The sequence below is a fragment of the Thunnus maccoyii genome, chromosome 5 (assembly GCF_910596095.1).
Source record: "Thunnus maccoyii chromosome 5, fThuMac1.1, whole genome shotgun sequence".
Lineage (NCBI taxonomy): Eukaryota > Metazoa > Chordata > Actinopteri > Scombriformes > Scombridae > Thunnus > Thunnus maccoyii.
In genome coordinates, this window is record NC_056537.1 from 15,831,918 (window position 1) to 16,106,602 (window position 274,685).

The 274,685-nt window shown below is 40.3% G+C and overlaps 13 protein-coding genes, 2 long non-coding RNA genes and 7 other non-coding genes across 26 annotated transcripts; 15 read left to right on the plus strand and 7 right to left on the minus strand.

Annotated features, from left to right (window-relative positions):
• Positions 1–10,336: 10,336 nt before the first annotated feature.
• Positions 10,337–31,000, minus strand: smad6b (SMAD family member 6b). The gene is made up of 4 exons (XM_042412499.1): positions 29,483–31,000; positions 26,426–26,482; positions 25,603–25,680; positions 10,337–11,385 (listed from the first exon to the last, which is right to left on the minus strand). The coding sequence occupies exons 1-4, from the start codon at positions 30,279–30,281 to the stop codon at positions 10,844–10,846; spliced, it is 1,476 nt and encodes a 491-aa protein (XP_042268433.1). The 5' UTR covers positions 30,282–31,000; the 3' UTR covers positions 10,337–10,843.
• Positions 31,001–33,562: 2,562 nt separating this feature from the next.
• Positions 33,563–37,671, minus strand: LOC121897780. Its single transcript, XR_006096284.1, has 3 exons — positions 37,496–37,671; positions 35,619–35,668; positions 33,563–34,580 (listed from the first exon to the last, which is right to left on the minus strand). It is a non-coding gene; the product is annotated as an uncharacterized LOC121897780 (long non-coding RNA).
• A 25,290-nt stretch (positions 37,672–62,961) lies between these two features.
• Positions 62,962–87,648, minus strand: LOC121897779. Its single transcript, XR_006096283.1, has 2 exons — positions 87,575–87,648; positions 62,962–63,296 (listed from the first exon to the last, which is right to left on the minus strand). It is a non-coding gene; the product is annotated as an uncharacterized LOC121897779 (long non-coding RNA).
• Positions 87,649–89,647: 1,999 nt separating this feature from the next.
• Positions 89,648–92,483, plus strand: snapc5 (small nuclear RNA activating complex, polypeptide 5). Its single transcript, XM_042412501.1, has 4 exons — positions 89,648–89,795; positions 90,362–90,489; positions 90,591–90,671; positions 91,811–92,483. Exons 2-4 carry the CDS (start codon positions 90,400–90,402, stop codon positions 91,997–91,999), a joined length of 360 nt encoding a protein of 119 aa, XP_042268435.1. The 5' UTR covers positions 89,648–89,795; positions 90,362–90,399; the 3' UTR covers positions 92,000–92,483.
• A 1,265-nt stretch (positions 92,484–93,748) lies between these two features.
• Positions 93,749–98,004, plus strand: lctlb (lactase-like b). Its single transcript, XM_042412497.1, has 14 exons — positions 93,749–93,974; positions 94,091–94,251; positions 94,347–94,434; positions 94,530–94,639; positions 94,742–94,870; positions 95,000–95,095; positions 95,187–95,241; positions 95,344–95,505; positions 95,601–95,881; positions 96,029–96,155; positions 96,276–96,475; positions 96,679–96,742; positions 97,648–97,692; positions 97,876–98,004. Exons 1-14 carry the CDS (start codon positions 93,848–93,850, stop codon positions 97,989–97,991), a joined length of 1,761 nt encoding a protein of 586 aa, XP_042268431.1. The 5' UTR covers positions 93,749–93,847; the 3' UTR covers positions 97,992–98,004.
• A 49-nt stretch (positions 98,005–98,053) lies between these two features.
• zwilch (zwilch kinetochore protein) lies at positions 98,054–103,485 on the minus strand. Its single transcript, XM_042412496.1, has 18 exons — positions 103,169–103,485; positions 102,917–102,959; positions 102,744–102,836; positions 102,129–102,271; positions 101,835–102,025; positions 101,630–101,709; positions 101,403–101,558; positions 101,232–101,303; positions 101,051–101,144; positions 100,913–100,965; positions 100,717–100,819; positions 100,539–100,618; positions 100,272–100,428; positions 100,093–100,121; positions 99,875–100,011; positions 99,682–99,777; positions 98,797–98,912; positions 98,054–98,691 (listed from the first exon to the last, which is right to left on the minus strand). Exons 1-18 carry the CDS (start codon positions 103,216–103,218, stop codon positions 98,603–98,605), a joined length of 1,782 nt encoding a protein of 593 aa, XP_042268430.1. The 5' UTR covers positions 103,219–103,485; the 3' UTR covers positions 98,054–98,602.
• A 286-nt stretch (positions 103,486–103,771) lies between these two features.
• LOC121897777 (60S ribosomal protein L4-B) lies at positions 103,772–108,310 on the plus strand. The gene is made up of 10 exons (XM_042412500.1): positions 103,772–103,877; positions 104,850–105,021; positions 105,492–105,598; positions 105,846–105,984; positions 106,301–106,425; positions 106,849–106,978; positions 107,345–107,501; positions 107,698–107,781; positions 107,973–108,093; positions 108,186–108,310. The coding sequence occupies exons 1-10, from the start codon at positions 103,875–103,877 to the stop codon at positions 108,255–108,257; spliced, it is 1,110 nt and encodes a 369-aa protein (XP_042268434.1). The 5' UTR covers positions 103,772–103,874; the 3' UTR covers positions 108,258–108,310.
• LOC121898139 lies at positions 105,689–105,787 on the plus strand. The gene has a single exon (XR_006096360.1). It is a non-coding gene; the product is annotated as a small nucleolar RNA SNORD16 (small nucleolar RNA).
• LOC121898140 lies at positions 106,113–106,212 on the plus strand. The gene has a single exon (XR_006096361.1). It is a non-coding gene; the product is annotated as a small nucleolar RNA SNORD16 (small nucleolar RNA).
• Positions 107,555–107,625, plus strand: LOC121898135. The gene has a single exon (XR_006096356.1). It is a non-coding gene; the product is annotated as a small nucleolar RNA SNORD18 (small nucleolar RNA).
• Positions 107,828–107,894, plus strand: LOC121898138. Its single transcript, XR_006096359.1, has one exon. It is a non-coding gene; the product is annotated as a small nucleolar RNA SNORD18 (small nucleolar RNA).
• Positions 108,311–108,835: 525 nt separating the features above from the next.
• Positions 108,836–109,800, plus strand: LOC121897986 (60S ribosomal protein L4-like). The gene is made up of 4 exons (XM_042412833.1): positions 108,836–108,990; positions 109,197–109,280; positions 109,473–109,557; positions 109,680–109,800. The coding sequence occupies exons 1-4, from the start codon at positions 108,869–108,871 to the stop codon at positions 109,749–109,751; spliced, it is 363 nt and encodes a 120-aa protein (XP_042268767.1). The 5' UTR covers positions 108,836–108,868; the 3' UTR covers positions 109,752–109,800.
• On the plus strand, positions 109,044–109,112 carry LOC121898136. Its single transcript, XR_006096357.1, has one exon. It is a non-coding gene; the product is annotated as a small nucleolar RNA SNORD18 (small nucleolar RNA).
• On the plus strand, positions 109,327–109,393 carry LOC121898137. Its single transcript, XR_006096358.1, has one exon. It is a non-coding gene; the product is annotated as a small nucleolar RNA SNORD18 (small nucleolar RNA).
• Positions 109,801–109,815: 15 nt separating the features above from the next.
• Positions 109,816–121,702, minus strand: map2k1 (mitogen-activated protein kinase kinase 1). The gene is made up of 11 exons (XM_042412832.1): positions 121,394–121,702; positions 113,884–114,094; positions 113,298–113,444; positions 113,076–113,153; positions 112,240–112,291; positions 111,769–111,893; positions 111,316–111,523; positions 111,067–111,131; positions 110,850–110,908; positions 110,656–110,701; positions 109,816–110,568 (listed from the first exon to the last, which is right to left on the minus strand). The coding sequence occupies exons 1-11, from the start codon at positions 121,474–121,476 to the stop codon at positions 110,455–110,457; spliced, it is 1,188 nt and encodes a 395-aa protein (XP_042268766.1). The 5' UTR covers positions 121,477–121,702; the 3' UTR covers positions 109,816–110,454.
• Positions 121,703–129,631: 7,929 nt separating this feature from the next.
• On the plus strand, positions 129,632–210,664 carry megf11 (multiple EGF-like-domains 11). The gene is made up of 26 exons (XM_042412941.1): positions 129,632–129,841; positions 143,157–143,298; positions 146,675–146,789; positions 147,552–147,653; positions 148,091–148,191; positions 152,563–152,655; positions 175,721–175,967; positions 176,119–176,239; positions 177,398–177,534; positions 179,952–180,164; positions 180,652–180,826; positions 192,235–192,355; positions 193,325–193,488; positions 193,628–193,730; positions 196,568–196,714; positions 198,063–198,197; positions 203,539–203,667; positions 204,280–204,408; positions 205,034–205,162; positions 205,314–205,442; positions 205,546–205,782; positions 206,312–206,481; positions 206,570–206,633; positions 207,609–207,653; positions 208,359–208,565; positions 208,817–210,664. The coding sequence occupies exons 3-26, from the start codon at positions 146,683–146,685 to the stop codon at positions 208,990–208,992; spliced, it is 3,381 nt and encodes a 1,126-aa protein (XP_042268875.1). The 5' UTR covers positions 129,632–129,841; positions 143,157–143,298; positions 146,675–146,682; the 3' UTR covers positions 208,993–210,664.
• A 4,255-nt stretch (positions 210,665–214,919) lies between these two features.
• Positions 214,920–214,991, plus strand: trnaq-cug. Its single transcript has one exon. It is a non-coding gene; the product is annotated as a tRNA-Gln (tRNA).
• Positions 214,992–219,117: 4,126 nt separating this feature from the next.
• On the plus strand, positions 219,118–242,222 carry dennd4a (DENN/MADD domain containing 4A). 2 transcript variants are annotated; one of them, XM_042412942.1, is made up of 31 exons: positions 219,118–219,320; positions 223,923–224,254; positions 224,462–224,708; positions 224,806–224,875; positions 225,045–225,214; positions 226,089–226,327; positions 226,450–226,516; positions 226,681–226,739; positions 226,850–226,994; positions 227,213–227,388; positions 227,759–227,859; positions 228,713–228,931; positions 229,393–229,538; positions 230,002–230,022; positions 231,815–231,948; positions 232,289–232,421; positions 232,705–232,911; positions 233,034–233,162; positions 233,286–233,430; positions 234,776–234,898; positions 235,612–235,722; positions 236,484–236,558; positions 236,659–237,455; positions 237,576–237,792; positions 238,414–238,505; positions 238,610–238,785; positions 239,078–239,471; positions 239,739–239,850; positions 240,146–240,308; positions 240,400–240,464; positions 241,083–242,222. In XM_042412942.1, exons 2-31 carry the CDS (start codon positions 223,944–223,946, stop codon positions 241,217–241,219), a joined length of 5,181 nt encoding a protein of 1,726 aa, XP_042268876.1. In that variant the 5' UTR covers positions 219,118–219,320; positions 223,923–223,943; the 3' UTR covers positions 241,220–242,222. The 2 variants fall into 2 exon arrangements, with proteins under 2 accessions (XP_042268876.1, XP_042268877.1); XM_042412943.1 differs by lacking the exon at positions 230,002–230,022.
• Positions 242,223–242,233: 11 nt separating this feature from the next.
• slc24a1 (solute carrier family 24 member 1) lies at positions 242,234–254,126 on the minus strand. 2 transcript variants are annotated; one of them, XM_042412945.1, is made up of 10 exons: positions 251,620–254,126; positions 248,161–249,361; positions 247,079–247,138; positions 246,654–246,762; positions 245,369–245,449; positions 244,683–244,771; positions 244,255–244,518; positions 244,089–244,178; positions 243,711–243,877; positions 242,234–243,577 (listed from the first exon to the last, which is right to left on the minus strand). In XM_042412945.1, the coding sequence occupies exons 2-10, from the start codon at positions 249,193–249,195 to the stop codon at positions 243,328–243,330; spliced, it is 2,145 nt and encodes a 714-aa protein (XP_042268879.1). In that variant the 5' UTR covers positions 249,196–249,361; positions 251,620–254,126; the 3' UTR covers positions 242,234–243,327. The 2 variants fall into 2 exon arrangements, with proteins under 2 accessions (XP_042268879.1, XP_042268878.1); XM_042412944.1 differs by lacking the exon at positions 251,620–254,126 and adding an exon at positions 249,682–250,433.
• Positions 254,127–254,291: 165 nt separating this feature from the next.
• ints14 (integrator complex subunit 14) lies at positions 254,292–260,613 on the plus strand. Of its 2 annotated transcripts, XM_042412946.1 has the most exons (12): positions 254,292–254,371; positions 255,263–255,551; positions 256,096–256,203; positions 256,364–256,519; positions 257,359–257,477; positions 257,583–257,725; positions 257,807–257,899; positions 258,101–258,245; positions 258,377–258,510; positions 258,885–259,003; positions 259,701–259,766; positions 259,855–260,613. In XM_042412946.1, exons 2-12 carry the CDS (start codon positions 255,330–255,332, stop codon positions 260,086–260,088), a joined length of 1,539 nt encoding a protein of 512 aa, XP_042268880.1. In that variant the 5' UTR covers positions 254,292–254,371; positions 255,263–255,329; the 3' UTR covers positions 260,089–260,613. The 2 variants fall into 2 exon arrangements, with proteins under 2 accessions (XP_042268880.1, XP_042268881.1); XM_042412947.1 differs by lacking the exon at positions 255,263–255,551 and having other exon boundaries at positions 254,310–254,371.
• Positions 260,453–265,112, minus strand: hacd3 (3-hydroxyacyl-CoA dehydratase 3). Its single transcript, XM_042412948.1, has 11 exons — positions 264,927–265,112; positions 263,581–263,623; positions 263,407–263,480; positions 263,149–263,313; positions 262,924–262,969; positions 262,585–262,695; positions 262,340–262,467; positions 262,084–262,196; positions 261,476–261,582; positions 261,262–261,393; positions 260,453–261,151 (listed from the first exon to the last, which is right to left on the minus strand). Exons 1-11 carry the CDS (start codon positions 265,002–265,004, stop codon positions 261,075–261,077), a joined length of 1,074 nt encoding a protein of 357 aa, XP_042268882.1. The 5' UTR covers positions 265,005–265,112; the 3' UTR covers positions 260,453–261,074.
• On the plus strand, positions 264,741–270,753 carry ppcdc (phosphopantothenoylcysteine decarboxylase). 2 transcript variants are annotated; one of them, XM_042412949.1, is made up of 5 exons: positions 264,741–264,953; positions 266,948–267,043; positions 267,491–267,619; positions 267,738–267,906; positions 270,619–270,753. In XM_042412949.1, exons 1-5 carry the CDS (start codon positions 264,792–264,794, stop codon positions 270,705–270,707), a joined length of 645 nt encoding a protein of 214 aa, XP_042268883.1. In that variant the 5' UTR covers positions 264,741–264,791; the 3' UTR covers positions 270,708–270,753. The 2 variants fall into 2 exon arrangements, with proteins under 2 accessions (XP_042268883.1, XP_042268884.1); XM_042412950.1 differs by lacking the exon at positions 264,741–264,953 and adding an exon at positions 265,212–265,444.
• The last annotated feature ends 3,932 nt before the right edge of the window (positions 270,754–274,685 follow it).

The following is a 274,685-nucleotide window of genomic DNA, read 5'->3' on the forward strand; positions in this document are numbered from 1 at the left end:
CTCACCTCTACAGAGTTTCAGCATCTTTTAGCTTTGTTTAGTTTTAGAAAATTTACTGTTCTGGTTCACTCTCTCCACTTTCATCAACCCCATTTCCAGATGCAGCGGGTGGCAAAAAAGCCAAAAGGCTAGCTGGTGAACATAGTGGAGTATTTAGCAGCTAAAGAAGCATATATTTCCTTCAGGAGATGGTAGAGAACAAAATGCTAATGTTGAATGCTAATGTTGCTCCAAATCTTTCGGATGTGTAAAAAGGCAACTTTTTGCTAACTTGCTGTTCACCATATCAACATAGCATGATAGTGTTATAGCATGTAGTGACAACTTATAGCATGTCAGGGTTGTGTTTACAGCTTGTTTCCGTTTGCTTCAAGTGCCCAACAAATCGATTAATGCAGGTTTGATACATCTCAGGTGGCACTAACGCATAACATTACCAACTCCTGTACACCATATCATTAAAGGAGAAATTAGGGTGAAAATAGTCTTGGTATGATGACATTCCTGTATGCTAGAGTTAACTATCTAATCTGATCATCTTATTTTACTGAAGGGAACAAAAATGTTTAACATGAACTCAGAAAATGTCTCACGATTTTGGATTTCATCCAATGAATTAGTTAAAGATAGAAATGTTTAAGTGGACATAAATGTTGATAATATCAAATTCGCAGCAGCTCATTTGTCCATTTTATCATTTAACTCTTTTGTCCTCTCTGACTAACCGAGGATTTCTTGTTCTTAACGTTTTCATATTGTAAATCCTTAAAAGCCTACAGTTTATCTTACACTCTGGGAACAGCGAGCCGTCATCTGCTGCCCAGATTCCTCAGTGTGTGTCCAGTAGCCGGCTCCTCACTACACACTTACAACACAGGACAAGGCCCAAACAACGCTGCACATCTGGGGCCTCAGCTGGCCACCCGCCACAAGCACTCCCTTCTCCTTCTCCCCTGGTGTACATTACAGCTCGCTGTAAACGTACATTTTCATACCTACAGCCTGAACCACAACTCATAGGGACGTTCTTTGTGGACAGAGGTCAAATAAAGTTTACACATAGCATGGGAAGAACATCTTGCCTCAGTGCAAATCCTGGTTTGTTTGAAGGTGTGTTTCGGGCAAGAATAGTACTGATATCCAGCACATCTCGATTGTCACAGGCACCATGTCGCTAACATGAACAAATGCTTCACATGAGGTTAATCTCAGTGCTTTCTGGTGTGGCGACACGCCAGCAGTGACCTCTGGTAGGTCAGCGATCAGATAGAGAGTGCACAATAACTTGCATAGATGCAACCAAGATTGTTGATCCTGAAGATCAAATGATTGCCCTCTCAGCCGTTGCCTCATCGTTGGCCTTTATAACTGTGGGAACAAACTAAATATCAGTTCTTAAATCAGCATGACGATCTTTGTCTTTGCGGCACATCAAAGCCGCTACGTAAGCAAACAGAAGCATAAAAGCACTGTGGTATGTCACAAGTGCTGAGGGCATTTCTTTTTTTTTCCCATAGGAGCAGCACGTAGTTCTTTGGAAGAAACGAATTCATAATGTTTACAATAATACTGACTATCTTTCTCAACCTTAACTTTACACCTGAATCAACAGGATGCAGGTTACGTTCCATAATATACTGGATGCAGCAGATGACAAGATACTAGTGTAAATACCAGGGAAACTTCTAGAGTATTATATGTTTCCCTGGCTGAGGTTCTGTTTTCTGGCAGAGTAACAACAGTCTTCCCCCTCTCCCACAGACGCAGACAGAGAGATTGTGTCCCTAAATATATGGGGAATCTGAAAAATGAATAGTGTTTTCATATCTCCAGTACGTCTGCGCCTTAATAAGCTGAAATTAAGTTATTTAGTTTCATACCCGTTGCCAGACACCTAAATAATCTCTTTTGTACGTTGTAGAAGAGCCAATTCTATCCCGACCCTTTTTCCCCCTCTCTTCATCTTCCTCTCTAACTGAACAAGGGTTGACAAGTTCTTGTCGTTCCTGGCCGGTTGGAGGGAGACCCAACAAAAGAGCCCTTGTTTGAGACTTACCCCTGTCAGACAGCGCACTTTGATATTAAAAACTCTGCTGAGGGGAGAGTTAGAGTAGGGAGGGAAGAGAGGGGGAGTAGCGAGGGAAAGATGAAAAGGATGAAAACAAACTCCTACTGTCTCCTAAGCCCATGTCTGTAGGTGTAACCTCATAATGGACACACAAATATTTGTCCAGTCAAAACAAAATAAAACAGCTCTTTGACTCCTCGTGTAGTAAGTTTGATCAGTGTGTCTCCAGCTTGTCCTGCTGCAACAACCACCTGCCTATTCTCTTGTATTCTCACACAGTGATCACATTGACACAGGGGGCCTCTCTTTAGACGTGAACAGGCCTCTTGGGCTGGACCGGAGCCATCGCCAGAAGGAAGAAATCCCCTGATACTGTACCTCACGGACTGAGGCTGTGCCAGAGACCTGAAATACTAGCAGATGCCTGGTTGTGCCCAAAAACCTGTGTGTGCCAACAAAAATAAACCAACACCGAGGACCAAATTTACCTTGCCCTCAGTTTAAACCTACACCCGAGAGTGAGAGCTGGCATGAGAGTCCTAGACTGCAGCTCGGGGTCCTGGAGGAGAACTGAACTTTCACACCGGAGCGCCATGGGACATAAAACACATTACAAAAAAATACGAATTTCATTACATCCCTCACAAACACATAATTCAACCTGATTCAGGCCCCAGTTTCAATTTGCAGCTTGTTCTGGGGGTTGTGGGAGGAATGAACGGCTGCAACAGAGATAAGTATGTACACTCTCCGAGCAGAAGCGACAAGCTGTGGCATGTCAGCCATTCAGGAAGAATGCAGAAGCAAGTGTAATGAGGATTTTCTTTTTCTTTCTGCTTGCAAGGCGCCTGCTATTATACTGATTTTGAGTAGCCCTGAGGGCAGTTATTACAGCATTTATATTAATTCCCCTGAATTGCTTCATTTTGTTCATACAGGCCACAGAAAAAAAAGACTCAGGCAATTAGAGGAATACCAGTGGAGAGAGAAGATGTAGTAAGTTATGGCACAGAGACTTCTTTATGTTGTGCATTGTTGTCCTCCCGTATGGAGCCTGACGGGGATGAGATCCCTCCCTGGATGCCTGATACACGAGAGTCCAATGTGCTGAGTCTGACCTGGCTTCTCTAGCTGGAGGCTCATTCCTATTAGCGATTGTTTGCCATGTTAATGGCTGTAAGAACATCACCGGGCGCGTCAGCTCTGACAGGCTGCCGCCACTCGTACCTGCTGCCACAGGCGAGGGGATGGGCGTTCACATAAATCTGCTGAGGAATCTGTGAGAACCACGCCATCGTGCATAGCAACAAGCTGACAAGAGCAGCAGAGGCAACAAAGCAGGCATACCTGGCTCACCTACCCCTCTAACAGGTATGAGCCGGAGAGGTGGCGGTGTAGAGGAAAGAGTTATCAGAAAATGAACGTGTCGTACATTCAGGTATTTGATCTATATGATGAATGACAGCGGGAGGAACATAAATATCCATGTAGTGGAGGTGGAGGGGCCAAATGCAGCTCTGATTCAAGAGAAAGATTATGATGTTTATATAGATATAAGATCACAGTGAAGCCAAACTAGCAGACTTTAATTTGAAGAATCCTTTGAAATACTTCCTTTCTCTCCTGCTTAACTTTCTCCCACCTGCGTTTTCTGCTTTTCATCAACAGAAAATGTGTTCAACAAATGTGCATCTTCTCCACTCTTGTCTGCTTTTCTAAATCCTCCATTCCCTGTCTCTCTCCTGTCTGCTCCTCTCCTCTCTCCACCTCTCCCTTGCTCTCTTACAGCGAGGTGCTGACAGAAGTTAGCATTCACAATCTTTCTGTTAAGGCTTTAACAGGAGCCAGATGAAAGACGGCAGCAGATTAAGATGTTAAACAGCCGCATATGGGATGGCACGGGACGAGTGAAGCAGTTGGGGCTGGAGTGCAGTGGAAACGGAGACAAACAAAAGCCCAGGAATGTCAGATGGAGATCATGTTGCACGGCCCTCGAGGAATAAGACATGTTATTAACACTGGCTGTGCTCGTTGGCTGGGAAGCCCTCAGGGGACACTTATGTTCTCAAGGGACCCCACGGCCCCCACAGAAGCAACGAGCCTGGGGACTAAACACCCCAGCACAGACAGTCGTAGGCCAAGTTTCTGTCATTCAGTGAAGTTTGACGTTGCTTGATAACCTTCACTCTTAACCTAGACGAGTTCACCGCATCACAAAATTTTCAGTTTATTGTTACCATGAAACAACTGATAAATTACTGCTGGGAGGTATTGTGTTGCTGATCCATAGTATTGAGCAGATGAGCCAACAATTCCTGGCCAGAAGCCGCCTCGTCTACTGCAGCTATATTGGCAAAGAGGTAGTACTGGAATGTAAAGTTACACTGCAGCGGCGGTTGCCAAGCCTGACACAAATTTAAAGCACGGTATTGAGATAGCATCATGAATACTGCTTTTAAAGTCCAAGAAGATGTCATAGCCCATAAAACTTTTACACAAGGTTGGACTAGTGTAAGTTTTAGTGCATTTTTAGTAGTTGAAAAAAGTGTCCTCCTCGCAGTTAAAAGCCTGAGGATACAGAAACATTCCTGGAAGTTCTGAACTCAAGTTTTATACTACTAGGTTTGTCTTGTAACTATATGCGCAACAAAGAAAGCATCACTTAAATCTAATTAGTGATTTACTTTCCCCTCATGTTACTCATACAGGCCCGGTTCAAAAACAGTGAAATAAACACTATTGTTAAAATAATGAAAATCATTGTGTGTGGCTGGAGTGGAATTCATATCCCTTTTTCCCATTAAAAATCACAACAGACTGACTGAACAATTACAAAAGACAAGTCCATTTTGTTTAGCGAGGCTTTCACATTGAAATAAAATGCTCCAGCACAGCAGCCCAGTAGGCACCAAGAGTAGTTAAAAGCTGCGGCGGTTTCCCTCGCTGGATTCCTCAGCGTTTCAAGGGCACCAGCTCTCCTCAAATGAGACTAGAAGGAGCCCTGCTTTTTTTTTTTTTTTTTTTTTGCTCTTCTGGACTCCCACCCACCCTCTGAGCTGATTGTGAATGGCGTGCGTGGAGTAATGAGTGCTTGGTTTGATTTGTTGAGCCAACTCCTTTCTACATCTTGAGAGACAGAAAGAGTAAAAAAAAACAAAACACGCTCACTCATTTTGTTTACTTTGATAAGTTTCTTTACGTATGTTTCACGATTGTGTAACGGAATGTAATATGTTCATTTTGACGCATTATGTTTTAAGCGGCTTAGTGTGAATGAAAAACACACACATACTGAACCATGTGCATGTGTACACACACACACACACATACACACACACACATTCCAGGCCCCTTGCTGGCACTCATACACTCAGCAGGTATGTCAGTGTGGAGACAGGCTGTGGTGTGTGCCCCTGGAATGCGAAACCTGACCTCTGGGCTGGAATTCGAGCCTCCTCACTCATCTTCACTCGTCTCAGAGACACGCTCTCATAGCTGGGCCTCGCGGTGCCCAGCAGAGTACTTAAACAGCTACATAAAGTCATCTTCAACAACTGATGGCTTGGTTTAGCTCTGGCTTTGGGTAAATGAAGATCTCACAACCCACAAGAAACAGAATGAGCATAAAGAGAGCTGCATTAGTGACTCCTGTTTGAAGGATAACGGGAAATTTAAAGGAATAGTTCAACATTTTGGGAAATGTTGACTCTCTTGCTGAGAATAAGATAAGAACATCAAAACCACTCTCATCTGTTCAGTAAATATGAGGCTACAGCCAGCTGGTAGTTAGCTTAGCTTAGCATAAAGAGTGGAAACGATGGGAAACAGCTAGCCTGGCTCTGTCAAACGGTAACAATACTTGCCTATCAGCACCTCTAAAGCTCACTATCAAGCATATCTCATTTGTTTAATCTGTACTAAACCCAAAGTGAGAAAATGTCAAGTTGAAGCATTGCTGGGGTTATGTGGCGAGAGTTGTATCGATAAGCATATTTCTCAAAATGTGTAATTATTGCCTGATTCGAGGGAGTTACAGAACACATAGTGTGAGTGGATAAGACTTTCATTAATGTGCAGTCTACATGAGCTGGAGCTCCAGTGCAGGCAGAGAAGCATAACAAAACAGAACCAGCGACGTGGACATCTCGGCTCCTGAGGAGAGGAGGAAGAAAGCCCACATGGCTGAGCCTAACCGCCTCGGCAGCTCCAGCCGCCCAATCAGCCCCAGTCCACAGAACCACCAGCATTGCAGGCCAAACCTCAGACTGGAAGCTTGGAAGGCAAAGCAGTGTGACTGCATTTCCTGAGTCCACCCCATTTAAACTCACAATATGGAACATATTAGGAGCCCTGCAGAAGAAAAGGGGGCCGCGTTCCTAGATCTTCTCTTTTACAGCCCCTTGGAAAAAAAGAAAAAACAACTCAGACTTCTAAGAGGACAAACTAGGCCTGTGGAGTTCTTGGCAACATCAATGAGCATGACATACTTTAATATATAGGATTACTTCTCAAAACATGTGAGTCTCAGTGTTAAGCGAATGTATTTTGTATTACTTAGCATAGAGTGCAAAACTGGTTCATGATTGGCTCTCTCAAAGAGTCACATTTCGAAAAACCCACAGGCAGGCACAACCACAACCATGCAGGCATATAAATATGTATCTCAGCACTGCTGCAGCAAACTGCATTCATGTGCTATTGCCTCACAATTTAGATAGAAGGGTCTGGAGGGATTTGATTATAGCCCATAAAGCAACTCTATTAAAGGCTGGTATAAATTATAGGGATTTTTGAGACAATATCACACAGAACTCAGCGAACACATCTTTTCTTCTCATCAGTGAAACTCCTCATGCAGACAGAAAAAAAAGAGAATACTCTGCCTAACCAATAAAAATGGAGCATTAAAGAATGTAATTCTAGTGGTTTCTGCAGTGAATGGAGCCTTGTTCTTTGGTAGGGGTTAATTGAAAGAGGAATTCTGATTTAAAAGGAAACAAAACATCCCACTTTAGGTGAGAGAAACGGAGCAGTGTCATGCCTGTGTGCACTCAAAAAAAGAAAAGAAAGAAAAAGGCCCCCTGTTCAGTCACGTTGAGTGTGTCACTGTGAAGTAGTGAAGAGTGAGACTTCTGTCTGCTTTATAAACACATGACAATCGACAAGGTGAACAGGATTTACAGAAACTAACAGAAACCAACTATAAAAAGCCTTTGAAATACCTGGATGACCAAAATAGGGACCAATGTGTTCCTATGATATGAATCGGACAAGGATAGGCAGGGATGATAAATGCTGTCAGAATTGAGCCTGAGGGTGTGTGTGTATGTGTGTGTGTGTATTCGCGTGCATGTGCTCATACTGTGGCATTCTTTTAACCTCTGTGGAAACTCACTAAAATAAATCCTTTTCGTACGTCAGAGAGGCCCCTGTGCACCCTGTAATTACCAAAAGGGAGGGGGTGGTGGGGGGGGATCTGCAGAGGAGCATCAGAACCGGACTGCTTTTGGCTTCTGAGAAACCACCTAAATGCTTACTCAATGGTCTGTTCCAGGCTCAGTTGGCGGCCCGCAGCACAGTAGCAGAATCATGGCTTGTCATCAGAGGGATACAAAACAGAAATGCCACTTTGGGAGTAAACTTTAGCAGCACAACAGTTAAAAAAAAAAACTGCTTGTGATTGCTGTAGACACAACACCCACCTGTGCAGGCAAAGACACACACAACCCACACCAAAGCGCAGACACATCAGTCACACCACTTCTGATTCGCTGTCTTAAATTCAGCCTGTTAAGGTGGAAAAACACCCAAAAGAAAAAGCCTCCCTTCCCGGCTTGCCCTGCGTGCCGGCCCATAATCCCCTCTGAGAGCGTGGATCCCCTGTGCGCTGGCATGTGTCAGCACGCCCAGTAAGTGGCGAGCATGGCAGCTGCGAGGAGCCATAATTAACACCCTCAGCCAAGGTGAGAAGACTTCCGTGGGACGGCGTTCATGAGAGAGAGAGAGAGAGAGAGAGAGAAAGAGAGAGAGAGAGAGAGCAGGAAGTGTTTCAGGCGCTCTGTGTAATCTTTCTCTTCGTCTCAAAAGGTGCTATTACCTCACTATGTTTTTACTGGGGCCAGATGTGCGAGACGGGGTCATCAAATGGAGTGAGTAGTAGCGAGCGGCGGTAGTTCCACATCTGCCCGACTCAGCTAACCTACTGACTCTGAAGTACTGATTTCTTTTCTGAACATCTCTTTCCTCTTCCTCATCTCTTATCAGAACAAACAGAGAGGTTTCATAAGTTGTTACTCTCCACTCTTTCCATTTACTCATTTGTGCAGGTGTGCTCACCTTTAAAAGGAACAGATTAATTTAATGACTTGATTGTAATTATCAGAGAGACCTCAATCCTTTGTTGCCAGCTGTGAATTGTGAAGGCCTTAGGAGAGGCTTACAGACAAGAATCTACAGTCTAAGGAATGCATTGAGGCTTTGGCAGGACAGAAGCCATAATAACAGGGTTTCCAAACTCAGAGAGCTTTAAAAAGCAGTTGTCCGCACACTCATATGTGCACAGAAACATAAATGAAGATATACTGTATCGTGTATGATACACACACAGAGAGCGCTTCACATGTGTGTTGTTGTTGTGCAAAGTAGCTTCTATGTTGTTTTCTCTCTAACACCCGTTTCTAATCAATGCAGCTCTGCAGCGACAGCTCAGTGTATCATAAACAGTGGAACAAAATGGCGGCTTGGGTTTTTGGGGCCGAGAGCGACACAGACTCCTCCAGAAAATGATTGAGGGCTGCAGCCCGCTAATCAATACCATTCCTGAGCTCATGGAGCACACAAAGCTGCTTACATGGCTTTTCCCTTCTCTCCTCCATCTTTGCCGAGAGTTACAGAGTCCTCCTGCCACAACTATTCCAGCTCTGGAGCGCAGCGGAGCAGGCGCCTTCCCAGAGATGCAGCTACAGTAGATGTGTATTGTCGCTTGGCCGCTACCCAGCCCTGTCTAATTAGGCCCCCTCTCATACCCTCTGTGGTGGCTTGTGTAATCTGCCCACTATGTGTCTTAGCTCCTCGCCACCCCATATAATTGTCTGCCAGTTCCTCTCCAGTGGTGATGTGGGCCCTTTTCCCATAACACAGACACAAAGGAGCAGGATAATGGCCCCCAGTTGTCGAGAAGAGAGCGGAGGCAGAGACAGAGGCGGAGTGGAGCCACTCCTCTCTGCTGTTTGAACTCTACACAGTCTTGGCTCCAGACAGACAGCAGGCCTGGAGGAGGCTGTCTGAGCCTCTATGGAGGAGGGGAAGGAAAAGACGCCGCACTCAGCAGCACACTCAGGTTAGAAAATTGTATTTTCAACAAAAAGATATGACAACCTGTCATAAAAAAAACAAAACAATTCTCTCTTCGTTGTGCGTCTCTGCTCGAAACACCTCGTTCACACACTTCAAAAAAAACTCATCCAACAGTTTTGATGTCTCAGAGTCCCACTTTTAAAAATGTGTATCCTCATAACTGCACAGTTCAGCTCTCATTAAACCAGAATCAGAGTGTTACTGAATGCCTCTATTGCTGAATGTTGGCAGAGACTTATACCCCCCTCCCCTCCTCACTACCACCACCACCGCCAATCTGACAACCCAACACCAGCAATTATGAAGGAAGCCAGCTAAACCACATCCACCTTGGCTGTAGTTTTTAAGATTCCAGTAGGCTTGTAAAACTTCTTGGTTTCTCTGCATACATTCCAGGATCACTGTGGCGGTTTCAGGGTGCCGCATCCCTGGTCAGTTATAACAACGTCCATTGTGAGACCAGCTGGCTGTGTGAGGCGAGACCGGTGACCACTGGCCAACCATGATGTGCTGAAGTAGGGACACCTTTGGAGGGACCTCCTAACTGCTGAGCCTGAGTAGTTTCATTATTTCCTCCTACACTATCCCCCCACGACACCATCTCCTCTTAGCCCTCATCACCGGGGCTCCTTAGGACCTCAAGGACATGTGGATCAGTTGAGCTAGCTTCTTTCATGATAGCTTTTATTAAAATCTACTTATAACCTGTGTTTGACACTGTAGATGTTACTGAAATATAAACATCATCGCTTAAGTGCTGAGTCTTTTAAGAAACTCCTCTATGTTCCCATAACTAGTGAATGACCACTATTAATAAACAACAGTGACATGGCAGCTCTTATTTTCTGCATGAAAACATTTAGTTGGACCAGTTTATCTCAGATTTTTATATCCGCTCCCAGGGCGTTGACTGGGAAAATACCTGGCATAAACATCAAATGCCAGTTTCTTCAGAAAATCACATCAGGTATAGTGTCTAAAGAAACCATAAAAATAATGTAGATAGACACTAAATGTGTTGTAAACAAAGAGCTAATGATACAGACCAAACAAAGAGAATTATTATGCGAATACTTTATTATCAATGTGTGAATGGTGTTAGCTTTTTGTCTGGATATTAATAGTATATGAAAACTATACACCAAATCCAGGCTCATCCTAATTTTGCTGTATAATTTCTCAAGTTGGTATTGAAAGATTCTTTATCTTTATATATATTTATATATATAATATATATAAGCCAAAGTGCATTTTCCGTTTTTTCCTCTTGTCCATATACACATTGCACCATACATAAATAATTACATTGTAAAAATGACTCCGTATTTACAAGTATAATATATATTTCATATAATATATAAAACTTTATATTAAATCTAGGTAGATGATATTTGGGATAGTTTGTGGGGTCCGTCTGTGTTATCTATGGTTGTTGAGGAGGATCTCCAGCCAGCAGGGGCAGGAGGTGATGAACTGTCTTGAGTAGCAGGGGCCCCAGCCCTTAGCGAAGCTGATGCGCACACTGTTGGGGTCATAGGGTCCGTCCAGGAGGTCAGCCTCTGTAGTGTGCCTCAGGAGGCACGAACGCTCATAGTCAAACACCTTGATGGAGTAGCCTGGCATCACCTTTCGCACCACCAGAGTTCTGCTGTTAGGCACATCCAGAGTAGGGGAGTTGACAAATATGGGGTGTTCACTGCGGTTATACGCCCAAACGCCGTCCGGCTCTTTGCTGAGGAGGATGCCGTAGCCGATTTTGCCTCGTGTGCGCTGAACGGTGCTGCTGCGGTGTTCCAGGTTGAGCTGGCCCAGGCAGAAGCCCGTGCCCTGAGGTAGATCATAGAAGATGCTGACGGAGTGCTCGTACACTGTGTAGAGGCGACCCACACGTGTGCGGTGCTCCCAGTACGCCACGTTACACCAGTGGCTTTGCTTAGGGGCATCAGGAGACATACTGGCATCTAGAAGAGACAGAAACGGAGAGACACTCATGAAACAAAATATAAACAAAAGCAAACAGGGCTAGTAAAAAGGAAGGCTTAAGTTTTAAGGGATTAACTATCTCTTTTTATTGTTCAGAGCAGATGGTCGCACTATAAATACTGAAGGAGGCATTGTATTGAAATCTAAGCCTTGTATAAATACCACTGCATGCACATCCGTCCAGCACACACACACAAACACACAACCACACAGACACACATGGGCTACTATACATATCCTGGGGGTGGAGGGTGTAGTGAGGTCAGTCCAACTGAAGACCCGCAGTTCCCCTCTCTGCCTCAAGAGGGCACTGTAATGATTAAACACTGACCAGCCAGCACGGAGCCACTCACTGCTGCTCACACATGCACTTTCAAAACAGCTCCTGTTTACTAAAATGAATTCAGGATTATACTCAGTGTTTCCACTGAAAATTGGCAAATAAGCACTTCCAGTGTGTTCGGGGAAGATTGAAAATCTACTAACAACTTTATGAAAATCAGTGTTAAGCCTTTGCACATTTTTACTCAAGTGACAATAAACACAGCTGACGACAAAAACTCTTTTTTTCTTTTCGCAGTGGAACAAAGTTGGCATCTCGTTCCCAAACATCTCTGTCCAGTAAATCAGCTTGTTAATCCAGTTTTCATGGCTGCAGTCTGTGAACTCTTTTCAGTGACAGCCCTCAGCACTCCGAAGTGAGTTACTGCTCCCTAGGTAGAGTTCTATCTTCACCGTACTGAGGAGAGACACAAGCACTGCCGACTACTTTCAGAGGCTGCTCCAGTCCACACTGCTCATAGCTGTCATACATTTATATTGCTCATAAAATCTGTGGTAGGACGAGTGAAGAGTTGGTTGGTGGATGAGGAATAAAAGGAAGAAAAAGCACAGAGAGTTCCATGAGCTCACATCCGTCTCTTCACCCTTTACTCCTGAAGAATGAGGGTGCCTCTTTCTCCTCTTCCCTCATCTTCCTCACATTCCAGTAGAGTGGGGTTAACGGGAGAGGGCCAGGCAGGGGGTCCCCCTCCCCCTCCACCCAGCTCTTCCCCCTGCTGTGGGCCCAGGGACGGCATTCAGCTCCCTGACAACTTAGCACAAGCCCGTGACCCGCTGACCCCCCAGCCTTCATGCTATCAGCTCCCATTAACTCACACACAGAGTGATGCCATTATTTTGCTTCAGAGAGTCTATTGGCACAGAGGATTTAAAGCCTGGGCTTGTGGCCCCATTCCTTTCAGTCTCTCTGCTCTCAGGGCTTAATGACCGCCCGCCCCATTAACAAACGCCTTTAAGGTGGAGCATCGCAGATCCACACAGCAACAAAATGCCTCGCTCACCTCCCATCCAACTAAACCTTTCTGCTGAGTGACCCACATTAGTAAAGTTTATACAAAGATTAGCAAAAACGTTGACCAGACTTGCACAGACAAAACGCCTGCTGGTTCAAGGCTCTCTGTGTTGTGGAGGGGGAGGAAAAGAGTGAGTGAATGAATGGGGATGTGTGGGGCTGGGGGGTTGGGGGTGGGGGGGTGGGGGGGGGGGAGCTGCAGACAGGCTCTCTGTGTGTTTGCGCACACACTGATGGCTGAAATGACCCCCTCTCTTCAGGGGCCCCAACATGCATGTGCCATTAGTGAATTCCACACTCCAGCTCCTCCACTCTGAGCTCAGCTTTTACTGCAGCGCGGCTCGGCCACACAAAGAACGCAGCCCCAACTTGTTTATGGCCCTCTATTGTCTCAAATCAAATGGAGCCCACACATCAAGGTAAACTCACTTTGAAACTGTGCACACAAACACAAAAGGCCAAATGGCTACCGTCTCCTCCTTTTTAGATGGGGAGCATAAAGCAAAAACAATTTGGTCAACGGTATCTACTTTTCACATGTAGCCTGGAACGAAGGTAGCCAGTAAGACTGCAAAGACCAGGAAGAGGAATGAGCAGGACAAAGGTTAGAAATGTATCTAATGTTAAGCCTGAGCCTCAGGGAAGACAATGAGCACACCATGAGCCAGGCCTTTTCCTGTTGCCCTGTTGTGTTAAGCGTCTACGTGTGCCTGTGCGCACATGTGTATGTTTGGAGTGGGAAGAAAATCAGCCGGTCTGTTTGTGTTTTTGTCCTGAACTTGTGTGTTTTGGCTACGGGGGGCGCTGAGGTGAGAGCTTTGAGAGAAGAACTCATTAGGATCTCTTTAACAGAGCAGAGCTATCACCGATTGGCAGACTGTTTGGATAATATCTCCACAGCAACTACAGCTTTTTTACACTCCAGAGCTTGAGTCGCATGCCCTTCTTCAACTGCTCAGTCTCTGAGTCTTTCAAGGAAAGCCTCGTTTCCTCAGCCATGTTTGGATGTTCTGTAAATGTTTACCTTTTCCAAGAATGATATAAGAGAGTATGGAGTCAAGTTTAATGAGTAAGTCAGGTTTAATTAATAGTATATGACCAGAAACTGATACAGATACAGGCCAGACCAAGATTCAGACCAAACCTTAACGTCAGACATGAAGCGGTGAAGGGAGGGCGTATGACTCCCTCCCTTCTGACCACAGCAGAGACACCCAACTCTCTTCGACACCATGTTGGGCTTTCAGAGGGTCTGCTCAGGGCGGAGCCACGATGGGATGGGAGCAATTACTGGTGCTCTGCATCCATTTAACCCTGCCACCTTTTAACAGCTCCGTTTACCCATTAGAATAGTAGCGCATGTTATTATTGTTATTTTATTCTCAAAAGCCTCTCCTCTTAGTGTCAGTCTCACAGTCGATGGACGCAGCCAGAGTACGGCCGCTACACTTCCTGTTCCTACAGCCAGAGGCAATGATCTGAACATGTGAAGGAGTTAATCAACTCTAATGGCTTATATAGCCAGTCTCAAACTAGTAGTAGCAAAAAAGTGGACATACTTGTGGAAGCTATTTGGTCTACAAAAGGAAATATGTGGAATAAACAGCTACCAGTGTTCTACCAGTATGATAAGGACGGTCTGTATTTGGCTTCCCTTAAGCGTCAAGAAATAAGAAAACAGATTACAACACTCAAAATATAAAAAGCCCACAAATACATTTTATCAAACAGAAAGTAGCCTTGAATGTCCGTATTTGCACGCACTACATGTTGACATACAATCACACAGTAAACACGGATATTTAATAAACACTACTCCAACAGGCAGCATTTGGTGTGCAGAGTTTGATTTCCATAACAAGGCGGGAGCTCCATGGAAACCATGTGAAAATGTTGATTTTTTTCTGTTTCCTTGTGGCCTGTCTGATTGGAGGAATTCAGAGTATCAAACCCAGGACATCAGATCTGACAACAATTACAGACTTATATATCAGTTCGCTGGAACCCAGAGAGCAAACAGTGACACATGCTTAAGTGCCTCAGAAAGGAAATGTCAGCTATAAGTGGTACTGCTTACTGGTAGCATAATTATTCTGCATGAAAAACGTAGGTGTTGGTATGGAGATACTGCTACTACTACTACTACTACTACCACTACTACTACTACTAATAATAATAATAATAATAATATACTATGATTGTCGTAGGCAAAACAAACCAAATATTTGTTGTAATTATAGCTGTTATTTATAGCATTTTCCTCTATTATGAGTGAAGTACATGCCATTAACACAGCCCTTGAATATGCCTATGTAGCTTGCCCGAGCCTTTTCCACAGGTTTACATATGGAAAAAAAAAAAAAGCAGAACGCTCTGCAATGAGTTCCCTGCACTTGAGGGCGAGTCTGGATAATTACTACTAAGTACACAGAAATGGGGGCTTGAAAGTTTCAATGGCAATCCTTGATGATCATCCAGTAATGCTTTTAAAGACAGCATGAAAAGGAGTGGGGGAAAAGGGCAGCGGGAGAAGCAGAAAAGAGCTGCCCCGGGGTAAACACAGCTCCGCAGCCTTGGAGTGAGATGAATGGGAGGCCGAGTGTCAGGGACAGGCAGACAAACAACAGCTTCCCCTCCGTGCTAACATCTCCCCACCAAGCTCCGGGGCCACCTCCATTATACTTCATCTCTCCTAATCCGGAGCGGGGAGCAGAGATGAACTCATTCCTCCAAAACTTTGCAGAGGAGGAAGAAAAAAAAAAAACAAAACACTGTTGCCAGTCCCTTTAAGCAGCCCAGTCGAGGGGAGGAGAGCAGCAAGGAGAGGAGGGGGAGCAGCAGTCTCTCATCCTGTGCCAAGGATTAGATTCCCCTCCAGCTATTAGACTCTACCAATGAACTGATAGGCTGGGGGGCTGGGGGGTGAGGAGGGGGATAGGAGGACTCTGTGTGTCCTGTGTGTGTGTGTGTGTGTGTGTGTGTGTGTGTGTGTGTGCATTGTGGTTGTGTGTGTGAATATTTAGGACAAACTAATTTTTTTACCCAAACTGACCTGTACATTCCTGTGCATCCCTCCCTCCCATCATTTGTTAGATTTAGACTTTCTTTTACAACTGTAACAACAAAGTGGAACTAAAGCAAAAGCCTCCCCCCTTCTGTTCAGAGTATGGTATGGCTTTAATTCTGTAGACAATGGTTCCTACAGGCCGACTATAACCCCTGTGCAGGCCACATTTAGGCTGGCGTCTGGGCTATCTCTGCCATCAAAGTCGGCTTTATCAGTCAGACACGCTAACTGGAGCTGCTCTTATATGTGTATGGATTTTTCTCCCTGAGGTCTGCCCTTTCTATGCTGATAGAGAGAGAGAGCAAGGGATAGAGAGAGACAGATAGAAAGAGAGAGAGAGAGAGAGAGAGAGAGAGAGAGAGATACATGCTGGGAGAAAACACTGTGGGAGCAAAAGGCCTGAGAAACTGAATCCAGTCACCAAGCGTGGCTGGTCACAATGGGAATGCTTTACATTGTCATCTACTTCCTCTCCACTTTCCCTCCGTTTCTGTTTCGGGATGACCCCTTGAGGGAGGAAAAGTGCTGTACCCCTGATAGCAGATAACTAACAGAATCCATAAATTAAATCAATAAATAACAGAGGGTGTAAAAAGCACAGGAAGCTAAGGAGGCTTATATGTGCGCGCGAGTAAGAGGCCGCTGGTTTGAGAGAGAAAGCTTTCTTTTTTCTTTTTATTTTCAAGGGAAGAGAATGTGCTGTTCATTTCCTTCAAGTTTCCTCCAAAGCTTTGCAATGTGTCAGAGACACAGAGCACACAAGTGATGGTGGTGATGCGAGGAGTCCTTCAGGGCATGTAAAAAGCACTGTCAAAACTGTGGGGGATGTTTGTGGATGTCGTATGTACAGGCCGTGTTAAAGGCCGGCGATGTCTGAGAAGAGCACCGAAAGCAAAACACTCAGTGAACATCCTGCTGGGTGGCTGTGCCCTTTCACCTCCCCATACAACCTATCTGTTGGTGTGTGTCTGTGTGTGTCTGTGTGTGTGTGAGTGTAATCGTGTTTGTTTGCGAGTGTGCGAGGGAGGTTCGAGCCAAGTAGGCTGGAGCGTTTGAGTAGAGGAGACCCTGCACATTCCTGAACTCCCCCTCCTCCTCACTGTGCCTCCTAACTTCCTACTCTGCTTAGGACTGTGGGGGGCGGGGGTGCAGCAAGAAGGTTAGTTCTTTCTTGTCTTTTAAAAGTCTTGCTTGTTTAAAATGTATCATCAAATCAAACATTGTTGGTGCAAAACATTTCTTTTATTTTATTCATACTTTTCTGCCCTATAGTATAAATGATCAGAGTCAACGCACTTCCCTTATGGGAAAGGCAAGACCCTATACTGAGAGAGGAAACCAACGTTAGCGGGCCTATATACTCAAGCTATGTCGAAGGCTTGGTTTCAAATGAACAATAACAAGGAACTCTATTATTACGAGTTATATTAGTCTGACTAATTTAAGGCGAAAGGTAGGTATTGGGTTTCCACCGGGCTGGAAGGTGGAGCAGCTATGATGGACATAGTTGCCGTTCAAACAATGGTTTCCTATTGATCGGCCCAGTGGATCAGAGTCTGTGAGGAGAATGTGTTCTGTCAGGATAATGTGGCACCAGAGTTTCTGTTTCAATCACAACACTTGCTGGGCTGTAACCCACACTGCTCCACCGCGGGCATCCAGACACCAGCTCCCCAAACAAAGACAACTGTTTCCCCCATCTCCGACAAGTCAACCCGTTCACAACAAGCAAGACATTCATTAAAAATGCAGGAGTGAACATTTCCAATAATTCACAAAGTCCTTCCCTGTCAACATCTGCAAAAAATCTTGAAGCTAAAGGGAATGGCAGGATTTCATTAAGTAAATTATGTGCTGGCAGTCACAGAGAGGGGAAGAGGGGGAAGCTACAGCCAGACCTCTAATCTAAACCGTACCCTGAAATGCGACAGCCTGACTGCACGTACTGAGCCACACAGCCAAGACTTCAGAATGCACACAAATAAAAGATAAGTAAAACACACATTACAAAAGTAAATATAATTTTCCCTGGGGAATATAGTCAATGAGAATTTTCACATAAGCGTGTTTACAACTTGTAAAAACTACAACTTGCAACAGTACAATTTGCTTTGTCGGGGGCACACATACTTGTACATGCTTAGGAAATAAAATACCTGTGTGTGCAGTGCCTGGTCAGTACGGTAAGCTAAGCCGTTGTAAACAATATATTATCAGCCGTGTTTTCCTAGACTATCACTCAAAAAAAAAAGGTTTTCTGGGTAGATTTAAAAGGCATCAGCTTTCAGGAACAAGATCAAAGGCTCCAAATTATGTCTATCATACTTGGCCCCATGTTAGGACATGGGAGTGGAATGAAGATATATCTCCAGTAGATCAAGTTCAAGATAAGGAAAGAGAGAAAATCAAGTCCCTGTCTCTCAGTTTACATGTGTACAGTAGAGAGAAAATTAACCAGGCCTGGGTACTCTGGGGTGAGTTTACTGTTCACTCGTCCACAATGAGCTCCTATCATTTCCCTCTAGCTGTAAAAGGCTTGTGTAGAGATGTCGAATGACATGGGCCCCTACAGTTAATCCACACACAGCATTCTGGAGGCTCAAAGAATGCGCTGGCTATTCTGAGTTTTAAAAATACTGACAGCCATAGGTTCAGGCACAACTGTCAATGCTCCTCTGGGGAGGAAGGGAAAAAAATCTTAAATCTATTTTAGCCAGCAATCAGACCACAGGCCTAAATCATAGCTGGCCAAGGCCAGTGTCTGGATTTATAATTGTGGGTAAAATGGTCAGAAAATAAAAACAGCATCTACAACTGGCACCTCCTTCACTACGCTTTGCCAGGCAATGCAAGGCTAGCACATTCACAGTGGCCAGCTCGAATGGAAGTATTGTTCCCCCTCTCAGCCTTGAGAGGAGGCACCATAAAACACTAAACTAACAGTTGGACATTCCATACATTTTTAATGGCATTGCACGCTCTTTATTTGTTGCTGTAACCCTGTGCCCTGAGCTGAATGAATGGCGCTATTGGTAGAGGCGCTATTGGTAGAGGCGGGTGCTGCGCTGCGGTGTGAAGGGAGTGAAGATGGCAACAGCAGCCTTCCGTGAGCACACGACTAGATTAGCTCACTCACTTTGTTTGCTAAGGTAGAATATGGGGCAAAAATTATAGCCTAAGCACACCTGTTATTTCTACTGACTGTACTTTCTATCTGTGTGGTGAGACTTAAAATGAAACACAGTCCACCTTATCCTCGTTGAGCACAGTACGCTCTGTAAATTCTAATGACAAGCACAGCACTGTGAGCTTAGACTCATAGTTATGTATTAGGCTGTAGATTAATCTTTATCTGTGAGCCCTTCAGAAGTTAGTCAAACACCCAGCAGCACTGGCACCACACTGGCTTGCCAAGTGGAGACAGATAAATACTAAGCTCAGCAGGCTAGTTTCTGTTGACATGTAAGGGGTTTCAGGCCTCTCCAAGGACTGCTTTAGATTAGCATGGCTTTCACTCTGCACGTAGAGGTCACATTACCTCACCACGTCTAGGACCTGTGTTGCCAGTGCTGACTGAAAATCATCTCTCAGAGAAAATTCAGTGCAAAAAATTTAAACACAATGACAACATGACTCCCTCCTTTGCATCTATGTGACAAATTAAAAAGTGCTTACTTCTGACTTGCATTTCCGCTGATACAGACAGCCCACACTAAGGAGATTGCTCTACTATAAACCTATAATAAGGGTTGCTGTAATGTTGACTTGGCTCACATCTTCAAGTCCTCAAACTCAAAGAAACTAGAACAAAAAGAAAAGATCCCAATCTAATGGTCAGACAACCTATTTGCAATTTGAGGGGAAACAACCTAGACGGCAATCAAATTACTAACAATCAAATGCATACAAACACATACACACCCTCCTATACACAACAACAAACACCTCATATTAATGAACTAATAGGTCATGTAAGCTGTGGGGGACACTACTGAGAATCTTCAAAGTCATAACCCCTGAGAGAAAAAGTTGAAAGTGGATTTCTGACACACCACAGTCTAACAATGCTGAGAAAGGGAAAATGAAAAATGGCCTTATCGCTCTTATCAATGGCTCTTTTTCTATGTGTATGTGTGTTACGTAAGGGGAAACGGAAGCCAGCCTCCCAGGACAGGAACGGATACTTGAGACGAGGACTGTGGGTACAGGCTTCACACTGCTACAGAGAGAATAGAGCACAGGACCCTTCAGGATGTATAGCTACAACCCTCCACCCCCCACCCTGCTTAAAACGGACTCTGCAAACTGGACATGACAAACGGGTGAGGAGAGCCCCCTTATGTCCCCTGAGATGCTGGCCTTCTCTTCAACATTCCTCAGTCTCCCCCCACTGTCAAAGGGGCAATTCACCGCCTTGCACTGCTACAAAACCCAGGCAGCTTTTTAAAACAGGATGTTTGTCTGAGGCCTCCTTCCCCTCAAATAAACAATCCGCAAAACCTGATTTCGGGAGGCAGGGTGGAAGCACTCGAGTCACATTATTTCCACATCCCGTATCCTGGAGCACTGGGGCTCCTGAGGGAGTGTGGGCGGCGAGGCGCTGGGAAGGCTCAGGGCTGCGGTGGAAACCTGAGGCCATGTGCCAGGCTGCAGGGGGAGATGAGCCCTGGCTGCATCACTCTCTGTGGGATGGAGGAGGGGGGGGGATCATGCCTAGGGGTAGGGAGGGGGACAGAGCCCACATGCTGATGCAGTTGTCACCCCATCAGACCATACCTCTCACTGAGCACTTCAAAGTCAGAGTACTGCTGCAACATCAAGATGGGAAATAGATATGCTGTAAATACTAAACACACTACCCTACAAATAAATTATTAGTGGCTCACTGAACATAACGGTTCCTGAGTTGTACAGGGCAACTATAAATTAATTATTTGGCTCTGAATTTGGGTGTGCTGTAAATGATGTCAGCTATATTATGTCACTCAGCGTCACACTTAAGCTCAGCAGAGAAAAAAATAAAGCACAACTTAAAAGAGCCATCCATAAAATACCAAAGCCACCGCAATGAACTAAATAGATGATCTAATACGGAAAAACATAATGAGACACTTCTGCGCAAATTAGAGGTGCAATCTATCCCAAATATTTTCACATGTGTACAGTAGATATGCTATTTAATTTGTTCCTTTAGCAGAAGCGGAATCACATGCCTTCAAAGTCAGATCAACAAGTACGGGCCCAGTCTAATCTGCTTTAATCAAGAGACGCATCACATGCCTTGATTAGACTGTCTAATTATTCCATGCATTTCCACTGTCTCTGACACAGACAGAGGGAATGGTTTAATGCTTAGTGCTGGCCTCTTCCTGACACAGACAGGCAGGCTGTGATTAGTATTGACTGCACAATTCAATTTGCTTTGCTTTTCTGTGTGAAAGTATGCAGGCATGCATCTGGACTCATACGAGGACCCAAAGGAAGAAACAGAGACTTAAAAATGTATAAACAAAACCTTTACAGATGCCTGTTTGCCGTCCTAGCACCTGCGCACAGTACACCGCAATTTCCCTGAGCAATCTGTTTTGTGACTCACATGAAGCCCTTCCCATCTATCTACTAACTGCCTTGTTCTGCCTGGAAGAATCAGTCAATAACAGAGTGGACCTGACACAGTGCCTGTCTGCAGACAAGACAGGCGGAGAGACTGCGCTGGCCTTTCCTCCGGAGACAGGCAGGCAGACGTAGGAGAATCTGGTATGATTACTGTGTGGGAACCCTGACTACCTGCTGATGTCCTCTTCCCTTCAGTAAGAGCAACAGCACTCTGTGCAATCCATGTCCAGCAACTTTCAAACTTTCCGCTCCTCCTGTCCAACTTTCCTACATTCTCAGGAAGGGGAAGAAAAGAGGAACATAAAAAAAAAAAGGGACAGTGACTCAGGTCACTTTGCATGTCCTCTGGTCGCTTGACCCAGTGAATCCGAGGGAGCCCCTCTATTCACACCGGTGATGTCAACTCGCACCAACATGAGCGTGTACACACAGTGTTATGCTGACAAATTCCAATGGGTAGATTGAGGACACAACCTCTGATGAGTCAAGAATGTAGGCAGACTGGAGCCATGATCTTACAGTGCACACAGGGCAGGACGGCGTCATTCATTGTGCACATCAAACAATGACACATCACTCTAACAAAGACCATATCCACAATGATTTACATTCTGAAGTTGCATCTCGGTACACTTCCTCACATTCAGAGTAAGACCTGGCCAAAGCAGCATTATGAAGAAGAAGTGTCAAACATGAAGAGCCCCCTATCAGTGTGTTTACATGGACTCCAGTAACCGGGTTACTCAGAGAAACCAGGTTCTGCAGGTAATCGGAGAACGCGTTTACATGCCCTGTAGTAATCTGGTTGCAGCAGATCAGTCAATCAGATTTCTGTGTGTGTGTCGGAGCAGACTGACAGTACAGTGAGAGAAGAGGCAGACAGACAGAGCGGAGTGTGAATGTGTATTAATTGAACATATAGTCAAATGTTAAGCGGTGGAAACTACCATATATAGGCTTCTGCAAGCTGCTTTGTGTCAGTTTCTATTTCAGTAGGACTTTGCCTGTATACATGGCCAAGAGATCAGCTTTCTCCAGGAGAAATCTAGCTGAAATCAGGTTTCCTTAATCCCCTGCCCCGATTATGATAACCAGGTTTCTCGTTTACATGACATTTAAAGAACTAGCTTGCAGGAGAAAGCCTGCTGTAACCCTGTTACTCAGGTGCATGTCAACGCACTGAATGTTAGAGACAATGTGACTGACATAATAAAGTCAATGTGTAGGGGGGGAAAAGGCTCTCAGACAGTCATACAGGAAGCAATGAGACCTGCTTCAAAGGGTTTAACTCTGATGTCCACACGACGAGGCCCAGGCAGTGAGGAAACAGGTGTGCAGGCAGACTGGGAGGGCAGCACAGGCAAAGGCACATTCCCTCGCACACATAGTACTAAGGTATATTATGTATGTACAGGCTTTAAAGCTGGGTCCACTCATGACGTAAACAGACATCACAGGGTGCCTACTGGGGCTGTCTTTCTCCCACACTGCGACACAGCCATGTGTAAATAAATCTCTGAATGGTCCAAATGTCTATGACCAGATAATACAATAATGCATGGCTAAGAGCATTTCAGCAAGTTAAACAACTTCAAGAATCAACCCGAGGGAATCAGAGAAATGCATCTGCACTTAAATGTAACTGTAATATTAACTTCACAACATTCAGTGTATTGATTCAAATATACTTCTTGTATCAAGAAAGGTACCAAATAATCTAAAACCAGTGGAGAAGTATTTTTCCAGTTCCCTTGAATATATTCTGTATATTGGTTGAAGTTGTTGAACGAGCTTGACCAAACCAACCAGTTCTGATCAGTTTTTCTGCCATTGTGTGATGCAGAAGAATGCACAGCGAGTATTTCTGTAGCCCTGGGCTGCAAACTGTAGTTGATTATTTGACTACACCCCACCTACCCACCCATTGCCCCCCAGACTTGCTTTTAAGAGGTTTACTTGTTCCTGTATCAGGGGTGGAGTCTGGATCCCATACAACTCCGGTTACACACAGTCACTTGCTACCCAAGCTGCAGGGGGATTCACAGAGAATGTCATCTCCAGGTCAGCAGCATGTTCAACACAGTATAACTTGACAATATGCATTACAAGCCTGTATCTTAAAGCTGAACTAAGCAGGCTATATAAGGAGGCTCTCTGGCTCTCTGTCCTATGATGACCAAAAATGCTCTGACAAATAAGTGCAAATACTTGGTGGAGAAACTGTATCGTTGACAAGATGCCGACGGTTTGTTTCACTCAACATGTATCTAATACCAACCACATATCAACATACTGTCCAAACTGCGCAAAAATGATCAGAATCAAACTGGCTTCACAAATTAGCTCACAGCACAGAAAAACTACCACCCTGTGGTGCACTGGTCATTCTCTTTCCAAAGTCCAAGTTGCTGAGTGTGTCACGGCCAAAAGAGAATGATCCGGCCCAGCCTGTACAAGCAGCAACACAGTTGGAAGAAACCAAAGCCTAGCATGTCTAGATCCTCCCTCCTCACCACAGTCTCTGAGGAATTGTGGTGCGCGCTCTGACAAGCCCCTCATTTGTTGACTCAGGGAGTGTCGCCGGGCCATGCTGAGGTGGTGACAGCATGTGTACTAGGGAGGAGGGGGCCCTTGCTGACTGAATACTTCACTGCCAGGTAGCCATGTCAACTGCTCAATGTCCAGGCCTCTGAGCCATGGCAGACCCTTGAACAGGAAATGCTGTTCTCTGCAAGCCCCAAAATGAGGGCTCTGACTCCATGTCCACATAATACTATGCACGCTGGCTGCAGCCCTAATGTGAAGGGGGAGGCATGCTCACTCTGTGCCATGAGAAAGGAGTGTTTCATTTCAAATCAGAGGACAGGACTGTTTCTACTCGCTTCCTTTGGTGTGGCCCCATTCACAGGAGCAACTCCATTTCCCTGAACCCACCCCTCCCCGCAGCCCACTTACAGCCAAGCTAGATAGAGTTGTACGTGTGAGTGTGTGTGCACATGCATGTGCACAAGTATGTGTGCTTGTGTGTGTTTCTGAGCGAGCTTGGATCTTATTACAGTTTGATCCCACTCAAATATTTCTGAAAGAAAAACAGAGGAGGGGAGGCCGGCTCTGTGGCCAACACACACGCCCCGCTGAACCTCTGCACCGCTCACAATGAAACCTTTATCTATAAAGCTTGGACTGTTCATAATGGCCTTTAATGAGAAGGAATAAAGCACAACATCAAAATGAAATTACCTTTGTAAGTTTGCCTATTCATCCAGATACACTCCACAGCTATGCAGAATACAGTGCTGAACTGTTATTAAAGTACACTCTTAAAGAAATATACTTCCCTTTAGTTTTTTTTCCAGCTAGACTATGTCAAAGCCTGAAAACAGGACAATGCAACACTCAACAAAGTGCTCTGTGAAGTCATGTATTCTACTATTCTGACTTTATTAAAAGACGCAGGGGAACAAACGCATCAGGATGAGACACTAATCTCTTATTTACATATTAACATAGTCCCATGCCACTATATCTTGTAGGTAAAATAGGTTCTTCACTGCTCAAACATTATGAATTAATCATAGAGCCAAACCCCTAATTTGTGTAAAAATGATCTTCCCCAAGTGGATAACTTTGTCATTGAGTTATTTTTATCCTGCAGAATACTAAATCTGATACTTGGGCAAATGGTGCCTTAAGTGGAAGCTGAAAAATGTTTCCTTAGTCCCTCTTGATTCAAGCTAGTATGTGTCCAATACCAGAACTTCAGCTGCTCAGACATGTATTGAAAGCCAAGTAAAAAAAAGGATTACAGTTCAAACTTAGTACCTAAAAAATGTCATTAAAAGGAAAGAAACCATATTCATTCCTACGTACTGCATGTCAAACCAACATTTGACCATCCAAACCTATACAGTCTGTCTACTGTGCCAACAAAAAGCAAATACCATCTACTGTTACAAAACGTACAGCATAACATTAAAGACAAACAAACCTTAAAGTTCTGTGAGAAAATGAAGTCCTTATTTGACAAATTACCTCAATATTTACCGACCCAGATCCTCTGGGATGATAAACTTCTGGTAATCATTAATTTCTAAAATCAGTGTTTCGGAAATAAGCTCCTTATTTGGAGACTGACGGCAGTTAGATAAACACACCCACCTGAGAATTCCCCTGGTGTGATGTTTGGTGAGCTGGCTGCCTCAGTTTCAGTGTAAGACAATGTGGAGTCTGACAGATCTGTAGGGAATAAAACAGAAATCAGCGTTTCATCTCTTGACGTTGACAACCGCCACTCTGAACTCTCACTATTCCTCAGGTCTATCAGTCTCAGTGGACACTTCTTTGTAATGTTGGCATTTCTCCACAAATCTTTTCCTTATTTTTTTCATTAAAACATGAAAATCATTGTTATTTAGTGTCAATATCATGTTCCCAATCCACCAAAGACTATCATCCCACTGTGGGTAACATGGCAGCTTCATTAAGAGGCTTTACCTGATGACATCCCCTCCAAATGCCGCCAGAAACCTCAGCTGTACTCAGGCTTGCAGCCCCAGCTAGCAGCCAGGCTCCAGAGTCCCAGCAGCCCACAGTACATACTACCTACACTGGCTCTGGCTGGCATTCTGACATTATGCCACATGCTGGCCTAGGTCTCATCTCAAAGCTACCACGCGAATTGCCAGTCACTGTGCCCAATTATGGCCATTAAAATTCCCCACATTGTTTTATTCCTGCTTCTTCTTTCAGATAATCCTGTAAAGCCAAGGTCTAAAAACAAGAGACTGACCCTGCAGTTTGCAAGTTCCATTACAGATGTTATAATAAATATTAAAGAACGGATGATAAATTAAGTGATTACAGTTGTACGTCTAACTGGTTACAAGTGACAGCACAGAGGCTATAATTTTAACAGCAGAATTCAGATGAACATCAATAACTGGGGATGAAATAGAAGGAATGATTCAGGTTTGTCACTTACCCAGTGGCTTGTGTTCTTCATTAGGGGAAAGCCTCGAATAAGGAGGTGGGGGTGACTCTGTAACACAAAACAGTCATGTCAATAACCTAATAAAGTGAAGAAATGCTATTCAAAAGATATCAATGTCATTTAAACTTGAATTAATTTATATGGGTTCTAAAAACATCTATCTAATAATTCTTAGGTGATGTTTGCATACATTGGACTAGTATAGTGTAAGAAAAAAATGCATGTTAAGAAGTTAAAAGGCTCCAACGCTGGCGTAAGTGTCTTGCGGGCTGATAAAGCTGGTCAGTGAAGGAACAGTGACTACTTTGTAGCTCAAATCTTGTACTTCCTATGCTCCTCTTTGCACGTACTATGTAAAGACTCCTGTCTGATAATGTTTGATATTACAGCAATAAAAAGTTAAGCAAACATTGTTTACTACATTATGTTCTGTGTGAAGTCACAGTCATCAATCTGTAATAGATACAAAAAGAAACATGTCTACACAACAAAACTCAAGCCAGAATAAAGCTTCAAGTTTACAGTTTCATTTCAGATTGGTTATCAGACTACATCTTAACTTTTAGGCTTTGTGCCCGTCCAACAGAATTAAATCATTTTGTTTAATTAAAGCTAATTAAAAACCTAATGAAACTAACAGAAATCTACACATTAGTTGCTGTTATTTAAGGAGATAATATTTAACTAAAGCAGCCATTACTACAACCACAGAGACTAACCATAACTTTTAGTTAGTAGTTTATTGAATCAAGAGTAAATCTCTGCTTTTTAACTTCACTGTGTTCAGAGACCTTGATTTTATCTAATAAGAAGAGGAGGAATGAAGAGAATAACTTGCACAAGAGGGAAAGCAGAGGAAAGAAAACTTTGTGAGCACACTGTGACCTCGCCTACAGGGAAAAGGGGAAGGAGAAAAGCATAATAGCAGCGGGTCCTTTAAGAGTGGCGGCAGTAATTGCCAGGATCTGAACTCAGTCACTCAGATACACAGCTAGTCAGTCTGGCGCCAGTAGTATGCAAACTGTATATTATCACCACTCCTTCACCTAAATAGCATGAGGGGACCTCCTTAGGACAAAAGGGCTTTTAAGGCGCAACTTGAAACTGATCTCATTCGAAAAGTATAATGCCTGGCAATATAAAAGGAAAAAGTTTTGGTCCACTTAAATGCAAGCTCTCTGCCACACATTACATGCTGGTTTATTCTTTAGAAATCTCTCACACAAAACATAAACCAGCAGTTTATTTTCAAATCATTTTAGAATCAAACAGAAGCAGACTGAACTGCAGTTAAAAAAAACTTGTTTTTAGGCATGTTTCAAGTTTTACAAGAGATTAAAATGTTTTCCAGTTAAGATCTATTTTATGTATTGAATGCTGTTCTTATATAATTCTATGTATCTTACTTCCCCATTTACAAACAATGTCAAAACCAGTAATTAAGGTCTTGATTCAAAGCCCCCCCTCTTGAATAGCATGAAAGAAATACCAGCTCTATCGGCCACGCATGAGCGCATGTGAGCTATGTCTACTACGAGCCTTAGTCCCAATATGGGGTATGTGCCCCTCTCCCTCTTCTTACAATTCATCTTGCTAGTTTTAGTGGAGAGAAACTCACACATCACAGTCTCACATCCACTTCAGCAGGGGGAACAAACTTCTTACACCTTCTACCTAACACAATCTCTTCAAACTAACAAACACCATGATTTACTGACAACCCTGGAGCTCTATATAAACAGTTCTGATCAGGTCAGACAGCATGGTGGGACAGGAGGGCCAAAGCTGCATCAGTTTACTACATTTGCGCGCTATGAATTATGATATTGTTGGACTTATGACTTTGAAGTGCCTGTCACAGCCAGCTGGCTCTAGTAAACATGGATGTTATGGAAAATCCACCTCCTGTGCCAGTGAGAAGACAGAAATACTGACGCTTGCATCTTTACACGATACCACGCGTTGTCATCGGGTCAACAGGGTCGAGTGGCCCAGCGTTTAAGGTTTGCCAAATCACAGGCCTGCCCCCTGCCAAAATTTAATCTGTTTAATATAGGTCAGGGAGGTTCTGCCATAGATAGCTCATTGATTGTGAAGATAAAGCTCTATTCTCTACCACAACACCAACTACACTGACCTATGGCACCAGATCTAAATCTCTAAGTGAGTCTATACGATCATATACATGTTTACATTCTTGATGGTTTGACCTACCTGGCAATAAACCTGAAACCACCAGAGGTAAGAACTCAAACACAGCCATAATAACAATCTAACTGGACGCAATGAAATGTTCAGACATGCTAAAGATGCCATGTGCTAAAAGTTATTAGGTACTGAATTAAAGACTTTAACTTAGAAGACCTGGAAGAACTGCTGCAGTCCAAACAAACACACTCCTTCATTGTGAGGCCCAGATGTTGAAGGCCAGTGTGAGCGATGTTCTGGTGTAGCACTGACAAAAACTGTCTATCAAGGGGAATCTTTAAATGGGACATCAGACTGATTGAATATTTTCAAAGCATTGTGGTAAAATGTTCCCGCATGGGACAATATTTACACATTTATGTGGCATCAAATCTACCTCAGCTCATATCCTTTGCTCAATGTGAGATTATTGTTCACCTTGCTATATGGATGACTTCTGCAATCATTAACTACTTAATCAAATGGCCACCCTTTCTTTCTATATGAATGAATGTAAGCCAAGCAAATAAAACAAGGTTGAAGAGTTCATTTCTGCCATGTAACTGTCAATATGACCTTTTCAGTTGTCTTAATAATCATGTGACTATTTAAATGCACATTGATTGGCATAATTATTGAGCTGTATCTGCAGGGTTTACTTGCATGTTTGTTTCGATAGACGTCAAGATATCTTTAAAAAAAAAAAAACCTGAAAAGAGATAGACAAGAGAGTAAAAGAACACCTGTGCCTTATGGTCATCTGTTAATGGACTACTTGGTGACACCAAGCAGCAACATCTAGAAGGGTCTGTATGGTGCTACAAACAAATACAGTTTGCATGTCCCGGTAGATAACCTTACCTGGCCCACAGAGCCGGCTGTAGTGATAGGGATTGCAGCATACTGACGGACTGTCCAGGGCCCCAAAGCTCTTACACTCACAGAGCGGTTTGAGCTGGGCCGAGTGCTGGAGGTCGGACCAGCGGTACAGTTTACATACAAGGAGCTGTGGAGATGCCACATGGCCGCCCAACCTCAGCTCTGTCCGAGAAACCATAACACAGTCGCTCGGCATCCCTCCTCTGGACTCCACTGCCTCTAGTAAGGTATCCAGCGCCTTTTCCTTTAGCCTTTTTAAAAGAGAGTATGTGGCTGATTTCAGCTCTTGCTCTAACACCGCACGTGGCATCGCCTCCTGCGCCTCAGGAAAGCCGCTGTCCCGTGGTCCAAGGTTCCTCAACACGAAGTGACACGAGCCCGGATCCCTGGTACCCTGAGCCGTCTCTGGACCCCTGAGCTCGGAGTGGTCCCGGTCTTTAAATAAGCAGCACGTCACAGTCCTGCATTCGCTGTCCTGTATGGAGCGGGGGCTCCCCTGCTCCTGGACGCACACCGCACCCCCATCTTGGTCCGACGTGACCCCCAAGCCGCTGTTCTCCACGGGGCTCCGGGTGCACACACCCCCTATGTCCCCCACAAAAGACCCGCTAGGGGTCATCGGTCTGAGCTCCGTTTTGGGAATTTTCTCTGGGTTGTTGCCGAACAGATCGTCCCTACAGCCCTCACTAGTTTTGCCATTTCCATCTTCCCCTTCTTTATCTGGGATCAAACGGCTTCTCCAGAGTCGCCGCACAAGACCTGAGCGTTTCGTCCTGAACATACGACAACTTGAAAATCTATATGGGGGTTTTATTCTTGTACGGATATCCGAATATTACAGATACTTCTACGGTCGTTGCAAAACATTAATGTCTGTGAAATGCCGTGCAACGCATGCACAGCCAACTGACGAGCATTGGTGGCAAAACCGCAACATTAGAGTGAAGGCTATTTTGTCGCATCTACAACAACAAAACCGCGCAATAAATGCACTGCAGCATTCCGATCAAAATGCATGAATTAACCGACTATACTGTAAATAATCAAGCGGCTCAAATTGTGACTTATTATCCCGGATCGCTGCGGAATGGACTGTTTATATATTTGCTACGAACGAATAAAAAAGGTAGAATACATAATAACATAACATAATATACTTTGTAACATAATCCAAAGCCAGCAACCTTCAGCCCAAGACGGCAACTCGCAGCCTGAAACAGTTTCGGACTTTTAACGACCTCAAATCTACTTTCTATACCGATACGTTCAGCATAGGGTACTTCGAGGCGATTTAATCCCAATAAATGCACTAGAAGTCAGGATCCTTGTCTTCTTCTTCAGATGTCAGTGCACTTCTGTTTTTTGTTTTTTTTTACAATCCCAACAAAATATCCATGCGAGCTGAAACTACATGAAGAGGATCAATCCCGGTGCTGAATCGCACTCCTGCTTCTCTACTCAGACCTAAACCAAACTGCAACCCAGATCCCTTTCTTTCTCTGTTTCTCTGTCTTTTTCTTTTTTCCCCCCCTCTTCCTCACTCACACACACACACACACACCACACACACATACATACACACACACACACACACACACACACACACACACACACACACACACACACACGGGGCCCCCGAGGAGAGCGGTGGAGCCATTGGCTGACTACCATCATGTGCTAGTCTAGACACTTTGGCGGCTGTGAGCTGCACTGATTGTTGCGCAAACAAGGTTTCTATGGAGGACGAAAAATGACTCAAGTATACATAAATAAATGCATAAATAAATAATTAAATACATAAATAAATAAAATACATAGATTTTAGTAATGAAAAAAGGACATAAATTAACATCTTGAAGGTATTTAAATACATTTTCATACATCAACTTTTATTTAGGCTATTTCTGTTTCTACATTTCTTTATTTCTTTATTTCTGTATTTCTTCATTTATTTATTTCTGTATTTCTACATTTCAATATTTCTTTATTTTCACATTTCTTCATTTCTTTATGTCTTTGTCTATATGTTAATAAGGTAGGAGGTCCTAACCACTCAATGCAGGATTGGTTATAGAGGTGCGATCATTTTGGCTGTACTACTACTGCCTTGGCTTGACAGCTGTGATTGACAGCCACCCTCAAACCTCTGTCAGATGTACCAGATGAGCTGAGTGACCACAGCAGTTTCTGAAGGAAGACGCTAATGTACGTCTTCATTTGTGATTCACTATCAGGATTTTTAAACTGACATAGAGCTGTTATTGACTGTTCTTACAAATACTGAGGGGCCTTCTTCGCATTTTGTTCAGCAAGTTAGTCATTTTTGTCTTGTGTTAGCTAGCTAGCTAACCTTAGCCAACTGTAAAACTCATAGCCTAGTAGGGCAACAGTTATTTGCTTATAAATTACATTTTGAGTTGGCAAGACCATACTTAGTAAGTATTCAACCTACAAAACCGTATTTTAATATAAATATTAAACGTATCAGCCAGCCATACTGTTCTTGAAAAAGCTTTGTAATTAACATATAAACTAGACAGTCAAAGGACAGACAGCAACTGCACAGGCTGCTGTGTGACATCTTAACTTAGATAACCCGATATTTATCACATAGGTGATCAGAAGCTGATATGTGAGTTCAGATGGTTTTATCACCCGCATGGTGGGATCATTTTAATGAGAACCAGAAAGCTGACACACACTTCCTTTTAGCATTATTTGCTCTCAGTCACCACCATCAACTGTAAAAAATATGGATGTAGTCACCGTGACGTCACCCATTAGTTTGTGAACTGCTGTTTTGAAGCCTTGAGTTTAGCAATTTGACCATCACCATCTTGGATTTGACTGTTGCCATGTGTAATTTTTATGGCCAGAAGAGACCATATTTAGACGAGAGGGTGGATCTGACCATAGCGCTAGCTGCTAGCTCGGTTAGCACTTACAATCTATGGTTAAGAGTGATAATGCTAATGCTAATTTCTGCTAGTGAAAAACAGGCCTAAAACCATTAAAACAAAATGTAATCACTAGAAAAACTGAACATCCTACTCCTTAGAGGGTCTTTTATCACAACCAAACACTGAACAAGAATTCTTTAGGCAACCAAAATGTTACAATTAACTTTAATGAATTGAAAACGCACAGTGAAATAGCAGCAGCTACACCTATACTCTGTGAATCTGGGGTTACGCCATTGCTACATTATGTAATCAATGTTGGTGGAAGCGTAGCCACACCCTAAAGCAGATTTATCATCTATTTACTCTAAACGGGGCCACAATTAACAAAATGAACATCGCGATACATTGAAGAGGACTTGATACCAGCGATTGAGACCATAAACTCATTAGGAAAGCGTTTATAATAATAAATATAATAAATCAAGAAGTAGGGTCATGTTCTCATAGACTTCCACACAATCTGACCTCTTTTTGCAGCCAGGGGAGTCACCCCCTGCTGGCCATTAGAAAGAATGTAGGTTTATGGCACTGTCGCATTGGCTTCACTTTCCAGACCGGGAGCTACCCGCTTGGTCACCACATAGTAGATATTAAGGCCAGTGCTTTCTGCATTCCACATCCGCGGACAGCTGTGGACTTGCATCCGGACCATGGACATGTACGCGGTTCCATACATACTTTTTTCGGAGGTCTGTGGACACATATGCATTTCACTTGTGTATACTAGTAAACAGGGTTGCAATGTGATATCTTTCCAGAGTTGTAAAATCCAGTCTGTGAGTATTACAAACTGCTGTCCATTGTTTTTCTGAACAGCCTTTAAATGCAATAATATGTTACTTCAACTGGACTTGCTGGATCATATTTCATTGTCTCAACAGAACTTAAACAACACGCCCACACCAACACAGCCCCTTGTATTGTTTTACACAGGGCTGATTTCAGTCTAAATGCAGCTAAGGAGTTCCTGTATGTTGCTGAACAACAAGAAAAAGTGGAAAAAAGAAAAACGACGGCTTAATGACAATAGGAATACAGTACATACATACAGCAGACAAGACCGGCTTTCCTGTTTGCTTTTTGAGCACATACACAGTTAGCACACTTGCAACGCGTACAGTTCATGTGGTCACTAATTTTGGGCTGCTGTGTGAACCCTCATGGACAAGGGCTGATGACGACATTTACCTGACCTGGAAAGCATGGATTGGCCTTTATTGTACTGTTTACTGTGATCTCAGGACACTCACAGACAGTAGCTACAGAGATTTAGAGACAAGAATCGGCTGATCAGAGCTGAGCCTCAGACACCAGCATCATGTTTGACTTTCCTCCAGACATGTGGTATGGATTAACTAAATACAAGTGGGAAGAAATCAACTTCTTATAGTTTCTATCTGGTGAAATTAAGTACCGCCACTAGTGTTATTTATTTGTTAATTTATTTATTTAAAAGGGAGAGTGCACATTAATCAGCATTTCAGTTTCCACGTTAATGTAAATGTGCCAGTGTTGAGATAATGAGCTAATTTTCATCTGTTGTCTCTGGGCAGGTTATTACAAATTAGTACAATGCTTAACAAGTACTACAATACAATACAATTCAAGATAATACATAACTACATTACAGAAGAAACATAGATATATAACAACAATGAGAGTACATAAAGGCCGGGCCAGAGATGAGGTAGTATGATTACTCATGATTGAAAGTTTGGTTTGCTTTAGCCATATCCTAAGTTTATGTTATGTTTATGTTGTATATTTGACCTCTTTGTAACTAATAGTTAATTTAAACTTAAATTTATCTAGAGGACAAACTGTTTAGTCTAGTGATACATTGTATGTGAAGAACAATAATTTTCTGAACTTTATTTAATTGTGAAGTGACATTCATAGTCATACAGAACAAAGGAGGAAAGTTAGTTATCTTTTGTATTTCACTGGTCACATACTTATGTTGTGCTCAAACTGATCTATATACATTTAATTGACTCATGTGATTGTACTGTATTTACAAAAGCAGCCTGTCCCACAGCCATAGTACAGTACAGAAGATGAAGACACCTCCAGCTTGACAGTGGACCCTCTACTGTTCATGTCCACTCTGTCACAGTCTTTGAAAGACATTAAAAATAAACATTTATATTTTATTCATGTACTTGTTACCAGAGCAGAGCTGGCTGTGATTCCCTTCTTCTTTTTCTCAGCAATAATGTGAAAAGTTAAGCCCATATTACACATTTAATGGTTTGAATGTAATGTGCAGTAACAACATTAAAGCCAATGTAATACAAGGCCAGTAGACTTGTGATTATGGATTATTATGACATTTTTGGTTGATGTGGACACTTCGTAACACAAATAGTATTAGTTAATTTTCAGTAAACTGTTACAAATAATTTAATTATGTTCAGGTTATCTGCAACCATGTTTACCCTAAACTATACTTATAAGTTCTATATGCCACTCGCTCCAGGATGTGGGCCTGTTGATGGACAGAAGTATAACACAAGATGTTTCAAAGTTTAAATATTACATATTTCATGTAGACAGGGTAGTAACTGTTCATGAGTAAATATATTCTAAAATATAATTCAATAAAGCTGTTGAGTGGGTCTTAAGTATTGTTCAGTTATATCACTGGTTACCATCAAGTGTCAAATCACAGTCAAACATTTAAGAACTTAATATTTTTTTAGGAAGCTATATCAATCTTGTGGATGTGAACTGAGAGTAAAGTGCTGGATATAAAAAAGTCATCGAAATGTTTCTAACAGGTTCAGTCATTAATTTAATTTGTAGCTTGAGTATAAATGTGGGCTTAATCATTTCATCAAGCTGTAATGCCACATGATCAGATCAGTTCTTTGACTTTGCAAAGAACAAACTCTTGTAACATTATTGTGAGACAAAAGGCAGACGTGTATGAGTTATTCACAGCAGACTAATAGCTGATTGCTAAATAAAGCAACAGGGATTAGCTAACGCTAAGTCTTAGCCAAAGTTATCTTGAGTGTCATTTCTTTAAATTCATGAAACTTTCCCAGGCTGCTGCATTACTGACCAGCATTCCTCTGAATGTATTATTACTTTAATGTAGCCATAGTAATTGCTGTAGCTAGCCAGTTACTGACTGATTTTGGCTGGTTTACCTCTCCATCGTGGCTCCTGGGTTCATTCGCCTATTGGCGGCCGTCACCCCCTATATAAATAAATGAAGAAATACAGAAATAAAAAAATGTAGAAATACAGAAATAAATAAATGAAAAAACACAGAAATAGCCTAAATAAAAGCTGATGTATGGAAATGTTGAAATAAATTCAAGACATTAATTTAATTATGTCCTCTTTCATTACCAAAATGTATTTATTTTTATTTATGTATTTAATTATTTATTTCTGCTTTTATTTATACTTAAGTCATTTTTTGTCCTCCATAGATTCAAGTTTCTGAACTCTTAATGGCGAAACACCCACCTCTTGTTACTAAATCTTATTTACATCCACACTGTGAGGTTGTAATTGTTCTGAGCAGGAAAAAAAGAGCAACTGAGGAACTTTCATGCATGACTGTTTCTTTTTTATGTCCCCACTGAAAAGTCAGTTAATTTTTTCTTTTTCAATATGGACACTGGAACATGAGCATCAATTGAAAATGAATGAATGATATGGATACTTGCTAATAAACCTTTGCCCAGGTGATTCAATTTTAATTTTATCTCGTGGTAGTTGTTTTTTATGAGGACTATGAAGACTAAAGATAAAGTAAGAACAAAACATAAAGACAGAAAGAGTAATGACATCCTGCCAGTCATCAGCTCCACCTACTTTCAAGAAAAAGTAAAGTCAATGTGTCAAAGCATTGACGGCAATTACATTAGATGTGGTGAGTTTTAAATAATGAAAACATCAACAACAAGTGTTTAGAACACTGCTTGCAGTAACTTTGACCCCCGGATTTCATGGTGAACAGGGACCTCAAAATACAAATATAAACTATGTTCAATTAGAATTATTAGTATTTTAATGACAGCTCTATTACAATATAATTAGATAGGCAGTATAAAAGGTTACTTTAATCACAATTAATTCCCAGTTGATGAATCACAATAATAGTGATTTAAGCTTGAGTTTAGCCAAAATTTAAGTTGGACAAAGGGGAATAAACCATACAAAAGAAAAGCTGTTAAATAATCAAAACAAAACAAAATATGATAAGAATGACTCTTGATGAATAAATAATAAAGTTACACTGAAAAACTGGGCTGAAACCTCCAGTGTGTCACATCTAGTGCTGAAACAATTAGCGTTAATTAAATGATCAGGTGATCAACAGACAATATTTTGATAATGAAGTAATTGTTTATTTTTCAAGCAAAATAGGCAAAAGAAATGCTGGTTCCAGCTGACATGGGAATTTTCTGCTTTCTTCTGGTTTACATCTTTATATATGAAACATCTTTGGGTATTAGACTGTTGGTTACACAAAACAAGGACATCACATTAAGCTCTGGGAAATTTTGTTGGGCATTTTTCACTATATTGTAACAGTTTACAGGCTTAATGATGAATCAGTTAATCAAAGAAATAATCAACAGATTAATCGATGATGAAAATAATCGTTAGTTGCAGCCCTAGTTGTACCCTCTCACTGCTGGCAGGTGAAGAGAAGCAGCTGTCAACACAATGTATGAATGAGATAGCACGACTATCTACATCCTCCCCACATAAAGAGTTAGCAGTGACACAGACTGCAGTGTGCAGGGAGCTGGGTGTTTCAAATTGTGAGTGAATGGGGATTAAATATTTTATTATCACTTATATTATTTATATAGAGGCCTGTGTGTGGTCTATGGTATCCTGCAACACAGTGGCATAATGGAAACAACACAACATTACTATACAAGCAAAACCGAAACAACACATCAACCAATATTTTCATTGTTGATCAGAAAATAATCTACGCTTTGTTATCTCCTAGCACTCAGGGAAGCTTTAGGTGACAAAATAAAGAGATGACAATTGTGACCTTTCAGTTTCAGAGACAGTGATCTTCATGTAGACCGGAGACACAACAGGTGAATTCTTGCTCATTGACGTCTCTGCGAGTCTGTCTCCATCGTATCTTGTGTTTCCTGTCTTGTCAGGGATAACAGTAAATAACAAGGAACTGCTGTTTCTTTTCTGATTTGTACCAGATACTGACTATTCTACACACTCAAGATGAAGACAGTCAAAAATGTTATATTAGTATCATTTATAAGTATCTGCTGTCATTATGTGCACATGGCTTTTTGAACACTATTTGATAAATAATAAATACACTACATCAGTTAAATTGAATCTGGTCTTGTAAGAGTTAAAATTGGCAAGACAAAGCCACACCCCAAGATATTTTAACCTGATCCAAGAAGCTAAAGTTCAGGAGTAAGCACTGCTGATTGGCTGAAAACCCAGATCCCGTGCCCCCTGGTGAAAAAAGTCACACCCATTATTGAATTTGTAAGTAGTCATGAATGAAATACAATTATTTAACTGTTGCTGGTTTGCCAAAAATGTTGTTCCACCTAAACAAGACTCTACAGTAATTTTATTCACATGACATTTATTTCATATTGAAAATTCTTTAAATTCAAATAAAGGTTTACACATTTAAACCAACTTGAACTGAAATATAAACTTTAAAATGTTGTTACATGGGTTAGGGTTAGTTTTTATTTGCATTTGCTCCTAATTGTATTTTGTATGTTTTGTACTATTTCAGGATTAAAACGATAGATAGTATGTACACACATACACACGCTTACTGCCTTCACTAGGACATCTCTGAAGCTCTCAGGGTTGCACCAGTGCTGTGCCAGTGTCTGAGCTGGAATCAGGTTTCCCTGGCAGGCTTAGGGCTTTGGGGCAGAGGGAGGTTACTGAGGGTGGACATGGAGGCCCTCATGCCTGCACTGTGTTAGAGGCACCTGTTGCAAATGCATTCCCCTTTGTAACTCAATCACATGTCAGACAAGGAAAAGAAAACTGTTATTACAGAGTACCGCTTCATTTAAATCAGTGTCATGCAATTTTCAATTAAGTCAGAGGAAAACCCAGCTGGCCCATAAGTCATTGAGGCTGTCTGCTCTGCTATCCCTACTGCTGGAACTGATTCCTGTGAGACAAATGTCTGAAAGCATCAGGGGCACGCAGACATATTAGATGCTTTGAATCTGGCACAGCATAGGTTACATACAGATGATACAGTGACCCTCAATGAGGGTCTTGACTCGGTCACTGTTACAGTGAGTTAACTGTAAACCCTGCACATGAATACCTAAGATAAGTTATTCTCAGCAGCAAAACTGTTCTAATAGAGCACAAATCAATCTTTTTCTAGGGCTGTAAGGGTACAAGGTCTCATATTTTGTACAAATGGCTGGTTATAATTTTGGTGATCTGGTTATTTTATTGACACACTCACTATAAATGACAGTGGATGGCAAATGTGAATGTAGTAAGTTTTAGTTTGGTCATCACTTGAAAACCATTTTAATTTCTCAAGTGTATGAATCATATATATCTATGTATTTTATAACATTCTATTATACAATGAGGATGTTTTACTCCTCTTATAAAGAGCAAAATATATTTATGTACAGTCATATACATTTACTCCTGCAGTCACTGAGATCCATCATGCATGTTCATCAAGAATAACTCTGGACCAAAGACTGCAGCGTTTCTGAAGTTTTTCAGTGACTGATTCAAATAAGCAGCTTGATTCCTCAACAACAACATGCAAAAAAAATAGTGTCGAGATTCTAGTTCGAGTCTGTATGATGATGTATTATGATATCTGATAATGGTCACTTGTTTTGCCCTGCACCTACAACTGATCACTTCACATTGGCTCTCTGAACAGACAGCACTCTCCATACTTGGCTCCCTCTTCTTCTAATGTCTCTAATGCAACATTCAGCACATCCATCACTTGGACTGACAGTTATTTGAAATAGCAATTGTAAAAGCTGTGGTGGATAACTGTTTCACATTAATTATTGATACAAGAGTGGCAATACACACAAATAATTACTTAATTTCTGATACTACTTCTGAGCTTTTAAACTACAGATGAAACTAATGCGGCGCCAGAGGAGACTGTCAGTAGTTCCTACATGGGAACATTTCGTGGTTATCAGACAGAGCTGATGATTTTTTTGTGATTTCTGCAATGCATTTGAATTCCGCTGTCGTGTAGTTAACACAGAACTGTCAAGCCAGCCATTGCTTAAAATAGGGTTGAGGCTATCTCTCTGAAATGTTGCTGTGGCAGCTCAGTGCAAATGTACAATCTTTTGTACCACATGATGACCATGTGCTCCAGTGTTACAGTGCAATGAAAACCACTATGGCTTATACATAGCACAATTTGTGGTTTTACAAAGAACTTTATGGTTTTAAATTGGACGATTACTAGCTGTATGGATTCACAATTGATTCCTGTAACAGCGAAGAGCCAAATTTTCAAGAAGTTATTCAGATACTAATGATTCTATAAAGCTCCATCTGAAGAAGCTTTGAAGATACATCACTTTTAAAAGTGTAATTTTAAAAGCCACCGCAACCATCTGGCTCTTTTTTTAAATTGAGAAATCAAAGTTTAGGCATTTGAACTTTTCATCCAACAGTGTTTGCTGCATGTGTGAAAAGTGTGTAAGGAAAGACTTCTTCAAAGAGTAAGAGGTAACTGAGTACGAGGATCTAAAACAGGGCACAGCTGTTCACACAGGCCTGTCCCCTGGCCTGCCCCTCTCCATGTGAAGGTCCAGGCCCATGCACCCCTGGAGACCCCTGGGTAATAATGCAGTGGTCACGCCAGCCAAGCTCCTGACTGACACTTCAGAGAAAGTGGGCGAGTTAAACACATTAAACATGGCAAAGAGATAGAAAACACAAACTGTTGCGTTTACAGATAAATCCAGTAGAAAAAACATAAACAATCCAGTTTTTTTTCTGTTATGTCTTATTCCAGTGTAAACCTCTTCAGGTCCGACTCCAAAAACCACACACAGACAACATCAACAACTTTGACAAACCAGCTCTTTATGCTCCATTACCATACTGACTTCATGTCTGTAACTAATTGTATCCAACCTACACTTCTAACCCAAGATAAACATAAATTACTGAAATATAACATACCATCTTAATGATAACACATGTCACTAGGAACTGAGGTGATGCTGCAGTTACAACAGAGACAGCAATAGTGTCAAATAGTCAAAAATATCATTAAAAACATTAACCTGTGATGGAAGCCGTGTATAAAGCCACACAAGGCAGCTGCTCGGTTAGGGGAACTGGTTTGGAAGCAAACACACTCAGTCCCAGAGCAAATTTGTGGTGATGAAATATGGGCCTAATTAATTTGTAGTTTATTTGAAGGTGATCTCAGCTCAATGGCTCCCTAATTGATCAACTGTGTTAATGTCCTCTTTGGAGAATACAGTAATGTTAGGCTGCATGGCTATTTCAGGTTAACAACTGAATCTTATTCAAATGGACAAAAGAAAAATCTAATTACATTGACAAATAACACTAAAACAACATAATTTATGATAAAATTATTAAGATAAATGTTAGAGCTGTTATCCTATGATAACAATAATAACAACTGACACAGCTTCATGTGAAATTTGATTTATCAAATACTTTTAAATGACCACCAATGCCAAACGCTGGTTTACTGTTAGCAGTTATTAACTAACTAAAAGGTAAGATATTTTATTTTTACATTATTATTTCAAATGACTTTGTGAATGTCAGATCTGGAATCTTTGGTGTCTTAATTTTGATAAATTACTAACTAAAAACCTAAATGTGCGGTTATAGTTAATCCAGTTTATCTAACGTTTATCAACTCATCATGGACATAATTGATAAATGATGTTATAGTACAATCTAATCTTGATTTATGAACACTGGTGACACAAGTGACTCAGATAGAAAGGAAAATAAACTAAATTAAATGGTTCAACGGAATCAAAGGAAACTAATGAAATATGCAGAATCAAAAATTTATGGATACAAAATATATTACAACACATTGGGCAGAGTACAGAGCAGTGAAGCAACAATGAACTCTGACTGACACGGCTCTTGAGGAACAAAACATTGCGGAGATTGTGATGTAGTTAAAAAAGCACTCAAACTGAATAACTGTCAGTTATAGGAGTTCAGGACACTTAAGAGAGGTGTAGTTTGGGGAAAACTGCTTACTAAATACATTATATGTAGAAATCTAACATCTTTTAGCCCAAAACTGAACTATTTTCATATTATATATATATACACATCCATAATCTTATATTTAACTCATTACATCACCTATCTACTGCAGAACAAGGCTGCATTTCTCCATCATACATAAAAGAATTTATACTCTATAGCTCAGGCTATACAGAGTATAAGTTATATAACCACCTTTTTGCACAAAAATCAGGTATAAAACAGCTGTATAGCAATTGTGCAATCCAATAAATCTTATAAAAATGGAAAACCTTACCTATTGTCTGTTTTTCCACCACAATACTGCAGTGAAAAGTATTTTTGTATTATGAAACTGGAGGGAGAGAAAATGGAACAGCCGAGGGGAAAGAAGTATAGTTAAATCTTTAATTGGAGGCAATTTGATTCATTTAGCTGTGTTGGAGACAAGGAGTCCAGGGAGACAGTGCCTGAGGCAGTGTTTTTGTCATCTTCTTTTTGTATCAGTCAGAGTAATTCATGTCCCCAGGGGCCGGCTGTCAGTAGCAAGGCTCCATGAACACATTCCTTCTGATCCAGGCCATTATCGGCCCATTCAGCAGCACTGGAGCCTGCTTACGTGGGCCTCTCTCTGGGCTGACCTCCTGGGCCCTCGCCTGGGCCTGACTCAACACTCCCACTAATCCACACCTCAAAGACTACAAACACAAACTTAGATTAAAGTCTAGGGACGGAGTCACAACCAGCCACATGAGCATAACATGATCAGCACACAATCCTGTCTATAGTCCACAATCCACACACGCACACACACTACAATAAATAACAAATACAGTATCATGTGCTGTTGACATTAAGGGGTTAGAAACTGCAATGACTATGTAGACTTCAGTACGTGCCATAAATAAGGATCCTAACAGTTTTCTTGCCTTCATGAATCAGACCTGACTCAATATACACTGTGGGGTTTTTTTTACGTGACTTTCTAAAAGGGAAAGTCAGCAGAGTTTTGGAAACATGATGAAGAAAAAAACTAAGAATATTTTTGACAATTATTTTGACAATATTATATAATATATAATACAATAGTAATATTTTCTCTCTCTATCAGTGTTAGAGAAAGTTTTAACCTTGGTATGCAACTGTGTTCTCTTTTGTTACTTCTGTGATCATGAGCTGTCATCATCACCCTTTAACTACAACATCCTCCCTGTGTTTATTAGTAATGGCTGAGGCACAGACCCTCCTGCTCTGTCTCCAGGCGCTTGTCTCAATAATTTTAATATCACACTCTTGTTAATTTCTCCAACAATCTGGCATCATGAACAGGATCCCAATGAGACTAGTATTCTGGAGTGAAACTTGCAGAGCGCTTGACTGTTGGGTGTGTCTGATGGGACTCATTTCAAATTCTTTTATTATGGATTAATAAACTGACAGTTATGAGTATTTTGTAATTCCCTCTGGAAATCACTGGATCACTGGAAATTAAATAGTAGCGACGGGGTCAGAACAGACAATTTGGCTGAACATTTTGTAGCAGATATGGGTTTCGATTGTATGACTTGACTAATCCACACAAAGGTGGTGCCAGAAATTGCTGATACTAGAGGATTCCAGGAGTTGCTGGAAGTCACAAATACAATTGAAGTGTTTCAGAGAGTGTCTGTTACCCAGGAGTCAATAGACATAAGCTGCAGTACACAGCAGCTGTGGTGTCTGGTGTTGGTGTATAAATCCAGTGTAATTTCAGTATAATTCCACCAGTGAATGCATATTTCAAACAAGAGCCCAATAACAAATACACATTGTGCGGTTGTATCAGTTTCAGTTGATTCCAACCATTTGAGGTCTGCTCTCTTCTAAGTAAGGTTATTATCAAATTGTTAACAACCAAAAACCAGACCCGTCAAGTTTTCTCTTCAAGCGATTGTCTTAAAATCTTACTTTGATGACTGAACAGACCAGACCTCTATTTGTCCAATATCAAAGTATTAATAATTTCTTCAACAATCAGCCTTTGTTCAGACTATGATGTAGACAGACTGCTTTCTATGCACTTATAACACATCTAATTGCATTGTCTCTGTCAGTGCAAGTTAATCTCAATCACAGTTGCATTCTTTTTGGTTGAAAATTAGAGGCGTATCTATAATATGTTGCTCTATTTTGCCTACAGTAAAGGGGAGCTGACCGCAATTAGAAAATTATGTCTACCACAGAATTATAATTGGCTGCATATTTGCACTCAGTTCATTTGAAATGCCTAAATGTGCCTAATGCTTTCATAAATTTTGTGTTGGACTGCCCGTGGCCCTCCATACAAACATTGTAAAAATGAAAATACTGTTCCAAAAAAGGAGCACTCAAGCCAAAACCAACTGGCAGTAAGCAGATTTTCACACCTCAGGAAGATATAATACACCCACACTGGCATAGCATTCACATGCAAATACTCTGCAAAGTTTATATTATCTCCATCCAGATTAGTCATAACTCATTATTTCCATGTTTGAGCTTCACAAAAAGAAAATCAATCCCTTCTGGAAAATTAATTCAAGAGCAGGGACCATGGTGTTTTAATAACAACAAACTTCAATCCAGTTTGAATACAATGTTCAATGCTTACAGTTTATATTCTGTGAGTTTCTCTTGTATATCTGTTTTTACTGCTCTGCACCAACAGTGGCAGTATATTGCATGAAGGTGGGAGGGGGCTGGGGGAACACTACAGAGAGCACAGGCACTCAGTGTGAACCACTGTACTTTTTAATGTTTCCCGAATGCTAGTAAATCTAACCCTCCTAAAATCCACAGTGAAACATTATGCCAAGTATGACATCACCCCTGCACAGACACGTTTTATGATTTTTGACTTCATTTACAAAGACCAGGGCCGGGCAGGCCACAGAGTCCAGTTTGGAACTCAGTCGCCACACTGAATGGCAGAGACTACTTTGGCGAGTTGAGTCATTAACTCCATATCCAAACCCTCATTTTACAAAGCCTGAGAAGAGATGGCAAAGATCTGTTGTTGTATACTCATCATACTTTGTAGTGCACATGGAAAACATGTGAGTTTTAGTTAAGATAGATCAGAGTTTTACTATTTTTCTTACTCACCCTTAGTCACACTAATTCACGGGTGATTATTTAAATCTGTGTGCAGTTTAAAAGTTATTCTGAATGTTGACGTTGACTTTGCTTTTATCCCTTAACAGATAGAATCAAGTAATGGCTCCTCTCAAAAGTAGGAAAAAACAGCTACTCTTATGTATGTTGAGATTTTACTACTCTGCAACCTTTAGCCTATTATTAAAAGTACTGTGGTAAATGTTTTTTGAAGTAGATGAAACCTTGTTAGAGTTGAAATGTGATTTGAGTTGATTTTTCTAGACTATACATATCTGTGGTTATAAACTGTGGCCATGAAAGCATGTAAATAGGGCTGCAACAAAATTATTTTTTTTAAAGCTGTTGATTATTTTAACTATTCAATTAATTATTTGGGCTACAGAGATATCACAAAATATTGAAAAATGTCCATCACAAGCTCCCAGAACCCAAGTTCATATCTTCAAATTGCTTATTTTGTTCAACCAACAGTTCAAAACACAAATATATTTAATTTACAATGATATAATACAGAGAAAAGTGGCATTTGAAAGGCTGTAACCAGGGAATGTTTGATATTTTTTTATTGATAAATGACAAACATTTTTTTAATGATCAAAAAAAAGGTGATTCATTTTCCATCAATTTAGTAATTGATTAGTTAATTAATTATTTTATGCAAATATGAAGTGGCCTGGGGGTTTGATTTGCTTTAAAAACATATTATAATTACATACATTTAAAATGCACTAAAGTGGGACCAGCCATCCATCTTTAGAGACCTCTAAAGGTTTATTCCCCAAATTTAAAAGGACTTGCTACAAGATGTCATAACTATCCAGTAACTGAGCAAAGTTACTCTGTGCACATTGTGCAACAATCCCTCAGACTTAATGCAAAGCCATAAAAAATGCATCCATGAGTTCGCCTGACTCCAGGTAAAAACAAATAATCCCTTTAATGGTTGAGCTATTGCAACGTGCCAACTGGATTGTAGGAACCTACATGGCTTGTATTGACTTGCTCTAATTTGTCAAAAAATACCCCATATGAAATGACAGCCCATCAAAAGTCATAGTTCATCTGTAAAGAGAATGAAACAGCGTCATTCAACTAGCTTTTCTGAGTCTTTAAAGTCACTGGTATATCTTTGAACTTGGGAAATGAACAACATTTCTCATTTCTCTTGATGATGCATTTTGTTGAGTATTTCCTGTTCTAACAGGACCACTGATAATAGTGTCGTGCTCTGAGTCTCCCCCTCCATTTCCCTGTTCAAGGATGCTCATTAGAAGACCAACCAGCTAATCTGGTGTTGGGGTCCTGATAACTGCCTTGCTTGGCGTCACTCAAGTAAATTGCCGTGGCTCCCTGTTAAAAGCAGTTGATAGCAGTATCAGGAGACAGGCTGCATTGGGGAGACAGAGTGTCCGGCTCCAAATGACCTCCCAAAATAGACAAGTGCCTCAAGACCAGGGGCCACAGGCACCTCCAGCCGAAGCAAAGGAGCTCAGACAAGGGCAGTTCAGGAAGAGCATGTCATCAGACCCATTGCTGTTAATGGCATGCAGATATTCAAGGGAGGCGGCAGACACTGAATGACCCCAACCCTTAGTATTTAGTTCTCCCACTGAGCAGAGTCTTGCCACACCACAGACAGGTCAGACATGAAGCCGCCTGTATAGAGTGGGAGCCACTCACCACCACAGAGCTGATAATGATTATGGCCAATTCACTATCACTAACAGTGTTAGGCCTGCTCTGTCTCTCTGGCTGTGGTTACAGGACAACCACACCATACTGCTCTCAGACTTGACTGCTGACCTAAGATACAGAGAACCTCTGCAGCCTTATGGGGAAAACATCTTCAGGAAGATCCATATATACACTTCATTATCCACATTTTACTCAAATATTTGAACTATTTAAGCAGACTATGCAAAGTTGAGACAGTAGTCATATCCAATGGAACATGCTGTTTTAATTATGTAGCCTGTGCTGTCTCTCTTCACCCAGGGATGGTGTGATTTAAGCCCTGCTGGTGCAGCAGGGTCAGCTCCGTGACCCTGTCTTTCCCCAGTGATGATTTACTCATGCACATAGGACACACTTTCCACTCTGCCCAGGCACTGTCCTGGCTTAGGTCCCCCCTGAAGAGTCACTTGCAAGAGCCACTTGTTTGGTCCTAAACAAGAAGGCTAATTACCGTCCTCGATGCTACACTTCCACTGACAGGCCCCATGAAGTAAATCAATAGCAGAGAGGAGAACAGGAGGCACTGAATCATGGACTGAAAACAAGGCAGCTCCAGCGTATCCTAGCTGGACCTATGCAAGCCTTAGACTGTGGCAGACTGAGAGGAAGTGAGCGAATGATCCCTGTGAGTCCCTAAAGCTCGAGGGGGAACACATTACTGAAAGGTCTGAAAATTCCTGACGTACCTGTAGCTAAGTTACACATTACAGATAAGTGAAATTTAATGTTCCATGGCATGGTTCCATGACTAAGTCAGCAGATCCACTAAGATTATACTATGGACTGAATCCAACAAACATAGCAAATGCTGTAACAAAACATATGGAATTCATTCCTCTAAATTAAGTCCTCTGCTGAGAGAGAAAACACTTATAACCAAACTCTCATTTGGAGCATTGCACACAACAACAGGCTTTAGCCTGGATTTCAGACAAGTTCTCAAGCTTCTAAGAAAACATCTTGTCTTTACAGCGTGTTAAGAGCATGCACCCTTCACTGACACTTATTTAATATGATATGGTCACAGGTCCAGCGTTAAACAAGACTAAAACTCTTGGGAGAAGTTTGATTGGATTGATTTGATCACATCTTTTATAGTAGTGTATATTATGTGATGACTAAAGGCTGCATAATTATGACTCAGTGGAATCTGGATTTAATCGGTTTAGTGACTAAGAACTGAACCCCAACGTGTTTGATTCAAGCCCCCAGCAACAACTTGGTGAAGTGGCTCCACTTGGTATTGCAACTTCTGGCAGCATTTCTCCCATACGCAATAAAAAGATCAGGAGCAGCTTAAACTGACTGTAAATTACTTTTCCTGAACGTCACAAACACCCCAAAATGACTCTTTTAATAATCAGAATTTGATCCATTCAGCCCAGTAACATTTGGAAAGTCTTGAAGAGCCGTATGATTAAATTACTGTATTTTATCCCAATTCATTCATGTGTGGGGAGCCAACAGGAAGTCAGCCGGCTCGGCCAGAGGAAGTATCGAATGTGCATGCTCTCAACTGGCTCTCAACTGGCTCGGCTGAAGGACTCTAGTGTGCATGCTCTATGGGCCCAAGAACACGGAAGCGTGAAAAAGCCCGCAAAGACCTTTTCGTTGTATGGTTGGACAACAAGTTACGAAATATGCGACACTCTCTAGTGCTAGGACTAATTTGAGAAAACACCACAAATATAAAGACAGAGCCTGCACTAGGCAAACAGAGCAGTCACCACACATTTTCTTGTAGCATGCAAGGATATAGGATTAATATCTCTTGCCTGCCAACATACTAATCAGAGCTGTTGATCATATCAAACATGTTTGATTTTCTATGTCTAAAATCTGGATAATCTGAGCATGATCCAGTCATTTGAGCTGGTCACTGACGCAAAGCTCTACACAGATGATTGTAATCTGCAAATGTCAGACGTTAAATGTGTGATGCCATCTTTTCATCGTCAAGGAAGCTTTTGAAGGTCTTCTAGGTTTTTAACAGTGTTATGTGGGCACAGCTTTATGTGCATAGATATGGATGGTGATATACCTGATGGTGCATATGGTCTGAAACAAACAGATACCTAGTGTCCCAGCAGCAGCAGCAGCAGCAGCAGCTCTGACCTGATTTTCTCGCTTGTCATTACAATCTTGTCATCACTAGTGTGTTGGGGGATGAATCTCCATGTGTCTGTTCCAACAAGCTCCCCTGACACTGCCAACGAATTAAAATCAATTGGTTTGTCTCTTGTCTTTATAGCCCTCAGCAGCCTGTGAAAAATGGATCCTCTTAAGAGGTAACACAGTATCCATGTGGGGCAGAAGTCCAGAGCATGACTAATGGAGCTCCAGTCTATATGCTAATGCTACATATACTAACAGTACTAACACTAATACTGGCTGCATTAAGTTAGCCATGATACCAGGATGATATCATGTTTGCTGAAAGGAGAGCCAGTCGATGAAAAACGGATGATAGCACAAAATACCATCTTCATAATGCTCCACATCTCAGACATAGCTGTGTGCTAGGGGAAAAGAGCAGTGGTCATTAGGACTCTTAAAGGGTAACGACTCCTAACTCTGATTTACTTGATCTCCTATCTTGGAGGAAACCATGGATCGCCTGCCAGTCTGGCGCTCACAGGCTCCCTGTGTGACCTCAGCTAGAAAGCCTGCTCAGAACTCACAATAGGTGGCCCACTGTGGCCCATGTCTCTGGTGCTTCAGTAGATGTAGGCCTGGAGAAGGGAAGGAAATCCTGGTAAAGAGCATAGCCGGAAAGAGTGTGGCCATTTCAGTTTGCAGGTCTATCCTTAGAGGTCAAACAGAGCTTATTCCCCCTGGGGCCTCCATACTCCCTCTTTTCCCTCCCCCTCCTCCTCAAAGACATTCCTTTCTCTAAACCTTGCCTCCAAAACAGTTCAGATCCATCAATGTCTCAATACTTTTCCCGTGTATGGCCTTTTACTTAGTTATTCAGAGTTATCATATAACTAGGGTAAGCATGATAGCCTTTATTATTGCCAAAAGTGAGAAAACATAAGGAAAGAAAACTTTTTATTATGAGTTCTCCTAAGATGGATTTTCCCCGAGAGGATGTCCTGAGAGAAGCATGAAAATAAATTTGCTATGCTGAAAATATATGATACCAATTACAGTCAGACACACTGTCATGTTTGGTGGAAGCCATACATGAACAGCCAAGCTGTGCCTGATATAACCAGAGCAGGGACAGTAGAGATCTTAAGAGAGCCAGCATAAAATCTGGGCACAGAAAAGTGATTGATCAGCAGTATATACAAGAGAGACACACAGTATGACACATACTTCTCAATACGACACTGCAACAAACTCCTCATTGCGATGTTCTCCTTGAGGCCAACACTGGAGCCACAAACCAAGGGTTTTCCCAATGTGTCACCCACTCGAGGGTATTAGTGTTTGTGTTACAGTGTCTCTCTGTCCTATAAACAATGTGTCTCTTGTGACAGTGAATCAGACATGGCCTGTCGGCTAGCCTCTCCGGCATCAGGCCTGCCTGCCAGAGATTGGTTGGGGGACTGCTGCAGAGCAATGCCATTTGTCATGCTGTATATTTACAGGCTGTGTCAGCACAGGGCGGGTGGAGCGAGACGTCTCCGCTCTGCGCCTGACTCCATGGACGCCAGGCCCTGAACCTCCCCTCATTCATCTGTTTACTTTCTAAATAGGCCTCTGTTTGGACTTACATCAGTGGGGAGAGAATATCTAAGAAAACGAGGAAGGAAATCTGTGGAAAACAAAGGAAAAGGAAAGAAACTCTCTGTGATAGAGACTGCCCCTCGCTGTTCCTGATTACGGCAGAGTTGCAGAGTGCTTGGCGCCATCAAAATCGGCCATCCAGGCAGCCGGGCAGGCCAGACAGGGGAGAGGAAGGCTGGTAGTGACGCTTGCAAATACCAAGTAGGGGAGCTCTTTCAGTGTTTATGTATTTTAGATGGCTGTTTTTGATTTTGTAAAGAAGGAGAAGAAAGATAGACAACTCCCACAGTTACTAAACTTGTTTTGTACTCAAATTATGCAATATAATCTGTTTTCATGTATTACCTACTGAACGTCTTTCAACACATGTTTTTTAGTGTAATTAGTTTTTGGAAGCTGTGTTCTCAGAATCATATCACACATGATAGCTTTAAACATTAGGAGTGCATAGAGTAATCCAAACACAAAACAGAAATGCAGAGTATACTTACAGCACTTACAGTAAGTACTTGGATCTCAATAACAGTTTCAGTTATTCAAGTTATTTGGCTAATAACACATGGAGCATGTTAATCTTCTCCATAAGCAATACACACAGTCACTCTAGGCATTCAGTAGCTCAGAGGGATATGAGCCAAAATCATTCAGAAATAAGCCACATACTGTATACTTAGATCCATTCCTAGAGGATGCAGTTTTACATGACAGCTGATGGAAAACAAATTACCACGCTGAAGCAGCAGCTATTGAGTTTTTTTATGCACACCTTTTAGTTTATGTAAAATCAATAACTTCAGAGACCATTCACCATTTTCCCAGGCCTAGAGTCAATTGCAGGTTATTGACAATCATATAACTTGCACATATCCACAGAGTAAGCACAACACCTAATGCTTAACCACTGCTGACATTTTCCCTGTATACTGTGAAGTTATCATCTGTAAAAATGATGCAGTGAGCAAAAATGGTCTGAAATACATTATATCCAACCTCACATAAAAATTACTTCATTCCATTCATGTGTTTGTGTGCGTGTTTGTTTGTGTTCAGGGACAATGCTGGTCCCCTACACTAACCTGTCTTGTCTATTGTCTGCCTTATAACCCTGGGGGTATCTAAACAGTCAGTTATACAAATTGTCCCTCTGTCTTTTATTAAGATGGTTTTTAAAGAAGCACTGAAAAATAAAGTATACTATATAGTATATATAGTATAGTATATAGTTATTAACTGTGCATCGGTTGTGTTTTGTTTCCCATCATGCTAGCTGCCCTTTTGGGTTTTATGGCTGCCATACAGGGACTGCAAAGACAAACTAGTTGGGGAAAGGAGCATAAGAAGACTGATGGAGATCTTCTATGTACTTTATACTCTAATAGCATTTGGCACAAAACAACCATACACATCTCTGGTGGTTCATAATTGTCTATAGTGCATCCCCGAGGGTAAGAGCTCAAAGTATGAGTGCAAAGGGTGGGAAGGATCGCTTTTGTTTAAATGTGAATGTTACAATTATTAACCAAACTATCCAGTGTAACTGCCTATTGTTGTAAATGTTGTAAAGCTACTTCCTTGTTGAACTTTGATCTACTACAGTATGCATACTGTAGTTGTGTGTACAGTTTTACAATGTAATGGACAATTATAACGGACGTTTCAGGTTCAATCACCTTCAATTAAACCTCCAAAGATAAGTGAGTCAAACTGGACTGGAGTGGAGGCCGCGCCACTCCATAGATCAGCAATTAATCTGGCATGGAACACAATAAGAATTAAAACTATAAAATAAGATCCAAGATCAATCCAAAGTTGAATTTTCCTTTTATTTAAAATTAATTGTCTTATCTATTATTTTTTGTGAACCTGTTTGTATGTATATCGAGCATCTTTAGTAAGTTTTTTTGGTCTTAATAAACTGTAATAAGAACTTCAACTATTGTTTAGTAACTGGTTTTGTAACAGACTTATCTTTTTCCACTGTTAAGTCTAAATATCAACAGATAAACAGAGTGGACATCCTCTCAAATAAAGTGTGTTCCTTTCATGGAATTTCACATCATAACGAATGGGGATTAATTAATTAAGAACTTTTTTAAAAGCCATAAACTAGACTAATTTTGTTGGTTATCACATCTATGTACTGTACATTCAAACCAGCAATGCCTCTGTCTCTTGTGTCGCCACAGCAACTCTATCTAATCTCCATTGAAAAGAACAAGAACACCAAAAAACAACAAGACTGGCTGGGGCTGAGGCAAGAGTGAAGAGAAAATCAGCAGTAAAGATTTGAAACAGGAAGAGTGTGGCGTCAGTACAGGCGGGAGATAAGAGCACTGCGCTCCATACACAAACACAGGGTTTCTGTGGCTGAGTGACTCCCAGCTCTCTGGGCGCCCTCACAGTAGCTGTCCTCTCCCCCTGGCTGGCTCCGGACCACAGCCCGTCACCCAGCCCTGCACACAGCAGATCCAGGGGCCTGATACACCCTCAGTGACTCCAGGGGTTTTAAGGGGATTTGTGCGAGTCCAGAGGACTGACGGGCCCCCTCAAACAGGAAACCCTGGGAAAAAATGACTTCTATCCCATGCTGTATTTCAACTAGCCCTCTCGGTTAAATGTCAGCACAGCTAAACACCAAGGTAACTAATTAACAAATAGCCATTCTATTTCTTTTATTATGCTTCCTAGTGTGTCCAACTGAGAGAGGTATCTTAATTAATACTACAAGTCAAATTTGAAACAAAGTCTGTCCTTCTTATTAAATGCAACCCCAAAGACTTGACCACCGCTCCTCCCAAAAGTCTCAACTTAAAGAAGTTGTTCCCGGACATGTTATATTGTTCCAACCATAAAAGAAGCACCAGAATCATCTTGGTAGCTGCAGCAGGGATACATTAACACTGCTGTCACAAACTGCTGCTGTATTTACATACAGAAGCAGGATCGCATATTCCTTTCCTTCACCACAAAACCACTATCTGTTGCAAGCATGCTTCAAATCCTATTATCGGAAAATCCTGAGTCAAATATCCTCCCCAGTGAATCTCACAGGGCCATCATTCAGCGAGGCTGTGTGTGTGTTATGACAGAGAGGTAGAGAGAGAAAAGACAAACAGCGGAGCAATCAGAGGAGCTTCTGCATGAGACAGAAACAGCCAAAAGTGTAATAGCACTAAACCCTATCTTATGCAACAGTCTCATTCTCTATTAACCTCGCCTGTGAAAAGAGCTTTGCTAATCTTCTCACAGCCGGGAGAAAGAGAAGAGATTCCAACACCATCAGAGGCACAACCAAACCGCTACAGGTTTCAGGCTCAATGTGACAAAGTTTTTACCAGACAGAGTGTGTGTGGATGAGAAGTGAGGAAGCCTTTTGGCACAGGATTGAAGGCTGGGAATCCTAGCTGGGTTAATAAAAGTAGCCCGTGGGGCACTGTTTTTCCAGGCGCTCTCTGTGATGTTTGAATGTGAACTCAAACAAGCCTTCATTATGTGGCCACAGCCCTGGAGCCCCTGGTGCTGGGAGAGAGGCCCTGCCACTGACAGCCATGGCCTGCTGGCGGGTGCAGACGCCTTCCCCTCTGCTATGTCTTTTTCTCCCTTTTCACTCCCCCCGGCTCCTGATCCCTTTCTCCACACTCCTCTTAGCCCCTAATCCTGCATTCCCCCTCTCTTTCCTCTCTAGTGCAATCCTTCCACCTCAATCCCTTTACCTCTCTCTCCCCTACTCTTATTCCTCCTTCACCCCTGCCTTTCTGATTTCTCCCCTTCCACGCGTTTTTCCAATCATCCTCCGTGAAGGATAGCTTTAAAACTGGCCCTTGTGAGACCTGGAAGCCTCTAATCCACCATCTTTGTCTGTGGGTTTAGTTTGGTATGAATGTAACTTTTCACCATACAGTGACAGCTGGCAGACATGCGTAGGTATATGCCTCTGGAAGTACTTCTTCATGTTTGGCGGTCCGCATAATGTCGAACATGCATGAAATAACAGCGACTGATTTTTCACAACATACACTCGTCCATCATAGTTAGCAGCAGTACATCATAATCTCAAATTGACACTTGTGAAAACAGCCATTATCGCTTAAACACAACATTATCATTGGCCTGATGTGCCGCTGCAGATGTTGTTTCATAAGTAGCTTGGAGCCGAGTGCTGCACAGAAACCACTGCACTTCTTTCCATGAGTTCATTTCTCTAAGATCTAGTGTACAACATCACAGGACTCTTTTTTTTTTTTTAACTGTAATGTTCTGTGTCTAAAATTAAAATAAAGATAGATATCCAAAGAGAAAGCTAAAGAGATAAAGTAAGAGGAGCAGAAAGAGAGAGACACCCAGAGAGAAAGAGAAGGGAGAGATCTGTAATTAGAACCATCTTTTCTCCCAGTGATTGCAGCTCAGTGTTTCCCAAACCAGTGATAAAAATAAGCCCTCCTCCTCTCTCCAGCGTGATCCAGAGACACCCGCTGTGTCACTCAGGCCACATTCAGACAGAAATGATTAAGAGCACTGGCGATATTAAACTTCTGGGAGGTCAAAAAGGCCAAAGATACAAATGGGCAAGATTTGAAGAGCACAGCGCAGCAAGAAGTGAGACTGATAAAGTGTGGAATTCACTTTGAACATAAGACACTACAACATGTATACTTCTACTGTAACATCTGTTTATGTCTATCAATTATGTATAACTGATACTGAACAGGCATCAACAACAATTTTGAGAATTGATTAATCGTTTATGTTTTAAATAACAAAAATCACAGGTTTCGGCTTCTGAAACATGAATCTTTGCTGGTATTGAATATCTTTGAGTTTTCAACTATTTGTGGGGGGGGGGGGAAGAAAAAAGCAATATGAAGACATCACCATGGGCTCTGAAAGAAATGTGATGGACATTTTTCACTATTTTCTGACAAACAAACTCACAATTTCTTCACCTGAACCACCAACCCACTAATTACCCTAATAATTTCATGACTTGCATGCTTTTAGGAATGCTCTTTAGGAATTAAGTTGGAGAGTTTTTAGAGACCAAACAAACATTGTTCCAAACATAAATTCTTAAATATTAAATATCACCAACTCCCTGCAGCTAATGCATGTTGGTTTATCATTAAACCATGGAATTAATTATTCATTTCTGGAAGCAGGTAATGTAGTCCAGCATACTTCACCACAGTGTTATTTTCCCATCATAGTCAGTAGCCATCCACAAACAAACAATATAAACATGACGATCTACGAAGGACAGATGATTGAAGTATATTGACCGACAGACCATTTTCCCAGTAGTATTATACAGGCTACATAATAGAGAGCATCTTGTCCAGACAGTGCGGCCATCCTGTCACCAGCCTTGAAACTTTGGTCCATGACTTCCTGGCTCCTACACTGGAGTCTGATTGAAGTCTGCGTGAGCATCTCTGTGTAAGGCCTCTGTAACTTCTAAGTAGCCAGAGGCAGGAAACAGGCCCGGGCCTACTAATAGTCTGCATAGCACAACGACAAAATGATTCATTACCATAGAAACCACTAATGTGAGTCATCTTTTGAATAATCATCAATTATTCATGGCGCAAGGCTCTCAGACTGTTTTGTCTGCTTTGTAAACATCAACTAACTAACTTCTCTTTCATGGTTCCCAAAAGTGAAACAAGTGGCTAGATCTCATCCTGCCCTATGTTTACTGTTGTTTGACTAAGCGTTTACTTAAAATGTATTATGTTGTGCTTTTAAACATATGCACTTTACAAAGAACCTAAACAAACATTAGCTCCACAATTACTAACTCCTCTGATAAATACTGAAGTTTGATTTTTCTGCTAGTCATAAAAATCCTCAACTGCGAAACAGGATGTCTCTTTCCCTTCATTTTGGCCACAAAGGTGAGATACAGCAGAGAGCGTTTCATTCGTAGCTATGCTGGAGCTGTGAGAGCTGTGACACCTCCCTGCAGTGATGAGGCTAACTGACATGGAAACGCCAAACACTCTCCAGGAATCCCAAACACGTGTTTCATCAAGTGGTGTTGATAAGTCAGCATATTCTGCCACTGAGGATCCTGGGAGTATCAGTGTCGAAGAACTCCCACTATGTTGAGTCTCGCGTCGAGTTATTACGAGGAATCTTGCTGACCTCTCCTGTAGTGAACAACTTGGGACAGGTCAGCTAAAACTGAATTTCCAAATATGCAAAAACAGTACAACTTCTTCCTACTAAAAACTCAATAACACAATACACAGGTAACAGAAAACAAGGAGGTGAGCAAATATTAATAATAATAATAATAATATCAATAAATAATAATAATAATTACAAAAAGAGAAGAAAGAGAGAACAAAAATACAATTCTCGTGTCATGATATACTTATCATTGACCTCCCTCAACCATTGTACCTGGACGTTAGTATTGGCCCACATTGGAGCCAGTTCAAAGGTCACTGCAAGCCCACTGTTGATAGAAGTAATGTTTCCGTGTATTCAATAAAAGGCTGCCAGATCCTTAAAAATACATCACATCTGTTTTTCAGGACATACATGATTTTCTCTAAGGGCATACAATTTTGTCATTTCTGATATCCATTTTGATAAAGAGAGGAGGGAATCTGACTTCCAAGTTAATGCAATACATTTTCTGGAGACAGCAAGAGCTATATCAATGAATTATCTGGAACTCTGACTTAGTTTCAAGTTTGTTACGTTTCCTAGGAGACAAGGCTCTGGATCTAATGGGACTGGTGTATCCATAATTTTACTCAGCGTGTCACATAAATCACACCAAAATGTTGTGACTCTAGCACATTGCCATGTGCTGTGTAACACTGTACACTCAGTAATACCACACCTGAAACACATATTCAAGATTGTAGGTTTGTGCCGGTGTAATTTCTGAGGGTTAAGGTAAAAGCCGATGAAGAAAATTGTGGTTGACCAACTTAAATCTGGGATTTACAGCAGTGAACATGTTCTGACATAGATCAAACCATAGGTCCTAATCTATAGTAATACCCAAGTCAGATTCCCACCTCTCTCTTGATCGATGTATGTTTTGTTTTGGACATTGATCCGTCATTGTTGGATATTCCCTGCCAATAAATTGCCTTGAACCTTTGTTACTGAGTAACACCTCCTCCACCTCTGTCAGGTCAGGTGATACAGTATCATTTGTTCACCCAAACCTTTCTTTTCAGAAAGGCTCTCAGTCACAATTAACAAAAGATGTGTTTGTTGAATAAATCATATTTCTCTATTAGCTGTTAAAAGGACATGAAGATGCCATTACTATAACAGTGTTCAAGGTATCTTATCCCTATCTATCATGCCAAAGCTTAAAAAGAGATCATTGGTATGAATTTGTTTTTCCATAGAGGTGTTTTAGGTGACAAAACATCATTCATTCCAAGAATTTTATGGGCCTGATAACATAATCTAACCAAGTGGACAGTAAGTGGGTTTAATTCCTTATAAAATTCAGGGAGGTAAACTTCTTCATCTGGTGATTTATTAGATTGCAATGCAGAGATTTCAATTTGTTTTTGAGTAAAAGGACAATTTATCTCCTCCTGGTCCTCCTGTGTAAATCTTGGTAGTCCAACAGTTGATAAGGATGTATCTATCATGGTAAGATCGCCTGGGGATGCTGATGTATATGATGAAGAGTAGTAGTGTTTAAAACAATCATTAATTTCTTTTGGGTTTCTCGTTACACTCTCTTTCAGTTTCGGAATCGATAGCTCTCGATTTCTCCTCCGCCTTCAACTGCAAAGCCAGAAGTTTGTGTGCCCTTTCCCCCAATTCATAGCATTTCTGTTTGTTTCTACGGATTTCTTTTTCTATTCTGTAAATGTTCAGCAGGTTATATTTAAGCTTTTTGTTTACTAATGTTCAGTATGTCTCTGTGGAGCGTGACATTTAATGTTCTTTTTCTAAATGCAGGATTTCCCTCTCCAACTCAATAATTTCAGCCATGTGTTTTTTTTCTTTAAGTCACTGGTATAGAAAATTATCTGCCCTCTTAAATAGGCTTTCATTGTTTCCCACAGTACAAAGGTATTGGGGGAAGAGGCGCAGTTTGCTTCACAAAAGATCTTAATTTGGTCTCTCATGAACCGACAAAAATAGTTTATTGAACAGAGTTGGGTTCAGCCGCCATCTCTTTAGTCATTGCACTTCCTCAGGTATTAACACTGAAAGTGTCAGTGGGGAGGACCTGTGACTTGTTGCCTCCAGCACTGTGCTGTTGTGCTGCTCTGCCCCACCTATCTGTCAGTCTGCCTGTCTCAAACAGCACCACAACTCAACACTGACTGTGACCTGCATTTTACTGTGAGTAGATGCTTGCTACCATGAACAAGAATAGAGCTGAACCAGCTCATCCAGTGGAAAGTCTGAATGAAATGCAACTGCTTGTGTCATGCTTCACAGATAAATGGCCTGGGACAGAGGCCAAGGCGACATAGGCCACAACAAAGACATTGTTCCTAACGTACTCAGAGGAATAAGAGGGATTTGTTCTAATACTTAAAGCCAAAAGTGTTTTATATTTTTTTCAACAAGGGCTTGTGTGTGACTAGTCTCAAGCTGAATTAGCCTTTCAAAATATGTTTTTTTTCTCTTTTTTTCCAGCTCAGGGCCAGGATGTCTGAAGCAGATTTCATTTCTTCATGAGGAGTGGGTGATTTCCTTGTGTATATAGAGACATGGCCCAGTTAGATAGCACTGTCTGCACAGGCTGGAGTCAGGGCTCCTCGGCCCACAGATAAGAGAGGGATGGTTTTGTTTGTGCATGTGTGTGTGTATGTGTTTGTGTGTGAGAAGAGTGAGAGAGTGCTTACAGATCCAGCGTATCTGAGCAGCCCTCTGGGCAGGTCTGAGAGTTCTGTGAGACTAATGGTTGCTGAAAATAAAAACTGCTAGCCAGTGCAATACATTTGCAACAAGAATTGCATGCATTCAATATTGTTCTAGTTAACAGGTAAGGAATGTAAAAAAAAAAATCTCATTATCTTAGGCCATGTTACACATTTTTCAAAGAAAACTACCTTGCTACACTATTAACACGACAACCATTAAGTTTGACTTCAATAAATATTGATTAAAGGTTGTAACATAATCTGCTCAGCTCTAGATCAATGGTCTAATGGCCATGTCAACTAAGCATTTTGCTGAATGAATCAGCCACATTAATTTTAATTGAGGGTAAACCCAACTCATTCTTAAGTAATGCACCACCAGAAAAAAGTGCCACAAAATTTCTAATTCACAGAGACAAGTACCATGTTGAAAAGTGGATAAGAGAAGGCTTGGGGGAGGCTTTGGTGGAGAGGTGGGGTTGTTGGGTCTGCGGTGTCGGACAGAGCTGGGACACTGTCGCCTATTGATCTGCACCCCTGGCACCTCCATGCAGACTGTTGTTGAGAGCAGGTCTGCAGACCCTTTCTTTGCAGAGCCAGGCAGATTTGAGTGGTGCCGCAGCCCAGCGGCTGGGATGTGCAGTGAATACAGTCTGCACAGATAAACAGTGCCTTGTTTAGCCGTTTTTTTGCCGCTGCTGAGCCAGCTGATAACAGTGGCGGGAGGGCAGGCGGCCCTTGGCGGCAGTGGACAAGGCCTGGGGAGGCAGACACTCTGGCAGCAGCAAGCTCCCTTCCCACATCCCTCACTCCCCCCTCCTCCTCCCCCCCGCCTGGCTAATCTCACCTCTTTTCTTTTCTGTCTTTTTTCACAGAGGAGGACTGTGCCAGTTAATTGCCAAGTGAGAGTGAAAACTATCAGTCAGCATGGTGAGGCAAAAATACTGAGAGAGATGGACATCCAGGAGACAATCAGTGGCTGAGCAGTTATTACGTACTTACATATTCACATGCACACAAAACACAGACAGTAAAAGGACCAATACAGTAATGTAAAAATACTCTATTATAAGTAGAAGTCCTGCATGAAAAACCCTACTTAAGTAAAAGTATTAGCAGCAAAATGTACTTAAAACTATTAAAGTAAAAGTAGTGATTTGGTTCCTCTGACTGATATATTATCATATATGACATCATTAGATTAATTCTGAAGCATCAGTGTGTAAGCAGCATGTTACTGTTGTAGTTGCTGGAGTTGGAGCTAGTTTGAACTACTTTATATACAGTTAGCTGGTTTAGTCCAGTGGTTCCCAAACTAGGGGTCGGGCCCCAAAGGGTCACAGGATAAATCTGAGGGGTCGTGAGATGATTAATGGGAGAGGAAAGAAGAAAAAACAAAGTTCTGATACACAAATCTGTTTTCAGTTTTTGGACTTTTTTCTCTAATCTTTGATTTTGGGTGAAATATTGGATCATTTGAAAAATGAAACCATGTGAGAAGTTTAGAGGGAAAAATCACTATTTGGTGGAGCTGTTAACAACTCATAGACATCTGAAATGTGATCTCGACTACACACTGCTTTTTGTAAGATGTCAAAAGCCAAAAAGGTTGGAAACTACTGGTTTTGTGTTGTATTTTAAAAGCTTGTTATATTATCCATTGTGTATTTTTGGGGGGGAATTTTAATTTTTGTTAGTTTTTGAAAGGCTTGCTACATGGCATACATATATTATTGTTTCCAGTCTACAGGACAACATGGCACATTTTTTATATTATATTATGGAGGCTGACTCCAGTATATAAATCCAATATAAATAAACAACTAAATAAATCCAGAAGAGACAGAAAAAAACAGAACAATAACAGAGGGAAAACATATGTTATACATACTATATCTTGAGTCATACTACAGGATCACATAGTCACAGAGGAGACTGATATCTATTAAGACCTATCTTCCATTTTACTGTAAGCCCAGAACCGGTCCCAAGGAGACACCCCTTCCTCCTGATTGCCACTTATTCTACTAAGCATACATTCATAAGTTGCTGTTTCCACCACTGCACTAACCCATTCTTTCAGTTCCGGAGCCAGTTTGTTTTCTTCAAATGTCTTAGCATAACTCAACAGACTGTTATTATACCCACAATAATAACAGAAAATGCACACTTGGATAATTTTGGTATTTGGGATCGGTCCCCCAGTAAACATAACTTTGGTCTTAAAGGGATTTCTGAACGAAACCAACTGCTTAAAATTTCTAGTTTTATAGTTTTACATTCCCAACACAAATTATTGTTCAACAACTTCATTCTGTGAGGTCTCAATGGTGTGTGATGGTATCTATGCAGTATCTTATATTGTGTGAGCTTTCCCCTCGCTTCTTTCACATATTTGCCACAACTTTGGACCATTTGTCGCCTTCAATTTCTTCTCCAAGGTCCCTTTGTCATATCATATTCACATTAACAGACTCATTACTCAAGAAGGGGTTAGTTGTTTTTATAAAATTGTAAGGCTTTGCAGTTTTCCCGTGGTAATAGATTATTGTATGACAGGAACACACCGTCCTCATATAAATCACCAATAGTGCTTAAACCACGGGAATGCCACCGCTCCCAGTACACAGTATTTTCTCCAATACAGACGTGGTTGTGCCATAGCGAAGAGTATCTTTGTACATTATGTGTAAGTTTGAACATTTTATAAATTCAGGTCCAGACATCTCCTGAGTGTAAAAGAACTGGGTTTGTAATATTACGAGCGTTTTGAGATAGTACTTTGATAGGACTGAATGGTGAACACAGCTAATGTTCAATATCCATCCAGTCTGCTTTATTCTCTGCCACATTCCAATATTTTGCTATTTTAGCCATTTCAAAAGATAAATGGTACAATCTAGGGTCAGGAATGCCAAACCCTCCTTACTCCTTATGGGCACATAACTTACTCAATTTAATCTTTGGCCTTTTCCCACTCCAACAGAAAATGTTTTATATCATCAAATTGCTTAAAAATAGTAGATGGCATCTTGATTGGGAGCATCATAGTAATGTAGTTAACTTGGGGAGCCACTGTCATTTTTATAATGTTAATTTTTCATTTATTTATTTTTATTTTAATCTTTTGTAGTAGCGGGTTAAATTTTAGCATTGCCATTTCCCCTGCATCCTGAGAAAGTATTTAATTCCCTTGTGGAACCACTTAAAGTTGAACTTCTCAACCATGAATGGGAGACAAAATTTGGAGAGGGGCATTGCTTCGGATTTATTCCAATTAATAGTATAACATGATAGTTTTGAAATGTCCATCACATGTGGTACAGACGCCAAGGGGTCAGATATCACTGCTAGAATGTTGTCTGCGTAAAGTAATAGCTTATGTTCTTTATCCCCTCCCCTGACCCCTGTAATGCCAGAGTGTACCCTAATAGCAGCTGCCAGTATCTCTAAGAAAATTATGAACAGTAACAGATTTAATGAACACTTCTGGTGTCTTATTATGTCAAATCTTAATCTGTAACTAGTAACTAGTAATTAAAGCTGTCAAATAAATGTGGTGGAGAAGAAAGTACAATATTTCCCTCTGAAATGTAGTGGAGTGGAAGTATAGAGTAGCATAAAATGTAAATACTCAAATAAGATACAAGTACCTCAAAATTTTACTTAAGTACAGTACATGAGTAAATGTACTTACTTTCCACCACTGAATATTTTTCTCCGCCTCTTGGAAAAAAAAACTTTGCTCATTCTGCAAAAACTAAACCAAAGAAAAAAAATATTGCAATGCAAGACAAAATTTTATTGGGTTATGATGTTTTGAAACCAACGGATCTGAATACCAGATGGAATTACATTCATTTTGGACACAGCGGGCCTCCATGTAGAGGTCTGAGAAACAAAGTTACTGTGTAGATAGTTCTACTGCAGACACACAGTACGCAGAAGAGAGACAGGAGTTGAACTGCTCTCCTCTTCAACACCACAAGCTGTCGTCTCATTGTCTTGGCCCGGCACCAGGCGCTGGAGTAATTGCAGCAGTGTGGCATTGTGGGGAATACTTTGCATTCCGACTTTCACAAGGAAGTTTTTCTTCTTTCCCTCCCTCACTGCAACCTGCCACAGATAAAACATGTCTCAAACAGTGTTGTTTCTACAGTCACACTGAGACAATGCGGGTATGTGTGTGTGTTTGTGTGTGTGTATGTGTCTGGCAGAGGTGGTAGTGGGATTATCAGGAGTCACTAGCGACTGAAAGAAAAAAGCCATAAAGTGGTGGGGTGTGGCATGTAAAATCTGTCATTGTTAGGAGAGCCTGTTGGCTGGCCAACAGTTTAAATGGAGTTCAATATCAAATGCTATTAAAAGGAGGAAGTTAAGAACAAGCTGAATGAACTTAACTTGACATATTTTGTTATAAATCGAACACAATGGCATATCTTCTACAACCATCCCCCCTTTTCATTTATCATCTTAACTCTTAGAACCCTGCTGATAGCCCAAACATACAGAACCAGAGGATCAGCAATCAATAATGGGAGAATGTTTTGCCCAGAACCCACACCCCTCCCTCAAGACCACCCCCCATATTCTTGACTTAAGAGGCCACATCTGTTTTTAATATCCTTGCCTCCGTGCTGCAGAGTTACACAATCATGATCAAGTGTGCTTTCTGAAAGGCAGAAACACTCACAAATACGGACGAGGACTCATGCCAATACCAACACAAACATACACCCTTTTATGGCACACCAAAGCACTGAAGAACAAGATGTCACTGTGATCACTGGCCTTGGTGGATGTGTTTAATAACATGTAGTTGAGATGCATGTAGTTGAGAGTATGTTGTATTATAAAAAGGTACAGATACTTTTAACTTCACCTGGCATGCTTTAAATCAGTTTTTATGAAACTTTGGGTGATGATATTTCACTGCTCTGTTCTGCTCTGTCATTGTCAAAGTTATGTTTAAAATTGCAAAACATAAGGGAATGACAGCACATTTAGCAAGGAAAGAGTTAAACTGCAAACTGTTCTTTTAGCACCATGTATTATTGTCAGCACTTTATCTTTATTGTGTGCCACAGTGACCACATTTTGAGAGAAATGAATCTCCTACTGAGAATTCCCCGATATGTTACGAAACTGGAAAGATGCCACAGGCTGGTTGGTCTCAGCTTAAAGCTCCTCATGCAGAGTATGACAGCCGTTATGACTCCAGATCACCTTACATTGAACTTCCCAAGTGGCTCCGGGATTCCTGCAGTTAGACTTAGATGTCATGTTATGAGCACCGTGGAGTGACGGTGGAATTTTTCAAGAACTTGTGTACCGGGGGGGTTATGGTATGTTTTTGATTACCACAACTGTAAAATTGTAAAATGTAGAAGTATAAAGCCGCATCTTTTGAAAATGAACATCTGCTGTGAGTATTGCATTGAGAATTGAGATCCCTATTTCATTGTAAGCTAACTAAAAGTATACATTAAGAGCATGCATGCAAAGTAGCCGAACACTAAGTAGTAGCTGTATGTAATGTCTATACAGACAATCACCACAGGTACTACCCCGAAACAAAACAAGAAATGATTCAAAACACTTTTCCTTACAAAGCACTGTGATGACCACATTTTTGTGAGTTTTCCTTTCTTCCATTGTGATCCCATGCTGGCATTCCTTTGGCTCTTTTTTACGACTATGCCAGCTCAGACTGGCTCAGCTCTGCCAAGCACCAACACAGCACTGTTACTTTATGGCATTCTGTGATTCTATACAGAGTCCTCCATTATAATTATCAGTGCAATTAGCTGATTCACAGCATTTTAACACTGTGCCTGAACATATTCAGACATCTCATCAGTCATGGTTTAAAGCCCTCTGTCTCAGTGGGAAGCTATTCAGTTTCTTCCTGTGCTCGGCGGCTGCTGCTACAAAACAGTGTTACAGTCTAGAGATGTAGATTCATAAATTACACTGGTTGATGGAATTTATCATACCTTTCCACATTTTACTTGTCTCATTTGAGTGTGTATGCTGGGACAGGCAAATGAAGACATCTCTTAAATTAGTTGCCTGTGGTTGGAGACTAATGTAGGAGGAGAATGAGACACTTCTAAACTTTTTGTCATTGGGGTACTTCTGCAAAATGCCAGCTGTCCATGCCACTGCACCTTCCCCCTCACCTTGCCTCGCCCTTTTAAACATTAAACATTTATCCTGTTATTAGTTTTTTCTAATGAGAAATTTCTGACAGTTAGTATGAATGGCTTATCTAGTAAACACTAAAACTGGTTCTCGGCATCAAATGATCTGTACATAGACTGTATAGTAACACACCTCCTAAATACCTAACTCAAAAATAGATACCTTTTCTTTCAGTCTAAAGCTGATAGAAGCAATGAGCTTCATACTCCACCCAAACCTGCCTGACCACTACCAACAAATAGGGCGCTGGCTATGATTCAGCCCAGACAAAGCAAACAATGACCTGACCTTAATGATGGAGATAGAGTTAGCATGTCACCAGAGGCTGGGCGATAACATTTGTGACCTATACCTCTGGCCAGCTTAGTGCCTGGCTGGCGCACTGCTGGTGCCATTCTGTCTTCTGCATACCAGCTGATTGAATGTTTCTTGTCTGTTTCCCACAGCAGATTGCAAACTGTCTAGCCATCCTTGAATACCCCCCGCACCCTCAACTCCACCCATATCGCCATGCTTGACTGCACACTGTGAAGCAGTGAGCGCTTCCACTGCTATCTGCTTCATCAGACCCTGATGATAGTGTGGAGACTGGCGTCTGAGCTGGCCGATAGCCGTCGGGCACTCTCTGTTCAGAAATAGAGATGTGCAGGAATGGAAAAATATCACAAACCCAGCCACTCTTTCTTCCCCGTCTTTAATTCTGTTGTTGCATCATCACTGCTTGTGTTAGTACATACACCTTAATCCAACTCTGACTCATGGATTATCTTGATTTTTGTAAGAGGAAACAGTCACAATATGTATGTAGGAACTTAACCGCTCTCTAATGCTGAGTTCTATAAAAAAACATAATGTGCACAGGAGAACGTGCCTAACTACATGTCTCCCTCTTCCTGACTTTTCTCTTCAGTTGAAAGGTGAGGTGACTTCCATTCAGAGGTTGAGTACTGGTCTGCTGTGCATTTATGCTCCTGCTTCCTGTCGACTGTAAGTCTACTGGTAGTCTGGCAAAGGGGTCACTGTACAGGACTTTGTATTCAAAGAGGAGAACAAACAACGGAGACCTTGACCCTACAGACCCTCCCCCTCCCCAACTCTCCACTCTCCAAAATATCAGTGTCAAAGGACTTAAAAAAAATTAAGCTCATGTTCACATCAGCGTTGTGTGTGGGCATGGTGAGCTTAAAAATCAAAAGTTTGACAGAATTACTCCTCATTTCAATTTTTTCATCAGTTCATGAAAAGAGAGCACAACATAACAGGTTTGTTTTGAAATAAATCTGGAGCAACACTGCAAGGCAGTGAATCCTTCGCTTTTCCAGCTGACTGGCTGCTCTGATTGTAGCAATGCTAAGCGAGGTCAGTGGAGACTCCCAGTAAATGGCCATGTCGCCAGTGCTCTCTGCTGCTGAGTCGACTGACGAAATAATGAACCGCACAGGCTTGTTTGATTTCCTCTGGAGACAGCTGAGCGGGAGTCTGATCCACATACAGCCCTGGCTCCCACTAACCCAATCTGCTTCACCCCGCTCTTTCTCTAGAGACAGCGTCTACACAGGCCTTTTTAGGGTACATCTATTCGCTGTGATTTATCATAAATTAAAAAGCTGGGAGCTCAGTTGCACAGCTAAAATGCCCTCTCCGACTGCCTGGCCATGTTCCACACTGTCTGAGCTAGATTCCATTTCCTCTCATGTCCATTTTGTTGCTATTGTAGCAGACCAATAATTCACATGAAATTGTGTGTTTCCAAGGGAAAAGTTCATTGAGCCCTGCAGTTTGTGGTGCATACTGATCATGCTAAAATTAGACAGCTGGCACATATGAATATTTTATATACCACAATATTATGTAGCTGTACATATTGACTCTGCTGTGAGGTACAAAATAGTGAAAATAGTGATTTTGGCTAGATTGTACTGCACTATGGTGGTAACATAATTACGGGTGCAAAACACAGAAAAACTGGTAAAGGCACAATCTTGTAGGATCACACCAAATCCAGTATCCTTCTGGGAAACAAGGAGGTTGGCTAGCATGCAGGCAGCCAGTGGTGATGTGTCTTGGCAGGCACAGATAGGGGCAGTGTAGTCATGGACCCAGTCATCATCATCTGGCCACACATTCCTACCCTATCTGTGCAGTAAACTGGATCTCCTTCTCCCTCTTATCAGCTGTAAGGAATTTTCTATCAGAGGCCCTCTTTCTCTCTCTCTCCCTCACTATCTCTTTTGCTCTCTTATTCTGACTCCCTTACTCTTTTTTCTCTCTTCCTGTCCCTTCCTTCAAACTACAGAGTTGACACACAGCAGAAACGGTTAATGGTCATTAAGATAAGGAAGCAAGGAGACGTCAGGCGGCTCCTAGGACAGACTGGAACCCAAACAGCTCCGGTGCCTACTGCGTCACCAAGGTGGGAGGCCGTTGGCCCCCAGGAAGTATCATTCATATACTGTGGGCACATGCACTTTACTGGCACATTTAGTCAACATCAATGACATCATAACAAGGCACTTTGTCTCATTTCCTCAGATTTGACCACTTATACCGAGAGCTGGTATGTGAATGAACAAAGTAAAGCCTTGTTTTTGTCCTCAATGTTACCTCTTTAAAATAGGGTTTAGTTAACAGTCAGTTGTTGCTGTGCTCATTTCTGTGTATTCCTAGATCAAGGTATATTCAATTTTGCTTATGTTATTGAAATAAAACCAGTCTCTCTGGTTTTATTGACTGTTACTGAAACTGTAACAGTTTTTCTTTCTCTTTTCAGAATTGCCTCTGTGTTGCAAATGCAAATAACCACATCTTGCCTTGTGTAAAGTGCTTCTAGCTTCTAGGCTCTACTCTTACAGCATATTATATATAAATATATAGTTTCACTTTGGAGAAGATTTGACTTTTTAGAATTACCATGTTTAAGCTTTAATGTTAATCCAAGTTCTTTGTCAGATGTAAGAACTATGATGGAACTACTTTAGAGTAAAATAATTTATGCTTGACTGATTTGTTCGTCCACTGATAGTCATGTAAAATGGTAATCATAGAGTTGATGAACATAATTCACTTAACCAACGTGGCCTTTTGTTTCAGGTTCTGGTACCCTTGATATGTTCCTCCACAGCAAATTACATGGATGTTTAATTTTCACTGTCTGAGAAAGTGACAGTTATTTTCTCCATTCAGCTGAAAATAGTAACTACTTCCACAGTACAGTGTTACATGAAACTATACCAATGCCCGAGGCTGTAAATCTGAAACTGCTTCATACAACTCTGTTTTCCATTGGTGCTCCTCCAGTTGTAGTACCACAACTGTGTAACTGTAAGACCAGAGGGGTAAGCTCCTCTTCCTCTTCTTCTAACATAAAAGTATTTGAAAAGAAATTATGTAAGCTTCAATTCTAATCTCACACTCTTAGTTCAACCTCCAAAGATACCAAACTCCACTGAACAGTTAAAGCAATAAGTAGATGACAAGAAATAGACCTGATGTGGATAGAACTCCCAAATGGGCAATGTAAAATAAATAAATAAAGTATAATGAAATGAACATATGAATAAAACAAATATATAATTGACTCTGAAATATATAATTATTGGTCTCTTGGTCAGTCGGTCAATTACTTTAGTCCAGACTGAAACATCTATTAAAAACTATTGGATAGGTGGCCATGAAAATTTGCAGACATTCATGATCTTCAGAGGATAAATACTCCTGACTTTGGCAATCTTTTCCTTTTCCTCTAGCACCACCAGCAGCCTTATGTTTTTGTTTTTTAGTGAAATAGCTTGACAACTATTCGATGGACTGCCATGTAATTAGATACATATATCCGTGGTGCCCTGAGGATAAATCTAATGACTTTGGTGATCCCCTGACTTTTTCTCTAAGTTCCATTTTTTCAAGAGGTCTCAACATTTTCAGGGGATTTATGAAGACAAACGTCTGCTGTGAAATAGTAGTAGTAACAGTATTTCCCTCTAGGAAGTTTATGGCTTAGTCTGGGCTCTCTGCTGAGATAAGGATTATGACTCAAAAATCCTGCGTGCAGAGAACCACTTCACCACTGTCCCGTCCTTTGGTCATCTTAAGATTTGGTCTCCACAAACTGCAAGCTGAAATATGGCTACAATTCATGCCACTGTGCCCATAATCCTGTAGTATCAAAGCACAGGCAGAGGGGTCTCTCTTTCCTCTCTCTCCCTCCCTTTCACCCCTGTGTGATGACAGACCCCTGAGAGGAGCCCTTTGTTGGTAATTGAGCTTACCTCATTTTCAAAATACCAGGAGCCCTGCTGGATAATAAAAATGTGCCTATACTGGGGTACATATTTCTGGCAGAAGCCAAACAGCGCTATGCACAGAAAACAGAGCTGTACTTGTTGAATTAGACCAGAGAGAAGGAAAAGGTTTGTTTTTTTCATTCCCTGACTTTTCTTTGGTCAAGATTTTTTTCCCTGCTGCCTTAACTACAGTGGAAGAGTGGCCTTGCGTGGAGTCTGGATCGCTGGGACCTTAGTAATATCCACAAGGGAGCCTGTAATTACTCAGACAGCAGTGCTGCCATCAGGCCACGCCTCCAGCACTCAGCAGGCCTGGCGGCCTGTAAACGTGTCAGTGGCAAGATGTCTCCTCCTCTCTCTTATACACTTTCTTACACACAAGAGGGAGGTTGAATATACTCTCTCAAAGAATACTAAGTACATAAGTGACCTTCAGTGTCTACCCATTTGGACAGGATGATGGTAATGACTTGATGCTCTTGGCTCTTGAACTACAGAAGCAGTTATCGATAACTAACTTTATAAAAAAGAGTGCTGAGTTTGTAGCTTACAGTATCTGAGAATCAGGGTTGCCCCAAGGTGTATTGAGTAATTGAGAGTCTTGTAAGTCTTTTTACACACAGGACATAATTTTAATTCAAGAACCTCCACTAGCCCTCTCTAACAATACTAACAATAATGAAAGTCACTGGAAGTGCTCTAGATAATTTATGTCCTATTACACCAAAAGAAATAAGGCAGGAATGTTCAAGATGAACTTCAGATAACTGTGCAATGCGCACATTATCTTCCATACTATTGGTGGAGCAAACTCCACAGAGCTGCACGTGGTCATACATAGGCACACAGGAATGCTTTTTCTCCTCACTTACACACAATCTTGAGCACTAACTATTGGCTATCTTACCATCAGTGTGGAGGCTGGCAGACACGAGTCTTTGAAATGTGATCCTTGTCCCAGCCAAGTCCTGCCTCCCTCACCCTAATTGGATGATTATATCCAGAACAACATTATTTTAACTTGGAGTGAGACATGGGAGTCCTTTAATGCTAAGTAAATTCCTCTTGACTTGCTATTTGTACCCGTGGCAAAGAGTTACCAACTTCATGCTGTCAAACGACTGCCAGATTGTTTGACTGTGTTAGCGTTAAGTGTAAAGTTTCTCTAGATCCAAGGTGAATACAGCTACTTGATTCAACAATGTGATTTTACATTAATATCAGCAAAATCAAAACATGACAGATCTGCACTGCTAACTTGGGGAAAACTATTCCCGTACACACATGACATTCAGAAAAAGTCAATTGGCCAGATAAATTGCATGAGATTATTACTGTCCAGTTGGATACAATATAGATATTGCTACCCTGTTTCTTTGCAAAACTCAGCAGAATTCATTTTTGAGTCAGACTAAATCATCAAGTTCCTCCTGCATCCCTCAAAATCAATCAAAAGCAACTGATCTATGAACAGCAACAAAAACACTGGTCCAACTGACACATTTTGAAATACAGAAGGATGATTACTGTACAATTATTCCCATTTCAGTCTAAAGGGTTGAAATATTATCAATGTCGGTCAAAGTGCACCCTTTCTCCTCAACATGAGAAGGCTCTTTAGTGGTCTAAGGGGATGTCAGATTGCAGGCCCTCTTGGTTACTTAAACATCCATTTGAAGGCTAGGACAGGACTGGGAACAAAGCAGGGCTTGGCTTGGCCTTGTCAGCACTTTAGCTATTTCAGTGGTCATCCGTGTATCAAAAAATTCTAAAAACAGACAAAGCCTCCAGAATATTTGCTTAAACTCTCAGTGCCCCATAATCATGCAAGTAATGATAGTGTGTTTGCTTTGTCCAAACACCAGGGGCTCTGTTCTAAACACATAGAAACACACACATAGACATAAGCATATACACACACACAGCACTGGGACAATGATGGATGTGAAGAAATTACAGGCCAAGGGCATTGAGTCTCCTTCTAGTCATTTAAATACACAAAGTACATAAACATAGGAAGACTATACCAAAATCATATTCCATTTATACTGAAACAAACTATTAGTGAAATCATAATGTTCACAACATGGGCAGCCAATTGTTGGCAGAGATGATCCTCAGTTTGACTCACTCAAAGTCAACCAGACGCCAAGGCTAAAGAGGAACAACACATTGATTTTATCCTTATTAGTGCTGGATATTACTTAGGTTATGCTTTCCTACAAGTCATCAAATGACTCTATGCAAGCGTTTAGTATTCTTCGTAATGAGAAACACCCGTGTGTTATACGGTCCAGGGACGCAAATACATTTGAGTCAGTGGCAATGTATTCCTGAGCGATTTTGTTGAGAGACATTAAAAGCTTGAATAAAAATAAGTTTAAATATCAAAGGCTTTGGTTAAAAAACAACATCTACCCGGAGGGGAAAATTGTGCAATTACCTACAATGTGCCAGGCTGCTTGCCAGTTGAAAACCAGGTCATGGAAAATGTACACATCCAGCACAGAGAAGAGGCAAAACCACAGTTACATAAGTATTCTAATAGCATTGTCATTCTTCATTTAAAAAAAAAAATCTTTCACTTGTTTACAATAACAAGAAATTCTGCAGGCAGTCAGTGTGTGTGTGTGTGTGTGTGTGTGTGTGTGTGTGTGTGTGTGTTGCATTTGTGTGTGCAGGCACATAAAAGTGAGCTTCAATTCATACACGGTCATTTCCTCTCTTTTGAGTAAAGTGAGTCAGAATAAATTACAGTAAAACAAACACATACACTAAATCAAATCCTGGTGTACGCATCACCCCCGTCACCTCTGGCTTGTACACCACATTAACAGTCAAACGTATGCCAAGGCATTACTATACCAGCAGTCAAAACTATGCCTATTACATGATTTTCTAATTAGAGAGCATCCTGTCACGACACTGAGTGAGTGCGAGTGAGAAAAGAGGGACTTGGTTTCCTAAATGCTCCTAAGAGCGAATTAGCATTAGCCTTGTCACAAGGTCAGGGTTCACATCAGGGGTATGGTGGCAGGAGACAAGTCACATGACCACCTCACTGATGTTTAAGGTTATTGGCTGCCAAGCCCAGCAGGTGAACAAACACTCGACTCTACGCTCTAAGCAACATGCAGCAGCTTCTGGGGAGTTGATTCTGTCATCACCTGGCACAGAGCTGGAGGTAATGCTGCTCTCAGAATAGTGTTTTCTCTCACATCCAAACCTGTCTTAATGGGTCTGTGTCTAATTTAGATTTCTATCCCTAAGCCTGACAGCATCCTGAAAAGAAAAATCTAGAAAACTATGTATGTATTTTAGCAAGAGCGCATTAAATTGCTATTCTATTATTAGCTCATGTTTGTGCATCCCAACTATTTACATTACATCTGAGTTACAGAGCTCAGCATCCGTTTTTCCGAAAAACAAATAAGAGTTGATCTTTGCAAAACCCAGAAACAAACGCAAACAAATTCACAGCTGCATGACTTCAATGCCCTGCTGATGCTATTTTCATTGCAGCATAACATGAACACAATCTCTGCCTGTAGGTTGAGTAAGAACACATATGTATGATTAAAAATGACTTGCGACATGTGTTTGCCTAGACCAGCGTGGCATTTCCTCTGAATGCAGCAGACAAAAGCCAACACAAGAAACATATGATTCAGAACAAAAAATAAATCATAAGCGAGGGCGTATATAGGTTAAAGTAAGTGTCTGTCATCCAGGCTCTTATTTGTTTGTACTCATTCCCAGGCTGTCTGGTTTCATTAACACTTAGCCCTTGGCAGCACTCACTTTGGCACAGCATTGAGCTGGAGGATGACCACTGCCATGCAGCCTCTGCAAACCAGGAGATGAGGACATGTCTTCTCCACCCATTCATACTCAACCTTACCCCACCCTGCACAGCACCCTCCTCTGGCACATATCAGTTCCCTCCACCCTTGCTCATGTGTCCTCGGGCCCAGTCCTGAGGTTAGATGCATTTGATATTTTTATGCTTTGGTTCAATAAATGCAATTAAGATGGAGTAAATCTTGAAAAAAGTCAGCCGATTTTAGATCATAGGCACAATGGGCATGGTGGATGCTGGGTGGAGTGAATGGTGGGAGTAGACAGCCACTCAGAGACCAAGGAGGCAGTCCTAGGATGTTGTGTTTCCAGTCATTATTGCCTTGCTTTGTCTAAACCCCCCTCTGGCCAGGTACTCCCCCTCCACTCCTCCTAACCCTCACTCTCACCCACAATGCACCTGGAGCAAGGCCAGGGCTGCTGTTAATTTGGCCTCATTATTAAGTTAAATGCAGCGCGGGCGGCAGTGCTAGAGCTAATGAGCAGTGCAAAGCTGGCTGTGCTGCTCCCAGCCTCCTGTCCCAGCCATTAGAAAAATTAGAGAGTGGAAAATGAGTCAAGGGTTGTGCAGGCCTTAATTGAAGTCTTGAATGAAACTGTCTCTGATATGAGTAAACCCTGCTCTGACTAGGAAGGTCTCAACCTTCACTAAGAGATAGAATAGCTGTTGCGGGCAGAATGTGCATTTGTGTCAATGATACCAACATGGTGTAGGACGAGGTGTTTTAGGCAAGAACCAATCCATGGTAAACAAAATAATTAAGTTACCTTAACAGTATCTTCCAGCTATTGTATGGACATGTGTTTGTATGTATATGTGTAAGAGAGAGACTTCTTTTGGTCCATGTATGCATGAGATAGTATCAGGGCTGTGTGGGTGGCAGGGTTTCTGCTCAGGGGGAGCAGTGGACGGGAAGGAGGAGCTCAGAGCAGGGGCACTACAAAAATACACATATGAGAGACAAACAGGGCACTCAGCTTATCAAAAGACAAAGTTACACTTAAAGCTTTCAAAGAGCGGAAAAGATACTGATTTGTACGGCGTAAACTGCTCAAAGCTGTCCACTACTCTGGAATAGTATACCTCTTAAGTCATCTCAGAGACTGTCTATCATCTAGCCACTCAGTCAAGACCGTGAGAGACTGGGAGGTTTAGGAGTCCCTATGTTTAGATGACTTTGAGGGTTTTTCCTCTGCAGCCTTGCTAAATTGTCCAAACACGACCACACTGGCATTCATTTGCACTTCATCCCTACACAGCTTATCCTGACCACACAGTGACAATGTTTTTCTGGGAGATACTGGGGAGATAGCTGGCCAAATCTTTGAAACCAAATCAGCAGCTTACAGAGATCAGCAAGAGGCTCCATTTCGATATTAAAAGAGAGAGAAAGATCAGCTCACTGTTTAGGTTTGGCTGAACCCGTGTAGGAGGGGAGAATGGCCTGAGGTTGGAAGACCATGGGCAGCAGATGACGACGACGATGGTGTGTGTGCGAATGTGTGTTTTGTGGCTTTCTTATAATCAAACAGATATATCTTTGCTTAGATTTTGTCTCACGGGTCAGAGGTTGTAGTAAGTGAGCTGTATTCAAGTGCCTCATTGAGGCTCTCATCTCCCTCTACCTTTTGCTGCATAGTTTTAGCCAAGTGTCTGGCTGGGGACAGTGTACAGCAAATTCATGTCACAGTATTGTCCTCCTGCAAGCCTGCTTCTGATGTAGAGCACTTAGCCATGTTTATAGCCTTACAGGTTCAAAGAGAGGCCAGCAGCACAATGGAGCAGGGCAAGTTGGCTGCAGCACCACTGTGTGGAAAACACCATCACGCACCAAGGAATCAAAACAAAGACAGAAGGGAAAAAACTCTGCAAGGATTAAGGAAATTACCGTTTTTCCCCATTCTATTTTGCCACGTTTAATTCTGCAAAAAAACATTTCCTCAACACAACAGCGGTATTAGCCAAAAATCCTGTCGCACAATAACGGACAACAGACATAAAGTTCATTGCTGCATCGGTCGAAAACATTCTGTATTCAGTCAAAATATTTTCCAGCCTGTGAAATGCTTTACTTTTACAAAGGTAGCCTCTGATTGGAGAATATGCTTTTCTCTGTAAGTCATTGGCCAGGTGAATGGGTGGGGCCATAAGGCCATCTACAGGGCAGTGTTGTCAAAATGATTACATCAATATACATGACACTGCTGACTGGTTGTAACAGCTCTTACTTCATGTTGACTTCCCGTCACAAGAACAGAAATCTATGCATACTTGGCGTCAGTGTAGGTGAAGGGCAGACACGAAGGCCACATTAAAGGGATAAAACTGGAGTTTGGGTTTTGAGTAAATGTTTGGCTAACTCAGCTTCATCACATGTCCGGCATTTAACTAAATAGTGTGCTGACATTGACCATCACATACAATAAAGGCAGCCAGTCTTCTCGTGGTGGCCTTCTCACCCCAACCAGCCCCTGTGACCTGTCCTTCAGCCCCCCCTCCAATGCTTTAATCCAGCTAACCTTGTCAAAACCACCAGACCTCATTCAGAACAAGCAGATGACTCTCTGCACGCCAGTGGCCTCTATAAATAGAAATTTCATTGAGGAGCAGCAGGCTGAATGGGAGGTATTGTAAACAGCAGGCCAGCCTAAAGCCTTACACAGGGCTAACCTGGGAAAGTGATGGAAAGTGACATGCTGCAGCCATGAGGCATGCAGTACAATAACAAACTGACACCACTGTACCACTGTCCACTGTCCTTCACTTTACATGTAAAGGTTTTACCTCACATTGTTAATGGCCCAAAACCTACTTGCAAACAGCATACTAAGAGCATTCTTTGGGTTAAGCAACAAAACAATGTGGTTCATGTTTATTCTCAAAGTAAGAACACTGTTTCTGACAGATTTCAACTTTCCAAACTTTCATGTGACCACCTTTAACAATACAAAAAATAAGAGGTTTGTAGGAAGAAAAACTGCTGCTCACTCTGCATTTTATGTATTAACAGTTGCAACATGCCATCCTTAACTGACCGTGAAGCAGATAACTTCCCTTATAGTTGTACAGTACATACAGTATGTCCAGTTCTTCTCCACAGATAATAAGTAAACAGTTGTTTTTAGCCACATCTCTTCATCAGCCTGTGTTGGGCACAGACCCAGTCTGTCTGTGAGCTGCCTGATTCACTGATCATTAATTCAGTTTACTTACCCCGATTTATACACAAGGCAGTGTAACAAGCCCATTCTGGCACGGGTTAAAAGGTTTGGCATGGGAATTATGTCTTCCTCTGGAGGGAAAAAACATGTTGGACAAATCAAAGGATTATTTTGTGAACGAAACTGTGCCATTCAGTGATCTCAAAATCTGGCTGACATCTCATTCAGTCAGTTCAGCTATTTGCAGAGTGATGGATGTTTTTGATGTAGCCTCATAGGCGAGACAATTTGATCAGTGAGACTAAACACACACACATCTAGTCTGTCGGTATGGGCCTTGCTGTTGGTGCAGCAGAACAGCAGGGGTCTGACTCTGACGTTGACTCTTGTCTGGGGAAAGAACAGAGTTTCAAAAAACTGAGGAGGCACTTTTGTAGATTATATGTGCTTCTATTCACCCCTGATACTTTTGGTTCTCAAAATCTTTAACACATGGTGACAGGCTACAAAGAAACTCCAGCCTAGACAGGCACCTACCAAACCACACAAAGAGAGAGAGGAAGAGTGAGTGAGGGTGAGAGCGAGAGAGAGGCTAAACCATGTTTAAGCCACTCATTTGATTCACAATTCACACGCAGATCCCAGCCAGGGGGCAGGGATTTTGAGGAGGAGAGATCAGTAGCCAGGCTTAACTTAAAATGTCAAATGCTTTACTTTGACTTCATGGAAAAAAGACAGTTCAGAGGACCCGACAGACCACATGCTACCAAGCATTTTTCCCCGTTTCTTGAAAAAACGTTTAGACACAGACTGGCTCTTTCACTGAGTTGTAGCAAAACAACGAGGTGCTTCAGCCCTGAAGGCCAGTGATACCTGATCATCAAACTGCCACCAATTAGAGCATTAGGAGAAGTCATTTATTTTGCCTATGTTAAAGAAGGTGCTAAACTCCATGAATCATTCCCTCATACCCCTGCTGAAATTTCATCCAGAGCAGCCGTGGCCCCACAGAGAGAAAGAGGGATATTGAGGGGCTAAGTGAGACAAGGGCCCTGGAGACCATGCTCACCAGAGTAGACCTTGCCAGGGGCAGCCTGAGAAACGACAGTCCCCCATCATTCCTCCTCTCTCTCCCTTCCTTTCCTCACAGCCCGATTGGAGAATGTGGTACTACAAATTTATTGTTCACGACTGAAAAAATCTGCACGTGCAGGACGATCAGTCATAGAGCGCAGGGGGTTGGAGGTGGTGACTGACACCCTCCCCTTTTTCAGCCTATGACCTCATGCAGGTAAAGAGTGAGGCTTGGTGCTAGACTGCGCCCCTCTCTTTCAGCCCCACACCCAAATCTCCCCATTTAGGTATTTGTTGAACCTCCTGCATTGAAACCACTGCCTGTACAGGAACAGATTGGGTGTTGGGCAGCACACAAGTTTCCATGCCTGGTAGGCAATGAAAGAAGAGCTAAATAAGCCAAGTCAGCCTACCCCAACTCCACAACTATTATTGGAATCAGAAACACTAATCAGCCATTCAGATGATCTTATTCACTAGATTCAAGTCACATCTGTCAACAACAGACCAACATCACAGCTGAAACAAATGTAAGAAATTAACATAACACAGAAATGAACATTTAGTTGCCCTCAGCAACAGCAAAAGAAAAACGACAAACACTGAAGTGCGCACAGGCTGCCTGGTTGTGTGCTCCAGTGGAACAGGAAATTGTATGTTTGCATTGTGTCTCATCTGAGTGGTGTTTCCAGGTACCGCTCAAGTGGCTTCCTCTGATTTCGCCCCCTGAAGCTTGCCTGCTGACACCTAAGCTGTCATGGCTGTACACAGCTCTCAACACCCATCACAGTGGACACCTTAAATCAAATGTGTGACACTCCATGATGATGACAAATGTATCCTGATTGCTGAATTACATACAGTATGTATTGAACAGCAATAAAAGCACAGGTTGTGCTAGTTGTAAAATACGGTACCATACAAAAGTACCCATAATTTATTTTGGAGGTGAAAAATTCTTGGAGGGGGTGAAATCTTATCCACAGAAAACATCAAGACATGCTCGATATTTGTATATACTGCAGTTATCCTTTACAAACATGCTGCAAGGGATTCACCCCATTTGATAAACAGCACCCTCTGCTGCTTTGCCTCTGAACCATCCATCCATTTCCTACATAGCTTCAACTGTTGAGGATCAGGGGGGTTGAAGCCTATCCCAGCATGCATTGGGCGAGACAAGTCACCAGTCAATCACAGGTAAACACATCTCGACAGAAAAAGAAATTCATGCTCACATTTACATCCACAGAAACTAGTTTTGGAGTAAGTCAACACATGAGAAAGAGAAAAAAAACATGCTTTTTAAACTGTGAAAATATATTTCAGCAAACCAATAAAATAAGCCTATCATATCATAAAATAATTATTGAGAAGGTTCCCTATAAGCTCTAACTAAATGAACACATACAGTGTTTATAAGTTGGTCATCACAAACCAAACAAACAAACAAAACAATGTTCATTTTTAGCCACATCTCTTCATCAGATCACCCTCCATAGTGGACACAATCAATCATGTGGAAACAGAAAAACACTAAGAAAGTAAAATGTGAAATGTTGCTTACAACATTCTTATAAATACCCCCCAGGAGTGATATAGAGTGCACTACTCTATCATTATGAACAAATCTCATGAATTGCAACATAGGTTCAAGAGCATGGAAAAATGGAAACACTTATAACAGCCAACTTTTCTCTTTCAGTAAACCAGACCAGACACTTAACAGACATCATATGATGTTTGGATGAAAAATAAAGACAATGACACATATGTTCAGTAATAATTCAGATACCTCTTCACTTACATTTGTCATTTCAATTTAAATCTGTCGGTATCATTTTTGCCTGAAATGCTCAAGACAGATGATTAGGCATAATTCCCTACAATCAAATGTGGCTGTCCTGTATCAGGAGTCAAACCAAATCTGGGGAAGAGGATATTTCATCTTGCGGCTCTACACAGGGCTCCAACAATAACACCACCCCACTGAAAGGAAATTCCTCCGCCTTCTCTGCTCTCGGCTGAAACACACAGCTCTCTTAATCCTGCTCTGGTAATGAGGTCATTTCACAATGTAATTTTCTCCCTTCTTTTTTTCATATCAACAAATTAAAATCTGGTGTTACAGAAACACAACTTTATGATTGATCTCTATTTTTAATAAGACACTTTGTTTACAAAACTACAAATGATTAAATCCTTTCAAATGAATACTGTATGTTCATATGAGAATCTTTGATTCTTTAGATATTCAGTTTCTCTTATACATTACATATTTCTGCAGCTAAGATCAGAGGCCTTCAGTGAGGTGGGAGTGGAAGGAGAGGAGGTGGTAAGGCAGTAATGGAACAGACAGAGATGTTGTTGAGAGCTATGCCCTGCCAAAACCAACTCTGATCATTGCTCTGAAACCATCTGATTGCAGGATCAGCCAGTCTGGCCGTAAGTGGAGGTGACAGTGTGTCTGCGAGACACGTTACAAGTCAGAGGAAATTGGAGATAAACAGATAAAAGAATGCAATCTCTGCTGGAAGTAGCAAGGCACAGGGGGCAGGAAATAAACCTGTATTTAAGCTGATTACCCGAGCAGAGTCCCAGCCCCTTTCAGCAGCTCTGTACAACCCAGCCTCACCACTACCAACGCTGTTAATTAGAGATTTGCTAAGGGGAAAAAAGGCAGCCTTGTCAGACTTGCAGGAGTGTTAGTGATGGCTGGCTGGAGGGGGACATGCAGAGCTCTTAATTGGGTCTGTATGCTGTATCGGTGGCTGGCTGCAGCGCTGGTGATGATTGCTGTGAGCAGGTGGCCGTGGTGGCAGCTCCATGCAGGCCGTCCCAGGCCAGCCTGTCTGTTCTTGTCAGGACCTGGAACACTGAGCAGACAGCTCCTGAGCCCCGCGCTCATTACGCCAAGTTGCCCACCCTGTTGCCTAGCAACGCCCCCACAGCCCCTCCACAACACTTCCTCCCTGGTCCCACAATGTAACCCACAGTCGTGGAAGACCACTTCACACAGTCCAGCTATGGGAAAAAAGGTGAATACACCGCTTCCTCTCACTGTCCTCTTTAAATACAACATGTAATACATTAAACCAACCATAATGCATCATCTTTTATTTGTGTAATCAACAATGTGCATCAAATAGTATTGTGTCAGTGCCAGACTGAAAGCTGTGTTTTATAGAGCTGAAACAATTAGTCAATTTAATGATTAGTTGATGAACAGAAGAATAATGAGCGACTTGATATTCAATTTATCTTCAAGTAATTTTTAAGCAAAAATGCCAAAATGTCACTGGCTTTAGCCTCTCAAATTTAAATAACTACTATTTTATTTTTCTAGTCTTTTATGATAAATCTTTTGTCAGACAAAAGGAGGCATTTGAAAATGTCACTTTGGGTTCTGGGAAACTGTGATGGACATTGTTTTTGCTCTTTTCTGAAATGACACTAGACAAATTTAACAGAGCAACATTTCAGTGTAACAGGGATCTTCCTCATGCATTGTCAAGTAAACACCACAAAGAAGAACAAACAATATATGCAGACACAAACACATTTATCACTTTATCAGCCTTCTGTTTGTTTTTTGAACCAGCTTTGGATGTACATGCTGTCTACTTTCTTGGTTTTATATGAAACCATCATTACTTTCATTACAGTGGTTGCTCCAACTGAAAAATGACATTGATGTCTTAATCAGAGATCAGCTGAATCAGAATCCAATTTTCGCCTCCAAAGGGGTGTGTGATGTTTTTTTAATCAGGAAGTGTCTCAGACATGCTACAGCTGGTCATACATGACATTTGCGATTACAATCTGTCTACTAACAGCACTTCAAACAGGTGGACATGTGCAAGTTTCCACACATACAAGCAGAGGAGTAGTTAAGATCTTGTAAGCATTCTTGTTAAATCTGCTGCCGTCTTTTTCTGTCAGTAATCTTCATTTGCATCAGAGTGTATCAAAAGTAGACGCAGGGAGGGGGCAACTTCATGCAAACACTGACTTCAACTTCAATCCAGCAATCTAATCCAAAACTGTGGAGAGACAAATGCACCAGCTTCCTGGCACAAGTGTTCCCAGGCCTATATTCTTCTTCCAAACAGTCCTGGTGCCAATGTGAGTCCCATTGGCACAAGAAGAATCTTATAAAATTTATGAGTGATACAACTGCCTGAGGCAAGTTTTACAAGAAAAACTCTGAATTTGGGATTGCAAGGGGGCAGTACTTTTTCAATGCAGCATTTTTTTTCTCTCTTGTATTGCCAAATGTCATCAGTTCATTGGGGAAATCTAAGTCCCAGGAGGACCTAGCATTTCTTTTGCTGCGGTTAGATTACTTTGGACAGTAGTCAGCCAAAGTTTCATGATTCAATGGAATTTTGACGAATGCTACAAATGAAGTGTAAAAGAATCAATCATGTCAGGGTTTGACTGGAAGGACTTTGGAGAAGGGCATGCGGAACAGTGCCTGAGCTGGAAAATGACAGGAAACAGTAGAATGACATCAGTTGTGGCACAGTGCGAGACCTGTTTAATGAAATGGAGAAATCAATGGGCTTCTATAACGCCTTTTAAAATATGGAGCACACCTCAAGACTCCAGTTGTGAATTTAAAAAGACACACATAAGAAATTGGAGCAGAGTTGGAAACCAATCAAAACCAACATCACCCACTAATATGCAGTGACTAATCTGGCAGTAATACATGTTATTTTCACTTTTCGCTTCTCAAAGGGTTATGGCTTGAAACTAAAAGGAAAACCATCTTTGTTTTGCGCTGTGCCTTGAATCTGCATTATTCAAGTTGATTTAATCTAGTCAACAGTCCACTAAATGACACAGAGGCCCCACAGGCCTGTCAGTGTTCTGAGTGCAGGCTGTCCGGTCTTGAAAAAGGTCAATATGAAATCATAGCCCCACCCTGGAGGCTTTCTCTAACACCAGGACTTGTCCACATTCTGTGGTGCCGCTCTAGTTACTGAAGCTGGAGAGAGGGAAAAACTCTCGGCCCTAGACCCACCTCATCGTGCCAAGAAGCCCACGGCATTTGAAAGTTGAAAACCCAAAGGGTAATCATTTGTCACGGGCAGTTCGCACGTCTGGAATGTCTCAGTTTGTGCACTCAGAATATCAGACAAGATGGGTGGTGCTCCTGGAGATCAGGGCTGCTCTCATGTCGGACGATCAAAGTGAGCGGGGCAGGCACTACAACGTTCACACGCAGCTGTGTCTTCCCTGGGGTTGCACTTGGGCTGCGGGTGCTAGACCTCACTGTGGAAGTGCCTGTAAATAAATGGTTTTGTCACTGTGTTCACACATTCCTCCAACCAATGGGACTGCTCAGCCTTGTACTTCCATTAGCATAGGTTGCCATCCTCACAGCTGACTGCTGACATCACCTCATTACATACACACGGACTTCACAGAGGAAACATAAGACCATCATTTGGGTGAAATGACTATATGGCCCAAGATTAACTCTATTTAAGTAAAAGTTTCACAATCTTTTAAACAATTTTTAAAGGAATAGTTTGGGAATTGGCTTTCTTAGTTAGAAGAGTTAGATTGAAATGAAAATCAACACCTCTCACATGTGTCCTTTAAAAATTAAGCAACAGCTAGGAAGTCATTGAGCCCAGTCAAGAAATAGTACCGCACATATCCCTTGTGAAATTTAAAGTTTTTTCCTTTGTTTTTTGTACAAATTAAACAAACAAGATATAATATGGTAATTAGTGAGATTTAGAGGTGCTGGTAGGCAAGAGAGACAGGCTAGCTGCTTGCCCCCATTTCCAGTCTTTATGCTAAGCTAAACTAACTGTCTCCTGACTGTAGTTTTTTATTTAACAGAGACACAAGAGTGGTATTGATCTTCTCATCTAATTCTCTTAAAGAAAGCAAGTGTATTTCCCAAAATATTGAACTATGCCTTGAAACATCACAATAGCCATAGGCACTGTGATAAGCCACTGTATGTCTTTGGTTGAGGTGGTAGAAACAGGAGCAGGGGGTTTGATTAGAATGAGATAATCAGAAGGAAATGCACGAGTGCAGTACCTGTCCTATATGGTTTTTCCAAGAGGAATGTGAGGAATGCCCAAACCACAGTAGCCAATATTTGCTTTAGATGAAATGATAACAGCCCCTCAGTCCCTCACCAACTATGACTGGGATGCCAGCCAGAAACTTAAGCCCAAAGGAACACATTCTAACCAGCCAAACATTTGACTTGCATTGTGTTTACAATATGAAGTATAGTCCCACACAAACAAATACTGCTTACACCGTGTTACTTTGCCAGTGCTATGTCATGATCACACAGTCAGTCTTATGGGTGTAATCTGACCTTGTGTTGTCATTTAACCTTTGTCCTTGGCATCAGTGCCTCACACTTCCCTTTGCCCAGTGATGAAGTGAGCATTATTTTACAACCCTGTCATTTTTCACTCTTTTAGGTAGTGATGAATTGGGTCAAAAGGATTTGTTTATTTTTACCTTAGTCCAAAAAATCTTTCATCACATTTTGCAGCCAGGCAATTGGATATTTGAGATTTTAAAGGCTCAGAAAAAGAGAAAAATGAGCCTGCAGACTTACTAATAATGAATCATTATGTAAAGACAACATCAGAAAAGGAAAACACAGTGGATTTCCTTCGGGCTGGTGTGACATTACAAGGATGTTTAACTTAGGGTACCAAGGGAGGTGAACTACACAGACCAAAACACCATGCACAGGAGAGCAAGAGAGTGAGCAAGAAAGAAAGAGAGAGAGGAAAAGGGAAAGTGTAATTAATCACTCTACAGTCAGTGGGGCCTGGTCTGGTGGAGGTGTTCTTGAGTTCTGGGTCTGTTTGTTGCGCTCAAGAGAAAGGCCAGTCGAACAGGAATGCTGTGTATGGGTGGTCAATTAGTTTACAAATTTCAGCTGTGACAGAGGAATTCATCTCAGCCCTGGCCCCAAACTCCCTCCCGCCATCCCTGACCAAACCACATCATATTAGGGCCCAAACCTCATGCCGTGATCTGAGGCATTCCCCGGGCTGCAACATAAAGAAGCTCACTCCATTTAGCCCAACCTAAATCAACAGCCTTTTACTGTGGTTACATTGGATTGCCTTATATCCAGGATCAGCCAGCGCTTTTCGCCCCTTTTCAGTTTTCCAGGCGTCCGTCGTATTTCTAAAAAACAGACCTCCACCAATTTTGTCACTCTGCTTTTTCATTTCCATGGGATCACAACATTCTGCACATCCTTTCCAATTTGACTAAACACACTTATACCTCTGGACGGATCAGTTCTACTAGGAAAGCCAAACAAAAGCCACATAAGCAGACTGAAATCAAATTTGAATGTGGGATAAATATGTTTTCCTGAGCTTGTCATGAATAGTGCACTGAACCAAGAGTGTCTCTTGGAACATAAGTGTTTCAGATAATAAAATGTTGACGGCAACAATGATCAGGTTTTCCAGTTGGACATGCGAGTAATGCTTGGCTTGTACTACGCTCACTTGACGAATGAGGACAGCATCATAGCTGCAGTGGGCACCTAGCTATACACTTACACACACACACATCCAAGTGTTGAAAGACTAAAACCACACTCTGGATCATACCACAGTGCTGTGGTTAATCTGATGATTAATACTATTATCAATCATTCTCTCTGATCCAGTGACAGCGTGCCCACTGGGATTAAGCAGCTGACTGATTTAGTGTGAAAGGTTTCAATGTGCAGTCTCTAAAGAACTAAGGTAATGGCCATTATCCTACATCTTCACTTGCATGTTGCTGATTTCTACTCAATAGAATGATTACATAACATGAAATATTAACTCTCTTTTTTCTTCTAACACTGTATACTGCATGAAAGGGTTTGAGTGTCTATAGGCATATTTTTTTACCACATAATGTGCATTTATAGACACATGGACCTTTATCAGCACCCTTTCACATCCACTTATTCACCGCCGAAGTATGCATCCATATCTTTCTGGCTCTGCGTACGTGCAGAAGATCTCGCTGATTACAATGACTGCACTCTAATACATTTGTCGTAGTATGTGTATGTGCCAATTTGCATGAATATGTGTGTGTGGGAGTTCAGAACAGGAAATGTAAAGGTTGAGGTAGTTCCTTGGAAACAAAGGCTCCGGCATCTCCACATGAGTCCTTTCCTTTCATAGGCGCCTGAGGCTCCTGTCCACATCACTGTAATGCTCAAGAGGGAACATCCTGGAGCTGCCACCCCCACCTTTCCCTTCACCTTCTATAGATGGCCTGACCTATAGTACATCTCAGCCATGTAAAACAATAGTTAGAAGATGTTGAACTTTGTGAAACAAAAGCAACCTCTTACAGCAAAACTCTGTCAGACTGGTTGCCTTATTCCTGAGACTGAAACAAATGACATGCAATGCTGGCCATGATCTGGTTTTCCTCAACTTTGATTGCATGAGAACTTATGATTTCCCAGTGACTCACCAACCCCATCGACTTCACAAACCCTTAAATGCTCTCTTACAATCTTATCTCTCTAGGCCTCACCTTACAAGTTATCTTTCCCTCTTTCCCTCTCCATCTTTCATCCCTGCACTATTTCCATGCTCTTGCTCTCGTTTTTACTGCCCCGATTGAAAATTGAGTCATAACTTCCTGACGGCACTGTTCAAAGGTCACCCCCCTCCTCCCTCTCTTTGCTCCCCGCCCCCTTTCCTCCTCTCCCTTTTGGGAGGCCCCTCTTCCAACACGCCCAGCACTGCATTCCACAGACGGTGGGAGCACCTTCAAACGCTGCACAAGCATAGCAGACCGCCATTCGCAGCGGCACGCAGGGTGACTGAGCCCCGGTCTCAGCTGCCACCAGACCTCAGCTCTAGGCTCAATCCCTGCCAAGGAGAGCTTTGATTGGGAAAAAATTGCAATGTAGCAGCAACAGAGTCTGCGTGATGACAAGGAGAAAGCAACTGTGGCTCTAAAGGAGCAAAGTGATAACTGTGCAGTATTAGCAACCTCCAAGCTGCTGAGACCAGCTCCAAGTAAAACCCTCGTGCCACAGTGGGGCCTCTAATGTCTGTGCTGGGGGGCTGGCAGCTGCGATAGTGGGGCGCAGGCCTCAGAGCACCTTTTCGTCTGACCCCCAAATCCTTAAGGTCTCTACTACACTGACACACAGCTCCAGTTTCAGCCTCCCAAGGCTCACTCTGTGCTTAGCTCTCAAAACAATAATGTTCTTGTACATGGTCACATACCACAGCACAGCAAATGTACAGTGCTGTAATGAACACTCAATTAATCCATTAGTTGACCAACAAAAATGTAACAGATTCCAATCTTGACCGTTTCCCTTGCATGTTTCCCTCAGTAGCAGCGAAATAGTAAACAAAGAGACATGAGAAACATCACTGCTTGACTTTTTTCATTGCAAAAAACATGAGCCATTTTGGATTTTGGAAAAACCTGGTGGATAATGTGATGCAAAATATTAGCATTTATTTTAAAGCATAGAAAAATATCTTGATTTAACTCTAAATAGGTGCACAATATGTTGCTGAAAAAGGAGGGGCCCAAACGCATTTCAGCATGTTTTACAATGCTGTTTCAAAAATCTTTAAGAATACATGATTTATGATACAAATGAGTCTTGTAAGACACTGATTTACAAGATGTTTTCATTACTTTTAAAACATAATTATGCAGAGCATACTGCAATAATTTTGGCAAGAATAATTGTATAAATTATATATAAAATGTATATTTTGGCACACGACTGGTTGCAGCATAGATCAGAAAAACAATACAAACCTGTATCAGAGACACTGGGCACCGACTTGTCAGCTTTCATAACCTGTGCTGCTGTGTGTTATCTGGGTCTGGGATGGCAGGTCTGCGTTGCACCGGAAAGCTGCTGCATCTCACCTTAAGCACACACACAACATATGATATTTTCACAGGAGGAAATTATAAGCACAACAATCAAGATACCAGCCACAATTCACAGAAACATGAACACTGTCTAAATAATACAAAATAATATAATGCATAGTGACATATGTGTGCATACACAGTAGCATGTAGATTTACAGACAGGATAGTCATTAAGGATATTCACACAAACGCCATTAGGTTAAGTGAGCTACATCCCATCCTGCTAAAATATTAAATAGCATATGAGTATACTGTGAGGCAGGTATGAACTAGCCTATATATATATATATGCAGATTTTTAAAAACCTGCAGTTTGTAAGATAAGATGCATCATCACATTGTCAATGCTTGACATATTAATGATCTGTGTTGTTGACATTATTGTCTAGCACAGCAATAGAAGGCATCTGTTTTAGGAAATGTGAGGAACCTAGATCTTACAGCAGCAGTCCTGTTTTCATGTGTGTGAACAGAGACAGGTATGTCTCTCCTTTTGGCTGGGCTCCATTGTTAGCCTCCAGTCTTGCCTGCGTGCTGTGATTATCAATGCACACATCTGGATGGACTTAGTCAAGGAATCCTATAAAGAACCTAATGGGCTCTTCTAACATTTTTTGAAGACTGATTAAGAGCCGTTTCAGATCTTGTTCACATCAATGAGTTCCATCTGTGATTTATTTAAGTTTTCACTGAATTCTTTATCTACGTTACTTGCTCCCCTTCAGTGTAATGGGGGTTTGGGCGATTTAGGGGGGGATGGGGGACTTATATGCTTTGTAGGTAATGTGCCAGACTGCTGAATATTGCTTATGGGGCAGGTCAGATACTTGGATAAACAAAGAGGGCTGCTCCATCACTGACTAACTGATCATGCATTGAAATCCTATGTGTTCTGTACCCTTTTTCCACAATTAGGCTATAGCTATTTTCAAAACATATTTGCAATGCAAAACCTTGGTGTTTAAGTGTCATTCACTTTTAGTCTTTCTAATCATAAAATAAAACCACCGTTTGGAGCCACGCCAGCATGAGAGGCAAATTTACACCTTGCATATTAGCTCAGTTAAATTTATACCCAGCATATAGTCTGCTGAACTAACGTTAGCAAGCAGACCTCGTTTTTAGGGCCTATTTGGCTTCCAATAGTGTGACCCTTGTGTTTTATGAGGGAGGCTAACACCATGAACTACATTTGTTACAAATTAGGCTTCCTAGTGCCGTAAAGTTGACACCTGCCACTTCAAACCTTCCTTTGGAAACGAGAACGGGCATTGATAACCGAGTAGAAAAAAATAACTGTTTCAATACGCAACGTTTATTTTCTAACGTTAATGTCCACCCCCGCCATAGTTAGCGTTAACAATAGTTTTTTGTAACGACAAAGGACACATTTTCTTTTAGCTTTTAGACTAACTTGCATTATAACACGCTGGTGAGTTTTCTTACCGTCTGAAACTCACATTCCCTTCAAAGTTTCAGCCCGAAGGGTAAATCGTCGTTAACCACAAGATGTCGCCAAATCAATGGTCGTCCACTACTAATGCTGCCTTCAGGTGCCTCTCGTAAGATTGTATTTCTGATTTTGAAGGGATCAAAATGTGAGTTGTGCTGTCTTTCAATAAAGGGAATGATTTATTAACTAACTGATCCATGTAACAAAATCGTGATAAAGGGTGAATTTATTCTGCAACCTCTAATAGCATATACAGTTGAGACATTTTATTTCTTCTGTTTTTTCTGGCAACATGTTGTTAAGAATTTCTTCCTTTAAAAGCAGTTTACATCCATTCTCAGTTATTGGCTCTCAGTGTTGTTCCTGCACCACAGGCTTCAAGTGGATGGCTGTAGAAGGCACACATCTGCCAGTCCTGTTTCGCACGTCAATTTCTGACAATAAAAATTCCTATAGCTTTGAAGGCAGAATAAGACCGGATATGACCGCAATAACTACAGGAAGTAAACTTTAGCCGCTAGCCATGTACAACAGCTAACGTTAAGCTATCAGTAGTCAAAACAAAAGCTGTCGGACGCACGTTATCTCGTGTATCTATCACCAGTTTCGCTGTTGATATGCAACTGTAGACACAATTTTAAAGAGGTAATATTCTCAAACTCAGTTTCACCCTTGCATGTGTGTTAATAAACTGTTATTTTGGGGTAGTTTGCCGCTATTCAGCCAAACTGTTTTTCCGTAGCTGCTAGCAGTCATAACACAATGTATGCACATTATATATAATTGATACAATTTGCGCTGCTGTCAAGATTAAACGCCGACCTGTTCGTAACTACATGTGATGCATGCACTACTGTAGTGTACTACTACAATAACTGTATTGTAGCTACAGTGGCTGGGAACCTTAGCTTTAAACAGAACTGATGACTTATCATATTGTTAAATTAAGTCTAAACAAATGGATGACCATGACATATCAGTATTTCCCCTTTCCTTATTTCATACACTTAGGACTAGCGTGTATGCAAGACCTCTCAGTGAGATTATTGACGATACTTAATGTTCAACGTAAGTTATAAGGCAGAAATATTTTGACAGGTTGAAAGCGTTGCCACCCTAGTGTCCCTTGTAATTAACATATTTTGTAAGGGAGACAGAATCTAAAAGGTCAACAACATTTCACATGGCATTGTATATTTTGTCCATTTTAGTGTTGAGGAATGGTCTGACTGCAGCGCTGCCAGTGAAGATGCACAGCCGTCTGCAGGAGTTGAAGAAGGAAGAGGAGACCCTCCTCAAAATCAAAGTCATGCTACAAGACCAGCTGAACAGGCTGAAGGTGAGTGTGAGGCTTAAGAGTATCAATGTGTTGGGGCTTATGTCAATGTTTGTGGTCCCAGTGGTTTAAACTGTATATTCTGTGTTCATTCTGTGTTTCAGTTTGAAGAAGGGGCGTTGAAATCAATTATTAATGCTCAAACAGATGAAGGAGCCTCTCAACATTCATCCCCAGAAACTGAGGTACATCAAGGCACAACCTTGTTCAGAGATCACAATGTGGCATATGAAGATATTCTCAATAATAGCTATCTCTTGTGTTTCCTGGTTAATTTTTAAATACTTAAAATTTTGAATCCCCATTTTGCCCCTCAAGAGAATTAAAATAAACATGCTGGGGATGTTAGATTTTGAAGGTTACTAAGTGTGTTTACATAGACATTTCTGTCCCAATTATGATCTGGTTTTTGGAGTATCCTGGTTATATGCTTGCTCATGTAAGCATCATATCGTGAACTCAGAAACCTGCAAGCCCTTATAAAGGTTTCGAGAAACCAGAATATAAAACCCAAGTATCAAAAACATGTATTATGGCATGTAAACAACTTATGCAGTGTTCTGATCATTGTCTGGTGGAAGGTGCTTTTTCAGCTTGCGTTTGGTTATCAGTTAATCATTTCAAAGTCTGACACGAGCAAACAATACATTTTGTCACTTCTGTCTTCCGTTACTGCAAATCATGCAGTTTATACTTCAAATGCCTCACCTTTTGCCACTAATACACTGCATAGTAGTATTTCTTGAACCCAAACTCAGACATGAGATCATGATAACTCTGAAACATGTCTGTGCCTGTTGGCTAACTTCTTTCAGATTTAAATTGCTTCTAATTCATTTTAAGGAAAAAGGTTTCACATTACATGTAATAACTTAAATTCTCTTAAGGCCTCTTTTCCCCTCATGGGTCAGAATAACACTGGAGGATTATTTGATACTTATTTTCCCCAATGGACAAATTCTAGATGTGCATAGTCAAAAGCTACAAGTACAACATAATAATAAGCATTTATTATTTTTAATAAAGACCATCAAAACAGCTTGCCTAGACTTCTACTACTGCATATACAAACAAAATCCATAATCTTAAATTACTTACTAAAATAATTAAAATCAATCATTCAACTAGACTTTGACTTGTACACGCTGCCTTAAGCTTTGTTATGCATCTTCTTCATTGTCACAAAAATGTGCATAATGTTAAATAGCTTCATAATATTTTATGAATTTTGTGTCTGTATTTGAAGTTCCAAGTTTCATACTTAGTTTGCACTTTTTAAGATTTGATTTTAAAAAGGTCCATATGCATGTGTTATTTATTTCAGGTTCATATCAACCTTGATGATGAGAGCGAGATCAATCGCACCAAACTGCTACTGAATGCTGCTGTAGATTATGACATGGAGGAGGAGGAGGAAGATGATGAGGACGAAGATGAAGAGGACGAAGATGAAGAGGATGACAATGAACTCGAGTTTGTGCCTGAGGGGGATGAAGAAGAAGATGATTACTGAGATTCCTAGCTTCCTCAGTGTTGAATGGAGCTTCAATATTTGCACCATCAAAGAACAACCGTGTATAGATGGACAGCTGTTTATTTGTTCACCTGTTTTGTACTATCACTTATGAAGTTAAGACGTTTAATTTATTTGAATGGAGTGAGTAACAGTTAGTGTGATGATGTGTGGTGCTAACAGTATCCTCTCCTTTGCCTAGTTAAAGGCATGTCATCCGGATTTCAGAACATGTTAGGATTCATGTGTTGAATTTTGTGAGAAATGTCTCACTGAAGTAAGACAGTGTTATTACAGTAGGTGCTTATAGCTTACTAGACATATAATAATAAGCTGAGCAGCAATTCAGTTGAGAATCAAAAATCAGATGTTGAGATGTGTCTGTTAGCATGAAAATATATGGCTGGGCCATATAAGAGGATCGTGTGTCTGCATATGTACAAAATGATTATTGTAAGCACAAAATAAAAATTTTTGCATAGGGTTCTCCTGTTTTTTTGTTGGTTTTTTATCATTTACACCTGTTTGCAATATACATGAATTCTTGGTTACATTAATAACCAGTGGACAGATACACAGCACATGTTTTCCAGATGTAATAAATGTTTACTTCACAGGGTATGGACGGTAAGAAGTCTTTGTTCTGTTTCTTCTCATATATTCAATCCAGGTAATACTGATGTTAAATTCATGTCCTAACCTGACCTGGGCGAATGGGTAATGCAGTGCAAACACTTTCCACCAGCAAACCATTCAGCATTTTCTAAACAGCTAAAACAATACACTGAGCCTCACAATAAGGCCAGCTTTCACACTGACAGCAGGGACAGCTCTGGAGAAGGGTGGTGCTACAACAGGCACCGTACAATAGAAATTGCATCAATAGAAATATACAGCTTCCTACATGGTCCAACATTCCAGGGGAGCTCCCATTTCACCCGGGTACTTGGGCTCAGCACACACCTGCTACAAATGAACTCTTAATAAAATACACAGGTAAGTGCACATCTTATGCAGAGCAATTGCTGCCGTAAATCCATTTTTATGGTGTGATCAGTAGGGATTTTGGAATAGCAATTTTTGGAGATTGCTGTTAAATAATTTCAGTGAGTTCTGATGTGAGAAACGTATAAATCTGAAAAAAGAAAGGTAAATATGGCCAGGAATATGTATTAATGTGCATCATGATTATCATGGTGCAATGTCTTATGTAGTAGGTTTATGTAGAACATCCTATGTGTCAGACCAATTGCAAGCTTTTCAGAGTATAACACTGAAGTGCAATATGATGCTCCTGAACACCAGGAATTTAAACTTCACAATACAAAGTGAATTATGTTTATTTTCTGAGACTCGAAACCAGAACATTTATCTTGGCAATGCAACAAACACCACTAATTTGCTTAGATTGGTCAAATGATGAGGTTATGAAGTACTCAAATTCATATTTGGTCTAGGTGTGTGGAGCAGTTCATCCTTTGTCATGTGATTGTGCACTATAAATATATCAACCTCTCTGACATTAACTTTGCTTACAGAGGTGAAATCATAGTTTGTATGGGATCTGTCTGCCTCAGCAAGATGAGCTCACACTCTATTGAGTTTGAATAGGGGCATTTGGCTCTGCATTAGGGACGTGGGACCCCCTGTTGTCCATCACATTTGATGCTTCTAGACTGTTTGATGACAATTTTCCATAAAGATATTTATAAGCATGTTTAGATATCAAAATAGTTGCTCCAGACCAAGAGTGTGTCAGTGATCAAGTGGTGATGTTGAATGGTTCTTGTCTATGTGCAGAACTGGAGCAAAACCAGACAGTGACTGTGCTGCAGGCTCAGGAATACCATGCTGCCCCGCTGTGCATTCAGTGTGTGCCATGTGTTTATGTTGGTGCTGTGTCTGTCTGCGGCTGAGGACTTCGACTGGACAAAGAACAACCACGGCTCCTTCTATTATGGCACTTTTCCAGCTGGTATGAGTCCTATACACACAACTTGGTCTTCTCTTCAGTGGGATAGATACTGTATATTAGTGAGATTATGATCTTAGGCTGGGTTGAATGGTTGTTGCCAATGTTGTATTCATTAGGATTTTCGTGGGGTGCCGGCAGTTCAGCCTATCAAACAGAAGGAGCCTGGGACAAGGATGGAAAAGGACTGAGCATCTGGGACGTTTTCAGTCACAAGAAAGGCAAAATCCAACAAAATGATACCGGGGATTCCTCCTGTGAAGGCTACTACAAAGTCAAGGTATGACGATCAGATGAGGTGTGCTTGAGATATGGAGACAACAAAGTGGGCAAAAGCAAAACTAAATGTTTTACTCCGCTGTGTGTGTGGTACAGGATGACATTTCTTTGATGAAGGAGCTGAAGCTTAACCACTACCGTTTCTCCATCTCCTGGCCTAGACTCATCCCCACTGGCATTAAGTGTGAGTAACTGATGTTAAGTCAGGCCACATACACATGATTCACTTTGTTAATTTATGGAGCTGAGGAGTTATCTCCACTTTAACACCATTTGCAGCTGATCATATAAACGAAAAAGGAATTCAGTACTATGATGAACTGATTGACCAACTGCTGGAGAACAAGATCACTCCTGTTGTCACTCTGTATCATTGGGACCTTCCGCAGGTTGGTATACAAAATATTTATAATCTTTGACTTTATCCTCAACATTTTTGCATTACAGCACTATTATTCTTTACTGAGTTGCTTAAATCTTTGCTTTTCTAGGTCTTGCAAGAGAAATACGGTGGATGGCAGAATATAAGCATGGTCAATCATTTCAATGAATATGCTAACCTGTGCTTTGAAAGATTTGGCAACCGAATAAAGTATTGGATCACCTTCAACAATCCTTGGGTACGTTCAGCATAAATGGCTTGCAGTTTTCACAAGAACATCTGTCTTGTAGTTTTTTGATCATAGAACTTGAACATGTTACTGTTACTGAAAGTACCACAATTGCACTAATACTCTACTCAACCACAGTCCGTTGCAGTTGAAGGATATGAGACAGGCGAGCATGCTCCTGGACTGAAGCTGAGAGGAACTGGAGCATATAGAGCTGCCCATCACATTATTAAGGTAAGAGAGTGTAAAAGTATCAAAAACACTTAGCAATTAATGACCACTTTGAACTGAAATGTAAATCATATCCACAACATTTTTTTCACAGGCACATGCTAAAGTTTGGCACACTTATGATACACAGTGGAGGGCAAAACAAAAAGGTAAACATGGTCATATTCTAGGAACATGTTGACTTAATTCAATACATGTCTCTCAACAGTACTGTCTGTTTGAGTGTTGAAGGCTGCTGTGCACATCTGCAGGTCTCGTTGGCATCTCTCTGTCTGGGGATTGGGGTGAGCCAGTGGATCTCACCAACCAGAAAGACATTGAAGCAGCAGAGAGATATGTTCAGTTCTACATGGGCTGGTTTGCCACACCGATCTTTCACGGAGACTACCCTCAAGTGATGAAAGACTTCATTGGCAAGTTAAACAGTTAATCTGAGGATTGTGTAAATGAAAAAGCGGAGTCAGCTATTAACAAATGTACTAATGACTACCTGTGATCATGTGTGCAGGAAGGAAGAGCGTCCAGCAGGGCCTTGGGACGTCTCGACTGCCTACATTTTCCCCCCAAGAAAAGAGCTACATCAAGGGTACTTGTGACTTCCTTGGTATTGGCCACTTCACCACCCGCTACATCACCCAGAAGAACAACCCATTAGGTCGTAGCAGCAGCAGCAACTACTTCACTGACCGTGACCTGGCTGAACTGGTCGACCCACGGTGGCCTGACCCCGGGTCTGAGTGGCTCTACTCTGTGCCTTGGGGTTTTAGACGTCTGCTCAATTTTGTTAAGGTGACTAAAGGTGCACAGTAGTGAATGGCTTGTAATAAATCCATGCTGTAGTGATTTTATAAACCTGAAAGGATCTTAGCACATTGCAACCCTTGTTAAATTAGATAAAAACAACTTATTGTATCATATTGATTCCTTCCCATGTAGACTCAGTATGGAAACCCAATGATTTATGTGACTGAGAATGGAGTCTCTGAGAAGATGTTATGCACAGAGCTGTGTGATGACTGGAGGATACAATATTATAAAGACTACATCGATGAGATGCTAAAAGGTGAATGATCTCACACATGCACAAGCACCTGTGCATTTCTTTTGTTTGGATCACATTAGTATCAAGTCGAACCCAAGTTTTGTAGTCAGCCCACTCTCTGATCTCTGTGCTGTCACTCAGCTATCAAAGATGGAGTCAATGTGAAGGGCTACACTGCATGGTCCCTGCTGGACAAGTTTGAGTGGGATGAAGGCTACTCCGAGAGGTTTGGCTTGTATTATGTCGACTTCAGGAACAAAAACAAGCCTCGCTATCCCAAAGCTTCTGTTCAGTTCTACAAACGCATCATCAGCTCCAATGGATTTCCCAATCAGAGAGAGGTAAGAGTTAGGGTGCTCACTGTAATAAACTGCTTCTAATCCTTCTCCATCTGGAGGATTTTTAATTATAAATTTCCAGAGATGTATACAGATATTCTCACTTCTTCAGAAATCAAGACATTTTTGCATTAATTGGTTAATGCTCTACTGTGCCACACAAAAAGATCAGTGATGATATGTGCCTGCATTGTTCATCCGCACAGGTTGAAAACTGGAGGAGGAAGGCTGTTGAGAGCTGCTCTTCTAGCAACCAGCTCCTAGCTGCAGGTAAGTTCGTCTATAACGTCCCTGACATCCCTTGTTAACAGTATTAGAGATCAGAGGTGAACAACTAGCTGGGGTAAACAAATAAAGATTCTGAGCTAAATACTAAAAAATAGTTTTCAAGCAAAAATGAGATCAAAAATTATAATTTGATTTGAAAATGTGTTGCGGTTCTTTAAGTACCTCAGAAAACACATGAACAAATTATTAGATAATAATAATGGTAGAAATACAAGACCTGGCAGACAAAATCTGTATCTGAATATCTGAGATATCTTCTTTGTTTGCCCCTCCAGCTAGAAGAAAATCCCAGGAACATGCAGAAATGCCAAAGGTTTGGCCAGTGCATGATGAAGTTTAGAACTTGAGGGTACAATGTCTTCCATTTATGTAATGGGGTGTTTTTTGTTGCTTTGTGATTGTGTGGTTTTAAGTCTGACTAACAAAGTTAGGCTTCTGCAGTTTAACACCGAGACATGCCTCTAAAACCAGCTTGTACTCTTTTGTATGCAGTGTGCAACTACTTATTTAATGAAAGTTTTACCAGTGTGCTTACATCTAATTTTTGGCCTTTTGATTTCACAGCAGCTTTGACAAAAACTCAATAAGCATAAAGCCTATCTGTGGACTTCTGCTCATGGGGATTTCACAAAGCAGGATAATAAATTTGACCAGATCTCATAATACCAGTGAAACTGTAAAAGAAAACTTCAACCTGAGGTTTAGGAACATGATTTACCTGTTGATGACTGCTAATAATAAAAACAGTTTCAGAAGATTGTAATTTTGCAGTTGCCTGGTTACGTTGCAAATGCTGCTTTCTGAAATATTCCCCAGTAGCTGCATGCAGTTCTCAAAGGGTTAAAGTGTTGTTAATCAACTCTGAGTAATTTCTCTTTTTTTATTAGAGGAACAGCGGAGTACTGCTGCCAATATTCTAAGACTTATACATGGTAAGGAATCACTCATGCTCACCATAAATCCGATAAACAATGATTTGATTCAAGAAAAAAAAAAAAACATATTAACCCTTTGAGTGCTGTGCTTGAGCATCGTAACTCGCTTTCTAAGCAGTGTCTAAACTACTATATAATGCTGGTGAGTTGATAATGTGTGTATGTGTGTGTGCTTTGCAGACCCTTTGACCAGCCACATGGAGATGGTAACTGAGATCGTTGTTCCCACTGTGTGCACACTCTCTATTTTACTCAGTGCCATCTTCCTCATGTTCCTGCTGCGGAGGCGGAACTAGGAAGGAGGTCTCGCAGTGTGCATGTTTACGCACATGTGCACGCACACACAAACACACTCATATTGTAAGTCATCAAATCTTTAATGAATAATGAGTGAACATAAAGACATTATTTAAACTGAGTTTCAAGAGAATTAGTGACTTCATTAATTTGATGTGCATACAGTGTTTGCTGTAAAAAAAAAATAACAACAACGGTTTAGCCAATAATCCAATAATTTAGTAGCAGACACTCCAACAGTGTGAATAGCCCTGCAACATGTTGAATTTTCTTATTAAAATATTGCTGTGAAATATTACCATTGCAAGGTGGTCTCTGTATTTGTGTTTTCACTTGGTTAAAACTGGGAGTTTTTTGGCCTAATTAACCAAAATCTCTTTCAACTATTATCTTGAACAGAAAAGAAAAATCAGCATGTCATCAGAAAACCACTAAAGAGGCTCACAAACTATACAGTAAGACTGAAAATTATTAGTCCAAAACATCTGACAGAAAGACAGTATGTTAACAGAAATCCCTATAGTGGTTCCTGTAAGATTTGTGATGCTGTTTAAGTATCAAAAATGAAAATATACATCTCATATATGGTTGAGTTGTGCTCTGTGTAAATTCACGCAAAGTTGACAAGGCTGCAGCACACCATGGTGGAGAAGAAGGCAGGATCCTCGCTGTCCCCATTCACTGTTTCATTTGGGTAATCTGAAAATTAAACAGTTAGAGAAGTTATCTGTACTTAACTGGGGTAGTTACTATTTGCAGCTGTGTGGGATGCATACTGTATGTGATGTGATACGTAAAGATCACCTGTTTCAAAGATGACATGATCAACCAGTGGTCTGTCACTGAGCTGTAAGGCTGTCCTGACCTCACGAGGACCATGGCCACTGGACACTTCGACCCCCCACACAACCGGATGCTCTCTATAGAATACATGCACACAAACACAATGATGTATTTGATATTTGATCACAAGGGGGCAGTTAGAAAACAATGTGGAAGCAGACATGTTTCTGACCACCCTGAGCACAACAATACTCATAAACACATCTGAATACAGTTGATTCACTTCTTTTCAAACAGCTTAGGGAAGTTTTTTAAATTTCATACCAGAGGCAAAGTAACACAAATGTGTATTTTTCTTTATAACAGTGGCTGTGATTTCTCAGGTAAAATCTAATTTTAGTGGGATGGTAAAATCCAACCACAAAAATAGTCTTATCATCTGTCTCACCCTTTTTTTAAAATATATTTTTATTCAAATTTTACAGTAGTTAAAGGGCATTACAAACAACAACAGCAACAATAGCCCCATCCAACCCCCTCCCACAACCTGTAACAACTGGAGAGAGAAGGATAAAAGTAATAATAACAAGAGTGAGAACAAATAAGTAAATAAAAATAAATGAATAGGTATAAAATAAAAAAAACATAGAAGTCACATGTGTCAGAAGCACCATTTGCTGGCACAGGTAATGGGAAAGTGAGCCCTGAGTTTGGCCATATGCATCAAATTCCACATATTACAAATTGAAAATCGTGACTTCCATCAAAGAAGAATTCTATGACGGGTTAACAAAGTCCTGAAAGCGACAATGTCTGCTTGTTTAGAGTTTAATGAGGACGAATCTGAGGGGACACTGAGTATGGACATAATGAAGCAGTGTGTGCTCAGACAGTTGTATTCCTTACTTCTGGTAAAAATGGCTGATCAGCGCAGGTTTGATTTGCAGTTTGAACTCGTGGTCCTCATCATATGGGTATGTTTTATAGTGCTGCAAACATGATCTTAGAGAAAGGAGAAGAGATATGAAATTGTTATCTAAAGACAAATACAATTTGCACACCCATACATCACTGGAACACACCGACTCAACTGACTTACTGTGTGAGAAGGAACAGCCGGTCGTAGGGCAAACCCAGGAATGTACTGCAGGTCACAATTATCTCCAGCAGATGGTGCAGTTTCCTGAGTCGGATTACTTGCTCCTGCAGATCAACCTCTGTGCTCAGGTAATAACACTGTGGAATGAAATACTTGCATTCAATATTTTGTGAACAGTGATTTCTAAATAGCTGACACTAAAATAGTTTTGAGCTTACCAAGTGGTTTAGAGTTGTCAGTTCTTCACCTGAGGAAAACCAATGATTGTATGAAATGCAGGTAGTCCAACTTCAAGGCAAAGCTTGTGCGCAATGATTCAAGTGAGGTCAAACATTACAGTAAAACACAAACACAATCATGTGTAAATCGGGGATAAGAGCAATAATTAAGAGGTTACCAATGAGGTAGTTAATGTAATCCTTTCTCATCTTGTCCAGACCCATTTCTAACAGCATGTGGACAGGGGTGACACCTGTGAGAGACACATGATCGATCTGCTGGTGGTAGGATTGCAGGATGAGCTTGCTGAGGGAGCTGCTGCTGTCTCTGTGAATCTGGTGGAAGTGAAACAAACAAATAAACGAGAAAAAAAACACATTAAACTCAACAACCTCCAATCATTTCTCTGTAATGATCAGTTTTCAGATGCGGCACCATTCCACACCCAGGGTTTGATGTCACCGTATCTCAGAGCTTCGATGACCAACTTCAGACAGTCTCCAATGTCTTGATATGATGTCACACCTGTAATTTAAAACAAAATCAGGAAAACTATTCTTACTGCCTGGTTATAATGTTAAATCAAATTAATCCTGGTTTCCTTAATAGAGAAATCGACTCACTCTTTCTCATCCGAACCCACAGCTGCTCTATGAAATCCAAATCGCCTCGTTCCAAGAAAGAGTTGAAAATGGGAGTGTCTGTCTCAGGCTTCAGCTTTGTGGTCTTCAAGAAACGATGGAGGAGTAAGAAAGCTACAACATATATTCTCAAATGAATGCATTTGTGAAAAGTCCCTTGCTTTTAAAAGTATTGTACCTCAGCTGTTTTTGCAGCCTGATCCTGTAGTGTCTTTGCAGTGCTCTGAAGCTCTGAAAGAAGAAAAAAAGAGGATAATCTTAACTGTTGGTTAGCATTAAATCGTAGCAAAGCTGCACTCATTAAACAAATAAATACCTTCTAGGTATGCCTTGGTCAGATTTACAGCTGACGTGCTTTCCAAAGGTTCCATCCATTCAGTCTCACCAGTTCTCACACCATCAGCAAGAGTCTGAAATAACAGCGATATGAAACATTTGGTTGTTTAGTTGTGTACTAAAACATAATTGTCAATTTCGAATTACCGTGGGACACAAACCTGAAGAAACTCCAACTCCCTGTACATCTCAAACATCGGGCTCCTCATGTCCCCGCTGGCAACTTTGATATTCTGCATGTGCATAAAGATGAAGACTATAAAAACCATAGATACTCATTTTGTATTTTGCTCATTTTGTATTTTGAACATTTAACATTGACTGCTGCTTACAAGTGTAGCTGTAGAGGACAGGGGTGGGGTCTCAGGGATACTCTCCACATGGCTCCACTTGAAATCCACTGTCACACTACTCTGTGACTCAATTGTGGTGTTTTCAACAATCGTGGAGCCAAATAAGTTGAACCTGGCATTGCCTTTAATCACCATCTGGAGGCATTGACAGATTATTTGAGTAAACATTCTTCCACAGTGGAAAAAGTGGGTGGACATTCACTTACCGAGGATGCGTGATGCCTTTTCTTGTGCTCTTGTTTAAGCTCGTCTAAGGTTATGAAAGATTTTTTGTCCACAGTTGAGCCTAACAACATTTAAGTTGGAATAAAACAAATGCCAGAAACATCAAAATCACACAGACAAAAAAAAAAAAAAATCACACCACTGATAATGTTTCATTTAAAGAGGAATGAAGCATCTGAGCTATACCTTTGCAGGTGATGGAGTATAATTTGACACCAGTTACTTTATTGCCCACGCAGACAGTTTCAGCCCCGAACCAGGATGTTCCAGCTGGATCAGACATGTCACATCGCACCCACAGAGGGTGCAAGGCAGGGATGTTGTCCACAGCGGAAACATTAGCATTTTGAGATAATGTATACCACGACAGCAACTGCCTGTAAAATGAAAAAGAAAATACTTAATTTTAATTCTCTCTACATAATCATATTAGCACTTGCTTCACTTGGATGAAATGTTTAACTTCTTGGCATTTGTGACCTTGCTTTCATGATTGTGAGTGGCTGTGGTGCCACTTCTGTCTGGAGTAAATCAGCATCGGCATCAACAGCATCAGTATCATCATCAGCGCAGTTTGAAGTCTCAGTCACTTGTTGATCATCAGGTTCACTTACTTTTGGAACCTTGTGAATTTAAGAAATAAAAATATGGTCAACAATGATGAGCAGTAATGAGAGAATCAATTAACAAAGTCTAATTTTATGAAGAAAAAAAGCACTGATATTAGCATCTGCATGTATATTGAATTCTGATCTTTATTTTGATCTTTTAATACAATAAAATCAAATAATAATAAAAACTGGAGTGAAGAAGTGTACACAAAGTGCCCTTAAATGATGAATTAATGTCAAAACAGATCTGGAGTGATGTCACTTGCTTTTATTACGGTGCATTGTTGCAAAACACAGTAATGGAAATTGAAATTAAACTCAGAGCTGGTGAATTAAGTTATAACGATTCCTACTAAGTGTGCACCAAGTGTTCAAAATATTGGATTTGGGGCCTTCAGTTTATTTCAGACAATGTAATACTTGTTTAGGACTTGCAGGCAACATGGATATCTTCATAATAAGTCACAGAATTAGCATTACTCACATATTTTTCGCAGATGAAGACTGGCTGATTGCCATAGTACATATTCAGCACGTCAATTCTGTCTCCATTCATCTTTAATATTTGGATATCCTCCTGAAACCCAATACATTCATATCATAACTATAGTATAAATGGGAAATGTCAAAACGTTATCGACATTTAAATGTAATTACCTCATACGTGCATGAGTCTTTGCTTTCCTCATCTTGAAGAGATCTACAAACGGCGCATCACAAACAACACAACAGAAATTATCATTACATCAGCTAGATGAGTAGTTAGTGGGGACTGAAGCAATGAGAGACTGAATCAAGCTAAAGGCTAAATAATCACATCCTTTCCTTTTAACTTTGTGGCGTTACCTTGACGTTAGCTAAAAAAAAAAGCTAAGTTAGTAACATTTTGCACCAAAAAAGGAAACTCACCGAAGTATATTTAAAAAATCCTTAGCGCTGGATATCACCTTTGAGCCCATCGCAAAATTATAGTACAGGCGTCCTGTTACGGAGCAAATGTTGTGGACAAAACATTCAAAGTAAATTCACAGAGTTTAAAGTTAGCAGACTGATCGAACTTTAGGCTGCTACTATTGATGTTTTGACAGTCGCGCGCTCACTGAAGCGATGTCGTCACGAGGTCACAGGTCACCACACTATTGTTATCGTTTACATATCAGAAAAATAATTAATGAAGTCAGAAAAGTGTATAAATAATCTCACAAATATAAATGAGAAAATCAAACTATTTTTAATAATATCGTACAGAAAAAAATGCTACTGAGAAAGTAGTTCGGTCCTTGCGTTTCTCATTCGCCAACATGGAATAAAGAAATAGTCCCAGCTACTGCAACCAAACTTTGAAGCGGTTTTGTTTAGCCCGGGAAAAAAGCAATAAAACTAGTAACTTTAATAATTTTAATAAAGTAATTGTTTTTTCATTCATATAATATTAATCTTGCGTATTTCTCTACAATTAACCAACATAATTATCGAAACAAGGCTCTAAACGGAAGTAGTATGTCCTCGAGCGGATGCATAAACCGCTTGAGACAATTCACTAACTTCCTTTTTACTGTGGCCGCCATAGCGTGAGGAGCGTGGTTCCCGGCGAGCCGAAAACTAAATAACGAAAATGGTGAGAAATGTCATCAATATCGTTGTTAACATGCTATATAATGTTTAGGTTTACACCATTCGTTGTACTTGAGAAATACGGCCGTGTTTTATGCCCTGCGAAAGCCTAAGTTCATATATTATAAAGCAGTGAGTTGGAAAGCTACCGGCTAGCAAAGCTAACACGAGGAGCCATTTTGGACGAGCAGCGTTAGTTCAACTCGGTTACACGTGTGATTGTCTCGTCATTATAGCAGGAGGAAGATGTCGCGAAGTAAATTCTATTAATCTTTTCCTTCGCCGTAGATAATACTCCGGTCAATTGAGTGCACTTATGTTCTTAATGTACTTGTGCTATGAGGGGTCGAGATAATGTGACAGATTTGTTAGCTAAGTCATGCTAGCGGAATCGAGCTTAAATAAGACCGATACCCGAAGAATAGCGATTAATTTGTTTCAATCATAGTGACTGAGAAGCATTATTTCTCTGATTATGCCAACCAACGCGAGATGCAGTTAATTTGTCAAGCAGTGTAGAGTTATTTTAAGTCAGCCTGGCTTTAAAGTTAGTACAGTTTGCTATGCATGCACATGTTAGGGGGAAACTAAAAGGGCGATCTGTCTGGTTTTTTTCCCTCATCCAGATCAAAATCACTATACTTTTGACTTGTCAAATCTGGACAAGATGAACAAGACTCCCGAGACTCATTAAGACATAGATTTGTGAAACCTATATTGTATTTGTCAAAACTGAAAAAAAAACTGGTATAATATGGTCTGGATGGAGAAATATTATTGAAATTGCCCTTCTGTTTTCATAAGTGAAAATGGTGGTGAAAAAATGTCATTTGTTTCCCTTAACTTTTCCTTAAACCCAGAATTTGAAGCTAACTTCAGCATCTTAAGGAAATACTGCATTGTATTGAGTATACATTACCGTCTCAAATCCAACATATCTGCCTAATGATTAATAATGTTCATTTTTCTTCTGCAGGCCTGTGCCCGACCCCTGATCTCGGTTTACTCCGAGAAAGGAGAATCCTCAGGCAAGAATGTTGTCATGCCTGCTGTGTTCAAGGCTCCAATTCGCCCTGATGTTGTGAATTTTGTTCACACCAACATGCGCAAGAACAGCCGCCAGCCCTATGCAGTCAGCGAACTGGCAGGTCAGTATATCAGAATCAGAACCAGGTTAATTGCTAAGTGGGTTTGCACATATAAGGAATCTGATTTGGTGTCGTGGTGCATAATAGTCAAAAATACACACAAAATTCAGCAATTCTAAATGAGATTTACAGTTAATATACATGGAGAGCTGCTACAGGTTTAAATTGAATGAAAAATTAAACTTGAATATGCAAATATTTAGAGTGTAAATAGTATGCAGTGTGCTAATAATAATAATAACAATAATAATAATAATAACACGTTGCATTAATGTAACGAACCATGTTAGATCAAAAAATCACAAGGGGCAAATAAAGGAGATTTTACATATAAAGTGTAATGTGTATGAAAGTCAGCAGCTGGCACGCTAAGTTTAACATAGTTTTACAGTTGCTGAGCTGGCTTAATTAATTGATTTACTAAGTTTATGTGCTTTGTGTGTAATTTTAATTGTCTGTTTATATTCTAGGCCACCAGACCAGTGCGGAGTCCTGGGGTACAGGAAGAGCTGTGGCCCGTATCCCTCGTGTGAGGGGTGGTGGTACTCACCGCTCTGGCCAGGGTGCTTTTGGAAATGTATCCTTTTTACCAGAAATTACACCATTACAAATTATTCTCCCCTTTTTACACACATTATATGCGAAGGCAAACTTAAATCTTCAGACTTGCTGTGATGGTGTAATTTGCGTCCGACTCTGTGTCCAGTGACAGAATGCCTGCTGTCATATGCTGGCGCAGTTGATTGACGAACTTTGAGTCTGAGCAGGTAGTTTGTACTCAATATTACTTCAGTATTGGTGAAAACTCCTTGACTTTGCTCTAGATGTGTCGCGGAGGTCGTATGTTTGCCCCCACTAAGACCTGGCGCCGTTGGCACCGCAGAATCAACACAACCCAGAAGCGCTATGCCATCTGCTCTGCCCTGGCTGCCTCTGCCATTCCTGCACTTGTGATGTCCAAGGGTAAGTTCCTATAAAGAAGCATATCCATCCATGTAGGACTAAACATATGTGGATACTTTTAAGGAATATAAAGCAATTCCAACAGTCCTGTAGTATCAACATTTTTAAGTACTGCATAACATTTGACTTGCCATGATGGTGTAATTTGCGTCTGACCCTGTGAACAGTGACAGTTGCCTGCTGTCGTTAAGCTGTCATCGGGCATTGATGTGTAATAAATTCTGAGCAAGCTCCGGTAACACTTTGTAGTCTTTGATAGTCACAAGAGTTTGTGTGTGTATGTGTGTATCTTGGTTAACATGATATTGTCTACTAGGACACCGCATTGAGGAAATCCCAGAGGTCCCACTGGTGGTTGAAGACAAAGTTGAGGGCTACAAGAAGACCAAGGAGGCAGTGCTCCTGCTGAAGAAGCTTAAAGCCTGGAATGACATCAAGAAGGTAATCTAAACTTGTAGAGTTTCAGCTTCTTTGGTCTGTAGATTGGGCATTGGGATTGTGTTATATCCCTGTTGTAGGAACAGTGTAGGAATCATGGTCTACATTTTAGTCTCTTCAGGTTTAGAGGTAATCCCTCAAACAAGTTTCACTCATTTAAATAAGAGACTGAAGACTGAAAAATCCCCAAAACATGGCACAAGAGCCAAAGATTGTTGCAGTACATGTTGAGTGAAGTATGACTGAGGAACATGCCATTGCCAAGCATCTGTTATCTGATTCATATATATGTTGTGTAGTGTGGTATTAAAACCTCAGACTCTGTTTCCCTGCCAAACACTCAACTGAGCCATATATTTAATACACTCGCAGGTTCCTTCATTCAAATACTGAATTGAACTAACATTGTAAATATTCTTTTCTCAGGTGTACTCCTCTCAGCGCATGCGTGCCGGTAAGGGTAAGATGAGGAATCGCAGACGCATTCAACGCAGAGGGCCGTGCATCATCTACAACCAAGACGCCGGTGTCACAAAAGCCTTCAGAAATATCCCAGGTTTGTTCAAAAGAAAAATTCATTACTGTTAAAAAGGATACATAACATACAGAACATTATCCAAATGAGTACTGCAGTAGGTTTTACAAATTTTAATGAAGATGTGAAAAAAAAAGGACAAAGTAGTGACATAAGCAGTAAGACTATTATCTTTTAGGCTCCAGTCACAGCACAACTCTGTATTTATGTAGGTGTTACATCTAATGTATAATGAATCCTATCTTGCTTGATGTAGTCTTCTGAATTGTGTGGCTTCATTGGTAATAAGCTAATATTTTTTTAATAAATGCAAATATTTTTATAAGAACCAATAAGGCTCTGTATAACCCTGAGTTTTTTTTAAAATTATTATTCTGTATTATGCAGGCATCACTCTGCAGAACGTGAACAAACTGAACCTCCTGAGGCTCGCCCCTGGTGGTCATGTTGGACGCTTCTGCATCTGGACCGAGAGTGCTTTCCGCAAGCTTGATGAGCTGTACGGCACCTGGCGTAAACCTGCCTCCCTGAAGGTTGGATACAAGTGAGTATTTAATGAGCATGCGCACTGTAGCGCAAATAAAAGTGATGATCAAGTGACAGTGATGAGCTTCCACTTCAGGTCCGTGTTTTTGAAATCATGTGATATTTACCGAAGTTCTGAGTTTGAGTAACGCAATACTGATCAATTTACCGTTTGCATATTACATGAAGTTAAATCTTGATGCCTCCTATTTCAGCCTGCCAATGCACAAGATGACCAACACAGATCTGAGCAGGATTCTGAAGAGCGAGGAGATCCAGAAAGCACTTCGCACACCTAAGTACGTATTGCTCACATTAAGATTTATAACTTTGTTTTGACTTGTAAAACTATGATGATGTTCCACTTCAGGTCCGTGTTTCTGAATCCTGATTATATGGAAGTCCTGAGCGATGCAGGAAGTTTAGTACAAAAACTGCAGTTTAGGTGAACTTCACATGAATAAGGCTGTTTTTCATATTTTCATTACAGCAAGAAGATCAACCGCAGAGTCCTGAAGAAGAATCCTCTGAAGAACTTGAGGATAATGCTCAAACTCAACCCTTATGCCAAGACAGCAAGACGTCATGCCATCCTGAAGCATGATCCTGCCGTAAGAACCTTAACATCTTAAGGTCATATTTTAAAAATTGTAGAGTTAACATGTGATTTTTGAATTTGAAATCCTGTTTGGTCTCTCTATAGATCAAGGCCAAGATGCTGAAACCCAAGAAGAAGCCCGGCAAGAAGGGAGCACCTGCAAAACCCAAGGCATAAATCTATAAATAGACTGGATTTCAATGATGAATAAATCAGTGGTTTCAAATTCATGAGTCAGACCTGTCATTCAAAAATTTTAATTCACAAGACTTACTATTTCACGTAAGCTAACAAAGATTTGAGTCTGGAGCTGTAAGGACAAGGGGGTAAAGAGAAATATCAGCACACAGGTTGAGCAGCATTTATCATGTAAGTAATTTGATCATTAGAAAAGATGGCTTTTCAGGCAGACCTCCAGTATAGACCAAATAATTGTTCTATACACAGTTAATTTCACTTGGCTAGTAGTTTGTACACTAAATATACAACTATTGATTGCACAACTTTTTTTTAATCCAATAAATAATTCGTATAAACAGATACTTTTTACTCATAATGCAAATCCAGCTGTTAGAGTAGAGGTTCCCAAAGTGGGGTCTGGGTCCCTTGAGGTGGTTCCAGGGGGTCCCCAGCAAAAACGGGAATAATTTATTTTCACTTTAATTCCATCCATAAGTAACATGACAATTTATGACTATTTTGGTCATGGGTTTAATACACTTTCTGTAATAAGTCATCTAAAAGCAAAAATCTTACCAGATGGGGACCCTGGGACAAAATCTTATCAAATGGGGGTCTGTGGTCTAGTTTGTCAATTGGACGCTTCTGCATCTGGACTGAGTGCTTTCTGCAAGCTTGATGAGCTGTACGGCACCTGGCGTAAACCTGCCTCCCTGAAGACTGGATACAAGTGAGTATTTAATGAGCATGCGCACTGTAGCACAAATAAAAGTGATGATCAAGTGACAGTGATGAGCTTCCACTTCAGGTCCGTGTTTTTGAAATCCTGATATTTACCGAAGTTCTGAGTTTGTGTAGGGATTTGTGTAACACAATACTGATCAATTTACTGTTTGCATATTACGTGAACTTAAATCTTAATGCCTCCTATTTCAGCCTGCCAATGCACAAGATGACCAACACAGATCTGAGCAGGATTCTGAAGAGCGAGGAGATCCAGAAAGCACTTCGCACACCTAAGTACGTATTGCTCACATTAAGATTAATAACTTTGTTTTAACTTGTCAAACTATGATGATGTTCCACTTCAGGTCCGTGTTTCTGAATCCTGATTATATGGAAGTCCTGAGCTATGCAGCATGTTTAGTACAGAAACTGCAGTTTAGGTGAACTTCACATGAATAAGGCTGTTTTTTTATATTTTCATTACAGCAAGAAGATCAACCGCAGAGTCCTGAAGAAGAATCCTCTGAAGACCTTGAAGATAATGCTCAAACTCAACCTATACACCAAGACAGCAAGTTTTCATGCCATCCTGAAGCATGACCCTGCCTTAAGAACCTTAACATCATAAGGTCATATTTTAAAAAAATGTAGCATTAATTTGTGAATTTAAAATCCTGTTTGGTCTCTCTACAGATCAAGGCCAAGATGCTGAGACCCAAGAAGAAGCCCAGCAAAAAGGGAGCACCTGCAAAACCCAAGGCATAAATCTATAAATAGACTGGAGTTCAATGATGAATAAATCAGTGGTTTCAAATTCATGAGTCAGACCTGTCATTCAAAAATTTTAATTCACAAGACTTACTATTTCACATAAGCTAACAAAGATTTGAGTCTGGAGCTGTAAGGACAAGGGGGTAAAGAGAAATATCAGCACACAGGTTGAGCAGCATTTATCATGTAAGTAATTTGATCATTAGAAAAAGATGGCTTTTCAGGCAGACCTCCAGTATAGACCAAATAATTGTTCAATACACGATTAATTTCACTTGGCTTGTAGTTTGTAAACTAAATATACAACTATTGATTGCACAACCTTTTTTTTTAATCCAATAAATACTTAGTATAAACAGATACATTTTACCCATAATGCAAATCCAGCCATTAGAGCAGAGGTTCTCAAAGTAGGGTCTGGGGTCCTTGAGGTGGTTCCAGGGGCTCCCCAGCAAAAGGGCAATAATTTACTTTCATTTTAATTCCATCCATAAGTAACATAATGACAATGTATGACTAATTTGGTCATGGGTTTAATACACTTTCTGTAATAAATCCTCTAAAACAAATAATCTTATCAGATGGGGATCTGTGGTCTAGTTTGTCAGTTTAGGGGTCCTTGATGTGGAGAAAGTTTGAGAACCACTGCATTAGAGGACCTTGGTGTATGTGGTTGGTGAGAGCACATAGACAGGTCTCACATTGCTGTACCATGGGTGGGTGTCACAGGCTGATTCAGTCCGATGGTGCTGCACAACCAGCCGGCAAAGTCAACCTGCTCTGCCTCAGACTGTTTAATAAAAGGATGCACCTGAGGGGGAAATGGAGAGCAGGTTGAGCTGTCTAGTTAGAAAAAAACAACCAAGAAATGAGAATAATGTTCAATATGCACACAAACCATCAACTGTTTCAAGTCTGCTCTTTCTGCAGGATTCTTGATCAAACTGCAATGGAGACACAAAACACGTTGTTATAAATGTGCACTATTTTTTGACACCACTAGGTGGCATCAAGTCCAACGTGTTGACAAAAACAACCAACTGGTGTTTCAGAGTAGAGTGAAGACTACCTTGTGCATGTCTTTTTACATACCATTTATTCACAAAATCTTGGAAGTCGGAGCTAAATATCCCAGGCAGCTTCGGTGGAGGCTGAAAATTAAAAGGCCTGTCAGCACTGAATGGATAAATTTTAAAAATTATGGTATGACCAAACTGCATGACTGAAGGTAAATACATTAGCACAACATACAGCATTATACGGGTCTGTTCATCATATCAGGATGTGGTAATGAAGTGGGCACACTCACCTCATTGACTATGTAATCAAGTAGCTCGAATATAGCCATCGGAGGCCTGCTGTCTGGTCCGTATGCTAAGGGGATGGAAGGAAGACATCAGCCTCTTACTCCTACTCATCACTCAAGGTCACCAATAGTTTTTACTTTATGAAAAAGATTTCTTTTGTTCAATTATGTCCCCAGATCTTTTGAAATCATTTAAACCAAGAATAAAGCTGCTATACAAAATCATAGGATGAACCCGTGTCATAGACTTACAGCTGCCGGGCCGCCCAGGAGGCCGTGGCTTTGGGGAGGACTCGCTGGCGGCTGCTTCCCCTTCCACTGGAAAGCCAAAAATCTGTTCCAGTTCCATAGCGTCAGGTGGTGGGATCGGGAAACGTCCAATAGCCATTTCAACCAGGGACAGACCCATACTCCAGATGTCCGACTGAACGGAGTAATGGGTGCCCTGTAAACGTTCCGGCTACACAACACACATGCAATTTCATCCTTACTACTAAAATACAAAGTCACAGATAATGAAGCAAATGTCACAAAAACACAAGGCTAAAGGAAAGTAATAATTCGAACTTCACTGTGTACACTGACATCCAGATGCACCATGATGAATAATGCTGATGAAACATCTGTATTGAATTTGAGACTTACTGCAATTGTATGTATAAATAAGTGCAGCGGTGGGAGAGGAGTGTGTCCATTTTAACTCACAGACATGTAGGAGCGTGTGCCCACAAAGGAGTTGGCCATGGAGTCTATGAGCTGTCCGCTCACTCCAAAGTCACACAGCTTGATCTCACCGCGGGAATTCACTAGGATATTAGAAGGCTTGACGTCTGAAAGAGCGACATGCAGTATTTAGGAGAACACAGTAGGCAAGTGTTCAACTGGGAACTAGAAGCACAGCAGAACAAAAAGGTTCAGTGCATTTTGTGCTGCTTGTCTGACTAAACCTTGCTTTACATCATTCATATGTACAACACTGACTGCAAAGATCTAGCATATGCATCTAAGACAGGGAATTAATTTAAAGCGAAGATCAATACTCTGCCTCAAGTAATTTAGAGCAAACAGTGTTAACAAGTACGGCATAGCTAAGGACACATGCATTTGTTTAAAGGTCTTTTAAAGGGTAGAATATCTTATTTTGTTTGTGACATTGTAAATGAAATAGTGACTGACCTCTGTGCATGATCTTGTGTTTCTCCCTCAGGTAGGAGAGCCCTTTAATAACCTGGAAAGATAAATACTACATATCAGCACAGTAATGATACAGATTATTTGGAATTGCAAAATAAATAATGTACTAGTGCTTATGTTTCAGTTATAAACCCAGTTTTATATCCAAACAGGCAGTGTTTAGCAGGTAATATTTACCAGGTTTACTATCTTTGTTTAGCCTGTAAGCATGCATGCTAACATTTGCTAATTGGCACAAGTATAGCTGAGGCTAATGGGAAAGTTATTAGTTTGGACAAATTGAAATTTTGTCCAGATGACGGTGCAAAGGAGCTGATGGGGCATGAATGTCTTTACCAAACTACATGGCAATCCATCCAATAGTTTTTGAGACATTCATCACTCAAAACCACAAATGTCAGCCTCATGGAGACACAACAGGAAAGGCCAGGGGATCACCAAGGTCTATAGAATTCATTGAATGTCTGTACCAAAATTTGCACCTATCAATACAGAAGATAAAGGATCCATAAAGAAGATAAAAGATATTTGACAGGATAAGTGAAAACCTGCTTGACCTGCTTGTAGCACCAGAGGAAAAGTCAGTAGGATTCATCCTGTCGGGACCATGACTGTCTGCACAAAATTTCATGGCAACCCATCCCGTAATTGTAGAGATATTTCAGTCTGGACCAAAGTGGTGGACCAACCGACCAACAGACAGTCCAACATTACCATCCCTAGAGCCATGCCTCTAGAATGGCTAAAAACAACACAATATAGCTGCAGAGTGATGACCGGTGTAAGAAACAGATGGGAGAGGTGTTGGAGCTACCCACAGCAATGCTGACTTTGCCAAGGATCTGCTCTGGGATCTTGCCTGCTTTCTTAAGCGACTGGTCCAGGGAGCCACCATCCTACAGCCAGCAGGGAGGAAACATATGGAGAGCATCTGCTGGAAGGACTCTTTGTAATTTTTGAAATACAATACTTTCAAACAAAATTAGTTTCTTTCAAGGCTAATGAAAACTCAGCAGCTGTAACATATTAAAGCCCTGTACCATATGCTCCATGCAGATGCTGATTTCTCCATCACTGTAGAAAGCTCCATAGAAGCCCACAATGTAGGGGGAGTTACACTCATGTAGCACCTGCAGCTCCCTAATGATCTGGTTCCTGATGGCAGGTTTGATCTCCAGGTGGATCAACTGGAACACAGGAGACATCAGGTTACGACCATTTTCATGCCACACAGAACATAAAGACTAAATGATGCAAACTCCTGTTTGGATGTGTGCTTGGCTATGCACAACATTATTTAGTATTTATGCATGTAATTATAAAATGGATGATCATATGGGAAAAATTATATTGATGTATGTTTTGGTTTATAATTGAGTGATTTCATTTCATTTATGTGTGGGTATCCAACAATGGCTCTTGGATATTTTATTTAGGCAGATTGATGTCCCAGAAACCCACATCCCATGTTCTACTCAAAATACTTGCAAGAAAAAAGAGACACATTTCCCTCAACGCTCTGAAAACAGTGATACTGCCTGTCTGAAATACGTTGAGTGCAAAAAATGTTGTTTTTTTTCACAGTGTCTTTATCAGAGCTGTATCTACAAACAGCAAGCAGCTTACCTTCCTTGCCATAATCAGACCGGAGGGTCGGTGGGAGACCTTGAACACAACTCCTCCGTTGCCTGCGCCCAGCTCACAGATCTTCTCAAAGTCATCGTCCTTCAGCTCTCCCACCTTCTGCTTCTGCGTCAGAAAGGCTTCCAGGCGTTTCCGCTGCTGCTCATCCAACTCCAGCTCTTCCAGTTTCTTCTGCAGTGCCTCCAAGTTTGTTCTTTGCAAAGAGAAGGATAAACAAAGACAGAGAAAGATGAGTAATTAATGTATTCTCAATGTATTCTTCCCTAAATAAAAGCTTCTTGAGTCTATTCAGACAGAAGTTTTTGCAGATGTTCTTTCTTGGAAGTACTGGTCATCTCCTCAGGAGACATGAGGGAATCCAGATCTACTGTATCTACAGTGTTATATCACTGAAACCTAAGAGGAAAAACAGAGTTTTGTGTGTGATTTCTACAACTGCATCTGCCCTTTGGGAACAATGGTGACCAACCAAGTAGCCAGCAGACAGCCAGTGAGGGTCACAGGTTGTCTTTCAGTTTTCCTTCCCGGATACCGATGTGAGGAAGCTCAGTTCATCTGAGTGCTGACGGCTTGACGCCACTCCCCTGGCACTGCTGTTGTCATGGCGATGCATTTCCTTGAGAAGTCAATTGTGGGGGGGAACTCTGACCTCTCCTTCTCTGCACAAACTGAAACACAAAACCAGTCTATGCTTTCATCAATAACTGTTCACGCAAAGAGCAGTTATTGATCATGTCATTTCAACTGATTAGATGATCTAATTGTTGGTCTGAGTGAACTGATCTTGAGTTATGATGTAATTTGGAACAAATTCTTTTTAATGCAAAGCTAAAAGCTGAAAATACTTAAAACAAAAGCATGCAAGATATGATTTAATTTGCCTGCAAGTGTACAAGCTACTGCAATGTGTTCCATCTTCAACTACTAGATAAGGATTCATTTTCTTTACTTCAAGTGCTAGTCTTCCATATTTGCATTATAATATGCTTATTTGCCAACAATAAGATCATTTTCATCAAACTCAATAATAATTGTGCTTTTTTTCCTCTTCGCGATTAATCACGACTCAGTGGAGAGCACCTAGAACAAGGCAGAACGCCGCTCTCTCCGCTGCTCCACCACACAGCAAAGAGAGGGTTAAGTGGTTTTATTTTTGACAGCAGGCCTGCATATCCATGGAGACGAGGTGCTGAGTTTGAGTTGGCTGTGGGTGGCGTGGGCGTTCTGCCGACAAGAGCTGGAGGTGGAGGAGGCTGGAGATACTGAGAAGAGGAGCAGCCTCTCCACACAATATGTGGGAGGGACTACAGCAGCTGCACACTGCAGCTCATCTCTAGGTGCCGGAGGAAGTGAACACGACGCAGGCCTTTTGTGCTCCATCCACACAATGTCCAAGGACCTCAAGTAGTCTTGAACGCAAGAGACGCAGTATATCTGCAGTTTGCCATAAAGTGCTGGAAAGAAGATGTCATCTCTGTTATCATGAATGTGTTTGTGGTTGTGAGCCACACATGCATCAGAATAAAAAGTGCTATCAGGTTTTACCTTATTTCTTGGGTTGGAAAAGTATTTGCCAGTTTAACTTCTAACAGTAAATCTTTAAAAAACTGAAGTATTTAGATTTTGCCCAATAATAGGATCTTATAGTGTTTTAAGTTATTAGGCCTATATTGAAATAAATTAAACAACATAAATTTTAGAGGCTGCAGTTCTTGCACCTATATACTGTTTTCTTTAAAATACTTCTGCTTTTCTCTACCAAACCTATAAAGTGCATCACAGTAGACTGAGAGCTGCATGATTATTCAGTATCAGAAAACAGGAGTGTCACAGAATCTGTGTTTCACCAGGCACATATAGTACAATTTGGTGTATCACAAGGAAGTCATGAATTCACTTCCAGATTATTGTGGTTGCTGTATGTGTTAATCATTAATTTCCTTTTCACACATTCACACTCCATTTTCATTTGTGAGTGTGCATCATGTGTGTCAATATGTAATAAAAGATTAGACCTTTGTTAACCAGAATAAGCCTATACAAAGGAATCAACAGCAATACTTTTCTAAACGATGAAACTCTAAATATATTAGATGGATTTAATTCCCTAATAATACAGGCAGATACTGTTAAATCTGACCGTATGTGATGGTAGGATATATTTTAAGATTTTAGCCAATTGCCTGAACAGATCTATCTAGAACAGGTTGTTTTTATTTGTTCTCAGATCTCCTCTGATAATATTACATGCTTGGCTGGCATTATGTGGGCCTCTCTGTACAGTTCTCCCATGGCTGCCAGCCATTTCACGCTGAGAAAGCATTTGGCGGGCTGGAATGGCAATTCCTTTTCACCAGAGTGGAATGGTCTGGCTTCAGTAAGAGGCTCATCGATTGGATTAAGCTCATTTACACCCAATATGCAACACCTGTGCTAGTGTGAGCATCCAATCCTTCTGCATGCGGACTAGAGCCAAATCACTAAAATAATGCGCTACACTGAAAATAGATTTGTAGATTTGTTTTGGAGCATGAGCAACCTCACTCTCTTTCTATATAACAAGTAGTGCATTTTCTTAAGTTTCTGCTATAATACTGATATAATACTGATATTATACACAGAGATCATTATTATTCTTATTATTATTGTTATTATTATTATTATTATTATTATTATTATCCTTATACAGCATAGGGTTAGGGTTAGGCTTAGGGTTAGTGACACACAATTTTGACGTGTCACAGTAGAAAAAGCACCGGTGTATGAGAATATTAACAATGGCTGAAATCCATTTGGTTTCAGGGTCCTGGTATTGTGCATGCTGGCTCATGATCATGGCTTACTGGGACACTTGAATAGGACAGTTACTAATAACAATAACATCATTGATGAACATCATTAATGTTACTAGTAACACCTGTGCTTTTCCTACTTTGATGAGTCAAAATGTCTGCTGTGAAAAAAAGTTTCTTTGTTTGAAAGGCTGTTGGCTTTTCTGTTTCCACCCCTCAGTGGGCCAGAAACATTTACTGTTTATAAATCTCAGTGGGGAAGTAGGTAATGCTTTATTATCATCACTGAGGTGCTTTTGAGCAAAACACATAACTACCACCCTGCTCCAGTGGTGCTGCTTGACCAAAAAATCTTCCATCTTCCAGGACAAATAAAAGTGAGTTTAAGTGTCTGAGTTCAAATTTGCAAACATGCTTTTCTGGCAGAGCAGAGCAGAATCATTGTAACATAATTAAAATGAACAGTGAACCCAGAATGTACACCCACAAAAGTGTTCTCAATTACTGTGGCTGAATAGACTTCATATCGGAGTTACTGTAATTACAAGTTTCCTACTTATAAACAGTGTTCACAACAACCTCCAAGTCGTAATTACGACTGTGTTTTTCTGAAAGCTCTGATATTTCTGACTTGGCGCTTAATAATACATGGTAATTATAGGAAGTGCCTGACAAACATGGATGCCTCATGTCAGCCAAATTCAAAGTAATTAAACTCAGTCATTATACAACCTTCCTGAGTTGTTGGATAATGTGAACGCTCTAAAGTCCTAAACATAGGAATCTTACCAGTCATTCCCATCCATCTGACATAGCGTAAAATAATGATGAAGGTTTGAAGTTGTACAAGGACACTAGGTCTAGGTGCAAGGCCATTGGAAATTGATGAAATGAGTAATGCCTGTACAAATGTATTCAAATGGACAACGTTGTCCATTTAAATAAATTTGTGGTTTGGAGTCAGTGTGTGGACGTTTCATCTAAGGTGGAAGTTTTCCAGCCTTGGCAAATACTACAGGAAAGGGGAAGTGGTCTAATTAACCAAAATAAGAAACACCTGTGGGGATGACCCTGTTCACTGTACGATCACACAGTAAACCTTCAGTGATGCTATTTGATTTTATTTTGTAACCTGACAAACTGCACAAACTACAAAGAACTGTGGACAGCTGCAGCCTTGTGCTTCTTTAATTTGTCGGTCACCATTAAAAGTACCAACTGGAACATGGCACTGGGAAAGTGCTCCCAGAAAATGATGCCCTCTGGTTTGACCTTGAAAGCACCCATACATACCCTCATCCTCTTATCTGCTACATTACATCTATGTTAGCCCCAGATATACACACCCATCCTATTATACCACCTGTGGAGCCTGATTCTTTAAATTCAATCCTCCCCTTCACTGGTCTGCAAAGACTTGGCAAAGGTCCAAGCCCCCCCAGAAACAAATCAGTCATCCACCTTTTGGTTCCTTAAGGCCTTTGCAGGACTTAAAAAACTTGATGATACATTTGACCTGTCTGACATCGACACTGAGCTCTTTTGGAAATTGCCATACATCGGTCTACTTCTCCAAAAAACTTCCATAAGTTCAGATGCCTGTTGGTCACATTATGGAAAGCACACATAAATGTTATTTGTTTTTTATGTGGGCTTGAAAAAGTCTAGACACTGGAGGTGCTATGGTGAAAGGGGTACTTTAGTGTGTACTGAACTGAAAAACTCAGGAATTCAAACAGACTATCAAAGCCAACTTAGTCTACACATCAACTTTTGTTTCAAATTCTAATTCAGATAAGTTTCTCACATATTCAGTATAATCTGAGGAACCTTCAGTCCAGGTTTAATGGATTTGGCTGCAGCATTTTAAGGGTAAATTCATACTGCGATCCTGCTTGGAAAACAGAAAACTTCTTTGGTGCCCGTGGCATCTGCTTTACAGCATTCAAGTGTTTGTTGTATAAAGCATTTGGTATGGAGGAAGAATACTACTATAGGTGGAATAATTACCATATGTGTATGACATAAGTGTGGTGTTTAGAGCTCATAATGAAACACTAAACTCTGCCATTATTCAATTAGATTTCTCATTATTAGGCCAAATTTAACCTGTGATGCTGTAACTGTGTAAATATAATACATTTTTACCATTTCCTTCTTCATGTGGTTGTGTGGGAGTGCAGTTTCATGCAAGACAAAATGTGTGCAAAGTGTGAGGAAAAGTTGTGTGCCTGCAGTCTCGTCAACCACCATCACTGGACTGAAACAGGATTTGCTTTTCCTTTGAGTCTCAGCCAGCTGAAAGTGTGCACCCAGACAAAAGTGGCTTTTTATGGGAAAGAGGTCTGAGTAACACCAGCCTGCACAGCGTGTCAGCACGACATCAGTCTGACTGCCACAGAGCACAATACAGCTGGGCATTGGTGAGCACACACACACACACGTGCGTGCAGAGTTCTCACTGCGGTGGGACAAGAATCCCTCCACAGCAAAGACTTCCAAATCTCTGAATCAGAGTTCCTGATTGTTGTTCCATCCTGACATAATACTCCTCGGCCCGTCACAGCCTGCCCACAGCGGCAGGAATGTCATCATCAAAAACTAAGCCAAGGCACAACTCAGCTGTTCAACATTATCAGCATGTCGAGCCTCCATCATGAAAGCACAATGTGTCTGAAGATATACTGTATATGTATAGGACTAAACATACTCTTTATAATGGAAGCTCGCTCTTCAGTTTCTCCAATTTAAAATCAAATGTTAAAAAATAGTTTTATAGTTTACTGAGGTGCTTATATCTAATGTATTAGATATTTTAATTATCAAGTCATCTTCCCATCGCTTCATCTAATCGCATGTTTTGTCTGAGAAACAATCCCAAACCCAAAACATACATTTCAATATAACATAAGACAAAGAGAAGAGGTAAATCCTCACAACTCTGAAGCTGCTACCAGGTTGAAAAGTGATAGAAACAATTAATCAGTTGTCAGATCTTTTTGGTATTTTTGTCTTTTCTTGTGCTATACAAATAAGGTTTTATTATTCATCATACTATTATAGTTAATTTTTAATCGTTTTCGGTCAATCACCTGATTGGTTAATTGACTATTTGTTCCACTTCTAATCCAATTCTGCTGGTATCAACTAACTGCCACTGAATTTTAGCTAAAACTCTAACACAGAATTGAGTAAAAATTCGATTTTAGTCCATTTCAGTTATTCATCGCAAAAGACTGGAATGGCACGTTGCCTTCAGAGATATGATGTAATGATGAAACAATGAAATATTCCGCCTCTACAACACATTAGAAAACCAGCCATCACGATGGATGACATGTTACGTAATCCTCATCTCGACTGATCCAGCTTGTTGCTGGAACGACTGGGATTTTCCCTGTGAACTGAGAACTAGAGCACAGTGTCACAACAATTTAATATCTCCATTACTGTGTTTACTGTGTGGTGGGAACAGGCCTACACAAAACTTCTTCAACACACAGAAATATTATTCTACACACTGCTGCTTCCCCGCAAAGGTCAGTCTCTGACTAATCAGTGTGCACACAGTGAGCCGTGAGAGTGAAGGAGCGTCCTGCTCATCCATGATGAGCTGAGGATCTGAGAGCTGCACATTAGAGACAATGAGTTTAGATCCTCTCTGCTGAGAAGCACTGTGACATATTAATGTATGACAGTGACTTAGGAAATTAACATAAGTCAACTTTAAAACATAAAATGAAATCAGGAGGATTTTTATCACCATCAATATTTAGTGTTAGTTGATTTGATTTCTTCAACCCATAATTTGATCATCAGTTGTTGACATTCATCAAGAAAAAATGCCAAACATTTACTGGTTGTATCTTCTAAAAGAATCAGGATATGGTGATTTTTTAATTTTATGTCGTTATAAATTGAACAACTTTGGATTTTTAGCTGCTAGTTGAGGCTGAAATTAGTCAGTTGGGAGACATATAAACTGATCGCTACATATTTTGATATCTGTTTCATCTTTTGAGTAATTTATCAAACATAAATGTCAAACGTTAACTGGTTTCAGCTTCTCAAATGTTAAAATTTAGTTTTCTCTGTTTTATATCAGTGAAAATTGAATACCTTTGTAGTTTTATTCTTACTGAATATAAAGACGTCGCCTTAGGCTCAGAGAAATTGTGACACACTATTCTTCACAATTTTCTAAAATTATAGCCTAAACTGTTCATAGTTTCATTGATAAAATAATACACAGTGTTTAGTCCATAATGTAGTAATCGTCAGTTACTGTTGATCAGATAAAACAAGCAATTTGAAGATGTTTTGGTGGGCTTTGGGAACCTGAAATGAGCATTTTATAAATTATACAATTATCCAATTAATCAAAAATGAACTCATTATATTAATTGATAATGACAATGATCATTATTTGCAGCCCTAGTGTATATCTCAAACACACACACACACACACACACACACACACACACACACACACACACACACACACACACACACACACACAGTCCCATATAAGAGACAAGTTTACACATACTGTAACGGAGCTATCTATAGCTAGTGATGCAGCTCTCATGTGCCTTAACATATTGAGCATGCACCTTCCATTAATGATAAATCAGAATATCGATAAACCACATTCACCAGCCCAGCCTGACCATCACTAATGGATGAACGCTGTCACTCACTCTATGGCTCCGGTGCCGTTGATAGTGTTTCCATCGGGAATGGGGTTGAGTTGGATCGGCTCTGGCTTCCTTCTTTTCTGCATGTTACACACAAGAAACAAGCTGAAGCTGCAGCAGCAGTGTGGATGGAAACCCGAAGAGAAGGGGCCGAAATCACAGCAACACAGTCAGGTCAGAAAGAAACGGACCAAACAGGAAACACAGCGGTGTTTGTCATGAGCTGGGTCAGATATTCTTCTTAATGGGTGGATGTGAATAATGATCCGGGAGATGAAACGTCACGAAAATATTTACATTGGTCTTCCGGACAGCATGGCTGTGCTTGGGACAGCGCCCCCTCTGCTGGTGACGGGTGGTATTACCGTCCTGGATTCAAATAACGGGTCAGTTTTATTGAGACCACTTAGTTCAGTCAGTGAGTCCTGTATTTTTCCTGGGATTGAAGGGTTTTAGCCACCTGGGTGGAGTTACATTCAACAGCCTAAAAAAGTAACAAATTATAGTTGTTTTATAGGCTAGTTTCAGCATTTTAGACTCAATATATTTAAATTAGATGACTTTTGGCCTTAAAGCTTCATAGACTTCATTTTTGGTGTATAGTCTTACATTGGAGGGGACTTGGACTAATGACCACAGTATGACCACAGTATAATGACTGCAGCCCTGGGTGGGAGCATGTCAATGTTATTCCAAGTCATAAGAAAGTTTAAAGTCGCCCTCAAGTCAAAAATGTGTTTTTCTTCTTGTTCCTACAGTTGGATGTTTGAGCTTCACAATGATGTACATACAGAGTTTGACACTAGAAGTCTGTTTTCAGTTTCATCTGCCGATGGAGGAAAGTCACTCTGTATTTATCAAAAATCTGACTTCAAGATGTATACCTACGAGCATGATTTGTGACATCACAACTAGTTTGGAGCCAATCGTGGTCCAGTATGTAACTTACACAAGTGTGATGTGGAAACTTGAAGCCTCCAGTACACATAGGAACTTCCTGTTTCCAGCAGTTAAACTTTTGAAATGAACAAAAATTGCATATTCATAGATTCTTAATGAGGTAATTGAACTTTTTTGGGCGGAAACCATATTAGACACAAATTATTATTAAAAGCAGAGTATTTTTATGTGTCTTAAAACATGTATGGAGGGGGTTCAAAGACTCAAATTAAGGAGTCCAGAATAAGTTATTCTTCACCAACGTTATTTCTAAATGTGAACACTGACAAATATACAGTAGTTGTTGTATTACTTTCTCCTTATTCCAAAGTAATAGATAGTCTTGACAGAGTCAATCACAGTAAAAAAAAAAAAAAAGCCATAAAAATGTATATTCAAGAAACACAAGAAATGAGATTCATGTTTTCAGAAAAAAGAGCTAGTGACTGAACATAACAATGAAAAAATAAAGTAGTATAAATTAAGCAGAAAATGATCTATTTCTAAAGCATTTTTATTCAGAATTTCTCATTCCAACATTAAATTCTTTATTGGATAGATGACAGTAGACAGACAGGAAACAAGGGAAGGGAAAAGGACATGACATGCAACAAATGTCTCTGGCTGGAATCCCAAATCCAGAGTAACAATAATGGTGTACTTGGATCTTCCAATTATCTTCATGCTAAATTTCAGTGACATTGTTGCAGGTGAACTCACTTGAAAAAAAAACAAACTAAAAAACTACCAGCAAAATTAAAAGAATGCACACAATAAAAGATTACTTTCATCTAAGCTGTGTGCTATTACATGCAAAGTGGGAAAATGCTTTTAATGCAGCAAATAATAAGCCACTTTATGTGATTGATTAAATATAATAGAATCACATAAAATAATTCAACATAATGAATATCTAATTAGGATAGCGTACTTAAACAGACATCACATGTGTCAACAAAGCAATAGAAAAAACTGAGAGCCAAATGTGAAGACTTTATTGGATAAGCCTTTAATATTTGTAGCTATTCCCAATTTTTGTCACGCTGCTGGGTTTGAGGTCTCCATTAAACTCATCCAACAGGTTTTTCCTCTCTCACTGACTGTTATGTGTCTATCAGTGCTGCCAGACTGCCCTTTGAAATTGTTTTCTCTGCCAGGTTAATAAAGGAAGGATTTTTTGATGTAGTCCAGCCTTGATTTTGGGTGCATACTGCATCACTCAGACTGTTTTGACCTCTGTGGGAAAAAAAATAATCAGAACTACCAAAGAACAGTTTCACCTGTCAGACAGGAGCCCATCAGTCCAGTGAATGATGTGTCAGCTGTCAGCTTAACTGTACTATGTAGATTAGATATCAAGCACAACTTGAAACTGGCTGCCATTTTTACACTCTACTCTGAAGTCTCAACACATTGTCCTGACAGACACAAGGCCACTGAGCCGTGCCCGGTTTACCAAAAAGCATCTTGCTTCTAAAATCATCTTTTTCTTCATAAACCAGGACTGACAGAGAGGAAGGATTGTCCGTGCCCTATCTCGCGCTCATGGACAAGGACCATGTGAATTCTAAGTTGCTTTTGACAAATTGGGTTGCGGGTAGCCGAGCATATCAGACCTCACTACAATACTGGTCTCCCACATGGACCATAAAACATCTATGCTCTCAAAAAGCATATTATGTTCACCAAATTGAACTTGTGAGAATGCAAGATGTCCTTTAAAACTGGTGTGAGGTGTCGCAGTAATGTAACAGATATTATTAACATAAAGGGCAATTTCACCAAAAGTATATTTATATAGATTTAGTCACCCAGGTTTTGAGATGTTGTCTCAAGATTTACCCTCCAGATGAATGAAATTTCATTTGTGGACCCCAAAATCTGTGAAAATTATATTTAAAGTCCCCCTTCAATCAGAAATGTGTTTTGCTTGTTGTTACTTCTCTCAGATGTTTGACTTTCACTGTGCATAATGATGTATATACAGAGTTTGAATCTGCTGAAGGAGGAAAGTTTCTCTGTTCGCCTTAAATTAAGATCTGTACCTGCAGACCAATTGGAAACCAATTGTGATCTAATAAAAGTTCGATGTGGAAACTTGAGGCCTCCAGTAAACATACACTGTGTTTTTCCATAGTGTCATTTTCCTATCGTGGTCTATTCTGTACACAAAACAAATACTGGATGTCCGTTGGTCATGGAGAAGGAATCCCCTCTCTTTTGCTCTTCCTGAGGTTTCTTCCATTTTTTCCATTTTTTGGGAAGGAGTTTCTCCTCATTTGAATTGAATGTCTAAGGGTAGAATATGTCGTATGTCGTACAGATTGTAAAGCTCCCTGAGGCCAATTTGTGATTTGTGTTATTGGGCTACATAAATAAAAATTGACCTGACTTGACACTGAGAATGGACTTTTCAGTGATGTAGGAGACATCTTGTGTCCAGCAGTTAAACTTTTGAAATGAAAAATATTGACATGTTGATTCTGGATTTTTTATTTAGGGAGAAGGAGTAGGTGTAATTTAAGATTTTTTTTTAAAACAAGGTAATTATACATTTTTGTGAAAAAAGCATATCGGACAAATTATTATTCAACCCAGAGGTTTTTTAGTCTTAAAACATGTCTGGAGGGGATCTTTAAAAATTCAACTTCATTGTCCTTGTTACTCTGGACGATCCACAGACCACACTGTCAACAGTTTTCATTGTAACTACTTTCTAACAAAAAAAAAGCCCTCTGTTGACAGTGAGGTCTGTGAATAATCCAAAGTAACAGGGACTCTAATTCCGGAAAAAGATATGGCTCCTGAATGTCGACACCACAAATTAAATTCCATTTACATCTGTTGTCTTGTGGTGGCAAGAGAAGACTCAGAGATCTGATCTGAGCAAATAAAATCAAAACTATCTGTAGACACTACTAGAGGTATCTGATGAAGCACAGTGTAAGCTCAATCAGTAAGACTATGTAAGACTATGTTAGACTTCAATCAGTAAGACTTATGTTTAGACTTTTCTTTCCAATCAGTGGGTGGTTACAGTTTTCTCCTCAACAAATCAGACCTCTGTGAACCAATTATCTTGTTATTGTCAACCTGTAACACAGTTGGTTTCTCTGCTGTCAGCTGGTCATTTCAGTGTCTGACTGATGCGACCTACCTCCACCCCATTCACCTCTGATGGGGTCTGATAGCCAAACACTCCTCACGTATTTCTTTAATTTTCCCTGTAGTGTAAATAATATTACATAAATGTGCTTCTTAATGACTCAAAAGTAAGTAATTTGTGTGGACTGATCCTTTAATTTGCAGAAGAGGAAAGACAGACGAGTCAGAAATCAGTACAGAGCAAGCGCACATTGGGGATGATGGGAATTGAGAATTGCAACACAGGCCACCAACTTACAGTCAACACTATTGACTCTGCAGACATCGCTGCGCCACGAGGAGACAGCAGAGGAGACATAAAAGGAGCACACCCAGATGCAATGATCGAGGACGAGCAGCAATGCTGGGAAACCAGAATACGCTATGTCTCGTTTGATACTGTGGATTTGTTGCCTCATCCACCACTACTTTGTTTGGGGAGTTAGGGATTTGTGGTCAGGGATTACAGCAGGCCACAAAGGCGGCTTCTGAAGCAGCCGATAACAGCAGCCAGTTGCTCCGGCTGAGGAGAAACAGGCCAACAGTTGGGGTCCCAAACATGCAAATCTGTCCAATGACTAAGACAGGAATTTAACCACAGGATGGGGTGTACTCATGCACTGTTTGCAGTTCTTAAAAGAATAAATAAGCATATTCTCAGATTTGTATTCAATGGCTGAATATAATTTGGGGGTGTTTGAGATTTCCCTCTCAACACGTAGACAAACACATGGAACAACACATGGATATAATTTTTAAATGTTTTGTTTTTTTCTCTTCCAGACTTTTTAATTTGTTTTTTCTTTGCTATTTGAATCTTTAAAGTAATATGTGGTTTCTTGACTGATGACTTGCACACATGGAGAGAAATCTTTAAAAAGATAATATAATAATCATGAAAAGGATCAACATGACTCAAAGGAGAAATCAAGGAGGGAAATAAACAAATAACTTCACAAGAGGATTTCTCCAAAAGGGGCAAAACTTTTGTGTGCATATCCTTGAGTGTTGTAATGGATTTTCCTGTTTCATACTGAACATAATGTCCCTCAGCTAGTGGCAATGGGAAGGTGGAGCTGTGCCCTTCTGTTTGGGGAAGATAACTCAGCAGGCTAATACAGAGGCAAAGGCAACTGCGTCTTCTTTTACTTTTGGGCAGATGTAGTTCATCTGGAGCCGGGCCAAAGACGGCACACAGAGGACTGCATGCACTGAATGTGACTGCAAACACATTTCTCATAAAGTATAAAAAACAAAACTCCAAAACTCAGCTGAAGTGAGGCAGAACAAGTGCTTGTAAATGATTGAGACATGAATACACATACAAAGAGGGATGCACCGCTGGGAATAGTGCAGGTTTGATGTTGGGTGATGGTTGTTGAAAAGCACAAATTCTTGGCAAACACATGCAGACAGCATCATCCAGCTACCTGTATGTAGTGGTGGAAAATAACTAAGTACATTTACTTAACCACTGTAATTAAGTAAAACATTGAGGTATTTTTACTTTACTTGAGTATTTCTGTTTACTCCACTACATTTCAGAGTGAAATATTTTACTTTTTACTCCACTGCATTTATAATCACAGCTTTAGTTATTTTTACAAATTAACTATACACACAAAACATATGAAAAGCTAATAACATTTGATACATTGTTATACTGTAAACTACCCAATAATTTGGAACATTAGAGCTGAAACAGTCTGTCAAAATCTGTTGAAAGGTTCAACAGCTCAATTAAAAATATCCACCAAGTATGATGAGTTTGACACACATGGTTAAACATTGTTATGAAACATATCCTGCCAGTTTTGTAAACACTCTCTGATTTATAGTCTGATTTGTGTCACGTCCATTTTTGTAAAAATTTTTTTGCATTTGTAGTGCCCCCTAGTGGTACATTTGAATGAAACCCTCAGTGTATGTTTCAGGTACTTTTGTGGACATATCCTGCAAGTTTTGTGATGACTGGCCCAATGGTTGTTGACTTAAGTCTATTTATGTGTTGAACCACGCCCTTTTGAAGTTAATTGGTCAATATCTTGAAAACTAAATAGCTAAGATATCAACAAGCTCTATGCAGCTTTTATAAGTTTGGTCCAATAATGATCCACTGAAAATTTGGTAGTAATTGGACCCTATGGTTTAGAAGGAGATGTCAAAAATGTGTTTTTCAAAAAATTCAAAATGGCCGAAAATCTATAGTTGCAAATGGGTGTGGCTTCTATGCATAAATTTGTCTGGACCCACAGAATCAAGGATGATTTAGGAATTTTGTTTGTGAGACTTACGATTCAAAAGTTATATGCCAGAACATAAAGTTTGTTGTTATAGTGCCACCATCTGGCCAATAGGGGTCATATTTCTTGGGCAGCACTTGCACACAACTTCCAATCAGTGGGCAAAATCTCATGTCTCGCATTTACCATATCTCAGGAATTTGTAAAACATTTCTGAATAATAATAATAATAATAATAATAATAATAATAATAATAATAATAATAGTAATAATAATAATAATAATAATAATATAAAAAATAAGATGTGGTGCTCTTCCTGCTCTTTCTGTTCTAATTGCAATCAAATGTAGACAGTCAGTCAAATGAGAGAGATTACTGTAAAATCAGATATTGACACTTTCAGTGTATATTTCACATAGACTATTGTGTAAGATTTATAGTTATTATATCTGGGATTTACAGAGGGACTTTATGGATCTCTAGTAATTTGGAAACTAATAGACTGTGAAAAGTTAAAAAAAAAAAAAAAGAAAAGTACTGTTGGATACAGTTGAGTGGCTCAGCAGTGTCAGTTGTGTTTCAATGAGGCCAATAGTAGGATCAGAGTGGTTTTGGATACATGCAGGGGTGTTGAATGGTGGTGTAGGTGACTAAAAGATCTGTTCAGTGTTGAGAGTTGAGCTCGACCGATGCTGCTCTCACATCCTGACCATTTTAAAAATCAAAACTCGGACAACACATGTTTTGCTTCTCAGTTGTCTTGTTATATATTTTCTGTAACATGTCTTTACCACATACTGCTTTGACACTTAATTACAGATAAATCTGGTGTTATTCTATATTTTTCTTATTGTCAATAAATCCTGTGACTAAACCTTAAAACCAACAATGTGTTAATCTGTCTCTTGATGCTTTCTGACATCCTACCCTGTTTGTAGCACTCATCCTTAAGCCCATTCATTCCTGCTGAAGATGTGTCACAAATATATATTTTTATTTTAAAAAGCTTCAGTGATTTTCTAAAACAGCTGGCCACTGTAGTTTTTTTTGCCAAATGTAAACAGTAGTAATTAGTTATTTTGTTGGGGACTATTTTCAGCTGTGGATTAATACACACTCGGTGCTAAAATAAAAATAAAATTCCTGGGCTCATCGTAATGAAGGAACCAGTGCAACAATGAAGCTCACTGATGTGTTATTAATACTTTTTGGCTACACAGAATATTTAAGGAATATTTACTTCATTTACCTTTAACTGTTCATAAACTCACCACCTAAGATCTCCCACCAAGAAAAACAACCTCTATGTTAAAAGTGACTGTAAGATACTCTATTCAACAAATCTATTCCAAATCTCCAAATGTGGAAAAGTGATTTTGTCAGGGTTCAAAACTAACTTTTTTGTCCACTGGCCAAATGGCTAGTGAATGTTCACATTTTACCAGCTACTCAATAGATTACCATTGGGTTTTTTTTAGTGAGCTAGTGAGTGAAGCAAATCTACCAGCCACTTGCATATTTTATCAGCATTTGGCTGGTGCTAATGTTGTGCTCTGGATATAGTGATGCCTGAACATGCAAGATTAGAAACTTTCCTCGAATACTTTTTTTATTAACCATTTGCCAGCCTCACCTGTAGAGCATAAATCTGTCATATAGGCAGGTATGTCAGACCAATCATCAAATCATAATCCTGAAGTAAAACTTCATTCTACTTGATTTGACTTTATCTTTTTGTTCCCGGTTCAGAGGAGACCTGAAGTGTTCACCCTTGCGGAAAAACATAGGATCTAATTATAATAATTACGCTTTTCCGGGCAATTTCCGGGGTGCAGCATCAGCATCAGCGCCCATGACGTCACTGGAGTTTAAAGTGGGCCGCGCTTCAGCCAGTGGAGGAGAGGAGGGAGAAGAGGGAGGAAGCAGCGGCTGTTCCTCTCACAGCACCTGACTCCTGACCGTCGCCGTGTATGAAACATGCAGGGTTCAACTCCAGAAAGCATCAACCCACTTTGCATTTTGACTTTCACACGAATTTAAGATGGAAGACCTTGTTGCATCCTGGACCCGCTGAGATTTTGTTTCCTGAGGGGCGATAACTTTAAATCCTCAAGTCTCCCGAGGGTGAGTTTGAATGCATTTCCCTGAAAATCTAAAAAAAAAAAGAAAAAAAAGAAGAAGAAGCAGAAGAAGAAGAAAGAAAAAAAACGGGCTTGATTGAATCGGTAGAGACGCCTAATGATGCTGCAGCAGGCATCGGCAGCATCTGTGGTGATAAACAGCTTTGCAGATGTGAAAAGAGATAAATTGCTTTTTGCTATATGTTTTGTTTGTGTTGTTGAAGCGGCCCGCAGTAACTTGGGGGCTCAGTGTTTTGGAAAAGCGCCGCTGTTGGCTGGTTGATGTGACAAATTGTGCTTTCTATTTAATTAGGCTATTGGCGAGTCTATCCCGTGGAATTGTGCGTCCTGTGCCAAAGAAAAGGGCTGTATCATCCCGGAGAGTTTTATAATCTGCTGCAGCTATGTATTGTTTTTAAATGGCGCGTAGCCTGCACGTTCTGCCAGGAAAAAAAAAACAGTTTGAAGATTTAAAAAAGCCTGTTGTCATGTTGTGAATGCTGATGATTTAGAAGTGTGTAACAGGATACATAAGCAGCTGGTCTGAAGTGCATCAGTATAAGTTTTGATGGCAATTGTTTTCCCTTTTTCTGATAAGTTTTAGACTGTAGTTCATCATCATCCCTCATTTTCTTGCTTCCTATTAAATGTTACAATTTGCATGAACATCGGTTTAACTTGCTCCTCTGCAACTCTCAATGTCACGACGTCTGTCTCAGTCTAAGATTACTTTATTGAATGAGGATTTAAGATAATGTTTTGTCCTTCAAAGTCAAGGATAAGGAGGGAATCCAGCAGCAGGGATGAACATTTTAATTCAGTCTGGAATAAAAGATCACACGCAGCATGTTATGTCATTTCTGAGCCGCTAGATGACAACAGAGTGCAAGTTAAAAGAAGCTGATTAAACTTGCATTAGTCTATTTAGTCAATGAGCAGATCTGCACCATGGTTTAATAATGAAATCATTACTGCTGTTGATTTCCTTTGTTGAAAAATAAACAGACCAAGAACCCCTCTTGTAAAATCAATGATTTTTATCAAATCACTGGCAGATACATTGGACACACACACATACACACACACAAACACATACACACACTCATTTGAAACAACTGGAGCTTTAGAGTATTGTTGTTTTGCCCTGTTGGAGCTGCATACATTGAAGCCCACGCTCGGCAAGGGTTCCCCGCATTATAGCAATTTGTCATAAAGTCATTTATCATAAATGCACATTGGCACCACAGCAGCGCAGGTTTTGTTTTGACCCCGAGACTGACGCTCTTAGTATATTGAGACATCATGTTTGGAAAAAAAAAAAAAGATTAGCATTTCCCTTGTTATCTGTGATTTCTTTAAATCTGTGTTTTTTTTAAATTATACAATGGCTTCACATTTACACTCTTGAACCACTTGCTAATTTTAAAAACCCACATCCTATTCCCTCCAGATAAATACACAAACAGCACATCCACAGTCACAGATGAATAATTCACATCATGCAAAACTCATATTTAACTTATACTGTTTGCCTTTTTATCAAGAAGTCGGATGATCAATTACACAATCAAAACTATTTTTATCTGCTGAGGCAACAACAAAGCCAGTTGTCATTTTGATGACCCCTCAGAATAACAGAAAGTGCAAACTAATGTGTGTCATGTTACAGTTTTTTCTTCATTTATGACTTTCATGTAGCTGTAATTTAGGCTATCAAACACTAATCTATTTATTTCCTTTTTTCACATTTATTATCTGGCCAATGAACTTATAGACATTTTATACAGCTGTTTTATCTACTGTGAAAAATTCTGAACAGAAATAACCCTAATATAAATTTATATATTTATGGAATGTGCATAACATTTATGCGATCAAATAGACATTGTTCATGTTGGTTCCACATTCAGTGATTTCACTCTGTCTGCACTGTAACATGTTGAGTAAACTTTAAAGCAATTTTCTCCACCACTAAAGTGGCTATACATAAAAAAAAAAAAATCATGATTTGTAGGTTGTTGTATACAATCTGATGGTCCTCCAGCGTCAGTGTTGTTTCAAGCTGTTATTTCATACAACTTCACCAGTGATCAGAGGTCATGCTGCTAGAAAACAAATTGATACTCAGTTCAGCTTCAGTGGCTTAAGCTCTCAGTAGAGCCAAGGACAAACATTTGCCACCGAGGCATCGTGAATTTTTGACATCATTTAATGAGAAGTGAGTGGACACATCTTTTGTCTCATTTTCTAAGCTCTTCCAAAGTGATGGATCCTTCCAAGGGCACATAAGTGCCTTGTGCTTTTGGAGTTTTGTTTTTTTTTGTTGTGTTGCACTTTACAGTCTAGTAAACCCTTTCAACTGGAAATCCTGATGTTTGGCTCAATCAATATGTTTAATTAGTGCTGATTAATGAAAGAGTGTGGCTGTGGAAGGCTGACAGCTTTCTCACATTCCAAAGACACATCGCATTGGCAAACAGGGAGAAATGACTTTCCATGGTAGGAATTTGCAAGTTTTGATTTTACATTGTAAAAGCCATTCACAAAGGAGGTTAGAAATAATGAAAAAAAAAGAGATAAGTATGTGCACACCATTTAAATTTCTGTTTGATTTGGAGGACACGGTAATTCATTCTTTAATTATTCAATAAATCCATTTAACACTTGATCAGCTGCTGGTTTGGACCCACGCAAGCTCAATAATCACTTAATCACAGGTGAATTAAAAGATTTGGAAACACTCATCAGCACATATGCTAAGAAATCATTTTCCCCACAGGCCAGATATGCTGCTGGCAGTGAGAATAGTCTCGGGCAGCGGGATATGTAGTACATACAGTGTGCTGTAGGATAACAAGTGGGCTTGGTCCAGTTCATAAGGGCAAATCATAATAGTCAGCTCAGCGTTAAGAACTTGACACTGATTTTAGAAACTACATGTGAGCTCTTCAACGTACTGTAATATTTCAGGCAGAGTTTCTTCTGGACTTCTTCTGTTTTGAACACTGTTCTCTGTCAGAGCCCCTCAAAAGTAACAGCTCCAATGACCTTTATTCCGCGAATTAAGCTGTTTTTGCTTCACGCTGACTGATAGATCTTATTATTTCAGCAAAAGTGCATTGAGCATTGAGCAAATACCCTGGAGCCATAGCAACTACATTAACAAAAGTTAATGAAATATATAGAAGCAGGACCTGGACTTTCCTTTATTTTTGAAAGCTGTGGCATTTACATTTTTCACATCTGTATAGAGGGAATGAAAACAGTATAACACAGCACACACCCACGTCTTATCTTTTTCTTGTCTGTGTAAACATATGTACAACGCAGCCTATACTGTATTATTTGACTGTAAACAGCAGACACCTTTTTAGTTTGTCCTTTTTGGCATGCATTTTCTTTTCTTGTGAGTCTCAATTGGGAAGAAAAGTCACGGCTATGCATGTTCTGCATCACAATAAAGTTAAATGAGTGCAAAGTGATGCTAAATTTTAAAGGCCACAATGATTTTGCTCCTGAAACAGCATAGCTCGCTGGCATTGAAAAATAAGAAGAAATCTGCAATTTAGATTCAGCTTCAATTCTATGTTAGCTGTCCCAAAGGTCTGACCATGTCTGCATCTGATTATGCTTGCATGCATTTAATTAATAATTCGACAATGCACGGCATTGATGTCGGTCAGCTAAGACTCTGCAGGGGAATAGATTGCCTGAGCCTGATATCCAGTCACAGGCTCTTAGCGAGGAGCAGAAACGATGAGCTCAGGCAGATTTCAGATACAGGAGCTCCAGCGTGGAGCTGTGTTAATCCCCCCTCCCTCAGGTACAGCCGCTCCTGGGGAGGAACGCCACGGACTACAGCTCCCCACCGATGCCTGGCTGCGCTCTGATTAATGCACTCATCAGTTCTTTTCTTGTTTGTTTTAATGACAACCACGTCCCTTGTGGGAATCTGGTGACTTTTTGCAAATACTGCTGATGCATCTACTTACACCTGCCACTTTTTTCCTTCCTTGTCTTGTGAAAGGACTGCTACCATAAAGCCCAAGTGTTTTGACATGACTAAGCTGTCAGTTACAGTACAGGGAACCATGCAACACATTTTCCAGCAGAGATACAGGAAAAATATGAGCAGAGGAAATGAGCAGTGATAAGATCTCAGTGTATTGGGATGTGTTGTGCTTTGTTGATAAGACTATTATTCATCATTATGCCTTAGACAGCAAAAATCCACTCTCCATCTCAGGCATATGCTTTATGTGCATGGTTAACGCACTGCTTTACATTTGCAGATGAGATACACTGGCTTTTATTACTAATTACTGTGGAGTTTAAAAATAATTTAATCACTTATTTAGACGGTAGAGAAACTGCAGATATTTAGTTAGAATATTAAATCTTGGCTGATTGTTTTTTTCTTTTGAGAACTAAGGTTGTTTCAGGAGTACAGAGAATTGAAATATAGTCCTCTCAGAAACATGCTGACATTTAATATTTAATGTTAATTTGACAGCGTCAAAAAGGTGCCAAGAGGCTGGATATAATTCATTTGATAAAAGTCCCTAGAAATCTTATTTAGAAGATTATTCATAACACTGATCACAAGAGGGGAGAGAGGCCATTTTGAAATACCTTATCGATTAAAGAGATCTTAACAATACTAACTCCTGCTAAACAGAAGTTTAACAGACAAAATCTACCAGAATCCCACAGTGGAAATTCCTAAATTAATGGAAACGTCTTGTACTGGTTTCTTTTTATCAAACAATATTTAATCAGAAATCAGACGTGCTAACTAACAAAATAGACATTTGAAAGATAAAAAAAATTTGGAAACGCCTGATAAAGTTTAAAGCTGATCTGAGAAAACCATGTAATCAACATGAAACACTAACCTGAGCATGAACCTATCAGGCCACAGGGTTGTTACATAGGTGTTTCGGTAAATATAGTGAGCACTATATGTTTCAGTAGGCTAGCTGACATAGTAATTATTATTCACATTTCACATTATACAGTAATTCTGCTAGATGATCGATGATAGATGATCATCATCCTGACAAATACAGAACGGGAAGAGTCGTGGTCACATTTATACGCAGCCACATTTGGCTGCGTATATGTGATTGATGAATAAAGTATCTCAACTGTCCATCAATAGTGTGATGCCTATTAGAGTGTGATACCTTCCCTCTGGCACCTATCAGAGAGACACCTCATCGTACTATTTTCAGTGTGTGTGTGTGTGTGTGTGTTTCTAAGTGTGTAAATATAATCACTGAGCAGCTGATTTCTGGGGAACTGAAATTTGATTTAGACAGAGATGCATACACACACACACACACACACACACACACAGCTACTTTGCTACATTGCACGGATATCTGGCATATAACATATTACCTGCACATCTCAGCCACATGCTGTGCTACTCCTGTTTAATAAATGTTGCAGATGCATCTCTTCTCAACGTGTCCGATCACTTCTAGCAGGCGAACTCTGGCCCGTTTCCAATGTCTTGTGATGGATCTTTGTGCTATCAGCGAGGCTCTTTGAGCCCTATAATATAAAGCTCCTGCGCTTATTCAGCACCCGGGTACCTTGCTTGTGATCAATGGCCAGCAGTCAGGACAGTGAATGGAGCACAGATTGAACCACATCTGGGATTCGGATGCTGAATAACTGCCCACTCAACAGGGGCGACTCATGAATAACACATCAGCCGGCCCAGTGTCCCATCTCCTTTGGCCCCTCACCGGCAATGCTTTTGCACTCAGGTCTGTCCAGAGAGCAGGAGGTCAGGGCACTAACACTTGGCACCCCAAGCACTAGCATCAGGCAGCCCTGTCTGCGACAGCCAAGGGAGAGTGGAGAGAATAATGGAATAGACAGAGAAGCAAGTAAGTTTGTGAGGCTGCAGAGGAGATGGAGAAAACTTTACCACAATTATCATTTTTAGGAGGTGTTAGTATGTTTGTATTAGTATTTTTATATATAGCACAAGTGTGTATAGGTTTAGATGGCAGAGAAAACTGCAATCAAACAAGCTTGTTATTTTTCCACCATTTCAACCATGAACAGACATGACAGATATCATTAATTTCACACAGCTTCATGGTTCATATAACTTGATGTATATATTAATATAGTTTTCACAGTAGGCTAATAATGTTGCAAGTTTGAGCGCATTAAATTTTTATTTTGAATGTTTGACTGCATGGTGATATTTACAAAATTGTGATATACGACACAATTATATGCTTGTGTTACTACAAAGGAAGAGATGCAGGCCAAAGAAACAGAGATGCAGGCCAAGTTTTTACAATGAAAACCTCTAATGAAGAAGATGATTTATATAAAATATATTTCATAACACTGCTGTTCAGCCCAGTTTTTAGACTGTGCATCCTTATGATTGTACAAGCACATTCTTCATGATTTTCACTGGTTTTATTTTTACACCATTTGTCTTCATTTAAGTCTGTCATGTCTTCTTTGTGTATTTATCAGGCAGGCTAAACAGAGCCATGTTCGTTCCTCTTGCTTTTTGTCCATTTTTTAAAATGCATTCAGTCTAAGTGGGCGTATTTTGCTGAAGTGGATTCAAGGACATTTAAAAGGTCATAGTGGCAAAAATTGGGCATACATGTTGAATGCAAATCCAGTTGATGTATCTCATTTTTCTAAATTGAGATCACCTGGTCCTACAGTGGCCAGGCTGTAGCGTGCTGCAGGAGCATATTTTCAGATTTAATGATCATGATGGTAAATCATTCCTCTTTCAGTCATTGACTAGTGATCCAGAAGGTTAATGTGCTGCACCAGCAGAGAGAGAAAACCATTGATCTAGAAAGGAATGTGGGAAATGTAGTCAAACATAAAGAGTTAATATTTATTCTAATTGGTTATTTTTAGAGAAGAAATTACACTTAAATATAGACAGATTCACATGCCACAGCCTCTTTTTCTGTGAATAATGAGTGGAGTTTGGCCTGCACTTGATTGATTGTTAAAATAACAAACCTAGAGTAGATACAGTGATCAGTATGTACTTATATGTTGACGTTTTTAGGTGTTAGACTAATGTGAAGTTCAGTACTCCCAAAAAAACCAGCCCTCCTTTGAGATCGCGGAGCACTGTCTGCACATAAAGCAAGGTGCATCCAGGCACAGTGGTTTTTCTCTTCCTTGCTCCCCCCGTCTGCTTCACACACCGCTTACCCGGCGACATTTGGGACGCGTTTCTCACTGCTTGGCTTCTCACATCTTGGACACTGACACAAAATAAATGAAGACACAAAGAAGACACAAGGTTCAGAGTTGGAAGGGTTGGTGGCTGAGGTGTGAAACTATTGGGGTGTAAAATTGCCCTGGCAGCCATGCTGTTGTTTCAGCATTTCATGGCGAGCTGCTCAGCTAGCGTCCCTACTTGCCTGTTCAATGCCTTCTTTCCTCCACCTTTTTTTTTTTCATTTGTTTTTCTTTTCACACCACACCTCTGCTGAGTGTGGCCCTAGCTCTGTAGAAGCTGTAACTTTATAAAACACAATAATAACTATCTAGGTTACTTAGTATGCATGATTGTGTGGTTATGCTTCCATGACCAGAGCTGCAGAGTAGTTCAGTTTTGTTCTCCACTGAAAATGATCCTGGTGGGAGAGAGCAGAAGGTTCAACAGGCTAATATTCACACATTAATTTGTCCTAAGATGTCCAACTGTTCTCCAGCAGCTCTCATTACTCACAATCAGTCACAGGGTGGCTAATTGTCTGTGTGGGGAAGGACAGTCTTACTGGTGTGAGGAGGAGCTTGACTGGTGCTTCTGCCTGGTGGCAGCAGGAGGCCAGAGCCAGGCTGTGGAGAGGGGACAGACATAGCGCGGCGGGCATTGCAGCACATTTGGCTGTCAGTGTGATGCCTGGCGTTTGTTATTAGAAGCATGGGGTGAAACATAGTGACTGGTCTGAGCAGCAGGCTGAGCTATGTGACATCAGGCACATTGTTATTTTGGTTCATTAAGTGGTGTTATTTCACTAATTAGTTTTCTTGCAGAAAATGTAGGCCTAAAGCTGGTAATTGGTGACATGTTTATGATGGTAGAGATTGGAGATTGTGCCTGCTATGTGAATAAGAACTCCAATTAATTACAAAAAATGTGATAATGTTTGACATTATAAAAACTATAAGAAAAATGAGGGCAACGTTGCTATATGCTCGGTTTTAAATATTTGATGATCATGTTTACTCACATTAGTTTCAGATTTTCTACTCTTTCTTTGAACCACTTCTGAACAGATGGCTCAACCGGCTCCGCTGCTCTCCTCCCTTGTGTGTCTGATTCTACATTCATAAAGCTAACGTTAGACTAGATTAGTTCCTCTGATGTCCATGAAGCAATTTCTCATTATTGCCTGTGGTTGAGAGTGGGTTGATTCCTGCCTCGGAGCGCACAGGACAATGTTTGTCTGCTCTGACAGGCTGCAGAAAGTCTTTGTGCCCAGAGTAAAAGAAATAAAAGTATGAGGAGAGACTCCCTCCAATGGGCTGTGTCTGGTGTTGGCCTGCCCTGCGGTAAGGCAAGGTTATTCAGATGAAAGATGGTGTTGAGATTAGTGAGCCTTGCCCGAGTGCGTGGACGTCCAGCATGCCGCACTGCGTGATTTATGAGAGTCGTGATATCAGCGGTCGCCACATGAATAAACCATGTGGCCAGAATTAAGCTCCTGTTAAACGACGCACAGCATTTTCCCAGGTGCCTCAACCACCAAATGGAAATCACAATCATAAAAGTTGTGTTGTTGCTGTTGTGTTGCAGCCGTTTCATGAGGCCGCTTGTTGATGGCCCAGTGCAACAGTTGAATCTTCTCTCGGGGATTTCCTAATTGCTGACGATTAGAGCTGTCAACTGATGATGGATAATTATATATCAATCAATGGTTCGAAGACTGACTTGAAACACCATGAATCGAAGTTTAAATTAAATCCAAGTTTGGAGGCTTAACACAGGAAATTGTAACTCCACTAACTGATCAATTTCCATCCCATAATCAATTCAATACCAAAATAGTTTGTATTTATAAAGTGTGATCATATTTAAAACCTCCACCAGAATTAAAAACATGACCAAGTCTGACTTTGTGAGACTCATTTGAAGAATGATTGTGTGTATTTACAAAGAATCAAAGTTATAATTTGTAGTGCACACCTGCAATATTTAAAATTAAGTCTAATTCCAAACAACATTTTTCTCTTCTTTAATACAATATACCATCATTTATAGTGAGTTGCTGCAGGGGCTGAGTGCACTGGCACTTTCTCCTGGGAAACTGACAAACTGCATACATATAAATGTTGTGCATGCTAACAATATGAATATTGCACATCTATCTTCTGTCCCTCCTGTCCATCTTCACTCTCTGCTTAGAAAATCATATGCAAAAGCCCAGAGCTAAAGCAGAATGGAATTATCTCCCTGAAAAAATCTGAACCTTGACTGTCTGTCCTCATATATGGGTTGAAGTATGAATGTCCATAACCAGAGCTCAGCAGTATTTAAGTCACAGAGTGTCCAGTCTGTGATTGAGAGATTGTGTTAATCCTTAGCTGGATCATGTCAAGCTGGCATTCCTAATCATTGAAGCGTAATAAAAAGTAAAGTACCCAGGAGTGCATTTTTACTGAGATCAGGTGTAAGACATTGCTGCCTTGGCTGCGCTTCATGCTGTCAGCATTACTGAAATATCCATAAATGCAGCAACAAACATCCTCTCAGACTTCATGACTTCATCATACTTGATGCCAATTCATGTACTTGGTCTCTTTAAAGTGATGTGTGTACAGAGGAGCAAAACAAGAAGTCGGAAGAAACTAAGTAAAATCACTAACTGGATTCCTTGTTGCTATAAAGTTTAGCACATACTAATGCTTAATGGGAATTATCACCACAATCAGCAGTAGAAGTGTTCAGATAGTGACAGTAAAAACACAATGATGTAAAAATACCGCTACAAGCCCTGAGTTCAAAAGTGTACTAATGTAACATTACAAAGGTGTCACCAGCAAAATGTACTTAAATGTATCAAATATGAAAAGGAAAAGTTATGCAGAATATTCACTTCCTGAGTGTTATTATTGTATTGTGTATATTATGTTATTTGATTATTAGTATTAATGCATTGACATGTAAGCAGTATTTTAATATTGTAGCTGGCTGAGGTGAAGCTCATTTTTAATGTATTAAATTATATTATAAATTGATCATATAATTTAAATAATTAATTAATAAAATATTAATCTGCAAAGTAACTGGTAACCATAATTGTCAGAGAAATGTAGAGTAAAAAAAGAGTAAAAAAAACCCAATACGTCCCTTAAATGTAGTATAAAGATGCAGACAATAGATATATGTGGGTAAATGTATTTGATTACAGCACAGTTTAAACCAAAACCTAAATAAATACTATCCAAAGAGCTTTTAAATATAGTTTTTGTCATTGGTAGCATGAATTCAGGATTTTGTTTTGTTGCTGCACTTGTCAAAAAGCAGTACCTCCCCTGACATGTCATTGTCCTCTCCTCTTGGCCTCGAACATATCAGACACACAGGTATGTGGCTGAAGCCAGGGGAAGCAGTGTCTATGATGCACCACACCGTGGCCTCTCTAATGAGGCCTGACTCTTAATGACACAGCCCCCAGCAGCAGACAGGGATGGCCAGCAGTGGGGCTTATCTCATTGGCACTCTGTGCTGCGTGGTTACACCTGTAACCTTTTAGATCACTCCAAATTAGGTTGCTCCGGGAATCCTTCAGTAGTGATTACAAAACAGATTGAGTGGCCGGAAGAATTCTCATAAAAATTGTATATGAGCTCTCAGTTTGAATTTAGAGGAGGGATAATAGACTGATTGTGCAAAGACATGTTGCACACAGAAGCCCACAACTGATCAGGCATTCTCTCTGCCGCCCCAGACAAGATTGCAATAGCAAGTATTGTTTCCATTGACTGGTTTCCATTACGTAGATGTAAATTAACACGAACAAGACGAAACAGCACATTTTGATAAATGAGCACATAGAGCACTGAGATGAGCCTGAATAGCAGCTGGGATCCATAGATGGGAGGTGAGCCTCTGACTAGTGCCAGTCAGTCATGCCTGCTGAGCATCATTCATGGAAGAGTGCAGGTGCTGGTCAGCCAGGGGACGGGTGGTTAATTGCATTGCACTTTAATAAGTCACACACTGAAGACACACGACTTTAATCATGCAGATGTCTCTGCTGATAGGCAGAACGAGGTGGCTCGGGCTCATCAGCATCAATGTTTCTGCGGGCAGGTGTCCGATGTTAACCGTACGCGTCTATGTCAAGATTCACCGGTGCTTATCCTCACATACACTACATCCTACAAACAGGCTCACTATATACCCTACTTCTTGTTCTTTGCACTTGTGTCTCCATTAACAGATGTTGCTATTTCAGCAGTTTGTCAGCAGGATCAGATGCAGCAGTACGGCGAATGAGAAGGTTTCATAGTCTCAGTAATGTGTTGAGTGTTGAGGAACAAGAGAGGAATTAATTTAGGGTGAATACAGTCTGTGGAGAACATTTTTCTTGGTATAAAGTGAACACAGTTGAAATCAAAACAGAAATCAACTGTTTTTGTGGATGCTGGCACATACAGGGAGGAGGCTACTGGAGAGCTCCAAGTGGTAAGAATCACATTGATCAGACTCATCTGTCTTATGTTCTATGTTTACGCTTGCTGTATGCAGAATCAAGAATGATACAGAAATTCACTTAGACCAAGTGCACCATTATTAAAAGTGTACTTTCTTTGTCTTTTTTTAACATTTAAATGTTAAGTCCATGCTAGAGGAAATGGCAGGGATCTGTTCAGGCTTGACAGAATATCAGGAAGTATCTTGTCCTTGACATTCAGATTTTTAAAGTCACCAAGCTGTTGTACTGAAATATGCAGTACTGAACACAAATATCTCTGTGGAGGTAGACTGTGACCAGATCTAACAGACTTAGCATTAAAACCTGGACATTCAGATCAGTATGTGCAACTGCAGTGTGTTGCACTTCTGATGACATTAGACAGTAAACAAGCGTGTTGTGCCTACATGGTGCTCGCAGATCACGGTGGATCAATAAATACATGCAGCATAGTAAAATCATTTCTGTTCATTGCAAATAGCACATCACATCATGTGGCAGCATCTCATCTTTTAACAAGTTTGCTATCCAGTACTCAGATCACAATCAGCAGAAGGGTTAAGCAAAGTGTCTTGTTGCATGCTGTAGAAAACCAGTAAAAATTTATATTTCATGATGAAAAAGTCATGTAGCTTTAAATTTATATTACTTGAATTTCACACTAGCAAAAGTGCAAAAACGAACATAAACTATTTTTTTTGTTGAGTGAAAATGGGTCACAATGTATATACAAAAAGTAAAGTATACCCTTTTTAACCAATCTGACAAATTTGTAATTCAAATATGAATGTTATTTATGTTATAGATTAGTGCTCATTGCCGTAAAAGTGTAGAACACACCACAGCTAGCTCTTTGATGTTGCCTTGGTTGACAGGTTCATTTAAATTCTGTTCTGATTTCCAAACAGATGTCTCTCAATGATCTTATCAGTGAGTATTATAGACATAATGAGTCCACCTACAATAATTCTTCAGTCTTCCGTCTCAGTGTCCACCCAGCTGGGCCTTAGCAACACTTAATATGCAAAAGAAAAAAGCTGAATTATTTATTCTGCCAAGAACAAAAACAGCTATATTACTTTGTTAGGCTTGTGTTTACATTTTAATTCAGAATTCACAGCAAATGAAGGGCAGAAGCATCTCAAATGCGCCCTCTGACCTTCTGGAGGAATCATTAAGAGCAGTGTAGTGAGAGCGATGATAAACACATTAATGTTCTGTTCACGCCTGTATTATCATTGCAATAACCCTTGTGTAGGCTTTGTTAATGAGTACAGATAACGTAATCTTGTCACATTATGGACAAGCCACTTGTAGTGTTTGAAGTGTGAACAGAGCCCCTCTTGAGTTGGATAAGTGGGTCTGTGGATACCAGGTAGGAGGGACACAAAATGGAATGAAAACTGTGTGGTCGGGTGTGGAGGCTGCACAGAGTAAATTGGCCTTTCAAGAGCAGCTTTTGTGAACTATACCCCTGTTGAGATTCTTGATCCCATAAGAAATTTATGAGTTTGTGTGCGCGCATGCGTGTGAGAGCAAGCAAGGAAGCGTGTCTTCTGTGTGTCATCATAAGCTCATTATTTTTCTTCTCTCCCACAGATCTGCGACCTGTCATCACTTCTCCCAGCGAGTGTGTGTGTGTCTGAGCACAGCGGCACTTCTGTCACTTTGTGCTTCCAGAGCCCCCTCAGCATCCACAAAAAAAAAAAAAACACACAGGGACCACAGGCTGTAAGATTAGGTGAGCTTAAGGCCACGTGCCTCTGGCTATTAGATCTGTCACTGTCTCTTTCTTCAAGGGCTCCGTGGCACTTACTTTGCTCGCAGCCATCACTCTAACAACTACCAACAGCCACTGATTCACTTAATTTTGCCACAAATTTTCAAGATAATCCTAATTTTATCAGCTCTCGGCCTCACACCGTAGGTTTGTGACCGAGATCTTATGAGGTTTGAGAGATATGAAATGACAAGTTATGAGGTATTGCTCTTGCCCAGAGGCATTCAGAGAAATGGCTAGGGGTGGTGGTCTAATCACAGGAGCAATAAAAGCTTTCTAGTCAATCAAGCAGAGTCCCTGTAGTATTTAACAGGATTGTTTCAAAGAAGAGCCTGAATATGAAAGCAGCTGTAGCCTGTTACATGTGTGTATATCGATTAATCATCCTGTTAAGGAAATGAACATGACTTTAACCTCTGCCTGTTCGGATGAACTGCTACTTAGAGGAAGTGGAGATCTGATTGATTTTCTTTCACATGTGAGTGAACTACATGTGGCTATCAATGCAGAAGATTAGCTGAACATGTAAATGCCTGTGTTATTGAATACAGTCACATCTCCTATAACACGCCAAAGCACATACAAGGCTCATACAAACCTAATAGTCTGTTCACAGAGGATCATCACAACACACACTATCACATATGCATGACACATTGAGCCATACTGTTTTACATTTACATTTATTCCTGTGTGTTTGTTGTTTATAATACAATAAAGTGTGAGTTTCCTATTCTGAAAAGTGAATGTCATGCTCACATTGCCACACAAAAGATACAGTTACATTACTTATAATGGCATTCAGGCATTAACCTACTGTATGAGATATGCTGTGTGTCAGTCATACATGTGTCATGTGCACATCCTTTGTCGTCCGTATAGATTTGGTAAGCTACGACCTGTGCGTGTGGAGAATCCATCACTGTCATGTCCCTTGATCATATGCACTCTTCCTCTGCCCATACGTCTAATGAAATAACCTGCTGGTCTAAACAAATCTGCATCTCTGTCACTGTCACAGGGAGGTTTCATCTTTGCTGCAGGTGCTTTTTGAAGGTCTTACTAAAGGAGACAACACACAGTAACAAATGTTAAACAAGGATATGTTTTTTTGATAATCCTAGCTTGAAAAATACTTAAAAGGAATAGTTTGACATCTTGGGAAATACGCTTATTCGCTTTCTTGTTGAGACTTAGAAGAGAAACTTGACATTTCTCTCATGTCTGTGTGGTAAATATGAAGATACAGCCAGCAGCCTGTTAGCTTAGCACAAAAACTGGAAACAGCTAGCTTTGCTCTGTCCAAAAGTAACAAAATCGGACTCATTGGTTTCATGAGGGGTTATGTGCTGGACTATTTCTTGGTCAGCACAGTGACTTCCTGGAGCTGGTTGCCTGGCTATCACACTGGTGATCCAAAGACTCCATGAAGTCACTGTGCCAAGAAATTGTAAAACCACAACTTGTCGTTTTTACTCTTTGGTTTTTTTATGGCTTAGATATAGTGTGCTAAATAGTGAGTTTTAGAGGTGCTAGTAGCAGGGCTGCCAAGTTTTGACTTCAGCTTGGAGTGAGATTTGTGAGATTTTGAGGGGGGGATACATAGTACTTATTTTTGTTCATTATAAAATGAGCATTATTCGTGGTCAGCTGACCCACTCAACCTCTCTCTGGCCTTATGAACCAATACCTTTTTCAGAATTTTTCTTTTTGCTAATTTGTGTTTATTGAGTAGCATTTTGATATACATCCCATATATTACACATATTTTTCTTCAAAACATAGGATAAAAAAGATCAATGTTCCTCACTACGGGCGCCTGGTTATGTTTTAAAATGGGGGAACAAACTTGGAAAGATACATAATTGGCGGGGGGTCGTTCTGGGGTCGTCCCCCAGAAAAAGAAAAAAATGTAATTTAAAACAAAATCCTGCATTTCTACACCACCTAACCTCTTGGATTAAGTCATGAAAAAGCCACCTAGATTGAGGGTGCTATGAAAACCATCAGTGCATGAAGAACAATATATAATTGGGTGGATCAGGACTGGAAATGATTATTAGAAGAATTGCTATTTCATATTTGAAATAATATTTATAAAAACATTATGTAGCCTGGTAATAGGTTGCAGGCTACTAGGCCATCTTCACGGTCAAACAAGGACAAACAATTTATATAAATGAAATAGCCTCACAACACATCACAATATGGTTTGGAAAATTAAACCTGGTTAAATAATGTTAAACCTGAGGGTTGCTATTCTCAATACTCACAAGGCCATCTTCAAAGTCTAATAATTGCAACAAAGTGCAAACAATTTGCATGAATGAAATGGCCTCGCAACTAACCTAAAATCCTATTTTTGGGAACAGCCAACAGACACAGCCGTCCCTGTAACCATAGTAACTCACTCTCCTGCCTGTGTGCGCAGGAGAGGAGCGGGAGAGACGCTGTGCTGCTGCCAGAAGAGCCGTTGACTGAGATTACACTGAGTAGTATGCATGGGAATACATTACAATAATAGATTTGTGTATATTTCTCGCTGAATAACTCGCTGCTGCATAGTGCTGCTCTGTCTTGTTTGTCTGTGCACTGTCAGTGTCCTCTTTTCGCGCCACAATGTTATCAGTTATGAATTTGTTTTTCACTGCGTGAGAAAACGTGTGGATGTGTGGCGTGAGAGCGTGTGAAAAGTGTCAATTGCATGAGTCTCACCGTTAATGCGTGAGACTTGGCAGCCCTGCAGTTGTATGATTTTTGTTACTTTTGGACAGAGCCACGCTAGCTGTTTCCCCCTGCTTCCAGTCTTTATGCTAAGCTAGGCTATCCAGCTGCAGGCTATAGCTGCAGATGTGAGAGTTCTCATCTAACTCTCTGCATGAAAGAAAATAAGCGTATTTCCCAAAATGTTTTTTTTTATATTTTGGCCCATCCCACTTCAGATTACAGAAGACACCACTATTTAACAAAATATACATCTTCCGGTATTGCATATACAAGGCATGTGGAAAAAGGAAAAGAAACGAAACACACACACACGCACGCACAAACACACACACACACACACACACACACACACACACACACGCAAAAATCACAAATGAACTGTTACATATCTACAGATTATCTCAATAAAGGGCTTTTTTGTTTAACTATTCATTTAAACAAGCATACACATATTTGGATAATTCTTGCTCAGAAACTACTTTAAAGGTCATTAAATTACCTGAATGCACCATTGCCAAGGGCAAGAAAGTTTATATTAGAAAGGTCAACATGAGAAATGATCCATGTTACAGTCAAAGGACAACCATATATCTTTCTTTCCCCCTTTCAGAGCGAAGGATGGGGTCATCTGTTGCCCTGCTGGCCCTGCTCCTTGTTTTGGGCTTCACCGCTGGTGTATGGAGTCTAAACCCGGATGACCCCAATGTCTGCAGCCACTGGGAAAGGTGAGAGTGTATCCTCTTGTGTTTACCACTTTACATTGAATTTTGATTTGAAAGAAAATCTGCAGTGGTTCGGCGGCGCCAGCTCCCAGGACAGACGTTGTCGATCCTGGAACGTTTTCAGTGTACCTGCAACAAGCGCTCTTAACCAAAGTTCCAGATCTATTCTCAAAGTCCATACAGCAGTATCGATCTCACACAGCTCGAGTCGCCAAGTGCTGAGAGATGGGAGGAGTTGCAGCTTCAAATGAAATACGCAGGCAAATTGATCAGTGTGTACTCTCATCCAAATCAATCACTACAGCCATAGAGTCTGAATAATTATTAGTTGTGCTGAGCAGTGTCACTTATGAGAAATAAGCAGGAATAATTTCTGTCCTTGATGCAAAGGGGAGGAAAGAAAGCTGTGAAGATATATTATCTGGATTATTGCCTGACCAAGGTGACAGTACTTAGGGATTGTGGTTCCACCTTGTTGGCATCAAAATGAATTCCATAAGTGGGTTGTGCTCATGGCTTTGAGGTCCTCCAATATCCTCACACTGCCTCTAGCTGCATATATCACTAACATGAATCACCAAAAAGGTCCTTTCATGTCCTTTCTTTGCATATCAAAGTTATTGTATTACTTTCATTGCTACTCTATCCATTGACAGGACCTGTGCGCTGTTGTTTTTTTTTTCTCCAAACATCTCCAAGGTGCATGAAAATGTATATGCCCAGCAACATCCACTGCAGCAGTGTCTTTACATTTCTGTCTTTTAGCTATGCTGTGACAGTCCAGGAATCCTACGCTCACCCATTTGACCAGGTCTACTACACCAGATGCACCGACATCCTCAACTGGTTTAAGTGCACAAGGCACAGGTACGTTTTGAGGAGCCTTCTAATTCGTCCCCATACTTGTTTCATTTCGACCTTTACTGTCCCCCAAAGTCATAGCCAACAGTAAATTTCCTTGTTAACATGGCTGACAGTGAAGTGATTAGAGCCAAGATGCCTCTGATCATCTTACAGTAAATGTTTTAATTACTCCATTAAGGTTTATAGTGGGTATTCAAGTAAATAAGTACACAGAGATTCACCTCCCAAATAGTGACTGCTATACAGCCAGTGTTTAACACATAATTTCACTTGCTTTTATTTCTTACTTCTCTGTTGTCCTTTTATATTATAATCTTATAAACCAGTTACAGTAGAAAATTAATTGTGGCACAACTTACTTTTAACTTCTATGTTTCCTGCCCTTCAAGAGGGGTCACTCTTTACATCACGTAGCTGTCTCGGTGTGTCTTTTTCTCCAGGATAAGCTATAAGACGGCTTACCGGCGGGGAGTGAGGACCATGTATAGGCGCCGCTCGCAGTGTTGCCCTGGTTACTTTGAAAGCGGAGACTTGTGTGTTCGTGAGTATCTGATTTTTTTTCTACCTCCTTTGTCCTCTGCGATGACATTTCAGGTTGTCTGCTAGACATTTAATGAAAAGGAGTAAATATTAGGATTGATTGTTACTGTGCGTGGCGTGCAGATAAACTTCCCGCCAAGCTACTGGCACCCCACACACCTCCGTCGCCCCCGCCCCCAGTCTGATGCTCTTTATTGGGAATGCCCAATAACACCTCACCACTTCCTCTTCTGTTAGCATGCCACCATCCTTGTGAATTTACTCAGTTTAAGATGACTGAGCATGATTTAACATGACAGCACACTATTTTACACTATAGACTGCTCCCTGCTTTACTCTTCCAGCAAGAGTAATTTAATTGAAGTTGTATAACAATGAGAAAACTTAACGAGCCAAGTGGGTCCTAGTTACAGACTGAGTAGGTATTGCACCCGCCATAAAACCACACTGGAATTCAATAACATAAAAAAAGCAGAAGCTGTGAAAATTGGACTGCAGCAGTATGCTGATAACAATCCTTCACTGTCATTTTTATAGCTTCATTAATGGTCATTGATTTCTATTTTTATGCACACATCAAAGTGAATATTTTTAATGTTGGCCAAATAAAGAAAGAACATATAGCTTCTGAGACTTACGTTTTTGATATTCTCACCCTACCTAATGTTTTATTCCCTTTAAGTAAGATTAGAATCACACTTCAATATTTTCCTAGATCTTTTGCAACATGAGGGAGTTACTGATACAGTGACTACAGCCATGTGGGTATGCTCTTTGACCACCGCCAATCTTGTCCTTGTCTAGGCTTTACTAGCCTCAGGGCAGCAGAGCACCTGGAAGCCGGCCAGCAAAGAATAAGAGCCGGTGTGATTATCTGAGGGTCTTGACGAGGGAGGCTCATATTGATCAATAATGCATTCATTAACCATCTGTCTGACAATGAAGTTATTCATTAATAGTCCTTTCAGGGTGTTAACAGGTGAGTCTGCAAACTGCGTAGGTGCCTCTCAGTTTTGGCCTCCCCGTTTCAGGAACAATTGGTCTTATTTTGTTATTATGTTGAGCTGAAAGGGAAAACCGCCCCTCTCCCCTTCAGACCTCTTTCAGGTGAAGTGGGGGAGACTGAGCTGATAGGGGCCAAGAGGGCAGTTTTGCTTTCTGCTGCCTTTGCAAACTGTTCCACCCCTTTTAATCCTAGCACTCTCACTACCAGGATTAAGAGATTTGTACTCCCCGAGCTGTTTTGCATGCAGTGACAAAAGGGGGCATTATAGAGTAAATCGACCCAAAATTAACTCAAGTCATCTATTTCAGGATACTTTGTTGTTTACTGAATGTAAAATATCCCCCTCGAGTATTGTTAGTTTACTGTAGCTTTCTCCATGAAGACTATTCCATTAGAAGTCAGAAAATGTTTCAAGAGTGTTTGCCTTTTAATCCTGTCTGCATTTTTTTTTTAATTATATGGCACCACATCAGCATTATATTAGCTCCAATGAGAGATGACTAAATGAATCAGGGGATGTGAAGGCCTTGAATTAACCAAAAATAATCACACAAGCACACAAGGCTTCCAACACTAAATCAGCAACATAATCTTTAACGATGCTTTTTCTTTGTTATTTTGTTTCATTCTGTCTTTTCAAGTGACTGTTTGCTCAAAGCTCTCTACTATCTACGTGTCTCTACATTGAACTTTGATCTGTTTTTCTTTAATTAGTGCTTCAAGTTTCCAACTAGAGGTCTTTATTAATTCCGTGACCTTTGATATGTCTTAAGTCATTACCTTAATCCATAACTAGCCTACGTAGAGGATGTGAGAACTAATTTCCCTCCTAATAAGCATGATTATTACAGTTGTGCACGAGGAAGTGAGAGGACCTCGCTAATGACAACAGCTCGTAATAACTTCAGAGGCTGACAGGCTCCGCAGGGCTATGAATCCCTCTCTTTGTAGGGCATTTAGGCCAGATGACTCCTGCATGACTCCTGCCTGCCTGTCCAGTGGCACAATATAATTCACCCCTCTAAAAATGTCGTTGGCGGCAGAATTAGTTGGGTTTTGATGAAGTTTCAGGCAGCAATACGCTAGCACATTTCACATTTGGGTTTTGATGATCGGGAAGATGATGAGATTTTTCACCAGAAAGGGATTCTGTGCCTTTGATTTCTTTTTCATTTTGGCTTTGTTGCATTTTTTTTAATGCTTCAAAGACACAGTTTTAAAATAAATCATCTCTGTGCTAGATAGAGGCATGTGGAAGAAGCTTTGGAGGGAGTTGTTTGATATGTTCTGTAGGCATCTCATTAGATCGATTTAACCAATGGCTACATCGCAATGTTCTATGTTTTTCACTTCACGTGCACTACCAGTGTATTACAAAACACTACAACTACATACATCATAAACAAACAGAATTGTAATGGTTCTGTAGGTCTTTTTTTCCTGCAGCAAAGCTTTCCAAAAACAGGGAGAATAATGCAGTTAGAGTAGAGACTATAAAGATCTATTTTATCAGACATTTTAAAAGATTGTGGTTTGACTGGGCAAGAATATTAAATTTATTAACACTGCATGACAATCACCAATTAGCTCCATTGTTCCCCGTTCTGATAACACCTCTGCATAATGAGTTAGATTAGCCTTTTATCTAGATGAAAGACTCAATTTTCCAGCAGATTCCTTAGACATGAGTTAAGCAGAGTGATTCATGAATTTCAATTAAAATGAAAGACCTACCTCCTACTTTATTATGCCATCCCTTCAGTACACCGGTTCAGATCTCAGGAGAAGGGTGCGCTTTATCCTTTCTCCCATATTCAAAACTTCATTTCCATATTTCTTTTTTTTTTTTCTGAAGGATGTGACACATTTGCATTTCCCTATTCTCGCTGATCAGAATTTGCTGATTGAAACTAAACGAAATCAACTCATCATGGTGACATTGAATTCGTCTCCTCTCTTTGAATACTCTGCATACTGTGGACTCATTGATTACAGGTAGTCGATCTCACACCTTCGTCAGCACAAATGCTGGAGCTCTTCCCCTTTTCTTTTTGCTGGCTTACTGTAATTAAACAGTTTTCTGCCAGAGTACTGATGCTCAGAAATCTGCCCTGAATTATCTTTCAATCTCTGGTTTACCATTTTTGCCTTGGGAGCATTTCTGCGATTAGCATCGGCTTGTGAGTGTTTGGGATTCACTCCTCTTTCTCCTCTCCCGCTGCATCTCTCCCACTGGCGGTGGATCCTAATCGAAGCCTGATTGAGTGATAATCTATAGTGGCACTGTTCAGGCCTGCCGCCAGCTCCTGCCGACCTCTCTGCCTGCAGGATGAGCTCCATAGTGCTCCACACAGAGCTGCAAAATCGCCCCAAGGTTTATTTTGTGTAAAAAAAAAACCTCACAGATGCTGTCCCCCTGCCCTTTTTTCACTTTTGACCAAGTCATGAAACAAGAAAAAATAAAGAATGAATGGAGAAGAATTAGGATAAGATGTTGGATGAGGTCTGATCAGTTAAGAAAACGGCCTGTCTGTTCTGCTGCCTGTGGATTGTGTATCATTCCTCCACAGGCCATGTTAGTGGGTTGCTGATTCCCATCAGGCAAGGTTTCTCTCTCGTCGTATTGGCCTGACTGTCTCCTTCCTCAGATAAGAGCCAGTCTCTCTTAACCCTGCTGGTCAGATGACCTTGGCTGCCACAGATTTATTCATGCTAAGTGCCTATTTTTGTGACAGTTTTCATTCTTTGCTTCACAAAAAAAAAAAGAAAAAAAAAAAAAAACTAGCACAGTGACAAAAAACTCCATGTAGGTCACTTTATTATCCAGCTGAACCAAACTTCCAACACGCTCCCAGGAATACTAATGCCGACCCAATCAATCGGGTGCCTTGTTGCTCAATATGAATGATCAAGAAAACTGCACACTTAGTAAACACTGCGGTGCCCGGACCTGCTACATTAAGCCATCAGTATATGACAAAGCACTGGCTGATCAAATTAGAAGGGATTTACAGCTTGTTCTTTCATGGCTCAGCCAGCTGATAACAGCTCGTTGTGGAAAGTAAAGCTATGTGATAAACCGGGATGTTGACCAAGGACTCAGTCTCCTAAGATATAGTTTAGTCTGGTGTCAAGTTGCAGAGATGGATGTTGAATATGAGTGCCATGACTAAGATTTACTCCCTTGATGGTTTTAGGGAGATATTGAGTGTTCAATTTTATGGGCCATTTTCTTTCAGCTGTTATCTTGGTGGTTTTCATTATGCTGTTTATATTAATGATGTTTCACATTCTGCTTGTGTGTGTATGTGTGTGTTCACTCAATTATAAACTGCACTGATGAGGGAACATCTCTGTGTATCTCAGCTCTGTGTACGGAGGAGTGTGTCCATGGTCGCTGTGTGTCTCCTGATACATGCCAGTGCGAGCCTGGATGGGGAGGACTGGACTGCTCCAGTGGTGAGTACACTTTCCTCCTAAACCTGCAATTAGTCACTTAGACTCATTTATTCCTAAAAGGCTTTCACAGCCAGTTAGTCCATAAGACTTTGCTGTGAACAGTACAACTGTTTTGACTCAATGTACGTCTATCTCAAAGCTGCTCAGCTTTGTATCCTCTCTTCTTAGCAAACACAGCCAATGGAACAGGTAAGTCACAATGAATTCATTTTCATTTACTGGAAGTGGAAGTGATTTGCTTGATGAATATAGCGGATGGATGGATGGTTGCATCCCCCCTGTGTCTACCGAGTTCTCTGTTATGGTCTTAATCATGATTAGACTGGTGCCTATGACTTGTTCAGTGGAATGATGAATCAATGCCAAGCTGAAACAAACCATTGTGCTGGCCTTTCTGTTTACTGGGTTTACCTCAGCTCCCAGAGGTGGACTCCAGGAGCAATGGGAGGGTGGAGTCAGGCACATCCATTCTGCAATCAGCTAAATGCTGAAGTGTCACTGAGGGCAGGCAGGAGGAAAGAATCTATATACTCCTTTGTGATATTTATGCCTGCAGAGATTGTGAACATGCGTACAGGAGGCTCTAATTCCCAGGTTAGGACAGAGATTACAATAACCATGACCCAGTCACCGATTCCTGCGTCAACATTTCTGACCCCAAATTCACTCTCAGCAGCATTTCACGCTTATTGCCTATTGCATATTTAGGAATGAGTAATGGGAGCTAAAATCATATCAGCAGTGTTATTGTATAGATCTATGAGTTTTCATTAGCAAGAGAGCCATTCCCTGATTAGCAAGTGTGTGTAAATCAGCGGGTCTCGCTGCAACGCCGGCCCATTGGAGGTGGATTCATGGGCATAAATGACAAGCCTGAGCTGTTTGTTGCTGCTCACTCCTACAGACTGGTGAGGGTCCAACTGGGAGTATGTGAGGTTCAGGGCCCCCAGGGACTCTTGTCCCACTCTTGGTTTGTTAGGAGTGCAGCCGTGTGTGCCTTTCAGCCTGCAGGTGCTGGGATAATCCACCTTATTAAAACAGACTTGATGATTGAGACAGAGGCATTATTCATAACTTTAGATTTCCATACCAGGCATGATTCCAGGGTTTTTCATTTACGAGCTTTCATCTGTAGAAATGAGGAATGCGTGCCAATTTTTAAATTAAATCTGCCCTCTTTTTCCTGCGTGTAAATGGTTCAGCATGTTTTTCTTTTGTTTTTTTTTTGTCTTTCACTGTAAATATTACTTTTACCCAACACAGATAAGTGATGTGAGCTTTAGTGGTCGTCATGTAAGTGGACTCAGCCATCACTTTAAGGCTCACGTGGGCTGAAAAGCACACACTGACATCTATTCAGTTCCAACTCAATCGATGCCATGGTTTATTTACTGTTTTACCGCTATTGTGTTTGAGTTGAGGTATTTGTGCTCGCATAAAAGCCAATTCCCTGGTGCGATAGCTGGTGAGAGGGCAGAATGAGCTGGTCACATGATGAAGGATGTGTGAATGTGATAAAAAGTGTGTTGCCCAGGCTTGGTGATGAAGAGCTGCTGTGGGATGCTGAGTGGCCTAAAGCTGAAGTGACAGCCTTTCAGCCAGTGATCTGGAGCCAGATCAAAGGCTTGGACCTTGTTTCTGGAGCAGCACCCACCAGGAAGCAGTTTTGTATATGGGTCAGGTGGTGAAAATAAAGAGTTGGACTGTTTGTGGCCAGAAAAGAGAAGGCGATAAGGTGGGAGAGATTCAGTTAAGTTTTATTGGGAGCGATGTTGAGGTTGAAGAAAGATATTGGCCGTTTTTCACCCGCTGCTGTCCACCTGCTGTAGCCAGAAAACGTTTCATCCTCTCCCTCGGCCTGAGGCAACAGTCCCACTGAGACCAGACCTGCCCTGTGACCTGCGTGGAGTCCTGGGGTGTCTTATACTTATCTCAAGGACACACTGGTAGATGTGAACAACAAATAAAACAGCAAAACAGGACGTTTGCTGTTGACTGTTTGCAAATGTTATCTCGTTCTACATCTACCACGTGTGGATTTGGAGCGTTCTGAATTTGGTTGGTGTCCTCCCAAAAGAGGGATGAATGATTAATTGTTGTTTGTGTGATTGTTCTAATGCCTGTGTGTTGTGTTTGTGGAACGTGCTCTTGAACATGTTTCTCTAATCACATGTTGTGTAAAGATTTTCAGTTTTTAATTTTTTTTCATTTAACAGCTCAGGGCATTAAAATGTTGCTGTGACATGTACCTGTTACTGTTTTTTTTGTTGTTATTTTAGGTTTTGATTGTCTTTCTCTGTTGTGCTTGTGTTTTCTGTTGCTTTGCCTTCTTCTCTTATTTATACTGAAATGTACTGTTTATTTCTCTGTGCCACTGTGTATACTTTGTTTTGTCAGTAGTGTTTGGCTTGAAAAACAACATTGTTCTCAATAGGATTTAAACCATGTAAATAAAAAAAATGTTTGGTAAAATATTAGGCTCAATAAAACAGGGACAGTAGCAATTTCTGCAAAGGCAATTCAAAAAGACGGAGCGCTGCTTATGGGACTGAACAGTATGTCTTTAGTCATTTTAGTCTATTGAAGTAAGTTTTTCCAAAGTAGTCATATTATTGGTTGTAGTTTTGCAGCAAGTATTGTATATAGTATATGTTGCTGTGAAAACGCCGCAGTATGAGATGAAATGGGAAATCTAATCTTTGTAGAATATTAGGAGTTTATTGACTGAAAAGTACATCAAGTTTTTTTCAATATCTTATGAGTTTTTCAGGTTTTAAAGTAGACTTTCCTCTTCCAAAGTTGGAGAGAAATGACCCAGTGCCTTTGCCTGCATCGCTGTGTACTTTTCAGCACTTGTGATTTGATCCCTCTTGATGAGTCTGTCACACAAGGTCACTATATGCTACAGTAATAACAGCTTTCAAATAAAGAGAATGATAAAGATAGATGTTGTATGTGCAAGGTATATTTAGCTATGAAAGCCATCACTTGTAAAATGTTAGGTGCAATGAAGCACTATCATTGATTTCATGTGCTTCGCTCGGATAATGATATGTTCTCAGTGCTCAGGGAGACGAAATGTGCATAGACACATGGAGCTTTTGGTGTTTCTTCTCTTATCCGTTTTAGAGTTTGCTTTTCCTTATTGAGGAGGAAATGTTCGCCCACTTGTGCAGAGATTCTAAAAATCAATGCTACCAAGATAAGTATCTGAAAAGTCCAAGGAGTAGTTTAGCTTTGTTAACCACAAAGCATCCTTTGTGTTCTAAAAAGAAATCTATCACACTTAATAGCCAAATCTAATGTGGTTGGTCAGCCGTGGTCCATGAGGTAACATATTCCTCCCTAATGTATTCAGATGGGAAGGCAGCCACTGCTGCGGGTGCTATACACATGATTAATTGATGAATGTGGCCTATGAACGCTTGTTTATGGGATATTGCACCAGACACTGGGGGCTTTATGTTAATTGTCAACTAAAATAGTAAGATTATTCATTATTAAGGTTTTAAATCGTTGATTGGTTTTATTAGATATTGAACTTGTTGCACTGAAGTAAGAATTTAGGATAATGATCACAATGTACTGGGTCAAACAGGGGTGGTACATATTTTCTTTAGCTTCATTAGCTTATTTCATTGCAGATAACACTGCATCAACCATCAAAGATGCAATATGAAAGAGTAACCAGACCGGAACTGTGCAGTTAAACTTGAAAAACACTTTTGTGAGGTTATCCTCCGCCACCCATCAACAGTATTTACACATTATTCTCAGAAGTGCATCTAAGGCAGATGGTTCCACTCCACTCCAGCAGGACATTGACATGCATGGCTGTCAAAGACCAAGATACTGTGAATTACACAGACTGGAACAGAGATGCACATACAGATTTATACTTGCTCGACAAATCACTCAAAATGTCTCTACACTTTTCTCTCAAAACCTCTCTCTCCGTTAATCTCACAAATAGAGAATTCGATGTTCGTGCACGTTTATGTTGGCACTGTATCTGTGTGAATGTCTACATTAGTATAAAAGCAACAAGTCTGTTTTTTTTTTTTTTTTTGAGAAGATGGCCCCATATCAACAAAAAACTGGATAAATAAGATCTGATTTCCACATCAACTTTTAAAAAAGAAGTCTAAATCAATTGAATTCCTCATTATAAAAGCATATACAAGGAGACGTTTTGGGAGAACTATAAATATTCTAACTGTGTCATTCTGAAGGGGGTTCCTTGCTGCTTGTAAGAGTCGATGCCGACTGCCTCATTCGTTTTGATAGATCAAAGCGCTCAGGCAATGGTATTTCTCAAGGGTACAGAAGATGGACCAATCTATAGTGCCTCGGGGAACACAGTTACTACTCTATATGTATGTGTGTGTATGTGTGTGTGTGTTCATGAAGTTGAGCCCTCCCGCGTTGGTAGAGCTTTGTTTTTGTATGGTACATTGTACTCCCGGGGAGCATCGCAGCCAGTTTATATTCTGCCAAGTATGTGACACTGTTATTTATTTCTCCCAAGCACAGGGTTCATGTTCATTGAGAGATCACCTCTGTTTTGACTCAATATTCAAGGAGCTTTATTTGTCACATGCAGAGAGATACAAAGTAAAACATGCAGTGAAATGAAGGGGCCGATGCTCTGATGAACAGGAACTGGCTGCATCAACTTTTCTTGAGAAAAATTAGCCTAGTTAGCCTAGTTTAGCCTGCTAAGTGGAAATTTACACATCACTAAATTTAAAAGTTGCACCACATAAACTAGCTTTTACTAGAGACTAGTTGTTACTAAGGTAAAGCAGGTATAACGGTTACATTAACTAACTGAACTGAAAAAAAAAGTAATGGAATATGGTTGACACATCTGACCTGACACGTAGTGAAAATGCTGCTTAATAATGATGTAAACTGAAAAAAATGTAATGGTCAGTACACATCAAAACATTATGCCAGTAAAGACTAAATGACCAGATAATGGTGGTTAGGTTAGTGTAATCAGGTACTGTATTTCTCATTCCAAACTGTGTGAATATTTTTTTATGTATGCATATTTAAATTAAATTAAATCATATCTACATTTACAATCTTTTGTTAAGTTTAATATATTTTTGGCCTCCTAAAACTTTTTTCTTTTTTGGAAGTTATGTTACAGCTAATGATACTACTGTGGTTTTCTTTATAAAAAAAAAAGTCGATTGCTTTTGACTGGAGAGCACTACAGATGTTTCTGTAGTTTCTGCAGTGCTTCTGTAGTGCAGATGTTTCTGTAGTGCTCTTGAGCTGTGGCTCAGGCGGTAGAGCGGGTCGTCCACTAATCAGAAGATCGGAGGTTCGATTCCCTGCTCCTCCAGTCTGCATGTTGATGTGTCCTTGGTCAAGATACTTAACCCTGAATTGTGTGAATGTGTATGAATGATTAGATTTCCTCTGATGGGCAGGTTGGGACCTTGCATGGTATGAATGAATGGGTGAATGTGATTCGTAGTGTAAAAGTGCTTTGAGTGGTCGGAAGACTAGAAAGGCCCTATACAAGTACAGTCCATTTACCATCCAAGCAACTTATTTACACATTACTGTAGACTTGCTAATTTAAATGCTCTTAAGGGATAGGTTCACAATTGTTCAAATCAGTCTAATAGTCAGGTGCCCACATATGTACATTGAAATAACTTTTGCTTGCTGTAATCATTCCTCCTGTACATATACTGGCCATTAAGAGATCCTTGCTAATGCACCTCCAGTGTAAGAGATGGGAGACAAAATACAAAGTCCTTGTTCTGTGCAAAAATATATTCCAGAATTTATCTGAAATTTATAAGAGGCTTCAGCAGTCTTGAGTTGACAACTCAAGTGAGTTTTCCTCCAAAGTCTCCCTTTGTAGTATAAAAATCCCTGTTTGTTTTTAGGGCTATAACCCCAGTATTGCAATACAGCACTATAGACAAGCCAACTGAGGTGAATCGCAAGCAACCACCACAACCAACTATATTCACGTTTTTTCTTTTTTTCATGAGGCTAGGCCCTTCTTGTTTTACACTTGCAATATCACTTGTTAGGCTCCATAGAGCCTCATGCAGCTAGCATCCACACTAACAAGCTAAACTGGTGCCCATAACAGAGCTGGGCTCGAGCTGATTGAGGGTAGTTAAAAACATGTCTGTATGAATACTTTGTCTCAGTTATATGTTGAAACTCTCCGGGGTCACTGTGCAGCCGAGCAGGCTGCAATCAAACCTGCGAGGTAAAGTAGTTTTCCATCTAATCATACAATCTAAAGGCGCATCCAGCCAGACTCCATTCATAAATCCCAGGTTTAAGGGGACTCGGCTGCACTGCTGAGCCACCCTAAATCACCGCAGGGGAAATTCCTTCACTGCGACAGCCCTATTTGTGTTACTATTCCTCCACCGCAGCTCAGCACAGAAACACTGTCAGTGGAAACACAAAGAAGGAATTTTGTACCAAACAGACTGTAACTTTGGAGAATACTTACTTGATTTGATTAACTGACAGACTGCTGAAGCTTCATATGAGCTTCCTATAAACCAGAGATTTTAAAAGTGGGAGGCGGGCCTCCCCAGGGGGGCTCCATACAGTTTCAGGGGAGGCTCAGTGAAACGAAGTGAAAAAATATTACATTAGTTATCAAAAGGAGATCACATTGAATAGTCCTCATATGTGTGATTTGGTTAAAGAGATAGTTCAGAGATACAGTAGTTTTGGGGATTTTACTGTTTTTCCCACTTTCCCAGAGTCAGAAACAAATAAATGCCTTCAGACATATCTGACAGTCTCAGACTTGGAAAACCCCTGCTATTAACTAAGGAGGGAAGGAATACTTTTTTGCACAGAATGAGAACTGTAGATTTTGTCTTCCATCACATCCATTTGAAGCATTTTAGGGAAGGGATCTCTTAATGACCAGTATGAAGAGGAGAAATGATTGCAGCAAGAAAAATCTGTCTCAATGTACATATGGGCATGTGAGTATTGTTTTAAGACAGATTTGAAATCGTGAACCATATAGTATAGGTATACTATGCAGGATTTTCCTAACAACAATATATAGACTCACAAAACTAAAAACTAATCCCTCTCAATCATCACTTATGACCTACTACAACTGTGTGGTGATGTATTTATATACAGAGACTCTGCCCTCTGCTTGTATTTTCTTATTTTCTTGTTATTTTGCTGTGTTCAGGACGTTTCTGGGCGTCATCCTCTGAGCAGTGGGTAGGTAGCCCCCAGTCAGTAACAACGTGCAAGGTGTGAGGTCAGGACTCTGCTCCACTCTGCTCTCTGTTTCTGTGTCATGGATGTATAAAGAGCTGCAGGTCTGTGTGTCTATTTGAACGAGGGCAGGGCTGAGCTACACACACAGAACAGAGAGGCCACAGTGGACAGGATGAAGCTCTGCATTCACACAAAATCCAGCAATGCAGCACCTTCCAGCAGGGTTGTGCAGAGGTGTGGGCGTGTTTATTTGTGCTTTAAAATGTAACTGCTATGAAAAGATCAGAAAATAAGGTTTTATTTATCTGAACCATGGCTTTGTTCTCGCCTTGTTCTCTTAATTCACTCTCTAGCTTGCTCAACCATTGCTGTTCTCTCTCTCTCTGAGCCAGGGAGGAGGGGCCAACTTTGAATGCTGTGTGTTTACAAACACCAATCAACAAATCCCGCATAGTATACCTTTAAGTTTTAATCGTACAACCTCATTTAGCAAATCACTAGTTTGAAACTAGTTAGTCATTACTAAGAACTTAAGAAGAACTTCCCACACAAACTTAGTAAAGGATTTATTAATAGCTGTTACAACCAAATCCAGGGGAGAGGTTGGTTATCTGCAGTTTAGAAACAAGTACTGATACTGGCTGTTAAACAGAAGAGATTGAACAGTGCAGCTGTCACTGCTGAGGCTCTGACAGACATGTTTCAGGATGTGGCTCTGACAGCATGCCTCTCAGATCTTTCCTCTCGTGTCTGTTAGTGACTTGTGTGACTTACATGTGGCATAAATCACTGTACCGAGACATCAACTGACTGATGGCGAGTCCACTGAATGAATTGTGGCACATGTACTGTAGCTGACAGATGACACACACACACACACACACTCACACATACCAACACCCGCATGAATATTGATTATGAATTATTAATATATTCACACTAAAAGCGACCGACACATTTTCTTGAAAAGGTTTTACATAAGTATAATGAATCAACCGGCACACACACACACACACATACACACGTATCTCTATGACATTTTCTGTACATATAAGGCTCATTGGCTCAGTATGCAGATTGACATTGCCCGGCTCTGAAGATTTTTTGTACCATCCCATTAAGCAGGATTTATTGTTCCCCAAGAGCTCACTGCTCCATTACCTTTGGGAGAATGCCTAAAATGTGTGTGTATGTGTGTGTGTGTGTTTGAATTTGAGTGTGCTTTCTTTCCATGCATATAACCTGAGCACAAAAGCAGGTGGATATGATGGTTTATCGTGGTGATAGTTAAGATGATAATATGATGATAATAATTTTAGCGGAGCAGATATAACATCCAGTCCCGCTGGTCATTATCACTGTGATGCTTGTCATTAGTCAGTAAGAGAGAGTTAAGAGCTTCTGGAACACACTACCCAGCTCTGAGAGTCTGCATAGATGGCTTGATTTAATAAGGACATTAAAAAGCCTTATCTCCTGTCCTTAAGACAAGGTCAGTGTGTCTAAAATAGCTCAAATGCTACGATAACAGTTTAGTGAGATAAGATATCATGTGAATACTAATGTAGAACAAAGCTGTTTTAGGCGCAATTCACAGTCTGTAAGTCACACTTGATTTTGTGGACCATTGCCGAGTTTATGAAGTTTGCTTCCAAAGATTCAATTGATTTTTATTGATCATTGCTTTTGATGGCCTCTTTACAGTTCAGTGTGTGGCAAACGTAATTCCGCACATCTGGTTTCAACTGCTGTGGTGTTAAAACGCTGCTCGGTTTTGTGTGGTAAAGTCTCTCCAGCAGTGTCAAATCTCCTTCCAGTCTACAGTGTTATGCTGTATGTTTTTCTATCGTCTACCTTCTAACCCTTTAAAGTGAAGCAGTGTCTTCTCATGACCCCTCATTACAGGTTATGTCTACAAGTTGTTAGCAGTTCAAGCATAGTGATGTTCCCACCACAGTTTAATGTGAAAAGGTTTTAGAGGCCAAAAACTGTTCTGTATTGTGCAATCAAAGGAGAAAGATTAGAGAAAAGGGAGAAAAGTCATAATTTGTAAAGCAGAATACACAGATTTACTTTGTGACTCCTCGGAGGACCCCCAGATTGGGAACCGCTGATATAGACCAGTGGTTCCTTTCTGGCTTGTGTCCCCTTAAAACAAACTGTATCTTCTTGACTTAACCACACACCCACCCACCCCTCCTAGTTTGTTTATGCAAATGTTTACGCATATATCTTGGTCAAGTTGAGTATGATTTTGAGGAAAATTAAGGGCAGAAAATAATGAACAGAATGTTGTGTAGTAGAAAAGGTTTGTAGAAAATGTTTTTTTTGCTTTAATATCCTGTTAATCTTTTCGTGACCCCTGTAGAGGTCCTCACACCCAGATTTGGAACCACTGACAGCCCACATGCAATGTCTCATATGGTATTTTGTTACAAAATCTTTTGTTTGTTTAGACACTTGTTTTACCTCTCGGGATCTTGAATTCATGATAGTTTAGGTCAAAATAATAGCTTGAGGTGTAATTCTGTTCTGAGGGATCATCACAGTCCTTTGGGTGCTATGTTGCAGTGTCCTTGGCTTGCTTTGGGAGTGGGAGCATATTAGCAGTCTTTCTCAGATCCTCTGGTTCACCTGCAATCTCCTGATGTTTAACCCTGGACTTCATTGGAGTGTTGCAGTGATTACAGGCCGTCCTGAGGGACATCGATTGTCCTGCTCCTCCTAGGCAAGCCCCACACAATGCTGACGAATGAACTCGTGGCCCTGCCAAGTCCAATTAACTGTCAGTGCCGCATCGACGAGCTCCTCCGTTTGTTGAGAGTGAAGAAAAACAAACTTTTAATCAAATTTGCCTCCGGGCCCTAGGGTATTTGGGGTTGTATTTTGCATTCCACTGTGTTCTGCCTTGCCTGCAGTCGTGCCACCCTCTCAGAAGGTTATATTGCATGTTGTTTGTGTGAGATAGCAGAATGCCCTGCACCTCACTTTAATGGCAGCCCTATCTTTCCACTGTCTGTGACTGATGAATCATACAGCACTAGCATCTTAATATTATACAGCCATAAAGCAGAATAACAAAAGACTTGGAAGCTAGGTCAATTCATATAAAATTTATTCGTCTACATTGGTATTGCTTTATATAAAAGACCGTACTTTGGTCTGTGAAATAGAATCACAGTAGAATATTGTGTATCTTTTGTATGAGTTTACTGAATTTTGTCATCAGAACATTCTTTCAGTGCACGTCAGTGTCTGGAATATCTATAAACACCTTTGACTAGTTGATCAATAAAAGCTCAGGTTACGATCTTGCAGAATACTTTGTGTTTTTTTCAAAGCATTAACATCTGCACAAATACCCTCTGCTAATTCTACCAAGGTCGAGATAAACAACTCTACTCTCCTCTTCACTGATTAGAGTAATGCAGACATTAAAAGCCCAGAAATTCAATTAAATTGGTGGCTTTTGCCACAGAGGAAAAAGGAAAGGGACAAAATGCAAAGAGACACTATCGCATAGCTAAGTGGAACAAAGAGATGTAGCCTGGGATCTAAACATCGACAAAAGGGCATCTGAATGATAAGGATCAAAAGAAAATTTTAGAGGAAATGTAATAATTACCAGACACAAGGATGCATTCATGAGGATCCAATCTGTGTTGTGCAGAAACTGCTCCAAAATTACTTATAAAGCTGAAAAAGAACAACACAAAAACACAAGATCAGTGTCACAGAAATTGTCTTTTTGTTTGGAGCAACCAAACACGTATTATCGGCCAATACAATGTCAAGTCTGAGTAGAGAAGCATACCTATAGGAGTTCATCATGTCCTGTAGTGTGCACTTCATTAAGACCTTTCAATTGAGTTTAGATGGATAAAAGACAGAAAATGCTGACTTACTGGTTCAGGCACCCGCATCCTCAAAGTGATGAATCCCCCCTGAGAAATTAGATTTGCAAAGAAACTTGACACCAAGTGATTCTCTCAGCCTCACACTTTAAACATTAGCTTGTATTATGATTCTGGGACTCACTTCCATTCCAGGCGTGGGCATACTGTAGTATGAATGACAAAATCGCCCTCCACCACAGAACAAAAAGAGGGTTAAGGTCCATGGATCAATACAACTAGTCCTTGCCTTGACTCTGAAATAAGGTTTTGGATAGAATTTTTTTTTCTTGTATCTTCTGTATGTCCTTAAAGTGGACAACTTCAGTTTAATCAACAGTGACCAATGATTAAATCTATTGTTGCATTGTTTTAAATGTTTTAAAGGCTATTCCTTCACTCATAGTAAATGTCATGACTGAGATTCAGGATTTATGCCACATGCTGACAGGTGCAGGAACCTCCTGCTCTTCCCAGATGGCCCCATTCATTTCTTAGCTGCCCCTTCCATGTATCTACAGTATCTCTCTGCCACTCATTCACACTCACACACACACACACACACAAGTTTGCACAGCTGTCCTTGTCAGGACATTACATTGACTTCCATTCATTGTGGACAGCCTAACCCAAACCCAAACCCAAACCTAACCTTAACTATAACCAATTCATGTCTAACCCTAACCTTAACCTAACCTAATCTCAATTCACACCTTACCCATAATCTTAACCAGGACCTTAGAAATGACGATTTTCCTCAATAGGACCGGGCTTTATTCCCCATTAGGACTACTGGTCTTGACAATTTCTGTGTTTATAAATACAAAATGTTTCAATGAGGCAACAAAAATGCACACACACACACACGCGCGCACACACACACACAAAATACTCTAAAAGTTGCTGTTGTATACTTTTCAGTTCACTTTGACTTTGAGAATCGGGGAGAATAATTCATGGGCCTAGCGAGTTTGAGAGACTGGAAGAACAACACTGCTTTAAGAGCCAGCAGGTCATTTGAGATGAACTCCAGAATTTCTTCTTTTTTTCAGGGGGAGAAGTCTCCAAAGGGCCCGCATTATCCTTAAGAGATGATAGTGCAAAGAAAAAGCCTTAATCTACAGTTTTTCTGTGTTAATCAAAGGCTAGAGATGTTTTCCTGTTTCTCTCTTTTTGTACCAGCTATCTATCCATCCAGTGCTGCTGCTCTTCATACCTAATTGAGCATAATTCACTGCTGTGGTTTTCAAATATCTATTTTTCAGATATTTGAATATTTCACAGGATCCAGTGCTAATTTAGTAGATTATTAAACACACTGCTATACCACGTTTTGCCCATTTTTAGATAAATATCAATGAGCCAGGAGGATTTTGCTCAATAACAGAGTTTTGGGAAAGTTAAATTATACATTTCTGGTATTTTTTGAGCTTTTTCTTGACAGTCAAGACAATTTAAATGCACAGGAATAAGGTATAAGTATCTATAAATACATTTAACTCAAATTGATGGAGGCCAGAAGAAGTCTCTATCTATTTCCCTGCACAATATAATACGTCAGTCTGTTGGCATTACTGCTGGACAGGTAGGTAGAAACTCCCTCTAAGATTTATGGCTTCATGATGAGTATTTGCATAATGTGAGATCATTAAAAAGCAATTATCCTTTTGTTTGTGTGTGTGTATGCCTCTGTATTATTGGGATTAATTTGGTAGGTGGATAGGCGCACTGATTGTCCGTCTTTAAACTAAATCATATTAGTGTTTACAGGGAGGTACAGATCCATAAGCTATAACATTTCAGACGCACAAAATCTCTGGTTTGAGTAAACAACTGACAAATGCTGTTCGCTCATGCAACACTCCTTCGGAGAGAGATAGTCAGAGGGATACAAACGGAAAGAATAATAACTTCCGTTGCATTTGCATTCAAACACAATGTCTGTGTTGGTCGAAAGGTTTTGGTACTCTTTGACTCCAACATTATTACTTTTCTGGGTAGGTACAGCTTAAGGTAAAATAATCAAATTGACAGATGGGAAACATTGTTTACAATTTCCCACTCCTACTTGTTTTTTTAGTGATTGGTCTCCTTGTAGACAAATAACCCACAGGAAGCATGTAAATGTAGCAATGACAAAGGTACAAGACCAAGGCTGTGTAGCTGCCCTCTCTGCCCAGGATGATTGCAATTTAATTTTTATCTTTTCTGGTCCGTTTCAAGTGTGTTCCCCCTTTGAAAAAGTGTTTCCCTAGAATTGTATTTCCTGTAGTGCCACCTCCGTGGTTGCGGTTAGAGTTACAGTTATGGTTATAGGCGTAGCAGAGATAACTGGTTGGGGTTAGGGATAAGGCTGGGTGATGGTTAAGGTAAGGGGAAATACATATTGACAGGGAAACACAACACTGGTTCTTTGATTTCAATTCCAGTTTTGTTTTAGTTTGTTGTTATTGAACATTTGATGCTTGGTTGTCATTCTAAGGCAAGATTAGGCTAAAAGTAGTTCAGTTGTGAATTTTCTCATACAGACAGTTAGTATTCATAATGCATTTCAGGAACCAGACACAATATTGATCATGAACTACAAAGAACAAAGCATAAATGAACAGACAATTTTAGACATTGACACAGAAGAGCATTTTCCAGGATGACTTGTTCCATGTTTTAACTTTTACAACAGTTGTAGTGGTTGGGGAAACTGTGCCTAAACAGACACCAACCAAAGATATAAACTTGATGCAGCAGCAGTCCATTAAAATTTACAATCATCTACCAATCTAAAGAGCAGCAATAAAGATTCTCTCCCCAGGTTGTATCTTTTGAGGATCAAATACTTAACCTCTTTGAGGATGAGAGATTGCACTTCAAAGTTCACGGTCAGTTTCAGTGGATTTCAAGTTTTCAAGATGGAAAATGTATCGATAGAAATTTCTCTAGCACAACCAATTCCTCTGCTGTCAATCTATATGTTTAGTATTTTTCAAACCCTTCAAAATGCCAATAATAGCCACAGTGTAATAACACTTTTTTTGTAGTTCCATGTGTAGCTATTTGAGCAAACATATTGGAAGCAATCAACATATTGACCATACTGAGTGTCAGCTGTGACTTGCAGGAGTGATTTGTGAAATTTCTATGCATGTTGTGATTCATTTTTTCCACCAAGACTTGTTGCCATGTATTGAAGCTGTTCTTTCTGATGGATTTAAGTGCCAACCTTTTAATCACTACCTTTCAAGCTTACAGAAGGTTGAGTATTTGGTCCTGGAAAGGCTCTAGGTAATTAACATTGAGGGGAATTGTCAGGTTAAGAAAGCCATAGATACAATAAGTGTAGTAAAGGTTGGTCTGTCTCAGTTCCTTCTGTGGACAACAGCCTTTATCTCAGACTCCAGTGCGGTGTTTGTTGGGTGGAGGTTCGGTCAAAGTGGACGTGTACATTTGCTGGAGTCGACGTAGAGCATCATCTTTGTAAACGGTTCATTGACTGAATGGCAGGTGGTCTCTGAACTGCAAGGGAGCCTTCATGGATGCAGCAATATGAAAACCCAGTGTGAAGTCACATTGGTGGAAAAAAACTAAATCTGTTTTCTCTGTAGTTTTATTTTGTTTTAGTTACCCTGGTAGTTCACATGTTTTGTGTCTACTTTTAGTCTTATGTCTGGTGTTAATGTTTCAACCACTGGTGATTTTATCCCTCTTGAAGGGATGCAGAGAGAATCATTAAAATTTAAATGTCTAAGTCAAGTAAGTTATCAAATTATCTTTTAAAAATTGAACAGTTTGAACAGTATCTATACTTCATTGCATGACTGTTTGTTGTTGGTCATTTTGTGCATAATGGTCCTTTGTGTGAGATACATGGTGAGATGAATGCTTCATGTTGAATGTACTGTGCACTGTGCTACTCTGGAAGGGATTGTCCTGACAGCTGCTGGCTGCGGGGTGTTATAATGTCTGTACAGTGTGACATGCTGTGCTGTGTTAATTTTTGTGTTTTGGTGCATCACCAAACAAAACCTGCTTTCATAACCTGCTATTTTCAGTACAGCAGCTTGGCACGAATATACAGTAGATAATTGATTTCATGTAGATGTTAATACGGACTTGTTTAAAAAATCTCTTTCAAGCTTTGCAGGCCCTGGTAACAAGTCCTAGATTCACCTCTGACTGCCTCTGCCTCCTCAATTTGGAGAGCTTGTGTGTTCAGTGACTCATAAAACACTTCTTTTACAGTTATATTAACAGTAAGCCACTATTGGTTTATGGGTCAGGTTGCAATTTCTGGGCCTCTGCTACCGGATAGAAATACTACTAAGTAAATAGAGGTGTGCTAATTAGTACCACAAATTTACAGGTGCAGCTTTCTCAGGTTTAGCACCTCATTTATGAGGACCTGCTACTTATGCAAATCAAGTCAGTCACAATTCTCTAATTAGGATACCTGAGGCAAAACAATAGCCCCCCACACTGCAGTCTTGCACTCAAAATCAAAGACAGTGTAGGTGAAAGAGCACGCTTGTGATTTTACGGCTGTAGCTGAGGCCAAACAATGAAGGATTACCATGTCTCTAACTATCGTTTATCTCATCTTCATTTGATGTTTCAGTTCATTTTCTATTTTATCAGGCAATCTTGGGAAACCATAATTTTACTTGGCTCTGACATTTCAAAGATGGTTATTATCAAACGGACTACTCTGTTTTAGATTTTGTATTCTTTTACTTGTGTATTACTGTCTCTGTTGTACATTTTAACAAATAATACACCAGCGATGGTTTTCTCAGGGTAAGGGGACATACTTCTCCAAGTGTAGTTTCGTAAAACCTTATTGTGTCTTTGCAAAATCTAAAAACCTAATAAAAAAAAGATTCTCATACATAGCTGAATTAGTACCACAGCAAACATTGATAAAATATTGCCCTGAGGATTCTTTGACTTTCTCATGATGCTGATGGGGGTGCCCCTATTGGATTTATATGACTGTACATCACTCCCCACTCTGTGACCGCACCCTTTCACATCGACTGCTGTTGCCCACTGACACATTCTACTTCATCCTAATTAGAATTAATAATTGAAAATAGGAAATCAATTTGTGCAAATTAAGTGTGGTAACAGTTGGTTTTATCGGGTTGACATTGTTTTTGGAGTGGCCACATGGTTGGCTGTGACTCCTGTTGTGTATATGTCTGGTGATGCAGTGGAATCGTGACTTTATTTATACTCCAGTCACTGTGCGTTGGTGTGTACTGTAGATAAACGTCCACCACTGCTCTGATTGCTTTTTTTTTGTTGTTGTCCTGTGGCAATAGAGCAAAGGGTTTGTTTTCTTCGGGACAGGGTGAAGGGTAAATTATTAATTGGAAGGGGCAGCAGGCTGTGTAACAATTTGCTGATCCAGAAGCTTTCATGAGCCGTGTCAAGTTCTGTTGAACAAGTGACTGGTTTACTATGCTGAGGCGAAAGCATCTTTCACAGTCTGCTTGTATTACCACACAACACAGCCAGCTTTATTAGAAAGAGAGGCTGTCCTTTTAAGTAGCATCATTCTTAAGTGCTTGTTTAGAATAACGTGAGATGACCTGGCCTTGTCGGTCTTGGTCAACTACTGGCTGTTAACCCTGTTAGAGCTGCGCTGCAGAGGAGCCGGCTGGCACCTGCAGGGCCCATATTGATCCAGCTTCACATCCTGAATAGAACTTGGACAAATGATCAGATCCTCTGTGGGATAAACAACCAAGCCAGACTTTTTAATCAGTAATGCATAGTCCTAAAAGAATTAAGTTATTCACTCATTAGTTTTGTGGTTCCAAATCGGCAACAGTCAGATCTTGTTATCCAGCTGTAAGGTGGTATCAAGAGGGAGTATATGGTGCATTATAGTGAACTGTCTGAGAAGCAAACTGTGTTCAGAGAGTCTGTGTTGTGTTGTGGGTTCAGCCCTGCGCAGCTCTTTCCCCCAGGGGTACGTGAACACACAGGGGCTCGGCTAAGATGAATTAGGGCAGGACAAACGACACGCCCAACAGCAGAAGCTGCAGCACGCTGTTATTCCAATTCAGCAGAACTACCCCCATGACTATTGGCAGTTTCTTCTGTATATTTAGAAATTCATTTGTCGAGCTCACTGGGATGTATCTAAACTGTTTACTTGTCGTGTTTGGATTTTCTGTGGACTAATAAATAACTATGTAATAGATGTCAGCAGGACATTGGGGGGTGGGGGGGGGGGAGTGGGGCTTGTCTTGTAGTGTATTGGCAGCTTTTACAGCCACAAGTTTAACAAAGCTGAGAGACATTTATCACTCAATGCAAATTTACCACTTTACACAACAATCATCACTTTCCCTCTAGACCTTCGTACCAGTTCTGTCTGCTTTTCACTGTATTAGTCTGCGTCATTGAATCAGGGAGCTGTGATGAATAGCTGAATGTTGAGTCCGACTTTTATTGAATAACTCCTATTACAAATAGCTCATATTGACTGAAGAGGAGAATGTTGCACATTTTTGTGTCAGCTAACTTGTTGGCAGAATTGTTTCATTGTTCCTCTAAAAATGATAATTTTGAAATTTAAAATATCCAAAGAAAGCCTGTCTCTCCGTGCCATTTTAAATTGTTACTTGCCTGTATTAATCCTGGTCATGGAGTGTTATATATAAAATTCATATCTGTCAAGGAACAAAGCTGGTCGTACAAAGCGCGATTCAGACAATATGAAGATCAGAGGTGCAGTCTTCTCATGAGGCAATGCAGGAGACTCATCAAGACAATGAGTCACGCTGCTTTGCTTTGCCACAAGCTCTGCTGAAGAGTAAGTGAGGAGTAAAAAGCTCTCAGGAGCCTGAGCGTTTTGCCTTCTAATGTTTTGTGTGAGTTAAGTTATTCCTCAAGTGTCAACAGTGTGTGTTAATAATTATGTGACAGTGGGTGACTCAGTCAGGCAGTGGGGAGTGAAGTTGGGCTGCTTGCCAAATATTCCAATAGCTATAATGTGATTTTCCCAGTTAAAGCTGGCAAAGAAAGCATGTGACTGTCTGTAACAACCACAGCTAGCAGCAAACATTTACAGCAGTCCAATCGTGATTGTAATTGAGGTTTGCATTTGCCCTGCGTCCAGCTGAATAAATGAAGTATAAAACTAGAATTTGAATGCAGAGTGTTTAAAGAGCTTGACTCAGGCCCTCATTTTGAATTTCGCTTTGAGAAGCTTATGGCAGCTTTCTGTGGCACAGACTCCCTCTCATACAGAACAGTGACAAACATTTTGCTGAAGAGGCCAAGTTCAGGAGAACTTCTGAATGAAGTCGGCTGCTGAAAGCTGTTTGGTGTTAATCCTGTTGCAGCCAGCCCCTGATGATGCAGACTCTTGAGCACACTTCAAAGCTCAGCACCACCACGATGTCTCTCTCAGCCCATTCTTTGGACATCACCTTCCGAAGTTTACTATCTGCTCGTACCCCTCAATGTGATCTGTTTTGTTCCAGCCAAGGGGATTATACCCAGCACCTTGGGATTGGACCTTTCCCTGTGTGTGAGGTTACCCACATTCCAACTGTTATGCATTATGAGCTCTGACAGTCCAACCTGGCTAGTGTATGTGTCCTCTGTTTACACTCACTGACCTAGGCCAGACCAGTTAATGGGTTGGATGGCAATTCTCTAGTTTCAGACTTGTGTGTGGGATTCGTTGCCTACACACGACAACCCACATGGTGTCCTTATCACCTCACACAATTTAGCTGTACTCTTTAGAAGCCAAAGTGTTCATGCTACATGCTACTTCCTTCTGCTGTTTCTCTCTGCTTTTGCCCGCAGCTCATCATGAAGTCTGACTCCTTAATCACAGTTAAATACTGTCAGAGCTGCAAAGTGAGAGACTAGTGGGTAAAGTTTGAGAACCTCTGTGTAGGAGAGAGACAGCGAGATAATGGGCTTTGCTCTCAATGTGCTGAGGCCTCTAACTGCAAGCTAAAGATGGTTTAAAACTTCAAATGGTAACATTTGTTGAGCTCCTAAGCACCAGAAAAGTCTGCAAATTAAGTGCTGGATAGATTTTAGTTTATTTCTGTTTTTCTCTTCTGCTTTAGGTGTTTTTTTTACTGACATAGTATTTTCAGTTATACATGTAAGAATAAAAAAAAAGTACTCTGTGTTAATGTGGTCAAGGTTTGCAGCTGAGACCTGAGGTGTTGATTCCTCTAGTTATATAGGTAGTGCCTGTTTTTGTGCTGTGCTGAGGGAGCTCTGTTGAGCAGAGGAAGCTCTGATAAGTGCTTATAGACTGCTAAACGAAGTTGCAGCTAAACTGCTCATCCATTACACGGGCCGCCCGCACACACCTCAGCTTTAATGTGCCAGGGTCGTTTGCGTGGCAGCAGCTCAACCTTCAGGGAACTCATTCATGCCAGACTGGGGGCCAGGAACAGATTAGATCAAATCAGTGGGAGCCCTGTAATGTGGCCTCTAGCCTGTCCGAGCGCAGAAGCAATACAGCACTAGCCCAGTGTTTCAGGACCCCCTTCGGGGCAGACCTGTCTGTATCAGCAAAGGGCTGATCATCTTCCTGCTGCGTACCTGGAAAAACAGGCTTCAGTGCCGACCATGAAACAGGGTTCATTAAGCTCCCACTCTGGCTGATCACAGCTCTGGCAAAGCGAGCAAAGAGGGGGCGTAGTGTCTTTACATTTACGACTGAGACTGCGATGATGTGAGAATCAATAGTGGAATATTCACCGTCCTGGCTGCTGCGCCGGCCTGGGTCTCAAGCTGGGCTTTTATGTGAGGCAATACAGGCGCTGCTGATGGAGAGACATAAGGCCTTACCCATCACTTAAATCACCACTCTTCACAAGAACAATTACCCTGGTGAGAGTGAAGACAGCCTACTACCCCAGCTCAGTGCCGATTGTTCTTCACATAAAAACTGGTTGTTCATTTAACCTTGAAAGATTAGCTATTTGCTTGCAGTTTGTGGGGCGTATTGAGTTTTTCTAAACAGACCCATCCCTTGTAGAATGTGGGAATTGCTTGTTTTACATCATTCCCTCAGGTGCCACTCAGTAATGTCACTGGGCTATTTACATTAACCCATGTAAAGCAGCTAGGTTGTATAACCTAACCAATTTTCCTGAGTGCCAATATTACAATACAGCTGGGAGAACTCATTTTGCTGTTCATCGTTACTGAGGGATGACAGCTCTGGGGTATTTGCACATTCATCACAGGGGATGAACATAGTCTCATCCAGGTGTTATTCCATCAAATTGAACCTTTCTGCTCTATTACTCAAAGTTCAATACAATTAGTCAGTTAATTGTAAATTTAGCAAAGTTTGAAAAGTGAGAGTTACAGCAGTTGGTTGTGGTTTCTCTGTCTCCAGTAACTCGACAGGTTTTTTTTTGCCCACTGGCCATTTGTGACAGCTGACTGCTGAAATTACACCTGAAAAAGGTGTTAAAAGATACAAGTCACAAACTGTTATATATGAAAAATCCTTGTGTTCTTAATCTTCACGTCGTCTCTTGCTCTTCTCTCTAGTCACTTAGAGGTGTGAACAGCTTGCACATTTGCTTCTCTTTTTGCAGATTATTGTCAGGGTGTGATTAATAAGACTTTCCTCTACAATGGTTGTGGTATGTCAACATCACATAAGTTATACTCAGTCTGGTATATTTCCTCACTAATCTTAAGTAACAGAAGTCTGTTCTGCACCTGTTTGATCATTTCATTTTACTTCTTAGTTACGCTTTGTTATGTCACTCTAGTACCAGGAGGAAGTACCAGGAATTGAAAACACTTTAAACCTGCATAAATACATATTTTTGATATTATTGAATCAAAGACTTAGATTTGAAAGAGGGCTGCTTGAGTTGTCACTCAACTCTGCAGCTTCAGCTTATTGTTTTACCAGTATATGGTGCAGTCTGAGTTGCTCTCATCCAGGTACTTCTTGTATTGCTCTGGCAGCCTTTTCCAGCAAACAATTGCTGATTGACCTGCTGTATGCTACCTAATTAGCATCAAATGGCTACCAAAGTTAGCAACTGGTGAACACAGTGAGTAGAGCACCCAAAAGACCCAAAGTTTGTGAAGACCAATACAAAGCTAAAAGGAGAGTGGACATTTGGACTTAAATTTGTCAGGTGATAAGAAAAATGACTCCAAATGAATGCTAATGTTGCTTCTTGTCTGCAGTAGGTATGCTAACTTGTTTGCAAACATGCAAGCCAGCTTTACAAGCCAAGATTTTGTTTTCTTTCCTGTAGTGGTCCAAATTATTTAATGCAGCTTTAATAGTAATAAAGTAAAGACACCACAGCTGCAACCAAGTCGATAATTATGCTGTTAGGGTTAACTAAGTCTTTCTTAACGTAAAGCTAAGTCTCTCTGGAAGATTATGCAAGAAATCATTTCTGTTGGCAGCTTTCCAAGCTGGACATTGCCATTTCTAAAAATTAGGAAATTTAAGACTTTATTATTGTCAACCTTAGAGATATAGCAGAGTTGCAGTATGTATCACAGTAAAGGGTGATTTGTTGTTTCTGTTGATACAACATACAGTATAGACCATACTGTTTATAAAAAATCTATATCAAATCTTTCAAGAAAGGAGAGTAAATCAACATGTACTATATGTGTGAATCTCTCATTTTTCACATATATTTATTGACTCATCTGAAAGACTAATGTTTTTCATGATGTTACCTTGATTGATCACCCTGTCTGGAAACCAACAGAGCTCTCTGTACAGTGTATTCTCAGCTTTCTTTAGTCACTTGTCTGGGACATAAACAGGTTTGGTTACAGCTTGATTAATGTTTTGGGAGGCTCATATTGATACGAGATATGAATTTTGTTCTGCAGGGTTGCTGGCTTTATATTTGTCTCACGGAGACTTTGCACATACCAGACGTGTGAAACAGCTAGGCTCTGTAGTCACCACACACTGTCTCATTTTGATTTCTGGCTCAGGTCCTTTCTGTCTGGAGTTTGCATGTTCTTTCTGTTTGTGTGTCCATAACTGTGAATGTGCGCAAGTTATTGTCTGATATTGTTAGCTCTGTGATGGAAAGCAATCTGTTGAGGTTGTTCCTCTACTTTGTGCTCAGGGCATGCTTGGATACACTCCTGCTCCCTATGACCCCGAGCAGGGGAGAAGACAGTGAATGAATTTAAAGGAAAAGGCTGCAATATTCTATATTTTTGTTGCTGCAAATCCCATGAAGAGACCAAAAATGTGTTAATATGTCTACCAATACTTTTGAACTTCCTTATCCTGTCTGTTGCACTCAGCCCCAAGCCTACTTGTTCCTGCTGAAGACTATATCTTTAAAACAGGCAATGAATATGCAGTTTCATTTTTTTTAAAGGATAAATAATTTCATAGAACAGCTTGGCACTGTAATTTTTAGCAGTACTCAAACAGGAGAAAAGTGAATTTTTGTTGCGTTATTGAATATTTACAGCAGCAGTAATGATGTATATTCTCATGTTCAAGAACATAAAACCCAGTGCAATGATGTGTATTCATTTTTGGAAAAATGTAGAATATAACCTTATCCTTTAAGCTAGAATGCATATAAAATCAAAATTGTGATATTTTATTGAGTTGATAGGACATGAATAATATAGGTGTGAACTGAAGATGAATGTTAAAAATATCAAGCTTATGGAGCACTGTAAGAAAGCAGTTTTCATACTAGAAAATTATGGATGCACTAAGTAATTAGTTGTAAGAAGTAATTTTCTGGAACATTTACTATTTATTATTAACGATTACATGTACTAGAGAAGTTCAATTTGATTATTTTCTTGCATTTACTCGACCTATGATTTCAGATGTTTTCAAGGGTAAATGCTAGTGCATATTCTCTTGCGTTTTATTACCCTGCTCTGTCTGATGCCACCTCTGTCTGTGCCTGCAGGATGTGAGAGTGACTACTGGGGACCTCATTGCAGTAATCGGTGCCAGTGCCAAAATGGGGCTAAGTGTAACCCCATCACAGGTGCCTGTGTCTGCACTGATGGGTACCAGGGATGGCGTTGTGAGGAGCCCTGTGAGTATGGTTACTATGGCAAGGCATGCCAACTACCCTGCCAGTGTCTCAATGGTGCCACCTGCAACCACGAAACAGGAGAGTGCATCTGTGCACCGGGGTACACTGGGGCTTTGTGAGTACCAGTAACATACTTATTCTTTTTGCTACCGTCTTTGAAAAAATGTCTATGTGCCTTTTGTTGATTGCCTGAGTGTTCTTTGTTGATGCAAAGGACTGCAGGCAAACACAGGTTATATGTCTGAGACATTTGATTGTTGTGACAGCTGTGGAGAGCGTTGCCCCTTCGGTAGTCACGGATCTCAGTGTGATCAGCGCTGCCCCTGTCAGAATGGAGGGACCTGCCACCACATCACTGGAGATTGTTCCTGCCCTGCTGGATGGACGGTAGGTCACTCGAGTAAAGGTGGGAATGCAATGATGAAAGAAAGGCCTGAGAGAAGAAAACGGCGTTCTGGAAGAAAACATTTTGTTCTCTAATGTAGTCTTTACAGGTCAGACTGACATGTTGAGAACAGAGAGTCTAGGATCAATATGCTGTGTTCAATTATAAATGAGAACGTGGGATTCTCTCTACTCCCCTGCAAGAAATAAATAAATAAATTGGAGTTCAAAAAGCAATGTCAAGTGAACATGGCCACCCACACAGTCAACAATAAAATGTGTTACGTTAGGGATGTCCCTGTCGACTAGTGGCTTAGGGCACATCATGGAATCAAAACATCAGCTGTTTGAATCCACATTGGGACCTCACTTGCATGTCATGTTAATTGCTTCCCTCATTTCCTGTCTGCCTCTACTGTCAACCTATAAAATAAAGGCAACAGTGCCAAAACTACATTATTTTTAGAAAGAGTTAATTTAACAGGATTGTACACTTTTTAAAAGCACTCCACCGACATTCCTTTAAATTTGAGGTGGATGTTTGGAGAAAATCTTTTATGATGGTATAAGTAATTTAATATTACAATACTCATGTGTATTACAGTATATAAAATATAGTATAGTATATAATATAATAAAATAATAATGTTATAAATAATATGTTGCTGTTGAAATACAGCTGAGAAACTGATTGCATATGAAATATGCGTATGGGAATGTTTTCAGCTAATCCAGTGAATTATACCGTGTATTTAAATCAGTGTGATGATACCTCATCACACTGATTTAAATATCATATCAAAATCAAATTTTTCTGTACAGACTTCCTGCTCATTGATTTGCAACACTGCCCAGAATTTCGTAAAACAGATATTAAAGGGAAAGATACCATGGTATAAACAGTATGGCAAAATCTCTGTGGGTAGTATATAGAGTATAAGTCTTTATACAAGTATAAGTATAAGTCTTTCTGAAGATAAAGTGTGAAAAAAGTGTGTCAAAAGAAAAACTGTCCTGTTTTCAGAAGTGTCGTCAGTGGGTCATTTAGGTCCGAATTGTCCAAACATCAATAAAACAACAGTGTAAGAGTTTAGTCTCAGTTATTTCAGTCCTGGCGAGGCTCAGTCCTGAACGAAGTTCTGTGCTGGCTCTTTTTCACAGGGTTCAGTTTGTGCCCAGCCATGCCCTCTTGGCAAGTACGGCATCAACTGCAGCAAGGACTGTTCCTGTCGTAATGGTGGACTGTGCGACCACATCACTGGGCAGTGCCAGTGCGCTGCTGGCTTCAGTGGACGCAGGTACGCAGCTGACACACCTGGCAGACAGACTGCTCAATTATTATGCACAAAAACCTTTTGTAAAGTACTCTGTGCAAACTTTTGTAATCCTACTTTGAAAATAGGTCAGACAATGGCATGATTTATTGATATTAGTATTTAATGCAAAGGGATGGTTTCATGCCGACAGTTACACATTAAACAGTCACTCATTGACCTATTCTCTTTGTTGACTTCCAAATGAGGCACAAACCTGGCTGTTCTTTTAAAAGAGAAAGGAAATGCCAGAACAGTCTCATGCTCAAGAGAAATAAGCATTTATAAATGCCCATTAGTCCATTTGAAGGTGGATTGGAAGCTTTTAATAGGGGTTTATGTTTAATTAATATCGTACTTCATACTGACCAGCAAGGTTTCATGTCTCCAGCCTTCATCCTCCTCCACTCCCTCCAGTCTGTCCATTGATCTCACCATGAGCTACATGCTGTTTGGATTCTGCTCATTAATTATAAGTAATGGTTTATATTAAGGTCTCATTGACTTCCACAGATCTTTTTAGTTCCCCATGCCTGGCAGTGCAGCCCAGAGCAGCCTGGGTTTATTAGTTCAGCTAAAGCAATTGTCTCTTGGATGGAAACACTTCCTCGACAAGACCTTTCCTTTACTTTATTATTTTGCAAAATTGCCCTCATTCATTTTGTCAGTGGCAGGTGAATTAACCTGCCAGGAATAATCTGAGTTTGTGTTAGCTCCCACCCTCTCCTGTCTAGTATAATAATACCATTGTCCCCTGATGAAACTAAAGTCAGGGTAATTTAAACATGAAACATAACTTTCCCATTTTATAATGTAATTGAGCTATTTGTAATAGCTTTGTTATGCTCTTGAGATTGATACTCCGCCAGGATTGTATAGTTAAGTCAGTATATTTAAGTGAAGAAAACAATCCATTTTCTGATCTACTCTAGTGCTTCATGTGGAGAAACTCCTTAGCAATTCTAATTTCTGTGGTTGATTATGATTACAAAGTCTTGTCCAAGCCCTGCAGGGATACTGAAGTCCTGACTGCTTACAGCATGGGTCTGCTTTTAGGGCTTCTCTGTCATGTATTGTTTGAGATTTGGTCTTGTCAGCCTGGGATTTTTGAAAATTAAAGTAAAATTAAATATTCATTATTTAAATGTTGAAATATAGAAAAGATTATTAATAAGATAACCTTTTTGTCTATATTAGAGTAATAGCTGAAGAGTTTCATTGCAAAATAAAATTGCCACTATTTTCAGATACCCACACAAACCTTATTTGTAGGAAATCATTGTTGGCATAAAAGTGTACAACAGGTTCAATATTTGAGTAATTATTAGTCATTCTAACACCTTTCCTTTCAAAAACTTCCTTTCTGCATTTTTAACACTAACTGAGAATTTCAGGAAGAAAAATTTAGCCAAAGTGGATATTTATCATTTTCCTAGTAAACAGTTGAAATAAATAAACATTATTATTTCCATAATTAATATAAAATGCATTTATTATTAGTCCTCCATCATGTAGGTAAACAACATTAACCCTCATCCTACCAACATATTTAACCAGTACAGTACAAGGACTACCGACTGGGGACCCCAAGAATAAACTACTGTAAGAAACAACCAATATAGCAAAATGTTAACTTATTTATTCTCAAAACATTATTCGTTATGTAATTAATGTCATCTGAAAAAAACAGATTATTATTATTTTGGGAAAGTCACAGTTAATTTGTATATTGTATATAAATATATAATTTTCTTTAGTACAAATTGCAGCTTTTATCCCAAGTACAATCTTTCCACAAAGCCTTCAAAATGACTGACAGAGTGCCCCTACCCCCCTGATAGTGTGTGATACTTTCAATTAGGACCCATGGCAAACATGAACTCAATAAATAGTTCCACCTATTAAAACTGCATAGGTGGAATTGGGTGCTTTTTACTGGGGTCCCCCCGGTCTATTTTTTAACAAACTCTAATTAAAACAGAAACAGAAAACAATGATATGAAGTCATTAGGAACAAATTGATTGAGAAAGTCATGAAAAATTGGAATGATAGAATAAAGCACCTGTGAGATATGACAAAAAGTATACATCTGGGGTCTGTGGGTACCCCAGTCGGTAGGATTAAGGTTAAAACAACTTTGTTCTAGGCTAGCAACTTGCAGTTATTTTAATCTTTTATTAATTAATTATGAGTTTCTCAGAGTCCAAGGTCATGTCTTTAAATGAAAAGTTTGGGAAAATCAAATATATTTAATTTATGGTAATATAAAGCAGCGAAAAACAGCAAATCTTCACATTTGAGAAGCTGACACCAGTGCAAGTTTGTAATTTTTGCTTGACAAATTACTTTTTTGGATCGCAAAGTTAAAAGTCAGTGTCCTTGCTCTGCAAATTTCCTCCAGGTGTCAGGATGACTGTCCTGTGGGCACCTATGGTCCGCAGTGTAACCAGAGGTGTGAGTGTCAGAATGGAGCCAAGTGTCACCATATAAATGGCGCCTGTCTGTGTGAAACAGGGTTTAAAGGGCCTAATTGCCAAGAGAGATTCTGTCCCCCAGGCCTCTATGGCCTCATCTGTGACAAATACTGCCCCTGTAATACCACCAACACTGTGAGGTAAGTGAGACATCTGTGCAAGCCCACACACAGCTTCCTTCTGACCAAGCCCTGAAGTGAAGCCCCTGTAGCTCAATATGAATAAAGACTTCTTCCAACTCAGCTTTGTGCACCCTTCAGCTCTAAGCCAGCACTCATTCTGAAGTCTGAACACCTCTTAGCCATGTCATCCAGTTAGCTTTTAATCGCGACCTTTGCTTCATTCATAATTTCTCAGCAGCATTCATAGTTAATGCAATGTTAATGCTCTGATTCCGGCTGGAGTTGGGCACCGACCATAGAAGTCATTACAGAATGAAGGAGAAAAGGGACACCTCATCTATCTGAAACAAGCACGTAGACACATAGATGGATGAATTGCTGTTGGCGCAGACTTCACACTTTGACCCTGCTCAGGAATGAAGTGTTGATCGTCTCACAGCTGAAACCTCGCCTCACTCTTTTTCTTTCTGTTGTTATCCCATCTTTGTTTCTCATTATGTTGTAGCTGCCACCCACTTTCTGGAGAGTGTGCCTGCTCAGCAGGATGGACAGGGCTTTACTGTAATGAGACCTGCCCGTCTGGATACTATGGAGAGGGATGCATGCTGCCTTGCAGCTGTGCCAACGGAGCTGACTGCCATCCTGTCTCAGGTGCCTGTATATGTGCCCATGGATTCATGGTGAGTATTGTGTTCCTTCACTGCTATGTAATTGTACTGACTTAGTGGCTACTGTCATGGTAATGCTATTTTATTGTTATTTTATATGTTATTTATTTAATTTGTATTTGACCCTTATTTGATCACAAGGTCTCATGAAATCTAAATGTCTTTTTCGAGAGCACCAGAATGCCAAAATGGCAGCACAATTATGTTACACAAACCAGCACCTAGCCAACATTAATGAGGAGAAGAAGAAGAAAAAAGAAAGGAAGAAATTAGGAAGAAAAGGAAAACTAAAAATGCATCGACTCGATTGTAAAACAAAAAATGATAAAAAGAAAAAAAGGACATAAAACAGATTTAAAAACCCCAGAATCAGTCCTTAAAATATCCATGACTTTTAAATAATTCAACATGTTGACTCTTTATTCTCTGTTTAATCACAGCTGTAATTATGGAATGTCAACTTTTAATTATGCTATTGGTTACATTAATTTTTCATAAAACCGTTATAGGTTAATTGTCAATTTAACCTTGCTCTTTGTAGTCTTTGTTATACTTAAGAAAACCAGTAGCCCCACTTAATAATAATAATAATGATATAAGGAGATCCAAGGAAGTGTAACAGTAACGGACTCACACCACATACTGTGAAATAGTTCATCCTTTTGCTGTATGAGCTTTACTTAGTAAAGGTTATAGCTTTGATTTATATTTCATGTTATTTGTGGCTATGGTAAAATATTTGTGTCATTGAGGTGGTAATGCGCTGGAAGTGGTCCCAGTATTCCTTTAGAGGCTTTTTTACACAGGCAGGCTGAAGCAAGGTGAGACATTTTATTATTGCCTTATTATGGATGTGCTCTATTGCACCACAAGAAAAACCCCTTGCTTAATGATTCATTCTCTCGCACAAGCTGCTGCAGACATTAATAATCAGTCGTATGTGGTTTGTAGTGACTTTTACAAATGTGCTTGATATGCCTTAACTTGTAGTATCAGAGAGACTGGGGAAAAAGCAAGCTTGGATCTATAGATGGGTGACAAATTAAAGGAAAAACATGAATAAATGAGTGAAGAAACTTAACCAGTGCTTCCACACAGGTGCACTGCATGGTATAATTAAGAAATTAACATCCAGTCATGCTCTGTGGCATGTGTAAAAATGCTAAGCAGGTCCAGTTGATTCTGATTTTGTTTCAAGATGGCAAGAGGAAAAGATCTAAGTGACTTTGAAAGAGGGTTCATTGTTGGGGCACGGATGACAGGAACTTCAGTCACAAAGGCTGCTCAACTGGCTGGTGTTTCAACACTAGAACAGTGACTAAAGTGACATCTGCATTTAGATCTACGGGAAAGACATCAGGAAACAGGGTTGGAAATTGTGGTTGACAGCACACATTTAATGACCCTGATGCTCGTGCATTAGTGCGATATGTAAAGAAAAACAGAAGAGCAACTCTTTCTCAGGTGACTGAGAATGTCAATGCAGGATGTGATCAGACCGCGTCAGCAAGAACAGTCTGTCAACAGTTACATAGAGAGGGGTGTTTCACAAACATAAGACAAAACACATGAAGGAAATATAAAAGAGTGTGAGGGTTTGTTAGAAAACCTGCAATGGCTTGTATGAAAACCACACCCAAAAGTCATACTAAAGGTAAAATATAAATGTACAAAATCACCAATACATTTTGAATATTACTGTTTAAAACTTGCACTATAAAAGAAGCAGAAATATTGCCATATTAACAGTATGAACAACAGTTACGAAGAGTGATCATCATTGTTCCAAATGTTTTTGACAGCAGGGCATTTCTAAGTCTCTTTTTGTACATAGGCAATGACACAAAGGAATCCATTAAATATACATTTTCATTCCACAATATTTGATAGAAAACTGACCATGTGATGTTTTATATAAAGGAAGATGAAGATTATTAGCCTGTCTAATTGAGTAATTGTAAAATTGTGAATTATTAATGAAATAATATCTAAAACTGTATTTAGATCTGAATTCTTATATCTCACTTTAAAGACAAATGTACAGATGTGAAGAATGTTAATATCAAAAATAGTCAATAATTGCAGTTAAAAGAAAGAGGTGCACTTGGTACAACAGCTTTGGAAAAAGTTGCTAATCTCATAAATTGTTTCTGCAGCAGCAATATTTTGTATAGATCAGTTGGAAAAGTAGTTGCCCACACAATATTACAGTATGTTTAATATGGTTAGATTAAACTATAATTTAATCTATCTATATTAAACATGTTCTCTCCAGAAGAGTTTATCATCAATCAAATGCTTAAAAAACGTGTTGGGGAAACTTTGATTATTTCTTCATTATCAATATGAAGTTTAATTTGCTCACTGTCACATTTCTTATTTCCTGTAAATAACATGAAATTAGACTTTTTGACATTTGATAACAACTTATTTGTTTGAAACCATATTAAGTAATGGAGAAGATTTAGTTGATTTAGTTGATTGATTTGATTATTTGATTCTCTAATGATTGATGAGTTGTTAAATCTCTATTTGAGACAAAAAGATAACGATAAAAAATAATAAAGGTCCTAATATGGATCCTTATGGTACACCATAATGCATAATATTTCTTTTTGACTCATGACCATTAATAAAAGTAGTTTTCTATTAAGAACACAGTTACTGAGCTACTTATAAACATTACCATGAAAGCCATATCTATAAATGTTTGAAAGCAAAATAGCAAGGTTAACAGTGTCAAATGCTTTTGAAAGGTCTAAAAATATAACTATTACATACTCATTATTATCTAAAGCTGTATAAAATCTATCAGTTAAGTTCTAAAAATCCAAACTGATGATAGTACAGAATATTGTATGAGTTCAAGTATTCTTTGTTCTTTGATTCCTTTATACACTAGTTTTTTAAAAATCTTGGCAACATTGAAATTGGACGATAGTTTGTAAAGGATCCTGGATCACCTGTTTTAAATAGTGGAATAACTTTGGCCATTTTTAGGTCAGAAGGTATGATGCCAGTTTCCATGGATAATGCAAAAATGAATGTTAAAGGCTCAATGATAGACTGATAGATGACTTCTTTGATTAGGGAGGTGCAAATTCCATCATGACCCAGAGCTGATTTTTAAATTCTAATATAATATCATTCACCTCCTTAAAGTCAGGCAGATCAAAATTACTAAAAGATGGGAGAGAACCCTTTATATAATCTAATGGATTAACTTTTGTATCAGCTATCTTTTTGACAAGAGATACATCAGCACTTGAAAAGAAATCACTGAACCTGCAAGCTATATCAAAAAGATCAGTGGAAGTCTGTAAAGTTTGAAGGATATTGTGAGGAGGCTTTCTTTGAAGTAGTTGATTAATAATTTTCCATGTAGCCTTGATATTGCTTTCAGATTTTGTAAACTGGTCACTGAAGAACCTTTTCTTTGCTACTCTAAAGATAATGTATTTGTTTTTGTACAGTGTAACTGTTGGTGTAAGAGTTAGCGATGAAATATATTTTCTGTAAAGTTTGTTTTTGATTATGGTGAAATTTTTCAATTCAGCAGTAAACCAAGGATTATGATTTTTTCTCCCATCATCAACAGAATGAATAACCAATGGAAAAACTCTCTCCAACATTTCTTTAAATTTTGATTTTTTGCTTGGATTGAAATTTCTATAATTGACTACAGAGTTATCGTTTTTTTTTTTCTTGTGACCATCTAGCAAGACAATTTGAAATGATCTAGTATATCTGTGTAGAGAATTCCTGATTTTGTTTCGTAGTTAGAGTTATTATCAATAATAGTTAAATAATATACTATCAATTAGTGTAGCAGATTTGTCAGTTACCCTGGTAGGTTTGCTAATAGTGGGATAAAAATAACTTGCATATAAATCTATAAAATCTCCTGTTGGAGAATGAGTTTCACTTTTAAAAAGTTAATATTGAAGTCCCTGATGTCGCTTATTGATAAACCCCAAAGTTTTAATGAGACTGTTATTAAAACAAGTAATGTCAGTGTCTGGTGGTTGATAAATACTACCTATGACCACGTTTTTTTTATTTTTGTTAGACAAGATTTCAGTGAAAACTGATTCAATCTCCATTTCATCAGAATGTAGAAAAAGGTCATGTCGATTAACAAATTCAAAACTTTGATGTACAAAAGACTGAAACTCCTCCTCCAGACCTGGACTGTCAGATGAAGTGAGTAGAGTTATAGGATGGCAGTTCATAAAGGCCTAGTCCTTTAGATTCTTTGGTAAGCCATGTTTCAGTAAAAGCAATTACAGAAAAATCATTATTTAAGAAGGATAAATATTGTACGAGTGGATTATAATGTTTAGTGAGACTGCGAATAGTTAAGTGCAAAACTGAAAATATTTTACATTCAACCAGAAAGGAATCCATGAAGCAGTTGAATTGGAATTCCTTGTAGTAGTCACAGGAGTAGGAAATGTTAGTAGCTGAAAAGAAGTGAATATCAGGGTCAAAATCTGTATCATGACAAACATTTTCATCTTTGTTAAGTTCAAATAGATTGAATAACATACTGTCATCAACTGTAAACCTATGTTTAGTGATAAGATTGTCAGACAACAATACAACAATACATACAATACAATAATTTTTTGATCATTAAGTAAATAGAAAGGAAAAACTGAGGCAGAATTATCACAGATCCTTGATGTCCAAATACAAAATTTTAGGAACAGGTGTACATTTCAAATGAAACCCATTTTTACAAAGAGAACAGTGAATACCTGAACCATTTTGAATATTTCATTTTCTGACTCATGTAATATTTATAGGTAACTGTTATAAACAAAAAGCATATAAAATAGTTTCTTAGTTGCACTCAATCTAATCTGTAGGGGAATCACTTCCCTATTCATTAGGTGTTTTAGAGGGACAGTGAGTAACTCACTTATTATATCTCAGATAAGAAATATCCCCTCTTTTTCTGGCTTCTTTCATTGCTGGAATCAATTTCTTGCATTTCTGTCAAACAGATTCTGAGTAGTCTTCATAATCATAAACTTCTCATGCATGGCCAATCTCAGGAATTCCTTCAAAGATCAAATTGTTGCAGTGAGACTGATTTTCCAAGTAATCAACTTTACCATTCATGTTGTCAAGGCTTGAGCTGACTGTTTTGATGTCATTGTTCAGCTTGCAGGGTTGCAGTGCATAAACCCCTCATTACAAATATGAATGCACATTTGAGAGTTCAGTGGTGCAAAAACCATATGCACTGGTCTACAGAGATGTGGAAAAAGTGATATGGTCAGATGAATCATCCTTCACCATATTCTCGACAAGGGGTCGTGTGCATGTGTGGCGCACACAAAGAGGACGGTACAGGCTTGAATGCTTGACCCCTACAGTGAGGAGATCTGGTGGCTCTGTTATGCTGGGGGGCATTTTGCTGGTATGGTTTGGGTTCACTTGTCCCCTTAGAGAGAAGGGTCACTGCAAGTAAATACAAAGTTGTTCTGAGTGATCACCTTTATCCTATGATGAAACATTTCTATCCTGATAGGAGTGGTCTTTTCCAGGATGACAATACCCCAATTCGTAGGGCACGAGTGGTCACTGAATGATTTGATGAGTATGAAAATGATGTGAATCACATGTTATGGGCTTCGCAGTCACCAGATCTCAACCCAATTGAACATCTATGGGAGATTCTGATTTTGATTTTGGTGTTCATCTCTCCAGTAGAGTCCCAGAGACTTGTAAAATCAATGCCAAGGCATATTAAAGCTGTTCTGATGGCATGTGGTGGCCCAACACCTTACTAATACACTTTATGTTGCTTTTTCCTTTAATTTGTTACCAACTTGTATATTCCCAGACCAATTGGGAGAAAATACAATCTTTGACCTATATAAGCTTCCATTTTAATAGGTTTGTACAGCAATATCTTCCCCTTTTACAAGTGTCAAATTAGTAGGGTAACTTCAATCAGTTTTCCCATTGTATTTCTTGTCCTGCAATCTGAAGTTACACAGCAACAGAGACAAAGAGGGTACATTTCTGCCAACATTACATTTGAGTGGAAATTGCCTGTGTCTTACAGCGGGCCACTGTGGTGAATTGAGCTACGGAGCAGGGCCGCAGATTGTGTCTTAATTTGCTCCACCTGTTCTCTTTGGCGGCTGCTGGGGAGGGCTGCCAGATCCATTAAACAGACCTAGAGGGCAGGAGTTGGATAGAAAAGGAGGTAGTCAGATGGGAACAGACGCACCTCATATGGAGGACTGGTTTGTGTGTGCGTGTGTGGAAGGTGAGGGTTGGGGGGTGGGGTGGGGGGATGCTGCTGTGTAATGCAAACAGCACAGATAGTTTGCTAAAAAGATAGAGTTCTGATTGTGGCTCTTAGTCTTAGTGGCTCTTAGGCTCTGTTAGTGTGTAACTTTTTGTCACATGCATGGCACATGATCATTATCACACAGTGGGCTTTTAAGATATGGTTGATGATGGCGTTGAGACTATGATTGCTGGTGAAGTCACTTCCCTGGGGGACAGCTGATAGGACTAAGCCTCCCTGCTGCATCTTTGTTCTAGAGTCCCATTGGGGGGCAAACCAAGCAAAGTGTTGGAGCAGACTGAGCTCCTGCACGCTTGATTTAGCTCTAGTAATTGGACATGCTCTTTTTGACTGGGACAAAGTGATTACATGTTACCTATTCAGGCATTGTCCCTTGCAATCTGCAGTATGTACTCACGATACCATTTCGGCACTATGTTGATAGTTTCTACAGATTCTGTTGATACTGTTATATCTGAAATATGAATGCATTAGTGATACTGAAATGAATTCCAGTCTGCCTTTGTAGGTGGTGAAAACAAATCATTTTCCTATCTCTCAGGGCTTTCTAGCCTCATCAAAAGGTTCAGAGGTTCATTTTCTGTCTTGCTGCATGAATTTTAAACCACAGCCACTCATCTAGCAGTTAGATGAACTGTTAAGGAGTGAGACTGATTGGTAATTAGTGGTGCCATTTGCATCTAGTCTCAAATGGGTACCAGGCTGATCAATGTTGTGTCAGCGAGAGGCTTTCTGGAAAAATTGCTCTCCAATTACATTAAGATACTAATAGGTATGAATTTAGTGCCTCGGCCAAGGACGACCTGGCTGCCTCTCAGGGCTCAGGTCTGGTTGCTGTCTCCATTGGCTGTGTAGTTATGTAAGGTCCTGCTGCTCTCGTGCGATGGACTGACAGCCCGTGTATTAATAATGATTCTCCACATACAGACTTCTATCCTTCGCAGCTCAGAAGGAATACGAATCAGTCGACTAATGAGAGAGCTGCCTTTCCCCTCTTGAGAGCAGACCAACCACTGGTCTCTGCGCCATGAGGGGGAAACCAAGTGGAATCCTACGCAGCCATGGATGCAGCAAAATCCATGTGGTCATTTGTGGCTGCATGACGTTTTATCCATGAGTCCAGTCACCAGTAAATTGCCTGTGCTCTGAAGACAGGCTGAGAATCCCCCCGCCATCCCCCCCACCACCCCCTGACTGGCCGAACTTCTCTCCTCACTTAACAACTGTAACTGAACTGCTTTTGTTAGCAGTCTTCATGCTGTCATTTTCAGTAGAACAAAGGTTATTGCAACCGATTGATAAAAATTTCAATCACAGACAGGCGCTTTTATGTGGTGTACGGGGAGGAGAGATGTTTTAAGAAGTGTGTTCTGCCCCTGGCGTCCACTGGCACATCTCCTCCTGCCTCCTGTTTAAACTGAGTTCAAAATGATAATGAGAGCAGTGAGCAGCCAGCAGTCCCTCAGTGCTCTGGTGAGCAAAGAAAGAGCCACTCAGGACTCCTCTGGGCCACTAATTGGAACTCTAAATCATTGTGTCACCTGTCACTCAAGGCAGGGTTTGTAAGGGAGGGTGTGGGAATCCATAGGCTGGCTGTGATCTCCAACTTAGGGAGGGACGAGACTAGTGGAGGTGGGCTGTGCTCAGCCTTTAAAGCAGAGCAATTCTAATGACAGTTGGCTGCAGAGGACAGGGAAGGAGTACTCCATGTCCTTGACCAGCTAGTTCTGTCTAATGCAATGGTAAGGGACTTAAAGAGTTAGTTTGGATTTTTGAAGTGGAGTTATATGAGGTAGTTACCTAAAGTCAGTGTATTACCTACAGTAGATGGCTGTTGGCACACATGGCTGTTGGGTCTTTTTTTAGATAGCTAAAATACGTTTTGCTGCTGCCCTTGTCCACAACAGTACATTGCTTAGCTTCGGTGCCGGTACTCCTGCCCACTTCTCCAAACTGGGAGCATGCCAACCACCATCTACTGTAGGTAATACACTGACTTTGGATAAGTACCTCATACAACCTGGCTGTGCATGGCTGTCAATCTCCCATTGGTGTTCTTATTAATAGTAGATTGAGTGTTGGCTACAGCCTGTCTGGGATGTCTATAGGCTACTGCATATCCCCGGTCCATGCAATTCACAGTGGAATTCACTATTACTGGTTTTTGCAATTTCCCTTTTTCCCCGCAGATTGGTTTTAACCAAATCCCCACACATTGTTGTCTTTTCTGCGGCTTACTTCCACTATTGGCCAGGGGAAGGTATAGATAGCCATGCACTTCTTCCAATACACATAGTGTTGCAAGCTGCTTCTGCAAGGAGCCTCAATGGGAGCTTGACAATATTACCCCTGGCACCTGGCATTAAAATGTGATCACTATCTGGATACCAATGGCGTATCCAGGACATTTTGACTGGGGTGGCGAAGATGGGACACAGACCTAGTGTGGGGTGGCCATGGCATAGTGAACCTTAATGAGTGGCGGGTGATCAAAATGTGTAAACACAAATGTTCAGTGCATCACAATGCTTCACCCTATTTACAGATAAATCATAACTGAATTCTCAGTGTAAAACTCATGTTAGCATCCATTGTAATGTTTGTCCTCAAGGCCAGGTTGTTGTTTTTACATTTTATAATACAGCATTAAACTACAGGTGCCATGCTGACTGCCAACAACAACTAAAGTTGATATTACAACCTAGAACAGCACTAACATGCAGCTACCATTCTATTCAGTTTTCTATTCCATGTACATTACATTTTCCATTTCCACTTATCACATTCTCCGGGAAGCAGTGGTTATTTAAACATATCTATTTTAGATCAGTAATTCTGTTTGGGATAGGCTACACATTTTCTAAGAGCTGTTTCCCTGTAGTGGAGTAAATATTTTATATGTTACAGGTTCAGAATGAAGCTCTGGGTCTAAACTGGTGCAACACATTTATTCATAGGGGTTACCTGTGCAAAACATATATAAAACAGTTGTCAGCAATGTTATTCATGTCATCATGGCATTAACTCAGCTTGCATCAACTCTTCTATCTCTGAGCTGTGAACTTCACTGTAATAACTTTAGCTTACAGTCCTGCTTTAAAGTTCTCAATGGACTTCACTGACTTTAAATATCCTGTACACAATGCTACAAATACCTACATGTGTAAATTGAAACTGAAAACATCACATTGCACCTTAAATGTGTTTACTGAATGACCTACTGTAGACAGTCTAACAATGGCTGGGAAATACAATAAACCTCGCTTTCCAGCCTACATTTCTACAGGCTCACAGTTTTAACTTGGCTGGTTAACTGCCTGTATTCAAGCAATAATCTCACTGTTATACACAAATAACATTATCTATATGACACAGGAAAATGCAATTAAACAAAACTGAACAAACTACTGTGGCGGGTGTATATAAACTAGACATTTCACAGACTTTGTTTTATCAAAATGGCAGTTAATGCTATCTATTAACACACGTTAGACTGTGAATTACATATGCTAATCTCTAGCGCGAAACGCACATTGTGATCGAAATGTAATCGGATCTGCAAGACAATATTTGGAGGTGGTCAGGCTCACATTGTGATCAAATCTCAGCCAGGTGTAAATTAAGTGAGAGAAAAATCAGCCCTTTTCCTGCCAGCTTAAGCAAGCTTTGCAAATACTACAATTAACAGCTATTGCTAGTAGGTCTTCCCTTGTAAAAAATGAATAACATTCACTTGTAGTATTCCTTCCCTCGGCCTAAGACATGCCATATTTATCGACACTCATTTACATATTGAGGTCAATCACAATGTGGGCACAACTGAGACAACAAGAACACGTTTTAATACCTGGTGTAAATACAGAGACCCATTGGTCCGATGTCACTATCCAGATACATGTTTATACCAGGTGTAAATGAGCCAAAATACTGCATACCCTACCTTCTTCTGTGCAGGTGCCCTGAACAGCCAGCAGTCACTAATTAGGGGACAATGACACAATCCTTGGCCAGTTGTGTACTTTGGGATGCGGGGCCAGGCTGGAAGATTGAAATCTGGACTCTGTGGTGGCAACCAAGACTTTAGAGCAGTGGTTCCCAACATAGGGGTAGGGGCCCTCATAAGAGGTCTCTGGATTAATTAAGGGGTTGCGAGATGATAGGATTGGACAACAGGAAAAAAACTTTTTTGTTGTTTTTGGTTGTTTTAGGTCTTTTTTCAAACTTTCCTCAAATTTTATTTATTGCCAATGACTGTATTTTATTACCTCAAGCCTCTAAAAATTATTCAAATAAAACAAAAATAAGTCTGCTCTCATATATCTGGTAGACAAAGCAATGGGTGACAAGAGGTCCCTGATAGACTTTGCTTTATTTTAAGGGGTCACAAGCCAATAACATTGGGAACCACTGCTTTAGAGCAGTGCATCCCGTCATCCTGGAATTTAAACATTTGTGGTGGTCTCTCCCACTTGCATCAATCTCCCTGCAGTATACCATTTTATAGATGCATTTTCCAACAGCCGTTTTACCAGCGAAGAGCTACAACTTAAGTTTTTTTAGAACAGAAATTGTTGTATTAATGAACTAGAAAGCTGGCTGAACAGCAGGGCAATGGTAGTAGCTTGGTTGGAGACAGACGGGGGGGAGTCTGGATTCTTTGGCTTGTGAGTCTTGCCCCTGTCTCCACTGATAAAAGCAGGGACCCCCCATGAGAGTAACATAGGAAAGAGAGAGAGAGCTAGAGAAGTGGAGAGATGGAGTGTAGCAGGATTGTGAAAAGCGAGGCACGGCTGGGAGTAGGTGCTGTCAGAATATATAGAGTGCATAATTGGAAGCTGGGAGAAGGTAACTCAGGGTGATCAAGTGTGGTCCTTCCTCTTGAACTTCAGTTACAGTACCATCATAAATCCATTCAATTTTACAGTTGCTTTGCTCCTCATTCTGTATACAGACAGAGTATGACTGCTCTAAATAAACAATTCAGTTGACTATGGAGAAGTGCAGTGAACCTTCCCTGTTATTCCTTTTTTAGGTCTGCCGGAGTCAGCATTTATTGCCATGCTGATTCTTTGCATTATTTCTACCACAGGGTGAGGACTGTGCTACAGTGTGTCCTCCAGGTCTATACGGACCAAGCTGCATGTCTACCTGCTCCTGCCATAATCACGCATCCTGCTCTCCTGTCGACGGCTCCTGCATCTGCAGGGAAGGTACAGTATAATTGACTCTCAGAGGTTCAGAGAAACTCTTGCACATTATGAGATGTGTTAAACTGACTGTAGATGATGTAAGGAGTCACAACATTTGCATACATATGGTCAGAATCCTCTTGCATTTTGTATTTACAACAGAAAGTATTGTTTTCTTGTACACACTGTATCACAGAACTGTCAAAGGACCTCTGTTCTTTATTCTCTGCTGTCTATGTTTACTTTTCTTTTTAATGAATGATACATCACGTAAGTTCCTCTTAATAAGTTTTTTTCTTGAGGGGAGATTCAGTCAGTGTCAATGCATTCTGTTCATAAATGTGTGAATGTGATGTACTATGTCAGTGGTTCCCAACCTTTTTGGTTTGTGACCCCTTAAATTAAACAATATCCATTTGAGACCCCTCACACTAGGTTATAGCCTTAGTTTGAATGTGGATTATGAGTTGTTCAACTAAGGATTTCTTTCTCATATCATTTCATCTAAAGGATTTCTTGGGGCCCCAAATAGGAGAGAGAGGGAGAGAGTATTCAAAAAATGCAAAAATTAGAGAAAATGAAGGAATTCATTCACAAATGGAGGGACTCTGGTGGCCTAGAGGTTAAGACATAAATCATATGTTTATGTTTATGTCTGGCCAGCGCATGTTATTCTGTAACCTTCCCCATTGTCCTTGTTTTCTGTCATCTCTCTACTTTCAAATAGGTAATACAGGCATATAATTCCCCCCAAAATCCTTAAAAAAAGGATTTGTTGTGTAACAGTATCCATTAAATCGACCCTTCAGATCTATCTTGGGACACCATGGGGGGCCCCAAACTCCAAGTTGGGAACCACTTTCCTATAGCATTATTTTGGTTTCTCAGGTGTGTAAATTATGAACTGTAATAAAATGCAGCTGCATCCATAATATTTTTTTTTTGACATGATTGTGCACAGATTGGTGTGTATGACTTCTCTTCCTCCAGGCTGGCAGGGTGTGGACTGCTCAATCCTCTGCTCCAGTGGTACATGGGGTCTGAGCTGTAATCAGACTTGCTTATGTGGCAATGGAGCTGCTTGTGACCCTATAGATGGAACCTGTACATGTTCTCCTGGGTGGAGGGGAGAGCACTGCGATGAGTCCTGCTCTGTAAGTCTGCACCAGACATTGTTAAGATCCTGGGGACCCTGAATGTTTTGAAGCAATGTATAACTTAGGATACACTGCATCTCATTGTGCCCATGTGTAGCATTGTAACAGGATAATAGTGAGTTTTTATTGTTGTCAGGATGGCACCTATGGGTTGGAGTGTCGAGAGCGCTGTGACTGTAGCCATGCTGATGGCTGCGACCCAGTGAGTGGCTACTGCCGGTGCTACCCAGGCTGGACAGGTCAGTACTGCTTTTGGAAAAGTATAATCAGAGCAGATGCTTATTAGTGGTAGAAATAACCTCTGAGGTCTCATTTAAAATATCTCTTAAATTTCTAATGCTAGTCAGACATATTGATGTACCAAAAACAGATAAATATGCTGGGGCATTTAGGGTTTCTGTTTAACAAAATGTTTTTAGAATGTCTAAGTTTGGTTTTGTCAATTAAATGTTCAGTTTGTTTTGCCACTGAGCCGGCAGGGTATGTGAACAAGAGATGTTGAGATTTGAGCTTTAAATTGGTTCTTTTAGCTGCCACACTGGATGCCGGTATTTAATCATGCTTATATTGCATCCATTATTGGCTGTACAAAATGTTTGAAGTGACTCACATGATAAATATTTGGAGGCAGAATCTGATCATTGGACCAGAATGCTCTCACAAGTTTTAAAACACAGCCTATGATATTTTTATTTTTGGCTCTGTTCATTCCATGATGTTGTGAAGTCTGACTGAACCAACAGCCGTATATATTCACTGGAGGATTCACTCTCAGGCTCTCAGTTTGAACTCCAATCCCGTCCAGACCCAAATTCGTAGTTTTACGTTAACATATGTCGACTCTCTGTTTCTTGTCATTTCAAACATTTGCTTACAGGGAAATAGCTGGAGGTAGGAAAGTATGAATGTCACAGCAAGGGTGAGGATCACTATGCTCAAAAATGAAGCATCACATCTGAATGTCAAATGCGGGGGGCTAGCCAAGGACCTGGTCTCCGAGCCTGGGTGGAGAGGTTCAGTCAGGGAGGGAATAGATTCAGCAGGAAAGGTCAAGTCTGTGAGCTCTCAGCATCCCACTCCATTCAGCCTCCTGAGCTTAGGGCATTTATTCTGGGAAACAATGTGGGTTTTATTATCTGCAACAACGGAGCCGGCAAAACGGGCCTCTCATGCTCTGAATCCTGCACAGGTCGGGACCATCTGTCAGCCTTAATTGAGTCACCAGGGTGCAGGGCTAGGGGCAGCGTGCAGCCTGGTGGGCCGGACAAACACACATACATACATACTCAAATTGTAGAGGCTCGACAATGGGCTCCCTGAAGGAAGCAGCACCCAGAGAGAGGAAGATGTGGGATTCGTCACAGGACTAAATTAAGGACGGAATAAAACGGCTATTTACAGACACACTAGAGCTATTTTTTGCAGTAAACGCTGTCACATACCAGAGTTGGTATGGCATCCTACTTAACTGTCAACTTGTTTATTTGTTTTTATTTATGGGGTTTGCGTAAACTGTCAAGAATCTTGACTCTAGGAGTGTGTGGGTGTAAGTGGCTAAGCTGCATGTGACCCACACAGTTGTTGCTGAGCTGTCATAAGCCTGACATCAGCCAGCAAAGATTTAAAAGAGTGCTCTGACTAGACACTTGATGAAGGGGCTTCATGCAAGTCCATGTTAAATAGGACTTCACCTTTTATTTCTGAAGAGATGCTAGTCCATGTGAGAGAGCAGGTAATGTGAGAGTATGTGTTTACATGCACTAGGCGAGAGAGAGAGAAAGAGGGAGAGAGAGGTTTGCTTTGCTCTGCTCACTCTGTACAAATTGGATAGTGGGACCTCTGGCACTTCTCAGCGAAAAACCTCCTTTGAAGAGACTTCAGTTCTGGCTTCTCTCAGTCTTTCTTCTTCTCCCTCACTAGGCATCCAAAGCCCCTCTGTTTGTCACCATTAGACTGAAAAGTGTGATGCTCTGTCCGCATTCATTTTCTGACAGTAAAGGCAGCCACTGTTTTTTTCTGCCTGGCCTAGCAGAACCTCAAACACACTTGCACAAGCCTTGCCCTCCTTTTGATGTCTATGGCTAGGCTTCTGACTAAATCACTGCTACCATGCCCCCTCCTCATCAGCACTAACAATTCCTCTCCTTTACTCATCCATTCCACCCATAAGGTGCCCTGGTTACTGTATAACATTAGTCCCCAGAGTTTAGACCAGGTTTAATTCAAAGGTACTGCACTAATGCTGCTTTAATGGCCACACCATTCTCAGATATTCTCTCTCATTTCAAATGAGACTTCGAAGGGCTGATGCTTGAAAGGTTGCAGAGTTTGTGTGCGTGTGTGAGAGTATGTGACTTTATGTGTGTGTATTTGTGTGTGTGTGTGTGTGTGTGTGTGTGTGTGTGCAACTGCCTGTGTGTTTACAGCGACATATTTTATTTTATGGACCTATGCATATGTATAGTACATGTGACTTTGCTCTTTAGTTTTCGAATGCATGGGTATGGATGAGGGAAAACGTGCTGCTCCAACGAATGTGCTAATGCATTCATGTGCACAGCATGAGCCCTGTATGGGTGCAGTGTTTTGCGTTTGTTGGCTGGAGCTGTGCCAAACACACAGGGACACTTCCAGACTGTGCTCTTGTAGCCTGAGTACTTCCCTTCGGCTCTGTACACTACCCCAGCTCTGCTGAAAGAGAATGGGAGACAAGCTCAACCCCTCTGGAGACCCAACCCTGTTAATCAACACAGTGCACTGGCAGGGAGCCCCAGTCAGATCAAAAATAAAATACATTTGGAAAGGAGAAACAGAGTCTGAAAGGATGGGCTGAGCTAAAAAAAAAAAACATTCAACCCACTCCAAACTGCAGCTTCTTCGTTCAGGGCTGAAATGAATCGGGGATCCATGCTGGGTGAATAACCCTCAACAGATCCACTGTGATCAGACATTGTGAATGCTTTCCTTTGATAATGTGTTTCTACAGATGGCAGGCTGCTTAGAATATTTCAGCATGTCAGTCTTTCCCTTCTTAGTGTGCATTTGCTGAATATTCCTTGTTGTAATGTGCCTGCAGGAATCCACTGCGATAATGTGTGCCCACAAGGCTTCTGGGGGCCCAACTGTTCAGTCAGCTGCTCCTGTCAGAACGGAGGATCCTGCTCTCCAGAGGACGGCACATGTGTGTGCGCACCTGGATACAGAGGGACGTCCTGCAAAAGAAGTGAGCCTCCTTCTCTTTCTCTAAGCAACCTCTTTTTATCCAAACGTTTTAGAAGTAACGAAGTGAGAGGAAGAGCGGCATAGTAACAAAAACTCCATCGCAGTATTGACCTTGCTTTGATCTTACAAGAATTGTTGAAGGGTGAGCCAGCTGAGGAGAAGCACTTAGTTGTCGGTCATAACTGCTTGAGTGTAAACCCTTCATCACAGCTATCATTTAATCACAGTGTCTTTACCCCTACAGCAATCCCCCAGATACACACACACACATAAACACATGCACACTCCTCACCCCCCTACCCTGTCCTTAACAACCAACTCACAGTGGGAGATTCACAGTCCTCGCCCAAGGCTCATCAGAGGGCATGCTCGCTGGGAGTGCCATCTCTGGTTTCTGAATGGGGTCCGTCTGAAGCTGCTCTCAAGTGATGAGCTCACTGATTGGGAGTGAAATTCACAGTCACAAACCTGTAAACATCAATTTGAGTGGAATGTGAGAGAGAGTCTTAAACAACCTGTGTGTGCGTGTGTGTGTTTGTGCGAATGATTACTCCTCTAAATTCAATGTTTACATAGATACTGTTCTTGTCAGGAGAAAACCTCTTAACTGCAGTTTTGCTGTTTTGCCTGTTTAATTGAAGGATTACATGTTTCCCCTGAGAGTGATAAAGGTGTATCACACCTTGACTTCTAAACTCAAATCTAAACCTATTGGGTAAACTTTATATCGCACTGATGTCAAACTACAAACAAGGTTGTTTTTGTCAGTTCGTAAAGGTATTTTGGAAATACCTGATCTCCTCCTGAGAACAGTAATATTGGAGCAGTAATCCTCCCAAATTACTGGCCATGAAAATAGACACATAACATGAATCTTAAAGGTTCCACCTTTATTTCTTATCATGGTTGCAAAGTTGATGGTCTTTGTACAAAATATTAGTATAATTACCTTTATATCACCTTTTGGATATCTTTATGGGTCCCATTCTTTCTATAAAGTCTTTGTTATTAACTCATAGTTGTGTGTTTCCTGACATTTATAGATAATCAAGCTGCTCTGAAGACTTAACATAAAACAGAATTTCACGATTCTCTTAACTCTTTTACTTTCCCATCTCTGGCAGCAGATGAAATGGGAGTGATTACATTAAAGACTGACTTTTCTGCTTTCCCTCTCCCTTTTCTGTCTCTCCTCGTCTTTTCTGCTTTAATTCTTCGGCCGTTGATTTTTCTGTAGCCCCTTGATCGCTCTTGTCATGCCCTTTTTCATTACTATATACTGTACCTCTTGTTCTGTCTACATTGTTGACTGAATCCCTCTCCTCTCCTGCCATGCTCTGCCGCTGCAGTCTGCTCTCCGGGGTTTTATGGGCACCGCTGCAGCCAGTCATGCCCACAGTGTGTGCATAGCACTGGGCCGTGCCATCATATCACGGGCCACTGTGAGTGTCTATCCGGCTTCTCCGGCTCCCTGTGCAACCAAGGCAAGTAGCTTTCTGTGTCTCCTTGACCTTTTCCTGCAGTTTCACTTACTGTCAAATTCATTCAGTGTGAAGTTTTTGTCATTGCTACTGGAAAATGGTAACTACAGTTTATATCTGAAAATGTCCTGGCATTTTGTCTTGACATAAAATACAAAAATCTTTTTGAAAGGCTAGGAAATGACAAGGATAGAAATAAGACAATAATGCATTATGAATGTAGGGTATTTAATACGGTAAATTAATTATTTTCCTCATTTGATACGGCACCACTCTTGCTTTTGGAAGAGAAACATATGTTTAATTGATCTGTCTCGATTTGATCAATTAATCAGTCACATGAAACAGTAAGTTATTTTTGAAACATTGACCATGTCTCCTAAAATGACTTCTTAAGATAAATGAAGACATTTATTCAATGTAGTAAAATGTCCTAATAATAAAAGATAAAGACAATAGTAAAACATATGAGTAACTAGATCTTCAAATGACAAAAGGAACTTTAAAATCAGGGATGCTAAGACGTCAGCTGAGCAGACAACCAGTGGTTCTCTGTGCAACACAGACCAGTGTTAAATTCAGGCTTTTGTTGAGTTTTTGTGATCTTTGTTGCATGTTGAATAACTTTTATTAAACGGATAGTTCTGGTCCTTGATCATGATTGGCTGAGCCGCATCCGAAGCCATTGTAAAATACTCAATAAACACACACCTGTGACTGTATTACAACAGTATTAATGCACCAATTAGTCATCTATACAAAATGTCAGATTTTGTTGTGATGTGCGGTGGAAAGAGATGGACGGGATAGAGGAGGAAGATAAAAAAGGAAGGAGACACACTGAAATTAATGAGAGAGAAATTGAAGAGCTGGAAAAGTCAAGAAACAAAGCAGGAACCCCATAAAAATGTGTTGTGAGAGAGATCCTGACCCACCATGCAAAGTGACAAAGACATTGTGAGGTCAAGTTTTTTGTCCAAAATCATATAATCACCATCTGGCTCTCCCTGCTGGAGACAGACGCTGTTTTCTGGGGGGCAGTGTGCTGAAGAGTCGGTAGGTAGGACTGCGGTGGTGCGGTGACTTTTCAGCATACATTCAGCATACCTGTCCAGAGTCAAACACCCCTTTACCAGCAAAGAGGAGTGCTAACATAATTGAACACTACTTCAACAATTGCACAACTAATGGCAATATCCAGTTAAATATTAATAATCACCCTAATCTTTAAGCATGCTTGACCAGTCTGACTGCGTCTGTGTGTTGCTTGGCAACCATTCTGCTAAATGTTACTGAAGAGCTACATTGCTTTGCGGAAGAATGATTATTTGTTATTAATAAATTATTGCATTTTTTGTTGCTGTGTGTTTATTTTGTGAAACCTTGCCAGGTATATGTAGAGGTTGTTTTATAAAGGCAGTAAACCACACAAGGCTGTGGTTTACAGTGATTTTAGAATAGCTAAGGGGCATTGTTTGGCACAATGCAGAGCGGAGTGCCTAACACCCCCTCTTGTGGCTTATTGCTTTATTCTTACTACACTCAATCTCTGTTTGGGATCAAGTAAAGTTAAAACTTCATGTGAGTCAGCACAACTTCAAAAGGAAAACTTGAAATTTAAGATTGCAAAACTATAACGTCAACTAAAAATAATAACTGAACATGTTTCAGTTGAAGATTAAAACTTTGCATACTTTAGTCGAAAAACAAAAGGAAGAGATGTCAAAGGAAAACTTAAGAGAATAAACATTTCTGAGGACCAGCCCGTCCTTAGTCACTTTGGCACAAAGTTTTTTGTGCCAAAGTTCTAATGAATATTAATTTTGGACTTCTAAGGTGGGGTCGTTTTATGATGTTTTGGTTTCAGGTGGCATTTTTATTTGGCTTCTACACTAGAGACTTTAAATTCACACTTTTCGCGCAAAATCACACTTCAGAGTCACTATGCCTGAATCCTTCCTGTCAACATTGTAGACAGCAGTATATTGTCAAACCATTCAGGAAAAACATAGTTTATATATGAATATACCAAACATTACACATTCAACTTAACACTTACCTCATGATATTTAGAAATTCAACCTTCATTGACTTAACTTCTCAAACAATCTAGATGTCTAGTACCATAGTGAAATAAAAGTAAAAGCACCTCGGCATTCTTCTCTCATTTAATATGACTTCTTGTATAATTTAGCTATCAAAATATGATTAATTCTATTAATTCAGTCATCTTGCATCACACAGTTATCAAAGTTATACCATTCTTCATGCAATTTTATGACAAACAACATTACATGATTAGACATTTAGTTTACATTAAGTTCAGATTTGGCTATAATAAGGGCTTTACTTAGTGAGAACTCACTAAGGAATCTACTTCAGATTTATAACTGATTTATAACTCCCAAATGGGGAGTCTGTGTCCATGGTTATGTGGAGTTGTCTGGTCCTTTCTCCGGTTCAAATGATCCATGGGTCGTTAAATGCCTTTAGTTCAATCGTTAATTTAGTTATTTTGTCAGAAATGGTCTCTTAGGAAGGATTTTTTTAGCACACCAGGGTTGGTCTGGCGAGTGTCAGTTGTCAACCCCCACTTGGAGAGTTGGAAAGGTCAGTTCATCTCTTAAGTCAAACCCCCATCCCATGTCTCTGGAATTCCAGGAGGGTTCAGTGGAATTAAAGAAAGAAAGCATAATGTCCTACAGGAATTCAAATAAAGATATTACAGTGTTAAAATTAACAAGTGGTTATAGCATAAATTATAAAATCCTTCTGTGTCAGCATTTTGTGAGGACACCTGTACACATTTCCACAGTCCTTGCTGTGCTCAGTGGCTCTAATAAGATCAACGGATGACCTGCTGCCTCTCACACTGACATCTCAGCCTTGAAACTTTAAATAATGGCTATTATCAGTGTATCCCAGACCAAAAAGATAAAAAAAATCAACCTTCAACAGAGGCCTGAATATTGCTGAGAGCTCACTTTTCAGACAAAGGATACGTCAAGTAAATGTCCCTCTCCCTGATTCTGCAAAGAGAGCTGCATATAAATTGCTTTTCATGAATACATAGAGAGAAAGAAACAACACATGTGCAGGTCTGTTTTTCTTGTTAAATCTAGTTTCAAGGCAACAAGGCAAACATTTCTTTGTGTATTTCCATGGCAATGTTTTTTTAATCATGTAGGAAGATCTTGTTGGCAGTTTACAAGATTATATCAACAATTTAGAATTAGAATATTTGTTCCATGTAATGTGTTGACAATATATAAATATCAAACTCATAAAAAGTAAATAGATAGTGTTTGCATACCCCATACTATATTTAAGTGAGGTGCAGGACAATAAATGAAATGAAGGCAAAAGCTAGATTGTCCATACACTACATTATAGCTCCCAAAAGTCTTTTTATTACTGACTGAAAAAGGCAACATTTCATTAGGCAAATGGCCAAAATGACAAAGACAAAGCATAAAAGCAAAATAGTTACATCATACAGACGTCATCACAAACACAATTCCTGGCAATAATCAACACCTGATCAAGATCAGCTCAATATCAATGCCTGAAGAAAGTCACAAAAAGTTTTACGGAATTACAGTTCCCACAACAATACATAACCAAAGAATGTCCCAATAATTAATGAATGTTTGCAAAATATATATAATTAGAGAGAAATGCAACATACAGAACTTTTTAAACAACTTTTAAAGGACCAGATAGGCTATGGTTTAAAAAGACAAAATTTAAATACCAATTCCAAGAGAAGGATTGTCGATTGTTGCCAGACATTGTGTTTGTGATGACTTCGGTATGATGTAACTAATCTGGTGTCTATATATGCCTTGCTGTTGACATGTTGGCCATTTGCCTGATGAAGACCCGGTAGGGTCGAAACTTTGCCTTTTTCAACCAATAGTAAAAAGCTTTAATCCAGTATGTGGACACTTTTTTTCCTTATTCATAAAAAGTATCACAAGTGTTTCTTTATTGATGTAGCTATTCGTCTTGTTGTATTTCATGTGTATTAAAGGCAAGACCATTTAAAAGAATGCCTATAAACAAACTGTCAAATTTTTATAAAATGTAAAATTATCATTGTAGTTCTTTCTGTCTCCTCACTATCAATGTTTTCACCAACTAAATATTAACAGTTGACTGACAATTTGTGTGACCAAGGGCGTTTAATTGCACAGAGGTAGTTCTTCACTGGCCACATAGCGAAATGAAAATCTGCTGTTGAGGAAAGACACCTACACACCAATGTACTGTAGATTTTACTTGTAATAATTTAGCTTTTTTTTTTTTAAAAAAAAAAGAAATTACAGAAAGGCAGTGGGGATTTTTTAATTCTCTTTCATGGCTCTGAGCAATGTCTTACAAATAAAAGTTTAATAGGTTAGCTGAAGGAAGGAAAAAGAAAAAACGAGAGCCAGTCCTAATTTGTCTGGACCGTAATTACTGGTGAGCAGGCGTTAGGCCATGAGGGACGAAGGTAGCCAACAACATGCACATTTTAGTGTTGTTGAGCCCCACTGGTGTCCTCACTTGTCCTCTGTCCAGCACACAAAGTCCCAGCCTAATGAAGCTCTCCCGGTGTGTCGAGGCTTGAATCCCCAAAAGCAGCTGTATGGGGGAGCCAACCTCATAGCCTAATGACAACCTGCTTGAAGGGGCTTGAAAGAGCTCTCGAGAAGAGGGGAAAGCCAGTTGAAATGTAATCATTAAAATCACCCCATGTGAAAATGAATCAGACCAATCTCTCTCACAGCCAGCCACCTTATCTGATATTTCTAACGCTGGGCTATTCTCTTTATATGAGACCTTTGATGTATGTGCTGGTGCTGCAGCTCCCTGATCCTGATGGTTAGATACACCTTGGTCCAATTTGTCCCACAGTCCAACAAGAAAACACAATGGAGGTTTCATTGGATATGACATCTTTTATTGAAGAGTGCCGGGGAGCATTAAAATATTAATTTCATAAAAAATGTATACAGTGGTCTGTGTACATGGTCTATTTTAATTCTGTGGCACATCAGTCATTCCACTCTAGTGAGTGGAAATAGGGCAGTGGAGCCACTGGAGGCAGTGATTGACTCCTGCTTTTGTCTAAACAGATCACTCCACTTCATGTCCACTCAAATAGAACAATATCATCCATTAGAGGAGTATGTTTACACAACCTTTCACTGAATGAGTTGTTTGCACAAATATGCTTACAATAATGTGTCCAAATTTGATGTGATAATGTTAATGGATTTTACTAGTCTTTGCGTATTAGTGATAATATGCAGATCAGGATTGTTTTGTAAAGTGATTTGTTGCTCTCTGTGTTTTGCAGTCTGTCCAAGTGGCAGATATGGAAGGGCCTGTGCTGAGATCTGCCTCTGCACCAACAACGGCACCTGCAACCCCATCGATGGCTCCTGCCAGTGCTTCCCTGGTTGGATAGGAGAGGATTGTTCTCAGGGTATGGCTTCTCTCTCATCTCATTTTCTCTCTTATTTTCCTCCTCTCATTGTCTGTCTCCACTCCTAATTTCTCTCTCACATTTACCATCATACACATTAATCATTTTCATGACCTTACACATTCCAAGAACTACCCTCAGCCCCAGCTGATGTAAAACACATAGCTTGCTTAAATGATTGTTGTAATACATAATGCTCTTTGATTTACAACACTGTAGGCCAAAGATCATTAGCAGAGCTTTGAGCCATCATGCTATTGGAAATTGATGTGTGGTATTTTATTGCATTAACTGCTTAAAGTAAAAATAACTTATGATCAGGTAGATGTTATATTACCAGTGCTTTCATTTGGAATATTCAACCTGACATCTATGTCTGCTCACATATTATAAATTATGGGCTGGTTGAGGGTTAAAATCACACTGGATTTTCTGTGAAGGTTTGTGTAAAGCACCCAGTCTGGTATACAGTACGTGTGTGTGGAGAATATCTAGGTATTTCTTCAAACACATGTTTTTATTTACTTCACATGTGCATGCATAGGAGATAGAGTATACTGGTATGTATAGGTTGTGTGACCATGAGCTTGACTGTGTCTCTGGCGTCTGCAGCCTGTCCCTCTGGGCACTGGGGCCCTGATTGTCTCAACTCGTGTAACTGTCACAACGGAGCCCAGTGCAGTGCCTACGATGGGGAGTGCAGGTGCAGCCCCGGCTGGACCGGACTCTACTGCACACAGCGTGAGTCTCTCCCATACAGTTAGTAGACACACAGTGTCATCTACTGGCAGTCCAACAGAACTGCAGGAGATGACAAGTGAGACATGAAACATTTTTTCAGACAACTGGATATTAGTTTTTCATTTACAGGTTTTAAGAGAAAGTAACATTAAAATAAAACTAATGGTCACTTGATTAATTTGCTCATTATTCATTCCAGTCATTCATCCAGGGATAGTGCAGATCATCAACATCAGTCGACTAATTTGAATTCCATTATCTATCCCCTAAGGGTTTTATTCATTATTTTTTGTGGTGTCATGCTCCTGCCATTGTGCATGGAAATGACATTAATTTTAAATGTTTTCTCTTTTTTGTCTCATATAGTGTCCCACTATTTTCAGTTGTGTTGTTCTTTACTTCCACCTCTGTGCCATGTTAACACCATAACTGCATTTTCTGCTGAAGCAGGAAATGTTTCATTTCCATTCATTCACATTGTCCCTTATTGTGTATGCTGCAGGGACATTGACTGGTGTTGATTTTCCTGTTCCCCCGCAATATGACCTTGACTCTTTATGTTGTCTCCCCCTCTCTTTGTTTCTCTACCCCTCCCACCCCAACATTTTATACATCTCTGTCCCAGGCTGTCCTTCAGGATTCTACGGCAGGGATTGCTCTGAAGTGTGTCGCTGCCAAAACGGCGCAGACTGTGACCACATCACTGGCCAGTGTGCTTGTCGAACAGGCTTCATTGGGATGAGCTGTGAGCAGAGTTGAGTAGGCCCAGCACATTTTAGCTTTGTGTAAAATTACCCTGTGGATGATTTTAGTTGTGTGTGTGTGTGTTCTATAAACACTTTGGCTCCCACTCTCTAAGTGCTTTAATTTTGATGGATATAGTAATGCACCTCTCTCCCATGCAGAGTGTCCTGCCGGTACATTTGGATATGGTTGCCAGCAGCTGTGTGAGTGCCTGAACAATGCTACCTGTGACTACGTGACTGGAACATGCTACTGCAGCCCCGGATATAAAGGCATCCGTTGCGATCAAGGTGAGAGGTGATCCAGATGATTGAGGCTCTCTGCTGTATTATTGTTCAAACACAGATGTGTACACAGTGTTCAAACGAACCACTTTCTGTGTTTTCCCTGTAGCAGCTCTGATGATGGAGGAGCTGAACCCCTACACTAAGATTAGCCCAGCACGAGGCTCAGAGCGCCAGTCTGCAGGGGCTGTCATGGGCATCATCTTTCTCCTCCTCATCATCATGGCCATGCTCAGTCTGTTTGTGTGGTACAGACAGAGGCAGAGGGACAAAGGTCACGAGATCCATCCCAGTGTGTCCTACACACAGGCAATGCACATCACCAACACTGACTACTCCCTGTCTGGTGAGATATTGTGAGACTACTCAAAACATTCACCTGCTATGACTAATTACTGTACATTTGTCCATCAATTGGATATTTGTTTCTGATTGAATGTCGTTCATTGTTGGCAAAAAAACAGGCATACATCTTACAATGTATGCATAATGTGTATCAGTGCTCTGAAGATAATAGGGGGACCCAAAAATTCCCAGAATTGTAAAAAGAAATCATTATAAATCATTCCTTTCTAATCCCATTCAAATTACTCTCGTTGAGATGCAATACACTTGTCCCAGTGCTTCTCCCATTCCTGGAAACATTTCCTGTAATTATGTTTCATCACCTCTTGCATTTCTTCCTGGATTTCTTCCACATTGGCAATTCTTCTCTTTTTTAGTTTCACCAAGCTGTAGGCATACATGGGAAATCGGATAACTACATCCTACTCTCGTGCTATCGATGGCTTCCTAGAATTTTTGGGTCCCACCTCGTGTGCATTAATTGTTATATTTAGTCTTCAAACCTCTCAACCTATTGTTTGAACCCTCAGAGTGTGGCAGCACTGTAGCGATGAGAACCAGTGCTGCTGAGGTAAATCAGAGCCAGAACAGCAGCAGCAGCACTGGCCAGTGCTTCTCCAACCCCAGTTACCACACGGTGGCCCAGTGCAATGTTGTCTCTACCATCTCCAGCAATCTGGACGGCTCTCTGACCCTCAAAGTATGGTCACTCTCCACATATACTCAAGACGAACATTCTTAGTAAAGTACTCTGAAGGCAACATTAATCTGTGCTCTTCCTTTCACAGTCAAGCACCCTGAAAAACAGAAATGGCTCTGAATGGAGAGCCTACTGCAACCTCAATGACCTAGGTCAGTTTTACTCTCTCTTACTATGATACGCCACATACATCCTGAATTTGGACTTTGTAGTGTCGGTGCTTCAAGGGCAGAGACGCATGTATCATTAGTACAAACCTCATATCTGCACCAGCCTGGACACAGCTACCCTGCTGTGAATGAAGATGAACCAGGGGTTTCTTGTTAGACACAACCTTTGCTCTGATTTTGATAAGATATGCGGCAGGGAAGAGAAAGCAGTGGTGCCGAGGTGAACAGGGGTCATTGTGAGCTCATTAGCGCTCTTTCACTTCCCCCTCTGGCGAATTCCTCTATGATGGCTTACACTGGGTCAAATACTGCACTCTTGGGCTGTGGATTATAGAAAATTAACTCTGAAAGAACAATAATGGCTGAAATTACTAGTTTATGATCTGTACTATCTAAGTGTATCTCATTTTTAGAGAAGATATAATATTAAATACATAAATCATGGTTGTAGTCTCTTTAGTTTGTGGTGTGTGGTGAAATTGTGCTTGTGTACTGATTACAGGCTTATTGCTGCTAAGCAGTATGCAACAATGTAAATGTCCACAATTCATTCTTTACATGCTTGACTTAAGAGTCAGATTTGTTGAGCACATTTCCCGTTTGTGTTAAATTACATGGGAGATCAATCATCATGACATGTCCCTCTTAAAAAACATATTGCATGTGCGTTCCGATGTACTGAAGTAATAGACTGATGTACTCTTTAAGACAAGTTTGTCGGCTCATCATGATGTTTTGATGTTTGGCCATCCCATCATGACCACGGTTGATAATGGAAGCTTGTAAGCCTTGGGGTAAGACGATAGTAAGCGGATGAAACATCTAATAACTCGTCACAAACACATTCTTTATATTTTTCTAAAAGAAGACATACTAAGTTGTACCTCAATGAGAGGTTTCCTGTCAGGGGGAATTCATATGTGATGTTTGACTTTGATGTTTTGACATTTCTAACAGATGTTCAACAGGGGGAGACACAGGCACAGAGAGGCTCCAGAAAAGGTAAATAATTAATTGTAACAACAGTGTATGCGTGTTTGTCTACTGCATGTATGTGTGTGTGTGCAGACAGATACTGCATGTGGAATCCTGCTCAGCCTCACCAGTACTAATAATACAAATCCTTTTATGCTCAGCAGCCCATGTATCAATTTCCCTATTTGGTTTCTATTCCCTACCGAGACTGCTATGTCTCTGAGCCAAAATCCCATATTCCTTATATTCTCCGTGATTTATGTGAAAACTCATTTTGGACAAGATCATGGTGGGCTGAGGTTTTGTTCCAATGGTAATTGCTCTCTATGGCTCGGCACCCGATACATCACTTCGTCTCCCACACTGTGCAGTCGGTGGTGAATGTGAGGGACCCAGGGGTGTGAAGAGTGGTCTGAAGGAGCTTTGCTGCGGTCTCTAATGAGGCCTCTTATCAGACTGATGAGACCGTTATGGATGAGATGAGTCTTCCACTCTCTCCCCTTTGTACTCTGATTACTATATGCCAACATTAGTCACCTGTCGGAGACAAAAGAAGTACAACTTCTTCAGAATAGCAACAAATTTCATTGCCATTCTTTTGGCCACACTCTGATGTCTATTTAATTTTAATGCTAATATCAGAGTCTAGAATTAATATCGCTACTATACATCTGTGACAATCTCTTCATCTTTGTTGATACTGAATATGTCCTTGTCTGGCGGCTATTGCAGATTACATTAAGAGCTCCATGTGCAGCAACAGCTCCTGCTCCCTGAATAGTGAGAATCCATACGCCACCATTAGAGACCCACCAGGGCTGGCTTGCAAGCACACAGAGAACAGCTATGTGGAGATGAAGTCCCCCTCCCACCGTGAAGTGCCCTTTGGAGGCACTGCCACCCTCCTGGGCAGTGCGAGCAGGAATGTCTATGATGTTGGTGAGTGTGTTGTTGCTCTGGTGTGTGGAGCTCAGCAGGGTCCTGCAGCTTATGGCCTCTCTGGTCATGTCGCCGGCTGTGAACCTGTACAGACTTTGTAAGCCTTGATAAGAGGAAATGTGGGCTGCTTCTGTATTGCATGCACCTCGCTCTGCTCCTTTTTCCTCAGCCTGTGCTTGCCACTCTTCATCCTCGGTGTTTTTCACATGCCTCTCCCACTTTTTCCCTCCTCTTTTCCCAAACTATCACAGAGCCAACGGTGAGCGTTCTGCAGGGACCGAATGGAATGGCCACCGGCTTCTCCCAGAGCCCCTATGACCTTCCCCGTAGCAGCCACATCCCCAGCCACTATGACATACTGCCCATGCGTCACAGCCCCACGCACACACCCCCACCACCCCCAGAGAGCCCCAGCTCGCTGCTCTAGAGGGCACATCCTCCGTCCGGCCCTGACAGCGTGCCGGCATCCAGGCAACGTTCAGCCAACTTTCAACCAACGGTCCTCCCTCTGTCTCCATGTGTGGTCAATTAGATACTGAGATGTTGAGATGGAGGGACAGCCACAGCTCCTCTGGACCCTGCTCTCTTTGGCTCCCACACTCTTTCTGTGGCCCTGAAGGAGGGAGGGGAGAAAAGAGTGTCCCACACACCAGCAACCATTCACCCACTTCTTTATTTTCTTATATAACTGATCACTCAAACTGCTGCCCAGCTCTTTATGGACCCTCTGAAGTGGAACATAATGGTTCCAAACAGAGCTAAGGGTGGCACACATGGATTGGATGGACAGATTATTTACAGGGAGGCTATCCTCACGCTCATTTTTAGCCCCAAAATATAGGTTTACTACTCAAGGGCAGCCAAGTGTCTATAATGTCCCCTAAACAGAGAAGTGATTTTCTCCACAGGAAGGAATGTACAAAACCATTGACTTGTCAAAGCAGGCAAAGATTTATCTTATAAAGACGTCAGCGTTTATGAATTGACACTGTGTGCTGCAGCTGCAGACCACAGCACAGCTGACATGAGATGATTATGATCATCCACTCAGAAGTGAAGAATTAGTAGAGTATGTTCTGTTCTAAATGTTAAACATGGAAACCCGGATGAGAGTGAAACAAGCTGACAAGGCATGGATTAATAGTAAAATATTATAATGGTCCTTTATTCGCTGTTATCCAGTAATGATCACGCAGTCGATACTAATGTGATCCTTGTCAGAAACTCAAGAGCTTCTTTTCAATTGCAGTTCAAATGAGGCCACGGACCTACGAGCGTATCTGGATGTGTATTCAGGTCACCAGAGCTCATGCATTTATTGCATTATTGAGAGTTACAAACATAGGTCTCAAGTTTGGATTTTTTTTCCCCACATTAATGAAGTGATCGGATATTGTGTTGTTTTCTATGTGAGAGCATTTTTTTCTTGCAAATGTCTTAGTTTACATTTTTGAAATATTGGGTGTTAAGAAGGGATTGCTTTGACCCTTATGTTTTGTATTTATAAAAAACAATTGCTTTATTTATTAATTTATATTAGTGATGGTGAATTTTATCAGTGTGACACTAGAATTAAAAAAAAAAAAGATGAGCATGATCAGATTATGGATACCCACTGATGTAGATAACACACAATTTATCTTCTTGTGAGATGATCAGTGTCATTTTGTGAACTGTTTTTGAAGTTATTTAAATTGTTCTTTCTCTCTCTCTGTCAGATTGTAAATTGAAAATAAGGTTTCATCTGACTAGTTCAAGACCCACAAATACCCTGTGCAGTAATTACAAAGGGATCCATATGTAAAAAGTCCATTTATAAAATATTTTATGTTTGTATCAGGCGGATTAACTCTGTTATTTATTGAACTGAATTTATTCATTCACTATGTGAATTCCATTTCACCCTCTGTAGAAGCAATAACATGTTGACAATCGATGCCCAGACAGCATTTCATTAGTGCTGGACATTATGCCATTTTTGACCAGTGTGTTGACAGTGGATCATATTTTATGTGACTTTTTTTTTTCCTCTGAGGAAGGTATTTTTTCCAGTTGCTGTCATATCAATGCTGCTTGTTGTTTTGGTACATAAGTTTCAAATAAAAGCCTATTCTGCCATCAGAAACCTGTTTCAGTCAGGTTAATACCCCTGATAGAGAGGAAGTGAATATAGTTTTTCTCATGTCAAGTGTCTCTCTTCATCTGTGACTCTGAATATTGAAATTCAATGAAAGGGCAATTTCATGTTGACAAGACTGATTTGATGCTGAAGATTCCACTCTAACAAATGAGAAATGTTACTTCCAATACTTCAGCCTGCATTACAGAGGGTCAAATGTTGTCTAGACACTATTTCTTTCTTCTGAGGTTGAGGAAAATTATTCACACATTATTCTTTGTAAACTAGATTCATGTGTGCTCTCATGTCATATAGTATTTTAGCGCAGAGTTGACAACTACATGATTTATACATGTACATGTAATTCTACAGCTTGGGATTTAAACAGCATTGTACTGTTTTAAAGGTCTTTGGATTTCAGAAAAAAATAATTTAATTAATTCATTTTTTAATAAACTATTTATATTTATTACATTGTAAAACCCAGGTGCAACAAGTGTTCTGTGATCAAACACATGACAGAAACAAAATCAAATTATATTTACAATTTAATATGTACCCTATCTGTTCAGTTTCTAGCATTTGTCTATGATATGACATCATAGTATTATTTCACAGAAATATTTAAAAGCAGTTCATCAGTCTTTTTAAGCCACATCCAAACTGCTTGAAAATATATATGAAAATATATACGTAGTAAATGTGTGTGCATAAATTATGTTTTTGTTTGACACAAGTGAAATATGACCAGCTATTAAGAACATGTAGCTGTCTTTACTGAACTGGATTGCTGTCATATTGTGGGTTCCCATAGAGAAGCCCCAGTGAGCCAGATCACTACAGTTGAGCTGTTCGGATTGTAGTAAGGCTCCACGGATGATGGACAGGCTGCTCAGCTGACTGCCGACAGGCCCTGAGTGATGCCCCGCTGAAAGGAAATGCAGCCTGTAAGTCAAGAAGCTAATGGACCAAATACAACCCAAGTACAAGAGACAGAGAGAGAGAGAGAGAGAACCACAAAAAGACGAGGTCACACTGCGGCGAGGTGAAAGCTCAAGAGACATTTTCAATTTTGTAGCTGGTTGAATATCCTATCAATGCAGAAATAATTCATGTCACATCTAAAAAGGGGCAGAGAGTTAAAGACAGCAACAACACAGAGATTTCATTTAACTGAACAGACATCAGACTGAGAGGTGGTTACATGCTGAAAGGCAAAAAGTTCAAACTCTCTCAATCAAATGCTTTGCAGCATGACATTCTATCAAAAAGGCGCTGAACCCACTACTCTTGTTCAAATGCAGGTATGATGCTGTGACATAAGAAGGGCATTTTTCAATTTAATGACTTGTTCAGCCATTCTGGACCAATTTAGATCAGGTTTAAATGCAAAGTAGGTTATTAAATATGTATCTGTAAACTTGTTTTTCCCTCCTCTTCTCCAAGGAGTCCCATTGACACATCAACATCTGCTCACAACTGTACTCTACTCTAATTTAGCAGCATCATCTGTCTCACAGGAAGTCATCTGTTTGTCTTTCGAACACATTTATATTTAAGTGCAAAATGAATCCTCACAGTAGAAAAAAAAGTCCTTCTTCCACTGTTCCTATTCTTATTTCAGTGTCATGTGTTGAATACTTAAGTTATGCATAGTCTGGTGCATTTTTTCACTTAATTAATGCACTATTTACATAAAGTACACTAGTTAAAATTCTGTGCAACTGGCAAGTTTTCTGATGTGAAGAACAAGGCAATCTTTTTTTAATGTAGCACATTCAAGTAAAGGGTAGGTACACATTTCCTCTTATTACAAATGTCACATCCTGTATATACATTGAAGGTATTGGTCTTTTCCATAACAAGAGAGAAGCTTTGGAAGATACCCACTTGATTTGGCCAACTCAGACTGCTGAAGCTTCATATTAGCTTCATTTTTGCACAGTATAAGGACTGTGGATTGTTTTTTCATATGGACAAGAGGAACAGACCAGTACCACATATGTACATATGGGCATTTCAGTATTGTTTCATGATAGACTTGAGGAAATTTGAACCTGTCCTTTAAATAACCACAATATACTTTGCGTTAAAATGCACACATCAACAAGTGACATGCACAGAAAAATATGAAAATTAAAATAAGAAAACAGTTACAAAAGAAGCCTTGAAGCAGCCACAAAGCAAACAGTGACTTTGATAGTGTTAAGTTCCCAAACAAGTGTAATATAATTAGGTTCACAGGGAAATTAATACTTAATGCAATACAGCACAACACAACATTAATAATTATGTGTAGAATGTGAAAATAGTAGACTAATGGATAATGTCAAATTGCAGCACCAACATTAGCTAGAAAGGGCTACAGTTTTAATGGATTTCAACAGCACAGAGACGACTCCAGAGTGTACTTAAAATGAGCATTTGGAAACAAAATACACTTTGTTTTATGTAAAATATCCTTCAGTGGGCCCATATAGATGGAATAAAACAACTTAGACAATGTATAAATTCTAAGTAAGGCTGTCCATAGGCTGCTTATTAAAATGTAAAGTATTGCACAGGCAAAGAAGAACTGCGGGGACTTTCCCTGACTAATGTAGGCCTCAGGCATAATCCTTTCTGCTGCAGTCATCCCATCAGCTCTATCTTTCAGCTGAAGCTGTTTCCCACACAAGCAGCCATTAGGAAGAGGCTACTTCTAAATGCTCTGACCGAGTTGCCCCTTCGGTTTATTCTCGAGAGGCTGCACCTGGCTGCTGACCACGCTGCTGCTGGATAACCTGTCACTATCACTTCTGTCTGACAGCTGCTGTTGAGAGCTTGCGTGATAGATTCATGTGGAGTAAGGAAAAGTGAAGTGAACATCAAAAGCTTACAAAAAAAGACTACCTGTGTTAATGTTTGTATTGTTCTTGTGAACTACTGCCATCAGGCATGTAATCAGTGCTCATTGTGAAAGTGTTCTTATTGAAAAATGTACCACTTGACTGCAGTCCGCTGTGGTCAATAGCAGCACTCAGCTGCAGATTTTTATTGCAGTCACGTCCTGCTACAGGAACTGTGAGGATCCAGCCTACCAGAGCTGGATCTTTACTTAGCCATTCTTAATGTATAATCAGTATTCATCCCAGTCAGGCGGATCATTTTCACTTCTTCTGTCTGCGACTGCTCCCAAATTCAGATCAAAATGTACCTTGACAAAGACATAACTACACAATAATCTACATGAGCCCATTTAACAAAGTTAGTCTGGAACAGTAATTATAAGGACAAACAGTGTGTCTAAATCAGTTTAATTAGAGAGGTCTGTACACGGAGGACAACAACTCTGTGAAGGCTCAGTTGTTTCCACATTAGTTCAGAGCTGAGGTCTCCAGAGTATTTTCTCTATGAGACAGAAAGAACATCGTAGGAAAAACTCAGATATTTATTTACACTGATTTCAGATATATAATCAGCTTGTAATACCTTTGAAGGAGTTTAGCAGTATCATCTACATCCACTATATGCCCATGGTTGGCCTAAACTACTGAGTAGTTAGTGAGGAGATAATGATGATAAATTCATAGAGATGCAGCCATCAGTTTTGAAGAAATCAGGACAGACTTAGTTGGTACCAGCTACTGTATGCGGAAACATTCTTTTTCATATTATAATGATATTATAAATATTCATATTCAAACTTAAACAGCAATATTTCATGACATAGACATTCTGCAGGGTATTCATCATTATACAAAGATGGTAAGATATAAAAAGATTAATTATCTTAGTATTATGCATCACTTGAGTTTCAGTTGTTCACTCACTCTGAAAGCTTTAGGTTGCAGAACCACTGTGTGTCCCAAACCAAGTCATATCATGATTACTGTCCTAATTTAGTCATGGTATCATTTTCTGGTTAGTCTGGCTTGATTAGGCTGTAGCCCTTGATTACAGTTACAGTCCCAAATGGCTTCACAGTGCCCACATGATAAAACCCCTAATTAAAATGATGAAAAAAGGCAAAGCGTGTAAATAAACACTGATATTCCTGCCATCGGCCACTAGGGGGCAGTCAGAGTGACCGTGTGAGACTGGTGGAGGAACTAAAACCAGTGAGTTTTCAATCCATGCGGGTGATTTTCAAGTTTACTCAACAACTGACATCACAGAGACTAAAATTACTGACAAGAAACTGTGGCACCTGCAGTTAGGTTTCGACCTGATGTGGCGAAAAGGATAGTGCAAGTGGTTCTATGGTGTAATGGTTAGCACTCTGGACTCTGAATCCAGCGATCCGAGTTCAAATCTCGGTAGGACCTAAGTTTTCATGTTAACTGAATTGGAGATATTACGAGTATCAAAACTGTATGTTGTCAAATTAATATGATATAATTACTTCAAATTAGGCATGAACATCCTTTACTGACAGGTATCATGCTGTGTCCTGCACTGTGATCAACACAATGTGCGCAAACCTAATGTTATTGAAGAGCAAATGCGTGTTTTATTGTCAAACTACATGCATATACAGCGTTCACACACTTAAAAAATATTTCCATAAATTTAGAATTATGGCTGTACTGCTGTTTTGCTTCACTGAAGAAACTTTATAAAGAACACTGAAAGTTTAATGGACACTAGAGCTTACAGAGTGAATAGATTTTCTGTTTCAAAAAGCCTACAGTTACCACACTTGTGGTCATTAAAGAAGCTATTTTATGGATGATGCAGTAGCTTGATTTTTTATGAGATGGTGACCCCTCACCAAAAGTCTTAAGAGCCTTGTGGAGATCATGACCCAGAGTCATTAAAAAATGCCTTCTTGAACAAAGCTGGTCAAACTGGTGCAGTTTGCATGACCAGCAGATGGTGATGTCTTGTCAAGCTTGTGTGGTATGTTATGAGCATTGTTTTGAGATTTTCTGATGTATTTCTGTTAGTTGGGCTGACTTTTAACCAGCCTAATAACTTAACTTTTTTGTGCTAATAAATGCTCTTAGAGCCTCATTGAATATTCACTTTAAGATTTTTAACTGATTTTTATATCCACTTGCTCATGTAAATGACCACCAAGAATAGGCTCAGACTATCAAAAGGTCAACAACCATTATTAACTGGTTTCATCTGGCTTTTTCAGCAGGTAATAACTCTGTGGAGGTTTTAACTTCATTAATAACACCTTTACTAATCCCACAACATAAAAATGAAAGAAAATATGGAAAACCACTGTACAGCTGCCTCCATTTTGGTCTGATATCAGAGCCAAAATAAATAACCACCAGAGCAACAGGTTTGGGAAAGAAAATAACTTTCATTCAGTGAATATCTGTTCCTGTAAAAACTCCATCTTCTCTCTGTCTCATATATGTGTGCTTTTGTGTGTCTTCGCAGTTGATTAATGACGTTGTGTATATATTACAACAACAAGACAAACTAATCACTGCACAGAGTTTTGTATTTATTGATGGAAAATACATTTTCTAGGATATTCAGATCACCTTGTTTGTTTTGAATCATATCTTTCTCTTTGCAGTTTAGATTCTCCTTGTTATTTGATGGAATATAAAGCCTGATGAAGCTGACTGATTTTTTTTTTTGCCTATAGCTGCTGAGTTCATACTGAGCTATACACTGAAATCAAAACACGTCCTTTGACGTCAATGCCACAAATTGATGTTTCCCCTGAGGCCATGACATCATTGTCTCATGTTTTAGACTGTAACACGTGTACAATAACTTGCAGTAGCTTTTTTATAAATGCCAGATGGAGGAGAGATCATGACCGACCATAACATTAAATGCTAATGATCAAGTGAATTCTTGTACAAATTGAACTCCAGTGTAAATTCATGTCTGCTGCCCATATGAGGAATTGTCTTCCATCTGTTCTCCTCCACAGAGAGGTCAGAAGTCATAGTCAGTTTACAGACAGACCCTCTGGAGCAGCAGGAGTTTACTCTTTCTCAAAGACGCTTCAACAGAGCGTTCACTTGATAATAAAGCACTTGAAGCCGTCGAAGGGCTTCCTCCAATTTGCCTAACAAGCCTCTAAATTTCATATGCCTTAATCCAACTTTGGCAACTTTTAAACTTACTGCTAGCTGCATATGTCATCTTTAGTTGAGAAGTCAAAAAAAGTTGTATACTACCTGTCATTTATTATGTAGGGTCAAAACATGATTATTTAGTGATCTTGACATAATAAAAGAGAAGAAAGCTGCATTTAAACACATATTGTCCACTAATGCAGGTAGATATTGAATAACCAAAATTTAATGAGCCATTTTTGAGTTCATTTATTTTTCAGGCAGCCTCATAAACTGAACTCACATGTCCTCTCTGCTTCTGTGAATCTTAGCTTTATGAATACAGACAAAACTCTCATTTAAATTGACATGGCCTCCTTTTGCCTGTAAGAAGTTAGAAATGTCAAATTCAATCCTGACTGAATTCACACAGTTAAATGGAGGCCCTATTATTACACAAAATGGAAAATTGTTTGAACTCATATGAATCCTCTAGACTCCAATGATTGGTCCGATCCAGACTCAGTCTGAGCACCTTGTCTCACTCTCTGTAGACACCTACACGTTTGAAATACCAGGAAACATATCTCTGTGATGAGAAAGTCTGAGAGGAAAGAAAGAAAGATAGATGATAGATTCCTAGTGAGAATCTGTGTGGTTCATTTCACAGAGACAAATGAAAACCCAGAGCTGCTGAGGATGCAATCAATTTGTAGTCGTCAAGCTGTCATTCAGACTCTCCTGGTAATCTCTTGGATTCATATTTTTCATTTTTTATCCAACCAGAGGTAACCGTGCAGGGGGTCAAACATACATTTATTCTATTTTCCTTGTCTGACATTTTATTTTTCATCCAAAGTAATCTCTCAGTTGCCAACATTTTATTTTCTTTTTTATAAAACTCTGTCTGACATTGGAGCAGGGTGATTATATGGATATTGATTGTCATGATATGATGTCATTATAACGTATAAGATGACACATTAAAGCGTCTGAAAAATCTACTACATCTAAATTGTCTGCAATTCTTCCGGTATCAAATATGGTCATTTGTTACTTTCCACAAAACTGTATGTCTTTGTAATGACCACACAAGGGCAGTAGAGGGCAAAACAACAATAAACCAGGCTATCTCGGCCCTCGGGTTCTGCCAGTTTTCTGCACCAGTTTATTCTTTTGTACCATGAGCTATTCTGTACATGTATATCAACTGTAGCACTGCTGTGAGAAAGATTTAATCCCTGCAGCACCAAATCTGAGTAAAACAAATACAGTTGTTTGTTCTGCAGTGACATCTAGTTTATATAACTACTGTTTATTTTAACAAAATAAAAAAGCTGACAGTATAGCCACTAAGTCTTCACGTCTTCTGACTTTTGTTAGTCCACGTTTATGATATTTCAATAGCATTTTGATGATTCAACAACTCTGTTTTTTTGTGAGAGAACTATTATCATTATTTGAACTTGTGATGTATGTGTTGTGTCGGTATGCAGTGATCACATCTAACTTGTAGAGAAACATACATGGTTATCCTGAAAGTGAAACTTAAAGAAATTATTTTCATATAATTAACTACAGCCCAAAATAACATGTTTCAATCAAAATGTCTAGTTACAAAAACCCCATACTGTAATTGTTTTTGCAGGGAAAATATAACAATATGTTGCTAATTTTGCAAAAGCATGGAAGTTACTATCATATTAAATGATTATTTATCATAAACAATTTTACTTTTCTTTCTGAAAATTTACTTTAAGCAATCAGGGGGTGTTTGCATTCTACGATTAAAATTATAACACTAATTGGGATATTCAATAATATGTAAATTGTGCTACTTTCAGGCAAACAAAAAAAGGGAAAGGAATTTTATTCCTGGTAGTGTGGAGAAGGCTTTAAAACAGCATTTACATATTAATGTTGGTGCATAGAATTAAAAGAAAATGTAACAGACAGTCAACTAATTAAATAAAATCTAAAAATGCGAATAATAGTCATAATAAATAAATGAGACCATGTTCTTGGTGTCTGGTCACAATGTTTAGGGGTCATGACCTCTGGCTCCTCCAGCCCTAAAATGAAAGATTTTTAATTGCAGCCTCCTGCTATTAGGCCTACCACAACTGCTTCTGTAATAATAATAATAATAACAATAAGAAGAAGAAGAAGAAGAAGAAGAAGAAGAAGAAGAAGAAGAAGAAGAAGAAGAAGAAGAAGAAGAATTACGTCTTATTTAAACGTGTTTTCTTTATTTATGCTCTGTTTAGTATTTACAGGAAGTTTTAGTCCAGTGTAAACTTGTAAATTCAGACCCAACGTTTCTTCACACCTTTGTTCATCTGTCAGAGCTGCCAGCGGCGTCATCAGTGACGTTAGTGAGGGTTGTAATCAGTCACGTGACTCGCGCAGGTCTGGATAAAGCGCTGCTCGGGAATACACAGTCTGATCGGATGCGTCCAACCCACTGTCATATAATTATTTTTCTGTAATAAAAATATAGACACAGAGAGAAAAAAACAGACGGAGCAAACGACGAGGAATTATTCATTCTTATCAACAGAAATCTGGGTTTTATTTCGACGTAAGGTTATAATCGACAGATCATCTTCCAATCGTCGTGATGTGAGTAGATTCTTCTTTCACTGTAAATAAAAACAAACGACGCTCCCACATTGAGTCCATGTTATTAAGGTGTTCCTCATATTTATTTTTTATATTGCGAGGCGGGGTTCTCATTTGTGATGCTGGCTTTTAGCTTGATTATTATTATGTTGTATATCTTAATTTGGATAATTAGATATACCGTATGCTAGTTTAACGGCATGGTAAATAGGTTATATTCTTACCGTCTTGCTATATGCATTACAAGTATAATTTAATGCTTTATAGTGAGCATCGTAGCCTGTGTGTGATCCACTATATTTACACTGCGCCCATTGGTTACAATGAAGTCATATGGAGGCTTATTTCATTGCATCCCGTGTAGATGCTCCATAAGATGGCTTCTTCAGTTGTGGGCATATGAGAAACCCCCCCTCCCTTGTATTATTGTGGTGGCTGTGGTCAGTTGTGTTTTTCAGAGTTTCTGTTCACCTCCTTGCTTGTTAATCCATATATCACCAATGCACGGAATGCAAGCTTTATCATGCAGGATCCTTTCAGTGTTTTTCTATTTGGAGCACCACCTTAGAGTATTTTTTTCCTCTTTTTCTTTCTGCTCTATTTATCTTGGGCGTGTGTGGTTTCCTCATCAAGCAGCCAGGGTCCCCCCTGTCAAACGTAAGGAATGCAAATGGCTGATGAGGGTGAGGGTTGTCTCCATGGTTAAGAGGGAACAGATGCTGAGTGAAATGTTGTGGTGTTCCCTTCTAGATCAGACTGCCCATCCTCCCTGCCCCCCTGCTGTTAACACAGCCCTCTAATCCCTGCACAGCCTGGGACCGACTGTCCAGCAGCCACTGCCTCTGTCTCTTGGGCCATAATTACAACAACACTGTGATGCTGAAAGCAAAAGTCAAAAGGCCTTTTTATTTCACAATACAAAAAAATGTATACAGTGAAGTGAAAGTGTCAGTTAATTTTAAAGATGCAGTGTAAAAATTCTGCATGTCTGCTGTGGGAAAAATGGAAAAACATGTTCCTTGTCTGACATATCAAAGTGCATTCAAAAGACAAATTCGTCAAAAAAAGATTCTGTTGTGACTTCCAATAGAATCCCGCACTTCAAAATATTTTTGTCAGCTGTTCAATCTTTAAACAAAACATTTTCATTATTTGTAGGTTTGTTTCACCTCACAAACCTTCAGCATTTCCATCTTTACAGACGGCTGTTGAGTGGATGAGCACTCCGAAGAAGTTTACTTTAGATTCTAGTCAAAATGCCAAATATGTCAGGTTGAACTACAAATGAAAGGGTTTACATGTAATTTTATGACTATAAAAATCATCTTGGAAATAAAGCACTGGGGCAAGAGAATTCAAAATATGATGTGTGATGTACTCAGACAATGTGGGGGGGGACTAGGTTTATTGCTCTTTGGGAGTAAAATTAAAATGTTGGGAACATTATGGTACGAGTGGTTAACAAATCACCAACAATTTGTCATCTCTCTGAAGCTGACGGTTGGAGGTGACGCAGAAAAAGCAATAGTGGATGTGAATAGGGAAGTTGGCTTGTTCACTGAGAAAAAGAGGAAATCCGCCGTGTCCTTATTTGTGCTGCATTATGAAGAAAATGGGTGAATTAAAAGATTGCAGTTTCTGAGGAGACCGTGAGTCACTCACTTCCAGTCTTGAAGCTTAAATGGGGTTTGCCAAATTTCGGTGAAATGGGAAGAAGATAGTTAACAAATGACATGGAAACGAAAATATCATGTCAAGATTTGTTTATAGTCTTTTTGTCACTAAAGCAGATCTCAAAGGATTTTAGAAGACACGTCCTCCTAGATTGATGTACTGAACAATCAAAGTGATGCAATAAAGTACAAATGAAAAAAAAACAGAGCACAAGACACAAGTTTGATAACATTATACACTTGTGCAGCAGACTCAGACTATTGTTAGGGAAAAAAAAGGGAAAACTGTGGCAAGGCTTGTTCACTGAGAGGTGAGTTAAGTGTGTAAAAGGTTCCAGGTCAATACAACAAAATGGCAAATAACAGAAAAATAAATTGTTTTATAGTTAATAACAAAGCAAATAAGACAAAGAGAAACAGCTGCTCATTTTTATATACAGGGTAATATTTTCATTTAAAACATTTTACTCTCACGCACAGGGACTCACAGGGATTTTCTGAACAGAGTACATTTGATGACACAGCCCATTAGTCGACTCGTATTTAACCAGGACAATGTTCCCCGTTTCATTTCAGCATCAGAGAGAGAAATGTTCAGTTTGATGTTCAGTTTGAATGTTGTTGCTATGGAGAGGATTAGATATAATTTTAGGCCTCTGCTTCCTGTTGAGGGGGAGGAATAGACGCAGTGGATGTCGTGGTAGTTGGAACTGGAGATTACATCTATATTTAATCCCGAACCTTCCAAGTATTACACGACACATCTGCCACGTTATCAGCTGTATATTTAGCTGCATTGATGCAATACTTGTTAAGAGCAGGTATTTCATGGGTTGGTGTTATGTCACAGTGAAGAAAAGTTGGATCTAATGAACAGAAAACTTTGGCTTTTGGCTCACTTTGGTTTTTGGTCTCTAAATAAAATGGACTGTAAACACAGATTACGTTATCACAGCCTGGTTTGGCAGTAACGATGGAAGGTTCGTTAACCTTCTGGCAGTCTATCTGATTAGTGTATTGCCTTAAATGATACTTGACCAACATACGGTGTATCTGGGGCATTCTGGTGAGTGTGAGATGTGTTATGTGGTTGCAGCCCTGGTTCAATTACTGCTCAGGACCTTTGTCACATGTCGTCCTTGGCTATCTCCTTATGTTTGCTGTCACTCTCTGCTAACAGAAAGTCATCTGATATTCTAATTTATCTAATAAAAGAATGAAATTTTTTTCATCTTTTATGGATAAATCACTGTAGAAAATTTACCATTTTTCTATTAGTCTGCTCAATAACAAAGCTTCAGTGTCACTTGTTATATGACAGAAAAGTGGAATAGATTGTACAGCTTATAACACTTTTTGAATCGATTTTGAAAGCTGAATGAACGAAATGCAAAAGAATAATACATAAGTACAAATTCCTCAGTGCTATTGTAACATATTGAAGGACTCCCGTACAAAAAGAGGGAAAAGGCTAACAACTTTTCGCTTTGTACTTTGCTTGCTGAGTCACTGGGTATAGCACCAAGGCTCGACATGGTAGAGAACAAGTGGTGCACATCAAAACACAGCCATATACAGAGGGGGAATATTAAACAGAACTCTTTAATGTGAGCTAAAACACGTACAAGTGAATGAGCAACCTTGTGATGATGAGTCACGATTTAAAAGAATCAATGTCAGGGATGTACAGAGCAGACAAACTGAGAATATACAAGAGGTATATTTGACTGTTTTGTATTCTTGTTGGTTTCTAGCAGGCTAAGAAATGGCAAAGTAACTAAATGTAGGTGTTGTTTGATGTCTGACAGAGCAGTTACAGATGACTGAATCCTTCTCATCCCTCAGCATGACTGTGGTACTGCATGTAGATAATCTTCATTTTTCTATGTTCTCATGTTAGTGGTCAGTTTCATGCCCTAAACCTGTAAGCAGTGCTTAGCTTTCTGTCCCATCACTCGGCCTCATGGGGGAACAGCATATAGATCCATTAGCTTTAAAGCCGGTGGAAGCTAAAGTCCTAAGTGGGTGAGATATGGTCACAGCTTCTTGTGTGCCATGGTTCCTAGCAGTGACACATCCAGCACAGAGGAGGGGATAACTTTATGCTAACTCCCTCATAACCCAGTGGGGGAAATCATAGGCAGCTGTTTATCAGTTTACCATAGTGAGTGTGAAGGAACTGCAGAGAGAGATAAAACAGGCTCTTCAGCTGAAGTACAATGAGCTGGCCCAGAGCTGAGAGGCTGGCCTAGCGTTGAGAGGGCTTCCAGGGTTTCCAGGGCTCGCTTTGTGATAAAGCTATAACAAGCTGACTCACAGGCGCTCTCTCTATTCCTTTCTTTTTCACAACAATGTAGAGTGCAGAATACACGGTGTCTGATTATTACCTCGCTAAAAGCTCTGAAAAAAAGCTTTTTGCTGCACCGCAGTGCACCCCCTCTTCTTTCCTCAGTTATAGTTATGGTACTTTTCCTTTGCACACATACTTTTTTCCCTTTTTTCTTCAACAAAGGCATGTGTTTTATTTTACATAATCGGTCATGGCATATAACAAGGTCACTGGTCTTAAGCCCTCCCATATTTCTTGGTGAAATATGGTGTTTTTACAGACAGGAATGCATGCTAACTGTTTCCAGATGCTCTCATTATTTCTTATTTCCTCAGTATCGTATGTATCTGTAATGTAAGTAATGTCTGTTTTACATGCTGCATGGTATCTCTACTCCCATGTTTAATGCAACGACTGGAGAAGCAAGACAATTAATACAGTGTGCCTAGTGAGTGATTTTTAAAGGTGATCTAGCCAACCTTGTATGCTCAGGCAGGTTTCCTGATGCAAAGGCCATTTTTCTTCTTATTTTGAAGCTAGACTACATCCAACAATATGATTAAAATGCCCCCCTCACCACCCTTACTTTTTACTTTCCAGCCCACAGTGTGGGAATGGGAAATGATGGAGGATAAAGGGCCTCGTGTAGCCGACTACTTTGTCATCGCCGGCCTCACCGACTCGTCCAAGCCCTTGGAGGAGGAGCTCCATTTTGACGACGCCGGTCCCAAGTCTGTGAAACCCCAAGCCCCCATCACCGATGTAGCCGTGGTGATCCGTTCCCTTGGTGAGGAGGTACCCCCGGGTTTCACCTGTGTAGAAAGCACCCCCTCAGGCCTCTCTGCAGAGCTCAATGGAGCCAGCCTCAGGGGCCCGCAGATCTTCTTGTGCATCAAGCGAGGCAGAGATAAGCCTCCACTGACAGATCTTGGGTAAGCAGTAATCCTTATTCACTGACCCTTTACTCAGCCGGCACCACTAATCACTTCTCTACTTGGGTCACTCTAATCTGCTCTTAAACACATCCTCTAGTCTGACATATCTGCAATAAATATATCATCGAAGCTCTTCAGTAATATTTTTCAAGAATGGCTAGTTTATAAAGGCATCATATAAAAAGTCACTGCCTTATATTTCAGGGTTTTATATGAGTGGAAAGAGAAGCTGAAGCCTGGATGTCACATCGTCCAGACCACGCCCTCAGGTCGCCCTGCCAACATCAGCAGCTCATCCTCCCAACGCATCTACATCACGTACCGACGTGCTCCAAAGAGCCAGCCCCACACTTCACTGGCTGTCACTGATGTCTGCATCATCATCCCCGGTAAGGGGGAGACGCCCCCTCACACCTTCTGCAAGGTGGACAAGAACCTCAACAGCAGCATGGTGGGACAGAGCTCTGAGAATGTTGTAATATCTCCAGCGTGTCTGCACAAATAATTCAGCTTTTCATTGATCTGTGATGTCTTTTCTCATATTTCAGTGGGGATCATCAGTCTACCTTTGTTATAAGAAGTCTCTGGCTAAAGCAAACACAATCGCATGCAAAGCAGGTAAAGTTCTGCGCAGAATGTGTTTTATGAGCTAAACTTATTTAAGAATACTTAAATATCTACATGAGTTTGGAAATGTCAGCTTTATTATCATATTCCTGCCTGTAAATGAACATGGAGTGGAGTTATAAAGATTATTATTGACTGTGTTTTATGTATTTGTGCAAAGGTCTGCTGTGTAGGTACCCTGAAGAGGACTATGAGTCCTTCCCACTGCCTGAGTCAGTGCCTATGTTCTGCCTGCCCATGGGGGCAACGATCGAGTGCTGGCCGGCACACACCAAACACTCCCTGCCTGTGTTTTCGACATTTGTACTGACAGGGGCCTCTGGAGAAAAGGTAGCACCACCTACTTATAAGTGTTCCTAAAAAATATGCTCCTGCCCCTTTTAGCTCTTTTTTAAAATTGCACTTGTGTGTTCAACTTATCTTTTTGTGCCAAGGAAACCCCCTCTGCCTAGCAAGTGTGTTTCTGCTAAGTTTAATTTACATCATCATTAATTAAGCACAACCCCCAAAGTTGGCATCAGATTTCTGCCTTGTAATACACAAAGTCTCCCTTAATTGCCTCATTTCAGCTGGACTCGCCCTTTTTATCTCCCTCTCATTCTCGTTCTGCGCCATGGTATCCCTTGTGGATTAGTTTGTTGATGAACTGCAGTAGTATTTCTAAGAATATCAGACCTCCTTAATCAACTTCTAAACTCTGACTGGAATCAAAAAAGGTCTAAAGGCTGTGTTCAGAATACTAAAAGGCTGTTAGCCTTTGAAAGCAATGCAGCATAAAAGATTTTTTGTGGCTCATCTTTTGAATAATGGATAGCTAAGCTCATGCACCACTTGGGCTGGTGCACAAGTTTTAAATGCAGAATGCCTCAGTGCTCACTACTTATTCCCCGCAACCTCTAGACTGCAGGCTTGTCTCCTGGCACTTCATGCCTGGAATGATCTGTTTATTTATTTGGGAGAATGAACTTCAAAGGACTGAGCATGATTTAGCTGATTTATTATGATGAAGATTCTCGAGTGGAGGTGCCACAACATCTTACCTGAATATAATTTTCAAAGTATTTCTGAGTACTGTGGTTTGTGTCTTTAAAACGTGCCTCAGGATATTAAAAGGTCTTTGTGTGTGTATCCATGCTTGTGTATGTGTTGTATATCTGTCTTTGTGCTGATCATCACACTCATACTGTGATCCCTGTGTGTGCAGGTGTACGGAGCAGCCATCCAGTTCTATGAGCCTTACTCAGAGGAGAACTTGTCTGAGCGTCAGCGCTCACAGCTTGGCCTGCCGAGCTCTGATCTCGGACCTGATGGGAGCAGGAGTGTTTACAGCAACAAGAGCATCTGTCTCCTCTCCCACTGGCCATTCTTTCAGTCCTTCAGGAGCTTTCTCACTTTCCTCTACCGATACTCCATTTCTGGACCACATGCCCTGCCTATTGAAAAGTTAGCAATGTTTTACATATTCATTATTTTTATACATTATTAAGTCTGTCAGACAACTTTGTTCAGAGATGTTTTTATTCTTAGTCTTGCAGACAAGTTACTGATATTTCTTTTATTCACAGGCACATCTCTCACTTCATGCAAAATGTGCCATTCCCCTCGACTCAGAGACCACGCATCCTAGTGCAGGTGAGCTTAAACGATGACATTTGATGAGTGAATTAATGACTTCAGCTCTGCACGCTTGCTTTATTTGATTTGACATGAATGTCTCTCCATACATTGACTGTAGTCACAAGATAATTCTTCCACCCACTGATGCTCTAACACTCTCCTCTGTGTGTTTTTCACAGCTGTCTCCACATGACAGCCTGATACTGAGCCAACCTGTGTCCTCTCCACTGCCTCTCAGGTAGGGGAACATCAGTAAAATGCAGAATTACAACATGACAACCTGCTATATTTGCTACTGTCTTGATCTGTAACAATTTCTATCATTGTGTTTGTGTTTTTGTGCTGAAGTGGTGGAAGCCTCTCCACATTACTGCTGAATCTGGGCCCGAAAAATGCAGCCACTCTGCTAGTGCTGGCTGTCACAGAGCACAAGATCCTGGTTCACTCCCTGCGTCCAGCTGTACTCACCAGTGTTACAGAGGCCCTTGTGTCTGTAAGTCTTTTTTTTGTCCTTTCCTTTCCAGTTTTCTTTAAAATAACACTAAAGAAGGTGGTCTTTAAGCAAATGAGATTAATGGGTAGAGCAGCAGCATCAATCAAATAAGACTCTCTAGGGTAGTATGGTTGTTACTCCTGAAAAAACGTTCTTCAAGTATGCATATAAAAATAAAACAAAATTGGAGAAATTAAGAAGTGTCTTCCCCCTTTCAGATGATCTTCCCCTTCCACTGGCCATGCCCCTACATCCCCCTGTGCCCACTGGCCCTGGCCGGTGTGCTCAGTGCGCCGTGCCCTTTCATTGTGGGTGTAGACTCCAGATACTTTGACCTTTATGTGCCCCCGGCTGACATCAGCTGTGTGGATCTGGACACCAACACCATCTTCCAGTAAGTGACCTCTGACTGCAACTGTTCTGTGACAGATGGATACCTTCAACTTCACACCTAGCCCACAATCATCTTCTGGTGGTTTAGGCTTTTACAGATCCTTATGATGAAAGTTCGTCCCAAGGTTATCGGTACCTGTCAGTGAGAGCCTCTCTTATATAATGATAGGAGCCGGAATGTGAAATATTTTTGACTGTACTGTAAAGCACATTTGGGTGCCGCTGATCTCCCACATTAATTCAAAAGCTATTTTGTGGAGAGATTAAATTGGCAGCGCTCACGTCAGTGAATCTGTCTGCCTCTTTATATCTTTTTGCAATGTTTCTTAACTGTCCTCCTGTGTAATGAAAACCATATGGTGTGCTTGCAGTAAAGACGACAAGAAGGCTTTAACATGGAAAATCTTGCCCAGGAGAGCCTGCAAACATCTTCTAAATACCCTGAATAAGCTCCATCAGCAGCTTACTGAGGGTGAGTCCAGTCGGATGCTGTGTCATTTTATATGTGGTTTCATGAATAATTTAGGTTGGATACTTGAGTGTGTTGAGTCAGCCTTTATAGTCAATTTTACAGGAAAACTCTTTGGATGCTTATACTATTATATAAAACCAACTTAAAGATGTTTAGTGCATCCCAGAAGATACTGTGTGAAGTGTAATTTACTCGGTACAGTAGCCACTCCTGCTCATCTTACTTCTACTTCTACTTTCTACATTCATGCTCCCATCACCGAGAATAATTTTTGTCCCCTAATCAAATTTCAGCGTGTCACGTGGTTGCATTTTGTGGTCTATTGTGGTCTGTCTAAAGAGAAAACACAAATATCTTCCTCTTCTACCATAGAATTCAGTCACTGTGAAGGTTGAACATTGAATTCAAAATTAAGCCCAACCTAGAAAGAAGTCCCTTGATTGTGCACACTCCATATTCTTCTGTGTCACACTCCATTTCAGCTCCATCATCTGTTCAAAATTTCAATTTGTGCAATACTTTTGTTTATGACTGAAATACCTGTAAAACTACTAGCATTCCAATCAGCCTCAGCTGAGATGGTGAATATGCTAATCTTTATTAAGAGAAATAAAACTACAGACCTGAGCATGCAAAAATCTTCCTGACTGAACTTTTGCAAAAGCTCCATTTGCTTAGTCAGTGTATTAAGCTTGGAGCTATGTGCAGGTTGAAATGCAAAGCTGCAACCAGTTTTCAACCTTTCTATGCAATATGTTTCTCTTCTTGCCCACCAATGAATATTCAGAGATGGAACTCAATCAGTGTGACAGTTATCTGGTTTTTCATAAGTGATTCTGTTTTCTGCTCTCAGGTGGTCAGTTCAACCGTGAAGATGTGCAAATAGAACATACGGTCACCGACAGCGAGCTCAACGGTGGGAAGAGCCTCCACACTCTGGAGCTGGAGATCCAGGAGGCCTTCCTACGCTTCATGGCAGCCATCCTACGAGGCTACCGCTCCTACCTGCAGCCCATCACCCAAGCCCCCTCTGAAAAGACCACTGACGTCAGCTCGCTTTTTGACCTCCAAGGTTCGTGTCAATCTCAGCTTGTAATATGTTGTACTGTATGTCACAAAAAGCACTGACAAGGTAGTGTTGTTCATGTGATTTAGTAGAAGGTTTGGGGGTTAAGGTCTGAGTGCTGCTACATCAAAGTTTGTCCTAAATCACCACTGTAATGACTTTGGTGATTTAGCTTAAGCCTCAGTGGAAATTAGGCTTGGATGACAAGTCGGAGAAACCACCATGATTAATAGCACAATATCCCTGCACATCTGTGTGCTCTTACGCAAGCAGAGCAGCAGAGAACAACTTGTTTCATACCACAGTATTAATTTTCTCTAAATGTTGTTCAAGTCTGCATCTTGACCCCGTAAACGTTCCGCAGCTTGACAAGTGAAGGTCCGGTTTTATAATCATGACACTGATATTAATGCCCACTTGTCATAAGTGCCATTACATAATACGCTTGTGTGTGTTTTGTTTCATAGGCTTCCTCAAGAGCAGAGACCGTTCCCATCAGAGGTTTTACTCCCTTATGACCAAGACCCAAATGTTCAGCCGTTTCATAGAGGAGTGCTCCTTTGTCAGTGATAAAGATGCTAGCCTGGCTTTCTTTGATGAGTGTGTTGACAAGGTGAGGTTTGCAACTAATATTTATCAGGATTTTCTGTGTCAGAGACAATTCATTTGAAGAAATCTCTATGTCCATGTACGAACAAATTTTCCAATAATAATATTTAGTCTGGCCTCCACCCATTTACTGATGTTCTCTGAATAAAGCTGAGGCATTCAGAGGAATGATTAATCACATGCTGCCCTCTTAGTTAAGATGTCTTATTGAGGTCTTGGTTTAATTGAAGCTGTTGGCGGAGCTAATAAGTAAATAACATGAAGTAATAGAAGTAAACAAAGAGTAATTAACACTCCAACATCTCCCCTGAACCACTGAATCAGCTCCAAGCTTTTCTCATCTCTAATCCCCCCCTTTGTTCTTTTGTCCTTTTTGGTCTTTTTTATTGTTATCTTCTTCTCTGATTTTCTGCTTTGTCTTTTCTCTTACTGCTGCTTTGTTCATCATCATGGCCTCTGTCTTGTAGCTATTCACCACTGGAGGCAAGGTAAGCTACCAGAGCCTGATGGAGCACTTTTGTTGCAGTTTAAACATAGTTTAAACCGGTTCTAACCAAAACCTCTTCCGTTGAGTGTGACTCTGCTCTGAGTGTCTTGTGTGTGTACTTATTCAGAATAAGTGAAACTGAGTAGTGCAAAAGGTCACAAATGCAGGGATGTGCATTAGCTGTCCGTGCATGTCAGCGATCTGCATTATTGAACCAAGTGCCATTAGAATGAACCACGCAGAGAGGCTATGCAGAACTGTTAGAGGCTCTGAGGTGATGCTGAGACAGTGAGATAAATCATTTGTACTGTTCGGACTCCCAAAGACTCTCCGAAATATAATACAGATAATGACAAAAGGAAGACAAAAGCAGAGGCAATAATACTCTTTATTTTGTTAACTGATTAGTTGCTTCTGTCATTTTTTTCTATCTAAAATGCTGAAAGTTCACCAGTTTCAGCTTCTAAATTGTGAGGATTTGCTGCTTTTCTTTGTCTCACTGGATAGAACAATTAATATTTTTTGGTTTTGGAGTGTTGGTCCAAAACTTGAAATACAGATAGACATTTTTCCACTAATTTCTGACATGTAATATATTAATGATTCAGTGATTAATCAAGAAAATAATTGACAGATTAGATAATTGTTAGTTACAGCCATAATCTTGTTCATTGTCAGTATTTGGGGACTTGACAGCTTTTATGAACACAACCTGCCCACACATATTTTGTAACACACCCAAAAAAAGACAAAACATCCTCCTCCCGTCCAAAAAAAAGTCTCTGTTCTTGCAAACTTGTGCAATCAGGAAGTCACGCTTGCATCCTGCATGAGCAGTCACAGCTCCTGTATGAATGGTCATTGTGGTTATTATTGAGAAGTGGAAGCATTGATTCATTCAGCGTCACTGCTGCTGAGGTTGACAACAAGTGCGTGATTGAGAAAGACTTCTTGGGTGTAAGAGGAAGGGCAACAAGCGGAGAAACACAGAGCAGAATCGAAGCGAGGGCAAACAGGTCACTGAGAGCCAGTTGACGGAATCATCCACTCGACTGAGTGGAACAAACCCTGTAACACAGCGGCACTGGGGAGCTATTCAGCCCCTGCCATAATATTAATGTTTTTGTGAAGTTCATGTCCGAGATAAGCTTCTAATCGATTCAGATAAGCCAAGTGACTGCACATCAGCATAGCAGGGTTTTTATGATCTCCCAGACAGCTATTCAGTGGTGATTTTCTCCTAAAAAAGAACACGTAGGCTTTACCTTGCCGTGCAATACAAAGGAGTGTTGCTGCTGTTGTTCTCAGGCAGGCAGGCAGGCAGGCAGTGAGGCTTTGTACACATTTCTCTACACAGCAGATCAGTCAGTCAGTTCTGAGCTGAAGGACTTGTGGCAGTTTAGTTTCAAGCATTGCTGCCAAAACGGTACAGTAATGGTTTCATGTCCCCAGAGCAGCATGGCATTCATTTTGTCCAGGTCACTGCAGCCTGAATTAATGTAGTCTTGAGGGATTCATAGGATCAAGCCCCTGCCTTGGCAATGCCCTTTAGATAAATGGAATGGGGACACAGGACACACTCCTGAGTTAGATGAACTCATTACTGACATCTGTTTGTCCTCTCTGACCCTCATATCTGATCTGATCTGAGGGCTCATTTCAGATGTCCATGATCCTGCAGGCAGCATTAGCGCTTATGGATTTGTGTTTTAACGTAATGTAACGTAGCTTAGAGGAAAGATGAGGAAGAGAGGGTAGAACAATCATGAATATGTGTTTCTCTTGCACACCAGATGGACAGTGAACGGCCAGAGGACACCAGACTGATCGAACTGGATGAATCCCACCGCAGCGAGCACACAGTCTATATAAACCCTCCAGAACTGCCTCCACTCCCACAAGGAGAAGAACATCCTCTGTGCTATAGGTATAACTAAACAATACATACCAGACAGATTGTTTCTTTCTTTTATTCTGTCTTGCACGCACTTTAAGAGCACTTCTCACCAGCACTGGATGCACACAATTCAGCACCTGAAGGAGAGACTTAGCATAAATTGCCTCTATTTTTGTAGGGCTCTGTGATTATTTTCAGCTGGATCACCATTGCATTTTGGATTTTATGTCGGTGCTCAAGTTTCCTGGGTGTCAGAGCCAAATTATTGTGCGTGCCAATTGCCTTGCCAGTGTTTATGTGGAATAAAGTATGATCAATGTCTATTTCTGGCTATGTCATGGTGTCTGACAGAGTCTATGTTTTTCTGCAGCTACTCTGGGTTCCCTGTACTGAATACTGAGCTTCTGGAACCGCTGGAGGGACCAAATCCTCCATCAGCCGGCTTGGCTTCACGCCACAGCAGCCCAGCCAGCCCTACAGCCATCTTTAGACGCTCTAAACAGGTCAGCTATACACACTGTAGTGTGATTTTCTGGAAGTAAATACTAAATACCAGTACTTTTTACACTGTCGTAAAGGTGAATGGTGATTTTTTATGTAAATATGGTGTTAAATGTATTGTCAAATTTGATTATATTTGTTTCTTTTGTTATTTCTGCATTTTGAAAATGTAATCTTGTTTTATTGCTGCATAATGATGGATAAGAGTATGAATGAATGCAAAATGCAAATCTAGTTTCTAAAGGAAGATAAATCATCTCAGTATGTGGTCTTTTTTTGTCTCAGGAGATCAAATCGGCTCAAAGGATGGCCAAAACCTATTCATCAATGCCTCAGATGTGGTCTAAGTGTCTGCTGCGCCACTGCTATGGCCTATGGTTCATCTGTCTACCCGGTTTTGTCAGCACCTGCCACTCGAAGGTGCGGGCTCTGCGCATGGCTTACGATGTGCTGAGGAAGATGCAAGACAAGAAGCTTCAGGCTCCAGATGAGGTAGGAAACGGCCAAATATAAGAAAACCACACAACTGTCTACATAGGGAGTAGTGTAGAGTTTGCTGAAATAAGTATAGTGTACATTCTTAACATTGAAATACTTGCGTTTTTCTGTCCAAGGTGTGTTACCGTGTGTTGCTGCAGCTGTGTGGACAGTACAGTCAGCCAGTCCTGGCTGTCAGGGTGCTGTTTGAGATGAAGAAGGCTGGAGTTCAACCAAATGCAATCACCTATGGGTACTACAACAAGGTGCGTGCTATTGATATTAACTGTATGTACACACATGAACAGCAAACGAGCTAATTTAAATATAACTTGAAATGTTTGATTTAAATCTGAATTTATGAGCTCATATTCATGTTCCTGCTCCAGGCGGTGTTGGAGAGCACCTGGCCCTCCACTACCAGAGGAGGCTACTTTTTGTGGGGAAAGCTGAGGAACGTGGTCCTGGGTGTGGTCCAGTTCAAGCAAGCAGGGAGGAAACAACAAACGCCACACAGAGATCCTCAGCTCTCAGGTAAGAATAATAATCATTCTGAATCAGTGATGCATGATATTACAGTTTTACTGATAATGTCGATTTATTTGATAATCACTCATTTTCATGACAATTTTGGCAGAAACCCACACTGATAATTTTCGTTTCTTTGCAATACTTTCAAGAACATCTGCTGTTGACTCACCAACTGACAAAAAGCAGTGGATGGTGGTGAAACAGCTCCAGGAACACGCTGTAATACACTGTAATCTCCAGAAAGTAAATTGTTGAAAGCTTCCCTATAGGCACAGTGAAAACCAATTTTTGTAAATATTAGAAGTGTGAAATGTGCTTATAAATGCAGAAAAAAGTTAGATATGAACCTCATTCATTTAAAGTTGGCTGCTAATATATGAGAGACACAGCCATAAGAAATGAAAACACACACTTATTACTATCAAATGAATAATTCACTTATCAAATTGCCGCAATTTGTTAGCCATACCGTATTTTTAAGCAATTATTGCCCAATACCATAAAACTAACTGCTATATCATGAACTCCCACACTGACTGGATACAGATAATAAAACACACAGCTGAAGTTGTTACCCAAGATTAATCAGGCCTAAAGTCATTTGAGATTGCATTAAGTTCAGCAGTAATTATGATTCAATTACAGACAAATTCAGTAAATGATTCACTGATAGCGCAGTGCACTTTTTTTTATTACTTTCTGTAATTCCTAATGTAAATGAGGTTGATCATGTGGGAGCAGTGTTAGGCTTCTTTCCTGGTCTCATAACAAGATGTATCCAAGCTCCAGCCCCGTTGCGGCACTTATTGTTCCCAACATGCATTTTTTCAATGCCACTAATTAAATAGAATGAAGAGGTTTTCCTCCCCAGCAGTCACAACACACAGGTTGCTCTTTATGTCAGTGCCTAATTCCCACAACAGCCCAGTCAGACTCTCATTACAAGATGATATGTTGTGTGTGGGGCTCTAATGAAAACATGAAGCTGTACACTTTATATTATATATCGTTGTTGTTGTGTGCTCATTCATCTGTGAATTCACAATGAATGAAATGAGTTGCAATCAAATGTGAGTCGTTAAGCCTTCACTTGGCTCTCCTTTGAGTTAAAAATAAGACAGAGAAGTGAAAGTTCGGGTTTGTTTTGGCACTCTGGCATCCTTTTATGTTGAGCGATGTTCAATCATGATGACAGTTACGTGACATCCAAAGCATTCCTGCATCTTTTCAGTGGATGATAACAATTACAGCACTATTCAGAGTGTTTATACACTTCTCCTATACCAGCTGGGCTCTTGTCATCTGTTTTAACCTCTCATCACCTCTCTTTTCCATTATCTCCCTTCAGACGGCAGTGATCTTGACACAGTCAGTCATGGCAGTTTGGACAGCGCTAATGACTCTGCCGAGCGCACCTCCATCGACACTGACTTCACTAAAATGGACTCCAGTGATGATGGATTTAGTACAGGTAGGAAACTACAGCACGTTTTTTTTCGTTTTTTTCCTCCTTGTTCCTCTCCCATCTTCCCTCATGTGTCAGCTTCTCTCTGTAAAATACTTGATTTGATTTGATTTGATTGTCTTTTATTCTATGTGACAACATTCTCAGGTGAGGAAGATCATTTCTGGTTGAATACAAGAAGAACTAAGAATGAGATAGCAGTGTGTGTGTGTGTATTATCTGTATTTTTGTGAAAATATAAACTAGACTTTGGCAGCAAATACAGGCAACATATCTTCTCTTGCTCTTATACTAACTAGACCATGTATTTGAATTTGGCAAATACTCAACACTACCTGTTTCTCATCTTTCTTATTCCTCAGCTGAATAAACCAGAAATTATGTGAAAATATAAATCACAGTAGAGACGGTTTGTACTTTTTTCAGCAGTTTGATCTTGTGAATATCATGAAGTTTTCAAAGACTAAATTCCACCCCTGCTGCTCCTGCTTTTCTATTCTGGGAGCGTAATTTGCTGTAAGCTGTAGGGAACGTCAGCACGCTCTGCTGATCACTTATCACTGAGATCAGATCACTTATCTCTTATAAAGAATCCATGGAGACTAAATAGTTGGATTTACTCAGCTCTTTCAGACAGAAGTAATTGGGGGGGTGGTGTATAAAAAATAAGTTTCTGGTTTTCAGAAGTTTAAAACTTTTTATCTTTTTATCTGTCTCAGGTGGACAGTCAGACCAAGGCTATGATTCCTTGTCCAAAGAGGAGGAGAGGATGTGCGGTAGAGAGAGTGACAGCACGCCGCTGGTGGAAGACAAAGGACCGAGACAGTCCAGTGAGTTATGGATTAGCTGCCACCTCTAATCTTTGACACTTAGTGACCATTTCAGCAAAAGTTAATCACCATTTACTGGCAGCAAAATGAATGCCCTCTCTTCAAAAGCTGGGGGTATCGTATCCCAGTGTGGGTGTAACATATTCTCTACCCGTCCATTTTCTGTTATATTTGGATGTTTTTGAAAAACGGACTCTGTTCCTGAGTGAGTGTTTTATGTAACCAGGTGATTGTTTGTCTTGAATTTTTGTTGCAAATAACAATGTGCTGTATCTGATGCAATTATTAGGAAAAATGCCAGGTTATGATAGAAAAGAGTCTGTGTGAGGTGTCATCCAACCACATCAGTAGGCAAAAGTATTTATATCTGTTCTGAACAGCCACACTAAGAGTCAGGGTGAAAAGCTTGCCATCATAGAAAAGGTTGAAACGCAATAAGTGAGAGAGTGTACACATGAAAAGTGACAAAAATGGTTGTTTAAAGAATGAAAAGAGAGGGCACAAGTTAAAATCCTGCCAACTTTCTCACAGCTGGTCAATCACTGCCCTAAGCAGGTGTGAATGTCGGAGAGTTGGTATCGGAAAGTTACAGAAATTGTTGGATAGTTTTCCTCTTTTTCATTCCTCTGCAGTGGCTTTATGTTGTCATGGCGTTATGTTGCATGACCAAAAACTTTTGATAAATATAATAAATGCAAAATGTTGCATGGATATAACGATGTCACTTATCTTTAACAATATGGTGTCATTTAAATTTACAGCACCCGAGACTGAGATTCCAATCAGCAGCATCTCTCCTTCTACTAGAGGCTGCAAATCAACAGATGCCAGTGCAGGTGAGATTTACTCATAGAGAAGATTGTCATGTCATAAAATTATTTCAGATTTTCATTCTTTCTGTATCTAAACTTTTGGCAACATGTGTTTTTGTCACAGGCAATGGTGGCAGGCTCGTTTCCAATCCATCTAGTGACATTGCTCTGTGTGGACCTCTGCCAAAATCAGAGCGACCAAAGTCTCTGGACTTGTCTGGTGGACAGGGGTCTCTGAGGCTCCACGTCCCTCACCTCACCACAACGAAGCAGCACCACCTAGCTGCTGACAGACTGCACGGGGTGGAGGAAGAGGAGACGGAGGCTGATAAGAGTAAACAGAAACCCCTGGTGGAGAGGAGCGTGAGCTGCAGTGCCGGGACTGTGAAGAGGACAGGTATTGAGATGGGATTTGATCCTCTGTCGCTGATGGCTACAGCAACAGTGCAAGAGTGCGACCAGGACAACAGCAGCACACCCACCGCCCGCCGCGAGCTTGCTGAGGAGATTGAGATGTACATGAACAACACTAACAGCCCTCTGAGCAGCCGCACACCCAGTATGGACTTGCAGAACCCCTCAAGCCCCTTGTTTCACTCTGCATCATCTCCTCACACCTCCCCCCGACCCTCCACCCTGCTCCGCTCCAACACACACTTCCCACTGCCTGTCAAACCCAGGGAGCGGCTGAGGCCATCACCGTCTCTTCCTCTGGGTGTTTGTAACAAAGACAGGGAGAGGCCTTCCTCCTTGGTGTCACCCTCATCACCGACTCCCTCCACCTCATCGTTCTCCATGGACTCTCTGTTCACACCGACTCTGGACATCTTTAAGAGCAGTGTTATATCAGCAGGGAAGGGAGTGGCTGAGAAGGCCAGCCGCCTCTACTCCCGTCTGTCTTCTCAGACTTCGTTGACACAGGTTGATAGCGCAACCTTGTTCACAAACGAATATTCCCAACATAAATTCTCATAAGACCAGATTGGCTTTACAATCAATTTTTATAATGTGACAGTAATGTTTTTTTCTCCTCTCCTGCAGGATTCAAACTGTGACCAGATTAGTGTATCCTCACTGACCTCAGGAGACGCAGACTGCTCCTCGCTTCTTGATAATGACTCCTGTTTGGACCCAGATGGCTTTACCTCCCCCCAGCACGGCAGTGTGTCTCGGCTCAGGAGGAGCCCTATTGTCGGCCATACCAACCTGGGCAGCCCCAGCACCCCCAACAGAGTGTTCAGACACAACTCCTTCTCTGGTTTGTTGCACATCCTTTAATTAGTCGGCATAACCGATATTGTTGGAATAAAGCTGCTAGTTTTGGTTTTCACTGATATGTGAAATCTTGAAATGTTTGCCTTAGATGAACAGTTTATTTAAAGAAAAAAAAATTCTCAGCTATAAAAATATAATGGCTAACAGCCATGCTTGATTAACTGTAGCATTGTATTAGTTCCCAGCAAAACACTTCTTGACAAAATTTAGAGCAGGACTCAGTAATGGAGAGAGTCAGGTGTTGTTCTGTGGGAAACTAGGCCAGTAGGCATGGGGGCTGATTCAGTGTGTAGGCTGCACTTAGCCACAGGCCCTATGCTAAACATAAACACGTGAACATGCACACGTGCATGCATACTCACGTGCACACCCTCAGACATACGAATGTGAAACACACACTCGCTTAAACGCAAAAATGTCCACTGAAAACAGAATATGAAGAACAGGTAGCTGTTCTGCTCAGTTCTCATCATCATTAGTAAAGCTGTTGACCCAATCCTGGTTATTTTACCTATGACTATAATACATAGATTTCCCACTTTGATTGTTTTAAGTGTTGGCTTTGCTCTGTGTGTATAACTGTATAATCCTCCATCATATCCAGGTGGTTTGGCACTTCCTTCTAAAACTCCTCACACTCCAGATTCTTCCCCCGACACCAGCCGCTTCCAACCCACTCCCAATTACACCATCGAGGTGAGTTACTTACAAATAAAAATCCCTGATCAGATGCTCATCATCAGACTGACTCAGACTGAGTTGCACGTTCTCTGATTTCTTCCTAATGCCTTGTGTTGCAGGTACTGATGTCCAGCTGTTCACTTTGTAAGACGTGTGACTGTCTGGTGTATGACGAAGAGATCATGGCCGGCTGGACAGCTAACGACTCCAACCTCAACAGCACTTGTCCTTTCTGTGGCACAGCTTTCCTGCCTTTCCTCAATGTGGAAATCAAAGACCTGAGACCACAGAGCAGGTAAATCCTCCCTTTACACAGATGACCACATAATTTATTCTGTACTTTCATACAGTGTACAAACCCACTAAATAAATGATTCACCATTTCCACTATTATACACCGAACTCAGTAGTAATATGAGGATTAATGTCATTGATATACTCTATGTAGAAACACAACCAGGTTTCCTGGTTGTCTATTTTTATAGTGTCTTGTCAGCTGTCTGGCATTCTACTTTTTCACGCACACTCAGACACAGCTTTTATCCCTGTGGCCTCTTTAAACAGATCTACTCTGTGTCTCCCCTCAGGTCTTCCAAGGAAAGTAATCCTGTTACAGAGGAGGACATGTCTGCGTCACTCAGTCCTGAGGCCAAAATGTCTGGGGCAGACTGTGCAGCTCAGTCATCTGCAGCTCCCCCGCAGAAGCAGGAGGGCAGCGGTAGTGCCGGGCCTGCTACGATGTCTGCACCAACGTCAGCCTCTGCTCCGGTGACGGTGCCATACCTGAGCCCTCTGGTTCTGTGGAAAGAGCTGGAGAGCCTGCTGGTGAACGAGGGTGACCAGGCCATCTCCTCCCCGAGTGTTGTCGACCAGCACCCCATCGTCTTCTGGAACCTGGTGTGGTACTTCAGGAGGCTGGAGCTACCAAGTAACCTGCCGGCTCTTATCCTGGCCTCCCAGCACTGTAGCTATGGAGACCAGGTAAACATGCCAGTGTCTGTGTGTAACTGACCCATAAATCATGAAGCCATAACTTTATCAACACAATTTAAAGCTCCTATGTGTACAATTTTCACAGTCCTGACTCTGCTGACCCCTTGTGGTGACACATATACACATATATTTTCACCGTAATTGCCCCATTTTTCTAACAAAATAAACGTATGCCATTCAAGTCTAATGAAAGATGATAAAATACATACAATACAGAATAATGTAGTGATCTTCCATACTTTTTTGTCCCTGCAGACTCTTCTTTCATCCGAGGACAGTAAGCAGGTGCTTGTGAGGATTATGTGGGACAACCTAAAGTTACACCAAGACAAAGTTCAACCCTGTTATGTCCTGTGGAACACACATTGTAAGTTATTATAGAGTTTACTTTAATAGACTGTTGCAGATTACGTTTTCAAGGGTGAAATTACTTTCAGAAAAAATGTTCCGGCTGGTAACACTGGCAAGTTTGATCAAGGCTAAATATGTACATGTAAATTAGATAATGCATATGAAGTAACTAGGAAATCATGCATAATTCAGTTCAGGACTCCTATTAGTGATGCTGCCCTTATCAGTGCTATACTTTCAGAGTTGATTCTCAGTGATGGAAATGAATTAGCCTTTGATCGAGGTGACTTTTATCTCTCTTTTCTTTGCAGGTGCTAACTCCCTAGTTCGCTCTGGGCTGTGTGAGGAAGGCCAGCTCTTCACGGTGGAGCTTCTGCAGGGTTTCGTGAGAAGCATTAAGAAGAGTGATGTCTATCAGCCCATGAGCCAGATCATCCAGCTCCTTGGGCCAGAGCTGGGTTTCAAAAGACAGAGGTGAGGAAATAAAGATTTTTGTCTAAAGTAATGTGGAGAAGATGTTATGAATAGAAAGTCTAATCATCGCTCTTTTTTTTCTCCCAAAAAGGAGCCTGTACAGAGATTTATTGTTCCTCACTTTGGTGTCTTTGGGCAAGAACAACATTAATATCAGTGAGTACAAAAGCATGATATCCTGTTTTTAGCCGTGCTAGCAGCTCTGTGGACAGCAATGTTGGTCTAATCAGTCCACAACTTTGGTCCAGACTGAAATATCTCAACAGCTATTGGATTGATCATCATGAAATCTTGGACAGTCATTCCTGGTTGCCTGAGAATGTATCCTAAAGACTTTGGTGATGTTCTGACTTTTCCTCTAGCACCACCAGCAGGTCAACGTTTTCACGTGTCCTATCTAAATATCCACAAGATAGATTGGCACAACATTCAGTAGAGACATTCATCTTGCCCTCAAGATGAATTGCAATAATTGATCCCTTACCTTTCCATCTACAGTAGCAGGTCAAAATTTTAATTTGTCCCAATACTTTATTTTATGACTAAACACCTAAAAACTAATGACATTCCCATCAGCCTAAACTGTACTTTCTGTTTAGCTCTAAGTAGCAAATGTTAGCATGTAAAGATGTTTAGTACAGCCTTAAAGAGCTGCTAGCGTTGCTAAAGACACTTATACAGAAGCAAATGGATTAAATACAATTCATGTCACCTAAGTTTTCTGATAAGGATACATCAAGTCCACATTTTTAACCAACCATTATCTCATTGCAGATGCATTTGACCGGGAGTACAAGTTGGCATATGATCGCCTCACCCCCAACCTGGTTAAACTGACACACAACTGTGACCGCCCCCCTGGAGCAGGGGTCATGGAGTGCAGGAGGACTTTTGGAGAGCCCAGTCTGTGAACTTCATCTCCTCTTCTGTCACATTATGTTTTTCCTTCAACCACGGTCACTGCTGCTGTTTGTTTGTTTTTTTGTTTTTTTTAACTGCTCTTCAGACTCAGGACCAGCTCACCTGACTGGAGCACAGAGCTCTTAAGCACAATTGGAAAAAGACACTTAATGTAAAGCGACTGCCATGAGTTTCTTGTACACTGTTAGAGCTGAGAGGCCTGGAGTGACAGGCCCTGTGCTTGTAAATATTTAGAAAATCCACTGTATTTTCAGTATATCAATAGTAACATGTTTGTACAGTTCTACAGTCTATTTTATGACTTTGTGTTGAAGCTGTGAGTAAGTATGTAAAAGTAAGTGTATGATCAAGTTGTCTGAATTTCTCAGTGGTCCCGGTGACCTTATTAAGACTGTTGTTGAGTGTGTTATAATAAGTACGTACTTTTAGACATTCATGTTTTTACAAAGCACTTTGACAAGATGAGCTCTTGACATTCATTCTCATTTATGTAACGCTGTGGCCCAGCAGCCTACGATTAAGTGACTTGTAATTGGGCAGCTACAGGACTTACTGTACTGTCTAAAATTTCCATTACGTGCAGTTAACGAAAGCAAAGAAATTCCTCCTCATTTGCACCCTGTAAACCTGGCAGGGCTGTGCTCACATGCCTGAATACACTAAACTAGATCATAACATCAAAAATGATAAAACATTATTTCTGAATCAAGAAGGGAGAACTCAATGATCAACATGCATAACATTTATTCATTTATCATTTTTTATACCAAAAGAGCCCAAAAGGGAGTAAAACTTCTATGATGTATTTTCAATTTTTTAAGCAATACCTTTTTAAAAGTGTTAGTTTAGTGTGTTATTTGGGACCACCAAGGATAGATTTCCTTGAAAACAGTACAATCAAAGTAATTATAGACAAATAATAACTGAAAATAAAAAAAATCTGTTGATTTAATCAAAACCTTTTTTTTAAAATAATTAAATTCATTTATTGACACAGTAATGGGTCTATAAAAATATACAATATTTGATTTAACATTTTGTAGACATTCTTTTGGTTATAATAATAAAATGTACATTTTAACCACTTATAATAAATTTGATTGATAGAATACGTAAGATACATAAGTTGTTTTGTCAAATGTGTTAAGTTTGAACAACAGCTCTGACCTGCCCTAATTCAAAACCACTTCCCAAAAAATGAGTGTGATGGTTCACTGTGTTAATAATGTCCTTCACTTTAAACTGACAAACACCTGCCTGGACTCTGTTTGTAGTGCGATGCAGCTGCTCAGCTGATCACTGGACTTCACAATACGATGCTGGATCAGATACGGCTGTGTGCTTGGAATAAACACCAGTTTCACAGCATGTAAATTTGCATTTTAATCACCTTGTAAGTTGTAAACAGTGACAAAAAAACAAAACACTGATGACCAAAACATCATTTGATGTCTACATGTTGTTTACACTACTTGTCAATTTAAACTGTTTCTGAAGTATTATTTATCATTTGTAACACAGATACTAATTTGTATGAATTTTACATAAAAAAAAAAGAAATCAAATTTCCCTCGCTGGATCTATAGTTTGCTTTCATTTATGAATAAACACATTTATTCTATGATTGTCACATTCATCATTTTCCAAAGTGAGTGCTATTGCTTTGCCTGACTTTTTTTTTATAAAAACTGTTGTGCATGAAAGAAGTAGTTCAAGCAAGCAAGTTTTCTATATCGAAAGTTAAAAAAAACAGTCGTTGGCGCAGGTATATACTTACATATTGTACAAAATTCACATTTAGAAACTCATAAATTCGTCCAAATTGTGCACCTATCCTAGATTTCTAATTTCTGTAAACTCTGAAAAAAATGTCCCTTACTGCTATAACTGCACAATCTACATCATATTAGACAGTAGTTCTGCATCTCCATGTGTAATGGAAAAAATAATTTAAAAGCTGCCATCGTTACTAAAAGTGAGTATGTAACAAGTTCTAGAAAATGTAGTATGTGTATTGCTGCTGACAGACAAAAGTCACTGGCAGCAATGCAGAGCAACTACAGTAGCTTTCTGCGTGTGGTGATGGCTCCTGTCACACTCAGATGGAAACAGGGCAGATAATGAGACGGTCTTCCAGCATCACACTAAGCACCAGGAAGATAAAGTAGAGCAGGAACATGGTGGAGCCCAGGACCTTATTCATCTTCCATTTACAGGATGCAATGGAGATGATGACAAAGAGGAGCATGAGGAAAAGCAGCACAATGGCACAGAAGAGCCCATTGCTGCTGACGGCCACTGGAACAAATCCGTGGAAGGACGAGTACAGGAGCCATGGGACGGGCAGACTTTTAAGAGAGAGAGATGGCAATGTGCACAGAGCCCGAAGCATGAAGAGAGAGGGAGACAAAGAAATCCATTACCTGCATGTTCATCAGCATTTCATTTTCAGATGTAACACACGAGGCTATTGGAGCTCACCCCACGGTGATGTCGAAGATGTTACTTCCCACAGAGCTGGATACAGCCATGTCCCCTAGGCCTTTACGTGCCACAATCACACTAGTAATGAGGTCTGGGATGGACGTCCCTGCAGCCAGGATAGTCAGGCCCATAATCTCCTCAGAGATGCCGATGGTCTCACCCACCTACGAGGGCAAATCAGGGTTCATGACTGATTCAGGGCACAATCTTACTGTCACTTTCAAAACATTTTCACAACCTCAAGTAGATTTTAATGGAATTATAAAATCCTTTGATACCTGGATTTATGTGTACTCAGTTTCCAGTTTACAAAAATCATTGTGGAAGCTGCTTTGTGTCTGTGCTTAACATTTCAAACCTTGAAATGTAACTAACCTGATGGGCCCACCACACCATGAGGTAGGAGAAGACAGCAATCCATATAATAGAGCCCAGGAAGGTGAACACAAAGAATTTTCTGGATTTCTGTTGAACAAAGAACATGACGTAAAAGACATCTGAGATATTACAGCTGATCTGAGATATGTGTCCGGGTCTTTACCTGGTTGCGAACATCAGGAACTGTGAGCCACAGAGGGAAGACTATGGGCAGCAGGAAGAGGTAGGTGGCTTGTTTACGTGGTGTGTCAGGCCACGCTAAAGACAGAGGCTCATCCTCGTTCTCCCCTCCTTCTTCCTCATCTTCATCCTCCTCCTCCTCATCTTCATCTTCACTGGACTCATCACTGGACTCATCGCTGTCATCTTCATCACTGCTAGAGTCGTCTGAGCATTCTGACCCATCCTCCCCTGCAGGCACATCGTCCTGGAGTGTTGAGGAAAGACATTACGTTGGACAAACATGAGGAAAAAGACAGATAAAAGCAAAGACCAAACAGGGCTAAAGAGGCTGTTTGCCTAAAGTTTTGGCACATTGACTCTTACATAGACAGTTATCAAAGATTGACTTCTGGGCTGGTTGTAGAGTACCTTCTTGTCTTCTGTCTGCTCCTTCTTCTCTGTTTCTGGAGCTGGGGCAGCCTCTGGCTCTTTGGCTTGCTCATTTTTTCCCCCACCATCTGTGAAAGGAATTCAAATGCGTAATGTTTCTTACTCATTCAGCTATCTGTAAGACTTCAGGACTGGTCATATAAGGAAATGCAGTGTATGTGTTGTTAGGATGATAGATGAGGTCATTCTCATGGCAACTGGACTGTATATTGGATTTTTTACATGCTCCTTTTTAGTATACTTTTTAAGTACTGTTTGTATGTTGTTTTTTATACGGTATATTGTACATATGTGAAATTAAATATATTCCTTGTGTTTTATTTACACTTCCCTGTATACACTTCATATTTTGCTACTGGTCATCCAGTTTGCTGCCTAGCAGCACCTGCTAAAGACAGATTTTTCCATTGGAGGCAATAAAGATTATGTTATCATTATTATTATTATTATTATGGTGGGCATGTACAGTATCAAAGACATATTCATCTTTCTATAGCCACTTTGTGAGCTATTCAGTTCATATTTTAAGTATATTTCCTGTATGGGAAGATAGAGCTTTGCAGCGTAGATGATGAGCAGTTTTCAGAGTCTATTCATGAGCAGAGTCTGAAAGCTTGATGAAAGGCATCTGATCAGTGGATGACCATCACATCCTTCCACGTTACCTTCACTTTTGTCTTGAGTTTTGCTCTCTGCCTTCCGTCTAGCCACATTATTCAGAGTCTCAGCCTTATCCTTAAATTTCCCTACGAACAAGCAAAAACAAACCTCAGAATGGTGTGATGAATTTCTCAGTCATGTGACTAAAATAGTTTCACAGAAATATGTGGAAAACAAATAATCAGTCACATCAATCATGAGTTAGCAAATGTGAAATACCAGCAGTGCAGCATCAAAAAGCAACAACAGCAGCACAATATTTCCTGAGGCAATGTTACGAAAGAAAGAATGAGCTCATCAAAGGAATAAGAGGCACAGCACAGCATAAGACAAGACAGGATCCTTCCTCTGCTCTCTAGTGCACACATGCATTCCAACAAAACTATTTTTCTAATGGACAGATAATGAAGAAAATAAAAACTCAGAATCCCCAAATATCAATGTTTTTTGATTAACAAAATAATCTTTGTGTCTTTCAGTTTGACAACAGATCATTAGGTGGGATGAGCAGGTAACAGATATTTATAATGTTGTTTTGACTCTTCTCCATGTGGCCAGTGGTCTCTAAGAGCTCCTTTGACTGTATGGAGATACAAGGGCTACAAGCTGTGATCCAGATTTTATAGGCTCATTCAAAAGCTAATTATTGTGCTCCAGTAATGGAGTGGTTATTGAAGATGAATGAACCAGGAGGACACAGGTAAACAAATTGGGACATACTGTACTGTGTGGTCTTGCCTCAGGCAACCAGAGAACAGGAAAATATGAACATTTTAGTAAGATGATCAAATATGACCATCATAGCATAATACAATACAATTCTGACCTTAAAAACCAGGAAAATCAGAAAAACTAAGGGAGAGCTATACAGGTCACATGATTAACCAGCCTGCACCACATCTTAGTTAACAGATTAGATTACTTCTCTGCTTTCTAACTGATTTAACAGGCATGGATCCACTTCTAGGAATGCTTCTGACACAATAGAAATGATTTTTATACATATAATTATTTGTGTTGAAGAACCCTTGTGTAGACTAAACCCATTATGTCTTAAGGATCTTTTTTATATTTCACTGTGGGTGTGCAAATGGATTCCTCTATAGACTGAGGTAGGTATTTATCTGCTTAGTATCAATCTGGACTTAGTGCTGCCTTCATTTGGGACACTTTGCTAATCCATTTTACTATGAGAAGGACGTAATCCCCAGGCACTCATCATAACGGGCAGTTTTTAAGGCACACAATTATCAATCATCAGTGCTATCGTCATGACATGAAGGTACTCACCATCTCCTAAAGGGTCTAACGTGTGGATCATAAGTTGGAAGATGGTGTTTCTCATGGTGCTGTTGTGTAAAGAAGCTGAGCTTCCCCCTCGCTGGAGAGACGGCTTCAACTGGGGAAAGACATGGCTAGGGTCATGACAGCTACTCACAATAACAGACAGTGACACATCAGTGTGAAACAATTATGTCATAGTGGAGGTCAGGCTTGTTTTTTTTTTTCTTGACAGTGCATTTACATGTGTTAGCACTTGAAGGAATGGCTTATTAACAAAATGTTATAGATGAAAGAGACTTTAGAAAGATAAGTAAGGTGTAAAATTAACATAGAAAATGTTAGTACATGAACACTGTGAATGTGTGGGTAAGAATGATGTTTTCTGTGTCTTTTATTGCAGTTGATTGGTTGGTTGATAGTTTGACTTTTACCTTTAACAGATTCTTGTCCTCTGGAGCAGGACGGGCAGTATCTTCATCGTCCCCATTTGTCTGTGTGCAACAATTTAATTTGATTTAATTATTCATTTGTAGAGACACACCAAAGTTATTTAATTTTGGTGGACTTTGTATATTAGTCCCTATATAATGTACTATAATTCTATAGATTTCTATTTCACATTTAACATTGCTATTTATTACATGTGAGTAAAATAGATGGAGCTGCATGGCATGTATAGGATTATAATTAAATTATTCTTCACTCCATCAAAACTAAATTACCAGTATGATGTGACTGTATGGTGTAAAAAAAAAGCATTTTAACAGATTAAATAATTACATTTGCTGTGTGGGAACCCAGCTCCAGCAGTATATCCAGCTCAACAAAAACCCTGAATGTGCACAAATAGCTTTACTTCGTGTAAATTAAGCCTCAGTCACACTTACCAGGGTTAAACACAATATACGTTGATGCTACAGTTTGTACAGAGCCGTAGCTCCACAAAGGATTAGTTTGCTGTTGCTGATCAGCTTTGGTTCCCTGAGGCCTTGGCAAGTGTGATTTCACTCTTTTGACATGATTTGCATATACTGTAACCCCACAGGTGGGAGCAGAGATGTCATGAGTGGTGAGTGATGTGACTTTCCATTTCAGTAATAAACCACACATGGTTGTGATGAGTATGAGAGATTAAGAAACAAAATTATGCATTAGTGAAAGGATTATTGTCACTTTTGAGAATATGCGTCTGTATTCGGGAGTGCTATATTATGTGACAGTATTGTTTCATGGTAACAAGATTAAACACTTATAAAAATTGTGCCAGTAAATAGTTTTTGAAGTATCACAAAATCTACTTATTTTTAACTCCTCAAGAGGAACACATTTGTCTTCAATAACTGAACGTGTTGTTCTTTAAAACTCTGTGGCTAAACTGTCCTATAGTCACTCTTTAGGTAACTCCTCAGTATCTCCCACACTAGAGAAAACTGTCAATGATATAAATACCCAGTTGAAGACATTAAACATTTGATTTTAGGACACAGTTATGTTTTGTCACAGGAGTGCTTACCTCTTCAGGTTCCTCCACAGTAATAATTTTGACAATGCTCTTGTGTTTGTAGATTTGGGTTTTGAAGGCCTGCTCTATTTGCACATTGAACTTCATGAAAATCACGTAGACAGTGTAACTGGTCACCAGCATGATGCTCTCCCACCACATTATGACATTATCCAAGAAGCAGACGATGAGTAATATGAGGTCAAGTATGTAGAAGGATACATCTCTGAAAAGTGGCCACCAGGTTAGATGAAGCACCTCCCGAGAAAACAAAGCACACATTCCAATCACAAACAAAATGTTGAAAACTGCTGACCCAACAATTGTGCCAATGCCCACATTGCTGTGGGCGATGAAGACCCCTATCAAGGAGGTGAAAAGCTCGGGGGCAGAACCCCCAGCAGCCATGAAAGTAGCTCCTGCCACATCGTCAGATATGTTCAACTTGTCTATGATTACCCCCAGCGCAGGAACAAAGAACTCATCACAAACAATTGCAAGTGAAACAAACATGTATATCATCCCAAAAACATGGAGGATCACCCAGCCTTGTCTGCGGTCTTCAATAGAAAAGATATCTACTGGGTATTCTCCCTTAACAGGTGGAGCTTGACCAGGAGAAGCTGGAGTAATGGTAGTTACAGGAGGAGCTGGAGTGGGTGTGGGTGTCTCCTGTGGAGGCTCAGGAGCCACATAGATGCAATGCACAACAGTCCGGTTTGTGGTTGGTGAAGATGGAGATTCAGTAGACGTGGCTTCTTTAAAATCTGAATTTGTATCCGAGTGATGCATCTCTGGTGTTGTTTGATCTGTTGGCTCTAATTCATGTACTGCAGTGGGAGGTTCCTCCAGCCCCTGAGTCTCTACTGGAGCCTCCTCAACCCCCTCGGTTGAACCCTCTCCAAAATCCTCTCCAATCTGAGGCATTGGCAAAGGCTCATACAGTCTGGCACTGATGGTCAGCTGGTAGAGGGTACAGAGGAAAACCCCGGAGAGGAGAAACAAAACGCGGCTCAGCTGCAGTCGCTTCCTTCTTGTGCAATACATTTTCCTCCAAAGCAGTGATGCTACTGGTTATGGTGAATTAAGCTGCATAAATGGGCAGCCGTGAAGGGCAAGTCCAGCTCTCTCCCCAGCAGACCATGGGGTGACAGAATCCAAAACTTGAGTGGCGTGATACATGTCACATCCTTGACTGCTTGGAAAACCCCACCTATTGTAAATGAAAGGAAGTATTACAGATAAAATTACATTTAGATAGTAGGTAGCACACCTGTGATGTACATTTGAAAGCACTTAAACTACTCAGACAGTGTACTTAATATATAATTGTCTGCCATAGCATTATTGATAAGCCCATTTAGAATCTGTTATGTCTACTGTCTTTGCATGTCGATGGTTTCTGAGAAACAGAATAAACTGAATGCCAGAAAACACAAACACAACACATAAATGACTGAGAAACAATAGGCTAATTTCCACATCATTTACAAAAAGAACAACAACATAAAATATGCTTAAATGTAGCCTTACCACAAACGGATCAAATCCTGCAAAAACAGGGATGCAAAAAATCTCCAAAAGCAGATTACCACAGCTGGTACAGTGGTCCAAATAAAAGTCCAAACTGTTGCCAATGGCCAATGGGTTATGTAGGACGCAGGACAAGTCTTCACAATGGATCAGCATAATACCTAATACCTGAGGTCTACTAAGAGGATTATGTGCATTGTCTCACTCTCACTTCATCACGAGCCTACATTGGTAATATTTAATTTAATGTAAAGTAAGTGGCGCTTTTGCCTAAATATTATCATATAAAATCATTTTATGTACTCTGACTGACTGACACTTTACAAATACAATGAAATAACCTTTCCAAATTTGAACTGGGATGACTAACTTTGGTATTTAAACTCTAGTCTAAAATTAATAATGTGCATGAGCCAATAGCATTATTGTTGACATTGTGGTGTAACCCGCTCATTTCTTTATAGCACAAGAATGTCAAATTTCCTATGTTTAGCATGTATCTCATAGGAACTATTTATTCTTAGGTACAGTGCTGCCACCCGGACGGATGATAAGGTGCACATTAGATATGGCAATAAAACCTTTGAATGGCACGCAGATAATTAAGACGCTTTCACACCTGTAGGAAAAATGATACATGGTTGCATTTTAGTTCTGGTCCGGTTCCTGTTCACACTGACTTTTTACGAACGAACCAAGAGGAGTGAACATGAAGTTATACAGACTGACAGGTACCTCGTTGATTGGACAGTTTAGCGATTGTCATCTGCATCATCAATGCATCATCAGGACACACGTGGGGAAATCAAATTCCGGTGACTGAGAAGTTAATGCAGCACTTTAATGCTTCTGATGTGTATTTGTATGTGGTGTCACAAAGAGCTCACGAAAAAATAACTGATTATGAGCATTATTAGTATTATTTGACTGCAAATCGACCGCATGTTATGAGTAACAGGTGAGAACGCTGCCAATTGAACCCTGGTGCGAATCAAAAAACCGAACCGAGACCGCTTGAAAAGCTGGGTCTCCGGTGCGGTTCATTTGTGGTGTGAAAGCAAACGAACCAACCACAGATTTTATGATAGCAGATATGTGATTTTAGCATTATTTCAAAATCAAAAAATCAAAAAAAAGCATTACTACAAAATCCATCTGCTGTTCATAAAATCTGTGCAGGAAGCGATCTTATAATTGCATAAGTCATGTAAGTTATATATCCATGTATATATATGTATGCAAATCATTTGGTAACCATGGTAACATGTATGCACGTCAGCTCGGGTATTTTCCCTGATTAATAATTCCTGATCAAAAGCTGTTAAAACTGCTGTCCTTATATCCTCTGTGTACTCTGTCAGTTCATTAAGTCCATTAAAATTGTATAACAGCGATCCCACAGTAATAAACCCTGAATCATTACTGTACGACGCCTTCTTTTCCTCCTGTTAGTCATTACTCATAACATGCGGTCGATTTGCAGTCAAATAATACTAATCATGTTTATAATCAGTTATTTCTTCGTGAGCTCTTTGTGACAGCAAAAAACATAAATATACATCAGAAGCATTGAAGTACTGCAGAAGCTTCTCAGTCACCGGAATTTGATTTCCCCACGTGGGTCCTGATGATGCATTGATGATGCAGGATGACAATCGCCAAAACTGTCCAATCAACGAGTTACCTGTCAGTCTGTATAACTTCATGTTAACTCCTTTTGGTTCGTTTGTAAGAAGTCAGTGTGAACAGGAACCGGACCAGAGCTAAAATGCAACCATGTATCATTTTTCCTCTTGTTCTGGACCAAATGAACCGAACTACAGGTGTGAAATCACCCTTAGATTTACTTGACAACACACTGTCATTGGTTCTCTATTTGTATGGAGAATCAGTTACAGACATGAAGTTTAACCCGTTAAATCCCACTCAGCTGTTCACCTCATCTATGAAGGGTACGACTGCACCTCGAGATTTCAGTGGGACAACTCTGACAGTGTTTTCCATCCCGGCCCCGTCCTCTGACCCTTTAATGTGTTCATCATCTGCACCATGAGGCTCAGACTTCTGGGAATGTTGTTATTGATATGAGCCAAGAAAGCCCGCCCCGTCCTCATTGATGCCATCTCCATTTCAAGCAGGACGATGTTGTTGTCCTGGTTGATCTCTACCCCGCCCAGCAGGAACTGCTTGGAGGAGAGGAGGGAAGGGGAGATCTATCACTTACTCTGCAAGTAAAATTAAGCAAGATGTGTTGTCTATCTGCACCAAGACTTCAGTTAAATCTAAAATTAAGAAAGCACTTCAAACATCAAGTTTGCATCAGACACCGAGGAGGCAGTTTTTTGAGAAGTTGGATCAAAGCCTGCAGCTGCATCTAAAGTAGAAAATACTATTTAGCTGTTTACTTTATTGAAATAAGTAACTGCAGATAAAGTCACTTCCTCCATGCACTAAAACTGAACACCTGTTTTGCTATTTTAAATGTGTACTACACAATGCATGCAGTATCATTATGTAACAACATTCACAATTTCTGTCCTCATCACAGCCCTGTTAGCACATCTTTAGTTTCAACTTACCCTGCAGAACTCGCTGAAAACAAAGCCACAAAATGATGTGCAGACAGATTTTAAGTTTTAATTTTATTTGCATTCTTCTCTTTATTATTGCTGACAGATATCACTGCATCCTTCCCACCTCTGCGCTCCCACTTTTGTGAATCCAGGCAAAAACAACTCAGACTGAATACCGTGCATTTTTCCACTTTGGAAAAAAGGACCAAAAGCCAGTTGGCTGTTATGCAGAGGAAGAGGGCAATAATTTTGAATCTTGGTTCTTCATATCCACAGCATTCAGACCTTTGAGTAAGCACAACTTTATAGAGTTTGCAGAGGTTCTAGAGGTTGAACTAATCTTCTCAGTAAACATATATCCAGTAAATAAGTCCATTAAGAAAGACGTTGTAGGGCATTTTTGCCCTTCATAGATTTGGTCTTTCTTCCATTTGTCCATTTGGGGCTGAACATTTAAGTATTTGCAGCTATGAAAATAATAATAGTAATAAAAAAAATCAAATTATTTATCAGAAAATCTAAGTTTTTGTCTTTCATAAATACTCCAGGTCTATAATTCATTTGCACAGATTTCATAAAATCTGATTGCTTGAATTCAGATCCTAAATTCAAGTTGTGAAATTCTGAACATCAAGGATACTGAGGATGAGCAATTGAGCCTAAATGTAATTGATCAGACTGCTAAAACTTTAAGATTAAGAATTCAGTAGAGATTACATTTCACAGTTAGGTATTTAGTTGTTTATAGGATTCACATCATTATGGCCATTCTTTGCTTCCATACTACAGGAGCTCACCCCACAGTGATGTCAAAGATGTTACTGCATGCAGAGCTGGAAATGACCATGTCTCCCACTGGTATTGACGTCTGGGATGGACATCCCAGCAGCCAGGACAGTCAGGCCCATAATCTCCTCTGAGATGCTTGATGGTCTCACCCACCTATGAGGACAAACCAGGACTCAGAATGGATAGAAGCTACAGAAATGGAAAACTGCAGACATGTTTTTCTCTGTAATTCATCTGTTGCAGTGAGAGGTTCCTCCAGCCTCTGAGTCTCTATTGTAGCCTCCTCAACCCTCTCGGTCAAACCCTCTCCAAAATCCTCTAGAAGAGGCACATACAGTCTGAGAGAGAGGAGAAACAAAACCCTTCCCAGCTGCAGTCGCCTGTGTTGTGTTCTTTTTCTCCCACAGAAACAGTGGCTATGAAGAATCAAGCTGAATAAATGGGCTGCAATGGGCAAGTCCAGCTTTTTTCCCAGCAGGCCATGGAGAGACAGAATCCAAAACTTCAGCGTTGGGATCCATTCACATCCTTGGCTTCTTGGAAAAAAAAACAGCCTATTGTAAATGAAATGAAGCATCAGAGTTGAGATAAAATTACAATTAAGCATCAGGTGGAGCACCACTGAAGAACAGTATATGTGCAAGCATTCCAACTATTTAGACAATGCATAGTTGCCTGCCATAGCATTATTAGAAAGTCCACTATAGACTCTATGAATAGGGGTGGGGGGTGGGATGGGCAGACTTTTTGGCTTTTGAAGATCACAGTGGAGATTGTAGAATAATTGCACAATGAAGAAGGCATAGCCAAAACATCTGTGCATTTGCCCCTTGTGCTTGTATTGGACAATTTAAACGAAATAAAAAAGAAACTCTAATTAATTTGAGTGTAAGAACCTTGTTTTGCCATTTTGGAATTTGACTTTGGTTACACGCTCCCCAGCTCCCCCATGTCTTTTGGTTGAGGGAAATGTTTTTTTTTTTTTTTTTTACTTTACTTCTAATGCTCATTGAACAGCCATAAACACGCAGTAAGCTGTCTTACCTTTAAACAGGCGTTTCTTTCTCAACAGTTTCTGCGCAAAACTATCCACCAAATCATCAAAATCCAGGGCTCTGATCAGAGCAATAGATGCTGATGGCTAAAACGAAATTACTGTTTTCCCCTGCTCACCTTTGTCCAGATTTTTTCATTACAGATTTATGAAATCCTCGCCAGGATCACATCGGAACTATTTATTCTTAGTTGCGCTCATCGCTTTCGACCCGGACAGAAGTAGTGGTGCACATGACAGTAGAACCACCGGATGGCAAGATAAACATTGAATGGCACGTATATACATCTGTTTTTGTAATATAAAATATTCACTGAATAGTTCAACTTCTGGATAGTTGTTGTCTGACATTTGTTAAATAGTAACAAAAACATTTCTTCGACGAGTCTTGACGTTACGTTGCAGAATATTAGCGTTAGCCACCATTAGCTGAAGGATGTTCTTCCCTCTTTTAGCTTGTAACATCGTTAATGGTCGTTGTTTTGTGTCAACTAACCCCAATGTTACCCTGATACACTCAGAGGTAGTGGCGCTGACATTAACACAACCACTGTAGCATAACCTAATGATAAGTAACGTTACTGATGCAACTAACTATTGCTATTGCAACTAATTATTTTCATCATCGATTAGTCTGCCGATTATTTCTCGATTAATCGATTGTTTTGTCTATAATATGTAAGAAAATGGTGAAAAATGTCTATCAGTGTTTTTAAAGACCAAGGTTACGTCCTCTAATGTCTTCCTTTGTCCTGACCAGTAGTCCACAAACCAAAGATACTCAGTAGCCAATATTATCATAGAAGACTAAAGAAACCAGAAAATATTCATGTTTGAGAAGCTGGAATCACAGAATTTGTGATTATAGAAATTTTAAATCTCTTATAAAATGACCCAAAAAGATTAGAAAAGCAGCAAATCCTCTCATTTGAAAAGCTGACACCAAAGAATGTATAGTGAAACAATTAATCGATTATCAAAATAGTTGACAATTAATTTTCTGCCAGTTGAATAATCAACCAATCGTTGCAGCTCTAATAATAAGCTAAATAACTGATGAATGATCCTATTCTTCCATGGTCAGGAGAAGCTATTTAACGCGTTAGCAAACTGAAATTTTGCGCTGTTCTCACTTAAATACTCTGTTTTTGTTCTTTTCCTTCAGTGAGAGTTCGTTGGAGAGCCCTTTATTTCTTTCATCTTGAAATAAATCCACATTATATCAGTGAGTCATGCCTACAGTGGTGTTGATGGACGTGTCTCTGTCCATGACACGGCCAGTGTCACAGGATGGCACCGAGGAGTTTCAGAGGAAGAACCTGGCTGTCCACGGACTCAATATGTTGTTTGAACACATGGCCTCAAACTACCGCTTGGAGTTCACAGCACTTATGGCTTTCTCCTCCCTCTGGGAGCTCTTGGTACCTTTTACCAGAGATTATAATGCATTACAGGTAAAGTGTGCCTCATGCGAGAATCTGAAAAGTAAAAGCATGTTTTTTTCCTCTTCTGAGACATTTCCTGAGGTTGACCTCAGAGAAGAAGAGTCTGACTTTAGAAGAGTGTGGACAACACTGAAGTTAGCTTCCAATTCGGGGTTAAGATAAAAGTTAAGGGGAACATAAATTATGACATTTAGCAGCTGATTCTCCGGTTTTTCACCATTTACGCTTATTTAAGAGTGTTAGACATTGTAGCAAAAGTCTTAACGCTGTTTAAACCCACTTTCAGATTTGTGAAACCTTTATTTTGCTTATGAAAACTGATAAAAGGGTGATTTCACCAATATTTCTCCATCCAGACCACATCAGACCAGATCTAGATCAAAAACCACTATACTAAGACTTGTGAAATGTTAATACAAATAATCTAGTTCAGATTTGACAGGTATAAGTATAGTGGTTTTTGATCTGGATCTGATCTAAGCTGCGAATCAGAAGCTAACTTCAGCGTCATGAAGAGTCAGGGCTTATCTAATTAATACATTTTTCTGTGCAGGAGGCTCTGAGTAACCTAGAAGACTATGACAAGACCTGCGTTGAATCAGCTCTTAATGGAGTTAGTAACGTGGTACAGCAGGAGTGGGGCAGTGCCTGTCCCTGTCAGGTATTTGGTCCTTTATACAACATTATAACAACTCTACATTAACGATTTATTTAATAAAGCTGGTGTGCAGTCAAATGATTTTTCCATAGTGATTTTCAGCTGTCTGTGCACATTTGTTACACATGATTCTGTTTATGTACCTCCCTCTTATGTCCTACAGGTGGTGCTGATTACTGACGGGTCTCTTGGTATTGGAAAAGGTTCACTGCGTCATTCTCTCCAAACACTAAAGCAACGTGGAGATGATAAGAAGTTCCCTCTGCCTTTCCCTTTCCCGACCAAAATGTTCATCATGTGTGTAGCCAATGCAGAGGAGGTACTAAATCACACTCTTTTTTTTCTAGATGTTCAGCAGTTAATTTCTATTGAATGCGAACACAATCAGTGTAAAACCATGGTAGGAGGTAGCTGATCATAAACAGGTTTTTAGGTGATGGCCTCTACTGGGCCTTTATATCTAAAATATTATCAAAGAAATTTTAGGATGAGAGAGTAGTATTGTTGTTTCTATCGGCAAATTTGAGCCAAGAGACTCAGAATTTAGAGATTAATAGTGATGAACATTCATGGTTGTGGTAATTTAATGTCTATGACTGGGATTTCACAGTGAGTCCTAAAACTATAGTAATTATGGACTAGACTCTTTTAAAAAAGGCCTAAAAAACTTTCTTTTCAGGAAGGCTTTCTTTATGTTGTGTGTTGTATGTTTTTAATGCTGTAGCACTTTGAGATTCACTACGAATGAAAAGTACAGTACAAATAAAATGTATTATTATTGATATTATTATTATTATTAATATTATTATTATATACTGTATAGCACATCCTGCTGCAGTTCATTGAAAAAGTTACTGTGTTGATTGTAAATAAGAATATGTGTCCACATGTTTTTTTCATGGTGAAGTACTTAAGGTGTCTAAATTGTTGAAATAATAATTTTTCTTCTGTTACATTCGCAACCACACTTAAAAAAAAAGAAAAAAGAATGTATGAATCATGCACATGAATCCTCAAAGGAGCTCAAGTGCAGTGTTTTTTGTGTCGAGTGTCTTCAGAAGTTTCTCTTGCATCCATGTGAAATTGCATCCTTTTGCAGTTTTGCACTTGCACTAGACTCTCCAGCTGTAACCTGTGCAATAACCTGTGTAATTGCAGTTACAGATGACTGGCACCATGGACAACTTGGAGGAGTTACTTCGACTCAGTGGAGGGGACGGACAAATCTTCACCATGGAGGGACCACTTTGCATGCAGAGTGTACAGGCCATGTTTGGGTATGACTGTTACTGGAGAAATAATCCAGGCAAAACTGGAAATATTCCTGCTTTATGTGTTTGTCAAGGCACCTTTGGCCATTGTGCATCTTTGTATCTCTCCAGGAAGCTGATCGACCGGGCGTACTCTCCCTTTCATGCTGTCCTACACTGTGGGAACTTGTCCTCAGACGTTCAGGTGTTCCCTCGACCCGAGCCTGTCGTGGTGGATGAGGAGGTGGAGCCCATGCCTCTAACAGTCAACACAGGTACTTAGCTGGTTTCAAATTTCATTATTGAGTTTAGACTTTTTTTTCAAACAAATATTCATTCTGTCATTGATGTTTCAGATTTGGAAATTGTGGGCTTCATTGAAATTGCTGATATCTCCAGTCCTCCTGTTATATCCAGACACTTGGTACTACCTATCGCTGTAAACAAAGGTTTGTGTTAAATATTTTTATTGTATTTTTAAAAAATAAATACTAAACATGCATAAACAAATCAGCTGCACAGCATCCAGGGATCATTGCTTTTGGTTGAACTGATATTCACTGAAACATATCCAGATTTCAGATCGGTATTGATCAAAGTTATTCAGATATATAGTATTATCAATGTATTTTATTTGTACTTGATTTCAGAGGTGGATGAAGTTGGCACAGGAGCCACAGATGAGCTTGAGGAGGAAGCTTCTGCCAGTCAAATGGCAGGGAAAAGTCCAAATTTCTGTGTACTTCTACATGGCAGTCTGAAAGTTGAGGGCATGGTGGCACTGGTCCAGCTAGGGTGAGATGCAACACAGCTGTTTATATTTAACATATTTGAATTCAGTGCGTATAATTGTTTAAACACCTGCAGAGCAAATAGTTGGTGTATGTCATGAACAAATGCCGTTAACCTAGTTTGCATTTTCCCAGGCCAGAGTGGTACGGCATGCTGTACTCCCAAGCAGACAGCAAGAAGAAATCAAATCTGATGATGTCTCTGTTTGAGCCTGGTCCGGACCCTCTGCCTTGGCTGGGCAAGATCTCACATTTGGGACCAATCTCAGGTAACCCCTCATCCGTCCACTGTGTCAGTGTTTTCTGCAGATGAATGTCAAACAAGCAAATATCAAGTTTTCTAAATATTCAGCAACCTTCTACACGGTCTGTATAAACTCTCTCTGCCTTATTCCTGAAGGCATGATTCAAAAATTTTCTGACATATTGTGAAACTACACATTTTAATGTCACTTATGACACACTAACCCATGTACAAGTAAATGACTGTTTATTCCTAGAGAGCAAAGGCCTTTCGGCATGTGTACATAATCAAGCGGTTAATCATTTACACAGTTTTATTACATAGTGAGACAGCTTTGATCATGATACTGTAGATTAACTGGATTCACTCAAATGTTTTATGACTTTTCTTGTATTTCAGAGGCTGCTGAAAATCCCTATGGAGAGGATGACAGTAAAAGTCCTTTCCCCTTGCAGCCCCAGGTCAAACGAAGCTATGCCCAGAATGTCACTGTGTGGATTAAGGCCAGTGGACTACAGGTACAGTCCTGGTGGTTGTTATAAGATCACTGTATATGTAAAAGCAGTCTCAAGAGTGAAAATAATGAGTTTTAAGTGGATACCAGTTTAATAGCTTTTAATCCCGCACTAAGAACCTACCAAACTATCTTATTAGGGAATTAAAATGTTGCTGCAGTATGCAGGGTGGTTTCAGTTGGCAGGGGTCACTTTGACAAGGTGACTTTAAACTTTGTGTTCCCAAAGTTCACATGCAATGATACTGCACAGAAGCAAGTCTAGAAATGGGGGAGGGAGATATACTGTGTGCAGTGTTTACTGAAGCTATCTTTAAAATAAACTTGTGACTAATTGCTACTAAAGGTCTCTAGGGTGGAGTAAAAACCAAAGCAGCTTCTTGAATAAACCTTAAATTTCCCATGTGAAAGACAGTTTAATTTGCAGGAATTTGTCAAATTGCACCACAGTGCTCTGTAGTCTCTCCAGGGGTTAAATACACTAATAAGCATGACTTCTTTACAGAGGAGCTTGGTTAATGCTTACTGAGACTGTGCGGGTAGTGAGATATTTACAACCTTAACCATACGTTTAGTTTAAAGTAAATCTTGATGGAGTGATAATGATCTGTTAAAGAAGGACAACCTTGTGTAAAAATATTTTTATGGTTATGGTTGTCATTTACTCAGTAACTTAAGTCATTTGTGCTGTCATTTTACAGACTGATGTGCAGAAGATCCTGAGGAATGCAAGGAAATTGCCCGATAAGACTCAAACCTTCTATAAGGTAAATTTATCTGAAAACAACTCAAGCTTGAAAATGCTGTTTAACCATGTGTCATAATTTGAATAACTAATGAATTTGAATCTGTCAGGAGCTGAACCGTCTTCGGAAGGCTGCCTTGGCTTTTGGTTTTTGGGAGCTCCTGAAAGGAGTGGCCGACCTGCTGGAGAGAGAGTGCACGCTTCTGCCAGACTCGGCTCATCCTGATGCTGCTTTCCAGCTCTCCCATGCTGCACAGCAGCTCAAACTGGCTAGCACCGGAGACTCCCAGTACGCCGCTTTTGATCACAACATCGTTCCCATGCACACTGACTTCTCAAGCTGAGCCGCATCTGAGTTTGTCAAAACGGACTGTGTGGACCAATGGGGGACAGCACCTGGTGTATGCTGTTTAAACAACTCATCAAGGGGGCAGCTTCAAAAACCGACATGTGGAGTCAGACTGATAATTTACACTCCTCTTGTGACACTGCCTGAACATGGCAAAACGTACATAGTGAGGTGTATGGAAGACGTTGGCATGTACATATTTTTTTACATGTTTCTTTATAGAATCTTTTTCATAAATTGACCAGGTTTAGAGTTTGTTTTTATTCAGTATCAAATAACTGCCACGTGTACAGCAAACATGGGATATGACTGTTAAAGTTGGCATTTCAGGTACCTGTCAAAAATATAGAAAACCAGAGTGAGGAAGGGACACAAATGAATTTATTCATAGCAGGTTATCACTGAGCATAAGGGACAAAAATGCTCTTTGTGTTTCAGCAGTCATCAGTATAATTTTCCCTGAGGTCTGTGGGACAGTTAAGAAATCTGGAATGATAACAAATACAGTATTTCTTCAGAATATTGTCTCTTTTTTCATTCACACAATTGCAAATGATACCAGCAGGGTTTTCTTAACAGTACTTGTTGCAATCCATTCAATAGAAAATATCAGTTATGTTACTGTAGCTTAAAAAAAACTCAATCAAGATTGAAAAGGACAAAGAAAAACAGTATTCTATGGCTTAATACAACTCATTACTAATCAACAAAATACAGGATGACATGAAAGAGGGATTGGATCACCATTAAGTTGGACCATCAATGCAGTGATGAAATCTTGCATCATCTATGAGATGTTCTTGTTAACCATAAAGGAAATTATTTTATTGAGAGCAAATAGGCAGTGGAAAAGAAAATAATTTCTTAAAAGTAAGAACTGTTTGAGTGGAGCATGGTTGATGAGGACCATTTCAAAAATGTTTCTCCAGAAATAGGCAGGCAGCAGAGGTGTTTGAGGAGTGCTGTTGTTGGTGCTGAATCTCAATTTGCTTTCCTCTTCTTGGTACGGAAACGCCTCTTCCTTTGCTTGTACAGATGACGAAAGTTGATAAAAAGGCCTGAAGAGGGTCAGAAAACCCCCAAAATTAAATGACATAAAACATAAAAATTAAGACGTTAAGTTCTCAGAGATTTATATGATAAATAAACGTTTTATCAGGAGACTTACCCAGAAACATGAGAACAAGATACATGCACAGGACGTAAGAGAAGCTGATAGAGGTGCCGATGGCTTTCGGCAGAGGAATGCTGAAGGTTTTGGTCTCTTCAAAGATGGGAATGGATTGTATCACAGCAACAGCTACATGGGGTTGGGAAATGAGATGATCTTTAGTACTTGTATGTCAAATATTAGAATTTCAGAGAAGTAAACACAAGCTCACCTTCTGCTAAAACACCTAACGGGTACAGTGGTATCCAGATTGTGTATCGCAGCCACGTCAGGGTTTTCCACTCTGTATTGAAACAGCCCAGCATGTAAAATGGATACCTGAAATTGGAGCATCATGTTATGAAACACACACAGACAAATAACAATGTAGCCTTAATGACCTGCGGTGAGGACGACTCTTATAAAAAAAAAAAAAAGTGCTGCACAAATCAGCTGCTTATCCTCGAACTTTCCTCTATTAGGAAGAGTCTTTTAGGTTGAGTGTGCCCTCTGAGCGTCAGTGTACTACTGGATCTGCATCTTCTTCAGCACTGCTGAACATACTGTAACTGTTCTACCATTTGTTGCTAAAATGATTTTAAGACTTCAGAGATTCAGAGTGAGCCAAATCAAACTAAACATGCAATAATGTCATATATATTTACAATACTGTTTAAACTTCTAAACCTTAGTGACAACAACATTGAGTAAAAAAACTCCACAATGCAGAAGAAGTTTGTTCATTTAGAAAACTGGTGTGAGTTAAAGAACATTCCCATGTGTCTTTACATTCACCATGACTCTTGACTGTGAGCAATGGCACACCAGTGACATGCCTACCTAAAGATCTCGATGGTGCTCCATAGATAGAAGACGAAGAACACAACAGGCCTGTTATGCATTTCCTCCAAGCTACCGAAAATGATGAAGAGGATAAAATTCCTTCCAACCACCTGGTCAAAGAACAAACAGAGGCTCTTAGTAATAAGTTGGGACCTACACTTAAAATGTATCATTACTGCATCTGTGACATTTTTAACTATGCAATTAAGTCGTCACTGCACATCATTCAGACTGACAAATGAGCATCTCGTACCTGTATAAGAGTTGGAACAACACCTGTTCTGACTACACCAAAAGCAGCATTGAGGACCTCTACTGCTGCCAGGATCTGGCAGAAGAACATCACATCCGATATGGTGTGAAATGTGTCGTACATGGAATCTGAAATTAGAGTTTTTAAGTGTTTTACATTATAGATCTTATTAGATTTTTGTGAAGTGATTCATCAAGGAAGGAAAAACAAAGAGAAACTTAAAGCAGTATTACACAAATCCTCACCTTGGCCAAAGATAAAGAGCCGTACAGTCATGTTGACAAAGATCCACGAAAAGCCAAGGAACTGTACCAGGTTATATATGAATAAACATCCTGTTTTCAGGCTGACAAACTCTGAAGCAAAAAAAAGAAAGAAACATTAAGGAAGCTGATGCACATAACTTCCTAGAACAAAGATATGACAAATCTACTTGTAGCAGAAGACTTTTAGACTGTAGTGAAGCAGCTATGAGCCAATAAAGTCATGAGTTTCAATTTGTAGATTACAAATATTTGGATTTGCAATCCACAATGAAACCACTTGCTGAAAGATGTTTTCATTTTGTCTATATTTATACTCACGATCCTCCTCATGCCTTGAAGCCTTCAGTCTGTTCCTTTTCTCCTCCTTTTCAAAGTTAAAAAAGAAGAAAATATATGTACAAGTGTTCTGCTCCTTTGGTATCAATGTAACAGTTTTAATTCTAATATTTGGGTGAGTGTGGAGTTGATATTTTACATTCTTTTTTCTATGAGTAAGTAATATAACACAGAGGGTGCACTGTCCTACAGTAGCTTTAATCTCACCTTTTCCCGGATCTCCATCTCAGCGTCTGACTCGTCCAGCCAGCGGTCAAAGTCGGGTGAGAGGAAGACTGGTTTGCGCTCCTGTTTGGTCAGTCTTTCCCACCAGCCACGCTGTTCTTTCCGCACTGTAATATTAACCTGTCGTTGTGTGGACTTGTGGCTCACCTGGGCACATAGATTCATCAGCATAATCAGTTGAAGTAAAAGGCATAAATAAGAAAGAAACAGTAGATGTCAAAAATCTGAATGGATTCATACCTCTGGCTTTACTGGTAAGACAAACTCCAGGCTGAACTCATATTCATTTTGTCCTTTTGCGCCATGGCCCTGGGCTGCACACAAAATACAGTATAAAATGTGACTAAGTTATTAAAAATATTGGTTTGATAGCTGAATAAGCATCAGCACATGTACCACAGAAATGTATATCACCTCTAAACTGAAGGACGTTTTCATGTACACGGACATCGATGTTCTGCAAAGAGAAACAGAGAAGTAGATGACGATCTCATTTCCTCCTTGACACTGTCAATTCAAGCATCATGTTACATCCTGTACTGTTGAGCAGAGACAATAATTCAAAGTTTGAAAAAAAACAACACCACCCTGATATATGTGACTTGCACAGCAATTAACTTCAGGTACAATCCAACAACAACAGTGCAATTTCATTACCAACCAGAGTAATCTTCTCACGGAAAAGAGCCGTTTCACACATTCTCCACACTGAGTAAGCTCTTTTTCGTGTAACTGTATAGCCTACTATGTAATAAACTGTGTACACAGTACAATAAAACCACACTACATGACTGTAATGCCTAAATTTGGACAGGACAAGAGTAAACCAAAGTGTGATGATCCTCCCTCCAGGTTGGAGTTTGGGGCAAAGTGACATCTTTGGATGAAGAAATAACTGTCTCCCACCTGTACGAACCTCACATGTGGGTGAGATAATCACCTTCCACTCCGCCCCTGCACCAAGTACCACCAAGGGGTATTTTTAGGGATTAATAACTCGTGTGACCGGCTGTACACACATTTACTTACAACTACGATACTCCTCATTAATTCAGTGGATATCTGAGCAGGTTTTGTGGGTTCGAAGTAGGGCTGAGCAATATGGACAAAATCAAATATCACAATATTTTTGACCAAGTACCTCAATATCGATATTGTGACAATATTGTAGGGATGACTACTGGTGCTTTCACAAAATATTTACACAAAGAGATTTTTGATAAATAATCATCAGTAATGTGGATATAATGACTAAGTGGGTAAAGGCAAATAAAAGAACAGCTCTAACAGTCTGCTAAGTACAGAAAATTACATCAGTTTACTGTAATGGAGCCTTTAAAACAAGGAAAGGACAACACTTATACCATATCATGATTTCCAAAATCTAAGACGATATCTAGTCTCATATCAAGATATCGATATAATATCTTGCCCAGCCCTAGTTCAAACCACACACTGTATATGTATTCCTTTATATACAGTCTATGACTCAAACCTGATGGATAATGGCAAGCCTTAGCAGAGGGCTTTGTAAAGATCAACTATCACCTCAAATGATCTCTTCATTTTGCATCCAACATGCAAACAGTGCCACTAACCAACAAAAACATTTTGCCTTCATTTGCATGATTCAATATGCAGCCTTAGAGGCATCAAATGCTAAAGCCGGTCAGAAAGTGCTTTCCTGCAGCTATTTCCTGATGCAAAGTGAGTGGGGGCAGTCTGTGTTTCTACCAGAGGATCCTGTCCCGCTAGCTCACCTGAGCGTCTGTCAGCTCCACTCGCAGGTAAATATCCTCATGGCGTTGAGCCCAGTAAACGAGCGGTGTCAGTGTCATTGTTGCGTTTTTATAGAGCTTTGTTTTAACCAAATATCGTGCTGAACGGACAATGACTAAAGCCTCCGTGTTGCATGCTAGCTGACCTGGAAAGCTTCTGCAAATAGCCAGAATATTCTGCGAACGTGCGCGCTCTACATCTGTCAGCGTGGTCGGCTTGACAACGTGCGCGTGCAGGAGACACAGTCCTCTCTCCTTCTGATTGGCTGTTGGGGACTATTGACGGAAGTAGAAGCAGTTGGGTCAACAGGAGCGTAGCAGCCAGTTCGTCGGCGTCTTTTTGGCGATAAGCTGCTATGCAGACAGACGAGCTTGTTTCTTGTGTGAAAAGTGATTTGTTGAGATCTTGCGACACTTTTCGCGTTCTTGTTGGCGTCACGGGAAGTGTGGCAGCCTTGAAACTGCCTCTTTTGGTCACCCAGCTTCTTCAGCTCCCTGGGGTGAGCTGCTTTCTTCTGTTTATTTTTCTATTCAGAGTGTTCACTCTACTAAAGTTTATTTTGTCTCTCTCTCTGTAACCTATAGTTCAAGTATATTCCCATGCAGCTTAGTCACGTCATTATTACCGCACAACACCCGTGAGAGCGCGCATGAGCTCACGTTTACCGCAAGATGGAGATGTTGCAGCTGTTAGGCAGCAGTAGGCTATAAAAAACCACAGCAGCAACTACACAGAAGTAAAATCTTATTACTGTCCCTTTATTAACACCACTACTGCTACTACTACAACTTATAGTAATGTTATCTTGCTTTCAAATATAGTCGTTTTATTTGGAGTTGAAGTACAGTCTCTGTATACAGTCTATTAAACTGGCAGTGGCTCCATTAGGGTCTCTAGAGCAGACCACAATGTATAAAAACTACATATAAGTGGAAACTCTTTAGTAGGGTGTTAGTTGTAAACTAAAGGGAAGTGAAATTGTAAGTGAAAATAGAGACCCAGTATTACTCAAAAGTGTCTGGATTATTGATTAAATGTTTTCAGACACATAAAATAAAGACAGCATATGGACTATTATTGTACTAAACAGGAAGAAACAGCTGTGTTTCATTTGCATAGTGATGCAAATACATTCTTTTATACAAATAAATGCTGGATTGTGTTTTTAATGGTTAACAACTTACCCTGTATACAGAAATATTTGTTCTTACTGACATGTCAGGCTAAAAATATATGTTCCATCTGAGGTAACATTATGCATGAACATCAAAACTGGATTTATAATGAAGTCCCAGAGTACTCTGCAGCTACATGTAGATTAAGACAGTGCTCCAAGGAGCAGGGGAATATAATGTCATTATGTCAACAAAATGGCTGTTGTCATGTTGTAATCAGTAATGGCAGGGGTGGTGATAATGTCAGATAGACCATTTACCATTTTGAGACCATTGGTAGGAACTGTTCACATTTAAATTGATGAAATGAAAAGTTGGATACAGCAAACATCATTCACGGCTCTAACCAGTTTGTTGGCTTAACTATGTTCTATGTTCTGTGTAACTATGCTTCATATTTACAACGATAACTCAGGCTGAGAGAGAGTGGCAGTTTTTCTAACTGCAGTTTTGGAGTTAAGAAACTCTGGTAATTAGTTACTGTAAAGTAATGATATATATACAGTATATGTATAATGATGTTAATATATCCAAGTGGTCATGGATTTGGTGATAAAGATGTTTCTAGAAAAAAATACTATTGGATACAGGCCACATTGTGCCAAACCAATGAGAACTGTGTTACAGAGAGTAACAAAAAAACAAAAAATATTTTTTTGAGAGTTGCTAAAATTTACTCAAGAGTAAAACATAAAATGAACTCAAAGATCAAAAGGGTCAAACCAATACGAGCATGAGAAAGTTAAGACTCTTGTGACAAGTCGCTTTGCATTTCTAGGTGTCTCTTCTTAGTTTTTAGTTTTTCTAAATTTTATTTTATACTTTAGGTGGATGTAAGAGTGGTTACAACGGAGCATGCCAAGCACTTCTATGATCCTGCAGAAGTTTCAGTAAAAATCTACAGTGACAAGGATGAATGGGAGGTAACAATGAGCTTGTCAAATGTCCTTGTAAGCTGTTATTAATTGTCTGTTTAAAGTAGAGTTTCTCAAACTTGGGGCCACTGATATGCTAGTGTGGGATGTTTCTACAAATTATATTTTAGTGTTTTGTATACTTTAATAAATAATTAAATGAAGTATATCATCATTTTTATACAACCCATTTGAATCTCCCTTCATGCTCTTGAAAAAAGAATACAAAAGAATCCTGTACTTAAAATCATATTGAGTGAATTTAAGTATGGCATGTGTTGTCAAGTGTTGTCATTACACAGCTTTCCAATTACTGAGGTCATGAGGATTTTAAGACCCAAAAACATGGTCAAGGGCCAGAAAAGATTGAGAAACCCTGGTCTAAAGTATCATGCATTCCAGGAAGGAACTGAGTGTCTCATCGGTTGGATGCCTAATGGTGTGTTTCTGTTCTAGATGTGGACTCAGAGATCTGATCCTGTGCTCCACATTGACCTCAGGCGCTGGGCAGACCTACTTGTCATTGCCCCCTTAGATGCCAACACGCTTGGAAAGATTGCTAACGGCCTTTGTGACAATCTGCTGGTGAGAACAAAAGTGTATTAACTGATTACCTGCAAAATGTTACAGCACACACATTAATGATTTCTTACATTAATTCTGTGAGATTAATTCCAAGTTAATTAGTGTTTGTCATTGACAGACATGTGTGGTAAGAGCCTGGGATATGAGTCGCCCTCTCCTCTTCTGTCCTGCAATGAATACAGCTATGTGGCAGCATCCCATTACAGCCCAGCAGGTGTCCAAACTGAAAGAGTTTGGATATGTGGAAATCCCCTGCATCGCTAAGAAGCTAGTGTGTGGAGATGAAGGTGTGTATGATTATCAGAAAAACTAAAAATTCACTGATACCTGTAAACTGCCACTAAATCAGCTTTATTGCTGTTTCCTCATCTTTTATCATTTTGATTTCACACAGAAAGTCCAATTAATTTTGCATTTATTTCATGTGAACATATTAAAATGAATCTTCACAGTGCAACAAAGGGTGTAATCAACTTGTGTAGCATTTCAATAAAAACAGAATTATGCAGGGTGGGATATTGTAAGTGGAGGATACAATTGACCCTTATGTTGGAATGCTAATAAATATCTACGAGCATCAACGTTCACCTTTTGAAATCTAAGAATGCAGGGCTCTGTTGGTTTGACCATAACAAAGTAGAAAACATTTGAAAATATTAAAAGTAAAAGATGCCTGTTGGAAGTTTCGGCAGTAAATTATTCCATTACATAACTTCTAGCAGTGATATAAACTTTTAAATTTATGTTTTACCGCACCTTTAACATTATTGAATGCTTAAACATGCAGGTCAATTAAAAGCACTCTTACCTGAATTGAAACAGAAGTCGTTGGATGAACTAAATACAATGACATAAGACAAAGCAGAACGCAGAAAACCATTGGTTATGAAGTTGAAGGCCCTAAAGACCAATGCAGCCTCAGAGTGAATAAGAGGAACATAGCAAAGAGGAACCACAAAGTGTTCCAATAAAGACATGAACTCCTTAACCACAGAGATTGGTGAAACAAAACAGCAAATTCAAGCTTTACTCTCCTGTAATAACAAAGAGCACTTCCTGAGCAGATGGCACAAGCTTCAGAACGAACTTCACCGTTGTGCAGGAGAATGCATGAACCTAAGGAAAGAGCAACAGCCAGCAGTGTTGGAGGTCATATCGACCTGATCAGTACACTCTGAAAAAGTCTTGTAAAACATAACAAGGTTTTTATCTTCAAATAATATTTGACATAGTAGGCCACTTACCATAGGCACACGTCTTGTCAGCTCCTTTCCTAGGACCCTATACTTTGACAGACCAGAAGAGGGGCAAGGTCTTGATGAAAGGGGTATAAGTCTCCCAGCACCATGGACACCAGACAGTAGATATTGTACTTAACATTGTGGGCCCCACAGACAGTGGTGGCCTTAAGGTTAGAGAAGCGGGCTTATGACTGGAAGTTTGTGAGCAGAATAAATCTGGGTGGGGAAAGTGCCTGTTCCTCATTACCACCACTGATGTGCCCTTAACCCCAACTTCTCCAATGCAGCTGCACTGTGGCCAGTAGCTCAGACTGTGATTGTACCAGGCAGCTCCCACATGTGAATGTGTGTAACTGTGCACCGTGTCAGGGCGTTCCTAAAAACTGGCTCTCAGTGAATCTTCCCTGAATAAATGAAAGTTAAGAAAAAGATGATGGATCTGAACAAACCATCCTCCTGTCAAATTAGAATGACAGTGGACATTAGAAAACCTGCTACTGAGAACTATTAGACAAGATATTCTGTGACTGTGTGAAAGGAAGGATTTGTGATGATGTATCGTTCAAAGGAAGAGCTGGCGAAATTCTTATTTTGAAGACGTTTATTAGACGATGGCCATCGGGTCCATTCCATGTACAAAGATGGTCTGGGCACTGTACCACTGTCGATGCATAACTTATATAGGGTTACACATCTGTATCTTATCACATGAATAACATAGGTTCTCCATGGGCATTAATTCAATTAGGAGCCATCCATCAAGTGATTGACAGCTACCTCACAACATATTATGTATCATAACATACCACATCTGGAACAGCTCCAATCTTGACCATAGACCCATTGTTTGTATCTAAAAGCCCCCCCAGAAGGGCTATATCATATTACATAAGGTGACATGCAGACTATGAAATATTTCTGTCACATGCCTAGTATGTAAAAATCATACTAACACTGTGCGTGCAGCCACTGTATCATTTCATATTTCATCTGCAGTATGGTCCAGTGTATTTCTGATCATCGATGCATTCACATCAAGACATTTGTATGCTGTGGCCTCCTTGTGTCCTTTACTTACTTCTGTTCTCAACAAATTCAAAGGAGGTTGGCCCAAGGGCAGGTTGGGAAACATTTTTTTTCTGATGAAATCCATTACTAGGATAGGATTGTGTCATTGAGCACTCAGAGTACTAACAGGGTTTAAACAACTCAGTCAAGTAATAAACAGTATGCAAAAACTTACAGCAGGAGACAAATTGCTGTCAAGACTATTGCTTTGGGGAGAATGTTTCTGTGCAAGTGGTTCTTCAAAGATATCAACAAGTTCAGTAAAATGGTAAAATGCACTCTGCATGCCAATGATTCAGACTTTCATTGAATCGGTTGTATTTTCTAGGGACCTTTGTGCATTAAGCTGGAGCCTTTATTATACAAATTATTGTAAATGTGGAAAGTGCTGAGGAAGAAATGCATTCTTATGAAGAAAATCATACAGAAAGGCACATAACGATTTAACAATACTCCACCAACAAAAGTGTTAAAAGCTTTACAAATTAATAGAGCTGTGTCCCCCAGATGTACTGGTGAGCATCTAAAAAAAACAGTTTGTGTGTATAGAGAATGTGCACAATGGGTCTCATGAGAAGTGTGTATGAGTTTTCTTAGTGTCATTAATGCAAAGCCACTGACTGATAATTTATTACTCCCTTCAGAAGGTGTGAGTTTGTGTAACCAGTAATTGTTTACTCTTGTTTGCAGGTAAAGGAGCCATGGCAGAGGTATCAACTATCGTCAGTGTTGTCCAACTGTACCTTAAGAAACCGGATGAGTCATCTGAGAAAACATGAACGCTGCATCAACTGGCGCCGTAGATCAATAAAAAAATAAAAAATATGACGACTGTGTATGCCTTGCCTTAAAACACCCATGGTAAATTGACGTGGGCACTTCCACTCTACCTGATTGGACCTCTTCTTGGGATTGCATAGGCATTTATAGACTATCGAATGACATCCCCCTCACTCTCCTGTTAGTTTTGTTGCAGTTGTTAGGGCAGGACAACACACACCTATACACCCTTTTTATTATTAGCACATGGACTTTAGTGACGTCATGTAATTCCTGGCATAGCTTGACCGGACTGCAACCTCTGCAGCCAAAATAACTAAAAACACCTGTGTGGGGGTGCGAGACCTTAATTTTCAGCTGTTACCAGCAGCTATTAGAGATAAAAATTGAAACAGTCTGGTGCTGGTTTTTATATTTGCCAGATATTCATCATAATGGCATGATTGATGGCTTGTTGGAGAGAGCATGCCAATCAGCTGATGTTGTTTAAGTCCCTCCCCTTTTATACAATGACAGTATTGCTCCCGAAATAACGCTGACATGTGTGATAGAATATTTCTGTTGTATACAAAGCAGCATTCCATTAGGGACATGTCATCGCGCTAAAGCGGATAAGCCGAAGTTGACAGTTTTCTGCCTCTACTTAGCGTTTTCAAATTGTTCTCTAAACGTCTGTCATCCACGTTGAAATGCATGTGTGTAATAGTCTGTCATCCCACATCGGAAATGCTTACTGAACATATCTTCCTCCTCTTTTGCTTTAAAGGTGTTTGGCAGAGAAACGGTGTATTGCTGCCAACATCTTGGAGAGATTGAGGTTTAATGGATGGACAGTGTGACAAACCATGATGTGCTCAACTTGGCTTTCTATGGGAAGCCTGGTTCCTCTGAATTCCTCAGTGATAGTTTATTTTGTGTTTAATATAGCTGTACAAACAATAAGGTTGTGGTCATATGAATAACAATATGTCATGTATTATGTAGCTTCTTTTGTCAAATTACTGCACAAGTATAAAAGAGTAACTTGATTGAGGGTCAAATATTCTACCCAGAATTGGGTACACTGCTTTCAGCCATCTTTGTGAATGGTTAATTTTTCCTGATTTTGTTTCTCAGTAGTAAAATGGCTCATTATATAAAGAGTGCTGTTTTGTTTGTTATTAACAGATATTGTTTCATCAGCAAGAACTAACTCAATTTGGGGAACTTCACACATTCTGTAATTGTAAAAGCTAAGAAAAAACAAGTGCTTATAGTGCTTAAAACTCAAACAGAGTGCTTATGCAGTAAAAAGACATTGAATGCATGTGCTTATAAAGTCACCTATTTTAGTGTGAACAACAATCTTCTTATTTGAGTCCGTAGAAGCTGTCAGGGTGCCTGTGGGGTTAATTATGTGAGACAAAGCAGCGGAAACTCTTTTCCCACAAGGCACTTTGACAGACCGGCTTTACTGCAGAGACACATAACATAAAACTGTCAGCTGAGGTATGGATGTCTCAGATTCAGTGACCATTAGGTGTCTTATTTCAGTAAACACATTCTTATTTTGTTTGTGCATTCAAAATCATGCTTTTTTTTTTTGAAAAACATTTTAAATGTGTAAAAATGGCTGAGATGTTTTTAAAAAGGTTCTACAGAGAGTTAAATGTATTTCACCAAGTGCTTTTTACTGTGACTCTAAGTACCAAAGGTCAAAAGAGATGAAATCCATGGTTCACATTAGTGTTAGACATGTTTATCTTTGTGAAAACCCTCCATCTCCTAACAAAGCGAAAGGTACTAGTCTGGATTGTGTCTTTTACGCCGTCAAGAGAAGACAAACGAGAGAATGTCAAACCAAACCAGACACACATTTGTTTATGTTAGTGAGGAGGAGCAGACAGTAAAACTGTCATACTTGTAATAAACTGAAAGGAACTGAACCTTGTAGGTGGCAGTGTTGGTGGCATGTCTCCTCTGCAGTGTTATTACTGTATGTCAGACAAGTAGTAATCCACAAAAAACCACAGCACTTTAGGCTATGTGCCTCATTAAAGGTTAAGATACTAAAATATTGTCATTTTGAGACAAGTTGACAATAATATAATAAGTTTGTAATATACTTACAAACTTAATTTTAAAAATAAATCTTTCAAGACTTGCAGATACATCTAAGCCAGTACTGTTGGTATAAAGTTTTGAATTTAAATTCTTTCATACAGTTATAAAGTTTTATTGTTTTACAGTGCTCATGTAAATTTGTCTTCCTGATCACATGTATCATTAGTGAATGATTCATTTTATTTCCTTGTCATCAAACTGTAAACATGTTCTCAATTTCAAAACATTCATTTTTCTCTTCCTTGTATTTCATCAAAAACTACAGAGGAAGATCGCAGTTTTTATCATCAACATGTAGACACGTGTTGCTTATTTTTTTCTCTCTATTCAGTCCAAGTAGTCATATTTTATCTTTGCTTATCTTACTCCCACCATATAAAATAATGAGGGCGGGGGGGAAATTTGGTTTGCAAATAGCCGGAGGCATTGTTACTGTTGAGCTGTCGAGGTTGCAGCACATGGAGCCGTGTGAGTGGCTCTCCAAACCAAAAGCATCCTTCCCCGAGCCATAACTTGTCCTGCTGCTATTGGCTGCTGTGTGGTTCTGTTAATGAGGCCAGGGGAACATTACATCAGCCTAACCGACAAGCGGGGTGTAATCGTGGCCTTGACAGCGCTGTGGAGGAGTGTGCAACCTGCAGGTGTGCCTAATGGGAATAAGCACCATGTTCTCACAGTTACTGTCAAATCATCAAAACTTCAGATAAGCTCTATTCAGAGGCAATGTGAAATAATCAGATGTGCACTTTTCAAGACAAAACACTACTCTGCCACTTCAATACATGTTTATGAAAAGATGTTTATTTCCAGAACTTACTGAGCAGTCTCTCAAATAATATTATCACACTCTCAGCTGTATCAAACCTCTTTGTTATGTGATGTGCTAAAACATGCAGGAAAAACCCTGAATCCCACAATATCTTATATAAACACTGTCATAAATAAAGGCTGAACAAAAACACTAAGCCTGCAGGGAACTAATCCTGCAGCATAGCAGCTCACTGCATAACGATGTCAGCGCTGTCACCTGTGATTAATAACTAATCACCAGTTTATCTGTCACTCAATTAAATAAAATGATTAGCTCAATTACTTGTGGCTGATTAACTATTCCATTAAAAAAGGGAGCGTTTGAGATAATTCCATTTAAAATGTGTAGTGGAGTACATATGGGATATCTAAGGTTGGATAATGTGCTGTAGTTACAAAATTTAAATGAGAGGAGTGATGTGAGGTCATTTTAACAGTAGTCAGTTGTCTTTCATACTGAACATGCAGCTCCAGCGTTCCATCAAGACTTCAATTAAATTAAACAATCCTGATTTAAAAGCCAAGCCCAACATGATATTACAGCTGTCAATTATAGTGAATTTTAGAAGTTGTGAAAAAGAACTCAATGGTTTATTTGCAATGATGAACCAGAATATACATAGAAACTGAATATTTAGCAAAAAAAATAAAGAGAGAGAATGAGATTTTTGGAGTAACCACTTGAATGTGCTATGAAAGACTGTTGTAGGTTAACTTGCTGTAGGTTAAGTTTAATATTGAACCATGCAGTGTAGTATTAATTGCATTGTACTCTAGATGGAAAGCTGTAGTGGAGTGACAGTGCACTACCTGAGCGGTAAGTGATAAAAATGGAGAAAGACCAGATTGTCAGCCATCCAACATTGCACAATTCATACTTCACACAGTGTTTTAGTCCATACTGTGTAAACATGGAACGACAAATATGCATCACAGCCATATGATATCTTGTGTCTGTGTCAATATGTGTATGCGATCAGGTGTGTGTGTGTCTGATGCAACTCTAGCAGTCTCCAGGCTCAATATGTAGTTTCTGGCCTCAGGGAATGTTCAACAGTGTTTCA

Excerpts from the sequence above, each read along its gene's own strand:
- smad6b (XM_042412499.1), bottom strand. The coding sequence starts at position 30,281 with ATGTTCAGGACGAAACGCTCAGGTCTTGTGCGGCGACTCTGGAGAAGC. Across the intron at positions 26,483-29,482 it reads CAGCCGGCTCTGTGGGCCAG|AGTCACCCCCACCTCCTTAT; the intron begins GTAAGGTTATCT and ends TTTGTGTTACAG. Across the intron at positions 11,386-25,602 it reads CACACCAGGGGAATTCTCAG|ATGCCAGTATGTCTCCTGAT; the intron begins GTGGGTGTGTTT and ends TGTCTCTTCTAG.
- snapc5 (XM_042412501.1), top strand. The coding sequence starts at position 90,400 with ATGCACAGCCGTCTGCAGGAGTTGAAGAAGGAAGAGGAGACCCTCCTC. Across the intron at positions 90,490-90,590 it reads ACCAGCTGAACAGGCTGAAG|TTTGAAGAAGGGGCGTTGAA; the intron begins GTGAGTGTGAGG and ends TCTGTGTTTCAG. Across the intron at positions 90,672-91,810 it reads ATTCATCCCCAGAAACTGAG|GTTCATATCAACCTTGATGA; the intron begins GTACATCAAGGC and ends TATTTATTTCAG.
- lctlb (XM_042412497.1), top strand. The coding sequence starts at position 93,848 with ATGCTGCCCCGCTGTGCATTCAGTGTGTGCCATGTGTTTATGTTGGTG. Across the intron at positions 93,975-94,090 it reads TTATGGCACTTTTCCAGCTG|GATTTTCGTGGGGTGCCGGC; the intron begins GTATGAGTCCTA and ends TGTATTCATTAG. Across the intron at positions 97,693-97,875 it reads TATTCTAAGACTTATACATG|ACCCTTTGACCAGCCACATG; the intron begins GTAAGGAATCAC and ends TGTGCTTTGCAG.
- zwilch (XM_042412496.1), bottom strand. The coding sequence starts at position 103,218 with ATGGGCTCAAAGGTGATATCCAGCGCTAAGGATTTTTTAAATATACTT. Across the intron at positions 102,026-102,128 it reads CTCACAATCATGAAAGCAAG|GCAGTTGCTGTCGTGGTATA; the intron begins GTCACAAATGCC and ends TTCATTTTACAG. Across the intron at positions 100,820-100,912 it reads AGGCTGCAAAAACAGCTGAG|ACCACAAAGCTGAAGCCTGA; the intron begins GTACAATACTTT and ends CGTTTCTTGAAG.
- LOC121897777 (XM_042412500.1), top strand. Across the intron at positions 106,426-106,848 it reads CCTGGAATGACATCAAGAAG|GTGTACTCCTCTCAGCGCAT; the intron begins GTAATCTAAACT and ends TTCTTTTCTCAG. Across the intron at positions 106,979-107,344 it reads AGCCTTCAGAAATATCCCAG|GCATCACTCTGCAGAACGTG; the intron begins GTTTGTTCAAAA and ends TGTATTATGCAG.
- LOC121897986 (XM_042412833.1), top strand. The coding sequence starts at position 108,869 with ATGGGGGTCTGTGGTCTAGTTTGTCAATTGGACGCTTCTGCATCTGGA. Across the intron at positions 108,991-109,196 it reads TCCCTGAAGACTGGATACAA|CCTGCCAATGCACAAGATGA; the intron begins GTGAGTATTTAA and ends CTCCTATTTCAG. Across the intron at positions 109,281-109,472 it reads AAAGCACTTCGCACACCTAA|CAAGAAGATCAACCGCAGAG; the intron begins GTACGTATTGCT and ends TTTTCATTACAG.
- map2k1 (XM_042412832.1), bottom strand. The coding sequence starts at position 121,476 with ATGCAGAAAAGAAGGAAGCCAGAGCCGATCCAACTCAACCCCATTCCC. Across the intron at positions 112,292-113,075 it reads TTGGCAAAGTCAGCATTGCT|GTTATTAAAGGGCTCTCCTA; the intron begins GTGGGTAGCTCC and ends TTATCTTTCCAG. Across the intron at positions 110,702-110,849 it reads CAAGATTTTGTGAATAAATG|TTTGATCAAGAATCCTGCAG; the intron begins GTATGTAAAAAG and ends TCTCCATTGCAG.
- megf11 (XM_042412941.1), top strand. The coding sequence starts at position 146,683 with ATGGGGTCATCTGTTGCCCTGCTGGCCCTGCTCCTTGTTTTGGGCTTC. Across the intron at positions 177,535-179,951 it reads GCTGGCTTCAGTGGACGCAG|GTGTCAGGATGACTGTCCTG; the intron begins GTACGCAGCTGA and ends AATTTCCTCCAG. Across the intron at positions 192,356-193,324 it reads CTCCTGCATCTGCAGGGAAG|GCTGGCAGGGTGTGGACTGC; the intron begins GTACAGTATAAT and ends CTCTTCCTCCAG.
- dennd4a (XM_042412942.1), top strand. The coding sequence starts at position 223,944 with ATGATGGAGGATAAAGGGCCTCGTGTAGCCGACTACTTTGTCATCGCC. Across the intron at positions 232,912-233,033 it reads AGCTTCAGGCTCCAGATGAG|GTGTGTTACCGTGTGTTGCT; the intron begins GTAGGAAACGGC and ends TTTCTGTCCAAG. Across the intron at positions 234,899-235,611 it reads TGATGATGGATTTAGTACAG|GTGGACAGTCAGACCAAGGC; the intron begins GTAGGAAACTAC and ends TATCTGTCTCAG.
- slc24a1 (XM_042412945.1), bottom strand. The coding sequence starts at position 249,195 with ATGTATTGCACAAGAAGGAAGCGACTGCAGCTGAGCCGCGTTTTGTTT. Across the intron at positions 244,519-244,682 it reads AGCAGACAGAAGACAAGAAG|GACGATGTGCCTGCAGGGGA; the intron begins GTACTCTACAAC and ends TCAACACTCCAG. Across the intron at positions 244,179-244,254 it reads TTCCTGATGTTCGCAACCAG|AAATCCAGAAAATTCTTTGT; the intron begins GTAAAGACCCGG and ends TTTGTTCAACAG.
- ints14 (XM_042412946.1), top strand. The coding sequence starts at position 255,330 with ATGCCTACAGTGGTGTTGATGGACGTGTCTCTGTCCATGACACGGCCA. Across the intron at positions 258,511-258,884 it reads ACATTTGGGACCAATCTCAG|AGGCTGCTGAAAATCCCTAT; the intron begins GTAACCCCTCAT and ends CTTGTATTTCAG. Across the intron at positions 259,767-259,854 it reads AGACTCAAACCTTCTATAAG|GAGCTGAACCGTCTTCGGAA; the intron begins GTAAATTTATCT and ends TGAATCTGTCAG.
- ppcdc (XM_042412949.1), top strand. The coding sequence starts at position 264,792 with ATGATTCAATATGCAGCCTTAGAGGCATCAAATGCTAAAGCCGGTCAG. Across the intron at positions 267,044-267,490 it reads GTGACAAGGATGAATGGGAG|ATGTGGACTCAGAGATCTGA; the intron begins GTAACAATGAGC and ends TTTCTGTTCTAG. Across the intron at positions 267,907-270,618 it reads GCTAGTGTGTGGAGATGAAG|GTAAAGGAGCCATGGCAGAG; the intron begins GTGTGTATGATT and ends TCTTGTTTGCAG.
- hacd3 (XM_042412948.1), bottom strand. The coding sequence starts at position 265,004 with ATGACACTGACACCGCTCGTTTACTGGGCTCAACGCCATGAGGATATT. Across the intron at positions 261,394-261,475 it reads GTTAGGTGTTTTAGCAGAAG|CTGTTGCTGTGATACAATCC; the intron begins GTGAGCTTGTGT and ends AACCCCATGTAG. Across the intron at positions 261,152-261,261 it reads TCTTGTTCTCATGTTTCTGG|GCCTTTTTATCAACTTTCGT; the intron begins GTAAGTCTCCTG and ends GACCCTCTTCAG.